The 288,358-nt window shown below is 40.4% G+C and overlaps 2 protein-coding genes across 3 annotated transcripts; both read right to left on the reverse strand.

Moving 5' to 3' along the window:
* Positions 1-39,118: 39,118 nt before the first annotated feature.
* On the reverse strand, positions 39,119-150,842 carry LOC124789993 (enolase-like). The gene is given in 6 exon segments (XM_047257538.1): positions 39,119-39,241; positions 87,099-87,519; positions 103,161-103,559; positions 107,614-107,753; positions 150,443-150,619; positions 150,764-150,842. Coding segments are annotated over 6 exon segments (1,323 nt in total). The 5' UTR covers positions 150,827-150,842.
* Positions 150,843-218,658: 67,816 nt separating this feature from the next.
* On the reverse strand, positions 218,659-244,868 carry LOC124787952 (enolase-like). Of its 2 annotated transcripts, none has more exons than XM_047254952.1 (7): positions 244,797-244,868; positions 235,920-236,007; positions 233,540-233,716; positions 232,860-233,014; positions 222,656-223,018; positions 219,308-219,728; positions 218,659-219,230 (listed from the first exon to the last, which is right to left on the reverse strand). In XM_047254952.1, the coding sequence occupies exons 2-7, from the start codon at positions 235,980-235,982 to the stop codon at positions 219,108-219,110; spliced, it is 1,302 nt and encodes a 433-aa protein (XP_047110908.1). In that variant the 5' UTR covers positions 235,983-236,007; positions 244,797-244,868; the 3' UTR covers positions 218,659-219,107. The 2 variants fall into 2 exon arrangements, with proteins under 2 accessions (XP_047110908.1, XP_047110907.1); XM_047254951.1 differs by lacking the exon at positions 244,797-244,868 and adding an exon at positions 238,718-238,779.
* Between the last annotated feature and the right edge of the window lie 43,490 nt (positions 244,869-288,358).

Below are 288,358 nucleotides of genomic sequence, written 5' to 3' on the forward strand. Positions count from 1 at the left end.
ATGTGTAGCCATTTGTTTGCTTCAGTTGCTGTAGTGTCGTACACAGAAATGGCAACTGACAAGGTGTTTCCCACAGGAACGGCTACTGCCAATCTGTAGATTACCAGTAACTTTACAATCCAATTGCTTAAAGTGGAGGACCAAAGAACACTGATTATAGTAGCTGCTTCAATACATTCCCTCCCCCCCCCCCCCCCCCCCCCCGGCACCAGCTCCTGTGTTTTTGTAATCCCAAAGGCCTCAACCTCCACTGTAGTTCCCTTCTCACTTCTTTTGCTCTTACCTTCTCTTTCCTCTCCAGCCATTTTCCACACTGCTCCTTCCTTGTTCAGACCTGATACACTTACTCTGTCCTGCCCTCTTCCCTTATGTGTCTGTTTTACAATTGTTGCCTTTCCATTCATCACTTTGTTATTAGTGTTTTATAGGCTCCTCCTACTGCCCCCCCCCCCCTCCCCCCAACGATTCCTCTGATTACCGCCCCAAAACATCCCAGTTCCCACACAACATGTTTCTCCCTCCTCTCCTAAAGTTATGTTTGAGTGCCTGCAAGTGCACAGTCCAGTCATATAAATGTGACCACAGTCTGTGTTTGACATCGACATTCAAGCTTTGTTCAACGTCAGTGTACAATAACCACTTACAGACAGCAGATGGGAGCACTAGGAGTGGATGATATATAAATGTCAGGGATGCATAAAGTAGTGCAGTCATTGTCATAATGTGGAAACGGAGTGATTTATGCAATGTCCAAAAGGGCATGATCATTGGTTTTTGGGCTAAGGATGGAAGCATTTCCGAAACAGCCAAGTTTTTAAACTGTTCGATGGTTAAAACATACCTCATATGGTAAAATGGCACTATCCAAAACTGGCACCAAAGCAATTGTGGTGCTCCACGAGTCATAAACAAAGGGTGAATGACAACTATGGAGGTGTGTGTGGGCAAATAGATGTGCAACTGTTGAGCAACCGACCACCCAGACGAATGAAGAGTCTACCAGCAGTGTCTATATGACCATTCACCGAGCATTATTGTGCATAGGCCTCCACAGCAGGCACCTTGTTCACACACTAATGCAGGCCGCTGTTCATCAGCAAAAAAGGCTGGAATCTGCAAGCCCATATCGCTACTGAGTGGCAACAGGTGACCTTTTCAGATGAATCGTGTTTTATGCTCCATCGGACAGATAAGTATGGCATGAAATGTCTCAAAGCAAACACACTATAAAAATCATTGAAAGGGTCCAGGCTGGAGGAGGGAGTGATATGTTTTGGGGAATGATATCATTCTGGAAGACACAATGGATCAACACAAGTATGCATGTATCCTTGGGGACCACATCCCTCCCTACATACACTTTGTTTTTCCACAGCAAGATGCCATCTACCAGTAGGGGAATGCAATGTATCACACAACTTGCAGCGCACGTGTGTGGTTCGAAGAGCAGAAGGATGAGTTTACTGAACTCCATAGATTTAAATCCCTTCAAGAATCAATGGGACCACATCATTTAGATTGTTTGCACCTGGATCTTCAAACAGGAAACAGCGCTGCTGGCCATGGCACTGGAGTCAGCACAGCTCTACATCCCTTCTAGAACTTCATTGACACTCTTCCTGCCTGGGAGTAATGGCGCACTCCTGTAATCCAAGCTACTGGGAGGCCGTTGTGTGGGCGAGAAATGCAGGTTCACTGCATAATCAGCTGTCGTGCGAACTCTGGTACAACCGTAGTGATCCCACTGTGCTCTACATCGCCTTGGCAGAGCTAGGAATATCATCCAAACAGTGACACTCTTCCTGCATGTGTCACTATGGTCAGTGCTCCAATAGGTGGTTATTCAGGCTTTTGACAGATGGTTACATTAACATTATTGTGACTGACAGTGTATGTGTATTTAAACTAGACAAAGAGCTGCAGCTTGGTAGGTAATGTTGTCTCTCTGCTGTCTGATGTATCTGTGCACAACACACTAATCAGTTTTGGGTGAATTGTTTTGTTTTCTATTTCCATCTTGCAATTTTCTTTAATTAGTTCTTCTTTCTGTATCATATCAGAGTGTCAGGACTAAAGATGAAATAACTCTGTCAGCTACCTTTTTAATTTCACCATTTTCTTAACCATACAGTAGGATTGTTGTAAATTCATTATTGTTCTTATGGGGGATCAGAGCCATGGCACAAGTTGCAAGCTAGTACTAAGCACAGAATGGAAAGGTGGAAGGCATATATAGGTGGACTATAAAAGTGAAATTAACCTAAAGGCAATATCATAGAAAGAGAAGAGGAAGTATGTGAAGACAAGTTACGAGATATGATATTGTGAGAATAATTTGATAGAACACTGAAAGACCAGAGTCAAAATGAGGACCTGGTAGTAGATGATTTTCCCTCAGAATTACTGAGATCCCTGGGAGAGCCAGCCATGTCAAAACTATTCCATGTGATGTGGAAGACATCATAATATCTCAGAAGTAAAACAAAAATATTTTTATTGTGTTATTTCGTAGAAAAGCTTGTATTTCAACTATTAGTAATCCAGTGAGAGGTAATGACCTATGTGCCGTGCTCTGTTGAGAAAAAAAGAGCGATGTATATTTTTAGGCAACCTTATTAAGTGGAAAAACCATGCATTACTTTTCTGACATAAAGAGGTTTTCATTAAAGCATACAATATATGAGACAGTGAAATACTATGAGTCCAGTTCAAAAGAAGACACATGCTGATTAGTATGAATACTACTGAACTATCAGAATGATAAGTCATAGTTGCAGGATTCTGATACGAATTATTGACAGAAGAATGGCAAAACTGGTGAAAGCAGACCTTGGGGAAAATCAGTTAAGGTCAGAGTTACAGAGGAATATAAACACAGGTAATGTTAGATCAGTTAAAAAGGGAAAATCTATGTTTATATCATTTGTCTATTTAGAGAATCCCCACCATGGACCTTGCCGTTGGTGGGGAGGCTTGCGTGCCTCAGCGATACAAATAGCCGTACCGTAGGTACAACCACAACGGAGGGGTATTTGTTGAGAGGCCAGACAAACGTGTGGTTCCTGAAGAGGGGCAGCAGCCTTTTCAGTAGTTGCAAGGGCAACAGTCTGGATGATTGACTGATCTGGCCTTGTAACAATAACCACAACGGCCTTGCTGTGCTGGTACTGCGAACGGCTGAAAGCAAGGGGAAACTACGGCCGTAATTTTTCCCGAGGGCATGCAGCTTTACTGTATGATTAAATGATGATGGCGTCCTCTTGGGTAAAATATTCCGGAGGTAAAATAGTCCCCCATTTGGATCTCCGGGCGGGGACTACTCAAGAGGATGTCGTTATCAGGAGAAAGAAAACTGGCGTTCTACGGATCGGAGCGTGGAATGTCAGGTCCCTTAATCGGGCAGGCAGGTTAGAAAATTTGAAAAGGGAAATGGATAGGTTAAAGTTAGATATAGTGGGAATTAGTGAAGTTCGGTGGCAGGAGAAACAAGACTTCTGGTCAGGTGACTACAGGGTTATAAACACAAAGTCAAATAGGGGTAATGCAGGAGTAGGTTTAATAATGAATAGGAAAATAGGAACGCGGGTAAGCTACTACAAACAGCTTAGTGAACGCATTATTGTGGCCAAGATAGATACGAAGCCCACACCTACTACAGTAGTACAAGTTTATATGCCAACTAGCTCTGCAGATGACGAAGAAATTGAAGAAATGTATGATGAAATAAAAGAAATTATTCAGATAGTGAAGGGAGACGAAAATTTAATAGTCATGGGTGACTGGAATTCGAGTGTAGGAAAAGGGAGAGAAGGAAACGTAGTAGGTGAATATGGATTGGACCTAAGAAATGAAAGAGAAAGCCGCCTGGTAGAATTTTGCACAGAGCACAACTTAATCATAGCTAACACTTGGTTTAAGAATCATGATAGAAGGTTATATACATGGAAGAACCCCGGAGATACTAAAAGGTATCAGATAGATTATATAATGGTAAGACAGAGATTTAGGAACCAGGTTTTAAACTGTAAGACATTTCCAGGGGCAGATGCGGACTCTGACCACAATCTATTGCTTATGACCTGTAGATTAAAACTGAAGAAATGGCAAAAAGGTGGGAATTTAAGGAGATGGGACCTGGATAAACTGAAAGAACCAGAGGTTGTACAGAGTTTCAGGGAGAGCATAAGGGAACAATTGACAGGAATTGGGGAAAGAAATACAGTAGAAGAAGAATGGGTAGCTTTGAGGGATGAAGTAGTGAAGGCAGCAGAGGATCAATTAGGTAAAAAGACGAGGGCTAGTAGAAATCCTTGGGTAACAGAAGAAATATTGAATTTAATTGATGAAAGTAGAAAATATAAAAATGCAGTAAATGAAGCAGGCAAAAAGGAATACAAACGTCTCAAAAATGAGATCGACAGGAAGTGCAAAATGGCTAAGCAGGGATGGCTAGAGGACAAATGTAAGGATGTAGAGGCTTATCTCACTAGGGGTAAAATAGATACTGCCTACAGGAAAATTAAAGAGACCTTTGGAGATAAGAGAACCACTTGTATGAACATCAAGAGCTCAGATGGAAACCCAGTTCTAAGCAAAGAAGGGAAAGCAGAAAGGTGGAAGGAGTATATAGAGGGTCTATACAAGGGCGATGTACTTGAGGACAATATTATGGAAATGGAAGAGGATGTAGATGAAGATGAAATGGGAGATACGATACTGCGTGAAGAGTTTGACAGAGCACTGAAAGACCTGAGTCGAAACAAGGCCCCCGGAGTAGACAACATTCCATTGGAACTACTGACGGCCTTGGGAGAGCCAGCCCTGACAAAATTACCATCTGGTGAGCAAGATGTATGAAACAGGCGAAATACCCTCAGACTTCAAGAAGAATATAATAATTCCAATCCCAAAGAAAGCAGATGTTGACAGATGTGAGAATTACCGAACAATCAGTTTAATAAGCTACAGCTGCAAAATACTAACACGAATTCTTTACAGACGAATGGAAAAACTAGTAGAAGCCGACCTCGGGGAAGATCAGTTTGGATTCCGTAGAAATACTGGAACACGTGAGGCAATACTGACCTTACGACTTATCTTAGAAGAAAGATTAAGGAAAGGCAAACCTATGTTTCTAGCATTTGTAGACTTAGAGAAAGCTTTTGACAATGTTGACTGGAATACTCTCTTTCAAATTCTAAAGGTGGCAGGGGTAAAATGCAGGGAGCGAAAGGCTATTTACAATTTGTACAGAAACTAGATGGCAGTTATAAGAGGCGAGGGACATGAAAGGGAAACAGTGGTTGGGAAGGGAGTAAGACAGGGTTGTAGCCTCTCCCCGATGTTAGTCAATCTGTATATTGAGCAAGCAGTAAAGGAATCTAAAGAAAAATTCGGGGTAGGTATTGAAATCCATGGTGAAGAAATAAAAACTTTGAGGTTTGCCAATGACATTGTAATTCCGTTAGAGACAGCAAAGGACCTGGAAGAGCTGTTGAACGGAAGGCAAAGTGTCTCGAAAGGAGGATATAAGATGAACATCAACAAAAGCCAAATGAGGATAATGGAATGTAGTCGAATTAAGTCAGGTGATGCTGAGAGAATTAGATTAGGAAATGAGACACTTAAAGTAGTAAAGGAGTTTTGCTATTTGGGGAGCAAAATAACTGATGATGGTCCAAGTAGAGAGGATATCAAATGTAGACTGGCAATGGCAAGGAAAGCGTTTCTGAAGAAGAGAAATTTGTTAACATCGAGTATAGATTTAAGCGTCAGGAAGTCATTTCTGAAAGTATTTGTATGGAGTGTAGCCATGTATGGAAGTGAAACATGGACGGTAAATAGTTTGGACAAGAAGAGAATAGAAGCTTTCGAAATGTGGTGCTACAGAAGAATGCTGAAGATTAGATGGGTAGATCACATAACTAATGAGGAGGTACTGAATAGGATTGGGGAGAAGAGGAGTTTGTGGCACAACTTGACCAGAAGAAGGGATTGGTTGGTAGGACATGTTCTGAGGCATCAAGGGATCACCAATTTAGTATTGGAGGGCAGCGTGGAGGGTAAAAATCGTAGGGGGGAGACCAAGAGATGAATACATTAAGCAGATTCAGAAGGATGTATGTTGCAGTAGGTACTGGGAGATGAAGCAGCTTGCACAGGAGAGCTGCATCAAACCAGTCTCAGGACTGAAGACCACAACAACAACATTTAGAGAATGCTTTTGATAATATTGACTGGAATATGCTTTTTGAATTTATGAAGATAGGGATAAAATACAGGAGCAAAATGTTGTTAGAACTTTTTAGACACCAGACTGCAGTTGAATGAAGTTCATGAAAACGAAGCAGTGTTGAGAGAGGGTTGTAGCCCATGCCCAATATTGTACAGTTGCCACACTGAGCTAGCATTAGAAGAAACCAAGGTGAAATTTTGAGAAGAAATTTAAAAAATTAAGGTTTCTAGTGATGTTACTCTGTCAGAGACAGCAAAGGACTTAGAATAGCAGTTGAATGGGGTAGACAGTATCTTGAAAGGATGGTATAAGATGAACATTAACAAAAGTAAAACAAGATTAATGGATTGTTAAATCAAGTGATGCTGAACGAATTAAATTAGGAAATGAGACACTAAAAGTAGTAGATGAGTTTTGCTATGTGGATGGCACAATTGTCAATAAGCCAGAGTGAATATAAAATGCAACTATCTGTAGTGTGAAAAGCATTTTTGATAAATAGGAAATTACATCTACAGTCCACATTCTATAAGAAGGTGGCTCAGTTTCCAGCCGTTCTGCACATCACCCTCCATTAACTGCTAGCAGTCAACAAGATTAAGTCTCTGTCCGAGCGGCTAGCCTCTGATTAACTAGACTGCAAGAATCTCTCTCACACACATGCTGCGCAGTTGCCGTACCTTGCAACAACGCAGTTTCATTCACAAGGCGAATGAATTATTCATTCAGATGTTGATGTTTTTTTCTTGTAGCAGTAGAGCTGTGAATGTGTATCTATAAACGTTTTACTGCTATTTCCGAATACATATGTCAGGTAACAGCTGTAAACGTGAAGTTCCTCACAAGCATCTTCTAATCAAATTGCTTGCCTATGGAGTATCATTTCAGTTCTGCGACTGGCTTCATGATTTTCTTTCAGAAAGGTCACAGTACTTAGTAAAATCATAACAGAAGTGTTATAGGCCTTATCCTGTTCCTGATCTACATGAACAAGTTAGAAAACAATCTGAGCAGTCCTCTTAGATTGTTTGGAGATGATGCTGTGATTTATCATCATCTGATGATCAAAACAAATTGCAAAACGTTTTAGACAACAGATCTGGATGATGTGAAAATGGCAATTGACTCAAAATAATGGAAAGTGTGAAGTACTAAGTCCACACAAGTACTAAAGAGAATATGCAAAATTTTGGTTGCAGGATAAAAACACAAATCTCAAGGCCGTAAATTCAACTAAATACTGAGGGATTACAATCGTGCATAACTTACATTGGAACGATCACGTAGATAATGTGTGGGGAAACCAAACCAAAGACTGATTTATTAGTTGAACACATACAAGTGTTATATTTTTGGACATAAAACTTTTTTTAAATGCAGGTAAAAGATACATGAACGAAAGAATAGGAGCATTGTTTGATTTATCTTTTGATTTAACCTCAAAAACAAGTTGAAAATCAGGTAAAAATCGGACCTTAGACCAGAAACCCCACTTAAACGAGATGACCTTAAAACTATAGGGAAAGTCACTGTTTACTTTCTGTCTGTTGGCAAGAGAACGTGCTTTCAAAAACCAGTTGTTGAAAGGAGAAATCACTCATTTTCCTACTTGCGGAAAACTTCTTCAGATGAACATGCTGTGCAAGGAAGGAAATTTTTTCGTGACATTGTTAAGTTTTAATTTGACAAGAGTTTTGTGTTGTCAAAAGAGAAGGAAATCATAATCAAGGTGGTTGAAGGTCCTTTTTCTGTAATTCCAGAATATATACACCTGTAGAGTTACAACTGGAGATAACAGAAATTCAGTGTTCTCCAACCTATAAAAGCTTGGACAAAAATTAATATAACCTAAGAGAGACAGCAACAGAAGCATTCATCATGTTTGACAGTATTATTTGAACAAACATGTTCTGTTTTGAACCTAAATAAAAACAAATGTCGCTTTTAACTGACGAACATTTAGAACACATACTAAAATTTGTGACATCAAATATGACTTCAGACTTTGAAAAACTTGTAGCTGACACGAGATGAAATATCTCACATTCAAACTTTGTTTCAGTTTATTATCTTTTTATACTATTTTCATTAGCTATATTTTGTCTTGCTAGTATGCTACTAAAACAGTCATTCCCCACTGCCATTAAATGTCTCTTAATAAAAATATTTTGTAACTAATGTATTTATTCAAGATTTCAAAAATTAATTTTGTGTAGTTTCACAAAGTTTAATCAATACTTTGCTGCTTACACTACGTAGTCTGTATCTAACAGTACATCGGCTATTTCTTTGTCACAGTTCAATGAAATTATATAATGATGTAATAATTAATAATTGAAATAATAATTAATTTTAAAGATTATATTCAACACAATTGACCAAGAAGTCTTCTGTTGCCCACAGTTTAGAGTCTAGTTGTGGTTTGGCCCCGGACTGCTTTTGAGTCGTGCAGCCCCAAAGTATGGAATACCAGATATCACAAAAACTTGTTACAATTACGCAAGAGCAAATTGGCTTCGAAGGTAGCGCTTTGTCAGTGAATTTTAAAAGACAGTGGTTTCCAATATGTTAAGAAGAGAGTTTTTAATTGAAACAAGTGGCATAGGTGCAGTGCGAACCATATCCCTTTATGAAGATCCATGTTACAAGAGGAGGAGCTATTTTAGAGTGTATTACCTTGCTGAAACATGGATGAATCACACGAAAACCTTCTGGGAAATGAGTGATGGTAATGGCAGTTTTATAGTTTCCATGGAAGAAGGTTCTTGGGTAATTATTTTGCATGCTGGCTATTCTTCTGGTTTTGTTCCTGAGAGTAAACTTGTATTTAGGTGTAAGGAAAATAACAGTGACTGCCATTCAGAAATGAACTCTATCACTTTAAAGAAGTGTTCCACTGGACAATTCTTGCCATACATTGCTTCGAAGTCAGTCATTGTAATTAACGTGCCAATAAGCATTCAGCTGTTACCGAGAAAACACCAAGTACAAGCACCAGGGAAGCAGATATTGGCCCTGAAAAATAAAAATATTCCAGATGGCAAAAGATAGACTCTTGCCGAACTCCTGCGGCTCGTTAATTTATACAAGTCATGCGACTGATCTTTCAAATTTAACTTGACATGAATGTGGACACGCAGTTTTGCGGTTAACCACATACCACCGATATTGGTTCTTGTTGTTATTTTCGTGAGTATCATCGTTTACTTTTGCACTGATTGTGATTAAACATTCTTTGTTTAAAGGGTGAGTATTTCTTTATTTAAATTCGCTAAGTATTTCAACTAAACATATTTTTTGTGGGATCAATAATACAAAGTTTTTCATCTATAAGCTGATAGAATTAGTTTGGGCATAGGGTAAAAGTTGTGTGTTAAAAGGAGGACAGTCAAGACAACAGCCACTGAAACACTTGTGTGTGAAGCAGTAGACATCTCCCTTTAGTGTGGCCACACTGAAAAGTTTCAGAAAGAAGACTTTGATAGGGAGGTGGAGATGGATACAAGTCTTGAATCTATCATCCTAAATTTACAATCTAATGGATCAGACGTGGACTCGATTAGCCGTGATGATATATTACAATGTAGACTTTGGAACAAAGTAAAGTCATAGTATGTATTCGTTTAAGAAATATGCTTGTCAACATATCAGCTGCATAAACAGTGCATGAGAACTTCGTAGCCTTTACTCATTAGGAATTTGTATATTATGATGTATTCAGACTATAACGTTCAACACATTGCCCAAGGAGAAGTTAAGGTTTTCCCAGTGGAAACTCTAATATTTCGACAAGTAAACCTCTTTCATTCTCAAGGCACGATCTGGAAAATGCCTGAAAATGAAAGGGAGGGTTACCTGTCGAGAAATAAATGCTTCTTGTCGCTATTGCTAGCCATTCTGTCGAGTTATCCACAGAAGATGGATAATTGTTTCCTTATTCAGTGGATCATAAATGCAGTCCTCACTTTAATGTCTGACATGTTAATTTACACACACACACAATACCTGTTGACACCGACAAATGTAATAACATACTGACAATTTTTGCGATATACTGGGCTTTGCTACCAGGAATTCTGTTTTACGCATAGTGATTTATTCTACATTGAACTACAAACACACCCATATACACTCATTATACACAGTTTTTAAAAATTGATGTGTAGAAGTGGTTGCCAAGCAAATGCAGTGATTTCAGTTTGAGTTCGAAGTTAATTTTGTTGTATTACATTTTTAATAAAAATATGGCCCAAACCACAATAAATGACAGTTATTGCAACTGTTTTCCATTATCTTGTTGCTAGAAAATCGTCATTTTGAGAAAAATTGTACTTGACATCTTCACAAAGGTGGGTCAGCTCTTCACGTCATCCAGCGTCACACAGATAGTTGAAGTGGACGCCAAGACGTGAAGTAAGATTACCCTGATGTACACAATTGAACGAAATTGGTTTTAAACTGTGTTACTCCCCTCACAGATTTGGACGTATAATATGATGTACCAAAAGCAAATTAACTTGATTGTTTCCACAGCAACACAGTCTTTGCCTGCTCTCTGCGCCATGCTCAGACATCATCCTCTGCATGCTCCTCTAATGCTACTCCATGCGGAGAAGCGTCATCCTACGTGACACAGGCTAAAATACACACATCAAAAAAAAAGTTTTGCATCACCCCAGATCCCAGAGCTCCTGAAGATAGACGTTGACTAGATATTGTATCTCAGACACAGTCCCTTTGACTGTTCGGAGATGTCACTAAACCCACCCAAAGATGTAAACAACCATGCGTGAGGAGCCCCTATTAGACGGAGAGGGTCCGTCAGCCAATCAGTTCCGGTCATTCCGCCAGGAAGGAGGTAAATGGCTCGTGTTGTCTGTAGTTCAACCATGCCTAGACGGTCAGTACTGCGGTTCAATCGCATCTGCGTCGTTACTTTGTGCCAAGAAGGGCTGTCAACAAGGGAAGTGTCCAGGCATCTGGGAGTGAACCAAAGCGATGTTGTTCGGACATGGAGGAGATACAGAGAGACAGGAACTGTCAATGACATGCCTCGCTCAGGCCGCCTAAGGGCTACTACAGCAGTGGATGATTATGCTCGGAGGAACCCTGAAAGAAACACTACCGTGTTCAGTACTGCTTTTCGTGCAACCACAGGACGTTGTGTTACGACTCAAACCATGCGCAATAGGCTGCAAGACACATGACTTCACTCCCAATGTCCATGGTGAGGTCCATCTTTGCAACCATGACACCAAGCAGCGCGGTACACATGGGCCCAACAACAGGCCGAATGAACTATCCAGAATTGGCATCACATTCTCTTCACTGATGAGTGTCGCATATGCATTGAACCAGACAGTTGTCGGAGATGTGTTTGGAGGCAACCCAGTTATGCTGAATGCCTTAGGCACACTGTCCAGTGAGTGCAGCAAGGTGGAGATTCCCTGCTGTTTTGGGATGGCATTATGTGGAGCCGACGTATGCCACTCTTGGTCATGGAAGGTGCCGTAACGGCAGTACAGTACATGAATGTTATCCTCCGACTGATAGTGCAACCTTACCGGCAGCATATTGGCGAGGCATTCGTCTACATGGACGACAATTCGCACACACATCGTGCACATCTTGTGAATGACTTCCTTCAGGATAATGACATCGCTTGACTAGATTGGCCAGCATGTTCTCCAGACATGAACCCAACAGTGCCTTGATGAACTTGTGGATAGTATGCCATGACGAATACAGGTATGCGTCAATGCAGGAGGACGTGCTACTGGGAATTAGAGGTACCGGTGGGTAGAGCAATCTGGACCACCACCTCTGAAGGTCTCGCTGTATGGTGGTACAACATGCAATGTGTGGTTTTCATGAGCAATAAAAAGGGGGGAAATGATGTTTATGTTGATCTCTATTCTAATTTCTCTCGGAACTGAGGTGATGCAAAACTTTTTTTGATGTGTGTATAAATGTAATTGTTAGGAAATCTTTTGAAAAGTGTTTGTGTTAAGTTAAGCCTAACTAGTGCTGAACCGAAGTGAGGATGACAGAAGTTTATGGCGCAACTTGACTAAAAGAAGGGACACATCCGGAGTCATGAAGGAGTTATCAGTTTGGTAATGGGGGGAGGGGGAGGGGAAAAAAATTCAGAAGGAAACTAAGAGATCACTGGATGTTGGTTGCAATATTTATTTGGAGGTGAAGAGGCACAGTATAGAGTAGCACAGGGAGCTGCATCAAACCAGTCTTCAGGCTGCGTACCGCAACACTAATGGCCTGTCACCATGGTCTTACACAGCACTTTTGTCAGATGTAATCGGTTGTCAACCAGTAACCCAGAGGTACAGAATTTGATTTGCTGTTAAGGATATTTTTGTATTTACCAAGACTTTCGTGTTTTACAATACTTCATTGTTTTTTATACTATGGTTCATGTATTTTGTGAAGCTGTAGGGCTCTGTCATGAGCAAGAACTCTAATGTTAAATGAAGCCAAGCACATACTACTTCCAATAGCACACTTAGTAAGGCATTGTAATATTTAAATCGAGATCTGAATTGATGATTGCCTCACTTTTGTTGTGAAATATGACAGATTAATTCTTTAAATTCTGCAGTGTGCATTAAGGTATGTTTCCAGCCTTAATCTTTCACTTTGCAGTGAAGTGTGTGAGGTTATGAAAGTTCCTGGCAGATTACAGCTTTGTGTCAGATTGGGACTCAAAACCAGAACCTTGCATTTCATGAGCAATGCCGTAACCGACTAAGCTACACAGGCACAACAAGTGACCCGCTTTCACAGCTCCACTTTAGCAAATACCTTTCTCCTATGTGTGTGCCTTGCTTCACACAGTTGAGTTACAGTGATGAGAAATATAGATTTATTGTTAACTGTTTACAATTGAAGTTACTCAATTACTGAATGGCAGTCAAGGAATCATATAAAATATAGTTTACTATTTCCAGATGCCATATTTACAAGTTTATCGTGACTGTGAAGTTGATAGACAGTGACAGATATGAACAAAGTTATTGTTAACAGCCTTATAGAATTTATAAAGTAGCAGACATGTGACTATGAGGAGCTTTTATGTACTCCTTGGCTTAAGACCATTGTATTACCAGGATGGAGACTACAATATACAACTACTGGATGGATCATGTGTCTGGCCCAGTGCAAGACTAATAAGTGTTTGAGAACCATAACAAACATTATTTACAATGTGCTGGATTGTACTCTATGCCAATTACATCCATGTGGTGTCAGCTAACAGATAACTTGAGGAACTGCAGCAGTTTGTCTACTGGAGGTAGTAAGAATACCCAGAAATTGCTGTAAACTGTCCTGAGACTCAAGACTGAGGAAAGCATATTAATTATGTTATTCTTGCATACAGTTTTAATTATCACCTACGTGGAGATTCTGAACACTGGTTTGAACAAATATGATGTAAATCTTATACGGAAATGCTGTTTACAACATGAGAAACATCTCTCTCAATCCACGACTTTGTTCTCCACAATAACATCAGATTAGGATATTGCCGAATTAGGACTGGTAATCACAAACAATACTGACAACAGCAGATCTGTGTGTTAATTCATGACTGCTGCCGTAATTGAATCATCGTTGTTGCCATAATACTGCTCCACTTACCAGTCCATATCATATCTCTACTGGGTGTGGTAGGTCATGCCCATCACTGCTAAAACATCCAGGGTCAATGACAGATCTATCCAGCACCGTCCGAGCTGCTCCTGTCGTAGTCCATTGCTTACAAAAATATTTGAAAAATTTCTGCTTATAAAACCCAACTTGTTTTTCCCAAGCACTGCTGGATATTCCTCATAAATAAATTGGTATGTTATAATATTTTGTGGAAGAGATGGAATGATCATTCGTCAGACTTGTTACAGCTGGTAGTCTGGTCATGCTACTGAGTCAAGACTGGGAGACATGTTTGTTATTTTCAGTTTCTAAAACCATCAAATGCGTCCCCTTTCCTAGAGATATTTACTGGTGGTTAAGAATATTGCAGGAAAAATTTAGTGGGAGTAATTCTGATAATGCAAGAGTGTGGTCTAACTGGTGGTTGTTAGACGTGTAAAGAATGTATGTATCGAGCATTCATATATTAACCCTAGGACTCACTCTGGGGTCATAGGTGACCCCAATCATCTTTACTATGGATAAAATAATATTTCTATTTCTTGTAAAAATCCAGAATTTTATGACTTTTACCACACAGTGTTGTAGTTTTCTCACAAAAATTTTTAGAGCTCTTGACGCAACATTTAAATCAGTAATTAACAAAAACTACTGTTGGGGTCAATTATGACCCCAGATAGATTATATGTAACATTCATAGAATGGATAGATTATAAACTATCAATCTCTTTCTTAGGTATTTTGAGTTGGTAACACTGAACTATTCCATGCTACTATGCCGAGGAGGCGATATCAGGACATTCTGCGTTCACTTCGTTTTGACGACCGCATCACAAGACTTGAAAGGAAAGAGAGGACTGGAAATAAGGCTGAAGCTGTACAGGAAATATTTGATTTGTTTGCCATGCAATGTCAAACATCATTTATGCCTTCCAGCAACATTACTGTTGATGAACATCTTTGCGTATACAGAGGTCGATGCAGTTTCAAGGTCTACATTCTTTCAAGGCCAGGAAAGTATGGCATCAAGATATGGTGCGCAGTAGACTGTGAACATGGTTATCTGACAAATCTTCAAATGTACACAGGAAGGAGTGATGATGTGAGAGAAGTGAATCAAGGCAAGAGAGTGGTCTTAGATTTAGTGTGTCATCTGGCTGGCAGTGGTAGGAATATTACCACTGACAATTTTCTCACGAGCTATGACCTTGGCCAAGAATTGTTGAAAATGAAGTTGACACTTGTAGGTACTCTACGTTCTACAAGAAAAGAAGTCCCAAAAGAGGTTTTGCCTTCGAAAACTAGGGAAGAATGCACTACCAGATTTGCATACAGTGGTAAAACCCTATTAGTTTCGTATGTTCCAAAAAGAAATAAGGCTGTGCTACTCCTGTCAACACAACATCAATCATTTGAAGTGCCCAAAGAAAACAACTTGAAACGAAAACCAGAAGTAGTGTTGTATTACAACTCAACAAAATCAGGTGTTGATACGCTAGATCAAATGAGCTCTTACTATTCTGTGAAAAAGGGTACAAAATGTTGGCCATTAGCAGTATTTAATGATCTTGTCGATCTAGCTGCACTCAATGCCTACAGACTCTTCTGTGTTGCTGTTGAAAAAACAGAGAGATGTCTTTTTCTAATGAAGTTGGCCAAAGAAATGGCAAAGCCCGAAGTGGAACGTCGTTTGAGTTTACCACAAGCAAGGAACAAGGATATTATTAGCAGTATCAAACGGTGTGGATTTGATGATCTGTTAGACAATGGACATCCAGACGTAACACCCGACAATCAGAAGAGAAAGCGAGGCAGATGCTCCATTTGCTCCCAATCAAAGGACACAAAATACAGTTCAACATGCAAAAAGTGTGACAAATTTGTTTGCAAGGAACATTCTGAAATAGTTACTACTTGCAAAATATGTGCAGATGACTATGGTACGGATTCCGGTTAGAATTATGTTTCCTGTTGAGTTGTTCATCACATTTTCTCTAAATTTGAAGCCATTGTGAAACATTTATGAGTGAAACAAATTATGACTTAGAGTAACATTGTAACTTCTGATATGTAATTACTCTGCCATATGTAATTTAATTCTACTATGTACATACCTGTTAAAAAAGCTGTGAAATGTGTCTAAATAATAAATAAAATGTAAACAAACAGTATTAAACGACAGTACGTTGTTCTCTGAATGATTAGTACACACAGTCAATTATATATTGATTGGGGTCATGGAAACCAAAGTGAAAATCGAAACTGCTTTATTTGAAACAGTTAGCTACAACTTCCAGCTACTTATCTCCATAGTCACCGATCCGACTTAGATGTTTGTCATAGCGTTGTACCAACTTTCCAATACCCTCACTATAGAAAGCAGCTGCCAGTGCTTTGCGCCAATTCTCTACGCTGGCCTACAGCTCGTTGTCTGTGCCAAAATGTTGTCTTCATAGCCAGTGGTTCTTGTGAGCAGAGATGAAACTCAGAGGGAGACAATTACAGGCTTTATTGTGGATAATCAAACATTTCCAATTGAAAACCATGCTCCTGCATCTTCATTGCACCTGCAGAATGCGGCTGAGAATTGGCTTGAAGAAGAAAACATATGACAGTTATGTAATGTTGGCTGCGTAGCTTCGGGCGAAATTTCTCACCAGGCCCTCGTACTTGGAAGGAGGTATCTTTATGTGCTCCCTGTGTGATCAGAACTAAAAAGAACGACGTAACGCGGTGAACAGGCATACTAGAGACACTGCCCAACACATCTGTGCAAAACTTCATCGGATTTTCACTGTGGTTTCCGTTCCGCGACCGATCATTCTTTACTTTCCGAATAACCCTTGTACATTCCAGGGGCTATCCTACACAATAAAAATGAAGTGATAGATATATAAAATTACTAAGATAGACTGACGTAGAATCAACTCACCGCCATCTGGAGAATTAATGTAGATATGACTTGGTGGAAGCACACTCAGCAAAGTGGACTGACACAGGATTACACAAAATACCAATTGGTATACTGACAGCACTGATGATGTGTATCGAGATGACTGTCTACTACTCATAAATGAATCAGTATGTAAACTTCTAGTGAGAGTAAATCTGAGAATGCAAGCAGAATGAATTGTGCCTTCCTGATACATACTGGAGCCATCGTTTGTCAAGCAGACCTATTAAAAGTACTGAACATATATGCCTAAAATTGTTCTGCAATTTCTCTACACAATCAGGACCTAGAAAGGTTTATGAAAAAGCACATTGGTTAATCATAGCTCTTTTTTTCTTCTTTGTAGGAAACTGTGTGGGTCTGACTTATGACTTCAATTGTAATGTAATATTTTTAATGAGTCCCATCATGAGGGCAAACGTGATAAAAGTTGGTGTATATTTGTCTCGGAACGTTTTTCTCATTGTACTATCAACTTTGTAAAATATAGCTGTGCAGATAGACTCTGCAACAGTTACTCTCAGAGGTATTAGTCTCCTGATTCATCGTCATCATCTGTGACATTGTGCTGTTGCAGCTCCAGCAATATATGAGGGTAATCCCAAAAGTAAGGTATATATTTTTATAAGTACATAGACCTGTTTATTTCTACAATGGTTTACATCAGTTTACAGCTTGAACATTTAGCGATTTTTCAACATAATCACCATTTCTGTCAATGCATTTTTGTGGACACCGTGGCAGTTTTTGTACGCCCATGTCATACCAGCTCGCCGCCATGCTCTTCAGAAAGTTAAGAACCTCTTCTTTCACCTCGACGTCGGAGCTGAATCATTGGGATCACAATTAATGCTGACAGGTACTGTGAGACTCTGAAAAAACCCAAACGGGCATTTCAGAACCGGAGAAGAGGAATGTTGAGCAAGGGCGTACACATTCTCCATGACAACGCTCACCCACACATGGCTCGGCAAACTGTTGCTCTCCTGCAACAGTTTCAGTGGAACATAATCACCCACCCTCTAGTCCTGACTTGGCACCCAGTGACTATCACCTGTTCCATAGGTTAAAAGAACATTTGGCCGGAAAGTGATTCAGCTCCACTGATGAGGTGAAAGATGAGATTCATTACTTTCTCAACAGCATGGCGGTGAGCTGGTATGACATGGGCATACAAAAACTGCCACAGCATCTACAAAAATGCATCAACAGAAATAGTTTTATGTCAAAAAATAGCTAAATGTTCAAGCTGTACACTGATGTAAACCATTGTAGAAATAAACAGGTCTATGTAATTATAAAAAAATAGGAGACCTTACTTTTGGGAGTACCCTCATATGAGAGGCGGATTCGTGGTAGACTCTTAATGTCCAACATCTGCTGATATTATTGTAATGAGTACAATTACAGAGTGTTTTTGCTACTAAATAATGCTTTTTTTGTTAATAAACTGTATGCAACAGCTCACAGGTGTGTACTATAAATTAATTTTAGAACGTTTTTATTCTGACAGTCCCTGCTGTCTGCTTTGCGTTTGGCAGGTGATGTACTGTTGGCTTTATCAATTACGATGCTTCCTATGAGAATGATGGCACATGGGCAATCCTCAGCTATTGTTTCAACTGCCACAATGCAACCAAGGTGGCATTAGTTGTCACACAAAAACCACTGGAAAAAAGTTCTGGAGTGTTACTCCTTGGTGATTCCCCCCATCCCTCAGTTTGCATATGATTTTTCTCACAGTTATTTGGAACAAATGAGATGGCACTTCCCCACAACTGGCGGGGACATATACGAGGGTGTGTTGCATGGCCGAGGTTTGGTCAACATTCACAGGTCTGTCTGCAGGCTCACAATGGATTATGCAGTAATCACGGTCCTGGGTACGTTGTTGATTGCACTGTTATCAGGTACATGCAATCTGTATTTTCCAGTGGTCATTGTGTGTGTGTTGTTCGCTTTCTTTTTAATCATGTTGATAATTGGACTTTGGAGGACCTGTTTATTGATATACTGTGCTTGCTCTCTAAGGTCACATTTTTTAGTGTTGTCACCTCTGTGAGTCTGTGTATGACTCTGTATGTAGGGAGAATCTATTTTTCTGCCACACTGTAACCATTTCTCTGTCTTATTTGCTGGTAGCGATGTAGTATATGCTTTGCATCTTCATATTTTCGTGGCCCAATGATTGTTTTGTAAAGGTTTGGGTGTGCAGCAACATAAGTTTCACTTCTTCTGATATTTGGACTGTATACCGTCCAACCATCTTCACAGTCAACTGGATCTCACAGCTCACACTGAAGATGGCTGGATGGTATACAGCCAAATATGAGGAGGAGAAGTGAAATTTATGCGGGCACATGCCCACACTTTTACAGAACTAGTATATGATTATTTCTGCATCTATTTACATATCTTATAGAGAGGTAATATTGCAAACCTGCCTGCCATCAAAGGGTTCCTAGGATTGTATTTGGTTGCTAAATATTTTTCCCTGTTGTATCAGATATGGATCATATGTAGTGAGTGGGATATGTTGGTTGCCCCAGACCTGCTCTCATTTGGGAAATACTCATTAGTAATGTACAATAAGTTTTCATAGCAAAAACACCAGTGTGCTGACTGTGAAGTGTGTGTCTTAGGAATTCTATGTATCAGTTGAAATTAGATACCATACAGAGATTTTCCCATGAGGCTTATAGTAATGTTGCATACACTTGCAAGGTTTATTTTGTTGTGAGTCTTCAGTCCACCTGGAAGGCCACCTATCAGAAAATGGAGTCACTCACGCTAGTTTTAAAAGTGTGATTGGAGGGAGGAGGAGGAGGAGGGGAGTATGTTTATGATTGGTCCAGAAAGAGAGGATTGTGGGGAGAGATATGCTTGGCACTTTTAGCAGTGGTTATCTGCATAGGAGTCAACATATTTCCTCTGGTGAGCGTGTACATGTTTACAAGTTAAGACTGATTGTCTAGGTGTTCTATAGAGATATTATGAAGGAGTGGGGATGGGAAGTGTTTGGCACTTGAACTGTTAGCAGGGTTTATCTGCAAAAGCATCAAAAAGTTATGACAGATTTTTGCTGTGTCGGGACACTTTCTCCATGGATGATTGAGCACCATTTTTGACAGCTGCTAGGTTGGAGGTGACTACACATACATTTTGCAAATTTCTCTACCACACCTGGAGAAATGTTCTGGAATAGTGTTAGACAAACATATGGGTCTCTCCCACTCACAACCTGGTGGCCACAAATGTGCATGGAGTTCCATGGCATATTGGCTTCACTCGGCAAGTGCAGGTGAGGAGTTTCTTGTAATATAGATATGTACCATTCTTTGATATTTCCATATGTGACTTGGGATCTGTTTGCCATTATTATCAACAGCGTGAGGTCTCCTGGCCAGAACTGACATAACAGCAATGTTAGGCGCCAACCACAACTAGTCTGAGAAGGGTGATCCACCCTCCAGCAGGCGCCATGATTCTGGCTGGGGTTGTCACAGATACTGGACAACTCTCTCTAGGTGTGCTACAAATACAGTATCTCTGGTGGGAAGCATGATAATTTTACTATGATGGCATATAATCTAGTAAAGTAGTGCAGTATTTATTATACAATATCTTTGTCTTCCCTATAACATCAATATTTCTACCAACATGTTCCTATAAAGTCACACACTAGTGATTGAGTGGTGGCTTAGGAATGACATATAAAATGAGACCAGAACTGAAAGATATGATTTGTTATGAACAAACAGACACAATCTCATCCTATGGGTGAGAGTACCTCAAGTCATAAAACATGAAATTGTGGATGTGTGCCTCAGTATCAGTGATATCTAATTTGTATTCTGATTGCCTAAGGGCATAATGACATCAACATGACATCGGGAACAGTCTTGTGTCATTGGGCAATTGTGAAAAAATGAAAAATACATAAAATTTAGGAAAATACGAAAAATACATCAAACTGAGAATGCTTACATATCTGCCTAGGTGAGGTCTTTGCTGGCGCCATGTAATATTGTTATTAACAAATAAAACTCAAATGACATAATTTGTTATAAGCAAATAGACATACCTTCTCCCTGTGCTGCTCAGTTTCTGAGTAACCCCTCCCACACAAGTGTTCAATTATAAAAGATGAAGGTATGGAGGGATGGCAATGATCCTCATTGGTCCAGGGTGGAGGGGGGCTGGGAGGGCTCCTGCTATTTTTATCTCACATGAAAATATTGCCTGGGTGATTCCCCTGGGTGACCTTGATCAAGTCCCTATGGTTCCCCTGGGGATAGGGAGTGGGGGGCAGCAAGGAGCCCAAGTGTGTAACCCAACATCAGGTGTGTAATATGAAATTGGATGCAACAAGATCATTATCTCAGCTGGAACCAGTACTGTATTCATACTCAGATAGCCTGTATAATGGTTGGATGGATCCATCTACACAAAAAAATCATGGATAATAATCTATATGGGTCCACCCACATATGATCCAAGGTATCGTCTGATAGCTGATATGTCTGGGAATATTGTTCGAAAGGAGCTGTGACGAGTAGATATTGGGATAGTGGTGATGCCACAAATAGTGATAAAAGAACATCAGACCATGACTTCTGCAGGGCAGGAGATTGCCACAGAAACAGCAGTCTGATTGTGGACAACAATGAGGTAGTAGTCACCGATCCGACTTAGATGTTTGTCATAGCGTTGTACCAACTTTCCAATACCCTCACTATAGAAAGCAGCTGCCAGTGCTTTGCGCCAATTCTCTACGCTGGCCTACAGCTCGTTGTCTGTGCCAAAATGTTGTCTTCATAGCCAGTGGTTCTTGTGAGCAGAGATGAAACTCAGAGGGAGACAATTACAGGCTTTATTGTGGATAATCAAACATTTCCAATTGAAAACCATGCTCCTGCATCTTCATTGCACCTGCAGAATGCGGCTGAGAATTGGCTTGAAGAAGAAAACATATGACAGTTATGTAATGTTGGCTGCGTAGCTTCGGGCGAAATTTCTCACCAGGCCCTCGTACTTGGAAGGAGGTATCTTTATGTGCTCCCTGTGTGATCAGAACTAAAAAGAACGACGTAACGCGGTGAACAGGCATACTAGAGACACTGCCCAACACATCTGTGCAAAACTTCATCGGATTTTCACTGTGGTTTCCGTTCCGCGACCGATCATTCTTTACTTTCCGAATAACCCTTGTACATTCCAGGGGCTATCCTACACAATAAAAATGAAGTGATAGATATATAAAATTACTAAGATAGACTGACGTAGAATCAACTCACCGCCATCTGGAGAATTAATGTAGATATGACTTGGTGGAAGCACACTCAGCAAAGTGGACTGACACAGGATTACACAAAATACCAATTGGTATACTGACAGCACTGATGATGTGTATCGAGATGACTGTCTACTACTCATAAATGAATCAGTATGTAAACTTCTAGTGAGAGTAAATCTGAGAATGCAAGCAGAATGAATTGTGCCTTCCTGATACATACTGGAGCCATCGTTTGTCAAGCAGACCTATTAAAAGTACTGAACATATATGCCTAAAATTGTTCTGCAATTTCTCTACACAATCAGGACCTAGAAAGGTTTATGAAAAAGCACATTGGTTAATCATAGCTCTTTTTTTCTTCTTTGTAGGAAACTGTGTGGGTCTGACTTATGACTTCAATTGTAATGTAATATTTTTAATGAGTCCCATCATGAGGGCAAACGTGATAAAAGTTGGTGTATATTTGTCTCGGAACGTTTTTCTCATTGTACTATCAACTTTGTAAAATATAGCTGTGCAGATAGACTCTGCAACAGTTACTCTCAGAGGTATTAGTCTCCTGATTCATCGTCATCATCTGTGACATTGTGCTGTTGCAGCTCCAGCAATATATGAGGGTAATCCCAAAAGTAAGGTATATATTTTTATAAGTACATAGACCTGTTTATTTCTACAATGGTTTACATCAGTTTACAGCTTGAACATTTAGCGATTTTTCAACATAATCACCATTTCTGTCAATGCATTTTTGTGGACACCGTGGCAGTTTTTGTACGCCCATGTCATACCAGCTCGCCGCCATGCTCTTCAGAAAGTTAAGAACCTCTTCTTTCACCTCGACGTCGGAGCTGAATCATTGGGATCACAATTAATGCTGACAGGTACTGTGAGACTCTGAAAAAACCCAAACGGGCATTTCAGAACCGGAGAAGAGGAATGTTGAGCAAGGGCGTACACATTCTCCATGACAACGCTCACCCACACATGGCTCGGCAAACTGTTGCTCTCCTGCAACAGTTTCAGTGGAACATAATCACCCACCCTCTAGTCCTGACTTGGCACCCAGTGACTATCACCTGTTCCATAGGTTAAAAGAACATTTGGCCGGAAAGTGATTCAGCTCCACTGATGAGGTGAAAGATGAGATTCATTACTTTCTCAACAGCATGGCGGTGAGCTGGTATGACATGGGCATACAAAAACTGCCACAGCATCTACAAAAATGCATCAACAGAAATAGTTTTATGTCAAAAAATAGCTAAATGTTCAAGCTGTACACTGATGTAAACCATTGTAGAAATAAACAGGTCTATGTAATTATAAAAAAATAGGAGACCTTACTTTTGGGAGTACCCTCATATGAGAGGCGGATTCGTGGTAGACTCTTAATGTCCAACATCTGCTGATATTATTGTAATGAGTACAATTACAGAGTGTTTTTGCTACTAAATAATGCTTTTTTTGTTAATAAACTGTATGCAACAGCTCACAGGTGTGTACTATAAATTAATTTTAGAACGTTTTTATTCTGACAGTCCCTGCAGTCTGCTTTGCGTTTGGCAGGTGATGTACTGTTGGCTTTATCAATTACGATGCTTCCTATGAGAATGATGGCACATGGGCAATCCTCAGCTATTGTTTCAACTGCCACAATGCAACCAATGTGGCATTAGTTGTCACACAAAAACCACTGGAAAAAAGTTCTGGAGTGTTACTCCTTGGTGATTCCCCCCATCCCTCAGTTTGCATATGATTTTTCTCACAGTTATTTGGAACAAATGAGATGGCACTTCCCCACAACTGGCGGGGACATATACGAGGGTGTGTTGCATGGCCGAGGTTTGGTCAACATTCACAGGTCTGTCTGCAGGCTCACAATGGATTATGCAGTAATCACGGTCCTGGGTACGTTGTTGATTGCACTGTTATCAGGTACATGCAATCTGTATTTTCCAGTGGTCATTGTGTGTGTGTTGTTCGCTTTCTTTTTAATCATGTTGATAATTGGACTTTGGAGGACCTGTTTATTGATATACTGTGCTTGCTCTCTAAGGTCACATTTTTTAGTGTTGTCACCTCTGTGAGTCTGTGTATGACTCTGTATGTAGGGAGAATCTATTTTTCTGCCACACTGTAACCATTTCTCTGTCTTATTTGCTGGTAGCGATGTAGTATATGCTTTGCATCTTCATATTTTCGTGGCCCAATGATTGTTTTGTAAAGGTTTGGGTGTGCAGCAACATAAGTTTCACTTCTTCTGATATTTGGACTGTATACCGTCCAACCATCTTCACAGTCAACTGGATCTCACAGCTCACACTGAAGATGGCTGGATGGTATACAGCCAAATATGAGGAGGAGAAGTGAAATTTATGCGGGCACATGCCCACACTTTTACAGAACTAGTATATGATTATTTCTGCATCTATTTACATATCTTATAGAGAGGTAATATTGCAAACCTGCTGCCATCAAAGGGTTCCTAGGATTGTATTTGGTTGCTAAATATTTTTCCCTGTTGTATCAGATATGGATCATATGTAGTGAGTGGGATATGTTGGTTGCCCCAGACCTGCTCTCATTTGGGAAATACTCATTAGTAATGTACAATAAGTTTTCATAGCAAAAACACCAGTGTGCTGACTGTAAAGTGTGTGTCTTAGGAATTCTATGTATCAGTTGAAATTAGATACCATACAGAGATTTTCCCATGAGGCTTATAGTAATGTTGCATACACTTGCAAGGTTTATTTTGTTGTGAGTCTTCAGTCCACCTGGAAGGCCACCTATCAGAAAATGGAGTCACTCACGCTAGTTTTAAAAGTGTGATTGGAGGGAGGAGGAGGAGGAGGGGAGTATGTTTATGATTGGTCCAGAAAGAGAGGATTGTGGGGAGAGATATGCTTGGCACTTTTAGCAGTGGTTATCTGCATAGGAGTCAACATATTTCCTCTGGTGAGCGTGTACATGTTTACAAGTTAAGACTGATTGTCTAGGTGTTCTATAGAGATATTATGAAGGAGTGGGGATGGGAAGTGTTTGGCACTTGAACTGTTAGCAGGGTTTATCTGCAAAAGCATCAAAAAGTTATGACAGATTTTTGCTGTGTCGGGACACTTTCTCCATGGATGATTGAGCACCATTTTTGACAGCTGCTAGGTTGGAGGTGACTACACATACATTTTGCAAATTTCTCTACCACACCTGGAGAAATGTTCTGGAATAGTGTTAGACAAACATATGGGTCTCTCCCACTCACAACCTGGTGGCCACAAATGTGCATGGAGTTCCATGGCATATTGGCTTCACTCGGCAAGTGCAGGTGAGGAGTTTCTTGTAATATAGATATGTACCATTCTTTGATATTTCCATATGTGACTTGGGATCTGTTTGCCATTATTATCAACAGCGTGAGGTCTCCTGGCCAGAACTGACATAACAGCAATGTTAGGCGCCAACCACAACTAGTCTGAGAAGGGTGATCCACCCTCCAGCAGGCGCCATGATTCTGGCTGGGGTTGTCACAGATACTGGACAACTCTCTCTAGGTGTGCTACAAATACAGTATCTCTGGTGGGAAGCATGATAATTTTACTATGATGGCATATAATCTAGTAAAGTAGTGCAGTATTTATTATACAATATCTTTGTCTTCCCTATAACATCAATATTTCTACCAACATGTTCCTATAAAGTCACACACTAGTGATTGAGTGGTGGCTTAGGAATGACATATAAAATGAGACCAGAACTGAAAGATATGATTTGTTATGAACAAACAGACACAATCTCATCCTATGGGTGAGAGTACCTCAAGTCATAAAACATGAAATTGTGGATGTGTGCCTCAGTATCAGTGATATCTAATTTGTATTCTGATTGCCTAAGGGCATAATGACATCAACATGACATCGGGAACAGTCTTGTGTCATTGGGCAATTGTGAAAAAATGAAAAATACATAAAATTTAGGAAAATACGAAAAATACATCAAACTGAGAATGCTTACATATCTGCCTAGGTGAGGTCTTTGCTGGCGCCATGTAATATTGTTATTAACAAATAAAACTCAAATGACATAATTTGTTATAAGCAAATAGACATACCTTCTCCCTGTGCTGCTCAGTTTCTGAGTAACCCCTCCCACACAAGTGTTCAATTATAAAAGATGAAGGTATGGAGGGATGGCAATGATCCTCATTGGTCCAGGGTGGAGGGGGGCTGGGAGGGCTCCTGCTATTTTTATCTCACATGAAAATATTGCCTGGGTGATTCCCCTGGGTGACCTTGATCAAGTCCCTATGGTTCCCCTGGGGATAGGGAGTGGGGGGCAGCAAGGAGCCCAAGTGTGTAACCCAACATCGGGTGTGTAATATGAAATTGGATGCAACAAGATCATTATCTCAGCTGGAACCAGTACTGTATTCATACTCAGATAGCCTGTATAATGGTTGGATGGATCCATCTACACAAAAAAATCATGGATAATAATCTATATGGGTCCACCCACATATGATCCAAGGTATCGTCTGATAGCTGATATGTCTGGGAATATTGTTCGAAAGGAGCTGTGACGAGTAGATATTGGGATAGTGGTGATGCCACAAATAGTGATAAAAGAACATCAGACCATGACTTCTGCAGGGCAGGAGATTGCCACAGAAACAGCAGTCTGATTGTGGACAACAATGAGGTAGTTGAAATAGTTCAAAGTGAATGACCTTCTACTGTAGAGCACAGATGTATCATAAATTTACTTGTCTGATCACAAGCCCAGACATGAACAAACTTACTGATAACCACCTTATAGATTCTATAAAGTGTCCAGAATGTAACTATGAGGAGCTTTTACATACTTCTTGGTCAAAACTATTGTGTTACTAGACTGGATTCTGCAATATACAACTGTGGAATGGTTCATGTGGTCAACACAGTGTACGACTAACGAAAAGCATTTACAATGTGCTCCACTGAACTCTCATCCATGTAAAGCCAGCTAACAGAAAACTTCCAGAACAGCTGCAGTTTGTCTACTGGAGGTGGTAGGAATACCCGGAAATTGCGGTAAACTGTCCTGAGACTCAAGACCAAGGAAAGCATCTTAATTATGTTATTTCTGCATACAATTTTAATTATCACCTACATGGAGATTCTATACACTGGTTTGAACAAAGGCAACGTAAATCTTATACAGAAATCAAACAATGGAAAATCCAGGATGGAATGTAACATTACAAGAAAAGGAAAGTTGCTACTCACCATACAGCGGAGATGCTGAGTCGCGATAGGCACAATAATAAAAAGATTCACACAATCATAGCTTTCGGCCACTAAGGCCTTTGTCAGCAGTAGACACACACGCGCACACACGCACGCGCACACACACACACACACACACACATGCGCGCGCGCGCACACACGCACACACACACACACACACACACACACACACACACACACACACACGTCTGCAGTCTCAGAGAGCTGAAACTACACTGTGAGCAGCAGCATCAGTGCATGATGGGAGTGGCGACTGGGTGGGGGTGGGGGGGGGGGTAAACAGGAGGCTGGGGTGGGGAGGGGGAGGGATAGTATGGTGGGAGTGGCGGACAGTGAAGTGTTGCAGTTTAGACGGAAGGTAAGAGAGAAGGTATGGAGGAGGGGGTGGGGGGGGGGGGGGGGGTGGGGGGTAAGTAGCGGAAAGGAGAGAAATAAAAATAAATTAAGAGACTGGGTATGGCAGTGAAATGACGGCTGTGTAGCGCGGGAATGGGAACAGGGAGGGGGCTGGATGGGTGAGGACAGTGACTAACGAAGGTTGAGGCCAGGAGGGTTACAGGAACATAGGATGTATTGCAGGCAGAGTTCCCACCTGCGCGATTCAGAAAAGCTGGTGTTGGTGGGAAGGATCCACATATGGCACAGGCTGTGAAGCAGTCATTGAGATGAGGAGTATCATGTTTGGCAGTGTGTTCAGCTACAGGGTGGTCCACTTGTTTTTTGGCCACAGTTTGTCGGTGGCCATTCATGCAGACAGACAGCTTGTTGGTTGTTATGCCTACAGAGAATGCAGCATACTGACTGCAGCTTAGCTTATAAATCACATGACTGGTTTCATAGGCAGCCCTGCCTTTGATGGGATAGGTGATGTTAGTGACTGGACTGGAGTAGGTGGTGGTAGGAGGATGTTTGGGACAAGCCTTGAATATAGGTCTATTACAGGGATATGAGCCGTGAGGCAAGGCATTGAGAGCAGGGGTTGTGTAAGGATGGACGAGTATATTGTGTAGGTTCGGTGGATGGCGGAATATCACAGTAGGAGGGGTGGGAAGGATAGTGGATAGAATATTTCTCATTTCAGGGCACGAAGGGAGGTAATCGAAACCCCGGCAGAGAATGTAATTCAGTTGCTCCAGCCTCGGATGGTACTGAGTTACAAGGGGGATGCTCCTCTGTGGCTGGACTGTGGGACTTTGGGAGGTGATAGGAGACTGGAAAGATAAGGCACGAGAGATTTGTTTTTGTACAAGGATGGGAGGATAATGAAGGTCAGTGAAGGCTTCACTGAGACCCTTGGTATATTTCGAGAGGGACTGCTTGTCACTGCAGATGTGACGACCATGGGTGGCTGGGCTGTACGGAAGGGGCTTTTTGGTATGGAATCGGTGGTAGCTGTCTAAGTGGAGGTATTGCTGGTTGTTAGTAGGTTTGATATGGACGGAGGTACTGATGTAGTCATCTCTGAGGTGGAGGTCAACATCTAGGAAGGTGGGTTGTTGGGTTGAGTAGGACCAGGTGAAGCAAATGAGGGAGGAGCTGAGGTCTGGAGGAATGTGAATAAGGTGTCCTCACCTTCAATCCAGATAGCGAAGATGTCATCAATGAATATGAACCAGGTGAGGGGTTTAGGATTCTGGGTTTTTAGGAAGGATTCCTCTAGATGGCCCATAAATAGGTTAGCATAGAATGGTACCATGCTGGTGCCCATAACCTACCACGGATTTGTTTGTTAGTAATGCCTTCAAAAATTGTGGATGAGGATATAGTTAGTCATGGAGACTAGGAAAGAGGTTGTTGGTTTGGAATCCATAGGGCATCTGGAAAGGTAGTGTTCGATAGCAGTAAGGCCATGGGCATTAGGAATGTTAGTGTACAGGGAGGTGGCATCAATAGTGAAGAGCGGTAAAGGGAAAGGAACTGTGGAGAGTCAGTTGAGGAAATGATTGGTATCTTTTATGTAGGAGGATAGGTTCCGGGTAATAGGTGTTGGTCTACAAGAGCAGAGATTCTCTCAGTGAGGGCACAGTAACTGGTCACAATGGGGCGTCCTGGGTGGTTGGGTTCATGGACTTTAGGAAGCATGTAGATGGTGGGAGTGCAGGGAGTGGTAGGGGTATGTAGAGAGATGGACTCTGGGGAGAGGTTCTGGGATGGGTCCAAGGATTTGAGTAGCGACTGGAGATCCTGCTGGATTGCTGGAATGGGATCACTGTGGCATGGTTTGTAGGTGGAAGTATCTGACAGCTGACAGAGTCCTTCGGCCATATAATCCTTGTGGTTCAAAACTACAATGGTGGAGCCTTTGTCTGCAGGTAGGATTATAAGATCGGGATCAGTTTTTAGATGGTGGACTGCGGTTCTTTCTGTGGATGTAAGGTTAGTACGCAGAATCATGGTAGAATCTTAATATTCAATGTCAGCTGATATTATTGTAACAAGTACAACTATGGAACGTTTTTGCTACCAAATAATGCTTTTTTTCGATAAGAAGACTGTATGCAGCAGCTCACAGGCATGTAAAATAAATTAATTTTAGTATGTTTTAAGTCCTATGGCTATTTCAAGTCTTCGCTAGGTGGCACATTACCCATCGCCAGCCTCCACTGATACTGGTGGCATGTTGTTACTTCTTAGTGATCCCCCCCCAACCCCTAGTTATCATATGATTTTTCCCGAGGTTACTTGGAGCCAATGAGATGGCTCATCCTCTGGTATGTGCTTGAGAGTTATTGCAAGGCTTCTGCAGGCTCTTAGTGGCTTCTGCAGGAGTCACAGTCCTAGTTCAACAGACACAAACATTTTTTCATCATAAATATGGTGCTGACTGCACTGTTATCAGGTATCTGTGACCAAATTTTTTCAACTATCATTATGCATGTGTTGTTTGCAGTTTTTAATCACCTTGGTAATTGGTCTTTGGAGAATCAGTTTATTGGTATACAGTGCTCAGTCTCGTAGGTCGCATTTTATAGTATCGTGACCTCTACAATTCTATGACTTGGTATGTAGGAACAACAGTTTTTTTTTCTCTGCCTCATTTGCATGTGGTGATGTATGTAATTATTTTTGCATCTATTTACAAGTCTTATAGTGGCATAATATTGCTATAGTTACATGTCTGACACATCAAACCTGTCATCGATGTGGCCCTAGGTTTGTTTTTGGTTGCTTAAACTATTAGCAACGGTTATCCACAAAAGCATCAAAAAGTTTTGACAGGTTTTAGCTGTGGCAGGATGCACTCTCCCTAGATGACTGAGTGTCATTTGTGACAGATACTAGGTCGGAGGTGACTACACATACAATGTGTGAATTTCTCTACCATTCCTGGGCTATATGGCATAGTGCTAGACAGACATGTGGAGTATTCATGTTTGCGATCTGTTGGCCATGGTTGCACGAGGAGTTCCATACCGTATCGGCATTATGCATTGAATACTTCCACCTTCATCTTGGGATCTGTATGCCATTAGTACATGGGAGAGAGATCTCTCGGTCATCAGTGTTATGCACCAATCAAAACTTTATCAGTAATTGCTGGGCATTGTGTCTGCAAGCATCAGCATTCATAGCTACTTCTCATCGTGTAGGGATCTGAGGGAGGGGTTGTGTTGTCTACCCTCCAGCAGCACGCGACATGACTTTCAATGGTTTTCATGCGATACTGGATGCCTCACTTTAGAGGTGTGCTACAAATACAATTTCTTTGGCTGGAAGCATCATAATTTTTCTATGACTTCACATAATCTTGTAACATAGTGTAGTATTTATGACACGTGATGTTCAAAAAGTCTCTCCGCAGTGCCATCTGATTGTTAACCACGCGTGCCGTATGCCACAGTGAATACACCGAAATGAAACTCAGTGAATTACAAGTTATTAATTTATTGAATATTAATTTTTACTTACAAATTTTCACATTAAATGTTGAATGTGTCCCCCCTGTTGTTGAATACACAATTCAATTCATCTAATCATGTTTCCACACACGAGCTGTAACATTTCTTCTGTAACTCATCTATTCATGTTTCCAAACATGAGCTGTAACATTTCTTCTGTAACAGAAGCAGTGAAAGTGGATATTGCAGTTTTCAATTCAGCGATGGATTTTGGATGGTTTTTATAGACAGTGAAGCAGTCATTGAAATGAAGGATATCATGTTTGGCAGCATGTTCAGCAATGGGCGGACGACTTGTTTCTTGGCCACAACTTGTCGGTGGCCATTCATGCAGACAGACAGCTAGTTGGTTGTCATGCCTACACAGAATGCAGCACAGTGGTTGCAGCTTAGCTTGTAGACCACATGGCTGGTTTCACAGGTAGCCCTGCGTTTGATGGGATAAGTGATGCTAGTGACTGGACTGGAGAGGGTGGTGGTGGGAGGATGTATGGGACTGGTTTCGTATCAAGGTCAATTACAGGGGTATGAGCCGCATGGTAAGGCATTGGGAGCAGGAGTTGTGTAAGGATGGATGAGTATATTGTGTAGGTTCAGTGGACGGCAGAATATCACTGTGGGAGGGGTAGGAAAGATAGTGGGCACGACATTTCTCATGTCAGGGCATGATGAGAGGTAAGCCTGGCAGAGTATGTAATTCAGTTGGTCCAGTTCTGGGTGGTACTGAGTTATTTGGGGAATGCTCCTCTGTGGCCAGACAGTGGGGCTTTGGGAGGTGGCGGGAGACTGGAAAGATAAGCCACGGGAGATTTGTTTCTGTACAAGGCTGGGAGGATAATTACGGTCAGTGAAGGTTCCAGTGAGACCCTTGGTACATTTTGAGAGGGACTGTTCATCACTGCAGATGCGATGACCATGGGTGGCTCGGCTGTATGGAAAGGACTTTTTGGTATGGAACGGGTGGCAGCTGTCGAAGTAGAGGTACTGATGGTGGTTAGTAGGTTTGATGCAGATTGATGTACTGATGTAACCATCTTTCAGATGGAGGTCAACATCTATGAAGGTGGCTTGTTGGGTTGAGTAGGACCAGGTGAAGCAAATGGGGGAGAAGTTGTTGAGGTTCTGGAGAATCCAGACCCTCAGATAGGAAAGATGTCACCAATGAATTGAACCAAATGAGGGGTTAAGGATTCTGGGTTTTTAGGAAGGATTCCTTTAGATCGCCCTTGAATAGGTTGGCGTAGGATGGTACCATGCGGGTGCCCATAGCCGTACCCTGGCTTTGTTTGTAGGTAATGCCTTCAAAGGAGAAGTAATTGTGGGTGAGGATATAGTTGGTCATGGTGACTAGGATGGAGGTTGTTGGTTTGGGATCCGTCAGTAGGATGGAGGTTGTTGGTTTGGGATCCGTCAGGTGTTGGTGAAGGTAGTGTTCAATAGCAGTAAGGCCATGGGCATTAGGATTGTTAGTGTACAGGGAGGTGGCGTAATTAGTGACGAGTAGGTCACTGCGTGGTAAAGGGACAGGAACTGTGGAGAGTTGCTGGAGGAAATGGTTGGAATCTTGTATATAGGAGGGTAGGTTCCAGGTAATAGGTTGAATGTGTTGGTCTACAAGAGCTGAGATTCTCTCAGTGGGGGCACTGTTAACCGGCCACAATGGGGCGTCATGGGTGGTTAAGTTTGTGAACTTTAGGAGGTGGCGTAATTAGTGACGAGTAGGTCACTGCGTGGTAAATGGACAGGAACTGTGGAGAGTTGCTGGAGGAAATGGTTGGAATCTTGTATATAGGAGGGTAGGTTCCAGGTAATAGGTTGAATGTGTTGGTCTACAAGAGCTGAGATTCTCTCAGTGGGGGCACTGTTAACCGGCCACAATGGGGCGTCATGGGTGGTTAAGTTTGTGAACTTTAGGAAGCATGTAGAAGGTAGGAAGTGTGGAGAGTAGCAGGGGTTAGTAGAGAGATTGACTCTGAGGAGAGGTTCTGGGATGGGCACAAGAATTTGTGCATTCAATGGAGATCCTGCTGGATTACTGGAATAGGGTCACTGTGGCAAGATTTGTAGGTGGAAGTATCTGACAGCTGGCAGAGTCCTTCCACCAGGTAATTCTTGCAGTTCAAAATAACAGTAGTGGGGTCTTTGTCCACAGGTAGGATTATAAGGTCGGGATCAGTTTTTAGATGGTGGACTGCGGTTCTTTTTGTGGATGTAAGGTTAGTTTGCATGTTGAGGGATTTGGGGAATGACGATGAGGCAAGGTTAATTCTGGAAAGTTAATGGGAGGAGATCACAGTTGGATGGAGGAGTGAACTGAGTCAGGCAAGGTTTAATATTTGGCTCTGGTTGAGTCCGAACGGTAAGGTTGGTGGTGAAAAAGTGTTTCCACTATAGGGACTGGGAGAAGGAGAGAAGCTCTTAAAAGTCCTGCATGATTGAATATGGGAATGGGGCAAAAGATGAGGCCATTGAAAAGGACTGATACTTTCGTGGGGCTAAGGCTTCTGAAGGAAAGGTTCATGACAGTATTGCATCTCTGTTTAGGTTCTGGATTCTGTGTGGTGGTGGGAGGGAGATTTGGAGAGTGTGGTAAGTGTAGTGGGTCTGTGAGACAGGGTTTGTCAGCTATGAGGGGACGGAGGGGAGGTTTTGAGCTAGTGGACAGTGGTAATCCAAGGGGTGAGTAGGAAGCAAGCAGGATGGAGAGCTTTCTGAAGTGGCATTGTGCATGTCGCTCAAGCTCCTGCAGGCCAAGAGTTTCAATGTGTGTTACGGGTTCCAGGAATTTAAGTTTCCATAGCACAAGAACTTTGCGGATGGATAGAACGTACTGCGAGGAGGTTTGAGCTTGGTTGATATGGTTTTGCAGGACTATGTTGGTGAGGGCTAAGGACTGGCGGATTCTGAAAAGATGGAGGTCATTGTGGAAAGATGGGTGGCAGCCAGAGATGGGTAATTTGATGGTAAGGCCATCAGGGGGGATTCCATGAGCCAAGCAACAACGCAGGAACAGTATGTGGGAGTGAGATCTGACTAGGGATAAGGAGACTTTTCTGTATTGATGCAGATGGAAGGAGCAAGGATCCACTGCAGTGGAAAAATGCGAAAAATTACATAAATAATGTAGAATTACGTCTAAAAAATTCACATAAATACACCCAGGTATGTGTGAAAATTCACAGAAAGGGTGAAATGGATGAAAAAGGGGGAAACAAGATGAAATCTGAGGGAGTTGACGAAAGCGAAAGGCGAAAACTCACTAAAATCAGTCAGAAGTCACAAGGATCAAAGTAAAGAATAACTAATAAAAAATATATATATTACTGTGGGTGGCAGTTCTGAGAGTGGATAAGTGTGAAGAATGGGGACTGAAGATGTGATTGGATGGTGGAATTAGTGGATGCAAACTGGGATAGAGCGGGGAAAATCTGGGACGTGTCCTACTCAACCCAACAAGCCACCTTCCTAGATGTTAACCTCCACCTCAAAGATGGCTTCATCAGTACCTCCGTCCATTTCAAACCTACTAACCACCAGCAATACCTCCACTTCGACAGCTGCTACCAATTCCATACCAAGAAGTCCCTTCCATACTGCCTAACCATCCATGGTCGTCGCATCTGCAGTGATGAGCAGTCCCTCTCGAAATATACTGAAGGTCTTACTGGAGTCTTCACTGACCGTAATTATCCTCCCAACCTTGTACAAAAACAAATTTCACATGCTTTATCTTTCTAGTCTCCTGCAGCTTCCAAAGCCACACCGTCTGGCCACAGAGGAGCATTCCCCTCACAACACAGTACCAACCAGAACTAGACCAACTGAATTACATTCTCTGCCAGGATTACCTCTCATCATGCCCTGAAATGAGAAATGTCATGCCCACTATCTTTCCCACCCCTCCTACAGTGATATTCTGCTGTCCACTGAACCTACACAATATACTCATCCATCCTTACACAACTCCTGCTCCCAATGCCTTACCTCGCGGCTCATATCCCTGTAATAGACCTAGATACAAAACCAGTCACATACATCCTCCCACCACCACCCTCTCCAGTCCAGTCACTAGCATCACTTATCCCATCAAATGCAGGGCTACCTGTGAAACCAGTCATGTGCTCTACAAGCTAAGCTACAACCACTGTGCTGCATTCTGTGTAGGCATGACAACCAACTAGCTGTCTGTCAGCATGAATGGCCACCGACAAGTTGTGGCCAAGAAACAAGTGGTCCAACCATTGCCGAACATGCTGCCAAACATGATATCTTTCATTTCAGTGAATGCTTCACTGCCTGTGCCATATGGATCCTTCCCACTAACACCAGATTTTCTGAATTGCACTGGTGGGAACTTTCCCTGCAATACATCTTTCATAGTCACTGTCCTCAATCATCCAGCCCCTTCCCTGTTCCCATTCGAGCACTACACAGCCATCATTCCACCACCAAACCCACTCTTTTTATTCCTCTCCTTTTCTGCCACTTCTCCCCCCTCCCCACACCTCCCTTGCCGCCCCCCCCCCCCCCCATCTAACTTGCAGCACTTCACTGTCCGCCACAGCCACTGTACTATCCCTCCCCCTCCCTGCCCCAGCCTCCTCCTTACCCTATCCAGTCCCCTCTCCCATCATGCACTGGTGCTGCTGCTCGCAGTGTGGTTTCAGTTGCCTGACACTGCAGTCATGTGTGAGAGTTGTGTTTGCGTGAGTGTGTGTGTGCCTGCATACGTGTGTCTATTGTTGACAAAGGCCGTAATGGCCAAAAGCTATAATTGTAAGAGTCTTTTTGTTGTGACTATCTGCTACTCAGTGTCTCCACTATATGGTGAGTAGCAAGTTTCCATCTCATAATATTGTTACGTTCCATCCTGGATTTTTCAATGTTTGATATTATGTTCTTGAAATTGATTTCAAAGTGCATCTATGCAAGATCAGCATGTTGTATCATTAAAAAATTATGTTACAATATTCAAATGGCCACATAAACTTTATTCTAATGCCAATAATCTCAAGCTTTCAAAATGACAAAAAGCCAATGAGCCCCTTCATTTCTGATAATTTTTACATGCCAAGGATTATATTAAAAAAAAGCTACAGTTTCATTCCTGAATCTAGATTTTTGCTCATTGTAGTTGTCAATTAATGTAGCTTATGATGTACTTTCTTCAGCTATATCGTCTATATTTGCACCGTTTGGACTAAACGCAATCTTCACAGGGTCTTCAAAATGGCTCAACAACTGATTTCGATATTTATTTTTCATATAGGTCATTTTTAAAAATGGAACTACACAAAGGTACGTTGAAGGACTGCCCGCCAACAAGTGAGCAGCCACCAAGGTGCAGCACTTTTGATATGTGGCTCGCATTGTTAGCAGATAGCATATGGGCAGTATGTTGATGCCATTAGGCACTGCAGTTTGCCAGAAGGTGGCTTTTTCTGCTTAAATATTTAATGTATATGAAAGTGATTATATTCACTTACCATAAGTTCTTCCCCAATTTTTATCATAACTTTAGTCTTTAGTATGCAGTGCCCTGCAAACAAAAGTACCGCTATTGGCAGACAATTCTTCTGGCAGTAGATACTTAGTGCCAAAATACAGCTGAGAACCATGGGCCCATGAATACTTCAGGCCAAATGCGGCCAGGACCACAGTTTGACAACCACTGCTCTAGAGTTTTCATTATTCATGCCATGTTGAATAATGTCACAGTAGAGGAAGTTCACCAGATTAAATGGTCACACACTGGAAATACATCCAAAACTCGTTGAGGGCATAGAGGTTAGCAGAAGTCTTCCTGCACATAGCAACAGTATGATATGCCCAGTTAAGGTATTCATCCGAAGTCACACCCACATTATTTTCCATTTTGTGATGTGGTACTGGGGTACTGCCAAGAACAATAGGAGGCACTTTTCACAGAATTCAGAATAATTTAAGTTTTGATAAGCTACTAAAATTATTTGTGACGTCTTATTTAGTTTAAGTCCTAAGTTTTATGGCCATATGATCACTGAAGACAGGTCATCATTCATGTGGGTGATGGCAGCTGGAGGTAGTCGGTATTGAAATTATTTACAGGTGGACAGAAACGATGATACGCATGAAAAAACGTATTTCCAGGATGACTTTTCATTCCCATGTCACACTGCTGCCTTCTGTTTTTTTCAAGTAGTTTTCAAACAAATACAGTGTACTGTCTAAAAATCTTAGCCGTCACATTTTTCTGAGCAGTCTGTGAAACACTTTGCTGCAGTCAAGTAGTTACAAGGCCACATCAGACAACCATCAACATTAGCCCCAGGAACTACTTAAAACCCTTCTTTGTCTCTTGAGGAATTATATATTAATTAGACCTTTCCCTTCGAAGTGGTTGCACCTATGGTACCATTACCCGTATTGTTACGGCATGCAAGCCACCGCACCTTGGCAACATAAGTAGTCCACAGGCATTTTTTAATTTTATGTAGATTAAAAAGAGACAGTGATGGATACTGTGTCCCTGTCTAGTACACACAATAGAGATTCTCAGGACTCAAAGAGTCTCACCAGTGATGAGTCAAGGAGGCTCATCAGTCAGCTAAATTATGAACAAATGAAGACTTCTGTTTGTATGATGCAAGATGACTGTTCTATAAATGAATCTGACAGCATATAGTCACATCAGTTTGTATGAGAGGTTGATCGAGAAGCTCCTCGTACAGAATCTGTCAGTGATGAGATATGCCAGCAATTATCTGATGCCATTCAGTCCAAGACAGTACTTTGTGTGAGATGTAGCACAGGCCGTGAAACTTAGGATCAGCCACACATTTCATTTCATTATCAAGAAAACAATGAGTCACAGTTTTGTCACCTACAAATCCTGCCAATAAGCTGAATCTCTAATGGTCTCAACGAAGGAGCCAAGCAAAGTATGCACAGACTAAATTTACTTGGTGATTCATTGGGAAACAATGTAGATTTAATTTCCCAGCAGTAATAGTAATAAAGCTTAGTATACAGAGATTAGAATGAAATAATTTGCATGTAATTGATTATTGCAGTTTGTTATTTTGTCCGTGACTCCTTCAGTACTGCCTAACTGAATCCAATTATTGCTGACAATATTAGTCATCTATGCAACTATCACACCTGATGCCTGTTCTCACTTGCAATCTGGAGTCACTTATATGTTGTACTTTCTCAAACATTTGTGCCAGCTCTTATATGGACTGCTTCATCTGAGTTTGTAATATAGTGTTAAAAAATTCAGTGAAATCTTGCATAACATTTTTAGTGATTGAGTATCACCATTCTACCACTTAACACAAAGATCTAACTGCATGTAAAATTGTAAACAATTAATCAGATTTCTCTGTACATTATCCACATGGAAATGCTCATTTGAGAGACTAGCTTTGGAAGTGACAACAATGAAAAATAAAAATAAATTTTATTTCTCCATCAGTTCTGTATTTTTTCACATTATGGCTGTTTATACAATGGCTTCATTTCTCACCTGTAAATAACATTTTTCAGTGAATGTGTTGAGATATATTGAGTGTTAGATTTTAAGATTTTAGTTGAATATCAGATTTTAAGATTTTGGTCTAATGTTTTTGTTTGTAATCTGTATTCTCTCTTCTTTAAATATGAAACATTTATGTAAGAGCATAATAATAAAAAACTAGTTAGTATGACACAAGAACAATGTCTAAGAGCTCAGACACTATACTGAAGACACTGACAATATTACCACTATAAAACAACATCACACTCCACAGAAATGTAAAAAGTGGTTTAGACTGGGCGGCGGAAATCCTTTCCAGCAAACCTAGCAGTGTGCCCCAGTTCCTCCTCAATGCGTAATAACTGATTATATTTAGCTAATCTTTCTGAACGACATGGTGCACCAGTTTTTATCTGCAACAAATAATTTTAACAAATTTGCATTACATTAATTAAAATTAGTGTTGTTCAAGACAGTAAAATCATATCAAAATTACCAAACAACTTAAATTACAGAATTCTTCAATCAATTCTCTGTTAATTTTAGACAGAGACTTTTAGGTATATTTATGTATGTCCAGGCAACCTAAATAAAAAATAAGTACAATGGCAACATCAATACAAACCTGGGGCAACACACTTACCAGATGTCTTGTATTACTCAGATCATTCATTGCATTCCCATGAGTGAACTATGAACTGGTTCTCATGTTTCATCTATATATCCTTATTTTTCAAAACAGTTCAGCTGTTTTAAATTTCAGATCATTGAGCAAACTGTTATTCTGACAATGTATCTCCCAAGACGAATATTATACTGACTGCTATGTTTCATCTATTTCATGGGTTTTTTCAGGCAAATTTCAGCAAGAAACTCAGTGATACTGAACTGCATTAACTGAATTTTATTATGAAATCCAATTAATGCAGTTCACTGTCATGAGTTTTTTGAATCCTCTTCTTCAGTTTGTCTTTGCCACTGTCACCTTCCTGCTAATTATATATTTGTTCTTTCTTCTTTACCTTCCTTCATCCTGCATTTCCTCCTTATGTAATTACCATCTCACACAACTTCCATTTTCTCTGCAGCTACCAAAAAAGTCACAAGTTAATTCCATGATTTGTTCATTTTATTCATTATCATGGATCCCTGTTAACCATGCCACATACTCTGCATTTTTTAAACAAAGTATTAGTGTCTATTTTCCTTCACACTTAGTAATTGCAATTTATTACAGAAGTAATTAATACCTTTTAGATCACTACTATCATCAACAAAATCTCCATGTTCTTGCGTGCACTGATGAAGATGACTATATTTTTGTTTAATTGTGCCATTGTGGAATTGTTGCCATACTGCTATTTCCAAGTTATTTTGAATTTCACACCATTCTGAAGATACAATATTTTGTTAATCATTTGTTTTATTACTCCTTTTCTGTTGTTTCATGGCATATTGTCTCTCTTGTAGTACAAGTGCAACATAATTTCTGAGAAGTAATGGTTTGTGTTTTACATGTATGTGTTTCCTTTCAGAGCGTGCTGTGTAACAGTAAAGATTAGCTTCCTTCTACACAATTTTGTATACTTCTGTAGATAATCTGATATCTTTGCATAAGTGTACTTATCAAAAACATGATCTTCAGCTTTTGTAAATCTACACCTTCCAAGAACCATAAAAAAAAAACTTCCTGAAAATTTGAACTAGTGTTAGTCCGGCTCATTTATTTCACACAACTGAGATACATCACTCTACTGGCATAACTTACAATGCACATCATTAGTGATTGTCCTGCAATCAATAGGAAAAAGCATTGAAACATCTTATGGTCAAAGTGTTTTGATATCTTCACTTTCACAGGGCTAAATTAAAATAAGAACTGTGCACTCTCCTGCCGAAGTCTTTTTATTGCAAAATGCTGTACTTTGTTACTAGTATTCACAATTTTTAATGCAAGATACTTCCAAACTAGGGGACTTTGTTCATCCAATGAAAAGAATTTTTTCATTAATTTTTTAATTATAATGTTCAATGTCCCCCACTCTGTTTGTTCAGCAAGGTTTCCTTCTTTAAATAATTATCTCTATTTATTTATTTGCCATGTCCACTTTAATTCTTTTTCTTCGCGTTCCTACTACTCCACAGACATTAATATTCTTCACATAATGACATTCACTTAAATCTGATTGTATTCTATATTTGGAAAGAAAATTATTTATTTTTCCTTATATTCATTAATATATCAAAATTTATTCTATAACTTGTTATCAAAATTTAGGAAACACAAAACAACCAATATGGTTAATACAGCATTTGATAAAATATTGCTTGCTGTAAAACTGTGATTCATTGTAAAATTGCTGCACACAACTTGTGAAACTTGCTAGAAGAATTTTGCCATGCATTTCAGTTCCATCAGTAATGATGGGGCAGAAACAATCTTTATAGTGGGGAGGGAGACAAAAATATGGAAACACCAAAAACATAACAGATTACCATGGCTAATATAATGTAGGAAAACTGTTTCATTCAACAGCTTCCAGTAATCTTAGAATGGATAAATATAGGTCCTGCATAGTTTTGGGACAAATATTATACTATGCTTCCTGCAAAATGGTGGTCAAGCTCAGTTAACAATGACAGAGGTGAACAGCAATCACAAACCCTTCTCTCCAAAGTAGAATACAAAGGCTAAATAAATACTGAGATCTGGTGACTGCGAAAGCCAGGAGAGATGTGGCAATTCATCCTCATGCTCACAGAATCAGTCCTGGACGATACGAGATGTGTGAACGGGGGCCCTGTCATCTTTGAACCCAGCATCACCATTGGGGAACAAAATTGTAACATGGGATGGACCTGATTAGTCAAAATAGTCACATAATCCTTGCACAGTGCCCTTGCAGGGTAATCATGGGGCCCCTGGAATACCTCAATATGGCTGCCCTAATCCTCACTGAACCCCAACCATGTTTCACTCTTGGGATGTAAACTCAGCCAGAAGTTGGAAGAAGTGTGATATAGGACTCATCCAACCAAATGACTTCACTCCATTGCTCCACAGTCCAGGTTTGTGGTTTCAGCACCATGTTTTCCTGTTATGAACACTTGTGTTGCATGTGTGGTTTTGGATTTCCCGCTCACCCTGCAATTCCCAGCTTATGTAGTTCCCATCATATTGTTTTGGTTCTAACAGTGTCCACAAGTGAAACATTCAGTTCTGCTGTGACTTTGCAACTGTCGTCCTGTTATTTTTTGTCACAGTCTTCTCCAATGACCATCTGTCACAATCACTTAGGACACACGTCTGTCCATGTTGTGACTTAGTAGATGAATTTTGTCCATTTTCCCTGCATGCACTACAGACATTCGATATGGTGCCTCTTGAAACACCAAACACTTTGACTACCTTGGTTACCGAAGCACTACCATATGAGCATCAATAATTTTCTCACATTTGAATTAATTTTGCTCTGATATAATGCATTCAAAACTGCACAGAACACTGATCTGACCACGATTGACACTTGGACTATATTGAGGAAACTGCACGGGTGTCGTTTGTGACCAAATACGGCAGCACAACCTGCAGGCTTGGCTAACATTTGCATTTCTCGTGATGTTTCCAGGTTTTTGTCCAATCCCTGTAGTTAATTATGCTAGCAAGAATCATTTCCTCATCTTAGTGTACAAAATCATTGACTGAAGTATGGAGAACTAATACCTCATGATATAATCTGATGTGACACCCTTGGTCTAGAGGTAGCATCTTTGACTATTGATCAAAACTTTCTAGATCCTTCTTTCGAATGTTGTTACTACTTAAATTTTGAATAATAATCATCAGCAATGGTGGCCAAAGATTTCTGGCATAGGAAGTCACCCTTGCTCTGTCAATGGCGTCGTCAAAGAGGGTGAAGAAGTGGACAGAGTTTAGGGCATTCAATTGCCCTTTGGGTAAGAAACTGCCCCTAAAAGGCAGAAGAACCAGCAATGATCAATGGCACGTGTATAAAGAAGACAATAGGAACCACAGGCTTAAAAACACACAAAATTATCCATGTCACATATGGCCTTCAAGTGAACAAGTGAAAGAGAGTCATGATGATCCGTCCATAGGCAAATGATTCTGGATCAGACCCCATTTGGATCTTGGTAAAGGGCTGCCAAGGTGGAGGTGACCATGACAAAAAGATGGCATAACCAATGAAAGGGTAATGCTCTGTGAATCAGAGCATGGAAAGTCAAAAATTTGAATATGATAGAGAAGCTAGAAAATCTGAAAAGGGAAATGCAAAGGCTTAGTCTAGATATAGTGGAAGATGGATGAAGGAAAATGGAAAGAAGATAAGAATTTCTCATCGGATGAGTAGAGGGTAAAATCAAAACCAGCAGAAAATGGTATAATGGAAGTAGGACTCATTATGAATGGAAAGGTAGGACAGACAATGAGTTACTGTGAACATTTCAGTCATCATATTCAACAGCAAATCAACACCAACTATAGTTCAGGTATACAAGCTGATATCACAAACAGGAGGTGAAGAGACAGAGAGAGGATACGGGGATACTGAACAGGTAATTCATGGAAAAAGATAGATAAAAAAATTTACTCACCAAGTGGCAGCAGGGGAACACACACAAAAGGGTTTAACTTTTACAATCTTTTTGAGCCAGTGGCTCCTCCTTCTGGCAGAAGAGTTGAACGGGACGGAAGAGGGGTGAAGGACAAGGACTGGAGAGTATTGATGAATATTTTCATTGTTATATTAGCCCATACGGCCATCATTCCATCTTATGTAACCCCCTGAACAGGTAATTCAGTCGTAAAGAGAAGATGAGAATTTATTAATCATGGGGGATTGGTGTACAGTTGTAGGGGAAGGAATAGAAAAAAATGGTTACTGGAGAATATGGGCTTGGTTTAAGTATAAGAGAGGAGAAAGACCGAGTCCTGCAATAAAATTCAGTTATAAATAGCAAATACACTATTCAAAAATCACAAGAGGAATAGATAGATTTGGAAAGGCCTGTAGGTACAGGAAGATTCTGTTGGATTACCTCATGGTCAGACAGAGATTTCAAAAACAGATACAGGAATGCAGAGAGTCCCCAGGAACAGATGGAGACTCATATCACAATTTCATAATAATGAAGAATAGACTGAAGTTTAAGACAATCATACAGAAGAATTAAGTGTGACAGGAAGTGGGATATTACAGTACTGAGGAATGATGAGACGTGTTTGAAGTTCATTAAAAATATGGATTTTTCCCGAGGGCATACGGCTTTACTGTATGGTTAAATGATGATGGCATCCTCTTGGGTAAAATATTCCGGAGGTAAAATAGTCCCCCATTCGGATCTCCGGGCCAGGACTACTCAAGAGGACGTCATTATCAGGAGAAAGAAAACTGGCGTTCTACGGATTGGAGCGTGGAATGTCAGATCCCTTAATCGGGCAAGTAGGTTAGAAAATTTAAAAAGGGAAATGGATAGGTTAAAGTTAAATATAGTGGGAATTAGTGAAGTTTGGTGGCAGGAGGAACAAGACTTTTGGTCAGGTGAATACAGGGCTATAATTACAAAATCAAATAGGGGTAATGCAGGAGTAGGATTAATAATGAATAAAAAATAGGAGGACAGGTAAGCTACTACAAACAGCATAGTGAACGCATTATTGTGGCCAAGATAGACACGAAGCCCATGCCTACTATAGTAGTAGAAGTTTATATGCCAACAAGCTCTGCAGATGAAGATATTTAAGAAATGTATGACGAGATAAAAGAAATTATTCAGGTAGTGAAGGGAGACGAAAGTTTAATAGCCGTGGGTGACTGGAATTCGAGCGTAGGAAAAGGGAGGGAAAGAAACATAGTAGGTGAATATGGATTGGGGGTAAGAAATGAAAGAGGAAGCCGTCTGCTAGAATTTTGCACAGAGCATAACTTAATAATAGCTAACACTTGGTTCACGAATCATAAAAGAGGGTTGTATACAGGGAAGAATCATGGAGATACTAGAAGGTATCAGATAGATTATATAATGGTAAGACAGAGATTCAGGAACCAGGTTTTAAATTGTAAGACATTTCCAGGGGCAGATGTGGACTCTGACCACAATCTATTGCTTATGAACTGTAGATTAAAACTGAAGAAACTACAAAAAGGTGGGAATTTACGGAGATGGGGCCTGGATAAACTGACTAAACCAGAGGTTGTAGAGAGTTTCAGGGAGAGCATAAGGGAACAATTGACAGGACTGGTGGAAAGAAATACAGTAGAAGAAGAATGGGTAGCTCTGAGAGATGAAGTAGTGAAGACAGCAGATGATCAAGTAGGTAAAAAGACGAGGGCTAGTAGAAATTCTTGGGTAACAGAAGAAATATTGAATTTAATTGATGAAAGGAGAAAATATAAAAATGCAGTAAATGGAGCAGGCCAAAAGGAATACAAACATCTCAAAAATGAGATCAACGGGAAGTGCAAAATGGCTAAGCAGGGATGGCTAGAGGACATATGTAAGAATGTAGAGGCTTATCTCACTAGGGATAAGATAGATACTGCCTACAGGAAAATTAAAGAGACTTTTGGAGAAAAGAGAACCACTTGTATGAATATCAAGAGCTCAGATGGAAAACCAGTTCTAAGCAAAGAAGGGAAAGCAGAAAGGTGGAAGGAGTATATAGAGGGTCTGTACAAGGGCTATGTACTTGAGGATAATATTATGGAAATGGAAGAGGATGTAGATGAAGATGAAATGGGAGATACAATACTGCGTGAAGAGTTTGACAGAACACTGAAAGACCTGAGTCAAAACAAGGCCCCGGAAGTAGACAACATCCCATTAGAACTACTGACGGCCTTGGGAGAGCCAGCCCTGACAAAACTACCATCTGGTGAGCAAGATGTATGAGACAGGCGAAATACCCTCAGACTTCAAGAAGAATGTAATAATTCCAATCACAAAGAAAGCAGGTGTTGACAGATGTGAAAATTACTGAACTATCAGCTTAATAAGTCACAGCTAAAAAATACTAATGCGAATTCTTTACAGACGAATGGAAAAACTGGTAGAAGCCGACCTCGTGGAAGATCAGTTTGGATTCTGTAGAAATGTTGGAACACATGAGGCAATACTGACCTTACGACTTATCTTAGAAGAAAGATTAAGGAAAGGCAAACCTATGTTTCTAGCATTTGTAGACTTCAGAAAAAGTTTTTGACAATGTTGACTGGAATACTCTCTTTCAAATTCTAAAGGTGGCAGGGGTAAAATACAGGGAGCGAATGGCTATTTACAATTTGTACAGAAACTAGATGGCAGTTATAAGAGGCGAGGGATATGAAAGGGAAACAGTGGTTGGGAAGGGAGTGAGACAGGGTTGTAGCCTCTCCCCAATGTTATTCAATCTGTATATTGAGCAAGCAGTAAAGGAATCTAAAGAAAAATTTGGGGTAGGTATTGAAATCCATGGTGAAGAAATAAAAACTTTGAGGTTCGCCAATGACATTGTAATTCTGTTAGAGACAGCAAAGGACCTGGAAGAGGTGTTGAACGGAGGCAAAGTGTCTCGAAAGGAGGATATAAGATGAACATCAACAAAAGCCAAATGAGGATAATGGAATGTAGTCGAATTAAGTCGGGTGATGCTGAGAGAATTAGATTAGGAAATGAGACACTTAAAGTAGTAAAGGAGTTTTGCTATTTGGGGAGCAAAATAACTGATGATGGTCCAAGTAGAGAGGATATAAAATGTAGACTGGCAATGGCAAGGAAAGCGTTTCTGAAGAAGAGAAATTTGTTAATATCAAGTACAGATTTAAGTGTCAGGAAGTCGTTTCTGAAAGTATTTGTATGGAGTGTAGCCATGTATGGAAGTGAAACATGGATGATAACTAGTTTGGACAAGAAGAGAATAGAAGCTTTCGAAATGTGGTGCTACAGAAGAATGCCGAAGATTATACGGGTAGATCACATAACTAATGAGGAGGTATTGAATAGAACTGGGGAGAAGAGAAGTTTGTGGCACAACTTGACAAGAAGAAGAGACCGGTTGGTAGGACATGTTCTGAGGCACCAAGGGATTTAGCATTGGAGGGCAGCGTGGAGGGTAAAAATTGTAGAGGGAGACCAAGAGATGAATACACTAAGCAGATTCAGAAGGATGTAGGTTGCAGTAAGTACTGGGAGATGAAAAAGCTTGCACAGGATAGAATAGCATGGAGAGCTGCATCAAACCAGTCTCTGGACTGAAGACCACAACAACAACATGGATACTGCTATAAGGAGTCCACAGTAGGCAGTTCAGTTGATGAGGAAAAGAAATCTCTAAACAGAGCAATCACAGATGACGGAAAGACAAGCATAGGTACTTGGAAGGTAACTGTGAAGAAATCTTGGGCAACAGATGAAATGCTTCAGCTGATCAACAAGAGAAGGAAGTACAAAAATGTTCAGGGAAAAACAGTAATACAGCAATATAAATCACTGAAGAATGAAATTAACAGGAATTGCAGGGAAGCCAAAGCAAAATGGCTGCAGGAAAAATGTGAAAAAATCAAAAAAACAATTATTGTTGGAAGGACTGAATAAGCATGTAGGTCAGTCAAAACAACCTATGGTGAAATTAAAAGCAATGGTGGAATCATTAAGAGTGCAAAGGGAATTCCATTGTTAAATGCAGAGGAGAGAGCAAATAGATGTAACAAGTACACTGAAGAGCTGTATGAGGGAAGAAAAGTCTGATGACATGATAGAAGAAATTCAAGTTGATATGTAAGAGATTTGGATTTTCAGTATTAGAGTCAGAATTTAAAAGAGCTGTGGAAGACTTGAAATTAAATAAGGCAGAGGGGACAAATAACATTCAATCAAAATTTCTAAAATCACTGGGGGACAGAGGACGGGAGTTCGCAGTCAAATGTCTATTCAAGTTAGTATGTAAAATCTACGAAACTGGCAACTTTCCATCAGATTTCTGGAAAAATATCATCCACTCAATTCTGAAGATAGCAAGGGCAGATAAGTGCAAGAACTATTGTACAATCAATTTAATAGCTCATACATCCAAGATGGTGAAAAAAATAATATACAGAAAAACAGAAAATAACATTCATTACATGAGGATCAGTTTGCCTTTAGGAAAGGTGAATGCACCAGAAGCAGTTCTGACATTGTGCTTGATAATGGAAGTAATACTGAAGAAAACCAAGACGAGTTCACAGGATCTGTTCACCTAGAAAAAAATTCAACAACATAAAATGGTGCAAAATGTTTGAAATTCTGAGAAAAACAGGGTAAGTTACAGGGAAAGATGGGTAATACACAATATGTCTGAGAACCAAGAGGGAACTACAAGAATGGAAGACCAAGAACAAAGTGCTTGGATTAAAAAGGGTGTGAGACAGGGATGCAGTCTTTCACCCCTACTGTTCAATCTGTACATCAAAGAGCCAATGGCAGAAATAAAAGAAAGGTTCAAGATCAAGATTAAAATTCAGAGTGGAAGTATACCAATAACAAGATTTGCTATTGACATTGCTATCCTCGGTGAATGTGAACAAGGATTACAATATTTGTTGAATGCAATGAACACACTGATGAGTACAGAATATGTATTGATAAACTGAAGAACAACAAAAGTAATGAGGAGTAGCAGAAATGAGAACAGCGAGAAACATTAGAATTGGGGATCAAAAAGTGGACAAAATTAGGAATTCTGCTACCCAATCAGTGAGGGGCAAAGTAAAGCCAACATAAATAGTAGACTAGTACAGACAAAGCAGGCATTTCTGGCCAAAATAAGTTTACTATTATCGAACATAGGCATTAATTTGAGGAAGAAATTTCTGAGAATGGATGCTTGGAGAACAGCATTGTACATTAGTGAATCATGGACTGTGGGAAAACCAGAAATGTTTGACATGTGGTGGTACAGAAGACTGAAAAATTCCAACAAGAAGAAGCAACAGAATGATTGGTCATGTGTTAAGACATCAGAGAATAACTTACATGGTACTGGAGTGAGCTGTGGTGGTCAAAACTGTAGAGGAAGACAGAGATTACAATATGTCCAACAAATAATTGAGGACCTAGGATGCAAGTGCTACTCTGAAATGAAGAGGTTGGCACAGGAGAGGAATTCATGGTGGGCCACACCACACCATTCAGAAGACCAATAAAAAATAAGAAATAAATAAATAAATGAAGTATTACCAATCTCATACCAGGTTATGAATAAACCCAACACCACATAGAGTAATTCATTCCAACTACCACTAGATTACCATTCACACTGATGAACGAGGTAATCACATTTGGAGATGTTTACTTGGTATGAAATTGAATAATTAGAACATATTCCACGACTCTCAGTGATAAATGCTACAGGAACTGGTGCACAAGAATTATCATTTGTGGACATCTACTTGATATGAAATGTGGCCCCAGTCATGTTACTACCAACTCTCACTGGCAAATTGTACAGGATTTATCATCCTAATATGTGTGTGTGTGTCTGTCTACAGCACTCCTCAAGTTACTTGTACTTACAGAAAGACACCGCACTACTGCATCAATCCAGAGTTGTGAAAGAATATTCCTAGGAACATTCTATGCGTATTAGAGCGTTTACATGGCACGTCAGATCACATGACCTCCAGTCTGTTGAGCATATCTGTGATGACATTAAGCAAGATGTGTGTGCCTTGGATACAGCTCTCACTAACCTGTGTGTTTAGAAAGTGGAAGTTTAATAGTTTTGTATTAGAATGGCTCCTGATGAATGGGCTGTCTCATGAAGTCCTTGCAATGACACATTTCCATTACCATTATGGCTTAATGGAGTGCTACAGAATATGGGGTCTCGCACTCATAAATTTATATCCTACAATGTAATCAATTATGCTGCATAAAATAAAGGGAAAGAACCCTTCAGAAGTAGAATGAATAGTAAGAAATAGATAATTACTGTTAGAAAGAGAACTACATGGAAATCCAGGCTTTCTTGATGAATTTCATCAATGAAATCATGTTGGGTTAGCAGATGAGTCATGACATCATGTTGTCACAACATTCCGATGAGGTCATTACTCCTCACCTTCTGGCAAAGTGTTGAGTTCATGTGTCATGACATCATGTTGTCGCAACATTTCGATGAGGTCACTACTCATCACCTTCTGGTAAAGTGTTGAGTTCATGTGCAATCATTGTTTTATTGCCTCTGGACTGCAGACTCCTCTGTCGAGGGCCCAACAGCTGGCCAATCAGATTCCCTGGAAAAGATCTAAATCTACATCTGTACTATGCAAAGCACCGTCAAGTGCATCGCAAAGGATATGTCCTATTGTATCAGTTGTTATGGTTTCTTCTCATTCCGTTCACATACTGAGCACAGGAAGAACGACTGTTTAAATGTCTCTGTGTGTGCTGTAATTAATCTTGTCCTCATGATCCCTATGTGAACAGTAAGTAGGGGGGTTGTAGTAAACTGATGGAAAAAAGTTGGTATCCATATTTCTACATCTGAAAGATGATGTCTATTCACCAGTCAGATAAGAGTGGCACTAGTAGCGCAACTATGAGGATGAAAATCAGGTTTGCTTTAGATACACACTCTAAAGGTCATAAGAGTTAGCTGCTTTTGAAATTGGATGTGGTGAGTAGATGTTAGCCAAGAATGTCTTTAAGCAACAAAGATGCCATTATCACCACCTCGCTGAGTTTGACTGAGGTCCTGTAACAGGGCTGTAAGAAGCTGGATAGTCCTTCTGCGATACTGCACAAAGACTCAGCAGGAATGTAGGTACTGTCCATGTTTGCTGGCAGCGGTAGCCATGAGAAAGTCCGGACACAAGAAGACTGGGCTCTAGACAGACACATGGAAATACCAAAATGGAAGACCATTGTGTTTGGCGTATGGCTTTGACTCATAAAACTCATCTGAAGCAGCAATTTGAGCATCAGTTGGCACCACAGTTTCACAATAAATTGTTAAAAATTGATTACTGCAGAGACAGCTCCAACCCAGATGCCCTGTAGCATGCATTCCACTGACCCCAAACCACCGACATTTCTGACTCCACTGGTGTCGAGCGAGAGCTCATTAGAGGTCAGGGTGGAGGTCTGCTGTGTTTTCTGATGAGAGCTGGTTCTGCCTAAGAGCCACTGACGGCTATATCTTGGTGGGAATGAAGCCAGTTGAGCACTTGCAACAACCTGTCTATGGCCTAGACACACTATATGTACTGTACACCTGGAGTTATGGTCTGGGGTGATATTTCGTATGACTGAAGGAGTGCTCTTGATGTTATCCCACACACCTTGAATGCAAATTTGAATGCCTGTTTGGTTATTTGACCTGCTGTGCTGCAATTCATGAAAATCATTTCAGAGGGTGTTTTCCAACAAGATAAGGCTCACCCACATACAGTTTTTGTTAAGCCAACATCCTCTACAGAGTGTTCACATGTTGCCTTGGTCTGATTGATCACCAGATCTGTCTCCTATTGAACATATATGGGACATCAGATGAATCATTTCAAACAGCATCAACTGTCCCTGTATTGACCGATCAAGTGCAACAGCCATGGAACTGCATCCCACAGACTGACATCTGGTACCTGTACAACACTGTGCTTGCATGTTTGCATGCTCACATTCAACATTATGGAAGTTACACCAGTTATTAACGTACCAGCATTTCACATTTGCAATGACTTACCTTGCACTTACATTGGCCTGTGATATTACTATGTTGATCACTTAAATATATTACCTAGAAAAATGTATTTCAGAAATTTCATTACTCTAAGTTAATTATTTTTTGGGGGTTGTGATTTTTTCCAACAGTGTATATTCTTAAAATCATCATTTAAAGCTGGTTCTTGAAACGCTGTAAGTATGTTTTCTCAGGATAGTTTACATCTATCTTCAAGAGTCTGCCAGTTCAATTTCTTAACCATCTTTGTGTCACAGAGATGTGATTTTTCTCCCACAGATGAAACAAACTTATGACCATTCGTGCTGCTCCTCTCTGTGTACATTCAATATCCCCTGTTAGTCCTATCTGGTACAAGTCCCACACATTTGAGCAGTATTCTAGGATGGGTCACACAAATGATTTATAAGAAATGTCCTTTGTAGATGGATTGCATTTTCTTAATATTCTGCCAATAAACTGAAGTCTACCAGTTGTTTAACCCATGACTGAGCCTATGTGATCATTCCATTTCAAATACCTACAAAGTGTTACACCCAGGTATTTGTATGAGTTGGCCGATTCCAAGAGTGACTCACTGATATTATAGTCATAGGATACTATAGTTTTTTTCTGTTTTGTGAAGTGCACAGTTTTACATTTCTGAATGTTTAAAGTGAGTCGCCAATCTTTGCACCACTTTGAAATCTTATCAAGGTCTCGCTGAACATCTATGCACTTCCTTTCAGACAGTACTTCATTATACATAAGCATCACCTGCAAATAGTCTGAGGTTAATATTGCCAGCAAGATCATTAATATACAACATAAACAGCAAAAGTTCCAACACATTTCCCCGGAGCACCACTAAAGTTACTTCTACATCTGATGATGACTCTCCATCTGAGATAACAGATTGCATTCTCCCTACCAAAAAGTCCTCAATTCAGTCACAAATTTCACTTTATACTCTATACAATAGCACTTTTGTCAATAAGTGTACATGTGGTACTGAATCAAATGCTTTTTGGAATTCAAGAAATACTGCATCTACTTGACTGCCTTGATCGAAAGTTTCCAGTGTCTCACGTGAGAAAAGCAAGTTGGGTTTCACATGACTGATGTTTTCTGAATCCTTGCTGGTTGGCTTGGAAGATGTCATTCTTTTCAAGATATAGCATTACGTTTGAGCTCAGAATATGTTCTAAGATTCTACAGCAAACCGATGTCAAAGATAATGGACAGTAGTTTTTTGGATCACTTCTGCTACGCTTCTTATAAACGTATGTGACCAGTGCTTTCTCCCAATTACTCGGCATGGTTTTCTGTTTGTGGGATGTACAATAGATTGTAGTTAATGGAGGGGCTAACTCCACCACAAATTCAGTACAGAATCTGATAGGGATTCCATCTGGCCATCGAGCTTTGTTCAGTTTTAATTATTTCAGCTATTACTCAGCTCCACTGACACTAACACTTATTTCACTGATCTTGTCCATGATACAATGATTAAATCAGGAGGGTTCTCCTGGATTTTCCATTGTAGAGGAAAATTTGAAAATGGAGCTAAGGATCTCAGCTTATGCTTTGCTACCCTCAATTCAGTTCCTGCCTCATTCCCAAGTGACTGGACACTGACTGTGATGGCACTAACAACCTTTATAAACAACCAGTATTTCTTTGGGTTTAGTGAAAGATCATTCTAATATTCTACTATAGTAGTCATTGAAGGCTTCATGCATTGCTCTCTTGACAGTCACATGAGTTGCATTCGGCATCTCTCTATCTACAGCCTCTTGCTTTATTTTGCAACTGTTATGCAGTAGTCTCTGTTTATTTAGAAGTTTCTTTACAGTGATTGTACACAATTATCAACTGTTCTACAAAAGTACATATCTACTGAGGCCGTGGTCAACTATTCTTTTAAACTTGAGCCATAGATCCTCTACAAGCTCCTGTCCTGTGCTGAAAACTACTGCTTTTTATGCTACATTACTGAACATATATATGTTGCTACTTGTTTTAATTGTCCTTTGTACTTTGGTGATCACTACTGCCAAAACCACATCATTGTCACTGTTATCAGTTTCAATGTGGGCACCCTGAAAGAGGTTAGGTCTACTTGTTGCCATTAGATCAAATCATGGATGGTTGTGGAGGAGCCCCCTGGAGGGGTAGAGAAGGGTCTGGGCATTGACGCCTTGTGCTGCCCATCTGTTTCTCTTGCTGCCCATACCACTTTCACATCAGAGCACTCCTGACACAGTTTTGCTAAACCCACGTCCTATGCAGACGTTGGATGGAAATTGCTGTCCTGATTGCTAAGACCATAAAGTACTCTTTTTTCCAATGCCTCTTTGATAACTGAATTCCAGAACCTGCTGTCACAGCAGAATACTCTTGTCTGTTCAAAACAAACATACAGTACTGGCCATTAAAATTGCTACACTAAGAAGAAGTGCAGATGATAAACGGGTATTCATTGGACAAATATATTATACTAGAACTGACATGTGATTACATTTTCAAGCAATTTGGGTGCATAGATCCTGAGAAATCAGTACCCACAACAACCACCTCTGGCTGTAATAACGGCCTTGATACACCTGGGCATTTAGTCAAACAGAGCTTGGATGGTGTGTACAGGTACAGCTGCCCATGCAGCTTCAACATGATACCACAGTTCATCAAGAGTGGTGACTGGCGTATTGTGACGAGCCAGTTGCTTGACCTCCATTGACCAGACGTTTTCAATTGGTGAGAGATCTGGAGAATGTGCTGGCCAGGGCAGCAGTCTAACTTTTTCTGTATCCAGAAAGGCCCATACAGGACCTGCAACAGGCCGTTGTGTATTATCCTGCTGAAATGTAGGGTTTTGCAGGGATCGAATGAAGTGTAGAGCCATGGGTCGTAACGCATCTGAAATGTAATGTCCACTGTTCAAAGTGCCGTCAATGCGAACAAGAGGTGACCGAGACATGTAACCAATGGCACTCCATACTATCACGCCGGGTGATACGCCAGTATGGCGATGATGAATACATGCTTCCAATGTGCGTTCACCACGACGTCGCCAAACACTGATGCAACCATCATGATGCTGTAGTCAGAACCTGGATTCATCCGAAAAAATGACGTTTTGCCATTCGTGCACCCAGGTTCGTCATTGAGTACACCATCGCAGGCACTCCTGTCTGTGATGCAGCATCAAGGGTAACCACAGCCATGGTCTCCGAGCTGATAGTCCATGCTGCTGCAAATGTCGTCAAACTGTTCGTGCAGATGGTTGTTGTCTTGCAAACGACCCCATCTGTTGACTCAGGGATCAAGACGTGGCTGCATGATCTTGACTGCTAGTGATACAAGGCCGTTGGGATCCAGCACGGCTTTCCGTATTACCCTCCTGAACCCACCAATTCCATATTCTGCTAACAGTCATTGGATCTCAACCAACGCGAGCAGCAATCTCGCGATAAGATAAACCGCAATCGTGAAAGGCTACAACCCGACCTTTATCAAAGTCGGAAACGTGATGGTACACATTTCTCCTCCTTACACGATGCATCACAACAACGTTTCACCAGGCAACGCTGGTCAATTGCTGTTTGTGTATGAGAAATCGGTTGGAAACTTTCCTCATGTCAGCACATTGTAGGTGTCGCCACCGGCGCCAACCTTGTGTGAATGCTCTGAAAAGCTAATCATTTGCACATCATAGCATCTTCTTTCTGTTGGTTAAATTTTGCGTTTGTAGCATGTCATGTTCGTGGTGTAGCAATTTTAATGGCCAGTAGTGTATGTCTTTTGAGGATGCTGTGCTCTTCTGCCGCACCCTTGTTGGTTTGGCCAAAGTGAAGGCTCCTTTCATGTTTTGAAAAGTATTGCAAGATTCTTCACTGAGTCTGGCCAAAGTACTGCACGCAGCACTTGAAAATTGAGCTGTGATGTTGTAAGCTGGTAGGCAGACTCCCATTGTCGCTTATAGCTCGTGCTCTATGTTCCAGAATCATCAGCATAGATTGTACTGGATGGTAGCAGCTGTTGGACTTAAGGTACAGATCTTCTGTACATGGAACACCCCAGCATAGCATCAAGGTTCTTCTTTATCAGAACGTCTAGGAATGGTAGGCATCTGTTTATCTCCACCTCCATGGTGAACCTAATTTTCTCGTGTATACTGTTAAGGTGGCACAGCAGTTCTTGCATGTTTTCTTTGTAAGTAACCAAACCACAAATGTGATATCCACATATGTGTAGAGTGGCTCTGGTTTCATGCATGCAGATTTGAGAGGATTCCTTGAAGTGTACCATATATAGGTTAACAATGTCTGGTCCCATGGGGACTCTTATCTGTTCATAAAACTTCGCACTTCAATGGAAGCAGGCAGCAGTGAGCACATGTTTAGACAGTTCACTGTGTTGCTGTCAAAGAGACACTCTAGTAACAACATGAAAGAGAGATTGATGTTTAAACTGACTAGAGCATCTTTGTCCCGACATATCTCTTTGAAGCATTTTCACAAATTCCATCAAGTCCCTGACATTCTGTGGACAGTGGCCAACAAGAGGTTTTAGCCGCTTTCAATTTGTTAGCTATGCTATATATTGGCAAATTTATAGTGTTCACTATGCAACACAGTGGAACTCCTTCTTTGTTTATTTTCAGGAAGCAATAAAGCTGTGATGGTGCTGGTGCAGTGGGGTACAGCATACTGATCTTACATTTGTCCAGTCCTTAGTTGTTAAGGAGTGTGATGGGATTGGGTGGATGTGAATCCCTTCACAACAAGTGAACTCTGAAAGCAGAAACCTACCGCAAAAAAAAATGCAAAAAGTTTAACCAGACTCCAGGGACTTGCCTGCAGTATATCAACACTAGTAATTCAAGGATTTTCATCAATCTGACTGGAAAGGAACTGGATGAAATGACAATATCAGTGGTGACAAATTGTCTGAATTAGGCACCATTCCCAAGAAAATTACCTAAATGAGAGGTCAACAGCAGCACCAAAGAAGCCATTCATGAGGTCCCTCTGATACTGCTGAAGCCTGCTTAGATTGTTTGAAGATGATGCTTTGATTAGATTAGCTTAGATTAAATTAGTTTTTTGTTCCATAGATCCATGCTGAGGAGATCCTCGTGGATGTGGAACATGTCCATTATATATGATGAGTATTCCTGAGTAGTGGACTCCTTTTTGAACTAAAGATCCTCATGGATGTGGAACATGTCCATGAATAAAATAGAAAGAAACATTCCACATGGGAAAAATATATTAAAAACAAAGATTCCATGACTTACCAAACGGGAAAGCGCTGGTAGATAGGATGGATATGTGTGTGTGTCTGAGTGTATACCTGTCCTTTTTTCCCCCTAAGGTAAGTCTTTCCGCTCCCGGGATTGGAATGACTCCTTACCCTCTCCCTTAAAACCCACATACTTTCGTCTTTCCCTCTCCTTCCCTCTTTCCTGATGAAGCAACCGTTGGTTGTGAAAGCTTTAAAATTATATATATAATAGAGGGAAACATTCCACGTGGGAAAAATATATCTAAAAACAAAGATGATGTGACTTACCAAACGAAAGTGCTGGCAGGTCGATAGACACACAAACAAACACACACATACACACAAAATTCAAGCTTTTGCAACCAACGGTTGCTTCATCAGGAAAGAGGGAAGGAGAGGGAAAGACAAAAGGATGTGGGTTTTAAGGGAGAGGGTAAGAAGTCATTCCAATCCCGGGAGCGGAAAGACTTACCTTAGGGGGAAAAAAGGACAGGTATACACTCGCACACACACCCATATCCATCCGCACATACACAGACACAAGCAGACATTTGTGTGTGTGTGGATCCAAGCCAATGGACTGGATAACACAACAAATAAAGAAAGAATAAAAAAGTTGGAATTTGCATATAAATTAACACAAAACTACTACAATAAGAAATCAATATCCATACAAGCAAAGATTAAACATTATAATTCAGTTATTAGGACACAAGCAACATATGGATCAGAGTGCCTAACATTGAATAAGAAAGGCGAATTAAGAGAACTAGAAAAAAGAGAGAGAAAAATATTAAGAAAAATTCTAGGTCCTGAGAAAAACAAGGAAAACAGGTGGATTAAAAGGAGAAATGAAGACCTATACAAAAATACAGAAAAGATCACAGATACAATGAGGAAGAGACGGCTGAAATTTTATGGACATTTAAAAAGAATGGAAGAAACACGAATTACAAAGAAAAATTTTAATTACGTTAGTAAGCTGAAAAACACCGTAGGATGGATAGAAGCAGTAAAGAAAGACGCCAACAAAATAGGTGTTACAGAAGAAATAATACGTGACAGGAATAACTTTAGGCTACTTATAGAAAACGCAAACTATGAAGAAGATGCGCCAAAACCTTGACCCAAGAGAGTGTGGACAGATGAGCAGAGACGAGCAGTTGGCGAGAAAATGAAGAAGTACTGGGAAACATACACACAAAATTCAAGCTTTCGCAACAAACTGTTGCCTCATCAGGAAAGAGGGAAGGAGAGGGAAAGACGAAAGGATGTGGGTTTTAAGGGAGAGGGTAAGGAGTCATTCCAATCCCGGGAGCGGAAAGACTTACCTTAGGGGGAAAGAAGGGGTCTACACTCGCATACACACACATATCCATCCGCACATACACACACACACCAATTCCCAGGAATTTAAGACTGTCAACCATTTTCTATCTGCTCTTCTTCATACTTTATCCATATGCTGGGTGGAAACCTCTTACAGGTTCTAGCACTATTTATTGCAATACTTGTGTCATTTGCAAACAAAACGAACTCTGCTTCTGGCAGTGTAAATGATGATAGATCATTAATGCACACAAGAGAAAGCAATGGCCCTAAGATGGATCCTTGTGGGAAACCACATGTAATTTCTTCCCATTCTGATGATGACTGATGACTTAATTCACTAGTCCCTTGCACTGACACCCTTTGTTTCCTGTTAGCGAGGTATGACTTCAACCATTTTGCAGCACTGCCCGTGATACCATAAAATTCTAATTTATTTAAAAGGATGTTGTGGTTCACACAATCAAATGCCTTTGACAAATCACAGAAAATACCTGCTGCTTGTAACTTGTTATTTAACGAATTAAGTACATTTTCACTGTAGGTGTAAATAGCCTTCTCGATATCAGAACCCTTCAGAAATCCAAACTGTGTTCTTGATAGTATGTTATTTGTGGTCAGATGGTTGAGAAGCTGCCTGTACATTACTTTTTCTAAAATTTTTGAGAATGCCGGCAAGAGTGAAATCAGTCTGTAGATTGATGGTATCTCTTTATCCCCTTTCTTGAATAGAGGCTTAACATCTGCATATTTTAGCCAGTTAGGAAATGTCCCAGTTATAACTGACTGGTTACACAAGTAACTTAGAATTGTACTAAGCTCACAGGAACATGCCTTAATTAACTTTGTTGATATTTCATCATAACCACTAGAATGTTTTGTTTTTAAAGATTTTATTATGGAAATTATTTATTTTGATGAAGTGAATGACATATTCATGTACCTGAAGCTATTTGTAAAGGCTAGTTTCAGATATTCAAGGGCATTATATACTGGTTCTGTAATTTACCATCTTGCAAATGTCATCAAATGCTCAAAACCAATTGCAAAATGATTTAGACAAGATACATCTATGGTGCAAAAAGTGGAAAGTGACTCTAAATAATGAAAAGTGGTTACACGATAAATCACACAAATCTACAGGCTGCAAATTCAACTAAATACTTACATATTACAATTATGAATAACTTAAACTGGAATGATCACATAGATAATGTAGTGGGGGATGCAAAGCAATGACTGTGATTTATTTGCAGAAGACTTACAAAATGCAACAGACTGCTTACACCATACTTGTCCGCCCTCCTATGGAGTACTGTTGTGTGCTGTGGGCAGTGTGGTATCAGTTCAGAAAAGGGCAGCTCATTTTGTATTATTGCGAAACAGGAGAGAAAGTTCCATGGACATGATACGTGAACTGGGATGGCAATCATTAAAACAAAGGCATTTTTCATTGCAGCAGAACCTTTTCATGAAATTTCAATCGCCAACTTTCTCCTCCAACTGCGAAAATATTCTGTTACACCCATGCTTTGCTTTCTTGACAACCATGATAAATTAAGAGAAATGAGAGCTCAAATGGAATGATTCAAGAGCTGGTTTCTCCTGTGTGCCATTCGAGAGAGGGATGGTAGAGAAATAGCTTGAAGGTGGTTTGATGAACCCTCTGCATGCACTTAGTTGTGAATTGCAGGCTAATAATGTGCACATAGATGTAGATGTTTGGGGTAGCAGGGTGACCTGAGGGGCCCTTGAAACAGCCAAAATGCCAAAGAATAATGTCTCGGTGGCAGAACGCAGGGCTATACATGCTCTGTGAGGGGCCTATGACACAGTTTTCCCAGCAGCTGGCAAAGGCAAGGTAATGATGCTATTATGATCAGATGACTATTAGCAAAGATTGAGATGCTACTACAGGATCCAGCACAGAAGCAACTGCCAAAGGAGCCTAAATAAGCTGTGATAACAAAGACCATCTCACTCCTCAACAACTCAGGGCTGGACGGGGATATGGTCAGAATGCTATCCTTCAGAACACCAGTACTACAACAACTTTGGGCCTCCCAAAAACACAGATAAAGTTCACTATTTCTGATAGGGAGCACTATATATTCACTAATGTATGGCATAGCCAAACACCTGGCACAGCTACTAAAACCTCTCATGGAACACTTTCCACACCACATCAAGAAGTCAACACAGTTTTTGAAAGTGCTTCAGGAAATATGTCTAGACAATGGTGAGCTCCTATTCAGTTTACTAACACTTCAAGGTAACAGCTCTCAAATCTGCACTACTGAAACCAGAGCCAGTCTGCGAATATGTAGATGATGTGGATGACATATTCATGGTTTGGCCATGTCGTGAAGAATTCCTGTGTCGTCTTCTCAGCATACACAACGCTGTCAGCTTCACTATGGAGGTGGCGGAAAATGGATGACTACCATTCCAAGACATTTTGATAAAGAAGAATGCTCATGGCATGCTGAAACATTCAGCCTGCAGCAAGAAGACATACACAAAGACCTGTATCTAATCATGAATTGTTGCCACCATCCAGCACAATGCAAATCCGTGCTCATCATCCCAGTACGCAGAGTATGAGAAATATGAGACAAGGAAAGTTTGCCTCCCAAGTTACAGGATCTATGAGAAGCCTTCCTTAAGAAAAACTACTCAGAGGCCCAGCTGGGCAAAAAGGGGAAAGAAAACAATCCAGAGGAAGAAACCAAATGCCTGGCACTCTTCCCAGTGCTGGACCCCACAGTTGAGGCTGTCAGATAATGGAGAAGCCCAACATATAAACCAATTTCCACTCAGCAGTTAAAATCAAGAACATGCTTGGATTAGTCAAAGATCAACTAACCTGGCATCTACAATGCGAGTTGTGAGTGTAGCATGTGGTACATTGGTAGGTTCCAGTGACACATCTCGCAGCACTATTCATAAAATGAGAGGAGCATTTGGGTTGGCCTAACCAATAAGACAGCAGTGACAGAGCACAGCATCAATAAAGGATATAACTTTCAGTTTCCAACTGAGCTCTGCATGGGATGTGCCATTAGCAAAAATAAGTCAGGAGTGCTCTGATATGAAAGTGGCAGAGGCATTGAACAGAACAGACCGGCAACACCGGCATTTGACTCTAGGCCCTACCTTCACCACACCAGGGAGTGGGCTACCTCATGATCACCCATGACATCCAGAGATGTGTGACTTGCCCATCCATAAGGCCACGGCACAGAAGTTTGAAGTCCAGCGACTATAAAGGAATGAACAGAACAGGTACCCGACACTTCTCCTAATGATGATGAGCAGGAAACTCAACAAAACATTGCAACAAAACAATTCCACGACTCTCCATTGATAACCCAAGAAGATTTCATCAAAGGGAACTGTTATTGTTGTTGTGGTCTTCAGTCCAAAGACCGATTTGATGCAGATTTCCATGCTACTCTATCCTGTAAAAGCCTCTTCATCTCCGAGTAACTACCGTAACCTACATCCTTCTGAATCTGCTTACTGTATTCATCTTTTGGCCTCCCTGTATGATTTTTATCCCCCATGCTTCCCTCCAGTACTAAATTAGTGATTCCTTGATGTCTCAGAATGTGTCCTACCAACCGATCCCTTCTTTTAGTCAGGTTGAACCACAAATTTCTCTTCTCCCCAATTTTATTCAGTATCTCCTAGTTAATTATGTGATTTCCTCTTCTTATCTTCAGCAGTCTTCTGTAGCACCACATTTCAAAAGTGTCTCTTCTCTTCTTGTCTAAACTGTTTATTGTCCGTGTACCACTACATGGTTACACTCCATACAAGTACTTTCATAAAGGACTTGCTAACACTTAAATCTATATTCAATATCAACAAATTTCTATTCTTGAGTAACTTATTTCTTGCCATTGCCAGACTACATTTTATGTCCTCTCTACTTCCGTCACTGTCAGCTATTTTGCTGCCCAAATAACAAAACTCATCTATTACTCTGAGTGTCCCATTTCCTAACATAATTCCCTCAGCATTCATCTGATTTAATTCCATTATCCTCATTTTGCTTTTGTTGATGTTCATCTTATAACCTCCTTTCAAGATACTCTCCATTCCGTTCAACTGCTCTTTCAAATCCTTCACTGTCTGACACAATTACAATGTCATCAGCAAAACCTCAAAGTTCTTATTTCTTCACCATGGATTTTAATACCTACCCCAAATTTTTCTTTAGTTTCCTTTACTGCTTGCTCAATATACAGTTTGAATAACAGTGGGGATAGGCTACAACCCTGTCTCACTCCCTTCTTAACCACTGCTTCCCTTCCATGCCCCTCAACTCTTAAAAGTGCCATCTGGTTTCTGTACAAATTGTAAATAGCCTTGCAGTCCCTGTATTTTACCCCTGTCACCTTTAGAACTTGAAAGAGAGTATTCCAGTCAATGTTGTAAAAAGCTTTCTCTAAGTCTACAAATGCTGGAAATGGAGGTTTGCCTTTCCTTAATCTAGCTTCTAAGATAAGTATTGCCTCATGTGTTCCAACATTTCTGTGGACTCCAAAGCTTCTACCAGTTTTTCCATTTGTCCGTAAAGAATTCGCGATAGTATTTTGCAGCCATGACTTAATAAACTGATAGTAATTTTCACATCTGTGAATGCCTGTTTTCTTTGTGATTGGAATTATTTTATTCTTCTTGAAGTCTGAGGGAATTTCGCCTGTCTCATACATCTTGCTCACCAGATGGTAGTTTTGTCAGGGTTGGCTCTCCCAAGGCTGTCAGTAGTTATAATGGAATGTTGTCTACTCCCGGGGCCTTGTTTCGACTCAGGTCTTTCAGTGTTCTGTCAAACTCTTCACGCAGTATCGTATCTCCCATTTCATCTTCATCTACATCCTCTTCTATTTCCATAATATTGTCCTCAAGTACATTGCCCTTGTATAGACCCTCTATATACTCCCACCTTTCTGCTTTCCCTTCTTTGCTTATGACTCGTTTTCCATCTGAGCTCTTGTTATTCATACAGGTGGTTCTCCTTTCTCCAAAGGTCTCTTTGATTTTCTTGTATGCAGTATCTATCTTACCCCTAGTGATATATGCTTCTACATCCTTACATTTGTACTCTAGCAATTCCTGCTTAGCCATTTGCACATCCTGTCAATATTGTTTTTTAGACATTTGTATTCCCTTTTGCTTGCTTAATTTATTGCATTTTTATATTTTCTCCTTTCATCAATTAAATTGAATATCTCTTGTGTTACCCAAGGATTTCTATTAGCCCTCATCTTTTTACCTACTTGATCCTCTGCTGCCTTCACCCATTTTATCTCTCAAAGCTACCCACTCTTCTTCTACTGTATTCCTTTCCCCTGTTCTTGTCAATCGTTCCCTAATGCTCCCTCTGAAAGCCTCTACAACCCCTGGTTCTTTCAGTTTATCCAGGTCCCATCTCCTTAAGTTCCTGCATTTTTGGAGTTTCTTCAGTTTTAGTCTGCAGTCCATAACCAATAAATTCTGATCAAAATCCACATCTGTCCCTGGAAAAGTATTACAATTTAAAATCTGGTTCCTAAATCTCTGCCTAACCATTATATAATCAATCTGAAACCTTGCAGAGTCTCCAGATCTCTTCCACATACACAACCTTCTCTCATGATTCTTAAAACAAGTATTACCTATGATTAATTACGCTCTGTACCTACCAGATGGCTTCCTTTTTCATTCCTTTCCCCCAGTCCATATTCACCTACTACTTTTCCTTCTTTTCCTTTTTCTAGTATCAAATTCCACTCCCCCATGACTATTAAATTTTTGGTTCCCTTAATTATCTGAATAATTTCTTTTATCTCATCTCACATTTCCTCAATCTCCTCCTCATCTACAGATCTAGTTGGCATATATACTTGTACTGCTGAGATTCGTGTGGGCTTCATGTATATGCTGGCTACAATAATGTGTTCACTATGCTGTTCATAGCAGCTTACGTGAATTCCTATTTTTTTACTCAGTATTAAACCTACTCCTGCATTACCCTTATTTTATTTCGTATTTATAACCCTGTACTCACCTGACCAGAAGTCCTGTTCCTCCTGCCACCAAACTTCACTAATTCCCACTGTATCTAACTTTAAGCTATCCATTGCCCTTTTTAAATTTTCTAATCTACTTACCAGATTAAGGGATCTGACATTCCATCCACCGATCTGTAGAACACCAGTTTTGTTTCTCCTGATATTGATGGCCTCCTGAGTAGTCCCCACCCAGAGATCTGAATTGGGGACTACTTTGCTCCAGAATATTTTACCCAAGAGAATGCCATCATCATTTAACCATACAGTAGAGCTGCATGCCCTCAGGAAAAATTATGGTTGTAGCTCCCCTTGCTTTCAGACACAGCAAGACCGTTGTGGTTTATATTACAAGGCCAGATCAGTCAATCGTCCAAACTGTTGGCCCTGGAACTATTGAAAAGGCTGCTGTCACTCTTCAGGAACCCCACATTTGTCTGGCCTCTCAGCTAATACCCCTCTGTTGTGGTTACATCTAGGGTGCAGCTATTTGTATTGCTGAGGCGTGCATGCCTCCCCACTAACAGCAGGGTTGATGATTCTTGGGGGGTGGGGTGGGGGAGCAAAGGGTACTATAGGTATTAGAATCTGAACAGTGTAACATTGAGTGAGACAGTGCAGTGGCCAAGAGACCGCATCCTGTATGAGTGAAGTCAAATCATGTCTAGAAACCTTCTTTTACATTAGCATGCTTAAAAAAAATAGGCTTATTTTTCTGTCTGTTGATCACTGATATTCATTTGAAAATTACAAGTTTTGAGCAATATCTCTCCTTCGATCTGTTAAACAATAAAAAAAAATTACAACTGGTTTCTAATCCTATCCTATGTGACTTGAATTAAATTTCACTCTGCAGTGAAGTGTATGTTAATTTGGATCATCCTGGCAGGTGAAAACTGTGAGCCGGACTGAGTCTCAAACCTGGGGCTTTGCCTTTCAATGGCTAATGCTCTTCTGACTGAGCTATCCAAGCTGTCAGAACAGTTTTTGAGTTGTGCATTGATAGCTCAGGAAAAGCAAAGGCCCCAGGTTTGAGTCCCAGTCTGGCACACATTTTACTGCCTGGAGATTTCAAGAAATGATCAGTTTCACGACTTTTCAGACCAAGTGTGTATATGCTGAGTGTTTGTTTTAATGGATGTCAGGAAAATGATTAACTCCAACTTCCTGCTTGGAGAGATTCTACACTGGACAACAAAAAGTAAACTTGAAAATTCGAACAATGGAAACTCCAGGTTGGATTATAAACAATATAATGAAAAAGATATTGATACTGCAAAGATGACACATGATGTTACAGTTACGTACAACTAAAAGAAACTTACATTAACTTTCAGCCACAGCCTTCATCACAAAAAGAAAGAAACACATACCCATAGACATTCACTCACACAAGTAAGCACACTTCCCGCACACATGACCACCATCTCCAGCAGTTCGGACTAGAATGCAACTGTCATGTGGAATGGAAGCAGCAATCTGGAGAGGGTGGAGAATGGGAAGGGAGAGGAGCATGGTCTGGCAGAGTGTGTGGGGACTAGACTGACAGAAGATGGAGTGTCAAGAGGCTGTAGGGCAGGGAGGTGGGAAGGGTGGAAATGGAGTGAATAGAGGATAGGAGTGGGGAAGATGGGTGGGTGCAAGAGAGGAGTGGGGAAGATGGGTGGGGGCATAAGCAGAGATTGTCACACAAAGGGGGTGGGAGGAGGTGATAGAAGAGAGAGGGTGGAAACTGTTGGGTGAAGGGTGTGGAGACATTATGTTACCATAGGTTGAGGCCCAGTAATATTGGGAATGGAGAATGAGTTGTAAGGATAACTACCTTCTGCTCAGTTCAGAAAAGCTAGTGGTGAAGGGGAGGGAACCAGATGGTTTGTCTAGTGAAGCAGCCATCAAAGTAAAGCATGTAAAGTTAAGATGCATGTTGTCACACAGAGTGGTCTACTCTGCTCTTGGCCACAGTTTGGTGGTGGCCATTCATCCTGGTGGAGAGCTGCTTGGTAGTCACACCAATATAAAAAGCTGTATAATGACAGTAGTACAGCTGGTATTTGATATGACTGCTTTCACTGATGGGGTACAATAAGCCTGTAACAGGACTGGAATAGGAAGTGCTGGTTGGGTGGAATGAGGTCTTGCACCTGGGTCTTCCACAGGGATATGATCCTCGTAGTAGGAGGCTGGGATTGTGAGTGGCATACGGATGGACTAGGATGTTGTGGAGATTGGGTGGGCAACGGAACACCAATTTAGGAGGGTGGGAAAGATATTGGGTAGGATGTCCAACATGGTGATAGGTAATCCAAGTTCACGCGAATGATGTGGTTCAGTTGTTCCACTCCGGAGTGGTACTAGGTGATGAAGGATGGACTCCTTTGTGGCTGATTCTTGGGGATGGTGGTCGGATTGGGGGTGTAAAGGGAAATGGCACAGGAGATCTGTTTGCACCCTAGCTCTAGTGGGGGAGAGTGCCTGTCTGTGAAGCCCTTGGTGAGATGCTCAGAATACTGGGCAATGGAGTTCTTATCACTGCAGGCTGTATGGGAGGGATTTTTTGGTATGAAAGGGCTGACAGCTGTCAAAATGCAGGCACTGTTGGTGGTTGGTGGGTTTAATGTGGATAGAGGTGTGTATAGAGCCATCAGAGAGGAGGAGGTCAATGTCAAGTAAGGTGCCACACTGGGTTGAGGAGGACCAGGTGTAGTAGATGGTAGAGAAGGTGTTTAGGTTGTGAAAGAATAAAGATAGGGTGTCTTGCCCCAGAGTCCAGATAATGAAGATATCATCACTGAATCTGAACCAGACTAGGTGTTTGTCACTTTGGGAGGCCTCCTTAGATGGCTCTGTCATGGATTTGTTTGTGTACCTTCCCTTCAAACGAGAAGTAGTTGTGAGTTACAATAAAATTAGTAAGATGTATGAGGAATGAGGTAGTGGGTTTGGAGTCAGACGGACATTAAGAGAGCTAGTGATGGTGTACAAGGGTGCAGTGTCGACAATGACAAGCAGGGATCCAGGAGGTAAAGGTGCACATGGTGGAGAGTCGGTGAAGGAATTAGAAGTAGCTGGTATCTTTGAGATGGGAAGCTAGATTATGGGCAACTGGTTTGAGGTGTTGATCAATGAGGGCCGAAATTCTTTCAGTATGGACGCAAAACCATCCACAATGAGGTATCAAGGATTGTTGGGTTTGTGGATTTTGGTGAGCATGTAGAAGGTGGGTGTGCAGAGTGTAATAGGAATGATGAGGGAAATGGGCTCAGGGGAGAGTTTAGAATGAACCTAAGGCTTCAAGCAGGGACTGGAGGTTGTGTTGGACTTTTGGGGTGGGATCTTTCTGGCAGAGTTTATAGGTGGAGGCCTTCGACCAGGTGGTCATTGCGATTTATAACAACAGTGGTGGAAGCTGTTCCTGCATGTAGTATGATTAGGTAAGGATTTGTTTTGATGTCGTGAGTGGCTTTGGTGTTCTGAGGAAGGGTCCTGGGGAAGGATGGTGAGGCCAAGTTGGAGGTAAGGAAATCCTGAAAGGTGACCACCAGTTGGTTAGGAGGGAGGAGGGGGGGGGGGGGTGGGAGGGGATAACGATGGGATGGCAGTACGAACTGGGAAAGGCAGAGTTCTATGTTGGAATTAGGTTGGCTTTTGGTTGAACAACTGGTGGCAAAATAGTGTTTCCATTGCAGGAATCATGAAAAGGAGTGTAGGACTAAAGGTGAGGCTTTGGACAGGACTAAAAATTCTGTGGAGCTGAGGGTTTCAATGGAAAGGTAAACAACACATCCCCACCCCCACATCTGCGACCAATCTGTCTGTCTCCTCTTGCTCCCTGTCTTTGACTCTAACCCTTGTTTGTTGTTATTGCAAACAACAATGACTGAGAATTGAAGTCACTTAGAATGCATGGGCAGATCAGTTGGGATCAGTGGTTTCACATTGTGAGAGAGACCTCCACTGCTGCTGCATCTGTGAGGACAAAGGCTTGAATGACAGTATTTTGCATAGTTTTCATCTGTGAACACATACGATTACATCAGACAGTTCCGATTCCATAGTGGTATTCTATTCAGATGGTGATAAACCATAAATGCAACTTCCCTGTATCCTGTTAAAAGTGATTGTGATGAAGAAAACAAAACAGTATGTTATTTTAATGTATCTTGCTTAAAATTATATGTAATGAAAACAAATATGCAGGGTGATGATAATTAAAATTTCTGTTTCAAAAGGCTCTAAAATAAAGAAACATTGTTCAGAATGACATCAAATTTGAATAGAACATTATCAAAGAAGGGGGAAATGTTATGAAAAAAATTGATGCTTTAAGCAGCAGAATATACAAAATAAAAGACATTGAGCACGTGGTTGTTTCTGTTGGCATTTGAGAAGCTTGGCATGACTCTCTCAATGCAGGAACATATTCTGCTCATAAAGCTCTTTTACAAGAACAGTGTCTGTGCACCAGTAGCTCTGCCGAAGTTCTGTACAATCAAGAGTATGAAAAAAAAGGCACCGGCCCAATGACTGCTAAGGATCTGGAGAAAATGAGTCCAAAATCTGAAAAGTCAGGTTCTTTCAAAATGCAATGTGGCAATTGATACAATGTCAGTAGAAGGTGTGCCCACAGCATTGCATGATGGGTCGAGCAGTGGTAGGCAAACATGCAGTGCATGAGAAATTGCCAGAACTTGAGACGTACCTGTGAGCAGGGTGCATAAAATTCTACAAAACATCCTACATTGCTATCCAAACAAAATTACCCATGTTCAGCAGTTGCTTCACGCTGACCTGCGAGTAAGACAAATGTTTGCTCTAGAATTTCTTGCTCACATGGAAGTGGACCTTGAATGGCCAGGAAACGTTCTGTGGACAGACGAAGCCCACTTCCATATCCAAGGACATGTCAATACACAGAATTGCAGAATAAGAGCAATGGAAATCCACATGCTCATCAAGTGGCATCACTTCATTCTGCAAATATAACTGTAGTGCAAGTTGATGGCATCGTTTATCGTGGGGCCTTATTTTTTTGAGGAGATGGATCCTGCAAGTTCTGTTACCTGTACCATCACTGGTAAATGCTGTGAGAGTCCATTGCACACCATCATTCCAGCCTTCAAACAGCATGGATGTGTGGGTAGGATCATATTTTTTTGAAAGATGGTGTTCCTCTGCACACTGCACCATCAGTTTAGCGGTTGCTGCAGAGGCAGTTTGAAAATACTGGACTTATCAGCTGTCATTTCCCACAGCCTGGCCTTCCAGATCACCTGATCTTAATTTCTGTGACTTCTGGCTGTGGGATTATGTGAATGATTCTGCATTCAGTACTCCAATTACAAATGTAGCTGAGCGGAAGGCACACCTCCACAACACATTCTGAATGTTACCCTTGAGACACTCTGACCTGTTGTGGAATGTTATTTTTTTTATTTCAAGTTGCGACAGGAAACAGCTACAGCATACTGAACATGTCTTGTGCCAGTCTCATGATAATTAAAAATTGATTTCATTGTTGCTTTTTATGCAGTTTTTGGCCTTGGGACAGTTAAAAGCCAATTTTGATATTGGTTTTTACGCAGATTTTGGCCTCTGGTCAATTAAAAACCGATATCATTATTGTTTTTATGTGGTTTTCAGCCTCAGGACAAGTAATTCGGATGTCATTGTTGCTTTTTATGCAGTTTTTGGCCTCAGAACAATTAAAAACCATCCTAAGTGATATGACCTTGCCACAGTGGATGGGCTTACCTAACTAACAGTTAGTTAACAACTGCTAAATGCCAAACTTGTAGTCATACACATTGCACAGAAAGGTCGGTTTAATGTGCAACTCACACCATAGCCATCCATATGTCATTTGCAGCTGAATCCATTTAATTTTTTTTTTTTGTTCCTTAACATTTCCCCCTTCTTTGATACACACATAAAAAAAGTTTTGCGTCCCACCAGTTCCAAGAATTCCGGACACTGTACAGAAAATTACAATAGAGATTAACATGAACATCATTCCTGCTCTTTTTATTGCTCATGAAAACCACACATTGTGTGTTGTACCACCGTACAGTGAGACCTTCAGAGGTGGTGGTCCAGATTGCTGTACACACCGGTACCTCTAATACCCAGTAGCACATTCTCTTGCATTGATGCATGCCTGTATTCATTGTGGCATACTATCCAAAAGTTCATCAAAGCACTGTTAGTCCAGATTGCCCCACTCCACAATGGCGATTCAGTGTAGATCCCTCAGCGTGGTTGGTGGGTCACATCATCCATAAACAGCCCTTTTCAGTCTATCCCAGGCATTTTCAATAAGGTTCATCTCTGGAGAACATGCTGGCCACTCTAGTTGAGCGATGTCATTATCCTAAAGGAAATCATTCACAAGATGTGCAAGATGGTGGCGTGAATTTACATCCATGAAGACAAATGCCTCGCCAATATGCTTCCGATATGGTGCCACTATTGGTCGGAGGATGGCATTCACATATCATACAGCTGTTGCGGCACCTTCCATGACAACCAACGGCATACATCGGCCTCACATAATGCCACCCCAAAACAGCAGGGAACCTCCACCTTGCTGCACTCACTGGACAGTGTATCTAAGGTGTTCAGTCTGACAGGGTTGCCTTCAAACACGTCTCCAACGATTGTCTGGTTGAAGGCATGTGCGACACTCATCGGTGAAGAGAACGTGATGCCAATCCTGAGCGGTCCATTCAGCATGTTGTTGGGCCCATCTGTACCGTGCTGCACGGTGTTATGGTTGCAAAGATGCACCTTGCCATGGATGTCAGGAGTGAAGTTGCGCATCATGCAGCCTATTGCGCACAGTTTGAGTCACAACATGATGCCCTGTGGCTGCGCAAAAAGCATTACTCAACATGGTGGCATTGCTGTCAGGGTTCCTCTGAGCCATAATCCATAGGTAGCAGTCATCCACTGCAGTAGTAGCCCTTGGGCGGCCTGAGCGAGGCACGTCATCGACAGTTCCTGTTTCTCTGTATCTCCTCCATGTCCAAACAACATCACTTTGGTTCACTCCGAGACACCTGGACACTTCCCTTGTTAAGAGCCCTTCCTGGCAAGTAACAATGTGGATGTGATCGAACCATGGTATTGACTGTCTAGGCATAGTTGAACTACAGACAACACAAGCCGTGTACCTCCTTCCTGGTGGAATGACTGGAACTGATCAGCTGTCAGACTCCCTCTGTCTAAATGGCACTGTTCATGCATGGTTGTTTACATTTTTGGCGGGTTTAATGACATCTCTGAACAGTTAAATGGACTGTGTCTGTGATACAATATCCACAGTCAACATCTATCTTCAGGAGTTCTGGGAACTGGGATGATGCAAAACTTTTTTTGATGTGTGTAAATATTCTGTTAAGATTAGATGACATTCTGATTTGAGGTTCTTTTCTACAGTGTTTCAAAACTGAAACTTTCATTATAATCACCATGTACATGGAAGAAATAATTTGTCAGATGGCTTAAATGCTCTGCTATCATAGTTAAAACTAACTGAAAGAAAGAAAATAAAATCCCACATATTCTTGGCACAGCATTTTCTTTCTTGTTGTTGGTTTTAACAGAAAACCTGTAGATTGTTGTTTAAAAAAATATACAGCATCTATCTGTCTGATTGTTTATTAGAGAGTTGGGTAAATATGTGAAGTAAGTCAAATACGAGTGTTTCAATATTTCTGCTAACACTGTTTCTTTGTTATATAATGCTCAACAGATGGCACTCCAGTAGGTATAAAAACACACATATATTCAAATGCAACATTGTGTCAAAATTTCAAAGCAATTGGTGAAGAAATTTCAGAGATTTAAAATTCTGAACAAATAAATATTTACATTTTTATTTATATGATTGTTTACTGCTTATAAGAGGTCCATATGATAACTTTAATTTATAGTAAGACAAACTGTTATTGTCACAGGTGGGAAAGAAAACTGAAATAACTTTTCTGAGAAAAAGTTCTAGTTGGTGACTTGAAAAATAGAGAAGAACATTCTATCTACTCTTAAGTTCAAGCTAAGAGAAATAAAAGCAGAACCTGTATGACAGAGTGATTAGATTAGAAAGTATAATCACAAACAGCTGTGGATTCTGAGCATAGTGGACAAAGGGTACAGATTCTGAAGATTGACTTAAATGAACATTGTGGGAAAAGTGAAATTAGTAAATAAAATGGAGTTAGCTGAGAAATAGAAATAAGAATGAAAAAACTGAAAAAGGCGACAATGGTGAAGAAGTGGGATCTAGAGAAGATAAGGTCCAACAAAGAACAAATTACAGAAATGCTGTCTCGGGACTTTCTAAACACATTACGAGACAAAGAAGCACTTGATAATGCCAACAAGTACTGGAATATGCTGAAAGAAGGAATCATTAAAGCAGGACAGCAAAATATAGGATATGTAAAAGGGAAAAGGCCAAAAAAATCATGGGTCACACAAGAAATGATTTCCAAGATGGAGGACAGAAGAAAATTGAAAAACAAGAACACTGAAGATGCAAGAAAGATATACCGAAGGTTAAATAACAAACTGCGAAGAGAAACAGAGCAGGCTAGGAAAAAATGGCTAAAAGAGGAATGTGATGAAATTGAAGAACTGGTCAGGAAGGGAAGATACGACTTACTATACAACAGAGTAAAGACTATGACATGGGAACAAAACGGAGCAGGAAGTGCTACTATGGAAATTTTGAGTAAAGACGAAGAGGTAGTGTACAAAAGATCATGACGATGTCCTCCAGAGATGGCAAGAATATATAAAAGAGCTATATGACACAAATAGCAAACCAGAAACTCTGGAACTTGAATCACACAACAGTGTAAGTGATGAAGAGAAAGGACCGACCATCATAATGGAAGAAGTAAAGTCTGCCATTGCTGCAATGAAAAATGGCAAAGCAGTAAGTACAGATACAATACCGGGAGAAATACTAAAATGCTTGAACCACATTGGAATAAGAGAAATATTGACATTATGTAATAAAATATATGACAGTGGTGAATGGCCTGAGGACTTTTTGACAACAGTAATGATTCCATTACCGAAAAAACAAGGAACCAAGAAATGCAGCGAGCACAGGACAATCAGCCTCATTTCACATGCAGCCAAAGTGTTGTTAAGAATAATTAATAAAAGACTTGAAAAAGTAATAGAGGAGAATCTCGGCGAGGAGCAGTTTGGCTTTAGATGGAATACGGGCACCAGAGATGCAATAGGGCTCCTACGAATCTTGGGAGAAAGGTTTATTGAAAAGGGAAGAGACCTATATATGTGCTTCATCGATTTAGAAAAGGCATTTGACAATGTGGTTTGGGACAAACTGGCGACTATTATGAGGGAAAAGAGAGTGGACTGGAAAACCAGAAGACTTATAAACTCATTATACCTTAATCAAAAAGTTTCAGTTAAAGTGAGAGGAGAAAGTACAAACTGGATCAGAATAGGGAAAGGAGTAAGACAAGGATGCTGTTTATCACCTACTCTTTTCAACCTGTACTTGGAAAATATGATTGACCAATGCTCATTAGATGACAAAGGAGTAGAAATTGGAGGAAGAAGAGTAGGGTGCTTGAGATTTGCTGATGACATGGTCCTTCTAGCCACAGGGGAAAAAGAATTACAGGATTTGGTGGACACCATTGCAACTAACGGAAAAAAATATGGAATGAAAATTAACACAAATAAAACAAAAGTATTGGCAATAGGAGGAAATAAGGAAATAAAAATTGTGCTGAATGGAGAAACACTAGAACAGGTGCAAAATTTTAAGTATCTTGGAAGCAGGATAGACACCGACTGGAAGTGCACCACAGAAATTAAAACAAGGATAGCAATGGCAAAAGAGGCGTTTTATAAGAAAAGGAGAATCTTCTGTAGCGGTCTGGACAGAGAACTCAGAAAGAGACTCATAAAATGTCTTGTATGGAGTGTTCTTCTATATGGTGCTGAAACATGGACTACGAGGAAAAAAGACAGAGAAAGGCTGGAGGCTTTTGAGATCTGGACATGGTGGAAGATGGAAAGAATAAGTTGGATGGACAGAGTAAAAAATGAAGAGGTACTGAGAAGAGTGGGAAAGAAAAGACAGTTACTAGATGTAATAAAGAGAAGAAAAAGAAACTGGATTGGGCATATATTAAGAAAGAATGACGGACTGATAAAAACAGTTTTAGAAGGTTATGTAGAAGGGAAAAGGAAGCGAGGAAGGAAGAGATTCCAGATACTGGTTGACATGATGGATGATACAACATACAGCAGCCTTAAGAAGGAAGCAATGGATCACAGAAAATGGAGAGGTAAAGGACCTGCTAATATAGCAGATAACTGATGATGATGAGCTGAGAAAGAATTTATAAGATCTAGGCGGTAAACTTTTGGAAACTGTACCAACAGCAGTACTATTGAAAAGTGAGGTTAATATTTTGAAAATAGTTAGCAAGAAGGCTGGATGAGAGCTAAGAAGTGAAGGTGCACCCTGGGAATCCAAGTAAGGCTGCAAGTATAAAGTGAGTCTTGTATCAAAGGCTTTTTGATACCCAACTGCAACTCTAAAATCTAGATTTTTGATTTTAACGGACAAAGTAGGAGAGATACATCAGGAAGTTCTAAACATGGATATTAGTTTAAAATGGCTTTTAGTCACATACTGAAACGCATCAGATGAAAACATATTATGTGAAGAGTTAGAGAAAACTTTAACCACATAAAACTGATTCTTAAAATTCAGAAGGTAAGTGCAAGTCAAATGATACTGGTAACAGAACCAGTTTTTAAGTATTTGTAATGTACCTCAACACTCCCGTAGCAACCACCTGAGGATCCCAATCATTTTCAGAACGTACACTATGTGATCAAAAGTATCCTGACACCTGGCTGAAAATTACAAGTTTGTGGTACCCTCCATTGGAAACGCTGGAACACAATATGGTGTTGGCCCATCCTTAGCCTTGACGACAGCTTCCACTCTCTCAAGCATATGTTCAATCAGGTGCTGGAAGGTTTGTTGGGGAATGTCAGTCCATTCTTCATGGAGGGCTGCACTGAGGAGAGGTATTGATGTCAGTTGGTGAGGCCTGGCGTTCCAAAACATCCCACAGGTGTTCTATAGGATTCAGGTCAGGACTAAGTGCAGGCCAGTCCACTACATGGATGTTTTTGTCGTGCAAGCACTCCGCCACAGGCCATGCATTATGAACAGGTGCTCGATTGTGTTGAAAGATGCAATCACTATCCCCAAATTGCTCTTCAACAGTAGGAAGCAAGAAGGTGCTTAAAACATCAATTTAGGCCTGTGCTGCGATAGTACCATGCAAAACAAGAAGGGGTGCATGCCACCTCCATCAAAAACATGACCACACAATAACACCACTGCCTCTGAATTTTACTCTTGGCACTACACTCACTGGCAGATGACGTTCACCAGGCATTCGCCATACCCACATCCTGCCATCGGATCGCCACATTGTGTATTGTGATTCGTCACTCCACACAACGTTTTTCCACTGATCAATTTTCCAATGTTTACACTCCTTACACCAAGCGAGGTGTCCATTGGCATTTACCGGCATGATGTGTGGCTTATGAGCAGCCGCTCGACCATTAAATTCAAGTTTTCTCACCTCCCGCCTAACTGTCGTAGTACTTGCAGTGGATCCTGATGCAGTTTGGAATTCCTGTGTGATGGTCTGGATAGATGTCTTCCTATTACACATTACGACCTTTTTCAACTGTTGGCAGTCTCTGTCAGTCAACAGATGAGGTTGGCCTGTATGCTTTTTTTCTGTACATGTCCCTTCACATTTCCACTTCACTATCACATTGGAATCAGTGGAACTAGGGATGTCTAAGAGTGTGGAAATCTTGTGTACAGACATGTAACACAAGTGACACCCAATCACTTAACCAGGTTCAAAGTCCGTGAGTTCCCTGGAGCGCCCCATTCTGCTCTCTCACGATGTTTAATGACTACTGAGGTTGCTGATATGGAATACCTGGGAGTAGGTGGCAGCACAATGCACCTAATATGAAAACATATGTTTTTGGGGGTGTCCAAATACTTTTGATCACATAGTGTATTTGATAGGAATTTACCCAAGTCCCAGGATGATAAACTTAAGAGTTAGATTGGTCTAAAACTGATCTGATGCAGCTCTCTACACCAGTCTGTCCTGTACATGCCTCTTCATCTATGCATAACCCATATGACCTACAACATCCATTTGAAACTGCTTACTGTAGTCAAGCCTTTGTCTCCATCGACAATTCAGAGTTATTATTAGAAACAGGTGATGCACAATGGGGTGTCCTCCATTTTGAAGATTTACAGGACAAGGTAGTATTTGAGAAAGGTTTAAAAAGAAATCTTGGTCTGAAAGTGCTCAGTCGAATCTGGGTTTAGACTTGCTTAAGCCTGGCACTTTTAGATTTGTGTTAGATACATAAACTTCTTCAGGTGGTACTTAAAACCAAGTCATGTATTTAGATGACTCAGCCAGTAAAACCTACCATGTAGGTATATTAATAAGTCGTTTACCACTGGAGTAATGGAAAAATTTATTCAGATTCATTGAAGTGTTGTAAGTTGGCTTTCTTGAACAAAGAGATTTCTTGAACCATTCAAGAAGTTGAAAGAAGAAAGGCAGAAATAGCAAAAGGGGAAGACTGCAGGCAAAGCATGAATAAGAATCAGGGATCAAAGTTTGGAAATGGAAGCTGGAGTTTTAAAAGCAACTACACAAAGGAGATGATAGGAACTGTAAAGATTAATCACAATGAAGAGAATACAAAGAACACAATACAAACAGATGATTCTAAATGATAAAAGGAGAAGGGAAAGAAGGTGGAATTGGCTTGGATCACTTTGGTTAGTTGGGCTCAGCAACACAAAACCCAGAGCATTTTATAATGGCTTAATCCATTATCAACAGGACCAAGATGTAAGCGACATATTATTGAAATTAGAGATGCAGAAATGGAGGGCTATATTCCAATATTTTGTTAGCAGTTATGTGTTTGAGTATTTCCTCACTTCCTGTGTCACCAGAAGATATTTTCTGAGCTGATCTTTAGAGGGCATATCATCTGACAGAAGAGAAAGCTGTACAACCAGTGGAGGCTGTAGAAATCATTTTGTCTTGATAAATGTGGCAGAGCAGCGAGTGTGTGAGTATCATCTGTATGTCCACTCCTGAACATTCACTGTTGACCATCATCTCAAATCTGCTACTACTATCTTGCTGGCCAACCATTGTCTTCTCACATCACAGGAGTCACTAAGGAAGAAAATATGGCAAATCTGGAATAATTAGCAAGAATGCAATATTTGAAAGTGCAAATTTTTGCATGCTTCACACACATTGTGGACAACACAAGAATTAGGCTGACTTCCCCAGCCTTTCATGAACCTGATTAATTATCCATAAATTCACCATAGATACAGCAACATGTATCGGCTCCAATGAAGCAACTCTGCAAGAAGACATTCCAAGCAAAGCCTTTGACTGCATCTCACACACAACACTAATAGCCAAGTTAAGATGCTAGGGTGTTGGAGGTGTTGTTCTATCAACACTCCAATCGTATTTGGAAAACCGAAAGCAGGTAGTATCAGTGCACAGAGCAACTTCTCTTGAACAAAAACTGGAACATGGAGTGCCCCAAGAATCAGTCTTAGGACCTCTCCTATTCCTCATATATGTCAATGATATGAGCTGTAATAGTCAAATGTTGCAGTTTGCAGATGACACTACCCTTATTGCCAAAGGACATACAGCTGTAGAAGCTCTTGGTGCATCAAATTTGATGTTTGAAGAAATAAAAGAATGGTTCATCATAAACAAAATGAAGATCAATGAAGAAAAAACCCAACATTTGATATGCACTCTAACCAGCATTGAAGACCAAGAAAACATGGAGACTGTCAGACTACTGGGCTTCAAGATTGACAGCAAACTCTCCATGAATGATCACACTGCATATGTATGCACCAAACTTTCTCATGTGATATACCTCCTGAAGAAGCTGAAGAGGGTAATAACTGACCAGTTTCTCACAACACTCAACCATGCACTCTTATTTTGTGTTTTACTTAAAGTACATATTTTGCCAAAATGAAAGTTTATGTGTGTGATCTATGTGGTTTTGTAAACATTTTGCTTTATGGTATTTTCATTTGCTGCTACAAAGTTTTACTTTCCTGTTTCGTTATATTTCATTTTCTCTATGTTCTGTGTGTTTTTGTGCACTGCATAAATATTTTCTTTTATGTGTAATATAAATTTTGTATATGGTGTTGTATAAATGTTAGTTGATAAACATTGCATTTGTGACGCAGTCTGTCCAGCCATGGCTGGTAAACAACGAAGATATAGTAATAAAGTAATAAAGTGCCTAATGGATTCCATATCTGGGAAAATTCTCATGTTTGCTGCAGAGAATTTGATAATTTGGTATCTCTTGGCAAGTGTCCAGTGAAAAAGAAGAGACGGGTAGAGAAAACATATGCGCAGAAAAGGTTTGAGCACGTGTCTGAGGTATTCCAAAGTAAATACATACCTAGTGTGGAAAAATGCAGATTATGAAACAAATGTTGAATCTGAAATGATAAAGCAATTGAAAGGGAAATTCAGTAACAGCACCACAAGCCATGAGAAGATCCAAATTTTGATACTTCTTCCAAAAAGTTTGAGCATTTGAAGGATTGAAAATGAATTTGGAGCCTCTAACTATTTAGTGAGAAAAGCAAAACAATTAGTCAAAGAGTGTGGCATTTAGAATCTCCAAACCCAAGACCTAAACCAGTCTTAAGTGAAATAATTGTGAACGGTCTCATAGAATTCTACAACAGAGATGATAAAAGCTGCTGTTTGCATGGGAAGAAGGATTTTGTTTCTGTCAAGGAAACTGGTTCCAGGATTCATAAACAAAAACAACTAGTGTTCAGAAACCTGCATGAACTCTATCAGGCATTCAAAGATGAAGACCCAGGACTGAAAACAGGATTATCAAAATTCTGCCAGTTGTGACCCAAGAACTATTTTTGACTGGTGCAACCCATACCTATAGTGTGTGTGTTTGCAGTGTTCACCAAAATGCAAAGCTTGTGTTGGAAGGTTCCAGATCAAAAGAGTTGACACATGATGTAGAATGTCAACTTAGCACCTAGAAACACTGTCTTGCTCAGATAATTTGTAGTCCTGTACAGCCAAAATGCTGTATGTCCACATTCAAAAACTGTCAAGGTACACATTTTATCATGACACACATGCAAGTGTTGTTTGCTGAAAATGAATGTTGTTTGCTGAAAATGGAATTACTGAAATAACATATTAACTATGGACATGCACAGATATAACTACTCTATAGACTTGTGTATCATCAGTGGAAGACTCCTTGGAAAACCTTGCAGGCAAATTAAAGAGGTTTCTGTTGCATTCCTTCATAGCCACCCAACAGTCTGAATTTCTCCAGCATCTGAAAGAGACACTTCGTGCCAAAGAATACATTTCAGTATGTGATTTTGCACAAAATTATGCACTTGTCCTACAGGATGAGGCACATTCATTGGAACAACATCCAGAAAACTATACAACTGATCAAATTTCCTTTGTTATAATATCAGAATGCCTTCAACATGACACAGTGAGTGTTCATCTTTTACAGTGTCATTTGATTAGCTTCATGACATGCCATTTTCACAGAACACCCAAGTATGTATACTACTTCCCAGGTGGTGCTGCAGCCCAGTAAAAGAATCACAAGAATTGTGCCTTCATAACTTTACATCAGGCTGATTTCAGTTTCTATGAGAGTGGCATTTCTGTGCCACATCATATGGCAAAGAATCATGTGATGCAGTGCATCTACTACTGTCAGATAATGACAGATAGACAGTTGTTAGAATGATGCTCCAAGAACATTGCACTTTCATTTTACAACTAACTGTGAGTATGATGAAGAAGAATCTCTCCTTCAAGAGTGATTTGCACAAATTCATGCAATTATAGGTACCCACAATTTACATTGTGTTATTCATGCTGGCCATTACAATATCAAAACAGAAGTTTTCTCCAGTTTGCCAGACGTCAGGAATGAATCTCTTACTAGGGCCCAGCAAGACTCGTACCTCAGTGATATCACAGCATTTGTTGCATGCATGTATGAAGGTTAGTGATGGCTTGGATGTGTTTAGAATGTTAATGAAGACACCAATGAGGTTTCAGTTAGCTTCCTCTGTCCTTATGGGCCTTCACCTTCATGTGTACACCCTGAGAAACCTGACAACTATGAACAAGAAGGACAAAGGCTGATGTGAGAACAGCAACAGGATGAATGTACTTCCTTTCACAAAAAGATGCACAAACAGTGTTGCACGTTGCTTCCCAGTATTGAGGCAAAGTAAGTCTAGATGATACATTTGCCATATTTGTTTCTTTAAATCTGAATCTGTTTACCATGCCTTCCAAGCATGTGTTTGGCTGGCCTTCCAAGCGTGTGTTTGGCTGGGATGGCTATATAATGTTTTGCATCACTGAAGGTGACCTTGCATATTATAAATGCGTAACATGTAAAAAATGTGTGCTAATGGTAACATCTATCTGGGAGACTAAGGCTACCAAATTTTAATGAACATCAAAAATTAATAACAGTTTAAAAGTGTGATGAAATATTAATACTAACATTTTTATTGTGTTTAACTCATAATTTGCCAGACAGCGTGAAAAATTACATATCCTTTGCTCATGAAAGTGTTTATAAACTTCATTATTCTTTTGCAAAATTCAAAAAATTACAAACTAACATTTCCAATGAAATGGTTTGGAAAGTTGACATATTTTTTCAGATATATTGACAAATATTGAAGTAAAGAAAAAAATTACAAACTTACCTTATAGCGGAGATGCTGAGTCGCAGATAGGCACGACGAAAGGACTCTCACAATTAAAGCTTTCGGCCATTAAGGCCTTCGTCAACAAGACACACACACACACATGACTGCAGTCTTAGGCAAGTGAAACCACAGTGAGTGTGAGTGTGGGTGTGTGTGTGTGTGTGTGTGTGTGTGTGTGTGTGTGTGTGTATTGCTCACACAGGACTTAATGGCCAAAAGCTTTAATTGTGACTGTCTTTTTGTTGTGCCTATCTGCTGCGACTCAACATCTCCGCTATATGGTGAGTAGCAAATTTCCTTCTCACAATATTGTTACATTCCATCCTGGATTTTGAAACTTACTAACTTTCTGCACATATTTTACAAATTTTCATGGAGTACTGCAAGCAGTAGGGTTTATCACATTTCATGCACTCATGGAGGCAAAGAAAAAATTACAAACTCTCTGCACATATTTCACATATGCTCATGGAACACTGTAAAGAACTGGGTTCATCACATTTCACACACTTGTATTCCTTTGTTCTGTTCAGTTTGTATGGATAGTAATGACAGTTTTTTCTCTTTCCTAACTTCTCACTTCTTTCTCTTTTTACCGAATCACCATCTCACTGCTCTTCACTCAAAATATCTGAAATAGTTTTCCTAATTTCATCTGGTAACTTTGGAATCTGGAGCCTTCTTTGTACATGTCTTCTGATTAAATTTATTCCTATGCTCTTCATTAACTCAAATCTTCACATTGTACCCTTGTGTAAATACATAACATAGTCATTTTTGCACTTCAATGATATTAGAAAGTAAAATATTGCCATTGGTCACCTCCTCATTTGCCGATTAGCAGATTAGTAGCTGCACTTCATGTCCAGAACATCTAACCAGATTTTGTGGCATTATAGAAATTAATAATTTCTGGTTTGCTCACTTTTTTGATCGGCATATGCAGAGTGTTGCATTGAAGAAAGCATTATAACTGTCCTAGGTTTTTTTGGAAGAAAAGATAATAGTGTAAGATCCTTACTGAAACCATAAACACTGGAGCCCAGTTCTTTCTTTGGGATAGAAAGAAACTCTTTTGGGATTTCTCTTTTGTTGGATTTTCGAGTTACAACATACATCAACACACAATTAAATGGAGGGAAACCAATTGTCTGCTGTGATATTCCTGTTTGTTCCATATATACGAGGTGTGTTTTTTAAGTAAGGTCTGTTTTGTTGTAACACTAGTAGTTCATGTGCATACTGTAACGAGCACATGCGTCGTGTACTGGCATGCCTCGGCAATAACTGTGCTCAGTTTCAGCTCTGTAGCTAACCTGTACGGTTCCGTTCTGTGCTTTCAAAATTTTTAAGACTATCAACTCGCCCGCTGCGTGTGAGGTTCGCTCAGTGATACAGTTTTTGTCTGTAAGGAACCTGTCTGCTGCAGAAATTCATTGACAGATTTGTAAATTGTACAGTGACACTGCTATGAGTGAAAGCAAAGTGCGTAAGTGGGTACGAGAATTCAAAGATGGCCGTGACAACATCCTTGATGAGGACTGCTCTGGTCACCCTTGTTTGATTACAGATGATTTGGTGGCTTCAGTTGGAGTGAGGATTCGTGAGAACAGGTGCTTCACAATAACAGGTCTCTCAAATGAATTTCCTGACGTGTCGAGATCAGTGCCTTACAACATTGTTTCTGAAAACCTAAGGTTTAGGAAACTGTGCTCCCGTTAGATGCCGAAACTCCTAACAGAGGACCACAAAAACCAAAGATTTAAGTGTGTGATGAAGTTCTTTACTTGCTATCACAAAGAAAGTGACAGCTTCTTGAGTCAGATCATAACTGGAGATGAAACATGGGTTTTGCGTGTCACAACTGAATCGAAGCAACAGGGCATGGAATGGAGACACACACACTCGCCTGCAAAGGTGAAAGCCAAACACTCTGTCCCAGTGCAAAATCATGACGTCAGTGTTTTGGGATAGGCACGGTGTTTTGTTGGTCAACTTATGTAACAATGAACCACTATGAATGCAGAAGCATACTGCCAAATCCTGAGAAAGCTATGCACACCGATTCAAAACAAAAGACGCGGCATGCTGACAAAGGGAATTGCCCTTCTCCATGACAATGCAAGACCTCATACTGCAGGTCAGACCCGCAGTTTATGGGAAAGTTTTGGCTTGGAAGTTTCAGACCACCCACCCTACAGTCCTGATCTTGTGCTGAGCAATTACCATCTGTTCCTCCATGTCAAACACCACCTCAGTGGCAACCGTTACAATGATGATGACGATGTGAAAATGACAGTGAGCTCTTGGTTATCGGAGCAGGTGGCAGGTTTTTATGAAGAGGGTATTTTAAAATTGGTTGAGAGGTATGATACATGTTTGAACAAACTTGGCAACTATGTCAAAAAATAGAGTGAAATATGTACTTTCTGAAAATAAATTTACTTTTTTGAAATAACTTTTTGTTGTGTACTTATGTTCAAACAGACCTTACTTAAAAAACATGCCTCGTACATTTGGAAAGACAAATCACGGACTGAGTTGGCTTTTGGAACTTTTTCTCTTCTTCTGTTATTGTTGCTCCATCACTATCTTTCCCCACATAAATATAAGCATTATATAAATATGATGAGTATGCATCTGGGAGACACAAGACCTTAATGCCATATTTAGCAGGTGTCTTGGGCATATATATTTTGAATTGGTATCTGACTCTAAATGGGTTTAGACTCTCATAAATACAATCATGAACTTCAATGAATTGTACCTTCTTACAGTTAGAAATAAAAGTGTTGAAAATGTTGGACATAGCTGCTGCAGGATCATCTATTTTCCTTTGTTCACGAGTAGACGCATCATCAAATCTGAGACCCACCAGTAAAACTTCACATCATTTTAGAGACATGGTTGCATGAAAAATGGGACATTCAGTACAATTATTTCCAAAAAGTGATGCCAATTTTTCATACTGAGACTTGAAAATGGAACATAGAACCATCAGACCAATCAATGCTTCAATTTGCCATGACAAGCTATGTCAGTTTTGGTGTCACCATTTCCCCTGTTCTGACAGAGTTAACACTGTCTTGTTCATTCTCAGATGAGTTGAGAACTCATTCACACCTGACCACCTGACTCCGAATCTGAATGATAATCTCATTGCTCTCCTTGAACTGCTCTAAAGCCACCAGCATCATTCTTTTGCTTCTTTTGTGACACATCAGGTATCCCTCCACTAGTAGCCACCTATAAAGAGATATTTGGAAAGTTTTTCACTTAAAGTAATATCTGTCAATCAGATGGAGGCGAACTATTCCCTTTACAGTAATATCTGCCCGTAGATGATATGTATGTGTGAGTAAGTAAAACAACAGAATTGTGGAAACGAAACAATTACGCCCACACAATAATAAGTTCAACTCATAACTGAAGCATAGTCAAAACATCAGATCAAATTAATAATGCGTGTGTGCCAACAATGCGTTGAGAAATTTTATATCTGCTTATGAGATCACTGTTACCAACTAAAGGATAATTTACTGTGCTATGTTATAACACCACTTTTTTAACAATGAACATGTTCTTCAGTGCTTCGTGTCATACTGTGGGTGCCTGAATACAATTTATTTTGCATTAATGCAACACTTTGCTGAAATAATTAAATGGTATCTCCTAATCCCATCGATATCCCAACTTGATATTTTGCTGTTGTACAATGTAACATCAAGAAGCAAATATATTTTTACTGTCGGTAAGGTGACATGTTTTGATATATTCAAGGTCAAAGGACAAGGTCACTGACCTTAATTGTGTACAATCTGCGACTATGACAAAGTTTTATATCACTGAAAATCTTGTTTCAAGATCTTTCCACAATTACATGGCTCACTCTTCTATCCTTATTAGAATAGAAGTCACAGCCATTTTTGTCAGCAGTGTTTGTCAAATTTTCTGCACATTTTTTGAACTTTGAGTGGACATTACTCTTGTCTTACTTACACTAAAAATCTGTAATCTGATAGTTTTCAGTCTCTTGTCACGTGCAATGAACACATGCATTTTATGAAAATCAAAGAGGGTCAGGTTGGCATCTACATTGATTTGACATGGTATAACTCATATACAAGATTATGACTTAAGATATAATATGCAAAACAACAGAATAATGTTGGAACTAATGTTCTTACATGACTTTCATAAGGGGTGGAAAAACAAAAAGGGAAGAAAATGGAGAACATTCATAAAATTGCATTTCTGAAAGCGGGTTGCTTTGAGTTTCCCTCAAGCATTAATTCTGTCATTTGAAATTAGAAGTTACTTTTCCTTCAAATGAGTCCACAGTAGTCCTCACTAATCCGAATGGAGCCCATAGCAGTCCCAGTACCAAAGTAAAATTACTTAACAGTGCAAGAAATTTAACCTAGTTGTTTATGTGGCAGTTAATCACTATAACTGCCAACTGACAGAGCTAAGCATTTTACAAATAAGTTGCACAATAAAATTAAAAATTTAAAACCCTATCATTTTCTCTCATTGCACCTAAAAGCCTGAAATTTGGCTTGAAGGTGCCTACAACTTTCCTCTGTAATATGCAAGAGTGAGGTGTCTTCCAATGTCACCTCAGACTCAGTGATGCTTCAAACAGCAAGCTGTTAGAGCTCAGAAGCCCATTTGAATTTTAAGGTGGGTTATGATGTTGCATTGGAATCACATTTTACCACAATTCTGCCCAACACCACTGTGAATGTTTCCACCATGGGAAGGTCATCATATCTCCCCTTGTCCACTTTTCACCCCTTTTCGTGATACCTCTGAGATGGTCAAAACCGCAACGTCCAGCATGTATTGAAATCACACTGTTTTCTTATGTCTTGCTGAGGAATCATACACATTGCTACGTAAAATTAACTCCAAAAGGCCTCGGGAGTTGTCATAAAGGGCAGGAGTGACACCATCTCCTCTGGGATGTTCATTTTCAAACATATCACTGTCAAATATGACAGGCTGGAGCATAAAGTGCAACAGAACAGTGTTCTTGAGAACCTTTGATACTGCTGACATGTCGGATATTCAATCCTTCTCTAATGATACCATGGGGCTGCAACCCCCTGAACATGATCTTACACCTTTGGGGTATAGAATGCCTGGAATTTTAGCTCTGATATACAGGATGGACCCACTCTGGACCATTCAAAACCACTCAAACAAATCTGAATGTGATCCAGTTCAGAAAATGGTGCTCATGTTTTTTCATCCCTCCTTTTTCACACTCACCTATAATGTGTGCATGGCAGTATGGGGGGGCTGCCACACTTACACACCCATCAATGAAACAGCAAACAGTCCCTCTAAGACCCCACATTTTAGTGACACCCTCAGATGTGCACCTTAAAATGTGCATGAACAAGGACTCTCATTCACCAATTCCTAGGCACTGGCAGGATAGGCAATTTTTTTGGCACCCCTCACACTTTGAATGCAACCAGCAGGCGATAGTGCAGTGGCATAGTGCCACTCAGCTGAGGAGTGTCATGTGGTGCCACACTTTCGTATCACTGCAGAGGAAGGTTGTAGGCACCTTCAAGCCATATTTTAAACCTCCATATCACAATGGGACAGTTTTTAACAGCATAGAATTCATCACAGTCAGATTGTTAAATTCTGAACTCTGTATACATAGCCTAGTGTGTCTGTGTGTAACTCTTAATGAGAGAAGATTCATCTTTTCAGTCTTGAAATATCAATTACATGACTAAGATGTGAGTTTGTAGTTACGCAGGCTTGATATGTCAACAACTATTGTAAAATTTCGCAGAGCATAACAGTATTCTCAGCATTCAACAGCTGTGAATTTCAATCTGGGTCACAGTGTTTCTTGTGATTCATACTTTATATCTCCAATACTCTGTTTATTTACCTCCTCTATTTAACTGATTTAAAAAAATAGAAATTGTGAGAATTTATCATACCTGTCCAGTTCCAAGTCCTACAACAAGATCAGCTATGAAAAAGTCTTCTGTTTCTCCAGATCGATGAGACACCATTGTACCCCAGCCATTCGATTTTGCCAAGAGATGGGCTCGGATGCTCTCTGTCACAGTACCAATCTGATTCACTTTTAACAACAAACAGTTGCAGGCTTTCTTCTCTGCTGCTAGTGCGATACGTTTTGGATTGGTAACAGTGAGATCATCTCCAACAATCTGAATATTTACTTGTGATGTAAAGGTGGTCCAAGCATCAAAGTGATCTTGATCAAATGGATCTTCAATAGACACTAATGGGTACTCTCTAATGAAATCAGAATATATATCTGCTAGTTTATCCATACTGGCCCACTGGCCCCTGTCTGAGTTTGGATTTTTAAAATCAAGATCATACATGCCCTCCCTAGAAGATTAAAAAAATACACATCAGAATGTTATTACGAGGAGTCTATACGAATACACACATCAGTAATCCATCAACAGCAAACAGTAATGTACAAATACATAAGCTTGAGGATATATTATGGAATAGAGTCTTTTTGTGCTTCAAGCCACATCAAGTGGTTCAAAGTCTGTGATTTTTGGAGAAGTACTCCCCAGGCACTTAGATTAGATTAGATTACTACTTGTTCCATAGATCATGAATACGACACTTCGTGATGATGTGGAATGTGTCAGGTTAATAAAAGGTGTCTATACAAGATATTACATTACATAAAATATTACATGACACTTAATATTTTTAATTTTTTTTTTATTTTTTTATTTTTATTTATTTTTTTATTTTTTTTTTTTTTTTTTTTTTTTTTTTTTTTTTTTTGGGGGGGGGGGGGCGTTGGGGAAATTACCCACTTAATATATCCAAAAATTCATCTAATAAGTAGAAGGAGTTGCCATTAAGAAATTCTTTTAAATGCTATATGGCTATATGTCAGGCTTTTGATGCAATTAGGTAAGTGACCAAAGGCTTTTGTGGAAGCATAATTTAACCCCTTCTGAGCCAAAGTTAGATTTAACCTTGAGTAGTGAAGATCATCCTTTCTCCTAGTGTTGTAGCCATGTACACTGCTATTACTTTTGAATTCGTTCAGATTGTTAATAACAAATTTCATAAGGGAATATATATATATTGCGAGGCAACAGTGAAGATCTCTAGCTCTTTAAAGTGTCTGCAGGATGACCGTGGATGAGCTCCAGCAATTATTCTGATTACACGCTTTTGTGCAATGAACACTCTTTTACTCAGTGATGAGTTACCCCAGAATATGATGCCATACGAAAGCAGAGAATGAAAATAGGCATGGTAAGCTAATTTACTGAGGTGTATATCACCAAAATTTGCAATGACCCTAATAGCATAAGTAGCTGAACTCAAACGTTTCAGCATATCCTCAGTGTGTTTTTTCCAGTTCAACCCCTCATCAATGCATACACCTAAAAATTTTGAATATTCTAGCTTAGCTACCGATTTCTGATCAAAGTCTATATTTATTAATGGTATCATTCCATTTACTGTGTGGAACAGTATATACTGTGTTTTGTCAAAGTTTAGTGAGAGCCCATTTGCAGAGAGCCACTTAATGATTTTCTGAAAAACATCGTTTACAATTTCACCAGTTAATTCTTGTCTGTTGGGTGTGATAGCTATACTTGTATCATTGGCAAAAAGTACCAGCTTTGCATTTTCATGAATATAGAATGGCAAGTCATTAACATATATTAAGAACAGCAGAGGACCCAAGACCGAACCTTGCGGCACCCCATTCTTGATTGTTCCCCAGTTTAGTTTTTTGCATATTATGTGAACTGCTTATTTCAAGTTTCTGCACTCTTCCAGTTCGGTACAATTTAAACCATTTGAGCACTGTCCCATTCATACCACAGTACTTGAGCTTATCTAGAAGTATTCCACGATTTACACAATCAAAAGCCTTTGATAGATCACAAAAAATCCTAACGGGTGACTTCCGGTTACTCAGAGCATTTAATATTTCATTAGTGAAAGTACACTCCTGGAAATTGAAATAAGAACACCGTGAATTCATTGTCCCAGGAAGGGGAAACTTTATTGACACATTCCTGGGGTCAGATACATCACATGATCACACTGACAGAACCACAGGCACATAGACACAGGCAACAGAGCATGCACAATGTCGGCACTAGTACAGTGTATATCCACCTTTCGCAGCAATCCAGGCTGCTATTCTCCCATGGAGATGATCGTAGAGATGCTGGATGTAGTCCTGTGGAACGGCTTGCCATGCCATTTCCACCTGGCGCCTCAGTTGGACCAGCGTTCGTGCTGGACGTGCAGACCGCGTGAGACGACGCTTCATCCAGTCCCAAACATGCTCAATGGGGGACAGATCCGGAGATCTTGCTGGCCAGGGTAGTTGACGTACACCTTCTAGAGCACACTGGGTGGCACGGGATACATGCGGACGTGCATTGTCCTGTTGGAACAGCAAGTTCCCTTGCCGGTCTAGGAATGGTAGAACGATGGGTTCGATGACGGTTTGGATGTACCGTGCAATATTCAGTGTCCCCTCGACAATCACCAGTGGTGTACGGCCAGTGTAGGAGATCGCTCCCCACACCATGATGCCGGGTGTTGGCCCTGTGTGCCTCGGTCGTATGCAGTCCTCATTGTGGCGCTCACCTGCACGGCGCCAAACACGCATACGACCATCATTGGCACCAAGGCAGAAGCGACTCTCATCGCTGAAGACGACACGTCTCCATTCGTCCCTCCATTCACGCCTGTCGCGACACCACTGGAGGCGGGCTGCACGATGTTGGGGCGTGAGCGGAAGACGGCCTAACGGTGTGCGGGACCGTAGCCCAGCTTCATGGAGACGGTTGCGAATGGTCCTCGCCGATACTCCAGGAGCAACAGTGTCCCTAATTTGCTGGGAAGTGGCAGTGTGGTCCCCTACGGCACTGCGTAGGATCCTACGGTCTTGGTGTGCATCCGTGCGTCGCTGCGGTCCGGTCCCAGGTCGACGGGCACGTGCACCTTCCGCCGACCACTGGCGACAACATCGATGTACTGTGGAGACCTCACGCCCCACGTGTTGAGCAATTCGGCGGTACGTACACCCAGCCTCCCGCATGCCCACTATACGCCCTCACTCAAAGTTCGTCAACTGCACATACGGTTCACGTCCACGCTGTCGCGGCATGCTACCAGTGTTAAAGACTGCGATGGAGCTCCGTATGCCACGGCAAACTGGCTGACACTGACGGCGGCGGTGCACAAATGCTGCGCAGCTAGCGCCATTCGACGGCCAACACCGCGGTTCCTGGTGTGTCCGCTGTGCCGTGCGTGTGATCATTGCTTGTACAGCCCTCTCGCAGTGTCCGGAGCAAGTATGGTGGGTCTGACACACCGGTGTCAATGTGTTCTTTTTTCCATTTCCAGGAGTGTATATATAGCATTTTCCGTTGAAAAACCCTTCTGGAAACCAAACTGACATTTTGTTAAAACTTTATTTTTACAAAGGTGTGAAGCTACTCTGCAATACATTACTTTTTCAAGAATTTTGGATAAGGCAGTCAGAAGAGAGATTTGGTGGTGGTTGTTGACATCAGACGTATCCCCTTTTTTATGCAGTGGTTCTTGTTAGCTGCTAGCTACTAACTGCTACATGGTTCACAGTACTGATCTTATGCAGTTATACTGGTCATGCTATTAGTGGTGCCTATTAAATTTTCATATAAGGCAATGTATTCACTATATAATTGTTCTGCCCTTTTTGACTTCACAATTGCTGAGTCACACACAATACTCAAGTGCAGCCCATCCTATTTAATGAAGATAATAGATGTAATTTTGATTTATATTACTTAAACAGCATACATTTCATGCGCTGTCATCTTATTTAAGTGTTCTATGATGGTTTTGAAATAGGAAGACCATTAGTTCCATCTTTGTTAATTTACATTTCCCAAACTATCTAAGAAAGGATATACAAGATAAAAATATCACCAAGAAGCACATCCCTCCTCTTGAGTGCTTAAGTGATGGTAAAGATAAACCATCAAAGTCAAAGCAATAAAGATCACCTCCAAATCTTTATCAAAAATTTGACATATTCTAAGTCCTATGAAGGATGACATCAACCCACAAACTCAGCCCTTATAAAATACTTTGTGATAGTGGGTATTCTTACAGCAGGTAGACAATGCACACTGTTTTAATATACGTGAATACCGGAAAGAATATGGGGGGGGGGGGGGGGGTTGTGCCTAAGTTACCCACAAGTGAATTCATTAATAATAATAAAAATGACAGTACAAAAACAGAAAAAAGGGAACCACACAATCAGGCCATGAAGCCCATGTGATAGTCAACTAACTGTCATGTCATCCTCAGTCATTCATCATGGAGGGGTATGGGGTCAGATGCAGTCGTTATTTGTGCATCATTTGCTAGTTAAAGACTAGCTCTTCTCAACACGTTTTATAGTTCCTCCCAAACCATCACACACAGATTTACCGTAGCTAGTAGCAAAAAAGGAATGCTCAGCATCAGTAAAATAATCATATTTGTGCTGACACATATTTTTCAAGCTTTTTCTATTCTTATATTGAGCAGCACATCCATCAGTCAAATAATCCACTTTTTTCACTTGTGTGTAATGCGCTGCCAGCCACTTAACCATTTCTTTCTGCACAGCATTTACAAATCCTACATCATGTTGCATATCAGCACTTATAAAGCAATGGTTCACTGTTAATGAGTTACTTTCTTCATTTACCACATAAGCACACACAGGATGGATTGTACAGCTGCTTTTTGTCCAGTGGTAAATCTGAATTTCATTCTGAATTATAAAACTGTAGTTTTCAGCAAAGTCCATTAACAGAATTGCTTTTTCCAGGGTTAGATTTTCTTTCAATTTTTTCAGTGATTTTGATTCACACTTGGATATAAATGAGTGTGCTTTAAGTACCTGTAATTTTGTTACCAACAAGTCCATGTACTCACCAACAGTTGCAGACTGCTTTATCAGTTCACTGGTTTGTCATTCAAGTACGGTGATGATATCCTTAGCTTTCCATTGGCCGGTACCTCTCAAGCTTATCTGCTGAAATTCTTCTCTGGTAGGTCTTGAATTTCAATTCCTTCAACTATTTTTAGCAACTGTTCATTAACTTTCAACTTCACTGTAAACACTCACTTTGCATAATGTCTGCTACTTGAATAATCTTCTGGTCATTTGTCTGTTTTACTGAGATTATGGAGTGCACATAAATAACAGTTCTTCAGACAATGGCCACCACATGTAAGCTTGCATACCTAGAACTCTGTCTTCGATGGTTCCATAACATTCAATAAGATCTTCCCAGTTTGTTAGCTTCGGATTCGGCAAGGAAAAACTGCAAAAGCTTCAAGTGCCACCGATGAAAGACACCTTGTGAATCAGTGAAGGATGCTAAGCTGTTGCATTCCTTCCATGCTGTGGAGCAGTGATTAGCAAAATAGTATGCATGCAGAAATGATGTGGACTGGGACCAGTGTACCAGCCTGCCTCCAAGCCCATGAGATATGTTCTGCCCCATTAAAGACAACATAAGTCTTTGAGTTCCTGGCACGTATAGTGTCTGGTGCCCTCTGCAAATGTGGTAGCATTTAGCACAAAATTTTCCACTTGCTGATTTCTGTGCAGAGCACCCATGACATATTAGGCAAAGGGAACTTGAGAATTCAGATGTGGCTCAACAAATGCCTACAAAACGAACATAAAAAAACAATTTGAAAAGATGACAGTCTTGGCTCTAACATCATCAAATTGGGATTCTGATATAAAAGGAAGGTATGACATTAAGAGTAAACAGCAATAATTTTAACAGAGATCAGTAGTACACACTTAGTAAGGCATTTGTCAGGCTTTGGACATCAATCAAAGCACAGATGGTGGCCTGGTACTTGTAGGGAATGGGAGCAGCAGTTTCAAAAGTTTCACCAGCCCCTCACACCACATGACATCACTCGGTTCCGTGGCAGGATGCAGCTGCTATGAGCTGCCCTACTTGCCTTCTGCGCATATGTAACTTTAGTCCTCTCTGGAAGGTTCTAAACACTGCTATTGCATCTATGTAAGCATAACACTGACCCAGCACCAACATTCAGTGATTTTGACTCCTGATGATGGTGGCGGAGTCAGCTGTCAAAAGCTTGAGTATTTTTCTCAAAGTGAAGAGGGCTTGTAAACCAAAGTGATTTTCTTGAAGCATGCCATCACAAAAGACTCCAAGGGCAACACAAGCCACAAACTGTTATGTTGAGCCATTCTCCTGCTATATAGGATTGACAGATGTTTGTAAAAGAAAATACGCAACACTACAGCAACTGATTTTCAATCTCTTAATATTTATTGCCACCAAATGTTCCCTTGTTGGTGAACAGCTTTGAAACTTTCAGGAGTCTCAATATTTGACATAATCAGTCACTTACACTGATTAACAAAAATCTACAAATTTCACAGGTGGCAGACTAATATATTCCTTTACACAATGTTGACGGACATAATGCTCCCACATTTTAACAGTTTGGCACTAGCTAAATGAAAACTACATGATACTTATGAATGTTATCCTTCATATTATCCCATAGATGGTTACATCTTGGTCACAAAACACAGACCACTCACATGATATTTACGAACGTTGGAACTTTAATAGTGGCAAATATTTTTTAACAACTTATACAAAATAGATAAATGTTTCAAACTTTTACTGTCCTTCAGAGTATTCACCAGAATTGCGTATAACCAGTTGTCAGTGATGTGGAACTCGTAGGATAGCTTTAGCAGTGCCAGTTGTGTTGATAGTTCGAGAGGAGAGGTTTACTTCCCGAATATCTGTGACAGTTCTGAAACGAATGCAAAGAAGTGCTTCCTTCATCTTAGGAATCAAGTTGTAACCACAAGAGCTTAAGTCCTGAGACTGTGGTGTATTGCATGCTGTGTTCCAAAAATGAACAGCTTAGAGAAAGAAGCAGTGACACTTGGATCCGCCCATCATTTTGTAGGACAATGCCAGGTCTCGTGTGGTACTAACTTGCAACTGATTTGGTCGATCGGTGGGGCTTGATTCCTGAAATGAAGGAACCACTTTATGGAATTCATTTCAGAACTGTTACAGAGATTCGTCAGGAAGTAGACTGCTCCACTTGATGTATCAAGTGGCACTGCTAAATGTGTCCTATGACATCCACATTGCTGGTAAGGAGTTATACACAATGCTGTGAAACTTTGAAACATGTATCTTCTTTGTGTAAGTTGTAAATAAATATTTGCCACTATTAAAGTTCCAACCCTCGTACATAGTGACAGCTAACATGAACTGAAAATTACATTTTCTCCCTTGAGCATAGACTATCTGAGACTTTGCATGCTATACTTACTTTTAGATGAGCATAATTTGGAAAATTACAATTTATGAAAATTACAATTTACTGTAATACAAGATTGTTACAGTGAGACAACTATTTCATGTTTTTGTGTGATCTAGACTTAAAAAATGCAAAAACATGGAAAATTCAGAATCAAGGAAAATGTTATAACCCCAAAAATACGAGCAAAAGCATATGTAATTGACACATATGATTGAAAACTGTAATCCTCACCATTACATTGTACAAAATCTGTAAAAGTGAAGGAAATTAAATGTATAACACAATGTTTAAACAATAATTTGAGGTAATGAATTTCATGAGTTCTTAAAAAATTACAAATGTTTAACAGCAAGTAAAACTTGGCAAAAAACTGTAGTTGGTATCTGGGTACAAGATAATCGAGCTATTTTCTGACATGCTACAACTACAAATTATATGTCAAAACACACACTTTTGAGAGCTCTTTCCTTTGTGATCATCCAGAAAAAAGCAAAAAATGATGAACATGGTGAATTAAACTGAAAGCTGTAAAGTACGGTGAAAACTGTCGGAATCTAACACGGGGGTGTGTATGTTCCTTCTGTAGCCAATGGCAATGCAGTATACTCTGGCAATGTGAGCGTAGTAACCTCTAGTGTATTGCATGTACACTTTCCTTGTTCACTGTGCTGAGTAGTCGAAGTGGAGCAATTTGCAGTGTTGTCAATGTGTGCCATTTGCACATATGGTACTTTTTTATATCAATGAATATGAAACAATATAACAAAAAGGACAGATGCTACTCACCATGTAGCAGAGATGCTGAGTCACAGAAAGGCACAACAAAAAGACTATTGGAAAGTTAGCTTTCAGCCAACAAGACTTTTATCAAAAATAGACAGCATACACACCTATATACAAACAAACATAACTTACACACACATGACAGGCTGGCAGCTGGAGCCAGTCTAGCTGCCAAAGACTGTGATCATGTGTGTGTGAGTTGCGTTTGCATGAGTGTGTGTCTGGGTGTGTATGCTGCTATCTTTGACAAAGGCTTTGTTGGCCAAAAGTTAACTTTCCCACTGTCTTTTTGTTATGTCTTTCTGCGGCTCAGCATCTCCGCTATATGATGAGCAACAACTGTCCTGTTCATTATATTGTTTAATTCCACCCTGGATTTTCCAATGAATATGAAATAAAGTTACACCTGCTGTGATTTCACTGTTTCTCTGTCACAGCAACCTGTTACTTTATAACATTCTGTCTGCCATCACAATGCATTAAACACCACTGAAGACTGCAATAAAGACACACAAGCCATCGCACAATTGTTCACTGAACATGTCCTGTTAACTGAGCTGCTGACTCTAGCATATGGAGTAGCCTATGATGGCTGCAATTGGTAGAGGCATTATACATTCCAGATTCTGTTGACAGGCTCTGACCAGAAGACTGAAAGTAAAATTAGTTACGATAGTGAAGGGTATATGAGGTATAACTACTGAGTTGAACCTAAGTAGAAGCCGTGGACACTTCATTTGCTATACACTGATCACATCAGCTGTACTTTGCAACAAGCTGCCAAGTAAGCTTGCTGTTTTTCACCTTATATGCTAAAAGCCACTGCACTAGAGTGATGTCACTGTGCCTTACTGGTTGCTAAACATCCAGGATGTTGTAATCTGGCAGTTTTCACTATATTTCACAGTTTTCAGTTTGTTTCACCATGCAGCCTATAAATTTTTGCTGTTTCTAAGGAGAATATAAAATGAAAGAACCCTCAAAACTGCATGTTGTAAGGTATAATTTGTGGCAGTAGTGTGTTGGTAAATGGTTCAATTACCTCATACATCATAAACAAAAGTGTTAGTCTTTCCAGTTTCATATTCTACAGTATCACTAGTGGCAAAACCCGCTTTTTCCCTAGTGGGTCTATTACATGATGTAAAATTTTGAAATTTCTTTCTTGTTTGGTTATGGCTTTGTGATTTGGTTATGTCAGTTGACATTACGAGTTTTGGTAAAATTGCTACCTAGGAGAAGAATGAAATTCTCACAGCGACTTTGATTTATAGCATCTGTGCCTGTTTACACTTTATAATCCAATACTTTAGGAATTTTGAATGTTTCATAGGGTATGTAAACTTATTATGTGTGTTAGTGTGGTGTGGTGGCTGTACTGGCTGTTGGGTGATGTAACAAGTCCCCAGCCAATAAAAGCTCACTAACTGTAAATGACTGTTCCTTGAGTCTGACCGAGCATATTCTTCGAGCCTCAGTGTTTGAATTTAAAAGGTTGATGATCAATCTTGTTGCTGAATACAGTACATTGCAAATACATGCAAAAAATGGATTGAGTTATATGTGGCACAAGAATAGGTGGCAGCTAGGCCCCTTCATCACATATTGGATCTGTCCAGAACATTTTGAACACTTGCTGTTTGCATGTCCTATTTTCCTATAGTTGCCGCAACCTAGCAGTAGCTGTATCAATACTGCCTAGTTAAGTGAATTGTTGCAAATTGTGTTGGCAACACTGAACGTGGATTTTGTCAGCATTTCCTCTCTCATGTCTCCCCTCTCCAAAACAGCCTACAATATTCCCTTAACTCTGCCACCACTCGCAGTGTGAACCATCTGTCTTTCATACCACTGATGACTTGTTCAGTCTCAACACATATTAATAGGAAGAAAACAGGATGAAGTCAAGCAAGATGTTGAGTAAGAATGTAAAATCGAGGCAATTCTTACTAGGAAGAAAAATAAAATTGAGGAATTTTCAGCAATTATCTCATGGGTTTTTCACAGTGGTTATAAATTTATGGTGTACAATCATGAAAAACGTAAAATCGAAATCCCACTGCAGGTATGAATATAAAAATCACGAAAATTAAATGGAACAAAGGCACAATATGCAGCTAAAAACAGAATAATTAGAAAATGGCAAAATTATTGCTAAGATACTATGTTATAGGAGAGCAGTTAACTGTAAAAGGGGATTCCCAAATTTTACATGAAATTCTCAAAGCTAACATGTCATTTTTGAGAAAAAATTACATTTTTGGAAACTGAAAAATCGGAGCCGTCAAACTGTGGTAATGCATTTTGGATAGAAGTACATTTTAACAATCAAACATTCTAGAAAACAAAATTTCTGAATACAAATAACCTTTTAAATACAACGTTTTTGGAAAAAGTAAAATGCTTGTTAAAAGAGGGGAATGAGGGCTTTCAAATGAGCTATACCAATTAAGAACCAAACGCCTGCTTGCTCGGTGAAAATTTCTCCTTCATGTGGTTTCCTCAATAGTAAATCAATAATATTTCATTAAATCAAATATTTTTAGATAAACTAACTATAAGATTGTTGTTGTTGTTGTTGTTGTTGTTGTTGTTGTTGTGGTCTTCAGTCCAGAGACTGGTTTAATGCAGCTCTCCATGCTACTCTATCCTGTGCAAGCTTCATCAACTCCCAGTACCTACTGAAACCTACATCCTTCTGAATCTCTTTAGTGTATTCATCTCTTGATCTCCCGCTATGATTTTTACCCTCCATGCTGCCCTCCAATACTAAATTGGTGATCCCTCAATGCCTCAGAACTTGTCCTACCAACCGATCCCTTCTTCTAGTCAAGTTGTGCTATAAATTTCTTTTATCCCTAATTCTATTCAGTACCTTCTCTTTAGTTATGTGATCTACCAAACTAATCTTCAGCATTCTTCTGTAGCACCACATTTTGAAAGATTCTATTCTCTTCTTGTGTAAACTATGTATCGTCCATGTTTCACTTCCACACATGGCCACATTCCATACAAATACTTTCAGAAACGACTCGATGTTAACAAATTTCTCTTCTTCAGAAACGCTTTCCTTGTCATTGCCAGTCTACAATTTATATCCTCTCTACTTCAATCATCATCAGTTTTTTGCTCCACAAATAGCAAAACTCATCTACTACTTTAAGTGTCTCATTTCCTAATCTATTCCCTCAGCATCACCCAATTTAATTCGACTACATTCCATTATCCTCGTTTTGCTTTTGTTGATGTTCATCTTATATCTTCCTTTCAATACACTGTCCATTCCATTCGACTGCTCTTCCAGGTCCTTTGCTGTCTCTGACAGAATTACAATGTCATCAGTAAACTTCAAAGTTTTTATTTCTTTTCCATGGATTTTAATTCCTACTTTGAATTTTCCTTTTGTTTCCTTTATTCCTTATTCAATATACAGATTGAATAACAATACGGATAGGCTACAACCCTGTCTCATTCCCTTCCCAACCACTGTTTCCCGTACATGCCCCTCGACTCTTATAACTGCCATCTGGTTTCTGTACAAATTGTATATAGCCTTACGCTCTCTGTATTTTACCCCTATCACCTGCAGAATTTGAAAGAGAGTATTCCAGTCAACATTGTCAAAAGCTTTCTCTAAGTCTACAAATGCTAGAAACATAGGTTTTCACTTCCTTAATCTATCTTCTAAGATAAGTCTTAGGGTCAGTATTGCCTCACTTGTTCCAAACTGATCTTCCCCGAGGTCAGCTTCTACCAGTTTTTCCATTCATCTGTAAAGAATTCATGATGGTATTTTGCAGCCATGACTTAATAAACTGATAGTTCGGTAATTTTCACATCTGTGAGCATCTGCTTTTTTTGGGATTGGAATTATTATAGTCTTCTTGAAGTCTGAGGGTATTTTGCCTGTCTCATACATCTTGCTCATCAGATGGTAGAGTTTTGTCAGGGCTGGCTCTCCCAAGACCATCAGTAGTTCTAATGGAATGTTGTCTTTCAGTGCTATATCAAACTCTTCACGCAGTATCATATCTCCCATTTCATCTTCATCTACATCCTCTTCCATTTCCATAATATTGTCCTCAAGTACATCGCCCTTGTATAGACCCTCTATATACTCCCACCTTTCTGTTCCCTTCTTTGCTTATGACTGATTTTCCATCTGAGCTCTTGATATTCATACAAGTGGTTCTCTTTTCTCCTAAGGTCACTTTAATTTTCCTGTAGGCAACATCTATTTTACCCCTAGTGATATATGCCTCTACATACTTACATTTGTCTTCTAGCGATCCCTGCTTAGCCATTTTGCACTTCATGTCGAGCTCATTTTTGAGACGTTTGTATTCCTTTTTGGCTGCTTCATTTACTGCATTTTTATATTTTCTCGTTTCATCAATTAAATTCAATATATCTTCTGTTACCCAAGGATTTCTATGAGCCCTCATCTTTTTACCTACTTGAACCTCTGCTGCCTTCACTATTTTATCTCTCAAAGCTACCCATTGTTCTACTGTATTTCTTTCCCCCGTTCTTGTCAATTGTTCCCTAATGCTCTTCTGAAACTCTCTATAACCTCTGTTTCTTTCAGTTTATCCAGGTCCCATCTCCTTAACACTTAGGTGCCAACGCCCATAAAAATACGGGCATGCGCGACCTGCCCGAAAGTCTGGCACCTGTAATTTTACGGGCGCGTGTTCTCGTTCTTCCCCTTCTTTCCTTTGTGTGTTCTTACGGCTCCCGCTTGTCTGGAAGGCACTGCGTGGACTTTAGTTCGAGTATTGGTCACTAGATAGTGCGGGCATGCTGTGGAAGGGTGTGCTTCCCTTTTTATTTGTCGGGTTTTGTGAGCAGTGATTTTTTTCCGCGCGGTCTCAGTAGTGTCGACATGGCGAAGCGTGGCTTGATGGACGAAGAAATTGCTCGTAAGTTATATCGTGATTTAGAAGAAATTGACGTTGATTTGTCAGAGGAAGATATTGTAGATGACTCTGATGATGATGTGGACTATGTTCAAGAAGAAGTTTCTGACAGTTCAGGTAAAGAATTCTGACAACAAAACAACTATAATTTTTGTTCAGATTTTCACTGAAAAAACTCTCAGTACGTAATTATGATTTTATTTGCAAATAGTACTCTTCTGATAGACTCAGAAGAGGAGAGCAGATGTCCAAGCACTTCAGCAGCAAGTAATCCCGTCAATATTGTGCCTGAAGAACGAGTGAGACTAACTGCGAGGGGGAAGCCGACACGTGCACGCTGCACCGATTCTGAGGAAGGTTGGACGACTACTGATCGTGCACCAGATATCAATCTATTCTCAGGACAATTTGGAATATGCAATGTTGTCAGTTTAGACCAGAACAGTGCACCTCTAGAATTTTTTTCATATTTCCTGACAGACAGTATGATGAAACATATAAAGGAACAAACTAACCTGTATGCTCAACAATGCATCAGGAAATTATGATGCACAAATTCCCTTTCACCCACCTGCTCATTATCAAAGTGGAAAGGAGTTACACTTATGGAAATAAGGAAGTTTCTGGCAAAGTGTGGCGAAAAGACACAAGCTACCAGTGTAGTGAATGTAAAGTAGCATTGTGCAAAATGCCGCGCTTCAAATTTTACCACACAAAGAGCAAAATTGCATCCTAAAATAGTTACAGGAGGTTACTGTAGATAAGACATACTGTATCCATCATAATTACAATTTTTGTGTAAAATAAAAAAATCCTTCTAGAAAATACAGGAATATACCTTTGACCAATTTTTCCTTTTCTCAAAAACAATGTTATAATAATAACACTTGTCAAAAGTATGTATTAATTCAAGAGAAAGGTGTTATATATGGTTTTAAACAAGAAAGTCTAGGTTTTTCAATAAGAGTAATTTTATTGCTATAACTGAAACCTTTCATGAGTTGTAGTAGTTTAAAATACGTTAAAATCAGCCAGTCTTTATGGTAGACACCTGCGCGCAATGGCTCAGGACCCAAAGTGTTAAATTCCCACCTTTTTGTAGTTTCTTCAGTTTTAATCTACAGGTCGTAGCAAATAGGTTGTTGTCAGAGTCCACATCTGCCCCTGGAAATGTATTACAATTTAAAACCTGAATCCTAAATCTCTGTCTTGCTATTATATAATCTATCTGAAACCTTCCAGTGTCTCCAGGCTATTCCATGTATACAACCTACTTTCATGATTCTTGAACCAAGTGTTAGCTATGATTAAATAATGCTCTGTGCAAAATTCTACCAGACGGCTTCCTCTTTCATTCCTTATCCCCATTCCATATTCACCTACTACTTTTCCTTATCTTCCTTTTCCTACTATCAAATTCCAGTCACCCATCACTATTAAATTTTTATCTCCCTTCAATATCTGAAAAATTTCTTTTATGTCATCCTACATTTCATCAATGTCTTCATCATCTGCGGAGCTAATTGGCATATAAACTTGTACTACTGCGATAGGCATAGGCTCCGTGTCTATCTTGGCTACAATAATGCATTCACTATGCTGTTCGTAGTGGCTTACCCGTTCTCCTATTTTTTATTCATTATTAAACCTACTCCTGCAGTACCCCTATTTGATTTTGTATTTATAACCCTGCATTCACCTGACCAGAAGTCGTCTTCCTCCTGCCACCGAACTTCACTAATTCCCACTATATCTAACTTTAACTTACCCATTTCCCTTTTTAAATTTTCTAACCTACCTGCTCGATTAAGGGATCTGACATTCCATGCTCCAATACATAGAACGCCAGTTTTCTTTCTCCTGATAACAACGCCCTTCTGAGTAGTCCCCACCCAGAGATCCGAATGGGGGACTATTTTACCTCTGGAATATTTTACCAAAGAGGACGCCATCATCATTTAACCATATAGCAAAGCTGCATGCCCTCGGGAAAAATTATAGCTGTAGTTTCCTCTTGCTTTCAGCCGTTCGCAGTACCAGCACAGCAAGGCCATTTTGGTTAATGTTACAAGGCCAGATCAGTCAATCATCCGACTGTTGCCCCTGCAACTACGGAAAAGGCTGCTGCTCCTCTCCAGGAACCACAAGTTTGTCTGGCCTCTCAACAGAATACCTCTCTCTGTTGTGGTTGCACCTAGGCATGGCTATCTGTATCGCTGAGGCACACAAGCCTCCCCACCAATGGCAAGGTCTGTGGTTCATGGGGGGGACTATAAGATTATCATTGTAATTATTGTAATGTGTATGTACTGCGTATGTATTGTTAGCAACCTGAGATGAAATGAGGGAGTGTTATAAGAACGAACTGGATAGTCACTCCTTGCTGTTTCACAGCTCATTAAAACATTTCTTTGTTAACTTAGGTTTATGAACCAAATCTAGAATGGATTAAGACTGACTATAATGTATTAATTGAATTAAGAGAATGAAATTTTAGTTTCACAATTACAGGTCATTTTCCTCTTTTAAAACATGATGCTGCACAGAGAAGCAGCTCATATTCCGCACACTAATAAAATGTCTCTTTTCAAAGGCCTTTCTTGTGTGGCTGGCAAAAATTCTGGAAAATATCTGGCAGTAATACAAAACACTTTCAGTATTCAAGGTAGACATCCAATTGATGACCTTCATTGTGGAGAGGATATGGGCAACTATTCTCCAAGACTAATCATGAATTCTAATCTGCTTTTTTCATTACAATATTTTTTGTACAGAGTGTATGCATTGAAGCATGTTTCTTACTGGTTTATACCTCAGCCCTTTTTTCAAAGACTAGTAAACAGTTATTGTGCATCTTACATTAATATGGTCAATATCTCTAAATTATGCACAGATACCTTAAAAAGATTTTATTTATGATAATACAGCAAAACTTACTTATAAAACTCTGATGCAGCAACATCCATTCCAATTTCCACAAGTCCAGTATATCCAGCTTTTGTAATAGCCTCTGATATAAGAGACAGAGCCTCCTTATTGTTCTGTATATTTGGTGCAAATCCTCCTTCATCCCCTACAGCAGTAGCATCAAGGCCAAAGCGACTCTTTATCACACTTTTTAAGTTATGATAAACTTCACTACCAATTTTCATGGCTTCTGTGAAGTTTTTTGCTCCAGTTGGTAATATCATAAATTCCTGCATTGCTAACTTGTTACCAGCATGACTTCCGCCATTAATCACATTAAAAGCTGGCACAGGCAGTATGATGTTAGAATTCCCTGCCAGATCTGCAATGTGCCTGTAATATCAGAAACAGATATATTCTAATTATATTCTTCCATTCCAGAATAAAAAGTTATTTAACTCACATTTGATTTCCTACTGGAAGTAGTGAATGCACACACACACACACACACACACACACACACACACACACACACTGTTTCTATCACAAAAGAATTTATGAAATACAGTATTTCACTGAACTTGTTAAAGCTAACAATAAATGCACTATTAAAGATTACTTCAACAATGTGGAAAGTAAAGATTACTAGTCACCACATGGCACATGGGAGGGGAGGGGGGGGGGGGCCACTGAGCCACAGACAGGCACAATGGAAAAGAACAGTAGAAATATTTTCTGCTTTCAGACTAAGTCCTTCTTCAGAAGTAGAACTGTAACACCTTTGTACTACAAAAACTCACACACACATGACCACTGTCTCTAGGCAATAAGTGCTTTGCATGAAAGCTGAAAATATTTCTATGTTCTTTCTCATTGTGCGTATCTGCACCTCATTGTGGTGAGTGGCAGTCTATCCTTTTCATATTGTTTTTATTCAATTGTGGTCTTTGCACTGTTTAAATAATAATTCAGCTAATTTAAAATAATTAAGCACAAAGCATGTTTATCACCATTTATTACCATATCTACATCGTTCACCAGTCACAAATGGATAGACTGTGTCAGTCTTAAAAGATTAAGATTGCACAAGCATTATAATATGAAAACAAATTAGCACAAGTATGCATAATAATAAAGAACAAATTTGCATAAGTACAGCATAACACATAATGGCATACACAGTGAGAAATTTTAAAGAAGTATATGTTCACTTCATTTCATATAGCAGTGAATTGTTTAGGGAGTTCAATTTGCTGTTTGACTGTTAAAGAACTCTTTTAAACTGTACAGTGTTTTTGGAGTAAATTTTGTGACATCTGTCCTTGAAATTTCACCACCTCCAATGACTGAATTTTAGTATATAGATGGTTTGAGACTTAATTTTAACAGCTACTGCTGGACAACTGTCCTGTGTCATGCATCATGCAAAGCATCTACTTGTTCTTGAGCCTTACTGACACCAATGCCTTTCGAGCACAGAACTGTGTCTTCTGCGAATTGCAAGTCCTGCCCATGAGAGCTTAAATCATTTATAAATATTAGGAACAGGAAGGGGCCCATTACTGATGCCTGTGGCACACTGTATTCCGACTTCAGTTCATGTGATAATGCTTCTTGAACTGATGCAATCTGTCTTCTGTTTTCCAAATAAGATTTGAAGGCTGCCAGAACAGTACCACCCAATTCCATATTTACTGAGCTTGTTTAGGAGTACCTTATGAGGAATGCAGTGAAATGCCGTAGTAAGGTCACTAAGTGTCAGTGCTACAGATTCTTCATTCTCAAAACTATGCTTTTTTCTAGTAACCAGACCTACTGCTGCTGCTGTTGTAGATTTGCCTTTCCAGAGTCCATGTGTGAAGAGTAATTTGATATTTGGACTTTCACTGCAGTCTCAATGACTTTAGCAAGGACCAAAATAATTGAGATTGGTCTGAAGCTTGCTGCCATGGCTGGGTATTCCTTTTTATAAACCAGTACTGTCCATGCAAGTTTCAGAGAGTCTGGAAAGACACCAGCAGTAAAACATTTATTAATTACCACAGTTTATGGCTCAGCAATTTCATACATCATTTCCTTGAGGACATTAGTGGACATCCCATGTATATCCTAATTATCAGAAGGTCTATAAGATTTTACAATCTTTATTATATCATTTTTTGTAATTCTCTCCAGTTTATCATGGTGCATCATTTGTCATTTATTACGGCAGCTGCAGGACCTACACTAAGGTCTGGATTGGATTTACAGCGTTTTCCACAATGTCTATTAAATAACTATTAAAGTCATCTGGACTATACAAGCTTAAGGGACATAGGATACTCCAATATCACTGACGTGCACAAGGAGCAAGGGATATACAAGAAATAACAGTCTTTGAAATTGTGATCTGTGTAATGAAAAGATTATGTGTACTTTTAATAATGTGGCAAAATAACTGTTCAAAATCATTAACAATTTATGCAATGTCCTGAATAGTCAAAATGATACAGATGACAGTTTGCAGGCCATCAACAGCAGAGCTTTTTGCCTTCATCAGACAAAGATATAAAATACTAATAAAGCTTATTAGACAAAAATGGGGTGTCATTTTAAGTGGTGATTACAAAATATATTTCATTTCCAGCAAGAATATTATGACAAAGTGGAACTGCAACTGATAATTTATTTCTAAATCCATTTATCTTTCATGAAGAAGATGAGAGCCTCATAATGAATTGTTTGTCTGCAGAAATAAAATGTCCCAAATGATCTGGTTTAGCTAAAAAAGTGAGAAGTACACACTCACAGAATCATAAATGGCAACTCAGTCACAGCATTCACAGATGGGTGAACAATGGGTAGAAATTTTCCTAGAGGTCACAGCAGGAGATGAATTCTTTCCTAAAATTGTTCTTTCAACATTAAGAGCCCAATGTTCCTCTGTAGTTGTTTACGTACAAAACCAAAGAAGCTGAGAAAAAGGGTTGCTAACATCTAGTATCAAAGAACCTCTTGCCAGGATGAGAGAGCATTATGTAAAGCAGAGATTTAGCTCTAAACAAAACCTAACTGTGATTTACAAAGTCACAATACAAGACACAAAAATAATAATTTTCATGTGTAGGGTACAGAATGGTTGTATGTATTCCTGTGAGAAAATACTCAAAAAATTTCTAAGTAATGTAAAGTAAAAAATTGGGAATTTCAACTCGTTCAAAAGAAAATTAAAAATGTTCACCATAAGCAACTATTTATATAAATTATCTGAATACTTAGATTCAAGGATTGAAAAGTTCTGTTATCTGCATGTCAAATATCAGTGTTGTAAAGCTTCGTGACAACTAATGTACTGTAAATAGGACTCAATAAATACTGATGCAGGTAAACTTTGCTTTGAAAAATACCATTGCAATCAAGTATATACTAAGCTGCCAATAGCAGACAAACGGCAGCTGTACAGTATAACTGAGGAGACTGCAGCTTTTTTCAAAGTAGCAGTTTTCTTCCTAAATTCCTTCTTTAAATAAGGATGTTTTAACCATTAACAGCACTTAGCAGTATAGTGATAGTTTGCTGTTAGTACAGTATATAGATTAAGTTTCTATGATTTCACTGTCTTTTTTAAATGAATAAGTTGACTTATTCTACAATACTGACAGTTCTTATCCTTTACTATATCAGCAGAACACAATGGATGAATGACAATGTGTCTCTTCATATGAGGATAATACTAGCTGCTGGAAGTCTGCTGTGTGCATGTGTTCTGTGATACATATTCTGTAGTTTAAAGGCAACCGTTCTTCTTCAAACTAGTAAGCTATGTTATTAATTACCTGCATCTGTCGAGGGATCACTGTTAGACATTGTAAATTGCAATGCTACTCGTCTTTGTGACATCTGATACCTAATGTGGATAAGTTTTCGTATTCTGATGTTGCCAGAGATGTTCCTTAACTGGTGGAGATGTTACTAAGTAGGCACCTATTGACGTGATTTATCTTTAAAAGGCTATTTTTCCTACCAATGACAAAAGATATTTGATTACACATGCCCAACAACCCACTCCATAAGTTTAAAAATCAATTAATCCAGGCTCCCCTTCTCAGTTCTGTTCAGGTGCAGTACATACTTTTCCAAACCCATCGTACTCAATGTCAGCCATTACAGCTTTGGTTTTGTGATAAATGTCAAATTACAAAAATTTTCTGTTTGTATACAAAACATAACATCATGATCTGAATAAGGAACATTTTTATCTGAACACTTATTGTTTTTATTTGTTCTGCACATATGAGAGTGCTTTGTACAGGAGAAACTAAGTTAAAAAGAAAAGTTAAAAATAATCCTCTAAACAAAAAATTGACAAATTTTATATCATAAATACCCCTGTAAATTACATAAGTCACATCATTTAAGTAAAGGTAAGCATTCTCTATTAATTTCACCACCAGTTGCTTTCAGTACCATAGTGAAAGTGCATTTTACCTGTAGAGAGGTACACCCCTTCTTGGCTGCTCCTGCTTTGCACACAGCAAGTGAAACCCCCAGGATAGCATTGGCTCCTAGCTTTTCCTTATTTTCTGTTCCATCCAATTTAATCATAAATTCATCAATGTCTTCTTGCTGAGTTGCTTCAAGGTCCTGGGGAAAAAATATTCAGAAACTGTGATTGGACCAGTCAAAAATATTTAGTTTGTGCATTATTTTATAACAAGTTGTTAACATTAACAATTCTTAATAAATCAACATTGCAAAAGCTGAACTGACATAATGGTCATAGTAATAACTGATCCTTTGTGGTGTGGTGAGAGTCATGGACCAGGATTAGTCTCTTCACTCATTTAAAACAGCAGAGGTGTACACTTCTGAATTCCTACAATTTGTCATCTGTTCCACAAATGTGCCATTTCCAGAATATTTACAAATGAATTGCAGTTGAACTCTCAAAGTGCTGTCTTGTGTTTTGTGTCCAACATCTTGAGACCATGATGGGTTCTACAATTCAACATACGGACAGGGGGGATCCAATCATAGCTGTATATTCTGTAGTACAGTAGTATTAAGATAATCTTCAATCCCTCATTTTATGGGTAAAATTTCTGAAGATGGTCAGAAATATGTTCCAAGGGCAGTAAACCCACTTGAAGTTAGAGATAAAAGGTCTTTGACAGTTTCCACCAGTAAACACCCAATTCTTTGAAGAGTCTAACTCCAATGTATAAAACAGCTTCAAACGTCTGATTACTTTACAAATGAGTTAATGTGTTAAAAATTTGATTTTGAGCACATAAGCAAGAAAAAATTTGGAAGAGATTTGGCAGTGTATTTAACTTTTGTTGAAAGTTGCCAAAAGTTCTCATTACAAAAGACTGGATGAATATAATCTCGATAATTTGCACTCCATTTTAAGCAAAAGCTAGTTTCTCACACATCTCAATGTTAATGACGTCATATCTCTGAATATGTGTCATATAATGACACGGAGTCTCATATAATGACACAAATTTGCAGCTATAGTCAATGATTTAAGTAGATACTGTTAGCAGTGTGAGTTACAAATGGAGTTAGTAGTAAATAAGTAATAAATTAAAACCTAATGCATGATACTGAAGTTTTACTGTATACCAGTTAAAGCAGAAGCTAGTTTTTCACTCAACTAATGACCATGATGACGTTATCTACAGAATTATGTGTTGCACAGTCATATAATTTTGCAAGTATACCCAATGGTGTATGTGTCTGCTAACTGTGTTGCAAATAGAGTCAGCAGTAAAGCATAATAAATTAAAATATCATGGCTGACTCTGAAATTTTAATGCATGAACACCAAAAATCTACTAAGTGATAAACTCTTTGCTTCCTATCATTTTGTGTGGCATTTACATTAGATTAGATTTACTTTCATTCCAACTGATCCATAGTGAGGAGGTCCTCCAGGGTGTGGAACATGTCAAAAAAACAATAATTCATGACAAATATTTACAACTAAAACAAATAAGCTAATGTACCTTCCACAGGTCCCAAGTGGAATGATCGTCATTTTTTTAATGAAAACTATACAAAAGAATCATTTTACAAACACTAATGCACTGAATTTAAAATAAATATATGGCTATTTTTTTATTTATGAGGTGATAAACATGTAATAGAACTACTAAAATACTTATTTACAATGAACACATTACTGCACTGAAATGGTGCAGAAGTTAGATTGTACTTACACACACACACACACACACACACACACACACACACACACATTTACAGTGAACACATTACTGCACTGAAATGGTGCAAAAGTTATATTGTATACATGGTAGTTCTAGGCCTGTTGCTCCTGTTGCCTGTTGCCACTTCCCACCCCTCTTTGCCCTTCTCTCTCCTTAACCGGTCAAGATCTCCTTTGGCCTTGTCTAATTCACCCTGAAGGGCGGCAATTTTCCCCTCCTGTTCTAGTATCTTCCTATCTCTACTACGTATCCTACAAAACCACTGATGAGTCTCATTTACTTCCCCTATTCCCATGCCACTATAGTCACCCACATGGAAAAAACTACAGCATTCGTCACACCAAAGCCCCGACCTAACAATTCTACGGCAAGTCAAGCACTTTTCATTCATGATAAATGTAATAGTTTATTAAGAATAAGTCAGTTAAATTAACAGATAAACACGAAAATATGTTCCACAAATTTGGCCTATACGCAACTGTGTGCAAACAAAAACAACAGAGCAAAGTTTCTGAAACAACAACTTAAACTTTATGCTACTTTACGGAAATGTGAGTTAAATAATGAAGAGGTACGCTACAGTTAAATTGCTGGAGAGAGCAAATAACAACTAAACGAAATTCTATGATTTGCTGTGGAAAAACGTAAACAGAAAATACGACTGTACGATCTTTTTGAGTTTTCTGCTATATTACGTAAAGAAAAATGAAACCATTAATGGTACGCTTAAAAGGCACACTAGTACAACTATTTACCATGTAATCAGTACTAAACTATATATTTTTATAATCTAAAATGACTTATCTTTAAGAGAACACCAAAACTCACACTAGTTGCCTGGCTGCAGGGCTGCCAGTGAGAAAATTTTGCTAAGGTTAGAAATCAAGTGTGAAGTTTGGTGGTAGTTGCTAAGTGCCCTCATTCTCAAATACTGGATGAATTACGTCCAGGTATCTGTACACCGTCAGTTATGCTGCCTCAAGACAAAAACTCACAGTTTTAACAGTAACAACATGTCTTATTGTGTTAAAATTTTAATACAAGAATATACTTCTTAATGAGTAAATTATGGTAGCTTTTTAAATTTGCCCAATAATTATGCAAAATAATGAAAATAAAATTTTTGTTGCTCCTGGAAGCTATAAGATAAGAAACTTGCAACTGGTACAAGGTCCCGGGTTCTGGGACAATGGCTTAGTAATACAGATGATTGAAAGCACAGTTGAGGACACACTTGTGTATAATGGTATTGTAGCTCCACATTCAAAGAGGACAGTGAGCTGGAGCACCATCATGTAGTAGCCACATTACCCTTCATACCACCAAAGGCACATCTTCCATCAGCAAGAGCAGGGTCACTGAGTCACGCCAGCATATCTTTGGGAATCGATATTGGAGAGGTCTGCCATGAGAGCATTGTGCTGCTTTTTGTCTCTGGTTGAGATGGACAGGAAGCAGTACTGGCTGGTGTGGTATCACAGTCACAAGTCAGCCTACAAATGAGGAAGGGAAAACAAGAAGGAGTGCTTTGGGTAGCAGCCAGCCTGTCAAATTGTGTTCTTGCCGATTGCTTGTAAATGTCTTCCATAATTCACAAGGAAAAGGCACCACTCATTCCAAAGGGAATGCTGTCATAAATTTAAATATTTGTATATTTGTCATTACAATTTGGATTTCAATATCAAGTCATTAGTGCTAAGTTTATCACCTTTTTTGAATCATTGTGCCTTAATAATGCATGTATGTTTGTCATAATTATTATTATATTAATGGGGATGATATATTACAGTCATACATTATTCTAATTAGTTTTAAGGTCAAATATTTGTTGTATTACAGCCAAATGTGATCAAATATACACTCCTGGAAATGGAAAAAAGAACACATTGACACCGGTGTGTCAGACCCACCATACTTGCTCCGGACACTGCGAGAGGGCTGTACAAGCAATGATCACACGCACGGCACAGCGGACACACCAGGAACCGCGGTGTTGGCCGTCGAATGGCGCTAGCTGCGCAGCATTTGTGCACCGCCGCCGTCAGTGTCAGCCAGTTTGCCGTGGCATACGGAGCTTCATCGCAGTCTTTAACACTGGTAGCATGCAGCGACAGCGTGGACGTGAACCGTATGTGCAGTTGACGGACTTTGAGCGAGGGCGTATAGTGGGCATGCGGGAGGCCGGGTGGACGTACCGCCGAATTGCTCAACACGTGGGGCGTGAGGTCTCCACAGTACATCGATGTTGTCGCCAGTGGTCGGCGGAAGGTGCACGTGCCCGTCGACCTGGGACCGGACCGCAGCGACGCACGGATGCACGCCAAGACCGTAGGATCCTACGCAGTGCCGTAGGGGACCGCACCGCCACTTCCCAGCAAATTAGGGACACTGTTGCTCCTGGGGTATCGGCGAGGACCATTTGCAACCGTCTCCATGAAGCTGGGCTACGATCCCGCACACCGTTAGGCTGTCTTCCGCTCACGCCCCAACATCGTGCAGCCCGCCTCCAGTGGTGTCGCGACAGGCGTGAATGGAGGGACGAATGGAGACGTGTCGTCTTCAGCGATGAGAGTCGCTTCTGCCTTGGTGCCAATGATGGTCGTATGCGTGTTTGGCGCCGTGCAGGTGAGCGCCACAATCAGGACTGCATACGACCGAGGCACATAGGGCCAACACCTGGCATCATGGTGTGGGGAGCGATCTCCTACACTGGCCGTACACCACTGGTGATCGTCGAGGGGACACTGAATAGTGCACGGTACATCCAAACCGTCATCAAACCCATCGTTCTACCATTCCTAGACCGGCAAGGGAACTTGCTGTTCCAACAGGACAATGCACGTCCGCATGTATCCCGTGCCACCCAACGTGCTCTAGAAGGTGTAAGTCAACTACCCCGGCCAGCAAGATCTCCGGATCTGTCCCCCATTGAGCATGTTTGGGACTGGATGAAGCGTCGTCTCACGCGGTCTGCACGTCCAGCACGAACGCTGGTCCAACTGAGGCGCCAGGTGGAAATGGCATGGCGAGCCGTTCCACAGGACTACATCCAGCATCTCTACGATCGTCTCCATGGGAGAATAGCAGCCTGCATTGCTGCGAAAGGTGGATATACACTGTACTAGTGCCGACATTGTGCATGCTCTGTTGCCTGTGTCTATGTGCCTGTGGTTCTGTCAGTGTGATCATGTGATGTATCTGACCCCAGGAATGTGTCAATAAAGTTTCCCCTTCCTGGGACAATGAATTCACGGTGTTCTTATTTCAATTTCCAGGAGTGTATTTTGAGATAAAACTGTTATGATGCACCAGGGTGAATCGCTCTTAAAATGTGTAGTTCAGATTCGGTTGCTATTAATAAATTATGAATAGGGATTTGTCCAGTAAAACTACTGGGTGCCTTCCGCCTTCTGCCTTCCACCCCCCCCCCCCCCCCCTCTGCAAACGCTCCCTGTCATTTCAGTCATCTGCAGGAAGTGCAGATATGTCTCATCTGTGAGACATTGTGGAAGGATGACTGGTGCAACAAGGCAGTATCCAATAACTCCTGTCCACACATTGAGGCCAAACTGGTACTGAAGGTCTGCTGCCACCATATCATGGGGATTTTCCGTAGACTACAGGTTGCTGTTGTGAAGGTTGATGATACCACCCCTCTGTGGATAGGATGGATGACAGAAATCCCAGCACGATGGGGGCCTGTGTGACATAACTGTTTCCACAGAGCAAGGCCTGTACATGTTACAAGCGATGCAGAAAGTGGCAGTTCTCTTGGAGAATGTACTACACAGCTGCCTGGTTTACACTATGCTGGCAGGCCAGCTACCTGTTGTTGATACTGGGGTCACTGTCAAAGATACTTTACTCTCATCCTTCAACTTGGTATACTTATTTGGAAATGCCTTTCCAACCATATGACCTTTTTGCTCCTTTTTCTCTCAGGGACCATTTTCTGCACATTGTCTCCCCCCCCCCCTCCCCCCCTTTTCCACCTTCAGCAAATCACTCTGCATAATCTTTCACAATTTTAGCATGTCTCAGTTGGTTAAAACTGCAGCTTGGGCGACTAAAATCTCAGTACTGGTGGTCAGATACTTGAGAATAAATGTACAGGGTGAAACAAAATGGTACTTAAAGTTATCAAAGGATTTTATGGGGTACATTCAAGAACAAACTGAGGATAGGAAACCCCCTATGGAAGTACCACTTACAGGTCACTGAAGTTAAAAGGGTTCAACATCTAATGCTAGCTCATACCTTCGGCAAAATATGTATGTACATTGATGAACAACAAGCGAAACTCCTCACAATGGGCCTGACAGCATTCAGGACATTTGGTGACATTTAATGTGGCCTGCCCATTATAACAACACTGTGTAGAGCATGTACCAATGGGTGGCCTATCAGTGGCACTGGCCTCTGAAATTTTGATGCTTTGTAGTATTGTTGGGTGAGATTTTAAGAGAGAATTCTCTATTCTCAATTTGTTCTGCAGACACACTCTACAACATCTCATTGAAGTATGTCAGTATTGTTTTGTAACACCTGTAAACAGGTTGTGTATCTCTAAAAGATATTAAACACTCAAGTCATTACAACAACAAAAAAAGTTGGTTTGGAAACGCCCACCTAACCATAAGCCTGAAAAAACACATTTTTCAAAACCCAAAAAGTAGGTTTTTTCTTGTTTGTTGTGAAACCAGCGGCTTAAGCACATATTACAAGGAAAAAAGCAATTGCAACCCTCATCATAAGTCATGTGTCTACTGACCTGGTTAAAAATCACCTCTACACTTTCCCATCCAAGTTGTTTGTGTATGTTTTCTTATGTCATCTACACATCTTTCATTACCTCATCTTCCTAGTCTTTTCTCACCACTTGGAATCCAGCAAAGAACTACTACGGCTCACCTATCATCCATTCACTTGGTTGCTTCACTACTTCCTATCATCTGTTTATTTCTTTACACCCAGTCTAATTATGCCTTCATCTTGTGTGTGCCCTGGCCCTGATCCACTAGTTTGTTTTCATGTCTCACCTAATAATTCCCAACATAGCTTACTAACAACACTTAGTTTTGAATCAGTTTCAAATTAAAAGTTAATGTCTCACTGTCGTAAGTCAAAAGAGGCAATAAACACTGCCTGCAAACTTTCAGTTTCATACTCATAAGAAGCTTATTTTAGAAAACTTAGTTTAGTTTGCCAAAAGCACTCCAGGAGAATTCTTCACTTTGGTTCTCTTAGTGCCCAATCAGTTGTTGTCTTCAATCAACAGAAATTCATCAACTGATTGTATCATGGCACAGATAATCTGTAGAGTTACATCTTTTATGGGTTAGCTGTACATTATTTAGTTTCACTGTAATTCATTTTCAGGACAGGCTTCAAACTTGCCCTATTAAGTGCTTCCATTAGTTGTTGAAGTTTATTTACACTAAAAGCAAACAGTACAATGTCATCAACAAATTGAAAGCACACAGTCATGTTCCTTCATCTTTTTTTTCTAGTTTATGGATCAGAAAATTCCCTCTAGGATGGTTAACAATAGTTTTGGTGACACAGAATCTCCTAACCCCTCTCAATTCTGAAATCCTGCCTAACCTAATGAAGTCTTTGGAAGCTGCTGATGAATATGTTCTTCAGTATACAAATAATCTGAGTCCTTGTCTTGTTTCACAAGAGCTGGAAGTACAGAGTTTGTTGATTCAAAAGCTTTCTTAAAATCTATGAATTCCAGAGAAAATGGTATTTCAAACTTGGTGCTCTATTTATAATCCATTCATATATTATAAATGGCCCACTGTGGTATATATATGTAAAGGCCAATTCTTCCTTTCTCAGATTAAAATCCAATCATTTTGCTGTGTAAATGGTGATAATTTGAAAGGTCCTCTGACAAGCATATGTCATTCATACATCTTTAACAAAGTTTCTAGAGAAAAATAACGAAAACTCTTATTAAAGTGATCTGGAACACATTTCTTGGTTGCAACATCCAGATTTTTTGTAGTAACAATCTTGTTCACATAATCAGTTTCCTCAAATAAAAAGATCATTTTGTGGCAGGCATTTTCAGAATGACAACAAGGTGATTTTTGAGGTGGAAAGTTTTCTGAACAACTTAAATGCAGTCTTCTACAGCCAAGTCCTCTATCACTGGGGAAAATGTGTTGCATTGAAGGATGAATATATAGAGAAAGACTAACATCATCACCTAGATCATCACCTAATTTCATGGTTACAACTTGATGTCTTCAAGGCAATAATTAAAACTTTATGACTACCCCTCATATTGGAAAAAAGGTTTCTGATAAAAAAAAAAAACTTCACAAACTCTGCAGATTGGTCTGGGGAAAAACCTTTCTGGACAGTTATATTACAAAGTATAAATTTATCAAGACGGTGTAGCAAATGATGGGATAGTGGTATGCAGATACACAGATGCAGTTATTATTTTGTATAGAAGGTATAAAAGGGCACTGCATTGGCAGAGCTGTCATTTGTACTCAGTGATTCATGTGAAAAGGTGTCTGGCATGATACTGGCTGGATGACAGGAATTAACAGAATCTGAACATGAAAAGCTAGTCGGAGCAACATGGGTGGGGCATTCCATTTCAAAAATCATTAGGTATTTTAATATTCTGACATCAACACTGTCAAGAGTTTGTCGAAAATACAAAATTTCAATCATTACCTATCACAATGGAGAATGCAGCAGCCCCCTGCCTTCACTTAACGACAGAACTGCAGAGTTTGCATTGAGTTTTCAGTGCTAACAGAAAAGCAACACTGCATGAAATAACCACTGAAATCAATGTGAGACATACGACAAATGTATCCGTTAGGACAGTATAGCAAAATTTGGTGTTAATGGGTTATGGCAGCAGATGACGACATGAGTGTGTTTGCCAACAGCTGGTTGGTTGCTTGGTTTGGGGTATAAAGAGACCAAACTACAGAACCATCAATCCCCTTTTCCTCATGTAAACAAGGCTCAAGTTAAAATAGTTCCCAAAAGGCGTCAGGGAAAGGAAAATGGTGGAAAACTAATGGAGAATCACACGGAAAGAAAAAACAAAAGAAGCTAGCCAAAAGGGGAAAATGTGCTCTAAAAGGAAAAGTAATAGAAGGTATTAAAATTATACAACAGGTGGCCAAGACTGGCTGATCACAAGAATAAAAATGGATGAGCCAGCCACTATGCAACACACTAAAATCTCCAGCCTAAAAGAGAAGGCAAGAGGAACATACGTAGGAACAAGAACACCAAGGCAAACAAATAGTAAAGAAAGAGTGAAGAAGAGTTAAAATGGAGGGGGGTTGGAGGTCTGGGAGAGAAGGCCAGACTCCCAACCTTAGATTGTGTTATAAAAACCCCCCTTACGAATAAAACGTAAAACAACTTCAGCCATTGAGGCGTTGTCGCCCAAAACCTGAGGCAGGGTGATGGGAAGGTTAAAAGTCCGCCACAGAGTGGCTAAAATTGGGCAGTCCAACAAGATGTCGATGACAGTCATATGGGAGCCACAGCGACACCGAGGAGGGTCCTCATGATGAAGGGGGTGACTATGTGTTAGCCAAGTATGGCCAATGCGGAGCTGGCAAAGGGCAATGGAGTCTCTTCGAGTGCCTTGCATGGATGATTGCCACATATTAGTTGTCTCCTTGATAACACATAGTTTATTTGGTGTACTGAGGGTGCACCATTCAGTATCCCAGGTGCAAAAACTTTGCAGCCGAAGACCAATCAAAGATCAGTCGCTGGCAGGGCAATCTCCAGAGTTGGTTTATTGGTAGCCGGTTTGGCCAGGCAGTCAGCAAGTTCACTGTTCAGGATCCCAACATGTCCTGGGGTCCACAAATGAAGGTCACTGAACGTCCACTGTTGCTGAGGGCATGAAGAGACTCCTGGATAGTCATTACCAAAGGACGAAGAGGGAGGTGCTGGTCGAGAGATTGTAGGCTGCTTACAGTCACTGCCAATGACAAACGACACCCCAGTGCAGCAGTGGATATGCTCAAGAGCGTGGTAGATGGCTATCAAATATGCAGTGAAAACACTGCAGCCAGCTGGCAAGGAGTGCTGTTCAATGTATCCAACATGAGTGTTGGTGAAACCAACAAGATCTTCGAACATTGAGTGATCAGTGTAGACAATTTCTGAGCCCTTAAACATGCCGAGAATCAAGAAAAATTGCCGATGGAGAGCCTTAGGTGGAAGTGAGCCTTTTGGGTGTTGCAACAGGACCAGACGAAGCTGTGGTCGAGGTATGGACCATGGAGGGGTATATAAGTGGACCCACAGGTAAGGTGGTAGTGAGAAAGTGTCGAGTTCAGTAAGAAGCGACCAGACACAGACTGCAAGGGGGTGCCCTGTTCTGGGCCGCCATTGTGGGAGATGGATCGCGATGTTAGGAAAAAGGAGACGGTAATTGGGATGGTGAAGTGAACTATGAATATGGGCATTATGATCTGCAAGCAGTAGTTTCCACCAGAGTTGCAATGGAGGAACGCCAGCTTCCATGAGGAGGCTGTTCACTGGGCTCATTCAGATAGCTCCCATCGCAAGCCCAACTCCACAGTGGTGGATATGGCCTAGCACCTGCAGCACAGAGGATGATGTTGAACCATACACCAGGCTCCCATAGTCAATACGGACTGCACAAAGGCTCTGTACAGTTGCAGCAGTGTAGGGCAATCAGTAACGCAGGCAGTGTGGCTCAGACATTGAATATTATTAAGATGCCACCAGCACTTTTCCTTAAGCTGACAAAGATACAGGAGCCAAGTTAAGTGGGTATCGAAGACCAGTCCAAAAAAGCGGTAAGTCTCCACTACATCAAGTAGTTGCTCATCGACGTAAAGTTCTAGTTGCGGGTGGCCAGTACGATGACGACAGAAGTGCATGACGCAAGTCTTGGCGACCAAAAGCCGAAAGTCATGAGTGAGGGCCCATGACTCCGCCTTTTGTATGGCTACCTGCAACCAGCATTTAGCCACACCAATAGGTGAGGAGCAGAAAGAAATATGAAAACTGTCAGCATATAGGAGGAGAGATACTGAGGACCCTAATGCTAGTGTGAGACCATTAACAGCAATTAAAAAGAATGGGACACTCAGGACAGAGCCCTGTGGGACCCCATTCTCTTGTATATGGGGCGAACTGTAGGAAGCACCGACACAAACTTGAAAAATCAGTATAAAAGTCAGGGACAGGCCCCAGACACCCCACTCATGAAGAGTAGCGAGGATGTGGTGTTGAAAAGTGGTCTCGTAGACCTTCCTCCTCACATCAAAAAGGACGACAATAAGGTGCTGTCACCAGGAAAAGGCCAATTGAATGGCAGACTCCAGGAGAATGAGGTTTTCTGTGGTGGAGCACCCTTGCCAAAAACCACCCTGGGACAGAGCCACAAGGCCCCAAGACTGCAGCAGCCAACACAACCAATGGCTCACCAAATGTTCAAGCAGCTTGCACAGAATGTTGGCGAGGCTGATAAGACGATAGCTATCCACATCTACCAAGTTCTTACCAGGCTTTAGCACTGGAGTGGTGATACTTTCCCACCATAGCAACAGGAATTCGCCTTGATACAGATGCGGTTGAAGAGGGCAAGGAGGTGGCACTGGTAATCTGCTGACAGATGCTTACTCATTTGGGAATGGATATGTTCTGGACCAGGGAATGTGTCAGGGGAGACAGCAAGTCCACTGACAAAATTCCCACTCACTGAAGGGAGTATTATATGGCTCAGGGTGGCATGGACAGAAGATAGGTGTTGTCGTTTTACCCGCTGTTTGAGGATTCAAAAGGCGGTGAGGTTATTCTCAGACGCAGAGGTGCAATCATAATGCTTGGCAAGATGCTCTGCGATTACATCTAGATCAGCAGACACAGCTCCAAGTGTGGAAATTCCAGGTACACCTGCAGGGATCTGATAGCTGTAAGGTCATCAGAGCTTGGTCTAAACCCAGGAAGGAGTTGTTCGTATTCCAATGATGGAGACGCATCATTCTCAACACTCCTATTTCCATTGTTTGATGAGTAGGTGGACTGGGCCACAGAGCTGATTTAAGGCAATGAGGTTCTCCATGGACAGGTGGTCCTTGTGACATTGGAGGGCCTGCCTATGGTCTCGAATGGCCACAGTGATTTATGATAACCACCAAGGCACTGACTTCTGCAGCAGGTAACATGAGGAATGAGGAATTGCCAATTCAGCTGCAGCAACAATGGTAGTAGTGACACTGTGGATCACTCTGTCTATGTTGCCATGCAACAGAAATTCAACAGTCATGGCAGCAGTGAAAGTGGTCCAATCAGCCTTTGTAAGAGCCCATATGTGCAAGTGTTCAGATGAGTGACACTGGGAGAGGAACAGGAAGAGTGGAAAGCGGTCAGTGCCACACAAGTCATCATGAGCTCTCCAGTGGACAAACAGGAGAAGGTCGGGACTGCAGATCAAGAGATCAATGGCCAAGTATCTGCCATGTGTCACACTGGAATGTTTGGAGGCCCCTGTATTGAGGAGGCAAAGGTCGAGTTGAGTTAGTAGGCCCTCAACATCTTTACCATAGCCAGTAATCTTGGTACCACCTCATAAAGTGTTATGGGCATTAAAATCAACCAGAAGTAGAAAAGGTGGGGGGAATTGGAAAATTATTCAGCCAACCTGGCTGCGTTGTCCTCACTCTGAGAGCCACAGCTTCTAAAGGTGTTTGATGGGGCACAGGTTCGCTATAGACAGAGGTAATGACATAGATACAAATGCCACCTGACAGTCTGTTACAGTCAGTACGGTTTTTGTAGTTCCTCTGATAGCCACTAAGTGCAGGAGTCCACATCACAAGAAACCAGATTTCCTGAATGGTATTCCAAAAAACAGATGTAATGCTTGAGTTGTCATAACTCAGACAGGTGGGAGAAGAAACCACTGCAATTCCATTGGAGAATGCCGCTTCCCTCTGGGGAGGCATGAAGTGACCAAGGAGGAATATTACGCCTCAGGGTCACCTGCCACCACTGGCTGAGTATTTGCAACCAGTACCGTTGCATCCAAGGTGTCAGCAAGATCTAGGTTCTCAGGGAATGCCAGAATCTGTATCTCGTTCTTGGATGCAGAACTGTTAGGGAGTGGTGGTGTGGGGACCACCAGAGTCTCCTGTTTCCTAACAGACTTCTTCTACGTTTGTTTGCTCTCTCACAACTCCTTAGGCGCTTGTTGCTTCTCAAAAGTAGCTTCAGGGGCAGAGGAAGACTGTGAAGCCCTTCGGCTAGCAGCTAGGGGCTCTTTCAGCCACCGGCTGGTGTCCACTTGACCACAGGGGAGACTATGGAAGGTAGAGTCCCAAGGGATGCCTTCCATGTGAGAGGAGCCAGGGAAGGCTGTTGCTTCTCCACCTGGGAGGAGGGGACTGATGTCTCCGGCATTTGGTGGGGCAATGCTCCCGAAGTAGAAGATTTGGGAGCAACAGAAGAAGACAAGCCCCCAGTCAGCAGGAGAGAGGATGAAGATGGGCAGCCCTGAGTGCCCACTGGAGTAAGTTTAGATGAGGAGTGTAACAATGTCATGGCGGGTGATGCCATCGTAGAGGCAGCATAAGACAAGAGCATTCGAACAGCATTCAACCTTTCATATTTTAGTTTAGCCTTGTGGTAAGACAGCCTGCCCAGGGTCTTGTACTCCATAATTTTCCACTTCTTTCGGAGTACCGCACAGTTTGGCAAGCAGGGGGAGTGGTGCGTTCCACAGTTAACACCGGTGGGAGGAGGTGCACATGGAGTATTTGGATGCAGTGAACGTCCACAGTCTCTACACCTGGCACTGAAATTGCACTGGGAGGACATGTGCCCGAATTTCCAGGATTTGAAGCACCACATAGGGGGAGGGATGTAAGATTTGACGTCACATCGGTATACTATCACCTTTACCTTTTCAGGTAATGAATCACCCTCAAAGGCCAAGATGAAGGCACCAGTGGCAACCCTATTGTCTTTAGGCCCCCTACAGAGGCACCGAACAAAGAGAACATCCCATCATCCCAAATTAGTGCATAGCTCATTGTCGGATTGCAACAGGGGGTCATGATGAAAAATAATTCCCTGAACCGTGTTGAAGCTTTTATGGGGAGTGACCAAAACAGGAATATCGCCCAGCTAGTCACAGGTGAGTAACACCCAGGACTGGTTTGGGGATGCCACCTGAATCCAAAACCAACCCATTACACATTTTGGACAGCACTGTCATTTCCCCAAACTTTTCCTCGAGGTGCTCAACAAAAAACAGAGGCTTCATATCCAAAAAGGAGTTGCCGTCAGTTCTGCTGCACGCTAGGCCTAAATAATGAGGTGAATATGGCACTTTCATTCTGTAACGCTACATTCCTCCCATGGTGTTGCTAGGGAGGAGAATGATTTACGGTCACACCTATCAGCATTGTAATCAACCTTCCCTTTCTTAGAGACTGCTGGGGCCATTCGGTCCCCAGCAAAAGATGACTTGGTCCACTTCATTGTGTTTCAGCCGCCCAGATGCCACCCACTCCAATTAGGGGCTCTCCCCACAGGCATCACCCAGCCACAGCAAAGGCCACCTGGCACGATGGCCATTGCCAGGAGTCCTGATGCCCCACGAAGATCGGCATTTACTCCTTGGCATACATGAAAAGTTTGCAGCCCAGGCATCGGTAGTGCGATTCCTGTGTTGTCAATTGACCTCCATCGAATGGGTAAATGACGGCCCCACGACAACTGACGGGCTACTGTGCTAGATATTGGGTGCGGAGAAATCCAATAGAGTCATGAGGGCAAAAGAGGACAGTAGACAACAGAAGAAAATGACATACTCTGGAACGTGTCCTCACCCAGATTGTTGAATTGCAGGTGGAGATGCAAAGCCATGACAATAAGAAGTGCAGGAGATCTGATCTAATGGCACTATGGATAACTAGTGCAACAAGCAAGGCATCCTCCCCCAAATGGCCCGCACTTTGGATAATGAAAGATGTGTAGGTCGAACCTTTAAAGGGGAGCAGAACTGATTAGGCTGAAAAGTGGGAGACAGCTTTTAGTCACCTCTTATGACAGGCAGGAATACCTCAAGCCTATTCTAACCACTGAACCTGCAGGGGGTTTTGCCAACACCACAACATCACCTATGGTGCCTCTCCTGGGCTTGTGACCATATCAGTTGGGCCCTAGATGACTGAAAACTGTGGCTTGGTTAGATGAGTCATTTCAGTTGATAAGAGCTAATGTTAGGGTTTGAGTGTGGCACAGACCCCAAGAAGCCCTGGACCCAAGTTGTCATGGAAAGCACTGGCTCCTTTGGTCCAACTGAACTCATCATTGACTGGGAATGGTTTAGTATGTCTTAACCAATAGGAATGGCCCACTAGTGCGAAGACCTGAATTTCATGAGCATTAATGAAATGGAACTGCTGTTTACGGATGATATACTGCCTTCCTTGATGAGTCACATTTTCTACTTTATGGGACAAATTAAAATCATTGTATCTGGTGGTAAATGTTGAAAAACAAACACTTTTCAAACATGTTTGGAAGATAAATTTGATGGAGGCACTATTGTTGATTGCAAACTTTTATTTTGCCTCTGAACGAAAGATGCTGGGAGGGGGAGCTAGCATCCTGCTCAAGTGCTATGCTGTTGGGGCAAACCTGCCTCTATCTCCCAGGGCAGCCAGCTTAAAGCTTAAGTACTCTTTGAATGACAGTCTTCCTTTTTCACACAGGAGTGGTTGGAATACATAGAGTTCATGGAGAGCCTAGAGAAGGACCATGTACAGTCTGTTCACTCATTTTTGTAAATGACATTGTAAATCATAACAAACAACACTGCAGACAAATCAACAATGGATTCATAATGGATTGGTGCACAATACTGTTACAAAGCCAAGGTAGCCAAAGAGCATAAACATTCCAGAGTCACACAAAGTGAGCAGATCTCTCCTGACCACAGAGGAGCCAAGATAAAGTGTGTGGACAGTATGGTTTGAGAAATGATTAAAAAGCATGTTTTAGGCCTGTTAACCCACTCTTGACCGATTTATTTACATATCCAGCCTTGGATATCACACTGACCCATGTATGATTATTTTCTTACCTAAAGGAATAACTCCTTCAGCAACATAATACATTTTGCCACATGGGTAGAGGATTTCAGAAAAGCCTGGATAACCATGATCAGAATTTCATTGTACTTCGCTTGGTGCTTGATTCCCCAGCTGAAATTTTGTATGATAATTTCTATCATCTAGTTTGATCTGTAAATCCTCTACAAACCAGTCTTCAACAATTGTGAGAACCACTACACACAGCGTGGCTCTAGGTATCTGTGGAGGCCTATCAGCACCTCAATGCTTCACTTTCAGCTAGCTCATCTTCAGTTCACCCCTAAAAGTTCACATGGGTACAAGTATATGTATATAATAAAATGACTGCAAACTATAGTAAAAGATAAAGCAAAGTGAAATTAGAAATATACTGAAATTACATGAAGCAATCCGGTCTTTGATATTTTGTCGTGAGACAACACACTTCTCCAACAATTAATAATATAGTTATTGCAGTATGTTTTGTTTCAAATTCAATAATCCAGACTGCATGTGAAAGTGTTAAAGTATTATCTTTCATGGTGTCTTCTTTTTCTCTTCTATCTCTTTAGTATCTCACCTGATACGGGTAAAGAAAATACATCGTAAATTTGTGTAACTGTTGCCAGCATCTCACAGGCATCCTGTGATCCATGTGACATGACGTCTGTGCCAATACACTATGTGATCCAGCTGCTGGGGCTACAAAAGGGTAGTCACAGCAGGCTGTAAGCCACTTCGGTATTCACCTATGCTACCTTTCCACAGTGGTCTCAGTGGTCATTTACAAACAACTGTGTAATTCTTTGGATTAATTTGGCTTGCTGCTCTGACTTTGCCTGTATCCATTGCATAAGACTTGGACTGTGATATGTTTTCTTCTTGTGGCTTGTCTGCTTAAGCTTCTGCTGAACGTATTCACTGTCCAGTTTATGATGCCCCATTTATAACATGCTTGTATCAAGTTTATTGTGGAAAAAATATTGAGTGCTGTCTACGAAAACTGAACGAGAGACTGGACAAATCACATCAGATGAACTTTTGTCTAAGAAATGAGGAAGTCATTCAAAGTTACTGGGACTGCAGTAGTAGCAGACAGTATAAATATTGCACTTCCTAGAGCCCATCACGGAAATTTCAGCAGTGGCATCATTTCCAGGCATCTCGGTGTTCCCATTATTTTACAAACCCAATGAGAAATCAGACATGGGCCATAGGTGACTGACACCAAATTTTCAGGCAAGTCAAATTACTGACCCTCAGCAACAATGGATTTTTTCTGTCAGCAAATCTGCATCTGTATAGTTGGTGAAATGTTAGTACGATTCATGGCATCAGCACATGCTATAGTCACGTGGCGGTTTTATGAGGTGAGGGAAAAAGTTGGCTTACACCTCAGTGTCCATATCGCTTGTATAACTCCATTTGGAAAACATTTAGTGAATTGTACACATAAGGTACTGACGCACAAAGCTGATGTAAATCATGAAATTAATTTGAAAATCTTTGAATCATATGTCACTGATGCTTTGATGCATACCTTAAAACACAATGTGAGTGTGGAGAAACGAAGACATTCACACAGAATGGCTTCAGTATTTCCAAGTCACTGAGAAGAACAGCAATGGTGGGAGTTCTGTTGTATATGCTAATATTTATGTGCACTTGTTACATGCTAACTGTAATTTTTTGAGTGGTGGTAAGACAAGGACTTCGTGCACTGGTTTCTAAGGTAAATTGAACTATTATGATGAATGCTGGAGTTGAAAATCACTTTGTGCCAAATGCAAATACAGACAACTCTCATAATTGCTATATCTGTGATTAGCCAGATATCAGCACACATCATAACCTAGGAGAAAATGGGTGAAGCCACAAGACAGAATGGCTGCCTGCAGAAGAGAACACAATACCAAGAAGTAGTCAAACTAAACAGAACTGACTGATGGCAGACAAGACATTGACTAGGCCAAGCCCAAAGCAATCAGATTTACTTAAAATTTTTACCCAGTACTCTAATGAGCATTCAAAAAGATGTAGGCTGCGTATTTTTGTAATATATATAAAATATAAATATAGAAGTAATACATAAAGTCCATCATCCCAGCTGAGTGTGTTCGAAGGTCCGTCGGATGGTATGGAAATCAATGACGGCTGCTAATTTTCGAAATGTTTGGTAACAACAATTCCACTTTACATTCTATGTATATATTTATATAATATGTATATTAAGAAAATATATAGCTTATATCATTCCATGTGTTTGTTAGAGTACTGTGTTAACATTGATCAAGACCATTTTGTGATTTTTGGTAACAACTTCTCCACTTTATATATTATATATGCAGGATGGCCAGAACCGAGGCGAAAAGTTTGCAAGTTTGTTGCAAGAGAGGTTTGCTGAGAAACAATTACTAAGATAAAAATTTGATATGTTATACTTCCTGGCAGATTAAAACTGTGTGCCGGACTGACACTCGAACTCGGGACCTTTGCAATTCGTGGGCAAGTGCTCTACCAACTGAGCTACCCAAGCACAACTCATGCCCCGTCCTCACAGCTTTACTTCCGCCAGTACCTCGTCTCCTACCTTCCAAACTTTACAGAAGCTCTCCTGCAAACCATGCAGGACTAGCACTCCTGAAAGAAAGGATATTGCGGAGACATGGCTTAGTCACAGCCAAGGGGATGTTTCCAGGATGAGATTTTCAATCTGTAGCAGAGTGTGCGCTAATATGAAACTTCCTGGCAGATTAAAACTGTGTGCCGGAACGACACTCGAACTCGGGACCTTTGCATTTCGCAGGCAAGTGCTCTACCAACTGACCTACCCAAGCAAGACTCACGCCCAGTCCTCACAGCTTTACTTCCGTGAGTACCACGTCTCCTACCTTCCAAACTTTACAGAAGCTCTTCTGCAAACCATGCACCACTGGCAGAAGTAAAGCTGTGAGGACGGGGCGTGAGTCGTGCTTGGGTAGCTCAGTTGCTAGAGCACTTGCCCGCGAAAGGCAAAGATCCTGAATTCAAGTCTCGGTCCGGCACACAGTTTTAAAGTCTCGGTCCGGCACACAGTTTTAATCTGCCAGGAAGTTTCATATCAGCGCACACTCCGCTGCAGAGTAAAAATCTCATTCTGGAAACATGCCCTAGGCTGTGGCTAAGTCATGTCTCCGCAATATCCTTTCTTTGAGGATTGCTAGTCCTGCATGGTTTGCAGGAGAGCTCCTGTAAAGTTTGGAAGGTAGGAGACGAGGTACTGGTGGAAGTAAAGCTGTGAGGATGGGGCATGAGTCGTGCTTGGGTAGCTCAGTTGGTAGAGCACTCGCCAACAAAAGGCAAAGGTCCCGAGTTCGAGTCTCGGTCCAGCACACAGTTTTAATCTGCCAGGATGTTTCATATCAGCGAACACACCGCTGCTGAGTGAAAATTTCATTCAGGAAACATCCCCTAGGCTGTGGCTAAGCCATGTCTCCACAATATTCTTTCTTTCAGAAGTGTTAGTCCTGCATGGTTTGCAGGAGAGCTTCTGTAAAGTTTGGAGCGTTGGAGACGAAGTACTGGTGGAAGTAAGGCTGTGAGGACTTGGTGTGAGTCGTGCTTGGGTAGCTCAGTTGGTAGAGCACTTACCTGCGAAAGGCAAAGGTCCCGAGTTCGAGTCTCGGTCTGGCACACAGTTTTAATCTGCCAGGAAGTTTCATATCAGAGCAAACTACCCTGCAGAGTGAAAACTTAATGCTGGAAACATCACCTAGGCTGTGGCTAAGCCATGTTTCCGCAATATCCTTCCTTTCAGGAGTGTTAGTCTTGCATGGTTTGCAGGAGAGCTTCTGTAAAGTTTGGAACGTTGGAGACGAAGTACTGGTGGAAGTAAAGCTTTGAGGACTTGGCGTGAGTCGTGCTTGGGTAGCTCAGTTGGTAGAGCACTTGCCTGCGAAAGGCAAAGGTCCCGAGTTCGAGTCTCGGTCCAGCACACAGTTTTAATCTGCCAGGAAGTTTCATATCAGAGAAAACTCCGCTGCAGACTGAAAACTTAATTCTGGAAACGTCACCTAGGCTGTGGCTAAGCCATGTTTCAGCAATATCCTTCCTTTCAGGAGCGTTAGTCCTGCACGGTTTGCAGGAGAGCTTCTGTAAAGTTTGGAAGGTAGGAGACAAGGTACTGGCGGAAGTAAAGCTGTGAGGCTGAGGCATGAGTCGTGCTTGGGTAGATCAGTTGGTGGAGTACTTGCACGCGAAAGGCAAGGGTCCCGAGTTCGAGTCACGGTCCATCACACAATTTTAATCTGCTAGGAAGTTTCATATCAGTGCACACTCTGCTGCAGAGTGAAAATCTCATTCTGGATTTGATATGTTGCACCATTTCCAATTTATTTAACACTGAAATTAGCCAGTCAGGTTGATGTGTGCGCATATTCAAGCAGTCTGCCAAAGGTGGTGCTGCCCATCTTCATTTGGTTAGTTGGAACTTGAATTTGCATGCATGATGAACACTGATGATGACTGACAACCATTCGAAATTAGATCAAAATAAATTCACTGAATGCTAATAACTAAGTCAGCTGTATTCGGTACAAACATTGTACCTGTTGGTGATGTATGAAAATTTGTGTCAGATCAGGACTCGAACCCAGATTTCCCCCTTATTGTAAGTGGTCCCCTTATCATTAGGCTATCAGTGTAAGCCTCTGGGAGTTCCCCTTACTTCCACGTGTCATACTTCTTACTCCCTATACGATAGTATCTTACATTTATCACTAAATGCTTACAGCCTAACTCTGTATTCTCGCATTAATGACAATAAGACTGTGGGGAATCAAGACATATGACTTATCATCTAGTGCCAGCCTTGGAACATAATATTTACACTGATGATAACTGACAGCCATTTGAAATGAGGCTGAAGTAAGTTCACTGATTGAGAGTAAATTGGTGTCAGTTGCATTAGGTACTGATGATCTAGCTAATGGTGACATGGAAATTTGTGCCAGAGTGGGACTCTAATCTAGATATCCCGCTTATCATGAGTGCCATTAGACTACTCGTGCACAATTCCCCAACCGACCCAGACTTCCACAGGTCACATTGTCTACAACTCTGTAACATGTTAGAGTCACAGACTGGTACAAATTTTCAAATGTCACCAACAGGTAGAAAATCTGCACCTACTACAGCTGATGCCATGTAATTCACATCCAGCAAATTTATTTTGAACATCTGTCAATAATTATCAACATAAATATTGTATGTTAACCGGGGGCCTAGAAATGACAGAGAGACTCCGTCCCCAACGCAGCCACAGTGGTCCACAATCCCACGACGACTACCACAGTCCACTTCACTCCTCTGCTGCCCAACACTGAACAATTCTTTCAGGGTTATTGTGCAGTTCGGTCCCCGGTGGACTCCCCCCAGGGAACGTCTCACAGCAGACGAGTGTAACCCCTATGTTTGCGTGGCAGAGTAATGGTGGTGTAAGCGTACATCGAGAACTTGTTTGCGCAGCAATCGCCGACATAGTGTAGGTGAGGCAGAATAAGGGGAACCAGCTCGCATTCGTCAAGGGAGGTGGAAAACTGTCTAAAATCCATCCACAGATTGGCTGGCTCACTGGACCACAACACAAGTACACTGGGCGGATTCATGCCGGGGACCAGGTGCTCCTTCCCAATCCGGAAAGCTGTGCATTAGACCGCACGGCTAACCAGGCAAGCAACGTAATTATTACATGATCAGGTGGAAACTGGATGATAATTCATAGGTCTCAATTCCCCATAGTCTTATTCTCACTAATGCAAAAATAATATGGTATAAGGATGTAGACATTAATATAAATATTATGTGCCGATAAGGGCACTAGATGATAATTCACAGATCTTGATTCCCCATAGTCTTGTTCTCACTAATGCAGGAATACAGAATTAAGCTGCGATCATTCAGTGATGAAAGTAAGAGATTACAGCATAGGGATGTAGACAGTGTGACATATGGAAATTTAGGCAACTGCTCACGATAAGCAGGAAATCTCGGTTCAAATCCTGGACCCCAAAAAATTTTCACATGTCACCAACAGGTAGAACATTTGTACCTAATACATCAAATTTACTTCGATCAAAAAGTTTCCACTTGAAAGCATTGCTGCAGTGTATATGCAATGCGGATATATAAACACTGACATGCAGGCAAAAGATTAGTGTGGCATTCATGTCTTTATGACATGCACACAGTAAATGTGGAAATGTGATCTATGGCAATGTTACTATCACACGTGTCCAAACAGGACCAAAGGACTATTATTCTTTTCTTGGCTGCTAAAGGACAAACACTTGTAGGCATCCATCAGAGAATGAATAATATGTATGGAGCAGCATGTCTGTCAAAAACCACTGTTGTGGAGTGGTACATCAAGTCCATGCTGGGTGCTTTGCACACCATAATGCACATACCCATATCGCAAATGTCATAAACCAGAAATTATACCAACTTAAGTGGGGGACACTCAAGCACCCATCTCACAGTCCATATTTCTTGTAATGCAATTATCACACCATCAGTTCCTTAACAAAGGCATTGAAGATTTCACAACTCATGTCAGATGAGGATGTGGAGCAGGCATTTACAGACTTCTTCACAAAAACAGGACCTGGTGTTTTACTAAATGAGTATCATCAACCTGGTTCACCAGAAGGACGATTGCCTCACTGCTCTCAGCAGTTTTACCTGTTTGGCTTACCAATTCTAGACTGTACAGTCTTTGAATGGTAACTTTTTATTGCCCCTTATAAATATTAAAAAATATATGGGGTGATTCAGCTGCACCTACTGATGTCATTTTATGCAATCCCATATGAAAGAACAATGTTGTTGGCCAGTTTGCTCAGCAGATGTGAAGCACACTGTCAAAATGACAGAGAGTAACGGATAAAGTATACAATGTGTTATACCTATTGCACAAAGTTTATTTATGATACTGCTTTAGCACATTAATGCAGTGAGGCATATGTTATTCTTTTCACTGGGTTATATACTGGAATGTTGTCACTTCCATGCTTCCTATTGATATCTCCTGTTGTTTCTGATTGTGTTACATACTGTATAAGACAACATTTCTGAACCATCAGCAAAAGATTAAGCGCTGTAAACAGAATAAACTTACAGAGACATTCAAACCCCACAACTTTTTGAGGACAACTACTTCCTGCATCAGTATGAGATTAGACATAGGACAATGTGATGTTATAGTCAGTGCAAGAGTGACGCTACACAGCATCTCCAAGGCAATGATGAAGTGGGTATTTTCCCGTATGACCATTTCAGGAGTGTACCATGAATGTCATAAATCGAGTAAAACATCACATCTCCGGCATCTCTGCGGCCGGAGAAAGATCCTGCAAGAATGGGACCACCAATGACTGGAGAGAATCATTCAACATGACAGAAGTGCAACTGTTCCGCAAATTGCTGCAGATTTCAATGCTGGGCCACCAGCAAGTGTCAGCATGCTAACCATTCAACAAAACATCATTGATATGGGCTTCCAGAGCTGAAGGCCCACTCGTGTACCATTGATGACTGCCTTGCCCCCCCCCACCCCCCACCCCCACCCCACCCCACCCCCGTCCCCTCCACAAACAATGAAACTGAACTGTTGATGATTGGAAACATATTTCCTTGTCAGACAAGTCTCGTTTCAAATTGTATCAAGCGGATGGATGTGTACGGGTATGGAGACAACCTCATGAATCCATGGACCCTGCATATCAGAAGGGGACTGTTCAAGATGATGGAGGCTCTGTAATGGTGTGGGGCATGTGCAGTTCGAGTGATATGGGACCCCTGGTACATCTAGAAATGACTCTAACAGGTGACACGTACATAAGTGTCCTGTCTGATCATATGCTTCCACTCATGTCCATTGTGCATGCTGACAGACTTGGGGAGCAATTCCAGCACGACAATGTAACACCCCACACATCCAGAATTGCTACAGAGAGGCTCGAGGAACACTCTTCTGAGTTTGAACACTTCTGCTGGCCACCAAACTCCCCAAACATGAAAATTAGTGAGCATATTTGGGATGCCTTGCAACGTGCTGTTCAGAAGAGACCTCTACCCCTTTGTGCTCTTACAGATTTAAGGACACCACTGCAGGATTCACCAGCACTACTTCTGACATAAGTTGAGTCCACGCCATGTCATGCTGTGGCACTTTTGCATGCTCCCGGCCCGCCCTACATGATATTAGGCAGGTATACCAGTTTCTTTAGCTCATCAGTCTATATGAAAAAACCCCACACCACATGGGCATGAACTTTATAAATAAAATCCAACCAGGAAAAAGTGACTCAGTTCTAAAAAGTATTGAAGGAAACCTGGAAAAATATTTTAAAAGTAAATGCTGTTATAGTGTAGAAGATTTCTTGAATGATGACCATGTGATATAGTATCTCTCTAAAGAGTAACACCATATACACTATATCCATAGATTTTAATAAATGATATCCATGTTAAGGTACATATATCTATTGTTACCTTACATTAGTTTATTAGTCTTAAAATTGACAAGTCGCCCATTATGATTCCATTTGCTAACATTCATCCAAAGCTTTGAGAGGGAAATTACATCAATTATGTGGCTGTTGCCTGTATGGATACTGTTCCTGATACAGATGTAGTGCAGACTGCACAAAACGACATCAGTAGGGGCAGCTGAATCACCCTGTATAGCATATGTCCACCTGAATATTCATTAGAACTTCATGTAAAAAACTGAGATAAATCAGATAAGAACTTTCCGTGATTTTTGGATACAATGTTCCCATTTATATGTTAAATATATATTTATAAAGTGCGCAGGGTGATTAAAATTAAAGTTAAACTTTCAAAATGCTGTAGAAATAACACCACTGGATAGAATGACATCAAATTGCAACGGAGTGTTATCGGAGAAGGGAGAAAACTTATGGCAGTAGAAAAAAAATAGTGGGAACATTGATCAATAGATGGTGCTGCAAATGTCAGAATACATAAATGAAGACACCTGTCATGCGCACGGCCCATTGACGTTGGTATAAACACGGCAGGTACACGGCTTTTCCTCCTTTTGCTTCAGTGACTTTTACCATTACTGTCTCAATGCAGGATCGCACTCTGCTTGTAAAGTTGTATTACAAGAATGATGAGTGTGCACACATCACTCTGCAGAAGTTCCAGACACAGAAGGGTTTGAGGAAAGGCATTGGTTCGATGACTGCTGTAGGTCTGGAGAAAATGATTCGGAAATTTGAAAAGACGGGTTCTTTTGGTGTGCAACCTGGTAGAGGGAGGAAACAAATTGATTCGACGTCTGTGGAAGCAGTGGCCACAGCAATGCAGGAGGAGACGAGTGGTGGTGTGTAAACATGCAGAGCATGGAGAATTGCCCGAACATTGGACATAACCTAAGCATGGTGCATAAGATCCTATGAAACATCCTTCTTTGATATCAATTCAAAATTATCCATGTGCATGAGCTGCTTCCTGTTGACCTGCCAGAAAGAGAGACCTTTCCTTTAGAATTTCTTCCTCACATGGAAATGGACAATAATAAGCCATGGAAGATTTTGTGGACAAACGAAGCCCACGTTCATCTGACAGGATATGTCAATACACAGAATTGTTGAATATGGGCAACGGAAAATCTACACGCTAATCAACCACTACTACTTCATCCTGAAAAGGTCACTGTGGGGTGCGGGTTTATGGCATCATTTATCATAGGGCCATATTTTTTCTAAGAGACAGGTGCTTCTGGTCCTGTTACCTGCATCATCAATGGTAAGCGCTATGGGTGTCTTTTGCCCAACCACATCATTCTAGCTCTCCAACAGCGTGGATGTATGGATGAGATCATTTTTATGCAAGATGGCACACCTCCACACATTGCAAATCCAGTTAAGCAGCTGCATTTCAGAAATGCTAGAATTATCGGCCTGGCTGTCCCGATCACCTGATCCTAATCCGTGTGACTTCAGGCTGTGGGGCTATCTGAAAGATGTTGCATTCAGTGTTCCAAATGCAAACTTAGGTGCATTGAAGGCTTGCATTGTGCAACACATTCTGAATGTGACCCTGGAAACACTTCTATCAATTGTGGAACATGCTGTTTGTTGATTTCAACTTGCTGCAGAAAACGATGGACAACATACTGAACATGTTTTGCGCCAGTCACACATAAATAAATATCTGAGTTGATTTTGATTCACACTTTTTATGCGTTTTTTGGCATCAGGATAATTAAAAACTGACTTTTCCCATGCGATGTCATATGACCTTGCCGTGGTGGATGGGATTACGTAACTAACAGTATCACACTTATACACTCATACACACTGAGTAGTGCAGTTTGTTTAATGTCAAATGTACACCTTAGGCATTGCTGTGTGACTCATTTGTCATTTGTAGTTGACCACTGTTAAATTATAAAGCTTACAGTGCCATCTATTGCTAGATTTTGTAACTATTTTTATTTATTTATTTATTTAAATGTCAAGTTCCGTAGGACCAAACTGAGGAGCAAATCTCCAAGGTCATGGAACGTGTCAGTACATGAACTTACAACATAAAAAGTAATAACAGATAAAAATAAATGTTCATGAACCTGAAAGAAAATCAGTCCATAAGTTTAAGCAAACGCTATCAGCAGTACAATGAGAATCATCTTAATTTTTCAAGGAACTCCTCGACAGAATAGAAGGAGTGACCCATGAGGAAACTCTTCAGTTTCGATTTGAAAGCACATGGATTACTGCTAAGATTTTTGAATTCAAGTGGCAGCTTATTGAAAATGGATGCAGCAGTATACTGCACATCTTTTTGCACAAGAGTTAAGGAAGTCCGATCCAAATGGAGGTTTGATTTCTGCCGAGTATTAACCAAGTGAAAGCTGCTTATTCTTGGAAATAACCTAATATTGGTAACAAGAAATGGCAATAAGGAATATACATATTGAGAGGCCAATGTCAAAATACCCAGACTCATGAAAAGAGGTCGACAAGAGGTTCGTGAACTCACACCACTTATTGCCTGAACCGCCCGTTTCTGAGCCAAAAATATCCTTCTAGAATGGGAAGAGTTACCCCAAAACATAATACCATACGACATTAGTGAATGAAAATAAGCAAAGTAGACTAATTTACGTGTCAAAATATCACTCACTTTCGATACCGTTGGAATAGTGAAAATGGCAGTCTTTGAACAAGAACCTGAACATCGGCTTTCCACGACAGCTTACTATCTATCTGAACACCTAGGAATTTGAACTGTTCAGTTTCACTAATCATATGCCCGTTCTGTGAGATTAAAACGTCAGGTTTTGTTGAATTGTGTGTTAGGAACTGTAAAAACTGAGTCTTACTGTGATTTAACGTTAGTTTATTTTCTACAAGCCATGAACTGAGGTCATGTACTGCTCTACTTGAAATCGAGTCAATGTTGCACACAACATCCTTTACTACCAAGCTAGTGTCATCAGCAAACAGAAATATTTTAAAGTTACCCATAATACTAGAGGGCATATCATTTATATAAATAAGGAACAGGAGCGGCCCCAACACTGATCCCTGGGGCACTCCCCAATTGACAGTACCCCACTCAGATCCCACATCACAGCCGTTATCAACATTGTGAATAATGACCTTTTGCTGCCTGTTGCTAAAGTAAGAGGTGATCCAATTGTGAGCCACTCCCCTTATTCCGCAATGGTCCAACTTCTGGAGCAATATTGTGTGATCACCACAGTCAAATGCCTTTGTTAAATCAAAAAATACGCCAAGCCCATCCAGTACCTCACAGAGAAAAGAGAATATAGCATTTTCAGTTGTCAAACGACTTCTAAAGCCGAACTGTACATTTGATAGCAAATCGTGTGATATAAAATGATCAATTAACCTTACATATACAGCCTTTTCAATAACTTTTGCAAACTCTGATGGCATAGAAATAGGTCTAAAATTATCTACATTATCCCTTTCTCCCTTTTTATAAAGCAGCTTTACTACTGAGTACTTTAATCGTTCAGGAAACTGACTAGTCCTAAAGGAAAAATTATAGATATGGCTAAATACAGGGCTAACATGTGCCGCACAGTACTTTAATATTCTACTAGACACTCCATCATAACCATGAGAGTCCTTAGACTTCAGTGATTTGATTATTGTCTCAATCTCCTTCTTGTCTGTATCACAGAGGAGTATTTCAGACGTCAATCTCGGAAAGGCATTTGCTAAGAAATTTATATGATTTCCTGTAGATACTAAATTTTTATTAATTCACCAGCAATGCTCAGAAAATGGTTGTTAAATACTGTAGATATATCTGATTTATCAGTAACAGAAATATTATTACTGCAAACTGACTTTATATCGTCAACCTTGTGCTGCTTACCAGACACTTCCTTCACAACTGACCATATGGCTTTAATTTTATCCTGTGAATTAGCTATTCTATTTGCATACCACATACTTTTTGCCTTGCTAATAACATTTTAAGCACCTTACAACACTGTTTGTAATGGGCTACCGTAGCTTGAATGTGACTACTTCTAACATTTTGATATAATTCCCGCTTTGTTCTACATGATATCCTTATCCCACTAGTCAGCCAACCGGGCTGTCCATTACTGCTAGTACTCTGTTTAGAATGTTCTAATGGAAAGCAACTCTCAAAGAGCATGAGAAATGTGTTATGGAAAGCATTGTATTTATCATCTATATTATCGACACTATAAACATCTTGCCACTCTTGTTCCTTGACAAGTTTTGAAAAACTCTCTATTGCTGTTGGATTAACTTTCCTACGTAGTTTGTAATTAAATACGACATTGGTTAGAGTACAAAAACCTTTTAGTGCTAAAATTTGTGCATCATGGTCTGAAAGATCACTCACCCTTTTACTAACAGAATGCCCATCTAGTAATGAAGAATGAATAAAAATATTGTTTATGACTGTGCTACTGTTCCCCTGCACCCTAGTTGGAAAAAACACAGTTTGCATCAGATCATATGAATTTAGGAGATCTACCAACATTCTTTTTCTTGCACATTCATGTACAAATTTAATATAGAAGTCACCACATAGAACTACTTTCTGGTACTTCCTACAAAGTGAATCAAGAACCCTCTCTAGCTTAAGCAAAAATGCTCTGAAGTCAGAGTTAGGGGACCTATAAACAACAGCAATTAGAAGTTTAGTTTCACTAAATTCAACTACTGCTGCATAACTTTCAAATATCTGTTCAGTGCAGTGTCGTGATACGTCTATGGTCTCAAATGAAACTGTTTTTTACGTACAGAGCCACTCCCCCACCCCGCAAGGAACTCCTTGAGAAACAGCGAGCTAATCTGTAGCCTGGTAAAGGAAGCCTCTGAATTATCAAATTATTTAAGTGGTGCTCAGATATACCAATAATTTCATAGTTAGCATCTATTAGCAGTTCACTAACTTTATCTCTAATACCTCTTATATTTTGATGAAATATGCTAATTCCTTCTCTACTTGGAAACATTACATCCTCTGGAGGTGAGCCCTTAGTTAGAGGCACTTCCTTTAAGCAGGTATACCTATCAGCTGACTTCAGTCTAAAAAAGGTGCAGCTCTAACACCAACTACTATAGGAATTTTTCCATGAGTGATGCCACTACCACCACCACCCACTACACTGTCACCTATAAGCTTAGCCAGCCTCTCCTTCCCATACCGATTGAGGTGCAGGCCATGCCTAGTGAAACCCCATCTACTGATAGACCCAACTGGCACCACTGAGATGTGATCCATGCCCTCCGCCATCAGTGCCCTCCCCAGCCTCACATTGAAGCGCCTAACAGCCGCATTAAGGTGAGGCCGATCATGACGCTGAAACAGTTGCACGAAATGCACATTAGTACCACCAGTTTGAGTAGCTATCTTAACCAAGTCACCACTGACATCATATTCCCCGTCCCTATCGAGACTGTTCCCTGCTCCACCCACTATCACTACCTGATCCTCTTTCGTAAAATTCTTACATAACTCCCCTATGCTTTCAGTCACCTGAGCCAACCCTGCACTAGGCTTCACAATGCTGATGACCTGGTACTCACTCCCCAACACTTCTTGCAACTGCTGGCCCACACCTCTACCGTGGGAACTACCTAGCAGCACAACCTTCTTTCTGCTAGACTTTGCAACTAACCTAGGCCTCCTAATTGCTGAGGACTGCTGCAAGTTACCTACATCTACGGCTTTCTTCTGCCATACGTTTTCCCCCTTCTCCGATAGTATTCCGTTGCAGTTTGACGTCATTCTGAAAAGTGGTATTATTTCTACAGCAGTTTGAAAGTTTAACTTTAATTATAATCACCCTGTATACGCTACAAAGATATACATCCTATGTTAATTCAAATGTTCATTAGAGTATCATGTAAAAATCTGAAGTAAACTGGTCAAGAACTTTTCGAGATTTTTGGTAACAATGTTCCACTTTACATACTACACATACAACTACATTTTATATGTATTAAGACAAAATAAGCCTCTATCTATCCAAATGTTAATTGTAGTATTGTGTAAAATTTTTAAGTAAATTAGTAAAGAACTTTTCCAGATTTCTGGTAATGTTTCCCCATTACATATTACACATATGTTTATACATTACATATATTAGAAAAGCATAGCGTATGTCCGTCTGTATATTCATTAGAAAACTGTGTAAAAATCTGAAGTAAGCTGGTCAAGATTTTTTCGAGATTTTTGGTAACAATGTTCCACGTGAGTCAAAAAGCACTTTACAACTTTGGAATGATATAGAAATTTACTGAGATTACTCACAGAACTGGCAGGTGTGTCATTTTGTACCAAACAATCTCAAGTTTCACATAAAAGTTTCAAGTGTCATTTTGCTTTGATGTAACTACCATTTGTGATGCAGCAAACATCCCACTGGTAATCAATTTCTTACCACATAGACTGCAGAAAATCAGGTGTAACTTGTGCGACAGCAACGTAGATTCGATTTTTTAGGTCCGCTAAATTGGTTTGGTAGGGGAGAAACATACACATGGTCTTTAATGAAATCCCAGAGAAAGAAATCCAGTGGTGACAAGTCTGGGGAACAAGGTGGCCATGTAATTGGCCCTTGATGGCCAGTCCACTGAGCTGGGAACCAACTACCAAGGAAACGTCAAACTTCCATGAGAAAATGTGGTGGTGCACCATCTTGCTGGTAATAAGCTATCCCATCTCAGTCATCTTCATTTGTCTGCAGAATTAAAAAAAATTCAAACATACCCAAATACACACTACCAGTGACAGTTTTCTCCAAGAAGAAGAAAGGGCCATACACTTTCAGTATGCTAATGGCACAAAACACATTAACTTTGGGGTGTGCTTTCACCATGCCACTTATATGAAATGTTGACTCATCACTGAAGAGTTCTGCATCCAGGAATGTCTATCCAATGCAACATTTTGGCATGGAATTTCCCACAAGTAACCTTACCTGCATTACTAATGTGCTGTGCCTTTGTGAATCTGTATGGTTTCAAGTCTAAACAACTACACAGTACGCACCAAACACTCTTCTGTGGAATGCTAGCCTCGCGAGACAAATGTCATGTTGATTGTTGAGGAATGCAGGCAATGCTCTCCCTAACCTGTTCAATATAATCAACATGTGGGTGACCTGTTGATTTATCATATCGTAGTGAACAACCCACCTCAACAAATTTCTTGTGCAACAGTACATTGTAGGCCCACTTGGAGGTTCTTTAACATATCTGGTGCAAAATTATGCTGAACAGTTATTGCAGAGTTCACTTCATGAAAACTAAAACGCACGGCAAGCATGCTCCACAGCAGTGAAAGTAGCCATTTTAACTGTGCACTACAATGGCACTTCTGGTGGCTGAATGTCATACTGATGCACTTCGTGAAACAAACTTGTTGTTTGCTACATAATGACACATCTACCCATTCTGTAATTTATCTCAATAAATTTCTATATCATTCCAAAGCTGTAAAGCACTTTTTGACTCACCCTGTATATGAAGAACATATATAGCTTACATATGTCTGACTGTTTATTAGAGTATTGTGTAAGAATTGGAAGTAAAAAGCATTTTTCAACATTATTAGTTATAGTGACTTGTCTTTATGTAGAAGAAATAGATATACTTATGGAGAACACACAAATCTGTATGTACCAGCAATAAATAAAACATTTTCTTACAGGAAATGTTGAGAATATCCTCTTGGTTATGTCTTGTTAGAATGTACAGTGAATTGTTATTCTTAGATTCACCACCATTGTTTGTTGTTCCTATGCAACAAAGGTAATGTTCACACATTACTCACTTCTCTGCTTCTGTTTACATGTGACTAACCTCACTGATCTACTTGCATCAGCTGTTTAGTGTCCATCATTGACTTAGTTTCCTGTACACTTCAATGGAAGTATACTCAACTGTGGAGTTGGCAGATGCTCATTTGCTGTTTGAGTTAGCAGATGGCAGTGGCTGTGGTGCTCAATGTTTGTATTGGGAGTGATTTCCAGAACAATGGTACCCTAAGAGCAGGACATTTGAAGCAATCTTAAGGAGAATGACAAGTTTAAGCCTACAGCTCACATCTGCGAGAGGCCTAAATGGATGAGTATACCTAACTGGAGAAAGAACTTCTTCATGCAGTTGATAATAGCCCTAGTGTCAGTGTAAGATAATTAACTGAAAATAATGCTGACCACATGACAGTCTGGAGAGTGCTATAGGAGAACCTGCTGTATCCCTACCATTTACAGCACATGCAGGCACTATGTGTAATTACTAGTTTATTTTTGTAAATTCTTGCATGTTTGACTGCTTCCTAGGCACAACCTCTTATTTTAATAACATTGTAACATAGAGCACTGCTGTTGTCATCGACTCTTGTATTGAACCTCGTATTGTACAGGCTTTTGTTTTGTTTGGTTAGAATACTTCACTGTTGGTTAGACCATCAGTGAGAGAGCACCATGAGCTTCTACTGGTGATAATTCGAGTACACCATTCATTTATTACATATTTTTATGAGCTTCGAACAGGAACAGCTTCAGTAATGGATAGGAACTGTGATTGCTGTGTACAGATGTGACCTGAGTTGTTGATCCTTTGCTCAAAGATCCAGGCTGTGTTGGCTTCTGTCACACACCTTGAGGCTACTGCCAAGGGGCATCGCTGTGGGGGGTCGGAGGCAGGTATGCAAGGAACATCAAGCACATCCCACATGTCCCCCGATCAGTACACTGCTATGGCCACTCAGGGTACTGCATGCACTGAGGTTGATCCCTCAACTGTGGTCGACTGGGAGATCATTCCAAAGTCTGGCAGGCAATGAAAGACTTTCTGAGAGGCCGATTGTAGGGCCTCCCTGAATTGTTTGACGAAGAGGTTTCGGGCATTATATGTGGCTGATGAAGTCTCTGAGCCGGATGCAGTCATCCTCCCTGTTCCAGAGGAAGCTTCTCAGCCTACAAGATCTGGGCATTCACAGAAGGTGTGTTTGCTGGTAGTTGGGAGCTCCAATGTTACACACGTGATGGGGCCCCTTAGAAACATGGCTGCCAAGTAGGGGAAGGAAGCCAATGTGTACTCCATGTGCATACTGAGGGGAGTCATTCCAAATGTGGAAAGGGTGCTTCCGGATGCCATGAAGAGTACAGGGTGCAGCCAACTGTTGGTGGTGGCCCATCTTGGTACCAATGACATGTGTCACTTTGGATCGGAGGAGATTCTCTCTGGTTTTGGGCAGTTAGCAGAAATGGTAAAGACTGCCAGTCTTGCTTGCAAGATTAAGGCAGAGCTCACCATCTGCAGCATCATTGACAGTACTTACAGTGGTCCTTTGGTGCAGAACCAAGTGGAGGGTCTCGCTCAGAGGCTCAGGCAGTCCTGTGACCATGTAGGTTGCAGATTCCTTTACTTGCGCCACCGGATAGTGTGTTTCCTGGTTCCACTTAATAGGTCAGGAGTCCGTTACACACAGGAAGCTGCTACATGGGTAGAGGGGGCTGTGTGGAAGGGACTGAGTGGTTTTTTAGGTTAGAGGGTCCCGGGAAACCACAGAAAGGGCGTACTTCTAAAAGGGGACAAGTAAAGCACAGTAAGGTAGTTGTAGAAACAATCGGTATTGTAGTTGTAAATTGTCATGGCTGTGTTGGAAAAGAACCAGAGCTCCAAGCTCTGATAGAAAGCACTGAAGCTCAAATAGTTATAGGTACAGAAAGCTGGCTAAAGCCAGAAATAAGTTCGGCCAAAATTTTTTTAAATAACTTAACAGTCGGTGACGACATCAATCTACGCTCAATATGCTGGAAAAACTATACATTTAAAGGCGGTGACAGGCATAAAATGTCATCCGAAATTGTACTGAATTCTTTCTCAGAAAATTATTTTGAACAATTAGTTCATGAGCCCACTCGAAGTGTAATTTGTTCTGAAAGCATACTTGACCTCTTAGCAACAAATGATCCTGGACAAATAGGGAGTATCATGACGAATACAGGGATTAGCAACCACAAGGCAGTTGCTGCTAGGCTGAATACTGTAACACCTACAACCATCAAAAAGAAACGGAAAGTACATCTATTTAAAAAAGCTGATATAAATGCTCTTAAGGCCTTTTTAAGAGACAGTCTCCTCTCCTTCTGATGTGATCACATAAGCATAGAAAAGATGTGGAATGATTTCAGAGATAGTATCAACAATAATTGAGAGATATATACCACATAGATTAATAAGTGGTGGTACTGATCCCCCACGGTACACAAAACGTGTCAGAATGCTGTTGCAGAAGCCATGAAAAAAGCATGCCAAATTTAAAAGAATTCGAAATCCCTAAAACTGGCAAAGTTTTGCAGAAGTTTGGAATATAGCGCATGATTCAATGCAAGATGCTTTTAATAATTTCCACAATGAAACTCTGTCTCAGAATCTGGCAGAAAACCCAAAGATAATCTGGTCATATATAAAGCACATCAGTGCTAAGACGCAATCAATACCTTCACTGCACAATAACAACGGTGAATTCACTGATGACAGTGCCACCAAAGCAGAGTTATTAAACACAGTTTTCCAAAACTCCGTCACCAAAGAAGATGAAGTAAATATTGCCGAATTCCAATCAAGAACAACTGTGAAGATGAGAAACACAGAAGTAGATATCCTTGATGTAGCAAAGCAGCTTAAATCACTTAATAAAGGCAAGGCCTCTGGTCCAGATTGCATACCAGTCAGACTCCTTTGAGAGTATGCTGCTACAATAGCTCCATATTTAGCAATTATATACAACTGCTAGCTCACAGAAAGTTTTGTACCTAAAGACTGGAAAATCGCTCAAGCCACACCAATAGCCAACAAGGGAAATGGGAGTAATCCGCTGAATAACAGGCCCATATCACTAATGTCAATTTGCATTAGGGTTTTGGAACACATACTGTGTTCAAACATTATGAATTACCTTGAAGAAAATTATTTATTGACACATAGTCAGCACAGATTCAGAAAACATCGTTCTTGTGAAACACAACTTGCTCTTTATACCCATAAAGTAATGAGTGCTATCGACAGGGGATATCAAGTTGTTTCCATATTTTTAGATTTCAAGAGGCTTTTGACACTGTTCCTCACAAGCACTTTCTGATCAAACTGCCTGCCTATTGAGTATCGCCTCAGTTGTGCGACTGGATTCGTGATTTCCTGCCAGAAAGATGACAGTTCATAGTAATAGATCGAAAGTCATCGAATAAAACAGAAGTAATATCTGGCGTTCCCCAAGGAAGTGTTAAAGGCCCTCTACTGTTCCTGATCTGTATTAATGACATAGGAGACAATCTGAGTAGCCCTATTAGATTGTTTGCAGATGATGCAGTCATTTACCGTCTTGTAAAGTCATCAGACGACCAAAACGAATTGCAAAATGATGTAGATAAGATATCAGTATGATGTGAAAAGTGGCAATAAAGATGAGTGTGAAGTTAATCACATGAGTACTAAAAGAAATCCACTAAATTTCGATTATGCGATAAGTCACACAAATCTTAAGGCTGTAAATTCAACTAAATACTTAGGGATTACAATTACAAATAACCTAAATTGGAATGATCACATAGATATTGTTGTGGGTAGAGCAAACTAAAGACTACGATTCATTGGCAGAACACTTATAAGGTGCAACAGGTCTACTAAAAAGACTGCTTACACCACACTTGTCCACCCTATTCTGGAGTATTGCTGTGCAGTGTGGGATCCGCATCAGATGGGACTGATGGATGACATCAAAAAAATTCAAAGAAGGACAGCTCGTTTTGTATTATCACGAAGTAGAGGAGATTGTGCCACAGACATGATACGTGAATTGGAGTGGCAATCATTAAAACAAAGGCATTTTTCGTTGCGATGGGATCTTCTCATGAAATTTCAATCACCAGTCGTCTCCTCCAATTGCGAAAACATTCTGTTGGCACCCACCTACATAGGGAGAAATGATCAACACGATAAAATAAGAGGAATCAGGTCTTGTATGGAAAAATTTGAGAACTCGTTTTCCCACATGCCGTTCGAGAGTGGAATGGTAGAAAGACAACTTGAAGGTGGTTCATTGAATCCTCTGCCAGGCACTTTATTGTGAATAGCAGAGTAATCACGTAGACGTAGGTGTAGATGTAGATCAGCAGCTGATAGTCCCGTGTGGGTACACTTCTGTGAATGGTTCATTCCACAATGTGTTAACCCTCACTTTAGTGCAAATGTGATGTTCATGGATGAGGTTTCATTTCAATGTGATAAGACTATGAAATTTCACAATCACCATGTATGGGCTGTGGAAAATTCTCATGAAATTGTGCAACTGCATCATCAACAAAGAATTCCTGTCAACAATTGGGCAAGCATTGTTGGAGACTTTTTGTTAGGACCTTGTGCTCTTCTACGCATGCTCAGCAGAGAAAGGTACCCTGCTTTCTTAGAGAATACTCTTATCTTTTCTGTTAGGGCACATGGCTTCATGAGTGATGTACTTCATACACAATGGAGCTGCTCCTCATTTCAGTATTAATTTTCGTAGGCTTCTAGATAACAGATTCCATGACAGAGGGATAGGAAGAGGCAGACCAATTCAGTGGCGTATATGCTCACTGGATCATAACTCACTAGGCTGTTAGTTGTGGGGGCATTTGAAAGCTGTTATATACAGAAACCCAGTATAAGACATACAAAGTCTTCATGTCATACTGTGGAAGATTGTGAAGCAATATGCAGTTCTTTAGGGATATACCATCACATCAGGGATCAATGATGAAGAGGCAGATGTAGATCAGCAGCTGATTGCTACAGGAATCCTTAAAAATAGAGGACATTCTGAAAATTTCATTTAGGAAAGGGTTACATAATGTGCTGAAATGTTCTTTTCCTCTGTGTCAAAATGTGGAAACTGAGCTATAACATGGAAATAAAGCATTTCTTGACTCATCTCCATGCAACATTTTCTTCCTTTACACATCAAGAATGATTCCTGAAAGTTTGGCCACACACTTTTGTCGCACCATTTAGGTAATCATGGTTTGCTTATTTTTGTGTCAAGTGCTTCTGAAGGAGGGAAATATTGTAACATCTAATATAAATTTACATGCTAGCTAATCTTTTCAGAAATTATGTCTGGAATGTAGCCTCATATAGGAGTGAAATGTGGATGGTATGCAGTATAGAAATGTGGGGCTACAGAAAAATGCTGAAGATTAGATGGATAGATCAGAGAACCAATGAGAATATACTGGATTGAACTGACATTGTCTGAAAAGGAGAACTCCCAGATTTTAGTTTATAGATTTTATGAACAACATATGTGCTTTAATTTTCATGTCTCATTTCTTCATTACATTTGTTTTACAATTTAATTATACATATCAGTTGTGAGTTAAACAAAATCATCATCAATTTCATACTACCGCATGGATCATTTGCTGGATATAGATCTCCAGTGGCAAGAAAGCAACACCACCATCAGCAGTCAGTCACAACTCACAATATTTTGAAGGAGTAGGCCCATTTCCTGTTGCTTCAACTGGAAGGCATCACTCAATATCATTGAAAGATACTGACCCATTTGTACTTATATTTGGTTAACTTAGTTAACAATTTCAGTTCTGAGTAGAGTACACAAAATTGCTATTGTTTGGAACTTATTTATTTTGAAATTTACACACATGTTTTGGTAGCTTTTGGTATTTTTGAAAACGGTGTCTATTACAAATCCTTAAGAAGAATCTGAATATTATGTCAAATAATACAAGATTTTTCTTGTCATGAGACTAATATCTAAAAATATAATCAAAACTACTTCAATTTATAGAAAAATTTTCGAGTTTTTATAAAACCTGTTAAATTCAAAACTAGAAGTTCTCATTTTCAAGCAATCTAGGGATGTATGGTATTGAACAACAGGAAAGAGAAAAAAATATCTTTTAGGATTAGCATTTCTGAAAATAAAATAATATTTTTCATTCAAAATTATGGAGAGCAGCAATTGGTTGTTTCCTTTCTGGCTTTATTAAAGCAAATCCAGATTTCAGTTAGTAACTCATCATTATCAGTGCAGTAATTCAGGTTTTGAACACACTATGGCATGTATCGAAAATCTGAAATACTGCATTGATAATGGCTAGTTACTAGCCAAAATCTCGATCTGCTTTAATAAAGCCAGAAACGAAACAACTGATCAGTGCATTAATTCGGATTTTGAATACACCATGGCATATACCAAAAATCTGAAATACACACTGATAATGGATAGTTACTAGCCAAAATCTTTATCTGCTTTAACAAAGCCAGAAAGGAAACAACTGATTGCTGCTCTCCATCATTATGAATGTCATCTCACAGTTGTTGAGTGCATTCCACATTCCCAAAGGAAGGTAATTTGATAGTTTTCAATTCTCACTTAGGTTATCATTTTAATCAGAAAATTAAATCAAGCAATGGAAAATCCAGGATGGAATGTAACAGTATTATGAGAAGGGTGATGATGATGAGGTTTGGTCTGGGGGGCACTCAACTGCATGGTCATCAGCGCCCGTATAAAGTCCCAATTTTTACACAGTTCAATTTTTTTACACAGTCCAATCTAGCAACTGTCACAAATAATGATGATGATGAAATGATGAGGACAACACAAACACGCAATCCCCAGGCAGATAAAAATCCCCAACCCGGCCAGAGACAGCAATGCTAGCCGCTAGACCACATGTTATGAGCAGGAAAGTTGCTACTAACCATACAGTGGAGAAGCTGAGTCACAGATAGGCACAACAAAAAGACTCTCACAATTAAATCTTTCTTATAATCAGATAATTATTATCTTTAAAATAAAAGAGCAACGAAATATCTAATATTTTACATATGTAACGAATGTTGCCCAAGGCACCCCCTTAGTGGCCTGCACCTTAGGCCAGGAATTTTATGATGCAGAACAAAAAAATAAGGATCTATTGCTTTGTCCTGAATGTTAACACATTTTTAGTTCAGTAACATCTGAGACTATTTCTTGGCCTGCCTAAACCGAAATGGGCAATGACAAAGACACACCGAACAATCTAACAAGGTATTCCACAATGTGTAAATTGCCTAGATAATATTATCATCACATGTAAAACAAACATTGAACATCTGTGAAATTTGCAACTTCTGTTTCACAGACTTTCACAGTGTGACCTTAAATATAGTCTTTCCAGATGTTCATTATTTACTTCCAACTGACAGTCACTCACACAGAAAGCAAGAAAAGTCTCCAACTAAACAAAGACTTGTGAGTGTCTGTGGGTAAAATCAGTTATATCCTTGAGTAATCCTTTTGAGCACCAAGATCTCACGTCCTTTAATTTATTAGAGAAAAGGCACCAAATCCGATTGATCCCAGGCCTGTCAACAGGCATTTAAGCAACTAAAAACCTTAGATAAGCACCATGTCTAGCAACATATCAACAAGGTGTGATCTCAATTATAGCAACTGACACCTCTGCATGTGGAATCAGCCCAGCTATGCATACTATCATGAGATCCAACACTTTACTGAAGATGATATCCACTGTACTCTTATTACTGATAGTGGGTCACAGTTCATGGTAAATATCTTTAAGCACATCAGTATCCACAGTGGCATCAATCATGTAAAAAAGCCTATATTTTAGTTTGCATTCAATGGCACTATGGAAAGATGTCTGCATATTTTTAAAACTCAAAAGCTTAAACAATTATGTGTGGCTACTTCTGAAGGGTATTTCAATTGTTTTCTAGCAACAAAAATAGCAACACTCATCAACAGCTGCAATCCAGCCAAGCTGCTTCATGGCCCCTCTCAGCTCTCAATGGATGCACCTCACTCTGCTGTTCCTCCACTGGAGCTAGGTGAGGACAAAGTTAGCACTCCAATTAGGGCAGCATGTTTGGTGGCACAACAGGCTGGATCTGAAAACCCATAATGTTTCATCAGTCCATCAAATGGTGATGGTTACAACAACTGGTGTCAACTACAAAAACAGTGGAATCAGCTATATTGGAACTGTCTGCACCAGATGCCACCAGCTCTTGCCACCACATTCCAAGAACAACCATGGTCAGCACCACCAATGAGCCCTCAGGGCAACCAGGAACTGCCCTTCCGAGGGTTTCTGACCAGCTGTCCAAACATCCCACTCTGAGACAATGCCCACACCAACGGAAATGCCCTACTTTGCCAGCGTCTCCACTGCCTTCTCCCTTCAAGGGATGACATGGAGCAGAAGATGGTCAACCACTCACTATCAGCAGCCTACCTGTGCCGTACAGTGGCAAAAGCACTTTGACCTCTCACACCAAGCATCCTTCCCCGTATTGGCCAGGAGAGGGGGAAATATATCATCAATCTGGGCAATTGCTGTGATGCCTGGCAGGGAAGCTGCAAGCTACTGGCAGGGATGCTTTGCTACTGGCAGCAAAGTTTGGAGCAGCATATCATATCCACCGATAAAACGCTGGCTACGGTGGCCAGAGATAGTGGTCATATGTGCATGAAGTGTGTCTGCTTGTGTGAATGTGTGTGTTTTTCTTTCTTTTCTGAAGAAGGATTTGGCCTAAAGCTCAGTGTGCAACAGTCTTTTCATTGTACTTGTCTGTGACTTGATGTGTCATCTTTAAAGTGTGTAGAAATCCATTCTTTTCATAATTGTTAATATTCCAACCTGTCCTTTCCATTGGTTATGTCAAATTAAGTGTTGAAATAAATGTTCAGTGGGGTTTACAACATCTCTATCTATTAACTGCATAGCACACCTTCACCTAACACATCAGAGGAGAACATATTAACCATTTATTTGGTTAATTCAAATCATATACATGTGGCGACATGCTGCAGTGCATGCATGCTCGCCACCTTTTAACTTCAGCAGATAACAACAGCAGGTGACTTGGATCGGCTTTGAGCAAAGCGGACCGACATAGTGAAATCTCTCTCCACCATGCACTGCCTTGTGGCAGCTCTGGGGTTTTTCCTGGAGAGAAGCATGCAATGGAAACAACTCCCTGACTAGCACTTTCCATGCCAATGCTGAATGATTGATGTGCTCATTTAAGTGAGATAGTGTTTTACAGTGAGTGTCCTTTATGCTGTTTGAACTTGAAGATTTTTGACTTGCCACAAGGCACAGTGACTGCATTCTGGACATGTATGGCTACAGAGAAGACGACACTGCTGAGTCTGAATAACACGCTTCACCTGAACAATGATTGCAGGCACCTGCAAAAGCCTTGCTGAGCACTAGTGGTAGAGCATTAGAAATTTGTTCATATGGACCAATTTTAGATTGATGTTTTTCATGCCACCCCCAACAGTTTCACAGGATCAGTAGGCTACTTTTGTATCACAGAATTCTCAGGAATGAGTGCATCACAGTGGATAGTGTGCCGTATGTCACCTGATTGCCAGTCCACCATTCCCATGCCCGTAAGTTTTCCTTCCTTGTATTTGCAAGTTAGGGAATAGTCGTGCATAACTGTTGACACTTTTACTTGTCACTTGCTGAAACTTCAATTCTGTGAGGTTACTGTGTGCTACTGGAATCATATCAACTGGGTCCATTTTTATTGCTTTGTGATTTTGCTTTGGTAATGTCCCATGTTAATTTTTATGTAATTGTGTCCTGTTCCAATAAAGGAACTGAAAAATCAGAAGTACTTTCCATGTCATATTTGCCTTTTTTTCCCGCTAATGCCCACACATACTAATGTACCACTGGGCTACGTGTGCAAGGTTTGTGAGGAAAGTATTTCCCACACTCAAAACATTTGTAGAGAAAATGAGGAGGGTCTGTTGACAGTTCCTCAGTATTATGGGCAACCTTGATGAGTTGATCTTTTAATTTCAAGAGTCAGACTAACACTTCTTAACAGTTGTGTTTGTGTTCAAATATTAAATTGTTCTGCTTTGTGGATATTTATTGACTGATGACACTTTGAAAAATTAAACATAACACAATGGGGAAGGTCTATGGTTCAATCCTCAATTAGTCCTAGGATTTTTCTGTAATTTTTTGCTTCCTTCACCTCTGACATTGATCTATTAATATGAAAAATACCAAGTTATAATGTGATTTGTAGCTCACATCAAACTGTAGGTTCTCCCCTAAATATCCTGACAGATCAGTTCAAAGGTGATAGGAGGCAACAGGAACATACAATTTCCAATAAGATCATACCTGTGGTGTCCATGACAACCTTCAGATTGCTTATACCTCCTTTTTCACCCCTATGTTTGGAATACAAGTCCTCATTTCTAGTGATACTAAACAGCAATTAGAAACACCTTCCACAACTTGTCTGGCCAAGGTTTTTTCTTTCTCAGAAAACCATGAATTGACTGAAAGCTGGTAATATGTCACATTGTATTAGAATAAGGGCTACAACAGTACCGATTTAGAAAGTGCAGGCCAAATGATTTTGTTGATGTTGTCAACAGCAGTCCTAACTCCTTTGCCCATGTAATTGTTTTTCTCCTCATCTCTAAGTTCCAAGGCTTCATGAACACCTGTACTTGCCCCTGATGGAACAGCGGCACGGAACAGGCCTTGATCTGTCAACAAGTCCACCTATTAAAAAATAAATTGAAAAGAAAAATGTATTCAGTAATACAAAAATGCATAATTTCTTCACATTCAACATAAAGGCAATAACTAGCCTACAAGATTAATCCACAAACAAAAATTATTGCAAAACTACCTCATTTCATGTACCTCAACTGTAGGATTTCCTCTTGAGTCAAAAATCTGTCTTGCATAGCAATTCTGAAGAGGCATACTGATGCAAAATTTATTTGCTTATGTCAGTAAGCAGCTGAAACAACATCATTCTGCAATCAGATCACACAAATAATATTCAAAAATGTACAGACAGCTGCTGTAATGTCAAATGAAATATTCACAAATGTGTAGGCTCCTTGTGTAAAGACAGATGCAATTCAAAACTCTAGCTTCTTACACTTTACCATTCGTGTCATTTGTCCTTCACATTTCACTGAATATGTTAAGATATTTGTCTACTGCCATATATAAGAGAATCTGGGACAATTTTGAGTGACATGCAAAACTGCTACTGTATTGTCAGTCGTAAAATACATCTGTGTTTCCTAGAAATTTCGGCAACAGCATCCTTGTTTAGATAACCATTTCCTCTAATTTCAGTGTATATCTTTGTGAGTAAAGGTTCATTTCTGAGAGTTACTGGAAGCTTACAAGGATTATGCATAAGGTATTTCATAGTAAATCAACAGTTGTGTGCTGCAGTTGCGTATTCTGCAAACTTTGACTTTTTGGAAAATCATTTCCCTTATTGGAGTGTAGGTACTCATGCAATAGTGCAATAGTTTCACCTTTTCTGGCTGTCAGCCTTTCAGCACTGTTACATAAGTCTGCTAACAAACACAACCTCCTAAAAGTCAAGACAAAAAGTAAGCTTTGAAGAATCAGTTATCCCATGTTTTTCTCTCATTATAACATTCACCACTTTCTTGAGCACTGCTGCTTCAGCTATTGAAAGGGAATTTGCAATCCTCATTAATGTAATGTGTCATGAAATTAAAAGGGAATAAGCAAAGTTAATTTAAAGTTGCCAGTATTTGTTTACTACCCAGATCAAAATTGCACCAACCAAATGAATTAGTTGCTGTTCGCAAGTAGCTGAAAGTCACCCTGACTGTTGACAAGTGAATGGAAGCTCCAGTAAAAGGGTGTGTTGGGCAACTACCAAGAGTTGTTTACCAGAAATACCAAAATTATCACAGGTACTATCCTCTCTTTGGATACTACCTCCTGACTAAAAAAGATCTGGCATTACTTGACAATTAGACTGTGAGGATCGAGTCAGTGGTAGGGTTAGGGGGTTCAGTACAAAGAGCCAAATCCAGGACCTTGATCTGGAGGGGCTGAGCTCATAGAAATTTTGTTTTGAGATTAAGAAGAAACAGGTAAGCAGCAACCAGTAAAAATTCAGAGTACTACATTCGCTCCACTTACCAACATATCTGAGGCGCTATTTCCCACTGAAAGTGACGCAGCAATTGGGTCACACTTAACCTGCAGAGAAGTCTGCTGTGTCCCATGGCAGAGGGAAGCAAACAGAAAAGTACAGGTTCTGTCAGTCATTGAGAATTCGAACATTTGTTACATGGTATATAATTTTTATTTTGGCTGAAGTGACAGTCATGGTGAATTTTCTTAATGATGCTGTCACCATTTGACTGTAATAATTTTTATTTTATTGTTAAACAATCCAGATTTCAGCCTTAGGTCATTTTCAAATACAAAATATTATTGATATATCAAGTACCAAATCTTATTTGTATTTTGACATATAAATAATTTTGACATATAAATAATTTTATGATACATTACATTAAAGAGGATTGCAAATTACGTTTCAGAGCTGTAGCAACAGCACCGAAGAAAGTGGTGTATGTTACAATGAGAGAAAAGTCTGGGATAAATTTATTGATTCTTCGAAGCTTACTTTCTGTCTTGACTTTTATGAGTTATGTTTGCTAGCAGACTTATGTAGCAGCACTGAAAGGCTGACAGCCAGAAAAGGTGAAAATATTGCACTATCAAATTAGTACCTACACTCCAATATGGGAAATGATTTTCCAAAAAGTCCAGATTTGCAGAATACACAACAATAGCTCACAACTGTTGATTTACTATGAAATATCTTTATCTTTACATATAAATAAGTTTTTGTACTTGAAAAATGGCCTAATGTCAAAACTTGGATTGTATAACAATAAAATAAAAATTGTTACAGTCAAATGATGGCAGCACCATTAAAATGTAAAATAGTAGTTTCACTTAGGCGAATGGCAGCAAAGGATGGGAAGGATCATCTTCTACATTCTGTGTGTATTTCAGGAGGCCACATTCAGCTGTTCTGGCAGCCACTAAGGGATCAAGATGTAATAAACTGCAGGTTGTGGCACACACTGGAACGATCAATGCTCGCTGTCTGGGCTCTACCAACTACAAGAGAGGATGGCAATAGATCAGCTCATCTCAACAGAATTTCACTGAAGCTGCTACATTATCCCCAGAACTGATTGTAGCCCTCTGGTTCTGAACAGAAGCTTTTTAGGTTAGGTGACTCTTCATCCAGTCCGTGTAATGACAGCTGTAGGAGACACTATATTATTGGTGTAAGATCCAAAGAAATGCTATCCACATATGAGACAATTAAAATTCCAGAGTCAGAAACACCACTAAACAGTAGTGCAGCTCATGTAATGCCAGATACACAGAACTGTTTATACCTTAAATTGACAGCAATAATGTTTTTAGCATAAATCTATGTGAATATCAAAAGGATACACTGAGGGAAACTGTAGGTGTGTATTCATTTCACTAGACAAGAAATTCAAGTCCACCAACATAGAAACCGAAGCTACCATATAAGACTGTTAAGCAAAGTCTCAGCAGCAAGGGTGGACATACACTTAAAATTGGATTCTTCTATTGTCAAACATAACACCCCAAAATGTAACCAAAAGCTTTAGTGAAACTTTGTCTTTTTAATAGGCTACATATATTCACCAGTCATATTCTCATCATTGGAGGAGACATAAATCCTTCAACTAGTAATTGGGATACCATAAAATGAGATGAAGTTGGCTGATTTTGGACTTTAAACTCAAATATTTCTGAAACCAATAAAATTTATGTATTGGTTTTTGTTTCAGAGCATGGGTACTGCACTGTAGCAAGAAAATTCTTGGGCTTTACTGCGTCATTCCATGACAAATCAATGAGAAAATAACAACTGACAGATATTGTCTCATGTTTTGATGTAACTTGGCATATTCGTTCCCTTTTTTTAATCTAATTAAGGAACCAAAATATTTCTATGCTGCCTCAAACCATTTAGATTTTGTAGTGTTTTGAAGTTTTTGGAATTTAACAGATTTTGGTTGTCAAGTGAAGAAAATACAGTGTGTCCAAATATACAAAATAATTTATTTCTTCCTTATTTACCAACAAATGCTGATACAATTTTATTTGTGTGTGCATCAATATATAGAGTTCAGAGAATGTTAATTAAAACATCATGAAATTTTCATGGCTGGAAAAAATCTTTAATTGCAGTTTTCACTTTTTTTTTTTTTTTTTGAAACCAAATACAGAACCCATGCTAAGAGCAATATCACTGAAACGGAAAAGGTTAATCAAGTAACTCTTTTTTTATATTCCTCTTCTAAAAGATGTACTCTATCAAATAAGAAACTAAAATTAATGAGTTTTTCACTCATTTGTTGTTTATTACTTCACAGACAAAAACTATTAACAAAACTCACATGTTTACCCACAGAGTGTAGAGTTGCTGAGTTTACTCTTCTTTTGTTTAACAATGTCCATCTTGCTACCCTTCAAAAGTAAAAGTAACGTGTAACAAAAATAAAATTAAACACTTTGCTTAATGTGAAGGCATTAACTCTGTTTATGTAATGCATTGAACACTCTACTGCTTCTTTCTGAATGAGTTATGGAATCAATAATGGCATCATACTGTTGTTACCTTATTTCTGTAAACTGTTGAATAACATTCCCTTGTAGTGTGTACAGGTGAGTATAGCTCAACTATTTTAATAAGTAATTCTTCAGTTTCTGATAGAAGGAAAAGATGTTGGTCAAATTTTGTTTCTTTTCCAGATATTACAACAGTGTGAAAATAGCTGTGAATGACACACTTCACCCAACAATTTATCTCAGCTTCTAAATAATACAGTGGACAATAATTATTGTGATAAGTGTAACTAGCTATAGTGTTTTTTAACATTTTTAAAATTTGCTGTGTAATGGAGAAATGCAGTGTCAGGGAGTTACTGACAGTGATTGTCATTTATTAAAGTATATCAAACAAAAAGCCATACACTCTATTGAAGAACTATTTGAAACTAATTTAAGTATCTTAAAAGTGCAAATGGAAGCTGGTGTCAATTTAAAAACTATTTGTGTTCACCATCAATGTAGGCTTCTGCAAAAGTATGAATTTTTACAAAAGATTGGTTGCAGCCCTTTGAAGAAATATAAACCATCAAAAAAAAAAAAAAAAAAAGTAAAAAGCTTTGTATTGTAGCCATAGAACAGAGCAGATTTCTTTTTTCCAAAGGGCTATAAATTAAAACCACGTCAAAAATTGTGAACATCTTGCAGGAAACAGCTACTTCAAATAAAGTAAAAAAATTAAAATTGATGAGTGTAGCACTGGAGCTATTTTAAATGCCAAAGATGAGGTAGCAGATGTCAGATTACCACCTGACAAAGTATTTCAATTACAGAAAAGTACATTTAGTGGTAAGCCATGTGCTCCACTCTTCCTGGATTAATTTATAAAATAATGAAATATTTTAGCGATGATTCATCTTGCTTTGTAAACTCTTTGGAATAATGTGAACACCGCAGAATATAGGTACTGGTGGGCATTGCCTCTGATGGAAACAAATGTATTTTGCTAAACTTGTCAACAACAATGTAATTATTAGGTTTTTTGAACGTGGAAATTGTAAAGTCAGTGTTATTTAGAAGAATGTGATAAAATAAAAAGATATTCATACTAACAGACAACTTTTCAGTGGTTATTTTGTCATCACAAACCTAAGAAACCGAAATTTTCAGCTTCAAGAAAATACTCCGAGACAAGACTTTGAGCCATCGACAACAACAATGAGATAATGAAGATAAGTAGAAAAGTTCTTCTTTTGTAACCTTACTCCCCTCATAATTTTCAAGATTTGTGCAAGGAATGTGACTTTAATGGTGATGTGTGGTGGGAGGGTAAGATTACATTTTACACTGCACTTCAGATTCATGCACTATTCATCCTGTCATGATTTACTGCAGGGATGCAAGCTATGAAAAACTTGTTTTACCTCTATGTATTATTTCTGATGACCTTCAACATGATGTGTCTATGGTATATGACATCCACTGCACTTCAGATTCATGCACTATTCATCCTGTCATGATTTACTGCAGGGATGCAAGCTATGAAAAACTTGTTTTACCTCTATGTATTATTTCTGATGACCTTCAACATGATGTGTCTATGGTATATGACATCCAAATCACAGTAACAACATTTCCAAAAGGAAACTACTCATATGTGACAAACATTCACTACTTCAGTAGTGGTTGTGCTTGCCAGTATAAAAACAATTTAATGATCTGTTTTTGCATCAGAAAAACTTAACTCAAACCCCAGTGATTATTTTTTGCAACCAATCATGGTAAAATAGAATATGAAGGTGTGGGGATATTGTAAAATGCTTAGCTAGGAAGGAAAGTCTACAGCAACATTTTGGCAGATAAATGACAATAACAAATGAACTATTAAAATGTTGAAAAGTTAATATTACAAATATTAATTTAAACTTATCTCCAAAGAAGTGGTTAATTGAATTCGCCAGACTTTGCAAAATCACATGAAAAACATTGAAACTCTTCTAGAAACAAGAATTTTTCACAACTTCTAACCAATCTATGACTTGGGAATAAATGAGGCCAGAAGACTTAGTGGTGATGCAAAAGCAGCTCTCATGAGCAAACTTTATTTGTGAAACTAGGTCATTTATATTATGGATGTTTTATGGTTTGAATTTAAGGTAAGTTACAGTATTTTGGTATGGTTAGTGATGTAAATGCCAAAGAGAGAAGATGTGTCTATAAAATTTTCCCCATGGGCCATCAGAGTTATTTTTCTAGCTCGAGAAAGAAGGTTCATGTGTGAAACCCATCCATCATGTCATTACAATTGTGGATCCTTCAAATGCAATGACTAGGAGGACTTACAGACTCACTCAAGAAAGCAAGTCTTACGTTAATATTCAAATTTCCAAAAATACTGAAGACACTTAAAGAACAATGACCTAGAATTTAAATGAATTTTAATATTGATTTTTGTAACAATATGTGAAATATAATCATATATTGATATGTGTTTGCCATGTCAGTTTTTTTCTTTAAAGACATGTCCCCTCAGGCAATGTATTTAATGTTGTTTTAAATACTCTATACTGTTTACTTTTCAAGTTTTTAAAGAAAAATACTGAAGACACTTAAAGAACAATGATCTAGAATTTAAATGCATTTTAATAGCGATTTTTGTAACCATATATGAAATATAATCCTACATTGATATGTATTCGCCATGTCAGTTTTTTGTTTAAAATCATGTTCCTTCAGACAATGTATTTAATCTTGTTTTAATTACTCAATATTGTTTACTTTTCAAGTTTTTAAAGCAAAATGGATACGGTTAAGCAAAAAAAAAAAAAAAAAAAAATGTAAACACAACACACCGTAAGCAAGCATATAAATTTTCTCGATTATTTTCATCTATGAAGTAATAAACAATAAGAAGTAAAAAACCTCATATTTTGTTATTTGGTAGAGTGCATCTTTTGGAAGAAGAATAAAAAAACATTATTTGAGTATTCTCTTCCTTTCAATGACATTGTTAGTGTTGTTCTCTGCACTTGGATTTTAAAAAAAATTGAAATCTGCAATTAAGGATTGTCTCCTTGCTGTGTGAACTTTCATCATGTTTTAATCAACATTTCTTGGAACTCTTTGCTTACTGATGCATAGGCTTACACAAAAAATATTCGTATATAAATAAGGAAGATATCAATTATTCTGTATATTTGAACACATTGTATTTCCTCTGCCTGACAACCAAAAGCTGTGAAATTCCAGAAACTTTAACTGGGTGTAAAACCCAAACCATTTGGGAGAAATAATATGTTGAATTACTACTTAAATCCATAAATGGAAGAAATATGCTGAGTTATATCAAAAACTCAGACCATGGTGGTTGGACTGACATGGAATGACCCCACTACATTTGCTCTAAGACACCGAAAAGAAAAGCTGCGTTATGGACTTTACCCCACCTGGGCGTGAATTGATCAATTACCTGTTATGTAATAATTGTGGATTGTTTATGACTCTTGGGTGACTTTAATTGTTCTGAAACTATATCAACAATTGAAAAATAAATGTGGCATAGTACCAGTACTGGTAACTAAATTTTAATAATAATTTCAGAGTAACAAAGAAACTTTACAGACAAAAAAATTTGATCTATGAAATTCCAGAGAAACATACACAAAAAACATGTACAATGTATAGTCAACCCCAAGATGTTAACTTCAAAAGAAAAATCTCCCCCCGCCTCCCCCTTTTCTCCCAACTAATGGGTATGGCAATTTCTTTTTCTTTTGTACCATCTAAAACCTTGATCATATCTGTATTATCAATTACAGGTCACATAAAATGAGACACATTTCCACATAAGAATGTAACATCTTGTTATCCTTGGCATTTCATAAGACCATCCCTCACATAGGCCTTCTATTCCAGGTTTTTTTTGGAGCAGGAATGCAAAGGAATGCTGCTGCTACACATCGAAGATCCATGGCAGAAAGCAGAAATCCCCAGTTTCCACAACTGAGCAAGTCCTATCAATAGAACCTCTTCTTCTTTAGGACTAAAAACTGCCCGACCACCTTGTGTTTTGCCTTGACAACCATCCTGTTTATCAGGGTCCCTTTAGGAATTGTATACGCTCTGTTAGCCTTGTTAATGCTTATCTTTCCATTTAAAAGTTCTATAAGATAGTTCTAAAACATCCAGGCTCTGTTTCTTCGAAGAACTCAATTTATGTCTGTATGCACAACTCTTTGATCTCACCTTTATGATGCAATAAATAGAACTGCGACCTACAGGATGAATTCAGAAGTTAACAAACAACCATTTGCAACTATGACTTTCCCACTCCACGTCAGATTGTTATAGTAGTAGTAGTAGAGGGTTTTATGGGCGCATGACAGCAAGGTCTTCAGCGCCCGCTCAGTAATATAATGAGACGGGTGTCAAGAAAAAACTCAGGACAGTAATATAAAACAGAACAGAAAACACAGGTATCAAGCTTTGAAAAATATGTGCATAGACAATTGTTGCTTCATCCAGAGTGTCACATTGTTGCTGCATTCATTAGATCACATACACAAACATTTGTTCACAAAAGAACATCTAGAGTCAGGTAGTCAGCCTTAGCCCACTTCCACCAAGAAGTAGAAGAGTTTTATTTCTGTGTCTATAAATAGATAAGTCCCCCATGAACCATGGACGTTCAGTCGGTGGGGTGGCTTGCATGCCTAGCTCTGCCATAAACACAACCACAACAGAGGGGTAGCTGTTGAGAGGTCAGACAAACATGTGGTTCCTGAAGAGGGGCAGCAACCTTTTCAGTAGTTGCAGGGGATGGATGATTGACTGATCTGGCCTTGTAATATCAACCAGAATGGCCTTACTGTGTCAGTACTGCGAACGGCTGAAAGCAAGGAGAAACTGCTGCTGTAATTTTTCTTGAGGACCTGAAGCTCTACTGTATGGTTAAATGATGATGTTTTATGGATTGGGGCATGGTATGTTAGATCCCTTAATTGGGCAGGTAGATTAGAAAATTTAAAAAGGGAAATTGATAGGTTGAAGTTTGTTACAGTGGGAACTGGTGAAGTTTGCTGACTGGAGAAACAGGACAAAATCAAATAGAAGTAATGCAGGAGTGGGTTTAATAATGAATAAGAAAATGGGAATGCGGATAAGCTACTATGAGCAGCATAGCTAACACATTATTGTAGCAATGACAGACATGAAGCCCATGACTACCACAGTAGTCACATCTACATACCAATGAGCTCTGCAGATGATGAAGAAACTGAAGAAATCTATGATGAGATAAAAGAAACTATTCAGATAGTTAACAGAGATGAAAATTTAATGTAATTTGATAGTAGACAGAGGAAGAGATGTAAAAATATTAGGTGAATTATGGACTGGGGGGAAGGAATGAAAGAGAAAGCCACCTGGAAGATTTTTGAACAGAGCATAATTTAATGGTCGCCACAATGTGGTTTAATAATCATAAAAGATGGTGGTATGCATGGAAGTGACCGGAGGACACCAGAAAGTTTCAGATTATTATAATGTAATGGTTAGACAGAGATTTAGGAACCAGATTTTAAATTGTAAGACATTTCCAGGGGCAGATTTGGACTCTGGCCACAAATTGAAAAAAGGTAGGAAATTAAGGAAAAATTTGGAAATTTGTGGTAAGGTCTTACGGGGTCAAACTGCTGAGGTCATCGGTCCCTAAGCTTACGCACTACTTAATTTAACCTAAACAAACTTACGCTAAGGACAGCAAACACACACCCATGCCCGAGGGAGGCCTCAAATGTCCAACGGGAGGAGCCACGTGGACCGTGACAAGACGCCTCAGACCGCATGGCTAGCCCATGCGGCTAAAATTAAGGAAATTTGACCTGGATAAGTTGAAAGAATCAGTCACTGTGGGAGCTTCAGAGGGAGCATTAGGCAATGATTGACTAGAACAGGGGAAAGGAATACAGCAGAAGATGAATGTGTAGCTTTACGAGATGAAATAGTGAAGATGGTAGAGGACCAAATGGGTAAGAAGACAATGCATAGCAGAAATCCATGGATAAAACAAATAGATATTAAATTTAACTGTTAAAAGAACAAAATTTAAAAATGCAGCAGGTGAAGGAGGCAAAATAGAATACAAATGTTTTAAAAATTAGATTGGCAAGAAGTGCAAAACTGCTAAGCAGGATTAGCTAGAGGACAAATATATGCATTCAGAAATTTATTACATTAGGGGAAAGATAGATACTGCCTACAGAAAAGTTAAAGAGGCCTTTGGGAAAATGAGAAGCAGCTGTATGAATATCAAGAGCTCAGAGGTAAATGGGTCCTAAGCAAAGAAGGGAGAGCTGAAAGGTGGAAGGGAGATGAACTTGAAAGCAATATTATAGAAAGAGAAATAGACGAACATGAAGATGAGATGGAAAATATGTTACTGCAAGAAGAATGTGACAAAGCTCTGGAAGATCTAGATCAAAACAAGGCCCTGGGAGTAGATGATATTTCATCAGAACTACTGATAGCCTTGGGAGAGCCAGACATGACAAGACTCTTTCCATCAGGTGTTCATGACATATGGGACAAGCAAAATACACCTAGACCTCAAGAAGAATGTAGTAATTCCCATTCCAAAAAAAGCATTTGCGGATAGGTGTGACAATTACTGAACTGTCAGTTTAATAAGTCATGTATGCAAAATACTAACACAAATTCTTTACAGAAGAATGGAAAAACTGGTAGAAGCAGACCATAAGGAAGATCAGTTTGGATTCCAGAGAAATGTAGGAATACGCAAGGCGATACTTATCTTAGAAGATAGGTTTAGGAAAGAGAAAGTACATTTATAGCATTTGTTCACTTTCAGAAAACTTTTGACAATGTTGACTGGAATACTCTCTTTGAAATTCCGAAAGTAACAGGGGTAAAAAAAACAGGGTGCAAAAGGCTATTTATAACTTGTACAGAAACCAGATGGCAGTGAAAGGAGTCGAGGGTCATGCAAGGTGGGCAGTGGTTGAAACGGGAGTGGGACAAGACTGTAGCCTATTCCTGATGATATTCAATATGTACTTTGAACAACTAGTGAAGGAAACCAAAGGAAAATATATGGTTGGAATTAAGGTTTGGTTCAGGGACAAGAAATATAAACTTCGAGGTTTGCCGATGACACTGCAATTCTGTCAAAGACGGCGAAGGACTTGGAGAGAGCCACTGAATGGAATGGACAGTATCTTGAAACGAGGATATAATATGAGCATCAGCAAAAGCAAAACAAAGATGATGGGATGTAGTCAAATTAAATCAGGTGATGCTAAGGGAATTAGATTAGGAAACAAGAGACTTAAAGTAATAGATGAGTGTTCCTTTTACGGCAGCAAAATAACCGACGGTGGTCAAAGTAGAGAGGTATCAAATGTGGAATGGCAACGGTGAGAAAAGTGTTTTGAAGAAAAGAAATATAGCCTTGTATGGAAGTGAAACATGGATGATAAAGAGTTTAGATAAAAAAAGAAGAGAAGCTTTAAAAATGTGGTGCTACAGAAGAATGCTGAAGATCAGAAGGGTCTATCACATGACTAACGAGGAGGTACTGAATACAGTTGGGGACACAAGAAATTTGTGGTACAACATGACCAAAAGAAAGGATTGGCTGGTAGGATGCATTCTGAGACATGAAGCGATCACCAATTTAATATTGGAGTGGAGTGTGGGGGGTAAAAATCATAGAGGAAGACCAAGAACAAATACAGTATACAAATTCAGAAAGATGTAGGCTACATTAGTTATTCGGAGACAAAGAGACTCGCACAGGATAGAGTAGCATGGAGATCAGGATCAAACCAGCCTTCGGAATGAAAACCCCAACAACAACAACAACAACAACACAAATAGGTAAGTATAATAGAGTAACTTTTGTTATTGCTCTAGTTGTCATTGTGAAGGGTCAGTGCACAACACACATAACAGACATGAGTTGTTTTATGCCAGTCACTCGAATAAAAATTTTAGCTCATTAAAAAAGTTAAAAATCAGTCCGTCTGAAAATTATTGATATTCAAATGGAAGTTCAGAATACTAATATTTAGCCACTACCACGAATTAAATACTTTCGAACAGTAAGTATACTAACTAAAATAAAAGAAAACCTTAAATTTTTTTTTAAAATATTATTTATTGCGTAGAAGTGGTACAAAGCTGTATCGCTTTTCAACATAATCTCCCCCACACTCAATGCAAGTCCTCTAGCGCTTACAAAGTGCCTAAATTCCTTTAGAAAAAAATTCTTTTGGTAGTCTGCGCAACCACTCATGCATGCACTGTGTGGCGTACCTCTTCATCAGGGTCCAAACATATGGAAATCACTTGGGGCAAGGTTTGGTGAGTATTGTGGATGAGGAAGACACTCAAAATGCAGGTTTGTGATTGTTGCAACTGTTGTACGGGCAGTGTGGGGCCTTGCATTGTCATGTTGCAAAAGGACACCTGCTGCAGCAATCCATGACGCTTTGATTTGATTTCTGGCCGCAGATGATTTTTTAGGAGATCTGTGTATGATGCACTGGTGACAGTGGTCCCTCTAGGCATGTAATGCTCCAAAATGACATCTTCTTTATCTCAAAAGAGAGGAAGCATAACCTTCCCTGCTGATGGTTCTGTTCGAAACTTGTTTGGTTTTGGTGATGAGGAATGGCGCCATTCCTTGCTCACTCTCTTCGTTTCCGGTTGGTGGAAGTGAACCCAGGTTTCATCCCCAGTAATGATTCTTGCAAGGAAGCCATCACCTACTCATTCAAAGTACTGAAGTTCTTCATATGCATCAAGACATCGTTCTCTCATTTCAGGAGCCAGTTGCCGTGGCACCCATCTTGCAGACACTTTGTGAAACTGGAGCACATTATGCACAATGTGGTATGCTGACACATGACTAATCCGTAAACATGCTGCAATGTCATTCAGTGTCACTTGGTGGTTTTCCTTCACTATGGCTTCAACTGCTGCAATGTTCTGTGGAGTCACAACTCGTTGTACCTGACCTGGACGAGGAGCACCTTCCACTGAAGTCACACCATTTGCGAACTTCCTACTCCATTCATAGACTTGCTGCTGTGACAAACATGCATCACCATACTGAACCTTCAATCGTCGATGAATTTCAATAGGTTTCATACCTTCACTGCGCAAAAACCAAATAACAGAACACTGTTCTTCCCTGGTGCAAGTCGCAAGTGGGGTGGCCATCTTTATACTGATACTGCAATGGTATGTGTACATCTGCACTATGCTGCCACCTGCAGGCCATTCTGCATGCTGTTTGTAGCAACCTTACCAACTTACAGGATAACGGTGTGAAATTTCGATTTGTTATTACAAATTTAAGGTTTTCATTTGACTCACCCTCATATACCTAGTTACTTAACATAAAATCTTTTTTGAACTTTTCAGTCAATTTCACATCTGCTGTCAGCTTCACCTTATTTGAGGGTAATTATAGATTTTTAAGTCGTGAGAGCGATAACGCTTTCTGCGAAACAATACTAAATGCTTTCTCTGAAAACTGCCTAGAACAGATAGTTCTGATGGAAATATGTTAGATCTAATGGTGACCTACAAACCATTCCTCTTCGAGGATGTTCACCCTAAGCTGGTATCAGTGACCATGAGGCAATGTATTAAAATTGTAGATAAAATAAAAAGGAAACTAAAGGCAGTACAAAGGTAAACAAGACTAAGAAGTAGTGTCATATGACAAGAAGAAACTTGAAGAAATGTAGCTATACAGGTAGGTCATATAGAGGAACTATGCCTCAAGTTTAGAAGAACAGCTGGGGAATCTTGGATAGATAATACACACAAAATGGTAGTAGGATAACCATGATGGGAGGCATCATCCATGGTACACAGTCTCTCTAAAGAAATGTCAAACAGTAACTACTGCATTGCAGATGATAATTTAAATGTAGAGCTATGGATAGAAAAATGCTGAATGAAACATGTTCAGCTGTAAAAATGGCAATGTGTGCAGTTTTCAAGGTCTACGGTATTACAAACTTTCCAAAATATCTTCCACAACCCAAATAAATTCCTGGTCATATGTAAAGGCTCTCAGTGGTATCAAAGTTAATTTCGATATGCTCATGGATGGCATAGGAACCAAAATTGGAGCTATTAAAGCAAAAGTAGGAATGCTGAACTTCATTTTCAAACAGTCCTCTGCAAAGGAGAACAAGAAATACTACCTCAGTTTTAACTCTCGCAGCACTGCAAAAATTAGTATAGATATTACCATCAGTGGTATTAAGAAACAGCTGAAATCACTAATGTGGAATCCCTGTTAGATTTTGCACAGAATTTGCAGCTGAGTTAGTCCCCACTGTAGCCACACTATTCAGCAGATCCTTCGAACAACAAATTGTACCCAATGGCTGGAAGAAAGCATAGGTCAAACCTTTAAAAAACAATGGGTACTAGTAGCAGAATGATTCACAGACTACAATTCAATTTCATTCACCTGTAGTGGAATGCTTGAGCATAGTGTGAGCTGAAAGATAAAGATGTGCTTGAACAGAATGACCTCTTTCAAGCCAACCAGGTTGGATTACAAAAACATTGTTACCGTGCGCAAAACTCAACTCACTCCTTTATCACACAAGATGACATCCTGAAAGCCAGTGGACATTGGATCAAGACAGACAGGTGGGTGCAGTATTTATTGACCTTCCAAAAGCATTTTACTTGGTACCACACCAGCCTGTACGGTTAGCCGTGCGGTCTAACACACTGCTTTTTGGGCGGGAAGGCGTGCCGGTAACCGGCATGAATCCACCCTTGGACTAGTGTCGAGGTCCAGTGTACCGGTCAGTCTGTGGATGGTTTTTAAGGCAGTTTTCCATCTGCCACGGCGAATGTGGGCTGGTCCCCCTTATTCTGCCTCAGTTACACTATGTTGGCAATTGCTGTGCATCTGTGCATACACTTTCTCCATATATGTGTACACCGTAATTACTCTACTGTGCACACATTGGGGTTACATTCGTCTGGTGTGAGACAATCCCCAGGGGGTGAGGGTGGGGGGGGGGGGGGGGGGCGGGGTGGTCTACAGGGGGGCAAACCACACAATAACCCTGGGTTCAGTGTGGGTTCAAATGGTTCAAATGACTCTGAGCACTATGGGACTTAACATCTGTGGTCATCAGTCGCCTAGAACTTAGAACTACTTAAACCTAACTAACCTAAGGACATCACACACATCCATGCCCGAGGCAGGATTCAAACCTGCGACCGTAGCAGCCACGCGGTTCCGGACTGAGTGCCTAGAACCACTACACCACCGCGGCCGGCTTCGGTGTGGAGCAGTGAAGTGAGTGGACTGCTGTAGCCTGTTGTGGGGTTGTATACCACTGAGGGCTATGGCGGGGACGAAGCCTCTCCATTGTTTCTAAGTCCCCAGTTCCATACAGTACAATACAATACAGTACCACACCAACATTTATTAAAGACAGTATCATCATAAGGTGTATCAAATGAAATCTGGGACTGGATTGAAGATTTACTGGAGAATTATTGACAAAAATAACTCCAGGCATACCCCAAGAAAATGAAACTCTTGCAGTTGATGTTGTATGTTAATGATCTCATAGAGAATATTAACAGTATCAATAACTGCAGACTTCCTACAGATGATGCCGTTACCTATAATGAAGCACTACTTGAACCAAAAATAGCATAAGTATCCAGGCAGACACTGAGAAGATTACAAGGTGGTGCAAAGACCTGTTACTTGCTTTAAATACCATAATCATAGTTGTAAAATTGGATGCAAAAAGCAGACACATGGAAATATCTTTAAACTTTTAGTCAAAAATGAAATCAGTCAACTCATGCTTGTGAATAAAGTAGGTGGCAGAATTTGGTTCATTAGCAGAATGCTGGAAAAATCCAACCAGTATACAGAGGATACTGCTCACAAAACATGGTTCTGAGCCATCCTAGAAAATTGCTTGTGTGTTGTACCCACGTAATATAGGTCTTAGAGAAAATATTGATTATTTTTAAAAAAGGGGGGAGCAGTACAAATGGCCACAGGTTTATTTGTATCCTGAGAGAGTGCATTGGACACTGGACACTGAAAAAAACCAGTATTTTTCAGTGCTTGAAGAGAAGTCAACAACTACCATGCAAAACACTTTTTACGAAGTTTCAAGACCTTTGAAGAATCTAGGAATCTAGTACTGCACAAACAATGTATCTATGGATTGAGCTCGTTGTGGTTGTGATATGTGGGGGAATTCGCATTAACTACACTTTGAATAACAAAATAGTTTTGAGATTCTATTATAAAATGGCTCTTCCTACTTTTGCTGTTAGTCAAAATCCATTACTATTCTGGTTTTCTTAGCAGCGAGCAGGGACAAAGAAGATTACAGATTATGTTTATATTATAGATGTAAATGTATTACTCTTGTGTCTGTCAGAAATAAAAATTTGCATCTGTAAATCTGTAAGAAATTTTAATTGTTTGATGTAACAATAATTAACCTGATGTTTTAACACCTAGAAGAATGACAAGGTACAAGAGCTTGAAGTGCTCATCAAAAGCAGTGAAGCTCACATAATACTAGACCTAGTTCAGAAAGCTGTTGAAACCTGAAATTGAGAGCAGTGAGATTTTTGGGGAAAATTTAAGAGTATATCAAAAGGATAGACAAATGGGAAATGGAGGTAGTGTATTTGTCGCAGTAGACAAGAAACTCAAATCCACCAAGGTAGAAATTGAAGCTGCATGTGAGATTGTTTGGACAAGACTAAGTATCAGGGGTGGCCATAAAATGATTATTGGATCCTTCTATAGCCCTCCAGACTCATCTCCTGATGTAACCAAAAACTTTACAGAAAACCTCACCCCCTTGTACATAAATTCCCCAGTCTTACTGTAATCATCAGTGGAGACTTTAATTATCCAACGATTAAGTGGAAAAACTACACTTTTGTTAGTGGTGGGCACAATAAGACATCCTGTGAAACTTTACAAAACATCTCCTCTGAAAACTACATAGAACAGCTAGTTAGGAGCCCCACTCATGATCGAAATATACTGGATCTAATGGCAACAAATAGACCTTTCCTCTTTGATGATGTTGACATCAATATGGTATCAGTGACCATGACACGGTTGTGGAAACAATGATTAACAAAGTACAAATGACAACTAAAACACGTAGAAAGTTATATATGTTCAGTAAACTAGATAAAAAATCAGTAATGTCATATCAGAGGAACTCTGGCTCAAGTTTAAAAGAATAGTTGAGCATGCACTGGATAGGTATGTAACTTGGAGAACAATTATAGTGGTAGGGAAACTCCATGGTATACAGTCACTGCAAAGAAACTTCCAAGGAAGCAGAGATTGCTGCATAATAGGTGTAAAACAATGCATAGGGCTATGGCTTGAGATATGCTGAATGAAACGCATCTGGCTGTCAAGAAAGCAATGGGTGATACCTTTAATGACTACCATAGCAGAATATTGTCAAATGATCTTTCACAGAACCCAAAGAAATTATGGTCGTATGTACAAGCTGTTAGTGGCACCAAAGTTAGTGTCCACCCCCTAGCAAATGAGACAGGAACTGAAATTGAGGGTAGTAAAGCAAATCTGAAGTGCGTAAGTCCGTTTTCAAATGTTCCTTTATGAAGAAAAACCCAGGGGAATTGCTACAATTTAATCCCCATACCACTGAAAAGATGAATGAAATAACTATTAGTGTCAGCAGTGTTGAGAAACAGCTGAAATCGTTAAAACTGAACAAAGTTCCCGGCCCTAATGGAACTGGTGTCAGATTTTGTACTGAGTTTGCAGCTGAGTTAGACCCCCTTCTAACTAGAATCCAATGTAAATCTCTTGAACAAAAAACCATATCCAGTTCTTGGAAAAAGGCGCTGATCACATCCATCTACAAGACAAGTAGTAGAAGGGATCCACAACACTACCGTCCAATATCCTTGACACTGATTTGTTGTAGAATCTTATAACATATTCCGAGCTCAAACATAATGAAGTATCTTGACATGTCCTCCTCAGAGTTATACAGCATGGATTTCCAAAACATATCATGTGAAACACAACTTGCACTTTTCTCATATAACATACTGAAAGCTTTGGATCAAGGCAACCAGATAGATGCAGTATTTCTTGATTTCCGAAAAGCATTTGACTCAGTACTGTGCCTACACTTGTTGTCCAAAGTACAATCATATGGGGGATCAAGTGAAGGACTTTTTGGTAGGGAAGACACAGCATGTTATCTTGGATGGAGAGTAATCATCAGATGAAGATGTAGCTTGTAGAAGTAACTTTGGGTATGCCCCAGGGAAATAAATTGGGATTGTGGGTGTTCATATTGCATATTAATGACCTCACAGACAATATCAATAGTAAAACCAGGCTTTTTGCAGATGATGCAATTATCTATAATGATCCAAAAGAAGTTGCATAAATATTCAGTCAGATCTTGATAAGATTTGAATGTGGTGCTGAGATTGGCAACATGCTCTAAATGGTCAGAAATGTAAAATCTTGCAATTCACAAAATTAAAAAAGTAGTATCCTGTGACTACAACATCAATGAATCACTGTTGGAACTCATACAAATACCTGGGTGTAACACTTTGTAGGGTTATGAAATGGAACTACTGTACCTTCAGTCGTGGATAAAGCAGGTGGTAGAATTCGGTTTACTATTAGAATGCTGGGGAATTGCAATCAGTCTACAAAGAAGATTGTTTACAAATCACTCGAGCAAAGGCTTCTAGAACATTGCTCAATTGTGTGGGGCTCATTATACCAAATAGGACTAATGGGTGTACAGGGAGGGGCAGCACAAATGGTGACAGGTTTGTTTAAGTCAGTCAGAGAGTGTCACAGAGATACTGAAGGAACTGAACTGGAAGACTCTCGAAGCTAGACGTGCTCTACCCAGAGAAAGTCTATTAACAAAGTTTCAAGAACCGGGTTTACATGATTACTCTAGTTATATACTACAACCCCCTATGTATCGTTCACATAGGGATCCTGAGGATAAGATTAGAATAATTACTGCATGCACACAGACATCCAAACAATCATTCTTCCCGCGCTCCATACGTGAATGGAACGAGAAGAAACCCTAATAACTGGTAGTCTGGTATAATGGGTCGTACCCTCTGCCATGCACCCCACTGTGGTTTGCAGAGTGTAGATGTAGGCCTGGTCGATATGGCAGTAATTATTAATACCCAATAATGATCTATGCAGTATAAACCACATAGTTAATCTCAGTCAAACGTGTAAAGCAACTGCGATTGGATCTTCAACATATGAACACAGATTTCCACATAATTTTCGCGGGGACTGAATCAAAAAGACGATTTAATCCAGAAACTGTATTAAATTACGATCGAACATGGAAGCAGATCACTATACGAGTAAAATCCATTGCTTCTGTGGCAACGAGTTTCTTTGTCAACAATGAAATTATACGTATTTAGGCTACTCGCGCAATTACTGGCGAGTCAATACAATGGACAAAAGTTTGCGTCTTCTATTGCCATTACGTTTTATTATTAACTGCCAAGCCGCTTCATCGAACACATTGCATTGCCAACAGTCTTCTAGCTTTGTGACTCTTGGAATTAAGCACCGTTAACTGTGTGCAAAACATTAGCTCTAAGTAAAAGTACTTACCAGTAACAAACTAACACAAAACTGCAACACTATGTTTATATCTCAGTACTCAAGCAGGTTACTTCATTTGCCAATATTTTTCTTGTTTACTACTAATCACTCTCTAAACAAACTTGGAAACAGAAGAAAGGTTCAGAGACTCCGTCGATACCAAATCCGTGAAGTAACGTAACAATGTCACCATCAGCGGCACGAAATAATTTACTCTTTGCCAGAAAACGAGCAGTACAGACATTAACAAACAGTGCTTAATATGAAACTGGGGACGGCTTCATTGTACTTTGTTTACAGGCGAGTCTCGAACTTTAGCAGTTGTTTAACACTTACACGTGAATGATCAGCTTAGGTAGCTAACAACCAGGAAAACAGAGATGCAGTGAAAACCCAAGCACATCGCAAACTCAGGTCTTAATAACGCATAAATAACAATTGAAAATAGGCGATGCTCAGTGACCAAAAACGTGCACAAGAGGCCCACCTGGAGTGTTAAGCAGCCACAAATTGATGAGCTTCGAATTTCAATAATTTGAGTGATTGTGAAACGAGAAACAAGTGTTTAGAATCCATGTCTGAATCCAATAATAAATAGTGAGCGGTATCGAGATAGTTTCTTTGGATCACGAGGAATTTGTGCTAGGCCTGTTCTTTATCCATTTATTCAATACTGACACGCACGATTTGTTCACACATTATTCCTAAAAGTGAGCTAATGCTCCATTTCTAATAGACTGGCATTTATTACATCTATACCCTGCGAACTACTGTGAAATGCATGGCAGAGGGTAAATTCCATTATAGCAGTTACAAGTAATAGTAGTAGTAGTAGTAGTAGTAGTAGTAGCTTTATTCATCTGTAGATCTATTTTAGAAGGATATAGGACATGTCAAAGTATTTACAAGTTTAGATCAATTTAAAATAAGCTAATTCGTATACACATATATTTACAGACTTCTAGTTAAGGACAATCATTAGATTTACTACTGGTATACAATAGTTTTTTTTACAAATTAACGTACTTATTAAATAATGTAATGCCACACTTCACTCATATCGCACTATCAGTCGCTGCACACACTATACACACATTGTTTCATAACACACACACACACACACACACACACACATACAGGTGATCTCTGGGCCATTTTCTGTACCGCAACTTCCCATTTGCTGTCCTGAAATACCGAGTCAGCATCACTCCATAATGAGTGAAATGTTGAGCTCAGAAAGAGGAAGAGGGTTTAGTATTGTGCTACGCATTGGGTAAGTATTTCTAGAAAGGAAAAAGGAAGGAAAAAATATAAAGTGAAGGTGTTACGTGGAATGTGGGATGTTTTATGATCATTATAATTAGTATTTATTTGTATAACATTTTTTTTATCAAACCCCTACTCTGTTTTATCTATGTAATCCTTGTGGTAGGGTTTTAGTGAGGTTAGATTTGATTTACGATATGCGAGCATACCCGCTAGTACCAGGTACACAGGTAGGCATTGTTGCATGTTCAAATATGAAATTTGCGCTGGACCGAAATAAAAATTTGTTAATTTCTTTCTTTGTAGAGTTAGTGTGTTTGTTACTACTTCACGCTGAAGCCGCTGCACGGATTTGGATGAACTGTGAAACGGAGACAGCCTAATACACGAAGGCTAGGTTACTAATTAACACAAAGGCTAATTTTATTCCGGAAAAGTCACATCGCACTTGATGGACAAAGTGACTGCTGTTCCTGTGGGACGAATTCCTGTCATCCCAACAAACTCGCCTTTCCAGTTCGGATGCTTGCAGATCCCTTTGTAAGTGGCCTTCTCGGCGCTGCCAGCACAGAAAAATTTATTCCGCTAAATTCCGCTAAAATCCGCTAAATGCTTATCATTGTTATTTACGGTACCCTCCTAAAAACGAAATTTCAATGCACTGATAAATTATAAAGAATTTTTTTGTTATCATCTTGGCATATTATTACTACTACTAAAAGGAAGTTCACTAAGTTCAGATTTCACTCACCACATTAATGTAGTTCAAGCCACAATATTTCATTTTCCTCCTCATCCTGGTAGGTTGTGTGCTGAAGTACTGGGACCGAGTGAAGGTATTCCTGGGGCCGATTTCTGGGAGAACATTCACCGGCAGCTCGTAATCGTCACAGCACTTACAAATATGATTAAGACAAACTCTTATTGTAATTATGGCGTTTACCACAATAATAGTCTGTTCCGGAGAGATGTTTTTATCAAATTTAGTTGGCCAAAGGCCCAAACGTCTGCATCGGACCATTGTAAAACCAAAAGCATAATAGCCAGATCTGAGAGTTCTCGGAAAGGATTGAAGCCGCTGGCATCTCTGTATCACCTAATTTCATTCCAAAACGCCGCAGTATTGTTGATTTGTTTCCATTGGACAGTAGTGAGCCTGTACCACTGAAAATCAATTTTTGTTACTGTACTGTCTGACAAGCCGATTTCCTTAGCCAGCGATACCATTGGTTCTTCTATCACTCTCAAGCATTCTCTTGGAGCAATTAAGGATACTTTTTGCAACACTTTTACATTTTGGGGCAAGCGGCGTTGCAGCTCAGAAGCAAGGGAAACAAGAAAATGTTCACATCTTTTCCTTATGGCCTTCTCGACCTCTGATGAAATTTTATTGGAAGTATTCATATTCTGCACTAAGACTTCGACTTCATGCCGCAAGTACGAGGGTTGGATGAAAAGTAATGCCTCCACCTTCGGTAATTGGGTTTGGATGGGAATATTTTAATAAATCAAACGCAGAAATAATCCTTAGAATGTGATCTTTAATTACCAATATTCACTTTTCCACATTATCATCAGCCCATTGGACACATTTCTTCAAACGATAAACAAGTTTTCTGAAGCCATCACAGAAGAAGTTGGCACTCTGTTTCTGCAACCACAGTCTCACAGTTCTCTCAGCGTCTTCATCAGAAACATAATGATGTTCCCACAGATCGTCTTTCACTATCGGGAATAGATGTAAGTCAGACAGTGCTAAATCTGGACTGTATGGAGGATGCCGTACAGTGGTGAGATTCAGTCTCTGAAGTTCTGCTGTAGTGGGACGTGAAGTGTGTGGTTTGGCATTGTCATGCTGTAGGAAAACATTTCTCTGTTCTTTTCGGACCCTTGTTTGCCGTCGTTCCAGAGTTCGCAGTGTTATGATGTAACGCTCTGAAATTATTATTGTTCCACGATCAAGGGAATCAACGTGGATAACACCATCTGCGTCCCACAATACTGTGGCCATAATTTCTCCAGCTGAGGGCTGCGTCTTGAATTTCTTTTTCTGGGGCGCGTCCTTGTGTCGATATTCCATAGGCTGCCGTTTCGTCTCCGGGTCGTAATGGTGTACCCATGTTTCGTCTTCTGTCACAACTGAATGGAGAAAGGCGTCACCTTCATTCTCGTAACAAGAGAGGAGTCCTAGCAAATTTCAAGTCTGTGCGTTTTCATTTCAGGAGTCCGCATCCGGGCTACCCATCGTGCACAGTTCTTCCGATAGCCAAGCAAAGCAATAATCTGACCCACACGTTCTTGTGAAATGCCGATTGTGCTTGCAGTTTCTCTCTGAGTCATACGACGAACATCCTGAATCAGACTGTCAACATTTTGGTTGTGAAACTCGTTGGTTTCTGTCACAGGACGTTCAAGTCTTTTTTTGTCACGCTGGTCAGATGTTCCCGCCTCAACATCTTTAAACACACTCGCCCAGTGAGGCACAGTACTCATATCAACACAATCACCATAAACTTCTTTCATTCTCTGATGAATCTCCTATGGGGTGACACCTTCTGCTGTCAATAATTCAATGACCGCACGTTGCTTAAATCGCATTGACTGACCGTCTGCGCAGGGTTTCATGCTTTACACTGTAACAACACAACCGTTCAATGCTTAGGCTTCCCGTCAACTGGAGCTGTAGAGAAGAGGAACGGAACAAGCCAGTACCTGCCGCATACCAATGCTGCCTACTATTGAAGAGGTACGAAGGTGGAGGCATTACTTTTCAGGGATCAACTCTAGTGTCCGATTCCACTCGTCGGCTTTGAGCTTGACGTCATACCTAAGGCAGAGACACTGCGTAGAGACAATCTTTGAAAGCAACTGATCATATTCGTAAACAAACAAATGTATCATACGATAAAATTACAAACACAGCTCACATGATTAATTTCTTAGCCACAAATTATATCGAGAAGAATTAAAGGTACCGAAAATAAGTAAGAACAGAAGAAGAGAAGTATAAACGTCTGAAATAAATTATTATCGTAATTTACGCGAGTAAGAAAAGCACAGAGAACCTTTAAATCCAGTGCAGTATAGCGCATGATGAAGTTATAATATTGTGAACCAGCGTTAACTTTTAATACTAGTTTTAAATCTAATGGGACTAGTACACAGGTAACGAAAATTGACAAGAAGTAGTGTGTAACAAACACTGGAATCGGTAACCGGAAGTGATGTATATAGGTTAATTGTAGTTACCGAATACGGTAACCGGAAGTGATGTATATAGGTTAATTGTAGTTACCGATTCTAACCATTTCACGGTTCGTTATTTAGACCGTTTTAATAACAAGTGTGTGCACTAACGTGTTACAGCATTTGTACGTATGGTTTTTTTTTACTCTCTTCACTGGTACGAAAAAGAGAAAAATTTTGAAGCTGTACCTACAATATTTATTTGTTTTTCGTAGTAGTTCTGAGAGCAATAAGAAATCTAGAAAACGTACAAAAACATAGTCTTTTATTCGTCCACAGATATAATGCAAATAGTTGGAATCAGTAATTGGAATTGACCTCCTATATAGATCAATTCTAATAATTGGAACTGACATCCTATATAGGTCAAATCTACTAACCGATTACAGGCATTCGATGATTCATTAATTATATCTTTTTTTTTTAGCACGTGTTTACATTATAATGTAGGCTAATATGATTTCTGCACTTGTAATTTTTCTCTGAACTACTGCAAAAAAGTTACTAAATTTGGAATCGGTACTAGAAGTGACCTATCTAGAAGGTCAGTTCTAATTACCGTTTCCAGTTTTTGCTATTCACCGCAGTAGCTTTAGAAAGCAATTACAAATGTAGAAATGGTATTAAATTTCAATGCATACAACTGCAAAAATAATTTAATGAAGCAGTTGGAATCTGTAACCTACATAGGTTAATTCTAGTTATCTATTCCAATATCCTTTATTTTTATAGATATTCCTTAGCCATTTAATGGCTTTTCTTCTAGAATTTAATGTGTCATTTTCTCCACATTTCATGCTACTGTTTCGTATTTGTTGTCGTTCATTTCATTTTCTCGTTTTTCTTTTACATTTTAGTTTTTCCCCGCCCAAAACCCCAACTTTCCTGCACTTCGTCCGTTAGGTTCAATTAAAATTAATGCTATTTATACAACAATATGACAATATGTGCTTTACAGTAATGCAATTTATAGGTTCTCTGTGCTTTTCTACTCGTGTAAATTACGAGAATACTTCTTATCATACATGAGAGTTTCTTTTTAATTCTCGTTCTTAATTATTTATTATTATTATTATTAATTATCTTCCTTTAGGTATAATTCATGACTAAGTAAATAACTGCGTAAATGTGATCGTAATTTTATCGTATGCTACATTCGTTTGTTTACGAGTATGATCTGTTGCGTTCACAGACTGACTATACATAGCGTCTTTGCCTTACGTAACACGTCATTGCTCAAAGCCGACGAGTGGAATCGGACACTAGAATACATCCCTTTTCAGTGAACCCAAGTATATTCTTGGCGACTTATATTTGCGGACATCTGCTGTTAAAAAGATCGTCTCTATACCCTGGTACAACAATTCTCCTTACGAGCCCACTGATTAGTAAAACGACATAGTTTAGGAACCGTGATTTGTCTGCAGAATTTGACTGAAGTTCCTTATTTACTAGCTGACGTTCTTCCAAATAAGGTTTCAGAAAAGTAAGATAATTATGTTTACGTCATCACTGTACATATTATGGAGTACTTGGGCAATATAGCACTTCTCACGAAGCGCTGCTATTGGGTTTTTAGTTCAAGCCTCTGAGACAAAGCACGAGAAACAGCCTCTGAAATAGACATTCAACGTGTGTAGCACTTCTGGAACTATTTTCAATGGATTAGCTCCGTCATTTATTGCACTGAATAGCTTTCTATAAGCAATTTGACAAGATGAAGACTTGGAAAACCAAGAATACGTTTCTGACAACAAAAATTCCAAATTTCTGGGTAAAGTTTCAGCTGCGGCAGAAGATACCGCCAACTGCACGGAATGGTCGACACAAGGAATTAAGATAAGATGAGGAACTTCTCTGCCTACGATAACTGCTGCATTGTCAGTACCCAAACCGCGCATTAAATGAATGTTCAAGCCGTGCTCATTAAGCAAAGACTGCGTCGCCTTCCTCTAACTCTACCATTCCCAAGAATGTGGAAACATGCGACCTTGGGCCTCAGAAAAGTATATCAAACACGCAGCTAACAATTTACTGGCACTAATGTCTGTACATTCATCCAAAAGTACACTGAAATAGCCGTCTTCTATGTCTTTGTTCAGACTGGCCTTGAAATGTGGGTAAAGAATGTTTTTAATCTCACCACTACACTTGCTTCTGTGCAAACGCATCTGGGAGACATTGTCGGCAACTATAAAACACCTTTTTGAAAGGCTGCAGAGTGGTCCACTGATCTTATTGCGTAATGGTTAGCCACAAATAAACATAATGCAGCTTCTGTAATAGAAACTTCATTCGACTGTCTAACTACATGTGCATCTAGTTTCAACTGCCCCTGTGAGGGGTGCCGCAGCTTTTACATGCTTTTTGCTTTTTGAATGATTCAATAAGTCCGCCAGAAGCGAATTTAAATTGCACTGGCAAAATTGATATCGCACACTAGAAGGATCGGCGGGGATCTCAAGAAGCCAGTCTTTCAATTGTTTGTTGCTAAGCCACTCTTTTCTAAATTTTTTGTCCTTTTGCTTCGACATTTTGATGAGACAACTAATAAAAAATTGAAGAAAATCACTGATTACTTTGTAATTATCTGCACCATAAACATTAACAATTCAACACTATGCACTATACCGACTTAGATCCACGATAATTTGTAACTGCATTGCTACAAGCAAAGAATTAAGACTGGAAAGGATTGTTCTGTTGTGTTGAGACGGGGGAAACGCGACTTCCACTCGGCGGCCGAACGTCCCCGGTTGGGGCCTCCTGGCCAACGATGCCATACGCTCATTTCATTTAGGAGAAACACTATATCGAAATCTAATTATTAAGAGTTAACTGGAGCCATATTGTTGCCAGTTTAGGATTTTTCACGCTAAATATGATTTCAAATTGTAAAATGGAAAGATTGAATTAAACGGAAAAATATTGTTGCAGACATCAATCCACAAATCCGTTAAAAAATCCGTTGACTGCTAAATGCAAAATTTCACTCGCTGACAGTGTGTAAAATCCGTCAAATTTAGCGGAAATTCCACTAATTTGGTAACTCTGGGCCTTCTCGATCACTATAAACAAAGAGTCAAGAACAAACCTTGAAAGTGGCAGTTATTCATTTGGGCACAAGGTGATTATCACACCGACAGATCTACGTTGTCTACTCGCGTGTATCGAGAGCTAGAGCTCTCTTTATATACACAGAGAACAAGAAATCTTGGAACCTTGGTTACAGAGACGAGTTAAACAGTAGATTTCTGGCTCTCCATAAACACCAAGACAATTATCATTTTTTCCGTGCTAGGCATATCGCATACAGGTCGTGATATTATTTATTCCCTTTCCTGGCACATTTTGCAATTCGCTACTCGGTCGCGTAAAAATTTTTTCCTAAGTAAACAAGTGAATTTTGAGAGACATTTTTTCTGTCAGATCTACATCTACATCTACATTTATACTCCGCAAGCCACCCAACGGTGTGTGGTGGAGGGCACTTTACGTGCCACTGTCATTACCTCCCTTTCCTGTTCCAGTCGCGTATGGTTCGCGGGAAGAACGACTGCCGCAAAGCCTCCACGCTTACCAAATAACCCTGTGACGAAAGGCGCCGTTCTTCTTTGGACCTTCTCTATCTCCTCCGTCAACCCGATCTGGTACGGATCCCACAATGATGAGCAATATTCAAGTATAGGTCGAACGAGTGTTTTGTAAGCCACCTCCTTTATTGATGGACTACATTTTCTAAGGACTCTCCCAATGAATCTCAACCTGATACCCCCCTTACCAACAATTAATTTTATAGGATCATGCCACTTCAAATCGTTCCGCACGTATACTCCCAGATATTTTACAGAAGTAACTGCTACCAGTGTTTGTTCCGCTATCATATAACCATACAATAAAGGATCCTTCTTTCTATGTATTCGCAATATATTACATTTGTCTATGTTAAGGGTCAGTTGCCACTCCCTACACCATGTGCCTATCCGCTGCAGATCTTCCTCCATTTCGCTGAAATTTTCTAATGATACAACTTCTCTGTATATTACAGCATCATCCGCGAAAAGCCGCATGGAACTTCTGACGCTATCTACTAGGTCATTTATATATATTGTGAAAAGCAATGGTCCCATAACACTCCCCTGTGGCACGCCAGAGGTTACTTTAACGTCTGTAGACGTCTCTCCATTGAGAACAACATGCTGTGTTCTGTTTGCTAAAAACTCTTCAATCCAGCCACACAGTTGGTCTGATATTCCGTAGGCTCTTACTTTGTTTATCGGGCGACAGTGCGAAACTGTATCGAACGCCTTCGGGAAGTCAAGGAAAATAGCATCTACCTGGGAGCCTGTATCTAATATTTTGTGGGTCTCATGAACAAATAAAGCGAGTTGGGTCTCACAGGATCGCTGTTTTCGGAATCCATGTTGATTCCTACAGAGTGGATTCTGGGTTTCCAGAAACGACATGATACGCGAGCAAAAACCATGTTCTAAAATTCTACAACAGATCAACGTAAGAGATATAGGCCTATAGTTCTTCGCATCTGCTCGACGACCCTTCCAATCATTTGGAACCTTCCCTTCCTCTAGAGACTTGGGGTACACGGCTGTTAGAAGGGGGCAAGTTCTTTCGCGTACTCTGTGTAGAATCGAATCGGTATCCCGGCAGGTCCAGTGGACTTCCTCTGTTGAGTGATTCCAGTTGCTTTTCTATTCCTTGGACACTTATTTCGATGTCAGCCATTTTTTCGTTTGTGAGAGGATTTAGAGAAGGAACTGCAGTGCGGTCTTCCTCTGTGAAATAGCTTTGGAAAAAGGTGTTTAGTATTTCAGCTTTACGCGTGTCATCCTCTGTTTCAATGCCATCATCATCCCGGAGTGTCTGGATATGCTGTTTCGAGCCACGTAAGACCAGAACTTCCTAGGATTTTCTGTCAAGTCGGTACATAGAATTTTGCTTTCGAATTCACTGAACGCTTCACGCATAGCCCTCCTTACGCTAACTTTGACATCGTTTAGCTTCTCTTTGTCTGAGAGGTTTTGGCTGCGTTTACACTTTGCTTTCGCAGTAGTTTCCTAACTTTGTTGTTGACCCACAGTGGGTTTTTCCCGTCCCTCGCAGTTTTACTCGGCACGTACCTGTCTAAAACGCATTTTACGATTGCCTTGAACTTTTTCCATAAACACTCAACACTGTCAGTGTCGGAACAGAAATTTTCGTTTTGATCTGTTAGGTAGTCTGAAATACGCCTTCTATTACAATTGCTAAACAGTTACACCTTCCTACCTTTTTTTTATATTCCTATTTACTTCCATATTCAGGGATGCTACAACGGCCTTATGATCACTGATTCCCTGTTCTGCGCTTGCAGAGTCGAAAAGTTCGGATGTGTTTGTTATTAGTAGGTCCAAGATGTTATCTCCACGAGTCGGTTCTCTGTTTGATTTCTCGAGGTAATTTTCGGATAGTGCACTCAGTATAATGTCACTCGATACTCTGTCCCTACCACCCGTCCTAAACATCTGAGTGTCCCAGTCTATATCTGGTAAATTGAAATCTCCACCTAAGACAATAACATGCAGAGAAAATGTATGTGAAATGTATTCCAGATTTTCTCTCAGTTGTTCTGCCACTAATGCTGCTGAGTCGGGAGGTCGGTAAAAGGAGCCAATTATTAACCTAGCTCGGTTGTTGAGTGGAACTTCCACCCATAACAATTCACAGGAACTATCCACTTCTACTTCACTACAGGATAAACTACTACTAACACCGACAAACACGCCACCACCGGTTGCCTGCAATCTATCCTTTCTAAACACTGTCTGTGCCTTTGTAAAAATTTCGGCAGAATTTATCTCTGGCTTCAGCCAGCTTTCCGTACCTATAACGATTTCAGCTTCGGTACTTTCTATCAGCGCTTGAAGTTCCGGTACTTTACCAACGCAGCTTCGACAGTTTACAATTACAATACCGATTGCTGCTTGGTCCCCGCATGTCCTGACTTTGGCCCGCACCCTTTGAGACTGTTGCCCTTTCTGTACTTGCCCGAGGCCATCTAACCTAAAAAACCTCCCAGTCTACGCCACACAACCCCTGCTACCCGTGTAGCCGCCTGCTGCGTGCAGTTGACTCCTGACCTATGCAGCGGAACCCAAAACCCCACCACTCTATGGCGCAAGTCGTCTCAAAATTTTGCGCTTTTTCTACCGATATCGCCCGTTTTGCTGGACCGCAAGTGGCTCACGCCTCAGTACCTCTAAAGAGCCGACTTTAGTGACGGCGCATTCGCATGGAAACTGAGTTCCAGCAATAACATTTATTTCAGAATGAGATTTTCACTCTGCAGCGGAATGTGCGCTAATGTGAAATTTCCTAGCAGATTAAAACTGTGTGCCCGACCGAGACTCGAACTCGGGACCTTTGCCTTTCGCGGGCAAGTGTTCTATCTTTTTTTTTTTTTTTTTTTTTTTTTGAGATGTCCCATGCGTTTAACTGCAACTGCTATTCCGCGTTCAACGTCTCTTAACTCCCGTCGTGCGGCCGTAATCACGTCGGAAACCTGTCCACATGAATCACGTAAGTACAAAGGCAGCTCCGCCAATGCGCTATCCTTTTATACACGATACTACCGCCGTCTGTATATAAGCATAGCCCTATCCGATGACTTTTGTCACCTCCGTGAGTCTTGAAACGTCTTTTTCTTATGAGGAATTACAGTACTCAGACAGAAATTTAAGAAGTAATCAATCCACTATCTATCAATCGCTTGAGCCTTGTCCCACAGTTATGCAGGGTCAGCCATCGGTAATAGGATTTGGCACGTTAATGTTTAAGGGGTGGCCGCCACCCCGAACCCCCCCGGGACGGAATTAGTGTGCCCCAACTGTCTGCGTCGAGTGTAATCCATGGAATAGTGTGAATGTGTTCAGAGCCGTGTAACTGAGGGGGAACATAGGGACCAGCCCGATATTCATCTAGCAGGATGTGGAAAACCGCCTAAAAATCACATCCAGGCTGGCTGGCACATCGGGCCTCGTCGTTAATCCGCCGGGAAGTGGGAGAAACAGGAATCAACAGTAGGGGAAGGTGTTGTTATTTATTTATTTGCATGTGTTTTTGTAATATTCACTAATAGCATGAAATTATGGGAACACATATGCGAAAGAGAAAAGAAATATAAATTCTGGGTAAAGAAAAAGAAAGGAAAAAGGAGAAGCAAAAAGAAATAAAATCCGCGCAATCTGCGACGCGCTCTCCCATCCGCGGAGGTCAGAAGTAGAATAGATCGTAGGCGGTCGAAACTCAGACACCGCCGGGGGAGGAGGGGTGGGTGCCCTCTGTGCCAGGCACCCCCCAACTCAGTGGAGGTCTAACGAAGACCGCTCGAAGATAGTAAGCAAATAATGTTCGGTAACGTGGCGTGTTTTTGAGAGCTGCATGGGCTGTTCGTAAATAGGTCCAGAAGTCGAGGCGGGATTTAGGTTCCTCATGAAAGAGGTAAGCGACCGCCCACCCTTTGACCCACGTAATAGCATGACATTTGGCGGCGGGAAAATGTCGGTCCTCCGGGTATAGAAACATTCGAGGCTCGACTGTGTCTGGTGGCACCCGGAGATAGCAGGCAATGATTTGCTGCACGAAGCGCCATACATCTTGCGATGAGGGGCATGTCAGACGGTGTTCATCAGTGTCCAGTTGCTGGCAAATGAGACAAAGAGGGGATTCTGACAAGCCAATGTTGTGCAGGCGCTGCTTCGTGGCAAATTTCCTGTTGACTATGTGATACCACAGTGCCCGGACGTTCGTAGGGAGGAAGGGCTGGTGGACGGAAGTCCACACTATGGGCCACTGGATGGAGGGGTGTTTGGTCTCCATCACATTCCGGGGAACATAGCGCAGCAACAGGCTGTAAAAATCCTTAGTCCTAGGTGGGCGTGTATCTGGGAGACTGGTATGTATGTAACTGTAGTCGACGAAAAAGGTCGAAATATGGGACAAATGAGGCACGATATGGCCGACAGACACCAGTGGTGAGGTGGAAGCAGGTAGGAGGACCTCAAGCAAGCTGCGTGTTAGAGATGTACCCTGGCCCATCCACTGTTTTCTCATGGTACTCATGTACAAGGCTGCAGCTCGCATACGGACATTGACGAGCCCGACGCCACCATACCGTGAGGGCAGGGTAAGTGTCTCATAACGGACTTTAAACATTGAACCAGCCGTGAGATAATAGCCAAAAGCCGCCTGAAGGTTGCGCCCAATTGCAGTTGGCAGAGGGAGAACTTGCGCGATGTGAACCAATTTTGGTGCCACATAAAGATTAATAAACGCAACCCGTTGAAGTGTGTGCTGGCGGCGCAAGAGGTTCTGGCGGACGTCGTTGCGGATGACGTGTAACAGGCGACGGAAATTCGTTGCCGCCGTGCGTGTGACCGTGGGGGTAAAGGTAATGCCCAGGTACCGGAAAGTGCGCACAAGCGGCAGGGGTGCCACTTCACCCTCCTGGAGGCCTCGTCCAATGTGCATTGCAGAAGATTTGGCGACATTCATGGCACTGCCAGCGGCAGCCTCATAACGGGTAATCAATTCGAGGACATCCCGAATCTCAGAGCCGGAGCGAATGAGGAGGAGGAGGTCATCAGCATATGCCCGACAGCGAAAAGTGTGTTGGCGTAGGGTGAGGCCAGAGAGCTTGGTCGTCAAGCCCCCAATAAGGGGCTCAAGGGCAATGGCATACAGGAGGGTAGAGAGGGGGCACCCCTGCCGTATCGAACGGCAGATAGGTACCGGCCCTGCTATACGCCCATTGACTTGGACGCGTGAACTGGCACTGTCGTAAAGACGCCGGATGACGTCGAGAAACGGAGGGTGGAAGCCCATTCGGGCAGCCACCGAAAACAGGAAACGATGACGCACTTTATCGAAGGCGCTGTCGAAGTCTATAGCGACGACCGCTGCCCGGAGCCTGCAGGCTGCTGCTATCGCAATTAAGTCGCGGCATTCCCCTGTGGCAGTCTGTATGTTAATCTGTCCGCCAGGCGTCGTTTGCTCTGGCGAGAGGATATGAGGGAGTGTAGTCCGGAGCCGCATTGCCAGTAAGCGCGCGAAAATCTTGTAATCGGCATTGAGGAGGGTGAGCGGTCTGTAACTCGTGACCATCGAACCACGGGCTGGTTTGTGGACTGGTATAATGATGCCCTCAGCAAAGGCGGGTGGGATTGCTTGGTCAGATGTTATCAGTTCTTGATACATAGTCGTCCACCGTGGGGCCCTGAGGTCCTGAAAGGTACGGTAAAACTCAATCGGTAAGCCGTCAATGCCGGGCGATCTGTTGACTGCACCCTTGGCGATTGCATTGTTGACTTCGTCTAGCGTGACCGCCACTGTCAAAGCATCCGCCTCCGTGTGGGGGAGGGTGCGCGTGACGTAATGCAAAATGGAGTCGTCTGCTGCAGTTTCAGCGTCGTCATCACTATAAGTACGACGGTAGTGCTCGACGAATGCGCGGACGATGTCATTCTGAGTGGTCACCTGCGTTCCATGAGGCGTGGTCAGAGTGCTGATGATCTACCGACGACGCCTTCGTTTGTCGGACACTATATCATGCATGGATGGAATTTCTAAATCCGCGTGATCGTGGCGCCGCGTCCGTATCACGACCCCTTGCAGTTTCCGGCGTGCCAGCGCAATTATCTTCGCCTTAGTTCTTTGCCGTTCCAACTGGTTGTCCGGGGTTGGCGGTTGAGCATCCAGATCTCGGAGAATCGCGTAATAGAAGTCAACAGTGGTGCGATGCCAGTCGGCCATGTCCTTCCCGTATCTCATCAGTGTCCTCCGGATCGCCGGCTTGGCGCAGTCCAACCACCATGTCAATGTCGAGTGGTAGCGGGGAAGGCGTCGTTCGCAGGCTGTCCACGTTTCAGTGACTTGTTGGCGACACGCCAGGTCATGCAAGTGTGAGGTATTGAGTTTCCATGGCGCACGGCTGCGCCATACTGATTGCGGCGGAAGGAGGACCGTACAGATGTAAGCGCAATGGTCGGAAAAGTCCAGCGGCCAGCGTTCGGCGCCCCGTATCGCAGATCTAAGAGTTGGTGGGACATATATCCTGTCTAGTCGGCTTGCGGAATGACTTGTAAGAAAGGTATGGCCAGAAAGGTCGCCATGTTGTACTTCCCAGGTATCGTGAAGCAGGAGGTCTCGCACCACTATACGTAGCTCCTGGCATGTAGTATAGTGGGGAATCTGATCTTTAGGATGCAGAACGCAGTTAAAATCACCTCCTAGCAGGCAATGGTCATAACGCCCTAAAAACAGGGGAGCGATTTCCTCGGAATAAAACTGGGCTCTTTCATGCCGTCCGTCGGTGCCTGAGGGAGCGTAGACATGAATGATGCGTGTCCCCATGGCAGTGAGTGCCATGCCCCGAGCTGATGGAAGGAAGGCGATATCGGTCACAGAAATCCCGTGGCGGACGTAGATGGCCACCCCGCGGCCCATAGGATCACTCGCGGAGGCGTGGACAGTATAGCCATTGATATCCGGGAGACTAGCCAAGTGAACTTCCTGCAGAAGGGCGAAATCAATATCCGAAGCCCAGAACATCTCCTGCATAAGGCGGATTTTCTCCCTGGAACGGATGTTATTGGTGTTGATGGTTGCTATCCGGTAGGCCTGGCGTCGGATTGCTGCAGGCTGGTCCACTCCGCCGTCCGCGCAAGGGTGTGGGCGTCGCAGCGGCCCGCAGGGGAGTCTGGGGAGAGTAGGATTAGTGGTGCGGCCGTGACGGCGCAGGGTCCCGTAACGGCTCCTGCTCCGTGACCTCCACCTCGTGCCGCGCCGTGGAAGCAGAAACTGGTGTATCGTCCATTTTGTCTGCAGAAGATGTTGTAATTGTGCGTGGTATAGTGTCGCCTGTGATACGTTCATGATTTAGTTCAGCGTCAGCACGGGGCGCAGGCACACCGATAGATGTCTCCGCGCTCATTACGTCTTCGTCAGCAGTAGCGGGTTCTGAGGCCTCGTGCTGGTCGACGGTTACGTCCTCCTCGACTTGTAACGTCTCCTCTTGGCCGGAAACGGTGCGACGTCTTCGCTTGCGACGTTTCGGGGAACGTTGTTTCCTTGTGCGACCCTCCGTGTCCGACGACGGAAGGGAGTCGCGTCGTTCTGGCAGAAAGGCCGCTGTAGGAACGATGAGCGAGTCGATCTCCATCGTGTTTCCGAGATCAGGGTCAGCGTTTGGTTGCGCCGGCATCTTCGGAGCGGCGCCAATGGCCGGCCGAGGCGGCGGGTCGTCCGAGGCGCTCTCCGTCAGTGTCTGGTCGGGCTCGTTGGTGGCGTCGTTTGTGGTGACCGGGCGACGTTGCAAAGTGGTAGGAGAAGCCAGAGCAGCGGCATAGGTCACCGGTAGCACTGTAGGTTGCGACGTGGGTGGTTCTTCGGCAGCTGGAAGTTGCGTAATACGCCGTTGTAGGCATTCGGATCTAAGGTGGCCTTCTTTGCCGCACCCGGAACAGGTCCGAGGCTGGCCATCGTATATAATTATGGCACAGCATCCGCCGATCTGTAAGTAGGACGAGACGTGGCTTCGGAGATCTGTGGTGACCTGTCGGACCCCGTTTAGGACAGGATACGTCCGAAACTGTGTCCACTTCTCCGCAGTGTGGCCGTGGACTGTGCCGTTTGGGCGTAGTGCCGCGACGACTTCCTCAGCTGGAAGTTCGAATGGCTATTCGAAAATGCGTATCGTTCGCATACCTAAGCCTGCGTGGTCGACGGTTACCTCCCCCACATTGCCTTCAGCGTGACAGAAGCGGAGCCCCTGTTTGATCTCACGCAGTATGCGTTCGCACGCCGCGTCGTTAATGATTTTCACATAGACCGTGCTGCTCACGATGGACAAATGTATGCCGATAATATCGGTCGCCGGGATCTTCACTTCCTCTCGCAGAAAACGCTCCACCTCGAGTGCTTTGGGTCGGGCATAATCGTTGCAGAAAGTAAATCGGAGTGTTGATTTACGGTAACGGTTCGCCATGGATCGTACAAGGTAAGCCGGCACTTAAGCAACGGCCGTCAGAAAGTAAACAAGGCGAGCTCGCGCGCCGCACGAAGTCAACACGTACGCGTCCGCTCTGTTGCCCTGCCGAAGGCAGACTGCCATCTGAGCTACCGAAGCACGACTCACGGCCGGTCCTCACAGCTTTACCTCTGCCAGTATCTCGTCGGGCACACAGTTTTAATCTGCCAGGAAGTTTCATATCAGCGCACGCTCCGCTGCAGAGTGAAAATCTCATTCTGGAAACATCCCCCAGGCTGTGGCTAAGCCATATCTCCGCAGTATCCTTTCTTTCAGAAGTGCTAGTTCTGCAAGGTTCGCAGGAGAGCTTCTGTAAAGTTTGGAAGGTAGGAGACGAGATACTGGCAGAAGTAAAGCTGTGAGGAGCGGCCCTGAGTCGTGCTTCGGTAGCTCAGATGGTAGAGCACTTGCCCGCGAAAGGCAAAGGTCCCGAGTTCGAGTCTCGGTCGGGCACACAGTTTTAATTTGCCAGGAAGTTATTTATACGTAACTGTTTAACGCGGGTAACAACGCAGGGCGCAGCTAGTTCTCTAAATAACCGATGTTTGCTATCTGTTTTACCCACAAATGGGCCAATGTGATCGTTCTAGTTCATGTCCCTATTAAGTGTAACACCCAGGTGCCGTATTTCTGTGAGTTGTGGTGCTGATTCGCACTGTGGCTCACTGATAATAAATTCCTAGGATAGTATGCTTTTTTTTCATTTTGTGAAGTGCACAGCTTTACGCTTTTGGACATTTAAAGCAAATTGACAATCTTTGCACCACTTTGAAATCTCATAAGGTCTGACTGGATATTTGGAAGTTTCATTCACATTACATACAACATGAGCAGCAAGAGACCCAACACCCAGTACACTTCCCTGTGGTACACTCGAAGTTACTTTTACATCTGTCGATGACTCTCCATCCAATATAACATGCTGCGCTATCCCTAACAAGATACTCTCAGTCAAGTCACAAACTGTGCGTGATACCTCACATGATCGTTCTCTTCTTAATGAGAATAGGTGCAGTACTGAGTCAAATGCATTTCAGAAATCGAGAAATACTGAATACTGGCTTCTTCTATGGTTTTCAGCTTATCAAGGTGGGAGTTGGGTTCCACGTGATCTATGTTTTCGAAATCCATTACGGGTGTTGGGGAGGAAGTCGTTCTATTTGAGATACCTCATTATGATTGAGCTTGGAGTATGTTCTAAGACTGTATAACAAATGGATGTCAAGGATACTGGACAATAGTTTTTTGGCTCACTACTGCTACCCTCCAGTGGACAGATGTGACCTGTGCTTTGTGGCCTGTGCTTTTTTCCATTTACTGGGCACAATTTTTGGTCTGAGGAATCTACATTAAATTATAGTTAGCAGAGAGGCTACCTCAGGCGCATATAATTGGGTATAGGAATTCCATCGAGCTCTGAGGCTTTGTTTAATTTTAACGATTTCAGCTGTTTCTCAATGCCATTGGCACTAATATATATTTCACTCCTCTTTTCAGTGGCACGAAGATTAAATTGAAGCAATATTCCTGAGTTTTCCTTTGTAATGGAACATTTGAAAAGCCTTTACATACGACCAGAATTTCTCTGTTTTTTGTGAAAGATCTTTCGACAACATTCTCCTACATAAGTCACTGAAGGCTTCACACATTGCTGTAGTGACTGCCAAACGTGGTTCATTCAGCGTCTGTCTATTTATAGCCTTGTGCACTGTTTTATATCTATTATGGAGTAGCCTCTTTCCCGTTAGAAGTTTCTTTGCAGTGTCTGTATGCCATGGGGGCTCTCTCCAATCATGAACTGTTCTACTGTGTACATATCTATCCAGTACATGGTCACCTATTCTTTTAAACTTGGCCGGCCGCGTGTGGCCGAGCGGTTCTAGGCGCTTCAGTCTGAAACCGCGCGACCGCTACGGCCGCAGGTTCGGATCCTGCCTCGGGCATGGATGTGTGTGATGTCCTTAGGTTAGTTCGGTTTAAGTAGTTCTAAGTTCTAGGGGACTGATGACCTCCGATGTTAAGTCCCATAGTGCTCAGAGCCGTTTGAACCAATTTTTTAAAGTTGAGTCATAATTCGACCACATGTTCCTGTCCTCTGCTACAAGATTTGAATTGCTCATTGAGATACAACACTACTGCTTCTTTGTCTAGTTTACTGAACACATTCATATAAATCTTTCTACCTGTTTTCGTTGATCTTTGTACTTTGGTATTCATCCTGTTGCTATAACTGTCTCATGCTCACTGATACCAGTTTCGATGGGGGCATCCTCAAAGAGTTCAGGTCTGTCTGTTGCCGTTATATGTAATACACAAGATGTATCAAAAAGAATCATCCTAGTTTTAAAAAATCATAACTATTATGTTATTTGAGATACGTGCTTGCGCAACGTACTGTTGGAAAGAACAAACTCTCGAGTTCTACATGGTTCCCGCTATGTATCAAGAATGTGCGCCCGCTTCAGTTCTAGTAAAAATGGTGTCGGGACAAAAGAAGGCGTTGTGTTCTACGTTTTGCGCAGTGCGGGCCAGTAATAACTGTTAGAGCGACTTTCGTACTAGGCATGGTGTGGATCCTCCTACAGCTTAGAGCATTAGACGATGGCATTAACAATTTCGAGAAACAGGTTGTCTGTGTAAAGGCAAATCGCCGGGCCGTCCGCGAGTATCTGACACAGTCACCGAAATCATCTGCCAGTTTCACAAGATGTCCGCAGAAATCCGTTCGCCGTGCAGCTCGACAGCTTAATATGCGCCCGATGTCCGTCTGGTGTGTACTGCGTCGACGTTTACACATGAAACTATACAAAACTCAGCTACTGCCAGCTCTTCGTGAAGGTGACAACCAACAACGTGTGGATCTCCGTAATTTCGTTCTTGGTAACATGGAGGATGACAGTTTTCTTTCACGCTTAGCGTTTAGTGACGAGGAAACATTCCATTTAAATGGAAAGGTGAACCTTCATAATGTGAGACCATGGGGTACAGAATAACCACATGAAGTTATACAACATGAGAGGGACACTCCAAAATTTAATGTATTTTGTGTAGTTTCACAGGAAAAGGTGTATGGTCCATTTTTCTTTGCCAACAACACTGTTACAGGACCACATATCTCGATATGCTTGATAACGGTTGGAGACTGATACGAACGCCTTCATTTACCAACCGGATGGGGCACCGCCACACTGGCATCTGGAAGTGCGGGAATTTTTAAATCAAAGGATTACTGAACGATGGCTCGGTCAAAATGGGCCAAATGATTCAGCCTTACATTGCTAGCCTCCAAGGTCACAGGACCTGACTGTATGTTATTATTTCTTGTATGGGTTTAGAAAAGACTCTGTTTATGTGCCTCCATTACCAACAACAATGAATGAACTGAGACATCGCATAACGGCAGCTGTGGAAGCTGTAACTCAAGACATGCTCGCTGCAGTGTGGGAATAATTTGAATACCACTTTGACATACACCATGCATCTCAGTGGGGGCATATTGAACACATATGAAAATGTTCAACAAAAAGGAAATTCATTGTATGTGTTTATTAGTTTCAGAAATATAGACGTGCCAAATCGGATGATTCTTTTTGATACCCCATGTATTTCCAACATGGGTGAGGTTCTGAACTATCTGTTCTAGGTAGTTTTCAGAGAATGCATTTAATAATTTTTCACAGGATGTCTTGTCACACCTCTCAATAAGGTTTTCTCTAAAATTTTCGGTTCCATCAGGCAGTGAGCCTGGTGCCTGATAGAAGGATCCTGTTATAATTTTAAGCCCATCCTTCATACTGAGTCTTGCCCAAACAATATCACATGCAACTTCAGTTTATATCTTGGTGGATTTGAATTTATTGTCTACCATGTCAAATACATCATCTCTGTATCCCATTTCCCTAAAAACTTAAATTTTCCCCAAAGACCTCACTACTGTCAGCTTCAAGTTTTAACCAGCTTTCTGTGCGTAGCATTATGTGAGCTTCAGTGCTTTTTGGGGGTAATCAAAAAACGGGCAGTTTTTTACCAATGCTTCAGCAGTTAACCAATAGGATTTCAATACTCTCACCTATGAGGGGCTTTTCTTTGGATCTCACATTGATATTTATTGGTTTCTTACAGGTTTCGTTATCTGGATTGGATGGAGAGCTTGCCTAATCTAAAAAAATCCTTATGTGCACTCCACACACAGACAGCTACCTAGTTAGCTGCCTCTGATGTGTAGTGCACAGCTGATCAATTTAGTGGGACCCCACAACAATCAATCCTACGCGCAAGTCTAGGAAATCACAGCCTAGCTTGTCATAGAACCTTTGCAGCCCCTCGTTCAAGCCTTCTGTTCGGCTTAGCATCATGGAGCCACGATCCATTCTCAGGATAATGCTACAGACCATGAGCTTTGTTGAAACTCTGTGAGCAAGAATGGTATTCTCATTCTCCTCTACTAGTCGCTGGAATGATCTAAGTAAGACCTCGGAGTCCAGATGACAGGCATCAGTTATTCCAACGTGCACTACAATCTGCAGTTAGTTAAATCCTGTTCCCCAAGGGCTGCTAGAATAGCCATTCAACATTCTGAATGAGGCCCTCATGGTTACACATTAAGTGTACCTGGTGTTGCTTCCGATCCCGTGCTATCATTTCCCTTAGAGGTATCATTTTTCGCCACACGTTTAAACTGCCGACAATTAATATATCCCTGCCCTTTTGCGTTCGCTGCCGCCTGTCACAGGTTTCCCAAAATGTGAAGTTGTTCTCATTGGCCCAGTTTCTGTTTCAGTGGAATATAGCATATCGAAGTTGTTGGTTAGTTGGATGGATGCAACATCGTGAGTTCTTCCTGATCTCCATCTCCCCTGTATAGGACCAAGACCTATCATTATCAGTCAAGCACATAAGTAAGGCGGGTCCTGTATTTCCTGCAGGAGAGACAGTATCCACAAGAGAACTCTTGGTCGCCATTCCAACATACCTTTTGCAGCAGCCTCTAATCGCTTGACAGTAGTCAGGGCGATTTTCTGCTTATTACGAATGGCAACCAACACGTCCTCTACCTGCGAACAGTAAACACAGTGGGGCTGCATTATGCTCGGTGCAATATCATAATGAACAGTAAACAAATAACTTATGCCTGGTGCAATGTTTTAAAGAGTAGCAGACATATATGAGTCTGATTGTTACAAGTACTTCCAGTAGCTTTTCAACACTAAAGCAATTTACAGCCAAATGCGAGATATTTACTACGGAATCAAGAAACTTGGTACAAGTTTTACTGTACTGATTCTCTAAAGCGTTTTTAACATTGTGGTCCCTAAGAAAATTCGGAGTAGTGTTAATTTATGGAATGTACAGACAATATACAGTCCTGTGAAAAGTGAGAACTAATATAATACGATATGTTACTTATTTACAGTAACTGTATATTCAACCACCGATTTATTACGAAATAGGTCATACAAAACACTAGCGATTTACGTAAAATCATTGCAAGCGTCCAAAACTTCTCAAAAATAATCCTTCTCACGTAAATATATAATGGAGTTTGAGAACTGTTAGTTGTGAATAAGGATACTCTGACCAAAGTTTCTGAAAATGGCAATGGAAGGCCTGTCTCCACATGCGACATGTATGACCCCACTTGGACGCCACTCGAATGGCATTGCCGAAGTTACCTGTGGAAAAACCCGAATTCCATTGGCATCACTCGAATTATGTAACGTTCAGCCATGCCTCAAAAGGTAAAAACGCTGTAACTTTGTGACGCCACTTTCCTTCCATCACCACCGATTAGCATTAGAAAGGGCCATGTTTGAAGCTGCAGGTTCTAATAAAAACATTTATTTCGGATCACACAAAGGAAACTACCGAGAATGTGCACAGAATACATCGTTTTTAATAACAGTTGCAATGGAAACGATAAACAGATAAACAAAAGACTAATTACTTCAATATGTATCTATAATTTTTACAGAGTTTACATTTCACCGTGTCCCTTACAGCAACATATTTCTCCCGCGCCAGTGACAATGCCGAGGTATTTCTTTGGGAAGTGCATTGTATGTCCAGAACATGAAGCTCATTGAGTTTGCTTATGACTCACTGGAATTTTGGTGACTGGAGCTGGTTGTTTACATGGCTCTGGCGTAGGCTTCTGGAACCCATATTCTTCAGCAGGAAGGCTGGCTTGAGTAGTTAATGTAGATGGTCTTCTGCCATGATGTGTTTCAATAACGGAGTGTATTTCGGAGTGTGAATGTACCAGATATGGGTCACCATAGGTAGGTTGCAGAGGTTTTCCCTGTGCGTCGTACCTGATGAATAGACATGAAGAGGCCATGCGTACAGGATGGATGAAGCCAGGTATTGTAGCATGATGTCGAGCATTAATTGTCTTAAGTGACGCCATGTGCTGTCTCAAGCTCAAAATGGAAGTTGGAACGTCATGTACACCTGGTATAGGAACAAAGTAATGGGCTAGAAGTCTAGTTGTCATGAAGTAAGTCATTTCTGCGCCAGGGGTGCTATATCCTGGAATCACACAGGCATCTGAAAGCCATGATCTTAATGCTGTCTTGATGTTGTGACACCACTGCTCAGCTTTGCCATTCTACTCTGGTTGATAAACATTGGTTTTGATGTGATGTATATCCAGGGTCTTTGTGAGGTGCTGAACGACTGAACAACTGAGACTCAAATTGCCGTCCTCTGTCAGTGGTACTAAGAGAATGCTGCGAACACTTTCTGCAGAGAATTCCTTCAGTGGAACTGCCTCTGGCCAACACGTAAAACTATCGATCAATGCTAAGAGATAGGTGAAGCCTTGAGAATAAGATAATGGTCCCAGTAGATCAACACGTTTATGTGAGAAGCGACTGTTAACTTCACTGGAAGCTCCAAAAGCACTGGTTGTATGTTCTGAAATTTTTACTCATTGAGAGCGAACACATGTTTTTGTCCATAGCTTTGCATCCTGTTTCAGCGAATGCCAAATGAGGCAAGTCTACTACGTCTTAGATACCAGAGTGAACCAAGTCATGTAATGCATGGAAGACTTGTCAGAAGGATGGAGGAACATAAGGTCAGAGTTTACTTGTAGAATTATCAAAAAGTAGCTGTTCTTCATCAAGTAACAACATTGTTACAAATACTAAGGAATAGGAACTCTTCACTTTTGCCAATTCTGGCTCATTGCTGTGTGCATTTGAAATGCTTCTTATGAAATGCTAGGTGGTAACATGATAACGGCAACTCTGGAACATGGATCAGCAGGTATGTTCTCTCCTCCAGGAAGGTTTAGAATAATTATAGTGAATTGACTGAGAAATGCCAGATGGGGCAGTTGGCTGGGTGTTGCTTTTATCTATTTTTTTAAGGCAAATCTTAAATGTCTTGTGGTCTGTCGGTATTGTAAATATTCTGCTTTCCAAAAGATAACGAAAATACTTGACTGCCAAATATGCTGCCAATAATCCGCAATCGTACGCACTAGAATGACATTGTGTGTTGATGAGAGACTTTCACAAAAATGCAAGTGGTTCAGGTGTATCTTAACACAACTGGTGCAAAGAATCACCCGTAGCATAGTCTGAAGCATCAACAATCAAAATTATGGCAAGACCTATTGAGGTATGAGCAAGCTGATTTGCATTAGCCAATTCTTCTTTCAACTTTTTGAACAGGCGACAGGAAGGGCATCCAGCCACCCCTCAAAATTAACACGCGAATTCCGGTTAACCGTAACAGCAGACCCCGCCAGTCGGTATAAATGCTTGGAAAGAGAGAGAGAGAGAGAGAGAGAGAGAGAGAGAGAGAGAGAAAGAGAGAGAGAGGGAGAGGGTTTCCTCGTTTCCATAAAGAGATTGCAAAAGTGCTACAATATTTCGATCGACATATGTGCTTGAAAGACCTTCCTTCGATTATGAAACTAAATAAGTCACGATTACATAGCAATCTGAGTGCAAAAATCTGTCCATGTGTCGATAGTTTGTATCAGATAAAAATTTTAATATGTCTTCGGCGCGCCAAAAATAATTATATATTATGAAAATTTGTTTTGATTGTGTTCATCTGCTGAAATTCACGTTTTGCTTGCGCTAATTTTCCTGGTGCAAGTGTCTGGTTCGTGCATGCAGTAGAGGTCCTATTTTTGTGGTTGTGTTTTGCACTTTAATTTCAGGAAGATCGTTATTAAGTTTCTAGGACATTTATTTAGCAAGTCTCTACATTTATGCTGTGGGTCGATCAAAAACAATGTCAGTACGTACGTCTACAGACTCAATACTAGCGATTATTTTATTTCTCGATCGGGTAACTTTTTCGACTTACCTTACGAGTAATAGACCACAATGGCTCAAGAAATCGTCATCTATGAGGATAAGTCAATATTATCAGCAATTTAGTTCTATTTTTGTTTATATTGGTAGTACTGTCGTTTTACGTTGTTGACGCAAGTTTTGTTTATTTGTTGTTGCATCATTGCAATTTTCAAGCTGCCTGGTTAGTTTCGTTATCGCTGCCGTGCTGGTAATCAAGGCTGCTCCGCTGTCTATTTGCACCAAAGAAGAGCAACATTCAGTGATACGTTTTTTGTGGTCGGAAGGCGTATCAGGGGCCGAAATTCATCGAAGACTTCCCATACACTGCATGAACAGTGTTTTGCCACAACGGAGTGTCTATGAATGGATTGAAAAATTCCGAAATGGTCGCACAAGTGCTACATGCGATGGAGGAGCCGGACGACCGTTTACCGCCACAAATGAAGAAACCATTGAGCGTTCACGTGAAATGATTCTCTTAGACAGACGAAGTGGCACATCGTCTGCAAATTAGTCACGGTTCTGCCTTCGAAATCATCCCCAACAGACTTGGGTTTCATAAAGTTTGTGCAAGATGGGTCCCAAAACAACTCACACAGTTGCATAAACAAACGCGCTTGGACATCTGCAGAAAACATTTCGATCGCTATGGTAACGAAGGGGACAACTTCTTAGAGAGGATCATTAATGGTGACGAAACATGGATCAATCATTACGAGCCGGAGGGTAAACGGCAGAGTATGGAATGGAAACATCCAAATTCGCCGAGCAAGAAAAAGTACAAGACCCAGCCGTCCGCAGGAAAACTGATGCTTGCGGTTTTTTTGGGATGCACAAGGTCCAGTACTGGAACATTGTGGGGAGAGGGGCACAACAATAAACAGTGTACGTTACAGTGAGATGCTTACTGCCAGGCTAAAGCCTGCAATTCGAAGCTAACGCCGAGGATTGCTGTCAGGAGTTGTGTTGTTGCATGACAATGCCCGTCCGGGATAAATTATAGTGTCCGATACCATCCGTCGGCTTTGACCAATGGTGTCATACGTAAGGCAAAGATGCTGCAATGGAATATTTATGAACGGAACCGATTATACTTGTAAACAAACGAATGTAGCATGCCATAAAATAATACGTTTAACGCGACTATTATTTACGCGCGAATTTCATTTAATCGAGTTGAAGATGACTGAAATAAATCAGAACACGAGAGCAATTACAAGTGCATATATTATATTACGTTTTCCACACGTACTGCAAAACCGATGTAAATAATGAACCGTCGAATAGTTGGAATCGGTAACTAGAAGCGACCTATGTACCTATGTAGGAGGTCATTTCTAGTTACCGATTCCAATATTACTGTTTCTTCCGCAAAAATCTTATAACATATCAGAAACGTGCTTAAAAAATGATCTTCTTAGTGAACTACAGAATACGACTAGACTTTCAAAAAATGAAAACCTTTACACACATTAGTGTACATGCAAAGAAATAAAACGCAAAAAAGAGCAAACCTTGCAATCGATAATTATACTACACGAAAGTCACACTATCTACAGTAGCTGCAAATAACACTCACTAAAATCGATATACCAGGAGTGACAGTAAAAATAAGACAAGTGTAGCAGAAACATCGAAAACGAAAACATAAAAGTGGCTAGATAAGAAGAAACTTACCGCATATGAACTTCCAAAGGAGTCAAAGATCGAGACTGATAAGAGCGAAATAAGGGCATACCAAGAAATAATAATGCTTGAACGTCAAACTGTAACGAAAGAGGTAAAATCCAGAATAACTAGTGAAAAAAATAATAAGAACCACAAACTGCCAGGTACGAATGAGGTACCATTCAAATCAGTTCTTCCCTACCACCCGCCATCAATCGGAAGCAAAATTTTAAAATAATAAAAAAAAATGAAACCATGACTCAATCTCATAAACCCTCCAGCAAAAACACAGCAATACCCCTCGGTCCACCATTGTAACCAGAGCCGGCCGTTGTGGCCGTGCGGTTCTAAGCGCGTCAGTTTGGAACCGCGTGACCGCTACGGTCGCAGGTTCGAATCCTGCCTCGGGCATGGATGTGTGTGATGTCCTTAGGTTAGTTAGGTTTAAGTAGTTCTAAGTTCTAGGGGACTGATGGCCTCAGTAGTTAAGTCCCATAGTGCTCAGAGCCATTTTGTAACCAGAAAATATTAAAATGACAGAGAAACCTATCTCCAGAGAAACCACTTGTGCACTCGCACAATACAGTAACATAAAAAAAACGCAACGTAAAACAAGAAAAAAGTTTCAGACCCACCAACACCTAGCTAACAAAACGAGGCTTGTACATTTTGCTGACTACTTTCATAAATGCAAGAAATAAACAATAACCTTTAGGAATACTCTTTCTCCAACAGTATTCATCTAAATGGCATTAAAACACTGAAATCGTTCTCTTTCCCCGCCCGACAGATTTTGCATCCCCCCCCCCCCAAATACCCCTCCATAGTATCAGTTCATGCCCCCATCTTATAATCTTTAAACTGAATATTGTGAATCACGACCATATGATGATAACCCCTTTCACCCAACCCCTTGTACGAAGCAAACCCATCCGACATGACTACAGAACCTTCTTCCAAATAATCTTCTATTAAAGATGTCAAGACTTCCTTTGTCCAATTTGGTACAACCCTAAACACAACATCAGCACAATCTCCTCCAGGAACTACTACTCCACCAAAGTCCAACAACCTCGTGCCCCCTTTCGTACTTTCTCTATGTGACTCATCTACTTCAACTATAACCCCTGCCCCCCTCCCCTCCCACAATGACCCCCTATACTTATAAATTCCCCGCAGACTTCTCTAAAAAACGATATCCAGTCGACTACAGTGCCACACGAAACTCCAGCTTCATGCGTGACAGATTTGCAAGAATAATCATAGCAAAAATAGTAGGTTAGCATGACAATTACTTCTAAATTCAACCCCGATCTTTGGAACCACGTCCCCCTGCGTATGGATCTCCATATGTTATTTTTTCTGCACCTCCACATGTATTCGTCGGAAGTTCGTGATAACGTAACCTTCGTCAAAACCATATAATTTCCACAGACACTGCACTTGCAAAATTCAGCAATGACGCCCAATGATTGCAAAAATTTTGTAGTTGATTTACTGTCACTCATTTTCTGAAGCAAAATTTTCGCAGTAAAAACAACTGACTCATCCATAACAAACAACGTGAGAAATCAAGACCTTATAAATCACGACTACTTATAAATCACGACTATTTTCATTAACAAAAGATGCCGGAAACAAATTACGAGATGAAAACAAAACAATCTACATCGAATTTTTAATATACGCGCGTAACGAGGAAATCCAGAGAAATCATCTAACGTTCATCGACAGCAATCTGCGGCACAAGCAAAATAACATCACACATTACGTCATTGTCAAAGCCGACGGGTGGTATCGGACACTAGAATTGACCCCCCGTCCGCATACTGCTGGAATTGTTTGCAGCGCTGAGAGGCCGTTTCCGAAATTTTTTGCGATCTAGTTCTGTTGCTGGCAATGTGGAAACATCTGCTCCGGAATCGACTAAAAATCGAATATGTGAGTTGCGATCCGTTATGAACAGGCAGCAAGATGACTCAGCCTCCTGCCGGCGTTTGCGGCCGAGCGGTTCTAGGCGCTTCAGTCAGGAACCGCGCTGCTTCGGTCGCAGGTTCGAATCCTGCCTCGGGCATGGATGTGTGTGATGTCCTTAGGTTAGTTAGGTTTAAGTAGTTCTAAGTCTAAGGGACTGATGAATATTCAAATGGCTCTGAGCACTATGGGACTTAACTGCTGTGGTCATCAGTCCCCTAGAACTTAGAACTACTTAAACCTAACTAACCTAAGGACATCACACACAGCCATGCCCGAGGCAGGATTCGAACCTGCGACCGTAGCGGTCACGCGGTTCCAGACTGCAGCGCCTAGAACCGCTCTGCCACTCCGGCCGGCGGGACTGATGACCTCAGATGTTAAGTCCCATAGTGCTCAGAGCCATTTGATCCATTTGAACTCAGCCTCCTCACTCAGTGCCGTGTCAAGTGAGTAGCGCAGTAGTTTTTGGTCTGAGTGTTCGCGGACTGTTGAGAAATTAATGAAAAAACGCTGTGCATTTCAGCTCTATTATGTTTTAATTCATAGTGATACCAGCATACGAAATGTTCCTACGGACACCGCGGTGATCTCAATCTGCTTCCCTATCTGCTTATCGATCTTCTCCCAGTTCGTAGTTTCTGAATATGTGCCGTTAGTTCCGAAAGCTGGCTTTCAGATCGAAACGTCTGTCATCTTGAGATGAAGCTGGAATAGTTTCTGTACTGTATACAGAGTGACTGGGCTCCATAATCCCTACGATTTTGTCGGCCGTATAACCCTTTGCTACGACATTTAAATCTTGACTTGCTCCTAGTTCAGAACGTGCATTGGTCGGTAGTCTTTGAACAAATACAGTTCTTAAAAACAGTGGTTTCTTGCGTTCCGGCAAGAGGTTGCATCTCTCTGAGTAAAGAAGGTGGCTTTTTGTCTCCTAGTTCAATCTGTTGCAATGGTTTGGACATGAAATCGGAAATCAGCTCAGCAACTTCACTATCAGGCGATCCCAATAATCAATGATACTTTGTCATCTCGTTGCTAATATTTGCAGTAATAAATAAGCGCTCCACTAGCAAAAACCATATCTTTAGATTTTTCCGCCAGAAAGGTGGTATTTTCGCTGCCCATGCGGTATTTACATACCAGTACCGTTCAATGATGAGTTTACCATAAAAAACGCATTAAATTGCTGCAGTAAAAATTGAAATAATGGTTGCAGTGATTCTTGTGTACTATCACACTGGGGTCACCAGTTGTGGCTTCTAGTAAAATTAGTTATTTATTTCTCACTGAACAAAGGAAACTGCCAAGAATGCACACATAATATATCTTTCTTAATAATAGTTCAGCGAAAACTATACGCAAAAGACTATTTACTCCCATGGAAAAATGAAATATACTATTTACTCCCATATGCACCTACAATTTTTACAGATCTGACTTTTCACTGTGTCCCTTACGGCGGCCATACAAGTAACTGTATGCTTGACAAGCACGCTTGCGCAAACTTACTTGAGCAAGCTTCCACAAATTCCTGGCGCCTATACATGGTTCAGGTACACTCTCGTACAAACATTAGTTTGTTTATCAGAAAATGTCGTGTTCAGACGACGGCGCGCTGGGATTGGTAACCTTTTTGGTTGTGTTAAAACAAAGATAGATTGTGATATGTCGAGAAAAGAGTGTTAAACAAACGAAAACATTATTCCCGTATTAACGATACGTGGTAGACACGCTATGGAAACTGTCTCACAGTACTATTGATTTTCTTCTCTGTACCTACGTGGAATATATGTTGTGTTCTTTGACTTGACCTACAGTGCAGTACATTGTTTCTACAGAATGTAATTTGACAGTTGTTGTTATTGTGGTCTTCAGTCCTGAGACTGGTTTGATGCAGCTCTCCGTGCTACTCTATCCTGTGCAAGCTTCTTCATCTCCCAGTACCTACTGCAACCTACATCCTTCTGTATCTGTTTAGTGCATTCATCTCTTGGTCTCCCTCTACGGTTTTTACCCTCCACGCTGCCATCCAATACTAAATTGGTGATCCCTTGATGCCTCAGAACATATCCTACCAACCGATTCCTTCTTCTAGTCAAGTTGTGCCACAAAATTCTCTTGTCCCCAATCCTATTCAATACCACCTCATTAGTTATATGATCTACCCATCTAATCTTCAGCATTCTTCTGTAGCACCACATTTCGATAGCTTCTATTCTCTTCTTGTCCAAACTAGTTATCGTCCATGTTTCACTTCCATACAAGGCTACACTCCATACAAATACTTTCAGAAACGACTTCCTGACACTTAAATCTATACTCGGTGTTAACAAATTTCTCTTCTTCAGAAACGCTTTCCTTGCCATTGCCAGTCTACATTTTATATCCTCTCTACTTCGACCATCATCAGTTATTTTGCTCCCCAAATAGCAAAACTCCTTTACTACTTTAAGTGTCTCATTTTCTAATCTAATTCCTTCAGCATCACCTGACTTAATTCGACTACATTCCATTATCCTCGTTTTGCTTTTGTTGATGTTCATCTTATATCCTCCTTTCAAGACACTATCCATTCCGTTCAACTGCTCTTGCAAGTCCTTTGCTGTCTCTGACAGAATTACAATGTCATCGGCGAACCTCAAAGTTTTTATTTCTTCCCCATGGATTTTAATACCTACTCCGAAGTTTTCCTTTGTTTCCTTCACTGCTTGCTCAATATACAGATTGAATAACATTGGGGAGAGGCTACAACCCTCTCTCACTCCCTTCCCAACCACTGCTTCCCTTTCATGCCCCTCGACTATCATAACTGCCATCTGATTTCTGTACAAATTGTAAATAGCCTTTTGCTCCCTGTGTTTTACCCCTGCCACCTTCAGAATTTGAAAGAGAATATTCAAGTCAACATTGTCAAAAGCGTTCTCTAAGTCTACAAATGCTAGTAACGTAGGTTTGCCTTTCCTTAATCTAGCGTCTAAAATAAGTCGTAGGGTCAGTATTGCCTCACGTGTTCCAATATTTCTACGGAATCGAAACTGATCTTCCCCGAGGTTGGCTTCTACCAGTTTTTTCATTCGTCTGTAAAGAATTCGCGTTAGTATTTTGCAGCTGTGACTTATTAAACTGATAGTTCGGTAATTTTCACATCTGTCAGCACCTGCTTTCTTTGGGATTGAAATTATTATATTCTTCTTCAAGACTGAGGGTATTTCGCCTGTCTCATACATCTTGTTCACCAGATGGTAGAGTTTTGTCGGGACTGGCTCTCCCAAGGCCGTCAGTAGTTCTAATGGAATGTTATCTAGTCCCGGGGCCTTGTTTCGACTCAGGTCTTTTAGTGCTCTGTCAAACTCTTCAGGGAGTATCGTATCTCCCATTTCATCTTCATCTACGTCCTTTTCCATTTCCATAACATTGTCCTCAAGTACATCGCCCTTGTATAGACCCTCTATATACTCCTTCCATCTTTCTGCTTTCCGTTCTTTGCTTAGAACTGGGTTTCCATCTGAGCTCTTGATATTCGTACAAGTGGTTCTCTTTTCTCCAAAGGTCTCTTCAATTTTCCTGTAGGCAGTATCTATCTTACCCCTAGTGAGATAAGCCACTACATCCTTACATTTGTCCTCTAGCCATCCCTGCTTAGCCATTTTGCACTTCCTGTCGATCTCATTTTTGAGACGTTTGTTTTCCTTTTTGCCTGCTTCATTTGCTGCTTTTTTATATTTTCTCTTTTCATCAATTAGATTAAATATTTCTTCTGTTACCCAAGGATTTCTACTAGCCCTCGTCTTTTTACCTACTTGATCCTCTGCTGCCTTCACTACTTCATCCCTCAGAGCTACCCATTCTTCTTCTACCGTATTTCTTTCTCCCATTCCTGTCAATTGTTTCCTTATGCCCTCCCTGAAACTCTGTACAACCTCTGGTTTAGTTAGTTTATCCAGGTCCCATCTCCTTAAATTCCCACCTTTTTGCAGTTTCTTCAGTTTTAATCTACAGTTCATAACCAACAGATTGTGGTCAGAGTCCACATCTGCCCCTGGAAATGTCTTACAATTTAAAACCTGGTATCTAAATCTCTGTCTTACCATTATATGATCTATCTGATACCTTCTAGTATCTCCAGGCTTCTTCCATGTATACAACCTTCTTTTATGATTCTTGAACCAAGTGTTAGCTATGATTAAGTTGTGCTCTGTGGAAAATTCTACCAGGCGGCTTCCTCTTTCATTTCTTAGCCCCAATCCATAATCACTTACTATTTTTCCTTCTCTCCCTTTTCCTATTACCGAATTCCAGTCACCCATGACTATTAAATTTTCGTCTCCCTTCACTATCTGAATAATTTCTTTTATTTCCTCATACATTTCTTCAATTTCTTCGTCATCTGCAGAGCTAGTTGGCATATAAACTTGTACTACTGTAGTAGGCGTGGGCTTTGTGTTTATCTTGGTCACAATAAGGCGTTCACTATGCTGTTTGTAGTAGCTTACCCGCACTACTATTTTTTATGCATTATTAAACCGACTCCTGCCTTACCCCTATTTGATTTTGTATTTATAACCCTGTATTCGCCTGACCAAAAGTCTTGTTCCTCCTGCCACCGATCTTCACTAGTTCCTGCTATATCTAACTTTAACCTATCCATTTCCCTTTTTAAATTTTCTGACCTACCTGCCCGATTAAGGGATCTGACATTCCACGCTACGATCCGTAGAACGCCAGTTTTCTTTCTGCTGATAACGACGTCCTCCTTAGTCCCCGCCCGGAGATCCGAATGGGGGACTATTTTACCTCCGGAATATTTTACCCAAGAGGACGCCATCATCATTTAGCCATACAGTAAAGCTGCATGCCCTCGAGAAAAATTTGACAGAACCAAATGAAAATAAATCAAATGACAAATGCTTGCACAAGCCTCCCTATTCTTGGTACACTCGCTCAAGCATACGCACGCTTGAACGCTTGCACAAGCAAGCATAAGCGAAATTCGATCAAGCATCCAGCTGCTTGTACAGTCCTGCCGCTTGCACACATTTATCCTACGCAGTCTCAAGCATGCATGGGCGATCACGCTTACGCAAGCCTGCTTTTCAAGCATGCAATTACGGGTGGGGCCCCCTTTACAGCCACAAAGCTAACATGCCATATTTGATCGTTTTCATATTTATGCTTGTGTTTTACGAAAATATGTAGTTTCGTGATGCACTGGATTAAAGATCTCTCCTAAAAGCATTGTTTTGAATATGGCTTATAATGATACGATGATAATATGTGTGATTTTGGTGTATTAAGGTTTTGACATATCACAAATGATTGATTTATGTGGCGAAAGTATATGACCTTCTATTATTTGACGTATGAATAAAATTTGTGTGTGTGTAAGCAAGTATTGTTAAATTATTGAAAGGCGTTCTGTGGTTTCACAGCAGTTCACAGTATTCTAAAAAAAATACTGGCAGTATAATCAGATAACCAGATTCTAGTACTGGTAACCTCAATGCTGATTAAACACTTGCCCAGCAGATTCGAGAAACGAAATAATAAGGTTTCTGGTGGCAGTATTATTTCAGACTGACTGCAACTTTTAAAAAAGGCAATCAACTATATTACAGTGTCTTTTATAGTCTGATCAGAATTACTTGGTGGTTGACACTTCAAGCATTGGGGCTGGTTTCTTCCAATCAGAGAGCTAAACGTCATGCCCGAACTGTTCATTGTTGCCAAACTGCTACAAAAATTGGTCATTTTATTTCAAATTCCTTGCCCGGCATTTTTTCTTGATGTGTCTGAATCCAGAATCATGGCTCTGGCACTTTTATTTCGTATATCATCACACATGATAACCGCATCAAAAACAACTTACACACATAAGGATGTTAATGAAACACACACGTTTCATAACAGCACTAACTACACACTACTCGACACTTCCACACAAGATACGATTCAGAGTCACATATGCGGGTATCATAATCACACATATCGGCTTACATTAGATAAAAATTCGTACGACATTGCGTGAAACCGTCTTTTTGACTGGATGATCGTAGGGAAAAATCTAACAACTTGACTGGTTGTAGTACCTTAGCGCAATGGCTAACGTAGTTAACGTCCCATGTTGAAGGTTGTAGGTTCGAATAAGTTTCGAATGAGTTTGATTATCATTTTTATCCACTTAAGTGGTTTAAATGCAATTTTTTATTTCCAGTTCTTTTGCGAAGTTATTTTCATCATCGTATTGACTTTTTTATTCTTTTTTCGTCTGGAATCTGCCTGTGTCGTTTATCATCTGCATCCAAGTGCCAACGAGGGCTGCTCATCAGCTAGTAACGCGGCAGCTCATGTAGCCGGTGAGAGGATGGTTTCAGGTAACCAACGATAGCAAGAAATTACGGTTTGTTTTAACGCTGAATTTAACTTGTTCTGTCTTGAGTTTGCTCATAGAGATTAACTTTAATAACTGTGAACAAAATGATTGTGATTTTAGTTCTGATGCAGATTGTTGATCACGGCTTTCTCAGGTACATTACACATCACGAAGTTATCGTTAGTTTAGGACATGTACACTCCTGGAAATGGAAAAAAGAACACATTGACACCGGTGTGTCAGACCCACCATACTTGCTCCGGACACTGCGAGAGGGCTGTACAAGCAATGATCACACGCACGGCACAGCGGACACACCAGGAACCGCGGTGTTGGCCGTCGAATGGCGCTAGCTGCGCAGCATTTGTGCACCGCCGCCGTCAGTGTCAGCCAGTTTGCCGTGGCATACGGAGCTCCATCGCAGTCTTTAACACTGGTAGCATGCCGCGACAGCGTGGACGTGAACCGTATGTGCAGTTGACGGACTTTGAGCGAGGGCGTATAGTGGGCATGCGGGAGGCCGGGTGGACGTACCGCCGAATTGCTCAACACGTGGGGCGTGAGGTCTCCACAGTACATCAATGTTGTCGCCAGTGGTCGGCGGAAGGTGCACGTGCCCGTCGACCTGGGACCGGACCGCAGCGACGCACGGATGCACGCCAAGACCGTAGGATCCTACGCAGTGCCGTAGGGGACCGCACCGCCACTTCCCAGCAAATTAGGGACACGGTTGCTCCTGGGGTATCGGCGAGGACCATTCGCAACCGTCTCCATGAAGCTGGGCTACGGTCCCGCACACCGTTAGGCCGTCTTCCGCTCACGCCCCAACATCGTGCAGCCCGCCTCCAGTGGTGTCGCGACAGGCGTGAATGGAGGGACGAATGGAGACGTGTCGTCTTCAGCGATGAGAGTCACTTCTGCCTTGGTGCCAATGATGGTCGTATGCGTGTTTGGCGCCGTGCAGGTGAGTGCCACAATCAGGACTGCATACGACCGAGGCACACAGGGCCAACACCCGGCATCATGGTGTGGGGAGCGATCTCCTACACTGGCCGTACACCACTGGTGATCGTCGAGGGGACACTGAATAGTGTACGGTACATCCAAACCGTCATCGAACCCATCGTTCTACCATTCCTAGACCAGCAAGGGAACTTGCTGTTCCAACAGGACAATGCACGTCCGCATGTATCCCGTGCCACCCAACGTGCTCTAGAAGGTGTAAGTCAACTACCCTAGCCAGCAAGATCTCCGGATCTGTCCCCCATTGAGCATGTTTGGGACTGGATGAAGCGTCGTCTCACGCGGTCTGCACGTCCAGCACGAACGCTGGTCCAACTGAGGCGCCAGGTGGAAATGGCATGGCAAGCCGTTCCACAGGACTACATCCAGCATCTCTACGATCGTCTCCATGGGAGAATAGCAGCCTGCATTGCTGCGAAAGGTGGATATACACTGTACTAGTGCCGACATTGTGCATGCTCTGTTGCCTGTGTCTATGTACCTGTGGTTCTGTCAGTGTGATCATGTGATGTATCTGACCCCAGGAATGTGTCAATAAAGTTTCCCCTTCCTGGGACAAGGAATTCACGGTGTTCTTATTTCACTTTCCAGGAGTGTATTTGAATTCAGGGCTACAAAACGCGTCTCCCGCCGCAGTTTATTCACTTGTTACTTAAAATTAGCTGTGAACAGAGCATCTCGCATTTCTGACATACCTTGCGACGGGCACTTCCAACATTTGCTGCACGTTACACATTAAAAGCATTTGTGAAGTGAGTCGCCCCGTTTGTGTGTTATCTATAACCGAGTGGTAGCCTGTGGCGCACGGGACTGCTCAGCCTGTGGCTCGGGTTCGATCCTCACTACCGACCCATTTCCAATTCTTGTATCGCTCCCTTGTTCGGTTTTAGGAAACCAAACGAAGAATGCGTTCAGGGACATCGTCTGTGGCAGGCCGCTTGTCTTTGCACACGCAACGGGCTAATTTGCTAACTTCAATGTTATTAACTTGGAAACAACGCAACGTATCGATTTTTTTTTTCTTAACAGTTATTTCTCAGTAGAACCTGAACCACCCTTACAAGCTTCTCAGGCTGTTCCTCACCATCCTGTACAATGGTCTGTTTACAGAAGCTACTTTTACGTCTGAAGATTTCTCTCCTTTTAGAGCGACATGCTGTGTTCTACTTGATAACTCTACAATCCAGTCACAGAGCTGATCTGATAGTCCCTAAGATGGTATTTTGTTCGTTAGGCGCCAGTGTGGAACTATATCAAATGCCTTCCGAAAGTCAAGGAACATTGCATCAACCTGGGAGCCGATATCTGCTGGCTTCTATGTATATGGACGAATATAGCGAGCTGAGTTTCACAGCAACTTTGTCGATGGACTTCATATTGATTTCTTCAAGGAGATTCTTTTTGTCACCAGAAAGATCATACTATGCCAGCAAAAAAGGTGCAACATACTTACGTCAGCGACATAGATCTATAGCTGTGTGCATCTGATCAACGAGTCTTCTGGAAAACAGGAATGACCTGTGCATTTTTCCAATCACTTGGAATGCATCATTGCTCCGACGATCTCCGATAGAGTGCTGCTTGAAGAGGAGTAAATTATTTCTGATATGCTATTTACAATAGAGTAGTATAGAGTAGTAAAGCTATCTCACCAAGTCCAGTCGCCTCTCCTTTGTTGAACGATTGTAGTCGATTTTTTGTCTCACCTTTTTTCTCTTACCTCGATATAAGATATTTCAGTATTCGTGCAAGCTAGATTTTCCCCAGTGACACAATTTCTGAAAACGGAAATTAGTATTTCGGGCTCCTCTCTGTCAACCTAGTTTCCGGTGTCAATATGGTCACTGAGTGACTGTACATATGTCTTTGAACCGTTTACTGACGTCATGTAGGACCAAACTTCTTAGATTTTCAGTCAGATGAACGGACATAATTTTACTTCAGAATTCGTTGAACGCTTCACACATGTACACTACTGGCCATTAAAATTGCTACACCAAGAAGAAATGCAGATGATAAACGGGTATTCATTGGACAAATATTTTATACTAGAACTGACATGTGATTACATTTTCACGCAATTTGGGTGCACAGATCCTGAGAAATCAGAACCCAGAACAACAACCACCTCTGGCCGTAATAACGGCCTTGATACGCCTGACCATAGAGTCAAACAGAGCTTGGATGGCGTGTACAGGTACAGCTGCCCATGCAGCTTCAACACGATACCACAGTTCATCAAGAGTAGTGACTGGCGTATTGTGAGGAGCCAGTTGCTGGGCCACCACTGACCAGACGTTTTCAATTGGTGAGAGATCTGGAGAATGTGCAGGCCAGGGCAGCAGTCGAACATCTTCTGTATTCAGAAAGGGCCGTACAGGACCTACAACATGCGGTCGTGCATTATCCTGCTGAAATGTAGGGTTTCACAGGGATCGAATGAAGGTTAGAGCCACGGGTCGTAACACATCTGAAATGTAACGTCCACTGTTCAAAGTGCCGTCAATGCGAACAAGAGGTGACCGAGACGTGTAACCAATGGCACCCCATACCATCACGCCGGGTGATACACCAGTATGGCAATGACGAATACACGCTTCCAATGTGTGTTTACCGCGATGTCGCCAAACACGGATGCGACCATCATGATGCTGTAAACAGAACCTGGATTCATCCGAAAAAATGACGTTTTGCCATTCGTGTACCCAGGTTCGACGTTGAGTACACCATCGCAGGCGCTCCTGTCTGTGATGCAGCGTTAAGGGTAACCGCAGCCATGGTCTCCGAGCTGATAGTCCATGCTGCTGCAAACGTCGTCGAACTATTCGTGCAGATGGTTGTTGTCTTGCAAATTTCCCGATCTGTCGACTCAGGGATCGAGACATGGCTGCACGATCCGTTACAGTCATGCGGATAAGATGCCTGTCATCTCGACTGCTAGTGATACGAGGCCATTGGGATCCAGCACGGCGTTCCGTATTACCCTCCTGAACCCACCGAATCCATATTCTGCTAACAGTCATTGGATCTCGACCAACGCGAGCAGCAATGTCGCGATAGGATAAACCGCAATCGCGATAGGCTACAATCCGACCTTTATCAAAGTCGGAAACGTGATGGTATGCATTTCTCCTCCTTACACAAAGCATCACAACAACGTTTCACCAGTCAACGCCGGCCAACTCCTGTTTGTGTATGAGAAACCGGTTGGAAACTTTCCTCATGTCAGCACGTTGTAGGTGTCGCCTCCGGCGCCAACCTTGTGTGAAAACTCTGGAAAGCTAATCATTTGCGTATCATAGCGTCTTCTTCCTGTAGGTTAAATTTCGCGTCTGTAGCACGTCATTTTCGTGGTGTAGCAATTTCAATGGCCAGTAGTGTATTTCCCTCGGCTCTTTGTGGCTTCGTTTTGTTTTGTTTGTCTACTAGGCTTTGACTACGTTTAAAGTTTTTGCCCTATGCTTCCGGAGTACTCTATAACGTGACAGCGGAAGCACGAGGCGTCTTTTTCATCCAGCACAACTTTGTTCAGGATGTACCTTGTAAAGCAGTTTGTGTGATACTCCTGAATTTTGTTCGTTTACTTTCCAAATCTTCGGTCTCTATGAATGTTTGATGTTGACTGCTCATTTAATCTGAGATCTATTTCTTGTTGTGTTCACTAAGCAGAAATAGCCTCCCATCTTTTTTTGCGTGCCTACTGGCAGCCTTAGTCAGTGATGCTATAATGGTCGGATGCTCAGTGATTCGAAGTTCTGCGTAAACTGAATGGAAAAGCGCGAGCCTGTTTGTGACCAGGAGATTTAAGACGTTACCCTATCGAGAAGATTTTGTGACTGTTTAAGGTAATTTTCGGATAAGGCATTTAGACCAATTCATCTCATGAATCCCTTTCCATACCACTCTCCCAGATCACTTGAATCTCCCAGACTGCAGCTGGTAAGCTGAAATCTCTCTTATTACCGTAGCTTGACCAGGAAATTTACGCGTATCTTTCTCCAAGTTTTCTACGAAATTTTTTGCCGCTATAAGAAATTGGATCTGTAGAAGCACCCACATTTCGAGGGCTTCCTCAAAGTTACATCACCATATCACGAAAGTGGGGTGACCACGACACTGAGGAAGATGTTCTCGGGCTGTTCGGTCTACCTGTGCAGTCAGTTCCAGCCCCGTATGTTGTATGACCCATTTTCATGAGTGTTTGTGACAGTCTTGTAATATCACTCTTTTCCTCAGAGTAATGTATCATGCCCGTATCTGTGTTTTAGGGGATGAATGTCTGTGCAGTGTAGTGTTGTGTTTGTGTTGTTTTTGATAATCATGTAAATAAAAGAAGGGGGCAAGGTGGAACTCAGTTCTTGCACAGAGCATACGCATCTTGCATAACACCAACACTTCAAAGTCCCAATCCGTGGGTGGATCGTTATGTATAGAGTCACGTTGTTGACACCATAGGACGAGCTTTGTGATGTAATCGAGAGTACAGAATATTGGTCATGGTCGTCTGTTAAATGTAAATGTAAATGTCGTGTGACTGGGTGCATGTCTTTCGATTTGACGCTACTCCGGCGACTTGCGCGTCGAGGTCGTCTGTTGTGGACATTATACTCTGATCATAAGAATAAACATGAAGTAAACATTACGTCATGCATCCTTCTGCGTTTGCTTGAATCTCATTGGATTTCGTCTCACGTGGAGCGGAAGCCAAGCTGTGATCAGTACAGTTAAGTAAGATCATAAGGATACGTTATATGCTGTATTGCACGCACATTGCGCGATAATGCGGGACAACAGCTTTACCGGAGCATTAAACTTGGACGGTACTGGGCAGCCGGCGATGGTTCAAATGGCTCTGAGGACTATGGGACTTAACTGCAGAGGTCATCAGTCCCCTAGAACTTAGAACTACTTAAACCTAACTAACCTAAGGACATCACACACATCCATGCCCGAGGCAGGATTCGAACCTGCGACCGTAGCGGTCACGCGGTTCCAAACTGACGCGCTTAGAACCGCACGGCCACACCGGCCGGCCAGCCGGCGATCCAACTAACATGCAATGATGTGAGCAGTTGCAGTTCCGACGTAAAACGAGACGAGCAAAGAAACAATATAGCTTCGAATGTCATTTAATTCTTAAAGAGAATGAAATAATATTCAGCAAAACTCCAGACTACCGCGCGCTTCTTAAATGACCAGATTGAAAGCATAAAACGCTCTCGTTCTCACCTGACGTAGTATTCTAATTACAAACAAGAGTCATGAAAAGTCCTCAATTAAACACAGAGTAATTTTTCAGAGTGAACTACGTGCAATGAAAAAGCATACTGCAGGGATTGAAATCTCTGTACTGTTCAATACTGAAGGTATTGATTACAGTCAAATGTCTGATAATCTCTTAGCTCCTTCTTATCCGAATCCGAGGAATAGACCCTACATTTCAGTTATGGAATTGTCATCTGGCACGTTGATAACGAGTCTGTCAACAACGGAGTCCACGAAGCCAACCATGCGCCGCATTTTCTTCTCTTCTTCTATGACGTGCCTATCTATATCCCTCCAGCGTTCGGCAGTGACGTGTGAAAAAGCTGTGTGCGTTCGTTCCCGTACCTCTGGCAGTGAAACGAACAGTCTTGTTATTTCTCGAGCCAAATCCCTCATCTTGGCTCCAGATCAGTTTCGTTTGGTTCATATCATAATGGTACAGTGGCAAACGTAAAAATGCAGCGTATGCTGTATTCGAGGCTGTCAAAATGATTGTTTTTCATATTTCTACGACACCTATCTACATTTGTATTTCCTTCAGAAATTAAATTGTTGTTTTATTAATTTAAGCAACCTTTATTAACAGTCTTTTATAAAATATCGATAAGTAAGGATTTATATTTGAAATGAAAACATGAATTTTGCGTGCTATATATAATAAGAAAAAAGAAGACTTGCATTATTTGTGAGAAATAATGATGAATTTTACAAATACAAGATGTAGATATTTCAGATTCAATGAGAAAAAAATGACCCAGGCAACACTTTTTTATAACAATATGTAAACTTTTTTATTTCATTATTTATAAAATAAGTATAAGGTATGTTTTTGAATTCCATTACATTTCGTTTTCAATTTCCCTTTTACACAGTTTTTGTTTCAAAGTCATCATTGTGTATAGAGTTATTTTGTTTCATTTCTAGGACATTGTCCTCTTTTCATTTAACTTTTAATAGAAGTAGTCTTTGTTTTTATGCATTTGCCATGATGGTTGACTTGACCATTTTTACTTTTAAATGAGGTTTTTCTGGGCAATGATAAATGTGAACTAATTTTCTACTACACACATCAAAAAAAGCTTGCATCATCTCAGTTCCCAGAACTTCTGAAGATAGATGTTGACTGTGGATATTGTATCACAGACGTAGTCCCTTTGACTGTTCAGAGATGTCGCTAAACCCGCCCAAAGATGTAAACAACCATGCATGAGCAGCCCCAATTAGACGGAGGGAGTCCGACAGCCGATGAGTTCCGTCGCTAAACTCGCCCAAAGATGTAAACAACCATGCATGAGCAGCCCCAATTAGACGGAGGGAGTCCGACAGCCGATGAGTTCCAGTCATTCCACCAGGAAGGAGATACACGGCTCGTGTTGTCTGTAGTTCAACCATGCCTAGACTGTCAATACCGCGGTTCGATCCCGTCCGCCTTGTTATTTTGTGCCAGGAAGGGCTCTCAACACGGGAAGTGTCCAGGTGTCTCAGAGTGAACCAAAGCGATGTTATTCGGGCATGGAGGAGATACAGAGAGACAGGAACTGTCAATGACATTCCTCGCTCAGGCCGCCCAAGGGTTACTACTGCAGTGGATGACCGCTACCTACGGATTATGGCTCGGTGGAACCCTGACCGCAATGCCACCATGTTGAATAATGCTTTTCGTGCAGCCGCAGGACGTCGTGTTACAACTAAAACTGTGCGTAATAGACTGCATGATGTGCTACTTCATTCCCGACGTCCATGGTGAGGTTGAGAGGTGGCATGAGCCCGCTCTCATATTTCTATCTTACGATTTTCGTCTCTAATTGCATGCGGTGAAAAGTTGCTATTCCTTCCCACGCGGACTTCCCATGCAGCGTCTCTCGTCACCCAGGTGGTCCGGTGACAGGCGGGCTCTGTTGATCTCGAGAGAGTTAAGCCGACGGGTGTGAGGCAGTCGAGCGAATGCTTTCCAGACGCCGACATTGTCAAAAGACACGCCCGGAGGGGCCTGAAGTAGCGGCTGGGCTAGAGGTTCTGTTACTTCGCAGAAACTTAGCGAAAACACTTTCTGGCGGGCTACCAGCGAGGCGTGGGTATGACTTGTGTACCCAGGCAGTTGTGGCAGGAAAATTCCCGTGCTTTCTGCAAAATAGTAACTGTGATTGGCTTGCTCAGGGCATAGCTCCATGACGTAGCAAAATCAGCGCAGAAATTGGCGCCAAGAATCTCCATTGGTGGAATGGTAGTGGTCCGGCAATGGAGTGGAATTTTCCGCCGGTTTTCGAGTTGCTGATTGGAACGTTTACCATGGCCACTGTCGTGGGGGCGGGAATGTTCGGTGTTCGGCATGTACGGGTGCTCTAGAGTAGTCGGCTCTTGCCTTTCGGTCGAGGACGTCGAAGCAACCAGCCATCGCCTATGGTACGCCAGATCGTGTTCTGGCAGTTAAGAAGACAGTTTGGTAATGTATGTCCGCAGCACCGGCAGATAGGGATTTTCCTAGGTGATAATCAGAGCTCAGCAGAGCGTGCCTGTTCGACTTTTTCTAACTTTGTTCTGTCTTGAGTAGCAGCAATTAATGTTGGGTTAGCTGTGTGTCTCTCTTAAGATCTGAGTGGCAAGGAATTGGCTCCACATACCACTTCGTCATAAACCTCACAATCTAGTTTAGGGACAACTTCACCCTCACAGTGTTTGTTTGAGTATTCAATTTGAGCCAATTTGATGTATTATAAATGTTTCATGTGTTTTTGTTTATTATTTTGTGTTTAGTCTTAATAAATCATATTGTTATTTTGGACAGAATTTTCATTCTGTTAATCGGTAGAGCAACCCATCATTTCTCACTACGTTAATGAAACCTTCCTTTATTTAACTTATGTATCAAATTAAATTATTGCAGGTGCCAAACTCTTTTCTACTTCACTTGCAGGGTTGATTACAGTCAGTTCGCGTATATTTTTTTTATCCTTGTGCAACAGCAAAAGTCGGAGTTAGAATAGGGGGGGCTTAGAGCATCACCTCGCAAGGTCTGTCTTTGCAACCACGACACCATGTAGCGCGGTACAGATGGGCCCAACAACATGCTGATTGGACCGTTCAGAATTGGCATCACATTCTCTTCACCGCTGAGTGTCGCATATGCCTTCAACCAGACAATCGTTGGAGATGTCTTTGGAGGCAACTCGGTCAGGCTGAACGGCTCAGACACACTTTCCAGCGAGTGCAGCAAGGTGGAGGTTCCCTGTTGTGTTGGGGTGGCATTATGTGGGGCCGATGTACGCCACTGATGGTCATGGAAGGTGCCATAATGACTGTACGTGAATGCCACCCCCCGACCGATAGTGCAACCATATCGGCAGCTTATTGCCGAGGCATGTGTGTTCATGAACGACAATTCGCGCCCCCATCGTGCACATCTTGTGAATGACTTCCTTCAGGATAATGACATCGCTCGACTTGAGTGGCCAGCATGTTCTCCAGACACGAACCCTATCGTCGTGCCTTGAATAGATTGAAAAGGGCTGTTTATGGACGATGTGGCCCACCAAACACTCTGAGGGATCTACGCCGAATCGCTGTTGAGGAGTGGGACAATCTGGACCAACAGTGCCTTGATGAATAGTGGGACAATCTGGACCAACAGTGCCTTGTGAATAGTATGCTATGACGAATACAGCCATGCATCAGTGCAAGAGGACGTCCTGCTGGGTATTAGAGGTACCGGTGTGTACAGTAATCTCGACCACCACCTTTGAAGATCTCGCTGTATGGTAGTACAACACGCAATGTGTGGTTGTCATGACCGATAAAAAGGTCGAAAATGATGTTTGTTGATCTCTATTCTAATTTTCTGTACAGATTCCGGAACTCTCGGAACAGAGGTGATGCAAAACTTTTTTTGATGTGTGTGTATTAGAAAACGCAGATTTGATTATGGACTTGTAATTGACTTTTTTTTTCAAGTTAAAAAAGGGTAGTATTTGTGTTGTTTGTGTGCATCTGGTGAATGAACTCGTATTTTTCAGCGGAATGGGGGAAATTTTTGCTCTTTGATTTCACTTGTTATTAACTAATCCAGTGGCGAGGGCATTGATAAAACACTGAACACAAACAACACGGCACTCAACACTGAAGGAAAACTTCACTGATGCACTTTGTCGGTTTTGCTGGGACGGCTGGTGGGCGGGGGGGAACGGGGCTGCAGCGGTGGGGGGGGGGGGGGGGGGGGGAGGGCGTTGCCTTGGGCCGCCGTCCTCCCTCGAGCTGGGCTCCGTCCATGGTGGTCGGGCAGGCGGTGACATCAGGGCTCTCTGAAACGTTGCATAGGGCGATTTCGAAAATTCTGTTTTGTGCTTTTTGGATCTCATGGCTTTATTGTTTGCCTCCCATAAGTGCGAGATGTATCCGATAACGTCTTTTTGGTTCTGTTCTATTACTGCATACACTGTTTGGCCCAAATCCATGTGGTGGTTTGTTTCTTTGATCTGGTGAATGATTTTATGTCTGAGACGGTTAATAATTCGATGTTCATCGGTTCTGGTGTACTTCTGTTTTTCTGTGCCAACATAGTTTTGCACACCTGTAATATTTGTTTACTTTTTCCACATTGAAAACGATGTTCCCAGGGGTCGTTTGGATTACAAATGTGACATTTTCGTGATAGTATGAGGTGAATTGCTGTTAAATTTTCATTTGTAGGTACAGTGTTGTTGAAAGCCTTGTAAGATGCTGATCTGGCATTCGTACTGAGTGCACCTTAGTGTAGATTGAGCCATACTTGTCTCCAATAGTGCTCAGGTTTCTTTAATTCTATCTTGTCCCGTTGCTCCTCTCCTCTCAATTCTGCATACAGCTCCTTGGTCGTTCTCGTTCTTGGATCTTCTGCTGTGTCTAATACTCAACCTTTTTGTACAAAGTATTCTCTCAGGTGTTTTAGTTTGTAGGGTATGGTTGTTATGTTCACTGGTGCTTTTTCTGAGGCTGGCCGGTACGTATATATCAGAGCGGCTGTCAGGCTGTTCCCTGCTATGGTGTTCAAGCGGTGTATCAGCAGTGCGGCGCATTTTCTCTCGACATCGTGGTTGCGTACCGTGCACGTGGAGTGCTGCACTTTGAATATTTCCCGACGTCAGAGGAGGTAATGTATTGCTACTTCAGTGGATCTTGCTATTTCCTTTGAGGGGTGGGGCACCTGCGAGAGGACCCATACTTTAGACTGAAGTTGCTCGTTAATGAGAATCGCCTTCTGGAATAGGTCCAGCTCTCTGTGGTCATTCGATCTGGCGACACCTCTAATTGTTTGCAACCACTACCCTCCAATTTTGCGTCATCATTTTCGTCAGGCACAAGTTGTTTCAATCGTAGGCCCTTATGCATTTCGACAACTTTGTACCAGGAACTTCTCTCGTGTAGCTTTTCGCTGCCAATCGGTAATAGGGCAGTCTCGTTTTTAAATGCGATTGCTGGCTTTCTCGGTGTGGTCAATTGATGGACTCTTCTCAGGTGATCAGCCGAGTGGTAGTGTCGTCTTGTCGCAACGTTTCGGTGAGTTTCGCACCCATCATTCTCAAGCGAGAATGATGGTTACAAAACTCACCGAAATGTTGCGACATGGCAACGCCACCACTCGGCTAATCATCGGAGAAGAGTTAATCAAATTTTTGTTCTTTATTTTGGCTCCTGCTGATTGTCCGAATGGCTGAAGGAAGTAGTTTGTTTTGTTGAGGTCATCTTTGTCTCCCACAAGGAAACCAACGTCGTCAGTGTACACATTCCATTTTAGCATAGTGCGACGTGATTACTGCTGTGGTGTCGTCCATTTTTCTTAGCACAAGGGCCAGTGCGATGGTGGACAAACTCATCGAGAGGGCGGCATCCTTGCCTTACGATCTCTATATTGGTTGGGTTTGAACCAGCGAACCCTGAACTGCAGTAAGTTGTCAATCTACTACGCTACCAATTGCGCTATACATCCAATGTGTATTTGTGTCTCAAGTGTAGCTATACAGTCCCTCAGAAAACTTCAAAACTGATTATCTCCGGAAATTTGTGAAAAAGTTATGAACAAACTATTTCTCGGCACATTTTAACTGTGTTTTACTACGGTACAGGAAGGAGCCTCAGCCATTTTCATACTGCGTGTTAACAGCGTGACAATCAGATCACAAAAGTGCAGAGGCCATGAATGAAAATTTTTGAAATAAAAACTATGTAGCTAAAGTGTGATTAAGAAAAATGTTGATGGCTGTTAATACATTTGAATATCTTAAAGTTTTATTTAACGTAACTTAGTAATAAAATACTTGTGGAAAATGAAAAAAGAAAACTTTGACGCAAGCGACTAAAGAATGTCATACTTGCACAGGACACTACGAAAGGGCAGTTAACGCGATGATCAAATGCACAACGCTGCTTGCAAACCAAGAGCCGCGTTATCAGTTGTGGAATAATCAAGCTTCACAGCAGTTGTTCATCTCCTCAGCCAGTTTGTTTTTATGACCGGTTTCGGTTCATTCAGAACCATCTTCAGATCTGATATTTCAGTTACAGGAGTAACCCGTCCAAATCCAGCAACTTTCACATGCTACGTCACATAAAAAAAAAATTTATGTGACGTAGCATGTGAAAGTTGCTGGATTTGGACAGGTTACTCCTGTAACTGAAATATCAGATCTGAAGATGGTTCTGAATGAACCGAAACCGGTCATATGAATAAAAAAAATTTGCAATCAAGACGGATTTTAAGTAACAAAGACTGTAGCCTGTAAAATACAGATTTGGACCCTAGTCCAGAAAAGTTTTAAGATCAGGTGGCTGGACAAATACTAGGTCATGGTAAGTTATATTGGTGCATCTGAATTTTCTGAGTAATGTGACTAGTACTACATTTATTATTGTGACAACTGAGTTCACAGCTCCTTTTATGTGGGCCGTAACAGCTCCCCCTGTCCTCACTATAGGTGGGTAATGTGCCCCTCCCCAACTGGTGGGTCAGGTGCCCTGCCCTTCCTTTCTGAACTCAACCAATCCTCTCCTTGAGGAAGGAACTCAATTCTGAAAGGTAGGTAGCACATCACTTATATGTCCGACAGCTGCTGCCTCATGCTGTCTCAGTTTATTGGTTTATCTTTAACATTCCACAATGTCACAGTAATGACTTTCAATGGATGCAGTGTTTCTCAACTACTGATCTGCATATCTGTGATAGCTGTTATTTATGAATAAGAAATCATAAATAGTTTTATCTTTTATTGTCAGAATTTCACATTCACATACACTTTAGTTTCTTAAGGGAGTGTACAAAGGAACACTGAGGTGTTATAAATATTGCCACTACAAATAATAAACATTTATCAACTTCTTACATTCAGTTATACACTTCTCACTGATGACATTCAAGATAGTATATTAATCTGCTCACTTTACAACAGAAAACTAGTTGTACAGGAATGAACACCATATTGCAACAAAATGTTCGAACATCTGACTTTGGAAATGTCAACAGAAAATGTTTTACATTCCCCTACAGATCTGATAATTCTCACTCTAAACATACTGTTCAGTTAACAGTTTTCCCCATACAACTATTGCTAACACCTCGAGTTTTAGTGATTCAATAAATAGGGCAGTACATTTCCTGAAAGCCAACACATCAAATTGCTCGAACAGGCATAAGAAAACCTTTAGACAGGATTGCGAAAATTCTTGCCGGCATACTTTGCAGCAGATCCCAGCTCTTCTTCAATGCGCAGCAACTGATTGTATTTGGCCAACCGCTCCGAACGACATGGAGCACCTGTTTTAATCTGTAATGAAACAGAAATGTATAGCTCTCTGATATTTTTAATTATATCACAAATGTGCTCTCAGACTGTACACATACCTGTCCTGTGCAGAGACCTACAACAAGGTCAGCTATGAATGTATCTTCTGTCTCCCCAGATCTATGAGAGACCATTGTGCCCCAACCATTGGACTTTGCCAAAAGGTGTGCTTGTATACTTTCTGTCACAGTACCAATTTGGTTTACTTTAAGTAACAAGCAGTTGCAAGCTTTCTTTTCTGCAGCCAGGGCAATACGTTTTGGGTTAGTAACTGTTAGATCGTCTCCAACAATTTGAATCTTGACTTGTGATGTAAAATGGGTCCAAGCTTCAAAATGATCCTGATCAAATGGATCCTCAATAGATACAATTGGGTATTCCTTGATAAATTCAGTATACAATGCTGCAAGCTTTTCCATGCTCAGCCACTGGCTTTTATCAGAGTTAGGGTTCTTGAAATCCAGGTCGTAAGAGCCATCCCTGCAAAACAAAATTCATACAGACATCATAAAATGGTACTGCCTTGTAAAATCAGGCATGAAACAGCAGTATTTGTTATTACAGAATATCATTCCTGGACGTTCTTTTTACTTTGCGAAGGATATTAAATTATAAAGTTACGAGAAAATAAATTTACTTTGCACTCTTGTCACTTTTAAGTACTCTGTGTTTAATTTATTTAACAGGAAATTAATGTAATACAAGAGACCAGCTCTGTTGCTGAGGGATTGCACTGTTCCTCTACATAGTCAACATTTAGGACTGTTGAGGTTTAGGAAATGGAGAGTTACAGAAAGTCACTCAGAACCCTTGAGCAGGGGAGACTTACCAGATGGGATGAGAAGGAAAGACTGACTGTTGCGGGCAGTACCAGTACTGCATGATATTTGAAAACCTGGTAGGTTAAAGGTGGAAGATCAGGTAATAAACGAGAGACAGAGAGATGACTGACAAAACAACATGCAGGAGTTGATAAAAGTGGAAAGCTACGTGCATTATACATGGTATATAGATGAGTTGTGGGGGAGGAGGGGGAGGGGGAGGGAAGAGAAAAAGACAAGTCAGAAAATAAGATATAGAAACTAAAATGAAAAGTTATGGGGAAAAAAAAAAAAAAAAAAAAATGCGGGACTGATGAAATCAATGTAAATTAGGCTAGGTACATGATGAGAACCATGGACATTTTGTAATACCAGTTCCCACCTGCAGTTCTTAGAAACTGCTGTCAGGAGGGAGAATCCAGATGGTACGTGTGGTGAAACAGGCACCAAGGTTCATGACTGTCATATTGTAGAGGATGCTCTGCAACAGGATATTGTGTGTTGCTAGTATACACCCTCTGTCTATGCCCATTGGGCACAATGTTTTATTTACCAGGTGGCTCTCCCTTTTATAGTATGTGCTTTGCCAGTTACATAGTTGGTATAGGTGGTGGTAGGAGGATGCATAGGGCAAGTCTTACAGTGGGGCAGACAGGGGTAGGAGTCACAGGGTAGGAAATGTGTGCAGAAGGGATCTGGCATTACAACATGTTCTTGGTTCCACCACCCACTTATTCTTAATTTACATTAATTTCCTTGGCTACAGCATTTCTTTTCAGTAATTATACCTTTTCTTCACTCCCTTTTAGTTTTCTATATCTTTTCATTATCTGATTTTTTTCCCCACACCCTAGCTCACTGATCTACTATGAGTAATGTACTTAGTTTTCTATTCTGATTAGCTCTTGCATGATGTTTTGCTAGTAATCTCCATCTTGGTTATTACCCATTTTCCACCTTTAAGCTCTCAGGTTTTCATATCTCCTCCAGTGCTGTCCATAGCCATTAGTCTTTCTGTCTCATCCCATCCAGTAAGTCTCTCCCTACTCTATGTCCTGGGTGACTATTCTGCAACACTACCCATTTCTTAAACCTCACTAGTTTTTTTCCTTCATCCCTTTTACATCCTCTTCAACCCTTCCACGAGAAGGAACCACTGGTTTCAAAAGCTTGCACAATTCCATAACTATTCAATGTTCTCTCCTACTGCCTGGTGGGCAGACAGTTTACCTATCCAATTATATCTTCAAAAATTGATTATATTGCTCATATATTTTCTAGTAAATATTATTTAAAAGAAAGAGCCAGCTAATTTGGATATTGTTAAAATGTTTACAATTTGAAAAAGATACTAAATAAAAGCTAAGTCTCCAATGAATAAATTTTACATGATTATTTGAACAAAATAACTTTTGTCTCATGATGAAGTCATTGAAATGGGGGAGGGGGGGGGGGAGGGGGAGGGGGAGGGGGAGGAGGAGGAGGAGGAGGAGGAAAAAGAAGTTAAAAACTAGAAGAAACATCATACACCACATGCTTTTTGAAAGTAGGAAAGTTAGTGTCCATGTCAACTCAAATAGTTCTAATGAAAATAACTAAGTGAAAAGGAAAAAGGAGACTGAGAATCTACACACACTACTAAATTAAAGTCCCCCCTGACTTGTTTTTCTGTATGCATGTTTGAAAAGGCTAATCTCTGGAACTGTTTGTAGGGATTTTGATACTTTTTCACTAACAGACAACCTGACATATGAGGAAGGTTGTGTATATAAATTTTTATCCTATTGCCAGACCAGTTGTCTGACAGCAGATATCTTGTGCAACGCATATGAAGCTGGAGCCAGCTCCATTTTTTTAGTTATTAACACTTTGCAGTCGACACCTGCAAAAATACAAGGATGGTTAGCATGCCCGATAGACAGCCACCATAATTCAATGAGTGCACTTTATCACTGTTCTGCTGTCTGCATATTACCTGTCTGATGGGGCTCTTCAGTAGGTACCGTAGATCAAGAATTGATTGCTGGATGATGAGAGCACACTGAAGAAGCAAGTTACACTATCAAAGTGGAAGGGAGTCGCTCTCAATGAAATGATTAGTGTGCTCTTAAGAGTAGACATATGGTGACTGGGGAAGTCAATCCCAAGCAACCAGTATAGTGAGTGGAAAGTTCGACTATGTTACTTACACTGCTTGAAAGTTTATCATACAAAGCAGGAAAAAGTTTCACAGGTCCTCAAATATGACTACAATACACAAGACAAGCTTTATGATCCATTATTAAATATTAGCTTTAAAAGAAGCATGTTGGTTCCTGAAAAGATTGTGTTAATGTACAGTTTATCAATTCTCTTCTTTTCAAAAAACAAAATTACAGAAAAAATAACATTATGGAAGTAAATGTTGATTCAAAAGTATAACACACCACTTTAAATTAGGAAGTCTGAATTTTTTATTAATGTAAATATTAATATATTATAGACTTTCTAAGAGAGATTTTCCAATGTAAGTTTCAGTGTTACAGATAAGGACTCAGTGTTCGAGCAAAAAAAAAAAAAAAAAAAAAAAAAAAATTATTATCTTACTTGTAAAATTCTGATGCTGCAACATCCATTCCAATCTCTACAAGACCAGTATAGCCTGCTTTCTCAATAGCTTCTGAAATAAGTGCAAGGGCATCCTTATTGTTCAGAATATTAGGTGCAAAACCACCTTCATCTCCTACTGCTGTAGCATCGAGACCAAAACGGCTCTTGATGACACTCTTCAGGTTGTGATACACTTCAGTACCAATTTTCATGGCCTCTGTGAAACTCTTTGCACCTGTTGGTAATATCATAAATTCTTGCATAGCTAACTTGTTGCCAGCATGGCTCCCACCATTAATGACATTGAAAGCTGGCACAGGCAGCAAGACATCAGGGTAGCCTGCAAGGTCCGCAATGTGCCTAAAATAGTAAGACAAAAATTAGTATCTCAGTTTACAGATTTTTTTCTAGAAAAAGCAAACTGTAATTTTCATCACATCTCATTAAAAAAAATTGGGAGTTCACAGCATGCACTTACTGTTCTTCCCTTGAAGCCAAGATTTTATTTACACAACAGATGAATTTAGTTACAGGTTCCATAGAGCATATGCAAAATACACAGATAGGCCACATAACTAAAAAGTGACTCATTAATATGACTTCTAGAGTCAACTGATACTGCAAGCATGACTCATTATGAGACAGAGCAGGCAGTAAGTGGTATATATACTTTGTTTTGTTTTCTGCAAATAGCATATGTTATGTTATTTGCACTAATACAATAAGCATATCTGGGAGTCAACATGCAGTCTCTAATCATTTTGCTCAATACCGGCACACGTACATTAAACAATACAGGTAAGTTGCAAAATGGGATAATCGGCGTTACAAGTTTTAAGTTGCAATATTTCTGAAGCGTACATTTGTGAGCTTGTGCTCTATGGTTCTGTAGTGAAACTGTACAAGTAAATCATAAGTGGATTAACAGGACCATTACGGAAACAGCTGAGATGACCATTATGGAAACAGCTGAGATCCACGTGCCATGTATGTCCTGGGTCTATGTCGTTTTGGTGACACATGAACCCTCCTAACTTGCTACACCATAATGGCTCCCCATGAGGGAGCTAACTTTTTCCTGATACTGCAAGCATGACTCACTATGAGACAGAGCAGGCAGTAAGTGGTATATTTACTTTGTTTTGTTTTCTACATGTAGCATATCATTTAAACTAAGAAGGAAATAGATAACAACTCTATGCAATGTTTTAACTCTCAATAAATGCAGAGCACCCAATAAAATGTAATATTGCAGTTGAGAAGTCAAAGTTTCCTAATGTGTATGTAAATACAAACTTCTGGTGTAAAAATCATACTGTAAGCAGTCTTTAACCCTGAAATTCAGCAACTGTTTCTTATTCATGAGGTTTTTTTTTTTAAATTATTGTTGGTGGAAAAGTCAGACCATTACCTACACATTAATTAGCACAAGGTCTAGAATATGAAGCTGAAGAACTCATATAGAGTCAGTAAACCTACTGAGATAATTTAAAAGTTGTTCAAGTTTTGTACATAACTTTAAAACAAGAGGTTTTAGACCAAACTTACCAAGAGGTTATTTAAGCACCATTGAGGTAAGGTTTGAATGGATAAATTATCTTTTACAAATTCAACATTCAAAGTTTATAATAAGCTTATTGGTTTGGGGGAGACAGCAAGAACCTGGCACCTGGAAAGTTCACCTGGCGACCAAAGCATGAATAATTCCAGCTAGTCCGTTTCTGTACCACAGTATTCATGGGTTGTCATGTGACCGTGCATACCAATGTAATTTATCAAGGCAGTATGGTTATGTACCCAGCAATACAGAAAGCTGTTAACGTGCTTTCAGGCTGAAATTCCTTAATGGCACATGATCATTAGATTAACAAAACTCTTTTCTTTGCCTTTTGCAATGGAGTTAAAGGCACATTGATATTCCCAATGTAAAACTTTTAACAGTTACTTTAGAATGACACAGATTACTGATGTCATTGAACAATATTTTGGTTAAATTCTGTAAAAAATATTCCTCGTATAACTGAATGCAATAAGAACATGTAGTACACATCCTTGAACAATTAATAAGCAACTATAAGCTAGTAAACAATAATACCAAGAATTTCGTAATTCCCTTGCTCTCTTATTAAGTTAACTACCGTATTTACTCGAATCTAAGCCGCACTTTTTTTTCCGGTTTTTGTAATCCAAAAAACCGTCTGTGGCTTAGAATCGAGTGCAAAACTGAAGTTGTGAAAAATGTTGGTATGTGCCGCCACAACTAACTTGTGTCGTAGTGTTTCGCAGACACAAAGATAAATACTAGCACCAAAACCTCTGCATCAGTAAATACATTAAAAAAGAAAAAGGTGGAAGACAAGCTTTTTTTCTCCGCCCTGAGTTTCAACCACAGCATTTTCATACATTATCCAACAAAGTAAATACAAATTCCGTATTGTTCATCTTCGAATGTAGCAGCATTTCAATGCACTACGAAAATCCGACTGGCAAGACTGTTTCGGATGTTTGACAATATGGCCAACTCTGTGTTCTGAATTTTTTCCTACCTGTGAGAAGAGATTGTTGCTAATAGGAACTTTTATGAATTGTGAATCACATACAGTATTCTCTCCACCATAATAATACGAATATAAACATTTTGCCACGTATTCTTTCATGTTTGCTGCTATCTCATTAAATCCTGTCTGTCTAATAAACTATGAAACTAGAGTGAGACAACAGCAAGCACGGAAGAATATACATATCATGTCATGTTTATATCCGTATTATTCTTATGCCTAATAGTGATAGAAATGAAGCACGGCAATTGACTAGATTTTTAAATCTATGATGAGTCTAATTTCTGTGCCGAATGTAATGTACTAAAGAGGCGTCTGCAAAGATTTTCAAATGGAGAAAATTTTTCGCTAAACTCTCGTTCCGAACATCTTTTATCACACGCAGTCTATTATTTGGTTCTTGTTGATCATTATCAAAGAAAGCAGCAATGAAAGTAACAACAAAGCAGTCTCTTGCCATTGTTTTGCAAGTGAGATGATTCCTCTCTTTCTTTTTAAATTTTAAGCGGTGGTAGCGTGCACAAAAGCAAGCTATGCCACGAGTGGCGACAGACCATAAACACACATTATCAGAATGCGACAAACAACGCATGACACAGTACAGTAATTCATTTTCAGCTTTAAGTGACGTAAACACCTATAACAAAGAGAAAGGCACTTATCAGATCAAAGAAAAATAAGCAATCAATTCAAACCAGACGAAGCTCGTGAAAAAGGAAGGGTACCCGTATAGATACGGACGGAGCGCCTGACGCATAGCAATGGCTACCTGGTAAAGCTTAACTGCTAAGCTTACGACTCGAACCGAACTATTGTAGCTGTATCGTCTTTCATTCGACCTAAAACTTTTCTCTCCCCTTGAATTTCGAGTCTCAGATTTCAGGTGCGGCTTAGATTCGGGAAAATTTTTTGCCTTGATTTCGAGTCATTTTTCAGGTGCAGCTTAGATTCGAGTGCGGCTTAAATTTGAGTAAATACGGTATTCTCAATATGAAAGCAATGGTAGCAATTATACTAGTAATAAAAATATCCTTCATTATTCACAGCTTCACCTTACCTCATTTCAGTAAGGGAGAAAGTATACAGCCATAACAAAATTTAGCAGTGTCCCAAGTCAGTTATTGGTAGTAACAATAAAGAAAAGGAAACTGAAATCAATTTACTCTTCCGGCACAGAAGTGTTTCACATATTTGCACATAGAGTTGCAAAAAAGGTGAGAGGGTCTAAATTACCAGTTTAAGTATGGGACCGAGTTGAAGGTAAATATAATAAAAAACTTCATATTTGGCTAACTGCACAGGGTACTTCACCTCAAATTATGTCAAAATAGTTTATGCAATGTTTTAAGAGTAAAACTTATTTTAGAAAAACTATGGGTGAAATCCACTGAAAAATTAATATAACAAAAATAGCTTCATAATTTCACATAGAAACATAGCACAAAAGTATTACTGCCGAATATAGCTCTGAAATGTAAATACTTTTATCCAATAAGTTTGAAGATGAACCACAGCCCGGCCATCCTTCCACCTCAAAAACGAATGAAAATGTTATGAAAGTTCGCGACTTAGTGTGATCTGATCGTAGACTTACAATTGGGGAGATGGATGATGAACGTAATTTACATTTCTATACAGTTTAGTCAATTTTAACTGAAGACCTGAACATGTGTCTAGTGTCCGCAAAATTCGTTCCGAAAGTGTTGTCAAGTGACCAGAGACAATACCAACTTGAAGTGTGCCAAGAACTGATTAATCGGACTAAAAATGACCCAGATTTGTTAAATACGGTAATTACAGGTGACAAATTGTGGGTATATAGATATGATCCTGAAACCAAATAACAATCTGCAATGGAAGACTGGTTCACCATGACTGAAAAAGAAGCACGGCAAAGTCGGTCGAAGGCGAAGACAATTTTGGTAATTTTTTTCACTTCTGCTGGTATTGTGCATTATGAATTTACCCCTGGAGGACAGACAATTAACCAGGAATACTACAAATGCACCCTTGAGCATTTGAGCGAAAGGTGCGGAAGAAAACGCCTGCACTGTGGCAATTGAATCTCAATGTAGACAAGTGTAATGTGCTCCGAATACATAGAAAGAAAGATCCTTTATCATTTAGCTACAATATAGCAGGTCAGCAACTGGAAGCACTTAATTCCATAAATTATCTGGGAGTACGCGTTAGGAGTGATTTAAAATGGAATGACCATATAAAGTTGATCGTCGGTAAAGCACATGCCAGACAGATTCATTGGAAGAATCCTAAGGAAATGCAATCTGAAAACAAAGGAAGTAGGTTACAGTACACTTGTTCGCCCACTGCTTGAATATTGATCAACAGTGTGGGATCCGTACCAGATAGGGTTGATAGAAGAGAGAGAGAAGATCCAACGGAGAGCAGCGTTCTTCGTTACAGGATCATTTAGAAATCGCGAAAGCGTTACAGAGATGATAGATAAACTCCAGTGGAAGACTTTGCAGGAGAGACGCTCAGTAGCTCGGTACGGGCTTTTGTTGAAGTTTCGAGAACATACCTTCACCGAGGAGTCAAGCAGTATATTGCTCCCTCCTATGTATATCTCGCGAAGAGACGATGAGGATAAAATCAGAGAGATTAGAGCCCACACAGAGGCATACCGACAATCTTTCTTTCCATGAACAATACGAGACTAGAATAGAAGGGAGAACCGATAGAGGTACTCAAAGTACCCTCTGCTACACACCGTGAGGTGGCTTGCGGAGTATGGATGTAGAAGACAGGAGTTGAGCGCTACACAATGACAATGCTGTGGCTCATCATGCCTTCTCCATCATTGAATTTTTGATGAAATTAAAAATTCCTGTGCTTCCACAACTGCCATATTCCCCTGATTTGGCCCCTGCAGACTTCTACTTGTTTCCTAGACTGACATTTTCACTTAAAAGGGAAGCGATTTGACTCTATTGAGGACATCCAGGCAAATACGGAGTGTGTCCTTAACACACTTCATGAAAAAAATTTCCAGGAATGTTACCAAGAGTGAAAACACCATTGCAGTCGTCGTGTTCAGTCAAAAGGGGACTATTTTGAATGAGATGCATCATAGTAGCATGTAAGTGCCACAAGTGTACAATTACAAGCCCATTCTTAAAACTTTCCAATCACATCTCTTATACACTCCTGGAAATTGAAATAAGAACACCGTGAATTCATTGTCCCAGGAAGGGGAAACTTTATTGACACATCCCTGGGGTCAGATACATCACATGATCACACTGACAGAACCACAGGCACATAGACACAGGCAACAGAGCATGCACAATGTCGGCACTAGTACAGTGTATATCCACCTTTCGCAGCAATGCAGGCTGCTATTCTCCCATGGAGACGATCGTAGAGATGCTGGATGTAGTCCTGTGGAACGGCTTGCCATGCCATTTCCACCTGGCGCCTCAGTTGGACCAGCGTTCGTGCTGGACGTGCAGACCGCGTGAGACGACGCTTCATCCAGTCCCAAACATGCTCAATGGGGGACAGATCCGGAGATCTTGCTGGCCAGGGTAGTTGACTTACACCTTCTAGAGCACGTTGGGTGGCACGGGATACATGCGGACGTGCATTGTCCTGTTGGAACAGCAAGTTCCCTTGCTGGTCTAGGAATGGTAGAACGATGGGTTCGATGACAGTTTGGATGTACCGTGCACTATTCAGTGTCCCCTCGACGATCACCAGTGGTGTACGGCCAGTGTAGGAGATCGCTCCCCACACCATGATGCCGGGTGTTGGCCCTGTGTGCCTCGGTCGTATGCAGTCCTGATTGTGGCGCTCACCTGCACGGCGCCAAACACGCATACGACCATCATTGGCACCAAGGCAGAAGCGACTCTCATCGCTGAAGACGACACGTCTCCATTCGTCCCTCCATTCACGCCTGTCGCGACACCACTGGAGGCGGGCTGCACGATGTTGGGGCGTGAGCGGAAGACGGCCTAACGGTGTGCGGGACCGTAGCTCAGCTTCATGGAGACAGTTGCGAATGGTCCTCGCCGATACCCCAGGAGCAACCGTGTCCCTAATTTGCTGGGAAGTGGCGGTGCGGTCCCCTACGGCACTGCGTAGGATCCTACGGTCTTGGCGTGCATCCGTGCGTCGCTGCGGTCCGGTCCCAGATCGACGGGCACGTGCACCTTCTGCCGACCACTGGCGACAACATTGATGTACTGTGGAGACCTCACGTCCCACGTGTTGAGCAATTCGGCGGTACGTCCACCCGGTCTCCCGCATGCCCACTATACGCCCTCGCTCAAAGTCCGTCAACTGCACATACGGTTCACGTCCACGCTGTCGCTGCATGCTACCAGTGTTAAAGACTGCGATGAAGCTCCGTATGCCACGGCAAACTGGCTGACACTGACGGCGGCGGTGCACAAATGCTGCGCAGCTAGCGCCATTCGACGGCCAACACCGCGGTTCCTGGTGTGTCCGCTGTGCCGTGCGTGTAATCATTGCTTGTACAGCCCTCTCGCAGTGTCCGGAGCAAGTGTTGTGGGTCTGACACACCGGTGTCAATGTGTTCTTTTTTCCATTTCCAGGAGTGTATTACCAAAAATAAATACAATAAAATAATTTGATTATTAAATTTAAGTATTTTGGAAGGCACCTCCACATTGTAGAAGAGGCAGCAACTTGGTTCCCAGGGCAAGTTATTTGCTATGCAGGTGTTTCATAAATATAAGTGGGGGGGAAAAAAAAAAAAAAAAGGTTAGACATAAAATCTTTAAGGCAATGTCCATCATGTTAACGGCACCTGTGAGCTCTAACATATTTTTGTAAAACTTTTGAACCAGTTGTTAGTTGATGCACAGATTATAGGTCGCGCAGGATACGGTGGCTGATGCACAGTGACCAGTTTTCGTCCAAACAGCTGGGCGAGTTCATTTGTTTGTTCAGAAAGGAAGGCCGCCAAACGTTTGCCATCTTTCGGTGATGACAGAATCAAAGTGCATGCCTTGAGATCTTTCTCAAACGATTTTACAGAAACTATTCAGTAAAAATAAATTCATTTTTGCTTTACTTGTAGCTTTATATGTCAGGTTCATTATGAGGTGCCCATCATTCCGTTAGTGGTCATAGTTATTGGGATATTTACATTGAAGTAAGACACTGCGAGAAATTTGAGAAAGTTCCCAATGAAAAATAGGGGTCATTATGATTTTGTATTTGGTGCATATTACATAATACGTTCCTGCATATGAAATTTAGTTGTATCTATCACCATCCTCAGGAATATTGATTGGACATAGCACACTAATTTGCCATCACATCGTGCCAGTGATAAAGCCAGAGTGAAATGACTATAACATTAAATGTTTTTCTCATATTTCATAAATGGTTTGAGATATCAAAATGAGATCTGGCAAATGAAAGCACACAAAGAGGAGAGTTTTGTCGCATGGTTATTCCACTAGCTACAGATTTTCCGATTGAAGAATGTAATTTTTCAGGGCCATCAATAACTGGTCAAATGAGAATTGGAAAAACATAATTGAAGTCCTTGCACATTTACTATCTGGTCCCTTCAACCCCCACAAACCAACCAACCAACACATTTATTTGTACCAAGGATGTGCTTTTTCGTAAGATGCTGATCTTATTTTTCCTTAGTTCCTCACTTAAACCACTGTTTCCGAAATATTTCACAACTGCCTTTGTATAACATGTTAGTGAAGTGAGACTGTGTAAACTCCACTATGATTTGGCAAAAGCAGCAAATTGTAATATGGCAATTCCTCACTTGTGACTCTTCTCTGAAAGTTACAAATATTTAACAAAACGGGTGAAAATAAATCGCTTCATTTTTGGTGGAATTCTTTTTAGATACTAACCAAAGAAAAGCTGACAGATGTTTCTGAATGGCCACCATGCAAGTGTGGGCATGGAGGGGCCCCATTTAATATTTACCAAAACGTGAATGCATGCTTCAGTTTAGAACGGCACTTGTTCTCCAGTGCTCTGCACTTGCCCTACAGCACTCTGAGCAACCCTTCACCACTGCAGCTCTCCCCATGTTTCCCCAGCCGACTGCATATATAGTGGCCACGACATTTTGCATGCACTATACGTAAGGTCTTTAATACTGGCTTGCAGGCTTTAAGTTTTTTTGTCAGTGAACTTTTTAAAAATATTTACCTTTTTCATTTTTTGGAGCTTAATGGTGTACTGGTCTAAGAAACACCTGTCACTCTTTATGTTTATTTCATCGTATTTCCAAATATCTGATGATGGTAGCAGTCAAAACATTGTAATAAATAATAGTGATCTAGAAGGTTTTATTCATAAAATAATCTTCATGATCTGACTCTTAATGGAAATTTGTTTCACTGCCCAATATATTAACAACTGGTTTCATATGCCAAGCATATTTTCAAACAGTCGTGAAATTTTAAAATGGATGCTTGATGTTTGATTAACATATTAAATTTTAATGTGGAAGTAGGACAGCATGCTACATACAATATTCCAACTATCTGCTATTGTTCCATGACAAACAACCAAGAAGATTAATCACCTTTTTTTTTAATGTGGCTAATTGCCACAGTCATCTTACTATGGGTGTAACAACAGGTGATAATGCAAGTAGTTATGTAGAGGAATTGAAAACCAAACGAAATATCAAAATGTGTGACAATGTCTCAAAAACACAAATTGAGCACTATCACCATCAGATTCCCCTATTATTTAATTGGACAGATAAAAAGTCTACTCACCAAGTGGCAGCTGAACACACATAAAAGACAGTAGTGATTGGGAAGCTTTTGCAGCCAGTGGTTCCTTCAGGTAGAAGGATTGAATGGGAAGGAAGAAGGGTGGAGGGAAAGGACTGGAGAGGTCTGGGAAAAAGACATATATATTGGGAAAGTTACCCAGAACCGCATGTCAGGGGAGACTTACTATATGGAATGAGAAGGAAGTATCCCCTGATTGCGGTTCTGGGCAACTTTCCCGATATCTATCCCTTTTCCTAGACCTCTCCAGTTCTTTCCCTTCACCATTCTTCCTTCCCCTTCAACACTTCTGCCTGAAGGGGCCACTTGCTCCGAAAGCTTGCCAATCACAACAGTCTTGTGTGTGTTCTGCCGTCACTTGGTGCGTAGATTTCTTATCTATACAATTAAACAATTTTATCAATAACTGATAGATTCCCCTGTTAATACCTTATGTACAAATCAAAAATGTTTCTTCTTACCACAATAATTGTTTTTCTTTACAAACAATTTTCCCTACAGCAAATACGGGTTTGCTCTCAGGTTTAAAAAAGGTGGAAAAAGTAATGAAGAAAGATATTGCATACAAATTTTACTACTCACTGATTCACTGTGCTTTTTTAGTACAATAGTAGGCTGCACCCCAAAGAAGTTCCCTACCCTAACTGCCATATCTACAAGTACACTGGACCGATATATTACATAGCACCAACAGAATGTTAAAGAACTGAGAAACAGTGGAAATGGTAAGACCAAGGCAATATAATTCTTTCACCAATGAGTAGAATGAATAAGTAAAGGTGTTTGACAATTTTTATCAAATAGTGTCAAAATTCACCTGTGGAAAGATTTTTGGTGGAAAAAAGTTAGGAGAACCTGAACAATTTGTACCTGTAGAGAGGAACGCCCTTCTTTGCTGCTCCTGCTTTGCATACTGCAAGTGAAACACCCAGGATAGCATTAGCTCCCAATTTATCCTTTTTATCTGTTCCATCTAACTTCAGCATAAATTCATCAATTTCTTTCTGCTGGGTTGCTTCAAAATTCTGAGAAAAAACAATTTACAAATTAATACATGCATAAAAAAGATGGTATCACTATGATTTTTGGCATTAGCAAGTATCTATCTCGTCACAAACCACCTAAATCAACATTTCCTTTCCCGCCAACATTTGTAATATCAACTTCAGGAAAACTAACAGTTTAGCTGGGGATTTTCAGAGATGAAAAATTTTGTAGTAAAGAATAATATATCCAATTTACTGAATTACTGTGTTAAACAAAAAATTATTTACAGCTTCCACTGTAATTCAAATCAGAATTTGATTTTTAATGGAATTATGTCCAATAGTTTAAGCACACTGTCACTACAAAGCAGCATTACATAAAATTAAAAATTAATGGTAAGTTACAAGCCCTTTTCCACAGTAAATTTATTTCTTTTGAAACTATTTTATCACAGTTACAATGGAAAACATTACAGTGTGTTAAAGATGTTCATTTTAATCAAACTGATGCTGTTTTTTAGTATGCTCTCTAGCACACAAAGTACAGATTTTATTTTGCATTACCTGTTTTGAAAGCTCCGGCCATATGATCTTATTGATGTTATCAACAGCTTTTTTCACTCCCTTGCCCATGTAGTTATTTTTTTCACCATCTCTAAGTTCCAGTGCTTCATGGACACCTGTGCTAGCTCCTGACGGGACAGCAGCACGGAAAAGTCCCTGATCTGTTACCAAGTCTACCTGTGAATAAGAACCAAATTCAATAAGTATCAACATCACATCCTGAACAGGAGCTCACGGCAGGTAAGTAACTGGGAAAGAACGTGCTGGTGATCACACATGAATGTATATGCCCAAAATTAACACTTGAAATAACAACTGAGCAACACAACCACAGAGTAAGTTGGAACTACTGTATTTTGAAAATTTCTCTTCAAATGTAATTTTAGCAAAACTAATGAAATATTTCGGCCCGATTTTTCTTAATTATACAAAGACAAATCAAGGTAAATAAGTGCATTCAAAGCCATGTATTAACTAACAAAAAATGGACAACACTGGATTCTGAGTACCGTAAGCCACACTTGAATCTAAGCCGCACCTGAAAAATGATACTCTAAATTCAAGGGGAGAGAAAAGTTTTAGGCCGCACCTCCAAATCGAAACAAAGTTGGTCCATTGTAATACGAGACACAATTCAGGTCAAATGAATGACAATACAGCTACAGTAGTTTGGTTCGAGTCGTAAGCTCAGCAGTTAAGCTTTACCAGGTAGCCATTGCTATGCGTCAGGCGCTCCGTCCGTATCTATACGGGTATATGGGTACCCTTCCTTTTTCACGTGCTTCGTCTGGTTTCAATTGATTGCTTATTTTTCTTTGATCTGATAAGTGCCGTTATCTATGTTATAGGTGTTTACGTCACTCTAAGCTGAAAATGTATTATTGCACTGTGTCATGCATTGTTTGTCACATTCTGTTGCCACTCGCGGCATGGCTAACTGTTGTGAGCTTTACTGCGGCTTAAAAAAAAAAAAAAAAAGAGGAATCGTCTCATTAGCGAAACAATGGCAAGAGACTGCTATTTGTTGTTACTTACACTGCTGCTTTCTTTGATAATGATCGAGAACCAAATAATAGAATGCGTATGATAAAAGATGTTCGGAACGAGAATTTAGCGAAAATTTTTCTCCGTTTGAAAATCTTTGCAGACGCCTCTTTAGTACATTACATTCGGCACAGAAATTAGACTCATCATAGATTTAAAAATCTAGTCAATTGCTGTGCTTCATTTCTGACTATCACTATTAGGCATAAGAATAATACGAATATAAACATGACATGATATGTATATTCTTCCGTGCTTGCTGTTGTCTCACTCTAGTTTCGTAGTTTATTAGGCAGACAGGATTTAAATGAGATAGCAGTGAACACGAAAGAATACATGGCTAAATGTTTATATTCGTATTATTCTTATGGTGAAGAGAATACTGCATGTGATTCACAATTCATAAAATTCCTATTAGCAACCATCTCTTCTCACAGGTAGGAAAAAATTCAGAATGTAGAGTTGGCCATATTGATAAACATTCCAAACAGTCTTTCCAGTCAGATTTTTGTAGTACATTGAAACGCTTCTACATTCGAAGATGAACAATACGTAATTTGTATTTACTTTGTTGGATAATGTATGAAAAATGCAGTGGTCAAAACTCAGGGCAGAGAAAACGCTCGTCTTCCACTTTTTTTAATTAATTTATTTATTTATTAACTGATGCAGCAGAGGTTTTGGCGCCAGTATTTATCTTTGTGCCTGCAAAGCATGCCTGTATATCGCTACATATATTCGACGGCAAATGTTAGTTGTGGCGGCACCTACAAACATTTTTTCAGAACTTCCGCCTACGTTGCACTTGATTCTAAGCTGCATGTGGTTTTTTGGATTACAGAAACCGGAAAAAAGTGCAGCTTAGATTCGAGTAAATATGGTAGTTGCATCTTTACATATCAACAAGTAACTGTGGTCTCCAGACATGTCCTGATTAGTGCAGGATAAAAAAAGCCATACATAAATTTACAAATATGGCCACAGACTGATATATTTTATAATTGGGCTTGTTTTGCTATTATTATTTCTGCAGTGCCTCTGAATTTATCACCATTATAAACCAGCCTGATTTGTCACATTTTCATTACATTCTGCTCCAAGTTTGTCACCTACATTTAGAAGCTCCTGACATTTTCTGTTTGTAATATAATGTAGAAAATTGTTTCAGTGCTAAATTTGTAGAACACAATACTGGTACAATCTAAAGAGATTAGCATATTTCCATTGTTTCAAAGCTTGAAAAAAAAAAAAAAAAAAAAAAAAAAAAAAAAAAAAAAAAAAAAAAAAAAAAATTCACATAAATACTTAAAAACCAAATAAGAAACTTTTTAAATACCTCCACAGTAGGGTTTCCTCTGGAGTCAAAGATCTGGCGTGCATGGCAGCTCTTAAGTGGCATTTTGAGAGAAAAATTCCGATGACAACTGAAAGGAAATCAAAAGATCATATTCTAGATTACAATCAAAGGGATATTTTATACTAATGTATGACCCATATACACTTATATCACGTGTTACATTAGCAAATGTAAAATGGCTTTTCTATCCCAACATCAGCTTTAGAACCAATTAATTGATATAGTGGTAAAAACTGATGGAGTGATTTAACTACATCTACATATATAATCCACTACCCACCAAGCAGTGTTGAAGGACTGCATCGCTTCAAGAGTCTACCAATAAACTGCAATCTAGAGTTTGCCTTACCTGTTACTTGTGTAATTTGATAGTTCCATATTAGATCATTTCGAATAGTCACACCCAGATACTCGACAGATGTTACTGCTTCCAAAGACTGGGCATTTATTTTGTACTCTTACATTATTGGGGATTTTCACTTTGTTATATGCAGTGGATTACATTTACTAATATTGGGAGGGAACTGCCACTCATTACACCACACATTTATTTTCTGCAAATCCTCATTGATTTGTTCAAAACTTTCGTGACACTACTTTCCTGTAAACTACAGCATCATCGGCAAACAGTCTAATGCCACTATCAATACCATCAACCAGATCATTTATGTAAATCTTAGAAAGAAATCTTAGATAGACTGTAAGCGTGCACTTTTTGGAGCAAGCGACAGTGCGGAACTAAGTCAAATGCCTTTCGAAAGTCGAGGAATATGGCATCAACCTGGGAGCGGTATCTAGAGCCTGTTGTATATCATGCACAAAGAGGGCCAGCTGTGTCTCGCATGACAGCTGTTTCTTAAAACTGTGCTGGTGTCTGCAGATGAACTTCTCAGAGTTTAGAAATGCCATTATGTCCGAACACAAAATATGTTCCACGATTTTACAACAAATTGATGTCAGTGAAACTGGCCGATAATGAGGAACATCTAATTTTCTACTCTTTTTACAGATTGCTATGACCTGGGCCTCCTTTCAGTCCTGTGGAACTTTGCGCTGTACCAATGATCTGATAGATGATGGATAAGAATGGTGCTATATTCGTAGCATAGTCAACATAAAATCTTACAGGGATACCGTCTGGGGCAGATGTCTTTCTGGCGTCTGAGGATCTTAACTGTTTTACAATCCCTGATACACTAAACACTATGCCAGCCATCCTTGCATTTGTTCGATAATTGAAAAGGGGAATGGTGCTGCAGTCCTCTACCGTAAACGAGTTTTTGAACAGTAGGTTTAGAATTTTGGCCTTCTGTTTATCATCATCTGTTACATTACCCATACTGTCAGCAAGAGAAGGTATTAAATTATTTGTAGCGTTCATAGATTTTACATATGACCAAAATTTCTTGGGGCTATTTTTAGAATCTGTAGGTAAAATATTGCTGTCAAATTCGTTAAAAGAATCTCTCATTGACCTTTTGACAGCTGCTTTCATTTCGCATAATTTCTGTTTGTCAGCAGGGCAGTGACTATGTTTAAAACGACTCAGCAACTTCCTAATATGCTTGTTGAACCGAAGTGGATCCTTTCCCTTCCCTATACTCTTTGCTAGGCACGTATTTCTCTAGCACATGGTGGACAATACCTTTAAATTCCGACCAAAGATGCTCAATATCTTTGTATCCCACGGTGAATGCTTGGAGCTGACAATGAAGACATTCATTAATGACACTTATTTGCTTTCCCAAACAATGTGTTCTGTTAACTGGTATCAGCATGAATCTTTCATCCTGAAGTGAGGAATATGGTGTCACAAAATTTCATGGCAGTTTAAAACTTAACTTTGTATTTAGCAAGCAATGTTGCAAATACTGAGTTAGCACACAATTTATACTGTACTTAAGAATGACCAATGCCAGTAAACTGATGAGTTACTAATTCACAATTTTTTTCTCATTTCAAGTGACTGCACTATTTTTATACAGTTCAAACAGAAAAAATTAAAAGTAAACTGTTCTGGTTTGTAGAATTCTCAGGTGTCCAAGTAGGTCATATCATAATTACTCCATGATATTTCAGCAAAGAACATGTAGCCACCTTTGGTGGTCCCTGATGAATGTTGCTCCCTTCCTGTCGGTGCCCTATATATGCTGGCTATTACCCCCTCCACACTCCAATCTATTGCTATCCATGCTGCTGCTATGGTGGACAGTGGCAGTTGTGAGGGTAGTGGCACCCAGCTCCAAACTCTGGTCACCAGTGGCCCGTGCTATCACAGTCTGAACCCGACCTCACCGAACAGGAACAGTCAGCATATATAGGATGCAGAGAGGAGGGGAGCACCTTTCATCAGCAACCACCTGAAGATGGCAACAAGTCAGTGTGCTGATATAATGTGGAGTAATTGTGATGTTATCCAGACGGACACCCGATAATTCTACAAGCTAGAAATCTGCTGTGAAAACACCAGATCACATATACTGTTTTGGAATTACTTTTCATGGTAGTTATGTTAAGCTATAATGAATTTCACTATAGCCCAAATGCCCTATGCTGTGAAAGCACAAATATTTTTGAAATATAAGCAGCATACCAATTACATCAGTTGTATGGAATATGATTTGAAGTTCAAATTATAAACTGCTATAAAGAAAAGTCCAACTCTCTTTATAGAGTGAGTAAACTTCTGTTTGTTTATTCATTATTTTATTACCAAATACAAAATGAAAATCATGTAGTGTTAATATACAAAATCTACTTGTGAAATTTGTGCTTACCACCTTACTGAGAATTTCACTAATGTTCTCAGAACACATTTGTTCATTTTAATACTTCTACACAACATCTTTTTGTATTCTTAAAGATTAAATCCTGTTCCAAAAGAACTGATTCATTATTTGGTCTGTGACAACCTTCACCATAACTTCCTGTAATTACATTTTCCATCTTTATTAACTGCCACATAACATTACAACATATAAATCAGTAGTCATAATTCAAAACTGCTACGAGCTGAGTACACTCAAGAATGTACTTAGTTCATTTGCCAGCACAGTAAGAAAGACTGCTTGCTACACAGTATCTAAAAGACAAAATGGAATGTCATTTGACACAATACTGAATTTTTTTAAATTGTAACACAGTAAAAGAGAAACAGAAATACCATTTAATAAGAGTAATCACCCCATCTACTGACCAACATATTTTATTTAAATGCTGGTACTATATCCATAAACTCAAATAAATGCTGATACCACATCAATAAACTCAAACATGGGGGAGCGGGGGGGGGGGGGGGGGGGGGGGGGGAGATATGTAAGGAATGTGTGTGGAACAGCAAAGCAATTGCAGTGTTGTAAAGGGAAGATAAGATTAAGATCAGGAGGTAAAATTATGTCAACATTGAGGTCATTAGTGACATAGTACACATTTGGGTTGGGAAAGGAAATTCCTGACATCTGCCTTGCATCATTTAAAGAGGCCACTGAAAACCTTACTCTGGATGTCCACACTGGGATTAGTAACTTGGTACTGTTGACAGCATGTTCAATGTCAACAAAATGGGATAAAGGAGGTGGTTTAACTGAGAAAGGGTAATATACAATCAAGTGTTGTCAAATGAAAGCTCACTGTTGAAGTTATGTTGCCGAAGATTTACGTGGGGGTCCACATCCATTAATTAATGCAACCAGTAACCAAGGATACAGACACAACTGTTAACATTGCCTATTTGTACCATAAATTTGGCCTGTGTTAATATTGGTTGTATGGGTGAGGGAAGGAACAAGAGGGAAATAGTTAAAGCAAGTAAGAAATATAAAACAGCTAAGACACCCTGAGAGAAACTAAGTAATAAGAGTTATTTGGAAACTGATGGGAGCAACGTTAAGGTACTTTTTTATTATGGTATGAGGAACTCTCACCTGAAACTAAGAGCATTATCATGAAAACTGTGGCTCTTTTACAGTAGCTATAGCTATAGTACAGACTAACATACAATGACTATATAAGCATAGTTTTCCAACAGATTGAACAGGCATTTGTCAAGAAATGGTTGCAGAGGAATCGTTGGGAGCAGACACTTTCAAAGTGAACTATAGATAAACATCTTTTAAGAGAAAACTGTAAACAGTTTTGGAAGTTTCTCTGGGGCCTTTGTATATATTAAAGATAAAATGTAGGGAAAGAATCTACAAAGAAATTTTGACATATGTTTAAAATCAGCACAAACTATCACTACAATAGTATGATGTAGTGGTGTAGCTCAGCTGTTAAAATTAACAAAACCTATCACTACAGCAGTATGGTGTACTGGTGTAGCTCAGAGGGCAACAGACTACAAATCCAAAGGTCCGGAGTTCTATTTGCACTTAGTCATAGGGCTTTTTCCGTTATCTATCCTCCTTTCAGCTGATTTGACAACGTGAAAAATGCCAAATTGCACTGTTGTTTGAGGTCCACACAAACTGTAGTTCCTCCTATAATTGGCTAGGTAATCAAGTTCAAACATCAGAGATAGACAAAGCCTTTAACAGGATCATGTCTAGTAAAACACTGCAATAGTCAACCCATTGTATTGTGAGCAGTTTTACTTATTGCACACCCAGTTTAAAATCAAAACAACAAAATTAGCAAGCAACATCACTGTTTTGAAAGGATCCTACAAACTCCTCAGTTATAGTTTTTTAAATTATTATCTACTACCTAGTTCATATTTACTACACTGACATTTATAAAAATAACAGTTATTTAGGCACTGCAATAAAAGAAGCCACCTAATTACAATGAATATTTCAACTAGTCATGCAGCTAACAGGGCTCTTCAAACTGCAAATAGATACTCAAATTTTAGAAGTTGTGGTTACAGAAGCTGGACTTTTAATTCTCCTTTTAAGTTGGAGATATTGCAGAACAAACTCTCACCCTACACAACAAAAATGTCTACATGGAAATTATTTTTGCCTTTAGCTGTGGCAGTATAACTCAAAGATCATTGAATTATTATCATTATTTTCAATAAATATCACTAATGAACAGGTGCAATGAGAAATGAATGTATGAATATCAAGATGCTTTAAGAACAAAGGGCGATTAGGGTTTAACATACCAAAGGTAACAAAGTAATTGGAGACAGAGCACACACACTGATTGCTTAGGGAAGTCATTCCTGCCCTTTCAAAGGAACTATCCTGTTATTCACTTTAAGAAATTTAGGTGAAATCACAGGAAACAAACCAGGATACAATTTGAACTGCTAACTGTCTTACCATTGTGCCGTATAACTTCATAAGATTTGTGAGAGGGCTGTAATCAAATGATATACAGTTTTCACTTTGTAAATTGCTATTACTTTGGAATACATTTTTCTAGTATGTTTAATTTAGTTTCTTTTTCACATATTATAAAGCCAAAAGTGAAAAGACACTGGGAGTATGCAACATAAATTGCTGCTTTTGTTAAAGGCAGCACGAGAGAGAGACTTCAGTGCAACACACGCTAAATTAAGGATCTTTATTAATGGTCTCAATGGTATTTTACATGGTGTTTCATTTAACGTGACTATATTCCTGCCACCGTCATGTCGTTACTTGCTTGAAATTGCAAGTTGTGAATCTATGGGATTAGGAATTAAAGTACTTGATACAGACCTGTTGCAATTTGACAGGTCATCATATTAAGTGTTCAGCAGGCTACAGATGAGTTGTGCCATTTAACTAGTAAGTTTGTTATCGGCAAACATTACAGATTTTTTAAAGATTCTGTAAAGTCATTGGAAGTTAATTTAACTAGATCAAGAACAGTATTGGACACAGTACAATGTCCTGTTGGATTCCGTAATTTGCAGTCTTCCATTCTGAGTCCCTATCTATTCACCGAAGTCCGTCAATATAATACTCTGGTTCTGTAGATGAATGTGGTTATTACCACAATACTTCAGTTTCCTCGATAGATATGGTTCAACAAACAAAGCCCTTGACAAGGTCAACACAATCGGAAGGGTCTAGTGAATATGAGCCAGCAGTGTTTCCCCTGAAGTGTGACTGTTGCATGGACTATATCCTCAGTGCTTTTTATCTGTAAATGCTGTTTGTCTAGTGGAGATGATTAGTATTTAAGACTGAGATACTGTCTACTTGCTTTGACCAGTCACATTTATACACATGCTTTCTTTTGAAGTGGTAGTTGTGGTGATAGCCTTAACTGTAGCATAGCTCAAGGCTAGGTAAATTGCAAGGTGACTTAGTTGGCAAAGTCAATAAATGTGTTGCAACAATATAATTTCTCTGTCGTACATACTTAATCATTTACATTCCTGATTAAAGGCTATTTTTGCACAGTGGTTCGAGATTTTCAAATTTTTAATATATTTGAAGCACCCAAATGGAAATTTACAAGCTATAGCTAGCAGACTTGCATACACTATAATAAGGTTACATGCATAGGGATCTAAAGTCTGTGCTAATCTAGAATTATTTCATCTGAACATAAATATGCCCAAATATTACAAAAAGAAAAATAAGAAAACAGAATGGAGATGTTTCTACGACTGCATCCATGCAAAAAAGGTGCCATTAATGCCATAATATTCTAGTTTACTGACTAGAATTTGATGGTCCACGCAATTGAAGGTCTTGGCAAGGTCAACCAACACCCCAACAGAACAGTTTTTCTTTTTTAACTCAACTTAATTTGTGAGGTAATGTGGTTTTACTACTGGAAAGCCCTCTGCAAACACTAAAATTATAAGCACTTAATTTTGGCTCAGAAAGGTGAGCCAACAGTGTTTTATGTCTAACCCTGAAATGGATCTATAATTAAGTGCTCTGCTTAACCTATATATATTGTTTCTCCTGTATAGGTTTGTCAGAAAATCGATCTTTCCGCAGGTAGATTACAAAAGTAGCTCAAGAGCAGTTCTACCAAACTTTAGTATTCTGCTAAAAACAAGGCTATCTGGTCAAAACTGTTTGTTTGGAATATGATTTCTCTGACATCTTGGTTGTTAGTTTTTCAAACAAACAACAAAAAGTGGTGTGCTCAGTACTTCTGGGAGTAAATAACTCCTCTGTATTTGGCGGGTTGTTACTACACGCAAAATATGCAACAATTGTCACAAAACAAAATTTAATTCAGTGGCCAATGATACCATCATGTCACGTCAACAGCTACTGTCTGGCAACTCTGTTTCATTCACTTCATTGTTTTTGTATGATGAGTAGCAAGAGTCAAAACTTAACCTAGGGAGAAGCTTTTTAGCCTCTGCATTACCACACACTACAACTGGTAACTGAACAAGGGAATTGAACACATTAAGTACATTCTGACTGCAGTGAGGGGATGTATTTCAGAAGATATTACAGAGGACCAGTAACACTGGAGGTTATTAAAGCAACATAAGATTTCGTTTACACAAAATAAGAAAATGAAAAGCATAATGAAATCACAGCATACTGAGCCTGACAAGAACACTACTAAAGACCGTTATTAACAGCAGCCAACACAAAATAAATAAGATTCATAAGACAGGGAATAAATTTGAATAATGTCAATGGACTGCTTTACATACGAAGATGGAAAGCTAAGGGTAACTATGAGCATAGCTGCATCTTGTATCAAGTTTTAATAATGGAAAAGAAATAAGTTAGCTTTTGTATAACAGTGACATTTTTAACCGAAAGTGGAGTGTTTTTCTCAAGTGTCACATAGAACATCAAAGTAGTTCAGTCTGAGTTGCAATGTGGTATTGAAGGCCAAAAGCAGTGAGACCATGAGAAAAATCTAATGTTCAGAGAACAAGATTTAAGGGGTGTTGGAAAAAGTACTGGTAGTGGGAGGGTGGGAAAGAAGAGGAAGAGAGAGAGAGAGAGAGAGAGAGAGAGAGAGAGAGAGAGGGGGGGGGGGGGGAGGGTTTACAGGTAGTTTCCAAGCTTCGGCTATCGTCTGTAGTCTTCATTTACACTTCGTATCTTAAATAGGAAAACCACTGCTGAAGTGAACACATAAGGTTTTCGTGCATTCGTGATCCGATTTACACGAGTTATATTCTGCAACCTGGTCTCGTTGCCAGCCAATCGGTCACGATTAGAGGTTACCGTCAATTATTCTGTACGTACAATGCTCCCTGTACAGTAAGTGTATGTCGTATGATGTAAGCCTACGGTTTCATCTTTCATAGACACCATTTTATTACGTGTAAAGCCAGGAATATTACATTCCACAGCAGTGAAAAAGCTTAATGACGGATCTACAATCAGTTTTATAACACAATTAGCCACAGGATAAAAAAAAAAGAATAACGTTTTCGAATCACCGGACTTTTATATTAACTCTGGATTAGGGCGAATGGTGTCAATGCATGCTCTGTCGATGCTTAGTTATGACAGCTATGACATTAACTCTTTCAGACTACTTCCGCAACAAAGACTAACCACGCCACATAAATTGACGTGACCGCGTTTAAATGACGAAACTGAACAAGTTATGTTTTAGTTAACCTTGTCATGTTACCGGTACGGCTTTCCCACCTGTTTCCGGAGCGTGACGTTCATTTTGAACTTGTTAGTTATATAATTTATATGTAATGGATTTAAGATTATAAGAAAATAAATTTAGGATGGAAGGCCAAATTTCCTACTTGTGTGCCACTCCTCTAATAGAAATCGAATACTATATGAAGACCGGCTTAAACTCAAGGGCATCGAAGGTGACTGTATTTGCCACTGAGAGGAATTGGAGAAAAAAAAGGACTAAATTATTGACATAAGCACAAAAATATTCTGTAGTACATATATCCTGCAGGTAAAAAACCACTTTTAGCATGAAACTTGTCCACCTACATTTTCGGCCCAAGCTCACCTTACAGCACAGCAGTATAGCGACTCTCCGACTCGAACTCCAATCTCCTACTGAATTGACCTTCAGGAAAGGGCGGAATACCACCTAGACTGAAACGTCAAAATGCAGCCCATTACTTACAAACAGCAATATACATTATAAATGTGAAACACTGAAATAATATTACAGATAGGAGTTTTTGATAGCATTTTCTCGTAGTATCGAAAGCTTTAGACGGAAACAGAAATTCTAAAATCAACTCGCAATATCCAACGCGGCTCAATTGAATTTCCGTTACCCGCGAAATTCAAAATAATGCAAGCTAACGGCTGGCTATTGCAATTATTACGTAGTACTAGAGCTATTAGTCAAAAATCTGACCCAGTTTTGAAGCATTGATGGGTAGGGAAATAGGACAGATTATATGATGCCATGAGATTTATTCATTATAATCTTAAAAATTTAATACAATATCCCTCTGATTTGCCGCAAGAAAAATGCCGAAAATTGTGTTTAACAAGTTTTTCAAAAAATATAAAGTATTCACAAGATGCACATATATTCATCGTACTTCAGCAGAAAAATCTCTGATCTTTTATTTCTCCCATAAAATCCCAAGGCCAATGTCAACAGGCACACTGTCTTACATACCGTATTACTTTGTACCAGTTGGTAGATACAACTATCATAGTATTTAAATCACAAAATGAAGTCATCAGTACCAGATTATTCATTTCCAAAATAATGCATTAACCCTGAGCCGCTACTCTGTTCGTTTGTACCACCGTTGCTACGAGGGGTCTCTCAGACCCGACCTGCGTATCAGTCTGATTTGTTACGAATAGGGAGCACAAAAGGGCTTCGCATTCATGTACGTTGTCTAGATGAAGTAAACAAACACGTTTTTCTTTTGGTTTGAGTAAATTGTTGTCCTTTATTACTACGTAAGCAAATTTGACAGCGATTCTAACATTTACATAACGTACAGGACAAAAATGATTGAACGATGTGACTGTCGTGTGTCATAGCACACAAAATAGAACAATGAAAGCTACGAAAACCAAACTCGGGTGTGAACAGATAAGTAGAAAACAAGTACGAAGACGTTGTAAGCAAATGGAGAGTCTCCACAATGTCTTTTGAACGTACTGTTTCCACATATAGTTTTACCATACCATGCCACTACGTACAGTCTTTACAAATTAAACTTGATTGTTTTTTGAGACAAACAACCTTAGAGCATTTGTAATAAATGTATTGTGTTTTACTATCTTCATACCCATAGCACCGTCCTCTCTTAGGCACGGTACTCTGGTTCACACTCCAACTGTCTTGCTGTTCGACCCCTGCCAGTCTGTTGACAGATCTTATGAGAGGTCAGTTGATATGCTTACTGCCAGCCCTGTATAGTAATTGGCCTCTGACAAGTGCCTTCCCAACCGATTTCAGAAAGATTCTCCTCTTGGTCTCCCCTGGTTTTTAGCTCTGAAGATGACGAGACTATTTATGCCTGCTACATTCAGTATGCACTTCTACTTGTTCTTGCTACATCATAGGTGGCACACATCTGATCTACTAAATCTACCTCACCCTTAGGAGCATTATACAGAGTTATCATTTCCGGCTTAGTTTCCTCTCCAGTTGTTGCATTTATTTTGTTGTCACAGTGCATAGTACTCATTAGAAGTAGGCACCTGTTTTCCTTTGGTACATAACTCACTAATGTACACATTTTCTGAAAGCCAAAGATACTTGTCAAAGCATTTCTACCTCTTGTGTTCACGAATTCTGGGGGAATTTTGGTCTTGTTCTTCCTTATTGTTCCCAAAAGTGTTAATTTATGATCTTTCAAAAGTGTCAGGGCCAGTTCATAGCTCGTAAACCAGTTATCCATCATTATGTTCCTTGATGTTTTGGAAATATCATTACACAACCTTTTGATGACATCAGCTGCACAATTACTCAACTTACACGGTCCATCTGGCTGCTCACCTAAATAAACTTACAAATTTGATGTGTACGTCATTCTTGCATCGGTTAGATTGAACACTTTTATTCCGTATTTGCCAGGTTTGGAAGGAATTTACATTCAAAAATTACATCGTCCTCGAAATTTGACAAGCATTTCATCTACAGTGGCATATTCTCCAAGAGAATAGTGTGCTATGCAGTTTTTGGTGAACAAAACAAATATATTTCATATAGGACCCAATTTATACTCTTTCTGTCTGTCAAATCTTTCTGACTTATCGTCAAATCTCAGACACTGTGCCAGAAACATGAATCTCTGTATGGTCATTGCAGAGTAGAATAATTCCAATCCTATTCCATCTCTCTCCCAGAGTTCTTCTAAATTAACCTGTGGGTATTACGTGGTGTAGTACCATAATAACACATTTTTAGAGTAAGAATTAACATTTATTTTGGCACTGAACAGAGTGAATAAAGAAATGGATGTCGAACATGGCGCAAGTTAATAAAGATCAAAGACTAAACCAAAGAACATAATCAAAGAAATGTTGCTTCGCATCAGAGATGCCACAGACATCCCCCTCCCCTCCCCCCCTCTGGCAGTGCAGAGCACGGCGGGGCGGAGCTAGCGTCCACAACAAAATCCTAATGCCAACTTGGCAGGTGGGGGAGGCATCAGGCACATGAAGTGTGCGCCTCAGCTCGTCGTAGTCAGGGTCCCGTGCATCGGACAGCTGCACAGGTGGCCCGTTGTTGGCGTCGGCGTGCGAGGTGTCAGTGGTCAGCAGAGGCAGGCAGCAGCAGGGAGTGGCTCCGGGAGGAACCACACAGGCTTTACTCGCTGAACAGAAACTGTACTCACTTGTAGCAATGTTGAAGTGTTAAGACGTTGAGCTTTGTGATGTACAGGCAGGCTACCTATGGTGCAGATACGGTGACCAGTGCTATTGCTGACTGGCAAGACCCGCAAATGGGTGGTGGTTGACTGTCCTTGGCATGCCGGGAATGCGTGCACAGAGTGTCGGCACCAGGCGATGACTGAGGATGCGGCGCGGTAGCCACAAAATGTGAGGGATCCCACGAAGCGAGAACATAATCATCCGTGACAGGCCTGAGTGAAGTAGGTAGGGCATTGGCAGCAGATGACGACAGAGGGTGTGGTGTGGTGACCATGTTATGCAAAGGGTCCTGTGAAGTGAGAACAGGAACAGCCTGCCAATCTAACTGCATCAGCTTGGAACCGGCATCAGAGAAAGTGCAGCTCGACAAAGGAGCGAAGCAGAGTGAAGACACAGTAGGAGAGGGAGGTGGCATCGAAAGAAGCAGCTGTGCAAAAAGGCTGCATAAGGTACTCTGTGCTTGAGCCAATTCAACGGAGGTGGTAGCAATGCGGGAGTGTAACTCAACTTTATGTGTGCGGAGCCCATTGATCTGTTTGCAGATTTCCGGTAAATCAGAGAGACATGCCGTAATACCTTCGAGCAGAGTTGCACATGTGGAAAGAATTGCCAAGGAGGCAGAGAGTATAGATGTGTCTAGTTCGTTCAAGCATGCAACGGTAGAACGAGACGCTTGGTGGAGCGTAGCGGTCTGCAGGTCTGGCGAAAGTTCATAATGGTGTAGAAAGTGTAACCCAAGCACGGGTTCATCCACGCCGATGATGTGGAAGGTCCAAGGAAACATCGCGCTCGATGATACATGAAGCATCTTGATGGAGCTGAGGACCACGATGGGAGAGTGATTTGCAGCGATCAAATTGAGGTTAGCAGGAGAAAGCATATTGCCCATGTGCTTGGCCGGGATAACACTGACATCAGCGCTGGTGTTGATGAGAAAGTGAGTGCCCGATGACAAGTCAATGACGTAGAGGTGTCGTGCCACTGGAGCAAGTGGTGCAGCATCGGATGGTAGGTGCCATGAAGAATCATGGCAGGAAGTAGTGCCTAAGCGTGCCCACCGGTCTTCATTGGGAAAGGCTCAAAGCATGCAACAGTTGCGGGTGGCATCCCCATAAGTAGCGTGGAACTAGCACATTGCAGCTGACTCGTCGGGGCAGGAAGCCAATCAGGTTGCTGCTCGGTTGAGGTCGGCAGCTGTCGCGGGACCGCAGGCAGTACCTCCTGCAGGCTGCTAGGTGGCAGCTCCTGACAGGCAGATAGGGCGCTGAGGTGAGCGTGCTGGTCTCTGTCAGCAGAGTGCACAACCAATGGTGCAAGCAAGCCAGCTGATGGTGACTGGGATGTCATCTGTGACAGTCAATGTTGGTGATGAATGATTGTGTTTGACCAATCGGCCATTTGTAAGTGAACCTCGAGAGGATCAGTGACCTGAGATAACAGGTGAAGTTGCAGGTCAAATGGTAGTTTGGCCAACTACAAAGTCCAAAACATCACAGCTGCTAGTGTTTGATCATCAACTAATCCACGAATGTGCTGCCAAAGCTGTGAAGGTGTGGGGTCATCAAGGTTCTCGTCATGGATGACATGTTGGATAACCTCTGCTGGAGAGAGAGAAAGGCATTTGATAAGTAATGTTTTTGTGGTTAAACACTTGGATGAGGCAGGTGGCGAGAGTAGCAGATCACTGATGAGTTCTGAAAGGGCGTGGAGGTGGCTCACTAGGCAGATGAAACGTGTGTCGTCATCCAAAATTCCGTGGATATCCAGTAGACGGCTCACCAGTGTGAACCAAGTCCTGGGGTTGTCCTTTTGCAACACAGGCGGCTTAGGAAATCTGCCGGGTAACACATGTTGATGTAGCACTGATAGGCAAAGATCTGTGTCGGCAGTGGAGGGAGCCCTGACACCAGGAGTGCAGTTGCGGTGAACAGTGCATCGCCCGAGGTCTGTGTGGGGGGCTGGCCTCAAGCAGCACACGATGTGGAGTGAGCCAGTGTAACTGACGGCACAATGGGTTCCAATTGCAGGCCCAGAGGTGGGTACGGCACGGGTGTAACAGCCGGTGCCATTGCAACAGCAGGTGAAAGGCAACTGCGGAGCAGCCAAGGGGGGGGGGGGGGGGTGATGTGGAAGCTGGCACAGAAGAAATGGCCGGTACCTCTATGGGGGCGGGTGGAAGGCAATCGTGGTGTGGCCACGGAGCAATGGTAGCAGAGAGCAGCGTGGCAGAGACGACTGATGTCACCGAGACAGCATGCAGGGTAGGGGGGGGGGGGGGGGCATATAAGAATGTGCAACTCTGTGCATGTGATCATTCAAAGTACAGTTCTCAAACTGCATCTGTACATCAAACCAACCGGAAGGCGACTGCTTAACCAGAGAGTGAAACACAACGTCCTTCATACAATATTATCATTCACAATGTTGGTGAACGGGGTGCACTGTCTGAGTGGCGGGCCTTGCTGCGTAGTAGTATTTGATGGTGTCTGTGTTGGGCTGGCAACGATTAAGTGGCACTAGCACAAAACGGCGCTGGTAGATCCATTGTTCCAATGTGGATTGGCACACAAAGTTCATTAATGATGAAAATAAGCACAAAATAATTCCTGCATGCACAACGTTGAAATAGGTTTCACCACTGTGGATATTACGTGGCATAGAACCATAACAACACACGTTTAGAGTAAGAATTAACATTTATTTCGGCACCGAACAGAGCAAATACAGAAATGGATGTCAAACATGGCTCGAGCGAAGACCAAAGACTAAACCAAAGAACATAAACAAAGAAATGTCACTTCGCATCAGAGGTGCCACAAACCCTGCGAACCTTGTAGATTCCACCCAAATACAACAGACCAAAAAATGCTTCAATTTCACCTTTATCTGTCTCATGAATGAAGATCTGAGACGAAGAGTATCTCGACTTAGCAGATTTGATACGTTGGTTGGTATGTATCACTACTTCATCCATTATTCCATCCATGACAAACAGCTGCCATATTTCTACATGTGCCCTTTTATTCTTTGCCATTCCCCTCACACTAGGAATATGTGACACAATATTATGTGACCTCATTCTGATACATTCTGATACGAGGAGTAGGTATGTGTTTCATCCATTTAGTACGCTTGTCCTTACCAACAAAATATTTCTTATTGTTCTGATATCTATCACTGTCATCTGCACTTTTGTCACTTTCCGTATCATGTTCACTATATAGTTTGACATCTATGTCTACACCTTTGTCACCTGATTCATCACTAACGATTTCATTTCACAGTGCATTGTTACATGGATCTTCTGGTACATCCATTATAGCTCCTGTCTGAAATAAATAGGCTGATTCAGCAATTTGAATGTGTGCTACAAACGTATTTGTGTTGGGACAAATGATACCATCATTGATGCTCTGGGTCCTCTAGCCCCACCAAGTACTTGCCTAGTTGCTATGGTTGGTCTGGCAGACGCAAACAGACTACAAGCACTCCTAGACAGTGGACTTCCACCATCGCTTGATGAGTAAATGGCACAGCTGTGTCAGGTAGAAAGCTACAAGGAATGCTGCTCATGTGGGGTGTTGTGAACCTACCAACAATGAATCACTCACACAAGTCGGGGTCTGGGAGACCCACCAGTAGCAATGCTGGGTTAATTCATCATGAGGGAAAAATTCAGGGATATGAAAATAGTCAAGATACATCAAATTCAAATCCTTTTATTTGCCTGAAGACAACATTGCTGTTGCATGAGACATTGTCAACTACAGGTTATGCCTTTACAGAACATGATGTTAGGTATTTAACTTACATAATATCAGTTTTCCTACCCCCATGAACCATGGACCTTGCCGTTGGTGGGGAGGCTTGCATGCCTCAGCGATACAGATGGCCATACCGTAGGTGCAACCACAATGGGGGGGTATCTGTCGAGAGGCCAGACAAATGTGTGGTTCCTGAAGAGGGGCAGCAGCCTTTTCAGTAGTTGCAGGGGCAACAGTCTGGATGATTGACTGATCTGGCCTTGTAACATTAACCAAAACAGCCTTGCTGTTGTGGTACTGCGAACGGCTGAAAGCAAGGGGAAACTACAGCCGTAATTTTTCCCAAGGGCATGCAGCTTTACTGTATGGTTAAATGATGATGGCGTCCTCTTGGGTAAAATATTCCGGAGATAAAATAGTCCCCCATTCGGATCTCCGGGCGGGGACTACTCAGGAGGACGTCGTTATCAGGAGAAAGAAAACTGGCATTCTACGGATTGGAGCGTGGAATGTCTGATCCCTTAATCGGGCAGGTAGGTTAGAAAATTTAAAAATGGAAATGGATAGGTTGAAGTTAGATATAGTGGGAATTAGTGTAGTTCGGCGGCAGGAGGAACAAGACTTTTGGTCAGGTGAATACAGGGTTATAAATACAAAATCAAATAGGGGTAATGCAGGACTAGGTTTAATAATGAATAAAAAAATAGGAGTGCGGGTAAGCTACTACCAACAGCATAGTGAACGCATTATTGTGGCCAAGATAGACATGAAGCCCATGCCTACTACAGTAGTACAAGTTTATATGCCAACTAGCTCTGCAGATGATGAAGAAATTGATGAAATGTATGATGAGACAAAAGAAATTATTCAGGTAGTGAAGGGAGACGAAAATTTAATAGTCATGGGTGACTGGAATTCGAGTGTAGTAAAAGGGAGAGAAGGAAACATAGTGGGTGAATATGAATTGGTGGAGAGAAATGAAAGAGGAAGCCGTCTGGTAGAATTTTTCACAGAGCATAACTTAATCATAGTTAACACTTGGTTCAAGAATCATAAAAGAAGGTTGTATACATGGAAGAATCCTGGAGATACTAGAAGGTATCAGATAGATTATATAATGGTAAGACAGAGATTTAGATACCAGGTTTTAAATTGTAAGACATTTCCAGGGGCAGATGTGGACTCTGACCACAATCTATTGGTTATGACCTGTAGATTAAAACTGAAGAAACTGCAAAAAGGTGGGAATTTAAGGAGATGGGACCTGGATAAACTGAAAGAACCAGAGGTTGTACAGAGTTTCAGGGAGAGCAAAGGGAACACCTGACAGGAATGGGGGAAAGAAATACAGTAGAAGAAGAATGGGTAGCTTTGAGGGATGAAGTAGTGAAGGCAGCGGAGGATCAAGTAGGTAAAAAGATGAGGGCTAGTAGAACTCCTTGGGTAACAGAAGAAATATTGAATTTAATTGATGAAAGGAGAAAATATAAAAATGCAGTAAATTAAGCAGGCAAAAAGGAATACAAACGTCTCAAAAATGAGATCGACAGGAAGTGCAAAATGGCTAAGCAGGGATGGCTAGAGGACAAATGTAAGGATGTAGAGGCCTATCTCACGGGGGCTAAGATAGATACTGCCTACAGGAAAATTAGAGAGACCTTTGGAGATAAGAGAACGACTTGTATGAATATCAAGAGCTCAGATGGAAACCCAGTTCTAAGCAAAGAAGGGAAAGCAGAAAGGTGGAAGGAGTATATAGAGGGTCTATACAAGGGCGATGTACTTGAGGACAATATTATGGAAATGGAAGAGGATGTAGATGAAGATGAAATGGGAGATATGATACTGCGTGAAGAGTTTGACAGAGCACTGAAAGACCTGAGTCGAAACAAGGCCCCTGGAGTAGACAACATTCCATTAGAACTACTGACGGTCTTGGGAGAGCCAGTCCTGACAAAACTCTACCATCTGGTGAGCAAGATGTATGAAACAGGCGAAATACCCTCAGACTTCAAGAAGAATATAATAATTCCAATCCCAAAGAAAGCAGGTGTTGACAGATGTGAAAATTACCGAACTATCAGTTTAATAAGTCACAGCTGCAAAATCCTAACATGAATTCTTTACAGACGAATGGAAAAACTAGTAGAAGCCGACCTTGGGGAAGATCAGTTTGGATTCCGTAGAAACACTGGAACACGTGAGGCAATACTCACCTTACGACTAATCTTAGAAGAAAGATTAAGGAAAGGCAAACCTACGTTTCTAGTGTTTGTAGACTTAGAGAAAGCTTTTGACAATGTTGGTTGGAATACTCTCTTTCAAATTCTAAAGGTGGCTGGGGTAAAATACAGGGAGCGAAAGGCTATTTACAATTTGTACAGAAACCAGATGGCAGTTATAAGAGTCAAGGGACATGAAAGGGAAACAGTGGTTGGGAAGGGAGTAAGACAGGGTTGTAGCCTCTCCCCGATGTTGTTCAATCTGTATATTGAGCAAGCAGTAAAGGAAACAAAAGAAAAATTTGGAGTAGGTATTAAAATTCATGGAGAAAAAATAAAAACTTTGAGGTTCGCCGATGACATTGTAATTCTGTCAGAGACAGCAAAGGACTTGGAAGAGCAGTTGAATGGAATGGACAGTGTCTTGAAAGGGGATATAAGATGAACATCAACAAAAGCAAAACAAGGATAATGGAATGTAATCTAATTAAGTCAGGTGATGCTGAGGGAATTAGATTAGGAAATGAGACACTTAAAGTAGTAAAGGAGTTTTGCTATTTAGGGAGCAAAATAACTGATGATGGTCGAAGTAGAGAGGATATAAAATATAGACTGGCAATGGCAAGGAAAGCGTTTCTGAAGAAGAGAAATTTGTTAACATCGAGTATAGATTTAAGTGTCAGGAAGTCGTTTCTGAAAGTATTTGTATGGAGTGTAGCCATGTATGGAAGTGAAACATGGACGATAAATAGTTTGGACAAGAAGAGAATAGAAGCTTTCGAAATGTGGTGCTACAGAAGAATGCTGAAGATTAGATGGGTAGATCACATAACTAATGAGGAAGTATTGAATAGGATTGGGGAGAAGAGAAGTTTGTGGCACAACTTGACCAGAAGAAGGGATCGGTTGGTAGGACATGTTCTGAGGCATCAAGGGATCACCAATTTAGTATTGGAGGGCAGTGTGGAGGGTAAAAACCGTAGAGGGAGACCAAGAGATGAATACACTAAGCAGATTCAGAAGGATGTAGGTTGCAGTAGGTACTGGGAGATGAAAAAGCTTGCACAGGATAGAGTAGCATGGAGAGCTGCATCAAACCAGTCTCAGGACTGAAGACCACAACAACAACAACAACAGTCCATAGTTCAAATGTGTATGGAAAAATGCACAGTACACCATAATGAAAAGGTCTTGATTGACCAAACTTTCTAATTTTCTTATCAGGTACACTATTCTTGATAATTTATTGCAAACTTTTTCTGTCTGGGTATTCCAACATAACTTATCATTCACATGAATGTTTAACAATTTCACTGACTTTTCCTTAAAATTGTGTAGCTCGTTATCAAGATTCATGTGTGAGAAAAGTATGTATCCACTTTTATTAACATTTAGCTTTAATCTGTTATTAGTGAACTAATGAGTTGTCCCTTTCATCAAGATGTCCTCCATTTGAACCACAATTTTTTCATCTATGTGAAATGTGATGAAAATAGTGTCATCTGCACACATAACTGCTTTACTTGGCACAAGGCTGGGCAAGTCATTTGCATGTATAACAAACAGAGGAGGCAATGGCTCAAAACCTTATAGGGCTCAATGCCCTACATCTAGAAAATCAGATTTTTTGCTTGTATTTGTGATCACCAGTTTTTTCTGGTAGCTAAATATGATTTCAGACCTGAGAAAGTAATCACCATTGGCCTTTTTGTTAGCAACACATAGATCTTCTCTGTACATCTGTTTTAGTTTGCTGTAAGCAGCTTTAGAGCGAATATCTCTGCAGAATTTTTCAAAATATACTCTTGATAGGATCTTTAATTTATGGAGGTACATTACAAACCAGTTAATGGAGCCTTTCTTCTGCTTCTTAGTATGTAACAAATTTGATTTTGTTTTGATTGGGAAGCACTCATCAAAGATGTTTATAATTGTATGTGGGAAATACTCAGATGCCCCAGTAAATGAGACAATTTGCATCACAGTGGTACACCAGTCTACAGCCATAATTCTATGTGTAATATTTATTATGTTTGCATCATTTAGTTCTCTCAGTGCCACAGATTCTTTTGTTTGCTCAAGGCCTTTACTGAAACCAGTTAGTTTGAGAAATGTGCTATCATGGTCAGACAGCATGGCTTTTATAACATCCAAGACAATATTCTTTCTGCAGACATCTGAGCTAACATTATGTAGACATGCTTCATGTCTTGTCGATTTCAAAGTGTGCCAGGAGACTAGTTTTAGAATTATGCACACTCACATCCATATTAATATCACCAAAAATAATCAAATAATAGAAAATCCAGGGCGGAATGTAACAATATTATGAGAAGGAAAGCCACTACTTACCATATAGCAGAGATGTTGAGTCGCAGATAGCCACATCAAAAAGACTCTCACAACTATAACTTTCAGTCATTAAGGCCTTTGTCAACAATAGACAGGCGTGCATGCATGTGCAGTGCTCCTGTTTTTTGCTTGATGTGATGGTCCTGAAAGCTTTTTTTGGAGTATTAGCACCTTGTTACAACCTGCAGAGTGCCCCACAACAGCAGACTATTGTTAATATGGCTATGAAAGAGTGCATAATAAACTGTTAATAGGTACTGGTCAGTTAATACACCTTTTATTTTTCTTAGCAGGTATATAACATGAGAGATCTTGGAACACACATACTCTGTGTACTTGTTCACTATCAGTTTGTTGTCTATCATGAAGCCAGTAAGACCTGAGTTTCTCCTGGCGTATACAATTTTCAAACAACTTCCCTTTCTTGACGTTTTGGTTAGGAGGAAGGATAATGGATCATTGGGACACGCAGTTTACAGGAAACATACACCAACTTGTGTTTACAGGCTAATAATTGTCACCATCTGGATCAGCGTGAAGAGGTGCTTCTTACCTTGATATACAGGGCACATGTCGTTTCCGACGCAGAGACTTTGCCAGCTGAGCTGTCCCATCTTGACGTTACATTTCATCAAAATGGTTATAGTGATAGACAGACTGAACTGTGTTGTGCTATCAACCAACTGTGCACAGGGTGACTGATGATAATTCTGAGTAAACACCAAAGTCTACTGCCTTTTTGCGTTATGTAGGAGCACTTCCAACAAGATTGATTGTATTTTATGGATATACAATGTGAAATGTGTTTTCCAATGTCCAACTAAAATTAAAGTGCTTTTGGATTCTGTTAAGGATGATCTTGGTTTGCGTAAGACAGGTGTATATCACACTCCTTGTAGCTGTGACATGGCACATACTGGTAAGACTATCAGGACAGTGGAGGACCAATGTACTGAGCATAAATGGCACACATGCTTACAGGAGCCAAGTAGATCTGCTATTGCCGAACATTGCTTGGATACTGGTCACCCCATGCTATATAACAACACCAAGATATTGGCATGCACACCCAGCTATTGGGACAGTGTTATTAAGGAGGCGGTTGAGATTAAATTAGCGAGCAACCTTGTAAACAGGGATGGAGGTTTTTGTTTAAACTGTGTTTGGAATCCTGCTTTCTCTGTCAAAAAACAGAGGGATAGAATCAATGTTACCTCACCTGCTAGTTCATAGTCTCACTATCAGTATCTCTGACTTTGGTCATCTTTGGTGGCACTAGCATTCAGTGTGTGTTATCTTTCCTGCATCAGTCTAAGAACCAAAGTTTTAAATTTGCCTGTACATTGCCTATCCATTGCAGTTTGCCTTGGAAATGGTGGGGTGTAAGCTCACCAAACTATCGGTGGTCGCTGAAAATATTATGTGGCTGAATACCTGTAAGTTGGTTGAAAAATGAAGCCCAGTAGGTTGAGAGCCTCCATGTTATTCTGGCAGCCAACGTTGCCAAGACTGCATATCATATGTTGTGTTTTTTCTTGATTCATTTTCATTTTATTTTCAATGAACCACTCTTTAATGCTTTCAAAGAGTACATCTGCTGCCAAGGGAGAATGTTATAGATACAACCTATATTACTGACATAGATAAGGAACAGGAGAGGACCTATGATAGATCCCTGGGGTAAAATAGTCAAGATACATCAAATTCCAATCCTGTTATTTGCCTGAATACAACACTGCTGTTGCATGAGACATTGTCAACTACAGGTTATGCCTTTACAGAGTATAATGTTAGGTATTTAACTTACATACATATCAATTTACACTTGAATATTACACAGCTTATGTTGTGAAGCACTTAGTCACATAATAATTGAATTATTAAATCATTTACAGCATTATGTATGAATTCCTCAACATTGTAGAAGGCGATTCTTTTTAACCATTTAAATTAATTATGTGGAAGTTCCTTAACAATTTGTAGTACTTTTCAGAAACACCTTGCCAATGTGTGCAAAATTGTTTTTGATCTTGGATAGTCTAGTTCAGGGGAAATTCATCAAATTTCTGTTTCAGGTTTTGTAAGAATGGACACTAGCCCTAGTTTTATATATATTGGCATTCTCTTTGGTGTAGACAAGAACTTCAAATATGTGGAAGCTGGGAACAGTAAGTATTGTTTATTCACAGAAATACAGTATTTCTTGTAGGAATTCATGTTTTGTAGACCTAAAATGCACCTAATTACTTTCTTCTGTTAGAGGAAGACATTCTTACCACTAGCAGAGTTTCCCCAGTATATTAGTCCATAGTTCAAATGTGTATGGAAAAATGCACAATACGCCATACGGAAAAGGTCTTGATTGACACAACTTTGTAATTTTCTTATCAGGTACACCATTCTTAATAATTTATTTCAAACTTTTTCTGTTTGGATACTCCAACATAACTTATCATTCACATGAATGTTTAACAATTTCACTGCCTTTTCCTTAAAATTGTGCAGCTCATTATCAAGATTCTTGTGTGAGAAAAGTATGTGTTCTCTTTTATTATCATTTAACTTTAATCTGTTATTAGTGAACTAATGAGTTGCCCCTTTCATCAAGATGTCATTCATTTGAACTGCAACTTTTTTATGTATATGGGATGTGATGAAAATAGTGTCATCTGCACTCACAACTGCTTTACTTGGCACAAGGCTTGGCACTCTCTTATATCTTCACACCCCTCCCTTATCTTCATGATTAAGTCCAATATTGCTGTAACTGTTGACTTTCCTTTGTGAAAACTATGCTGTGCATTCTGGAAGAGTTTATTGTTTTCAAAGTAATTTTGTATCTGAAGTTTGATTATGGACTCTGTAGCAGTTCTGCCTGCTTTATTTATTTTGTTTGCTGTCCTCGTTGTCGACATACCACATTGCTACACTGGCTAAAAAATGGGGTTTGTAATTTGGACACTGACTACTGTAAATAATGTAGCTGACAGGGCACAGTTGCATTTCACTCTCTTTTACTTTCACTTTTCACAAACTCCCCATATACACATTTATATGGCCAGAGCACTATTGTTTAACTTTCCAACTGGAGGGCCACAGGAGCCACTACCAGAGGCTGTGAAGTCACAGGCTCATCAGGTGGAAGTGCTGGCACAGGCAGAAGAGGAGACTGAAACACTGGTGGATAGGTGGCACCCAACAACTGGGGCATGGTGGAGGTGGTGATGTGGTTGGGATGGGGGCTGGTCGCTCACCTGGACCTGGAGTTGACTTTGATGGTGCTGGACCTCCCGGCCTCTAGTCTGGAGATGTAGACATGATGGCCATTCTGACACATGATGATTGCTGGCAAGTAGTGGAGGCACTCACCAAATCCACACATCCAGACTGCCATCCCTGGCAGGAGACTTGGTACAGCGGAACACAATGATGGGTGAGAAACCAGATGGAGGAGGCAGAGCAGCATCTGTGGCTGATGCCTGTGGAGAAGCTCAGCAGGGTAATGGGAACCAATATGGGTCATCTGGTAGGCCACCATAAACAACTGCAATGTCTCCTTTGTGGGAAAGTCTTGCAGGTATTTTTTTATACAGATCTTAAAAGAGCGAACCAAGTGCTTGACCTACCTGTTAAATTTGGAGTGAAAGGGAGGGGAGTGAAAATTGCGAATGCCTGACCACACACAGATATCAAGAAATGTCTGGGACAGGTACTGAGGTCGGTTGTCATAGATGAGAGTAACTGGGAGACCTCCAACAGAAATTTTTTTTTTGTGAAAGCCTGACTAGTGACTTCGATAGTGGCCAAGGAGCACTGGACCATGTGTGGAAAAAGTGAAAACATGTAAATGAGAATCAGCCAAAATACATTCAGAAATGGACCCACAAAATCCACATAGATGTGTTCCCAGGGCTGGGTTGCTGCAGGACATGGGATGAATGAAGCTGCTTGTTGACTACTGCACTGGAGACATGCAGCAACCAAATGCTCCACCTTCTTATCAATGCATACACTTGTCTGCTAGCAAAGGCCTTGATGCACAAAACACCCCAGTGACCCTCATGTAACAGCTGTAAGACATCGTGCTGCAAATTCCTGGGAATAACCACTGTGGGAGCTGCATCATCTGTGGAGAGGAGGAAGACCCTGTCTAAGACCGAGAGACAATGGCACAAGACAAAGTAGTTATGAATTGGATCAGAAGCAAGGCTTGGACAACAAGGTGTCCAAATGTGTTGGATAAGGTGGATGATCTGTTGAGGACACGGTCAGATGATGTGGCCTTGGCAAACCAGTTACTAGTGATTGGGAATCTGTCTACCACTTGGCAGGGGGTGATATCGAAACGAAAACACACAAATATCTCTTGATCAGACTCTGGGTCCGGGCCAATGGGAGTCAGGATAAGGTGTCTGCATTGGAATGGCACCCAGTGGGCTGAAAAAGGACTTTGTAGTGGTATTTGTAGAGGAACAAGGCCCTCTTCTACAGCCTGTGGGCTGCCTTATTGGGAACCTGGGCAGCAGACTAAATTACGAAACTAATGGCTTGTGGTCTTTAATGAATTGGCATTTGGTTCCATACAAGAGAATGTGAAATTTGAGGTAGAGAGGGTGAACAGTGATTGACAACCTGGGAATAAACCAGTGGTAATAGGCAGTTTTGCACAGGAAAGCTTGCAGTTTTTTGTCACAACGAGGGACATGGCAGGTCTATAATGGCCCTAACAACACTCGTCAGGGGTTGGATGTCTTGCTGTGATATGGTGTAGCCCATATATTCAAGAGATGGATGGAAAAATTTGGGCTTCTGCAGATTGCAATGCAGACGCATGGCCCAGAGATTTTGAGACAAGGCCTGAAGATTGTGCAGGTCACTCACAGTATATCCAGTAATGACAATGTTATCCAGGTAGTTGAAACAATGAAAAATTGTGGATGTGAAATGTTCCAGATAGAGCTGAAAAATTGCAGGGCCACCTGTCACCCCAAACATCAACCATTGGTATTGATATAGCCCGAAATGTGTATTAAGAACCATTATACTCTTAGACTCCTTATCCAAGGGTAACTGGTTGTATGCTTCAGAAAGATCAAGTTTAGAGAAGAATTGGCCCCTGATAAGTGTGTGAACAGCTCATCTTGATGTGGCAATGGGTATCTGCCAACCACAGACTGTGAATTCCTAGTGACCTTAAAGTCACAATTTATCAGAGGATTTCCCCACGATGTCAAGGGGCATGGCCCATTTATTAGAGGAAACAGGAACCACAACCCTGAGAGATGTAAGTTGATCAAGGTCCGCCTTGGCTTGGGAGAGTACGGCTACAGGAATCTGCCTAGCATGAAAAAATCTAGGACTAGCTGATTTCTTAAAGGTTATAAGGGCTCGAAAGTCTGTGGGGCACCCTAGGCCATCTGCAGAGATATCCTGAAATTCTGAGCAAAGAGAGTCCAGTGATTGATAGGGGACGTTGGCAGGTACAAACTTTATGCAGTGTGTGACTGAAAAACCAAATGCCTGAATGGCCTCAAACCTGAACAGGTTTGCTGAACTAGCATCATGGATGACTAACAAGGTAAAAGCCCAACTCACTGATCTATAGGTAACATCAGCAGAGAATTGGCCAAGCAAGGGGATTTGCTGTTTACCATATCTCCACAGGCATCTGTTTATTTGCAACAGTGGTGGAGACCCAAGGTCTGAATATGCTTGAGCATTAAGAGGGAAACTGCAATGCCAGTGTCTACCTGCAGGTATAGCTGTTGCAAGAGAACCAAAACATCAACAAAAAGTTTTTTGGAATCCTGATTGAGAACCAGCCCTAATGATGACACTTCCTGGATATCCATATCCATGTTCTCTGATGCTGCATTATGTGCATTTCTATGGCAGACTACCGAAATGTGGCCTTCTTTTCTACACTGACAACAGACAGCCCAAGACTGGGGATGCACTGATCTGTCAATATGAGAATAACAAGATGCACACAGTGGCAACAGGGAGCAGCAGCTGGAATGCTGTTTAGAAGCTGTGCAGAAGCCACTGGATTCACTGGCTTGTACAACCATGACGTCATCCTCCCAGGATGCAGTGGGGCCACCCTGTACCGCTGTGACACTACACCACACTTCCAGTGGCATGTGAGATCTCAAACGATTGGGCAATGTATGAAACCTCAGTGAGGGAGAGGTTTTCTTATGAAGGGCCACTGCTGTCTTTCCTTATCTGGGGTGAAGCAGATGATACATTGTGAACATTGACATACATGTATGACTCCTTTGACCTGGCCATGACAAAATAGCACTTGTAATTAAGACTGCAGCCCATGCACAACAAGACTGATGGGGCTGGTTCTTGCATTGGCAGAATTCAACCCTAGCAGCCATGATGTGTGTGCAATAGTGACAATAGGGAGACAACAATGAGCATAAATTGTCAGACAGCAATGAGGAAGGTTCCTGCAACAGGGCCAACTGCCGCAACACCAGATACAAGGTGGGAGAAATCAATGACAAAAACAGTGCATGACTTACCTCCACATCCGTAATGTGGATGGTGTGGAAATGTTGACATAGGTGGTATTCATGCACTTCCCAGTCTTCTGCCACTTTGTCAGATGGTGGGAATGGAGGAGGAAACATAGCCAAAGACAAAGAGGAAGAGAGCAATGCTGGCACAGCCTGTCACACGACCATAATAAGTTCCATCTGTTGTTGCACCAATTTTTAAAGCAGAAACATCATTTCACCACAAGAATCAAAAAGCAACTATGCAAGAAAATACACAAAAAAGACCCTACTCATCACCAGTATATTCTGACCACTAGAACACACAGATAATAAGAGACACAACACTTTACGACATTTAGAATACTTCTACAAGAAGACACTTGCCATGGGGTGGCTGCACTACTAGTCCAATAAACAGGCCGAATGTCAACATATGACTGAGAGCAAGGCTGGCTGGCCCTGACTCTATAGGCCATTGGCTGGCCAGTAGAACACACTGCGGAGAGGCTACACAAACATCCAAGAGTGGCAGCCTGTGTCAGTGCTAGCATCTTCTGGCTTCCATGGCGCACCATGCAACTGGACACCCACATCGCAGATAGGGCATCTACATGGGTCATTACACAACAGGAGTGTGCAACTAACTTTCATTTATGTGAGCTAGCGTTCTTTGAGACACAGAACATTATTACGTAACTCTTCTAAAAACAGTTCCAATTCAGACATATTATTTCATACCGACTGAATTTGATATTTATCTCAGGTAAACCTAATCCATATTTTCCATTACATAGTAGCTGCTCAATATGTCTGCTTTCACAATTATCTTGATAGCTTTGGGGTATTTCGTTTCACATCTCAAGCTAGACCCAGTACTTTGTAAATTAGGTGGACACAATATATAAATTGTATGGGCCCTTTGCACATTTCCCTGATCTGGCTGTGGAAGCATTTTGTGCCTGCAGTGTTTCCTACTGCTTTAGAGATTAATATGTTTATGAGACCACTGATAAATTTCTGTTTACCCAGTCTGTTCATACGCATACCTTGAACAATGACGAAGTCTCTGTCATAACCACTAATATCTAATACACAGTCATTATTGTACTGTACTTCCTACAAAGATTGAAGAGCCTCAAAATAGCTTATCCAATTTGTACATTTATACCTGACATACATTTGTACATGACCAGTCAGGGGGAAGTTTGCAACAACTGCTTTTGAGTTTCATAACAGTTTCAATTTCACTCACCTGAGTAACCACATTACACGATTCATTGCACTAAATATAATTTAAACCAGCAATAATAACAACATTGGCTTTATTACAGAGATTAGTGTTAGACTTATTGACATCTTCTATAACATTTCTGGATTTGGCACTGCCTTTTACAGTGGACCTAATCTCAAAGCCCTTGCTGTTCTGCAGAATTTTTGAGGCAGTTTTACATTAACACAGGAAACAACTATAAGAATCTGCACCAACATTTAACTATTGCTATACTGCTGTAACCTGTCTGGGTTACAGCAGCTAAATTTGACATGATAGAACTGACAAGAATACCATTACTTTGGGAAAAGCTGCTGCTTCCTCAGATGGCTGCTGTTATATTCCATTACTAACTTAATAGCTACTTACTTGGCCTCAGAACAACAATTATCTATGAACCATGAGGTTAGGTGCATGAGCAATGTGATCCTGGCTGCTTGATGTACTGTTAACAGGATTCATCACTCTCAGAATAATTTTTAATAGTGGCTAGTCATGTATGTTTATAGCATTTTTTTGAACTTATAGGTCCTTTCAAGTCCTGTCTAAGTCCAGCTTCAAGTATAAAAGCATTCAATAAACCTCCTGTCCATATCAAATCAGTCATTGGGGATCTTACTAAATTCAAAACAGAGCTAAAACTTTATCTTTTGGATAATTATTTCCATTCTTTACAGGAATTCTTTGATAACGTGTAATACTTCTTGAATTTGTGTTTAATTTCATGCATTTCTAATAGAACTGATTACGTAGATCAGCATATCACTTGTTGGCAGAATATTTTTTAGATGAATTACTTTAAATTTGTTTATGTAATCATCTATGTCATTACTGCACTATTATTTATGCAGTCATCTGTAATTACTGTACTATTATCTGTGTTGTTATCTGAATTTCTGTGTGTGTAATAATTTGACACGTGAATGTCCTTTTTCATGTATCTGCTTATATATGCTAAATTGGTTGCCTCATGATCATCTACATGGGGCTATTACTGTAATAACCAGACATGTTCTACAGCCTAGTGATATGTTCGCGTCAAGGATCCATGGAACTCGAAAATAAATAAATAAATAAAAATAAAGGTAATCACATTGGAATAAGAGAAGGAAAACATTTTCTTCTGGATTGATACTATATCTGTTTAACTCACAATTGTGATTTTGGCATGTGTGCCATTTCTGAATGACATGAAGAGAGAGAAACACCAAAATCACTATTGTAAGATAACTGAACTCAGTAACTATCTGGGCAGAACATGTCATACCTTAAGTACCATAGGACTGTGGACCCATGAAAACAGAAAATAATAGAATAAGATAAACTTGCTGTGACCCTAGACAAGAAGAAAGCCCATTTCTCTACACTATGTTTCTGTGGTGTAAATTAGAGGTGAGTTAAAATTGTTTTTTGTTGACAGGAACAAATATTGTTCACAAGTAAATTTACTGGTAAGTGAGTGTAAGAACTCCAAGACCTGTGAAGAAAAATATGCAAGATCATACAATGTAAGCTTTCACAGCGGGTATTGTCTTCACTTAAAACTTCTGGGCTGACAGGCCGTGGTCAAAGTATAAAAATCTCCCCTAACATTTCGTCTCTGACTGCAGGAGACATCCTCGGAGTATAGCGGCGAACTGCGGAGAGAACTCGAGGAAGCGCTGATTATGTAGGCAGTACAGAGGGCGCCACTGTCAATCATGTGGCGTCGGCTATGAGATTGTCTCTGGTAATGCCAACATTCTCGATTGAAAGTAATCGATCATTATGCTTGTGGTGCAATGCTGACATCCAAATTTTATCCAGTTTAACACCTTTGTCTTTCCTGTTAAAATTATTAAGCTGTTTATCGATCTCGATAGCCTCTCTATACATGCGTGCATAATAATGCGAGGTTTTTGATATGATGCTCGCCTCGCTGAATTTTATTTCATGATCACCTTCCTGGTAAACATGTTCTGCTATGGCCGATTTATCTGTGTGACTCAGGCAGCAATTCCTCTTATTTTCAACAAGATGGGTTTTCAATCTTCTCTTTGTGGTACCGATGTAAAACTGTCCACAACTACAAGGAATTTTATATACCACCGGTGTAGCCAAAGGGTGTCATACATCTTTTAGCAATATTAAATATTCTTTTCTATTCCTGGTAGGTCTGAAAATAGTTTCTACCCCATACTTGCTTAAAACTTTCCCAATGTGATCTGTGACCTTACTAATGAATGGAGGAAAAACTTTGCCCTTGGGTGACTGTTGTTCATCATTGCTCCTGATTCTCTGCCTAGAGCGAATTGCTCAATCTATGTCCTTGCTAGAATAGCCATTCTTCATGAAAGTTGACTGTTGATGTTCAATCTCATCTTTTAAATAAACAGGTTCACAAATTTTGTATGCCCTGTCTACCAAGGTTTTCATTAAGCCTCTTTTTTGTCTATGGTGGTGGTTTGAATCTTTACGCAGAAAATGATCAGTATGTGTGGCCTTTCTATACACCTTATGGCCCAACGTTCCATTCTGTCATTTAATCACAGACACATCCAGGAAATCCAATTGTCCATTTCTTTCCGTCTCCATAGTAAATTGGATTTTCGGTTTAATGCTGTTTAAATGTGTCAGGTCAGCATCAAACTCCTCTGCTCCATGTTTCCTTACTACGAATGTGTCATTGACATAGCGATACCATCTGGCTGGCCTCTTACTGACAACCTACAATGCCTGTTGTTCAAAAGTCTCCATAAATAAGTTAGCCACAGCAGGACTAAGAGGACTGCCCATAGCCACCCCTTCAATCTGTTCATAAAAGTTATTAGTGTATTGAAAGTAGGTTGTGGTGAGGCAGTGTCAGAATAATGCCACAATATAGGTAGGAAAAATATCCGCTATGCATAAGATAGCTTCGTTTACTGGAATCATGGTAAATAACGACACAATATCAAAACTGACGAGGATATCATCCGGGCCCACACTCATTTCCTTTAACTTGTCAATGAAATGAGCTGAATTTTTAATATGACTGTCCATCCTACCAACATAAGGTTGCAGCAATGAGGCAAGGTGTCTAGCTAACTCGTATGTTGGTCCGCCTATAACGCTGACAATTGGCCTCAACGGAATCTCAGGTTTATGCACTTTGGGTAAGCCATAAAGTCTCAGTGGGTACGCTTATGATTTACAAAGCAGCTTCTTATTGTCGGAGGCAAATGAGGACACTTTCACCAGTCGATTTGTTATTCTTAAAATCTTCATAGTCGGATCTTTCTGGAGTTCTTTGTAATTGGAGGGAACCAAAATATCATTGATTTTTCCATGATAGTCCTCACTGTTCAGTATGGTGGTGGCATTACCCATACCTGCATTAATAACAGTAATTTATATCCCTCAGTGCCTTCCTTTGTGCCTGTGACAAATTACTGTTAGGTGGCTTACATGTATGTGCTCGCCACGTCTGATGAATCCTCTCACGTAGTATTTCAGATTCCATATGATTGTAAATACGATGAGCCTGAGCTGAGCAAAACGTTCTCTTCACCTTCAGAAATTTCAGAACTGTCAACGTGTCCCTGCAGTGTAACAGGAAGGCGGCGGTACACAGTTGTTGTGCTTCCTTCTTGTGCATTCCTTCAAATCGTCAAACCAATGCTGACATATCCTCCCTGTAAAGGTATTTGATCATACAATGTAGGCTTTCACGGCCAGTATTGTCTTCACTTAAAACTTCCGGGCTGACAGGCTGTGGTCAAAGTATAAAACTCTCTCCTGACCTTTCGGCTCCAACTGCAGGAGACATCCTTGGAGGTACAGCGGCGAACTGCGAAGAGAACTCGAGGAAGTGCTGATTATATAGGCAGTACAGACGGCACCACTGTCGATCATGTGATGTCAGCTATCCAGTTTAAATTGGAAAAAACCTTGCATTATTATGCACACATTTATAGAGAGGCTATCGTGATTGATAAACACTGTAATAATTTTAACAGGAATGATGAAGGTGTTAAACTGGATAAAATTTGGATGGCAGCATTGCACTGCAAGTGTGATGATCGATTACTTTCAATCGAGAATGTTGGCATTATCAGAGACAATCTCATAGCTGACGCCACGTGATCGACGGTGGCGTCCTCTGTACTGCCTATATAATCAGCATTTCCTTGAGTTCTCTTCACGGTTTGCTGTTGTACCTCCAAGGATGTCTCCTGTAGTCAGACCAAGGATGTCTCCTACAGTCGGAGACGAAAGGTCAGGGGAGAGTTTTGTACTTCGACCATGGCCTATCAGCCCGGAAGTTTTAAGTGAAGACAATACCGGCCATGAAAGCCTACATTGTATGATCAAATGCCTTTTCGGGGGGATATGCCAGCATTGATTCGACGATTTGAAGGAATGCGCAAGAAGGAAGCACAACAACTGTGTACCATCACCTTCCTATTATGCTGCAGGGACACTTTGACGGTTCTGAAATTTCTGAAGGTAAAGAGGATGTTTCGCTCAGCTCAGGCTCATCGTAATAACAACCGTATGGAATCTGAAATGCTACGTGAGATTATTCATTAGATGCGGTGAGCACTGGTGAAAACCAGCAGTAAGCTTTTTCATCTCCACTTGGTTGTTAGTAATACTATGCAGTGTGGTGATTGGAATAAGATTGGTGGTCTAACATTCAAAACTATGGAAGTTAGTACAGAAATATCAGCAAATAGACAAAAGAAGAAGTTCAGTAACTTACAGAACATTTTGGGAGGTTCAGTTGAGGACAATTCTCGAACTGTTATTAATCTGTCTGATAAAGATTTGTCAAACGTTGAAATTTCTGTACTAGCGAAAGGAGGCAATTTTGTTGTGACGCCCCAAAATGTACCCACAGAGGATATTGTAGCAAATATTGAGGCAGGTATCCATCAGCTTCCACTGCAGTCTGCTGATGTAATTAGGATGGAAATGAATAGGATTTTACGTACATGTAAGCCACCTAACAGTAATTTGTCACAGGCACAAAGGAAGGCACTGAGGGATATAAATTATTGTTATTAATGCAGATATGGGTAATGCCACCACCATACTGAACAGTGAGGGCTATCATGGAAAAATCAATGACATTTTGATTCCCTCCAGTTACAAAGAACTCCAGAAAGATCCGACTATGAAGATTTTAAGAATGACCAATTGACTGGTGAAAGCGTCTTCATTCACTTCCAACAATAAGAAGCTGCTTTGTAACACAGAAGCGTACCCACCGAGACTTTATGGCTTACCCAAAGTGCATAAACCTAAGATTCCATTGAGGCCAATTGTCAGCACTATAGGTGAACCAACACACGAGTTAGCTAGACACCTTGCCTCATTGCTGCAACTTTATGTTGGTAGGACGGACAGTCATATTAAAAATTCAGCTCATTTCATCAAGAAGTTAAAGGAAATGTGCGTGGGCCTTTATGATATCCTCGTCAGTTTTGATATTGTGTTGTTATTTACCATGATTCTGGTAAACAAAGCTATCTTATGCATAGCGGATAGCAGATTCAGCCTGATGGATATAAACTAATACCATACTACTGTAGGGCCAGTAAGAAGAAATGGGGAGTGGCTATATATACAAAAATTGTGTTCAGTTCCAGGCTCTTCAGGATAATAAACGTTGTGTTGAATGTCTTTGAATGCTGTGCCTCAATAGTAGATAAGAAAACACCACATGCTTGAAGTACTGACAGCTCTCAAGGCAATGACATTGCAGACAATACTAGTAGTAACCTCATACTTTTTACTGATGATGCAGTTATCTGTAATGTAGTACTGTTTAAAAGAAGTTGCATAAATATGAAAAGTGATGCAAAGATTGGCAACTGTCTTTAAATGTTCAGAAATGTGAAATCATGCATTTCACAAAACAAAAAATACATAGTATCCTATGACCGTAGTATCAGTGAGTCACAGTTGGCATCTGTCAATTCATATAAAAACCCTGTTGAAACATTTTGCAGGAATATGAAATGGAATGATCTTATAGGCTTAGTCATGTAAAAAGCAGATAGTGGACTTCGGTTTATTGGTAGAATACTAGGGAAATGCAAACAGCCTACAAAGGAAATTGCTTACAAATCACTCATGCTACCCATCCTAGAATATTGCTCAAGTGTGTGGTACCCAAACGACATAAGACTAACATGGATATTGAATGTATACAGAGAAGAGCAGCATGAATGGACACAGGTTTGTCTGATCCATGGGAGAGTGTCACAAAGATGCTGAAGAAACTGAAATGGTACACTCTTGAAGATAGACATAAACAATCTCAAGAAAGCCTACTTACAAAGTTTCAAGAACCAGCTTTAAATTACGAATCTAGGAATGTATTACAAACCCCATGTATCACTCCTATAGGGATCCTGAGGACAAGATTAGATTAATTATAGCATACACAGAGGCATTTAAACAGTCATTCTTCCCATGTTCCATACAGGAACAGAATGGAAAAAAAATCCTGATAACTGGTACAGTGGGATGTACCCTCTGCCATGCACTTTACAGGGATTTGCAGAGTAAAGATGTAGATGTAGTCCAGGAGGAAGTACCTTAAGCTTCATAAAGGAATTAGAGACAGTTAACCAGATTTAACTTGAGAATTGTTGTTTGTGGGGACTTTAGGCTAATGTTGGTTTTCTGTCAGATAGTACTGATCGAGTTGACATGGAGTTGATGATGCTAAGCTTCTGTTGCAAAGAAAGACATTGTGCAACAGCCATTGACAATTTGTTTTCAGACTCCAGGACTCACAGTGATTTAGCCGTAAAGCCAACAGACAGTAGTTTATCTGATAATGTTGGTCGAATGTTTGCACAATAATATACTGACCAATTAGGTACAGATCATAGAAAAAAAGTATTGCACTCCAGAATGACAAACAACGACTCAATCATAATGTGTGGGGAAAAACTGTGGGGTAAACACTAGGGAGGAATTTGTAAAGCAGACAGCACAGATGGAAAACTTAACTTTTTCTTGAACACATTGCTATAGCACTTTGAGACTTGTTTCCCTGAAGCAAACAAGCATAAAACTGAATTAAAACAAAGATAAGAGATGGATAACTCCTGATGTGAAAGTATTTTACTCTCGGAAGAGAGCACAGGTTACAGTAAACAGTTGAAACTCTCTTAGCACCAATACTGTAAAATCATCCAGTATGGCATTAAAAAAGGGAAGCAAATGCACAATACTAAAAAATTAAAGCAATCAAAGAATAAGGCAAAAACAGTTTCAACCATTATTAAACTAGAAATGCATACTAAAAGCAATCTATATGTAATTCAGCTCCTGCAAAATAGCTCTGATAGAAATGGCAACACTTTCAAGTCATAGGCCACCAAATTCAATGTTTACTTCCTCTGAGTGGCAGTAGAAAATGCACTCTCTAATAAACAGGTAAATACAAATGCATTAGATTTACTTGTGCAGCCACTGCATGCATCACAGGCAGACATTATTTTCAAAAATACAGCCTCTAATGAGATTGCAAAAAAAGTAGTACTTCTGCTTGTTGTGATTGCATATCTACAAGAGTGTACAAAATCTTGTGCTGACTTGATGACATAACAGTATTGCACCTTGAACTATGTTGAGCAGAGGAAAATTTCCACAAGTTTGTAATGCACAAGTTGCACAACATCATACTTTTCTGTTGGGAAGTTTGATCTGTGAGGGAATTTGCCAGGGCTTCATGCATGTTGTGAAATTCCATCATGGGAAGTTGTACGCAGATGTGAACGTCAGTCTCACTTAGCTGTGAGAGCCCAGTCCATCTAGGAGGAGGTTAACATGGTAACTTAAGTGGTTTCGATATTGGAAAGCTCAGGAAAAATCCCTGTGTTTATCTGAGTGGGAGCAGGAAAGTCTAACCATGGATGGCTAAGTGCTGCCTATTGTACACAGCTGTGGCAGAAAGGATTAGTAATGAGTGGTGCAGGCATGTTTTCATGACCAATCTAAAGAGGAAAACCCATGTAAGCATGTATTGGACATTTGCAAAAACAGTTAGATTTAAGATTCCACATTGCAAACAGTTAGCAGGAAATTCCATTCAGATATACCGAATATCATGTAAAATGAAGGACCTAATTACCTTCGTCCCACATACATGGCATAAAAATAAGACCTGTGCAGTTTTCTTGTGTGAATTTCTAGCTACAGGTCTAAGTTAAGCAAATGGTACAGACAAAATAAATGATCAGTGGTACCATACATGAACCTTAGCAGTAAGTTATAACTGTAATTTCTTATGGTTTAATTTTATATGGGATATAATTAATGTAAATTATCCAATGGACTCAAAAAATGTAAATTTTGTATTTCATTAACAAAAATCAACATACATACTCTGCAAGCCACTAAATGGTGAAAGACAGAGAATACCATGTACCAGTCATTTCCTTTCTTATTGAACTTGAAAATGGATCAAGGAAAAAACAACTGACTCTATGTCTCCATATGCGCCGTAATTCTGATTTTTTTGTCTTCATGATCCTTTCACAAAATGTATGTTGGCAACAATAAAATCATTCTGCAGTTAGCTGGAAAAGTCTGTTCTGTAATATATATCACTAGTGAGAGTAAAAGTTGACAGCCAATGACAGATGTGATATCTGTGGTAAGGAAGGAAGACACAGGGTGGAAGGGTTGGTCAAGAGTTGTTTTTTTGGGATGAAAGAGGAACTTTGTCCAGGAAGATAGTGAAGTGAACATTTTGTGCTGGGATATAGCTAAATGAACAGTTTGTATGGGAAAATGAGCAAAGACTATACATAAAGACAGTACAGATATGTTGTTCATCTTAGTTTCTGGATGTTGTACAGCCACTTAACCAAAATAACTTTGCTAGGGGAGTCAGTATGTGACTTAGTGTTTTCATGAAGGAAGCATCTTTTTGTGAACTCTTGAGTTTTCTTCAAGAGTAGGAAATTAATTTTGTTTTTCATTTAGTGGGATATCAGTGAAGCAATGTGTGCATTGACTGTTAGCTTGCATTTCTATTGCAGCTGTTTTTAGCCACAAAAGGACTTGTATTTATTGTTATAAAAATTTTATTTTCTACTATAAACTACAGTATCATCTAGTTCAGTCACACATACTCACTATCCACTAACATTCATTTTATGAATTTTATGATGCAGTTAACAAGCTGTGGAAATAAACTTGATAAATGTTAATTTATTAAAGATCTGACTGTGAGCTTAAGTTTAACTCCCCCCCCCCCCCCCCCCCCCCCCCCCCGTGAGTGTCAAATGAATACAAATTTTCTTTGTTTGACAGAAGGTGTTTTTAAGGTTGCAAATGGGAGCTCAGACGAAATTGTTGAATATTATTAAACGGACCCAAGAACAGTAGTGTGGAGCACTAGAACAGTGGTGAGAACAAGTGAGCAGCCATTAGCTTTGACGATTTGAGACATCGAATTGCTGCTTCAATTGTCGGAGACTTCACATTGCTGCAAAACATTGGTTGTCTGAGCCTTCAGGTTGCTGCATTCATAATTATGGTGATACAGTAATTCATACTAGTGTAGCCCACAAGTTGGCTGGAGTTTTTGAGTTACATTGCATCATGTGGCTGCAGTTAGTAGAGATTACTCATCTGGAGATGAGGGGGCCATCACCAGAAATGCATGTGAAATTGGAGGTTTGGATTGGCACACATCAAAACCATTTTGTGACTTTGAGAACATTTTGTAAGATAAATACCACAGTAATTTTATGTGCTTTCTAGGGTTTTGTTAGTCATGGCAGAACAAATTAAAAAATTGTCAAGTTATTATGGTTCATAACAGGGAGGTGCTGAACCATTATGTCTTGGATCAGAAATGGAAGTGCCAACAGAGTCAAATACATGGCATCTCATTTTAAATACCATATATTATGGGAAATAAACTCACAGTCTGAATGTAAATTTGAAACTTTAGGACCAAAATTTGAAAATGTGTTTGAGGGTTTAAATGATAAATTCAGCAGAATTCAAAGCAGCATGACTGATAAATTGGAGGGGCTGGAAAGTATTTACTTTCGAGTTGGAAGTAGCTGATGGGAATTTGAGGTAGGATATGGAATAGGATATGCTGGAGGTTATAATGGTACAGCCACACCTAGATTCATATGAAATGTCTGAAACCACCTTTTTATGCATGTGGGTGGTTTTTGGATGATTCAGTGCTTCCGGGATACTTTTGTGTGTGTTTTGGACACATTATTCAGTTCAATTTGCAAAAATATAGTTTTTATTCTGGAATGGCAGATATTATTGTAATTGTCTATGGATTGTTGTCATTAACAAAATTATGTACAGGTTGTTGAGTTGTTGTTTTGTCAGTCAGTCAAAGAGATCTGTGAAGTATGTCAGTCAGTGTTTCGTTAACGTGATGAGTATGCATTTCAGTTGTCAATAAATTTTGTGAAGCTGGAAACTGTTATATTCTTTCATCAAATGAACTCCAGGCCAAGTTAAGTTAAGTAACGTTCAAGAATTTAGCATTGTTACAAATGATGGAGTTGAGGCTTCTTTTTTTTTTTTTTTTTTTTTTTGGATAAAAAAAAAGGACCAAATTCTTGGACAGCACTGTCAACCATCAGATGAGTTACAGTTTATTTTTTATTTTGATAAACAATTGTGTGGGAATTTTTTATATTTTGTAATTTACCATGACTGATAACGAAATTATAAAAATGAGTGAGAAGAAAGTTGTTAGTAGTGAATTTGTAGGAAACACTTTGTACCTAGGAGCAAGTATCAGTGAACTATCACCCAGTAGTAATCCAAGTGTAGATCGAAGTTTTGGTGGAGAGGGTTCAGTGAAAATGTCACCACGAGTACTCCAATTGCACAGGGAAGAGTAGGCAGAGATGATTTGTTAATGTTATTAATGCAGCATATGAAAGAAGTGAAGGAACAGATGGGACAGATTAGACAGGATACTAGTAAAATAAGGGAAATCCAGGATGGTTTGGCAGCACTAAAAATTACTGTTGAGACAGGGCAGGATAAACTCAACACTCGTATAGGAGCAGTAGAAGGAAGGTTAGAGACATTAGAAACTAACTTCCTACAGTAGTTGTCCAAAAACGAGGAGAGATTCGAAAAATTAGATAAACATGTAGAAGTAGAAAATTCTAATCTTAAAGTAGAGGTTGTTCAGACTAGGAGAACCTTAGAAGAAAAAGTAGAAGCTTACAAAAGCAACTCTGAGCTAAAACTTACAGACTATTCCAATCAAATAAGTAATGTAGAATTAAAGTGTGATGAAAAAGTAGATTTGTGTAAAAATAATGATTTAGATTTAAGTAAAAAAGTTGTAGGAATCAAGGCAGGAGTGACAATGAAAATCAGAATAATAATAATGGTTACAATAGAAGTGGTAACATATGGATCAACCATATTAATGGGAATGGAAACAGAGGACAGGACAACAGGGAGAGACTTTGGGAAAATGGCAACAGACAATTAGATAATCACCAATCAAGGCGAGGCAATTTAAACTGACGTACGCCTCATTGGGAGCCTGTCAGTTTGTAGCAAGAAATAAGTACCAAAATCAGGTAAACACCACCGGCCTAGAAACATCAAAATTCCATATAATTACATAAGACAGAGTAATCGAAGATATTGGAGTGGAAATGACAGAACTAATGCAAGAAGAGCATGTCAGATTAGCAAATTACAGTTTGACAGTAAATTCTGGAAAAGTATGAATGAAAGCGTTGAAGATAGAAGTATCAGCATCTGTAAGAATGTTGAAGAAGTTCCATTACAGGAGGAAACTATTTCAAGTCTATGTAATCAGTGTGGTGAAGAAGTTTGTGAAGAAAATGTTGGTTCTGATAATAATCCTGATGAGTTTGGATTAGGTAAATTAATGGAGGAAGAATCTATCACTGTTAAGCACTTAAGTGATGATGCTTGTACTGGTGTACTTGTCAACAATTCTGATGATCATTGTGAAGATGTGGTAGTATCTAGTACTGGAGACAATAGCATGTGTGATGATGTTGATAGTGAAAGTGTCAGTAGTAATGATGAATGGGAGGAAGAATTAGGCAACCCTGGTGTATATGGAGGTTAAAGAAGATTTAATTAATGGTGAAGAAGATGATGTCAGTAGTATTGGTGAAGAATATGAGAACCAGATTGTGCCTATGAAAATTGGGAAGGTATCATCAGAAAAGGAACATGTGGACAGCCATTATGATTTAGATGTGATGATAGAAATGTTATGGGATACTTGCAAGGATTGTAATGACAATGACAGAGTAAAAAGGGTCATCAAGATTATTTGTGATGAATTGCATTTCAGTTGGGAAGGTAGAACCAATCAGCAGGCTTACAGTGAGATAATTTCTGGGAAAAATGGACAGTGTGTAAAATAGGGACATGACATCAAACAATCATCTGATGTGGCTCTAGGTAAAATTCAGATGACTAAGAGAAATTGTGCAGGAAAAATTGGTACAAATGACTTGGACTTTAGAGAGTTTGAGGATGATTTGTTACATAAAGATGAGGAAAGCAGGAAGGAAAAAGTATTAGGTTGCCCGGATATATGTATAAAAGTTGCAAATTATGAGGGAGTTTGCCTCTTAGACACAGATAGTCCTGTCTGTGCCATTTCTGAAAAATTTAGAGACCAGATAAAACATAGTGCTGACTTTGAAGAATATCCTGTTATTGGAATCAAAATTAAGGGAGAAACTGAACAGGTTACTAGAACATTTTTTATTATTTTAAATCACTAAATTTACAATGAACAAATTACACACCAACACGGGATAATGCGTGCTTAGTTAATATTATAGTAAATTTTTCTAGAGATATGTATGACGTCAGACTTGCCAGTGGAGCCCTAGCTGATCATGAACCATTGATTTTAACATTCTCCTGTGATCAGTTGCCTAAATCAGACAAATCAGTCAGAATCAAGTCTAATGCCACATGGGTAAGAGGGCAGAAAGATGAATATATTAATTTATTTATTGACAGAATATCTTATGTTAACTGGGACTTTGTATACAACACACAACCTGAGAAGGGTGCTGGTGAAATGGTGTTTAACAGCTTCCTGGAAATACTCACAGAGTTATGGTACTCCTACTCACCATTAATCAAAAGTAGCCCTAAGCATAAACAGAAAAACAAATGGCTAAAATGGTATACAGATGAGCTAGCTCTCATTAGGGAGGAGATGCTCAGACTGTACAGAATATATAAAAATTCTTGTAAACAAGGACCTGCGCTAGATAATACTTCTTATAGAGCTTAGCTAAAATTTAAAAAAGTCTACAAAGACAAACTGTCCTTGGCCAAAAAACAGGCATGTGAACATTACATTGAAAGTGCTACCAACAAATGTAAAGCAGCATGGGATATCATCAACCGATATGATTCGCAAACCCATACACAAGATGCAATGCTGGTCCCAGACGAAGTAAATAATTAATTCCTAACCTCAGTGAGCGAGCTGAAAAACAAAATCAAGCAAAATGGCACTTGTGCACTAGATCATCTTGGTGCTGTGCCCCATACGAGGTATACTTTCCACTGGAATGTTGTCACCCCAGAGGATATTGTAAAAGCTGTGGCAAGGTTCACCAACTCCAAAAGTATGGACTGTTATTGGTTTTCTAACTATGTAATGAAAAAAATAATACACCTTATCTGTCAACCCCTTTCTTTCATTTTTAATATGTGTTTAGAATGTGGAGTTTTCCCAGATGCACTCAAAACTGCTAAAGTGATACCAGTCTTTAAAAAGGGAGATAAGCATCTGCCCCAAAGCTATCGCCCAGTTTCTGTTGTCACAATTTTCTCTAAAGTTTTTGAATATGTAATGTTGTTGTTGTTGTTGTTGTGGTCTTCAGTCCTGAGACTGGTTTGATGCAGCTCTCCATGCTACTCTATCCTGTGCAAGCTTCTTCATCTCCCAGTACCTACTGCAACCTACATCCTTCTGAATCTGCTTAGTGTATTCATCTCTTGGTCTCCCCCTATGATTTTTACCCTCCACGCTGCCCTCCAATACTAAATTGGTGATCCCTTGATGCCTCAGAACATGTCCTACCAACCGATCCCTTCTTCTGGTCAAGTTGTGCCACAAACTTCTCTTCTCCCCAGTCCTATTCAATACTTCCTCATTAGTTATGTGATCTACCCATCTAATCTTCAGCATTCTTCTGTAGCACCACATTTCGATAGCTTCTATTCTCTTCTTGTCCAAACTAGTTATCGTCCATGTTTCACTTCCATACATGGCTACACTCCATACAAATACTTTCAGAAATAACTTCCTGACACTTAAATCTATACTCGATGTTAACAAATTTCTCTTCTTCAGAAATGCTTTCCTTGCCATTGCCAGTCTACATTTTATATCCTCTCTACTTTGTCCATCATCAGTTATTTTGCTCCCCAAATAGCAAAACTCCTTTACTACTTTAAGTGTCTCATTTCCTAATCTAATACCCACAGCATCACCCGACTTAGCTCGACTACATTGCATTATCCTCGTTTTGCTTTTGTTGATGTTCATCTTATATCCTCCCTTCAAGACACCATCCATTCCGTTCAACTGCTCTTCCAAGTCCTTTGCTGTCTCTGACAGAATTATAATGTCATCGGCGAACCTCAAAGATTTTACTTCTTCTCCATGGATTTTAATACCTACTCCAAATTTTTCTTTTGTTTCCTTTACTGCTTGCTCAATATAGAGATTGAATAACATTGGGGAGAGGCTACAACCCTGTCTTACTCTCTTCCCAACCACTGCTTCCCTTTCATGTCCCTCAACTCTTATAACTGCCATCTGGTTTCTGTACAAGTTGTAAATAGCCTTTCGCTCCCTGTATTTTACCCCTGCCACCTTCAGAATTTGAAAGAGAGCATTCCAGTCAACATTGTCAAAAGCTTTCTCTAAGTCTACAAATGCCAGAAACATAGGTTTGCCTTTCCTTAATCTTTCTTCTAAGATAAGTCGTAGGGTTAGTATTGCCTCACGTGTTCCAGTATTTCTACGGAATCCAAACTGATCTTCCCCGAGGTCAGCTTCTACTAGTTTTTCCATTCGTCTGTAAAGAATTCGTGTTAGTACTTTGCAGCTGTGGCTTATTAAACTGATTGTTTGGTAATTTTCACATCTGTCAACACCTGCTTTCTTTGGGATTAGAATTATTATATTCTTCTTGAAGTCTGAGGGTATTTCGCCTGTTTCATACATCTTGCTCACCAGATGGTAGAGTTTTGTCAGGACTGGCTCTCCCAAGGCCGTCAGTAGTTCCAATGGAATGTTGTCTACTCCGGGGGCCTTGTTTCGACTCAGGTCCTTCAGTGCTCTGTCAGACTCTTCACGCAGTATCGTATCTCCCATTTCATCTTCATCTACATCCTCTTCCATTTCCATAATATTGTCCTCAAGTGCATCGCCCTTGTATAGACCCTCTATATACTCCTTCCACCTTTCTGCTTTCCCTTCTTTGCTTAGAACTGGGTTTCCATCTGAGCTCTTGATGTTCATACATGTGGTTCTCGTATCTCCAAAGGTCTCTTTAATTTTCCTGTAGGCAGTATCTATCTTACCCCTAGTGAGATAAGCCTCTACATCCTTACATTTGTCCTCTAGCCATCCCTACTTAGCCATTTTGCACTTCCTGTCAATATCATTTTTGAGACGTTTGTATTCCTTTTTGCCTACTTCATTTACTGCATTTTTATATTTTCTCCTTTCATCAATTAAATTCAATATTTCTTCTGTTACCCAAGGATTTCTACTAGCCCTCTTCTTTTTACCTACTTGATCGTCTGCTGCCTTCACTACTTCATCCCTCAGAGCTACCCATTCTTCTTCTACTGTATTTCTTTTCCCCATTCCTTTCAATTGTTCCCTTATGCTCTCCCTGAAACTCTGTACAACCTCTGGTTCTTTCAGTTTATCCAGGTCCCATCTCCTTAAATTCCCACCTTTTTGCAGTTTCTTCAGTTTTAATCTACAGGTCAAAACCAATAGATTGTGGTCAGAGTCCACATCTGCCCCTGGAAATGTCTTACAATTTAAAACCTGGTTCCTAAATCTCTGTCTTACCATTATATAATCTATCTGATACCTTTTAGTATCTCTAGGGTTCTTCCATGTATACAACCTTCTATCATGATTCTTAAACCATGTGTTAGCTATGATTAAGTTGTGCTCTGTGCAAAATTCTATCAGGCGGTGTAGTGGGACGAAATTAAGCGTCACCCATCCACCAAAGTCAGCCCAGTTTGCAGGTGACTATAAGTTTAATTTAGTTTTGTTTATGTGTTTTCTTATTATTTGTAATAGATGTGAATTATCTAAAAGTTTTGTATTTTTTTTTATGTGTTTCATGTACGGAGAGGTCGGCGCAACGAACGGGGACAGCATCTTCGTTGCCACGACTAGAGAGGAAATTGCTGGCCGCTATACGTCGCGGGTCGACAGCCAAGGAGCAACAGAAGATCCTGGAACCGAGTTGTTGCATCGTGTTTCTAAAAAATTAAAAATGAATTTTTATTCTCTTTTGGTACAACAATGACGTCATATAGAGCTTAATCTTATTGAAATGTCAGTCACTGTCTGTCAACGCTCAAGTTCACATCTGTATGTGTAGGAAGCTAATAAAATAGTGTATGCTACTAAAGTTGAAACACGTGTCTTGAAGATTTATTTATGAAGAGTTATGTGAACGGATTAATAATATATTTGACAAGATTATTGATTCAGACAGCGTCGGCCGAAACTTTGAATCTAAAAAGTTTATTTAATGTGTGATTCTGATATCGATTAGATCAAGATAACGTGTGTCAATATAATTTCTGAGGAGAAACAAACGAAATTTAAATTCGGAAAAGTTACAAAAACCAATTGGCCCAAGTGATGTAATTCTTTGCATACGACTCAGCGGATGTTTTACAGTTTCGTTCAAGAACCATCCTATGACAATTTAAAAGAATATGAATCATTTTTAAAGTGGGTTGTAACTGACGTAGGTGACGAAGTCTGCACATGGTCATACATATATCAAACGAAAACTAATACGTCGTTACACTACACCGTGGCGACCTTAGAAACAGGACTTGTGTGCAACTAAGGCACACAGGTACGAAACAAAACATCAAGAGTCCTTCGGAAGTCAACGCGAGTTTTCGTGGAGCCTTCACCAGCCAGCGGCGACTTCGTGGGTGTGGGCATCTGACGGAGCCGCAGCCAAGCAGTACGGTCACGCAGTTGTTCCACGAGAAGGCGCATCTGTTGGGCAGCAGCTGAACGCTGCAAACCCCGACAACCTTTTTTCTCCCTAAACTAATAGGCCCAGTACGTCAGCTGCGGGGCGTTCCTCCGGCTGGTATTAGAGGTGTTGCTGAGGGCTTCGCCTGTCTACGGCGGTGCCGGGCGTGGTTGCAGCCAGCGACGTTTCCGGTGTTCGACTCAGCGTCCTGCCGGTTGCGGAAACGGGGTCGCAGCATCTCAGCGGCTGCATCGACGGCTGTTACATCTGCAGCCCATAGCAGCACACTGATCATCGAGAACTACAAATTACAATATTAAGTGTCCGGTGAGTTTGTTTCAAGTTGGAAGTGGAGTGTTGTATATAGGGAGTGTGCTTTTATAGGATTGTTGATTCCAAGTCTGCGTGTGTAAATAGTTAATATCTTACAATAATGTCGGGAAGTGAAATGTCAGACGAAGAGCAATCTATGTCCGATAGGAGCATGAGATCCCTTTTTAGGGCGATCGCTAAATTAAAACAATCTAACGGGGATTTTCTAGCTGAATTAAAACAGTCTAACGAAGAATCTATGGCTAAATTAAGACAGTCTAACGAAGAATCTGCTGCTAGATTAAAAGAGGAACTAAAACAGGAATTAAAACAGTCTAACAAAGAATCTATGGCTAGATTAAAACAGTCTAACGAAGAATCTGCTGCTAGATTAAAAGAGGAACTAAAACAGGAATTAAAACAGTCTAACGAAGAATCTATGGCTAGATTAAAACAGTCTAACGAAGAATCTACTGCTAGACTTAAAGGGGAGCTAACAAAATCTACAGACAGGTTGCAGGAATATCTTAATGAAACCAGTCGAGAATTAAGTGATAAAATAGAGTCTTCTAAAGTTGAAATGCAGGAAAAATTAGTAGGACTTGGTAATAAGATGGCTGATAATTGTAAAAGGTTAGAAGAACATATCCAGGAATCGCGCGAGGAAAAAGCTCGCATGCGAAACGATATCACTGACTTAACCGAGAGACTAGATAGTGTCAATATCTTAGTTGTAAATGAAATACAGAAAAATAACGATATGTTACGAGATGAATTTTCTATGCAAACAGAAACTGTTCGCAGAGAATTATTGAAATCTATTAAAGAGGTCTCTACCAAACCTGTAGAGATTTCTTCAATAGATAATGTAGAATTAGAGACATTAACTCATCAAGTAGAAAAGGACCATACCGAAATCGAAAACATGAAATCTTTAATTACTGAAATATGCAGTAACCTTGAGACTGCCAAAGATAATAACATTGATGAAGGTACAGAGCGTTCACATCGTGAGCACAGTGAAGAATCGATATTAGCTAATCGCGTATCCAATACAGAAATGGGGATACAGGAAATTACTAGACGGTTATCGGAATTAGATAATAACGAGAACATTTCAGGTAGCAGAGGTAATAACATAATCAGAGACAACAGTCGCATCGAATTTGCTAGCTCGGACGACGACAATATGAATAAAGCAATCACGGCAAGCCAATCCGATGCAACTCCGTCTCTGCAATCTAAACAAAATCCGACTATTTCTCTCGCAGAATGTCTGGATGACATAACGACAAATTCAAATGTAGCAAGTCGATTTCCTGTATTCAAACCAGGAGGCGAACTTCACCCTATAATCTTTATAAAAGCTTTTGAAACATCATTATCTCCTAAATGGAGTAATGAAAAACGCATTCAATTTGTAATAGGACATTTAGAAGCAGAAGCTGCGGAATGGGCAGTACTGCATAGAAATGAATTCAGGGATTGGGATGATTTTGTTAAGCAGTTTAAACAAAATTATTGGTCAAGAGGAAAACAGCAACACTTAACTTTAGAGTTGTCAGACCCTCCTCCATATTCTAAACGGTGGGGAGGTTATAGGAATTATTTTGAATGGCATTTAAACCGTGCTAAATTAATTGAAGAACCAATTATTGAAAGTCATCTAATACGAGTCCTAAGTAGTAGGTTACCGTATTACATAAAGGAAAGAAAAATGTTATTCTACGAATTATACAAAACCTTAATAATGGGGACGAAACAGTTAACACCCGGGGTGTGTGGTTATATTTTAACGACTTGTTGTATTGGAAAGCACAGAGGGAACACCAGAGATGGAAAATCTGCATTCCGAAAACTGTTGTGGACGAGTTAATTACTTATATTCATGAAGGTTACGGGCATTTTGGAATTCATAAATGTATTAAACATCTAATGAAGTATTATTATTTCAAAAATATGTCCCGTATTGTGAGAAGTATTATTAGGGCTTGTGAAACCTGTCAAAAGGTTAAAGTTAATACCAAATCTAAGCGTTATAAATTATATGCTGTAATTCCTCGAGGTTTGTGGGATCTACTGTCATTAGATTTTTTCGGCCCTCTGCCTCGTAGTTCAGGAGGATTAACTTATGTGTTTGTTGTAATGGAATGTTGGTCCAAACATGTGAAGCTATATACTTTGAAACGAGCGAATACAGCAAGCGTTATACGCTGCCTCACCCGAAATTACTTTGTTAACTGGGGCATTCCTAAACGACTTATGTCTGACAACGGTAGTGCCTTTATTAGTCAAAGATTTCAAGATATGATAAGACAATATGGAATCAAACATATCTTAATTTCGAAATATCACCCTCAAAGTAATTTAGTAGAAAGAGTCATGAAAGAATTAGGACGATTATGTAGAACTTATTGTGCACATAAACATACTCGGTGGGCCTGAATTCGAAAAGATATTAAATGAATTGCCTCACCTAACGACGGGATTATCACCTATAGAAATTTTAGGCAAACGAATTATAGGTGAGCCTTTACTAGCTGCTTTACCTTGGCCACCAGTAAATGAGATCCAACAATGCATTCCAGACGAAAAAGTTTGCGAACAGATTGTAAAAAATGCCGAACGGAGAATTAAAAGTTATAATCAACAGGCTATAGAACCCTCATTTCAGGTAGGAGATCTTGTGTTAGTACGATCTCATCCTAAAAGTTCTAAGATCGGTAAGGAATGTAGAAAATTCTTCTTTATCTTTGAAGGTCCATATGTTGTACATAAGATTGTACATCCCAAAGCATTACTTCTTATGGAACCTTCATCAGGTGTAGTTAAAGGATTATATAGTGTTGATCAAATGAAACCCTTCATTCCTAAATAAGTTAATATTTAGTATATGTTACACACGGAAGAGCGTTCATAGTTTATTCATGTGAAGTTTTTCGTGATAGTTACGTGTTATTTTAAATAAATGACAGAAAGCTTAAACATGTGTTCTACAATAATCTACTGGTACTTCAAAAAGAGAAAGATAATCAAAAGGGGGATTTAGATGGAAGAAATTTTGCTCTTAGGTCAAAAGGAATTTTGCATATTTTAAATTTACTCGGATAGTAGGAACCAAAGGGGATGGTTAATAGTTTTAGGGACCATGGGCGTCCAGAGCTATATGGCTCACGAGAACATAGCAGAGTGCCTTTAATAGAGGTTTGTAATAGTGTTAATATAGAACACACCAAACGGGGCTCTCTCGCTTGTTTCTCCTAAATAAATGGCCATTACCCAACAAGGTGTCCGAAGGTAAAGAAAGCCGTGCCGAGATTCTAAAGAAAGTTTTGCTTGATTTCTTCTTGACCTCAGGCATAAATAAGGCATTAGGGAAGAGAATGACGTAAAGTAAATAGTACTATTAGTTATTGTGAGAAACTTATTAGTAATATACATTCTTGGAAAGAATAACTCTAGTAAATAAATGAAACTGAAACTAATCTATCACCATTTGAACGCTCTGTCCTAATGTACAACGTTAAAGAACGTACTAAATTAGTATTTATTAGCAACTATTAACTGAAGAGGAGCAATCTCCCTATATTCGGTTACGAATTACCATAATAGCACAATTAAGAGTAAATGACAAATAGTCACAACAATATCGTATTAAAAGGATTAAATCTATCTAATAGCAAGGACTCTAGGTTACATAAAATGTGAGGAAAATGTATTAACAGTTAAATATTGTATATTGAAAGGTTTTAATTTCGGTTAAAACCTGACAAACTGAGCTTGTGGGTGGGGTATGTAGTGGGACGAAATTAAGCGTCACCCATCCACCAAAGTCAGCCCAGTTTGCAGGTGACTATAAGTTTAATTTAGTTTTGTTTATGTGTTTTCTTATTATTTGTAATAGATGTGAATTATCTAAAAGTTTTGTATTTTTTTTTTATGTGTTTCATGTACGGAGAGGTCGGCGCAACGAATGGGGACAGCATCTTCGTTGCCGCGACCAGAGAGGAAATTGCTGGCCGCTATACGTCGCGGGTCGACAGCCAAGGAGCAACAGAAGATCCTGGAACCGAGTTGTTGCGTCGTGTTTCTAAAAAATTAAAAATGAATTTTTATTCTCTTTTGGTACAACAATGACGTCATATAGAGCTTAATCTTATTGAAATGTCAGTCACTGTCTGTCAACGCTCAAGTTCACATCTGTATGTGTAGGAAGCTAATAAAATAGTGTATGCTACTAAAGTTGAAACACGTGTCTTGAAGATTTATTTATGAAGAGTTATGTGAACGGATTAATAATATATTTGACAAGATTATTGATTCAGACAGCGTCGGCCGAAACTTTGAATCTAAAAAGTTTATTTAATGTGTGATTCTGATATCGATTAGATCAAGATAACGTGTGTCAATATAATTTCTGAGGAGAAACAAACGAAATTTAAATTCGGAAAAGTTACAAAAACCAATTGGCCCAAGTGATGTAATTCTTTGCATACGACTCAGCGGATGTTTTACAGTTTCGTTCAAGAACCATCCTATGACAATTTAAAAGAATATGAATCATTTTTAAAGTGGGTTGTAACTGACGTAGGTGACGAAGTCTGCACATGGTCATACATATATCAAACGAAAACTAATACGTCGTTACACTACAGCGGCTTCCTCTTTCATTTCTTAGCCCCAATCCATATTCACCTACTATGTTTCCTTCTCTCCCTTTTCCTACACTCGAATTCCAGTTACCCATGACTATTAAATTTTCGTCTCCCTTCACTATCTGAATAATTTCTTTTATTTCATCATACATTTCTTCAATTTCTTCGTCATCTGCAGAGCTAGTTGGCATATAAACTTGTACTACTGTAGTAGGTGTGGGCTTCGTATCTATCTTGGCCACAATAATGCATTCACTATGCTGTTTGTAGTAGCTTACCCGAGTTCCTATTTTCCTATTCATTATTAAACCTACTCCTGCATTACCCCTATTTGATTTTGTGTTTATAACCCTGTAGTCACCTGACCAGAAGTCTTGTTCCTCCTGCCACCGAACTTCACTAATTCCCTCAATATCTAACTTTAAACTATCCATTTCCCTTTTTAAATTTTCTAACCTACCTGCCCGATTAAGGGATCTGACATTCCACGCTCCGATCCGTAGAACGCCAGTTTTCTTTCTCCTGATAACGACATCCTCTTGAGTAGTCCCCGCCCGGAGATCCGAATGGGGGACTATTTTACCTCCGGAATATTTTACCCAAGAGGACGCCATCATCATTTAATCATACAGTAAAGCTGCATGCCCTCGGGAAAAATTACGGCCGTAGTTTCCCCTTGCTTTCAGCCGTTCGCAGTACCAGCACAGCAAGGCTGTTTTGGTTATTGTTACAAGGCCAGATCAGTCAATCATCCAGACTGTTGCCCTTGCAACTACTTAAAAGGCTGCTGCCCCTCTTCAGGAACCACACGTTTGTCTGGCCTCTCAACAGATACCCCTCCGTTGTGGTTGTACCTACGGTACGGCTATCTGTATCGCTGAGGCTAGCAAGCCTCCCCACCAACGGCAAGGTCCATGGTTCATGGGGGGGGGGATATGTAATGTACAGTCAACTAAATAACTATTTTGATAAGCATGATCTCTCCAACAGACAGTTTGCATATCAACATGGTAAAAATACCACTACTGCTGTCACTGAAGTTGTTAACCAGGTGTTAACTGCATTCAAAAATAAGGATCTAGTATCAGTCGTACTTTGTGATCTTAGCAAAGCCTTCGACTGCATACCATCTAACACCCTACTTGCAAAACTGGAATTTTATGGCATACACAAACCATCTTTAGATGTAATCAAATCATACTTAAGTAACAGGAGACAGTTTGTATCAGTCAAAAATATATGCTCCTTGCTGAAGGAAGTTCGGACTGGACTGCCTCAGGGCTCGGTCCTAGGTGCTTTTCTGTTCATCATTGCAATTAATGACTTACCTTACCATGTAGGAGCAAATTCAATTGTGTGTTATGCAGATGATACAACATTGCTCAGTACACACCATGACACAACAGAACTGCATCAGGCAACACAGGAAAAACTAGAACTAGTAATGAATTGGTTTTCTTCTAATGATATCCTATCTAATCCTGAAAAAACACAAGAACTAATTCTGGTTTTAACTACAGCTGTTGAAAGCAAACCAATAAAATTGTTAGGATTCCACATTGATTCAAAATTATACTGGGAGGAACACATTAGCCATATCTGCAAGAGAATAGCAAGAGTGTGTTATCTCATCTGGAGACTGACAGATGTAGTCACTGATGAGTATCTAAAGGTGGTATATTTTGGCCTCTTTCATTCACACATTTCCTATGGCATATTGTTATTGGGACATTCTTGCTTTGTCTGTGAAATTCTGAAAATTCAAAAAAAGTAATCAGAATAATGAGCAAAGTTAAGCCCAAGGAACACTGCTGCCCCCTCTTTATCAAGCACATGATATTAACTGTTGTGAATCTATACATCTACACAGCACTGCTTTATGTCAAAAGCAACTTAAATGAGTTCGAGACCAGAGCGAACATACATTCCCACAACACCAGAGGCAAACTGGACTTCGACATACCAAGACACAGACTCACAAAGACTGCAAACTCACACAAAATAATGAGTTTAAAACTCTTCAATAAACTTCCAGCATCTGCTCGGTCACTGACCAGTAATATTTTCAAACGTAAGATTTGTGACTGGTTACTCAAACACCCATTTTATAAGATAACAGAATATTTTGAAATAATCATTGATATTAGTATAAAAGAATATACCTAAAAGAAAAGGAATTAAATTGTAAAAACTTTACTGTAAAATTATTGTTAATTGTATATTTAATATTCAGACCTATTCCGCTGTAAGTGGTCAATGGTGAATAAACTGAATACTGAATAAATGTGACTGAACTAATCATCCAAAATTGCCTAGAGAACAATTTTCAAATTAGAAGAGTAGTTTGTGCAAATGAAAA

Source organism: Schistocerca piceifrons, chromosome 3 (genome assembly GCF_021461385.2).
Source record: "Schistocerca piceifrons isolate TAMUIC-IGC-003096 chromosome 3, iqSchPice1.1, whole genome shotgun sequence".
NCBI classification, from domain to species: Eukaryota; Metazoa; Arthropoda; class Insecta; order Orthoptera; family Acrididae; genus Schistocerca; species Schistocerca piceifrons.

Bases quoted from the DNA above. Each gene is read 5' to 3' on its own strand.
- LOC124787952 (XM_047254951.1), bottom strand. From the start codon at position 238,764: ATGAACAAATGTGTTCTGAGAACATTAGTGAAATTCTCAGTAAGGTG. The intron at 236,008-238,717 runs GTAAGCACAAAT...ATTTCCTTTCAG, and splicing joins GTGAAATTCTCAGTAAGGTG to TTGTCATCGGAATTTTTCTC. The intron at 223,019-232,859 runs GTACAAATTGTT...TTACTATTTTAG, and splicing joins AAGGGCGTTCCTCTCTACAG to GCACATTGCGGACCTTGCAG.